Consider the following 206,734-nt stretch of genomic DNA (forward strand, 5'->3'; position numbering starts at 1 on the left):
AGCCTTATCATGTTCTACAACGGGCCTAAAACTCTAAACACAACACATACGCCCCTTTTTAAAAATAATCTGCTCAGAACTGTTTTTGGTGGTTCTGAATTCTGATCTATTGTTTCTCCATGGGTTTCTTAAGGTGAACAGAAACTCACAGTATATTATTTTAAAAAAACACGTTGGCATTAAGATTTAGTTTAAAAAACAGACTATTTGTCAGAACTTGCACCTTAACGAGAACACTCAGCTGGAATAAACAACTAGACGTGCCACCTGCAGAGACTTCTGAATTAAAATGGATAATTATGGCCACATTTGTCAAAACTTCAGAGCAGGAACGCTACAGTTACGTCCACTTCCCGCCAAAGACGCCATCTAAATCAACACGTCGAGTAACTGGAGGATTACCAGCGTAACGCACCAGAAATATCCAAGCTAGAGCAAGATAAAAATGTCTCCCTGCCTACTTTTGACTCTTGGCTCCAGCGCACCTGTTATTTACAGGACTGCCCAGAATGGACCTGGACCAACTAAGACCTGGTATTTAAAGCCTTTCCACGTACAGTACGACAGTGTGGCCAAGCCGTCTTTTGGCGCAGTTTATAATGAGTTTATCCAGAGCAGCTCTGCCTTTGAACTTGATCAAACAGCCATTAATCCGGCGCTGTAGAATCGGACAGTCGGTCTTGGCATCCGTGGAGGGTTTCCAGTAAGACAGAAACTGCATTGGATAACTAGTGGGTTAGCCAGAGGGTAGCTCCAGAGCTTCAATTAAGGCCACATACAGACATCCTATTATCCAATACAGCCTATTACCACACACTATAGATCCTGGAGTAATCTGCTGTCAGTGCGCTCTGAAATGCATTGTTCTACATTTGTTCAAATGTTTGATTTGTCATTTGACTGAAACTAAGCCAGGCTCTACAGTTAATTTCAGCAGACTATACATTTATGACGGGCAGCTGTGGTGGTGATGAGGCCAGACATTTCTGCTGTTAATTGCAATCTGTTGATTAATGGTGAGAAGCCTGCAAGCTAGTTCAGGCAAGCTGCAATGCATCATGCACACTTACTTCCCTGCCACCTTACGTCATATTACAAACACACCATCCGAATTTGGATATTTATCTATTTAAGCTGCAAAATTTACCGTCTCGCCCAACAAAACGCCCATCTGACTTCACCGCCTGCTGTTTAAAACCCCTCCATCACCCCCAGCATCCACCTCTGAGCTCCAGGGGGATTGTACTCGTCACTCCCTAATTTAATATAAAGCATATTTGTGGGGAGTGATGAGCCTTGATGTTACACACCAATCTGTTGTTATGATAAATGAATTATTTCAGTTGTTAGCTGTCTTACTGGAATTGATTTCAGATCATTTTGGAAGGTAACTGATTTCAAATCAACAAAAAAGAAGAAATAGGATCCATTTCATATGTTCTGTCTTTCATTCATCTTAACTCTTCGTGTTTTGTTTCACCAAAAAAAGGGAAATAATTTGATGTCAACTCTTTAAATTTAAAAGTGATAAAATATGTTTCCTACATATTATCCAGCAGTCATTTAAAGGACAGAATAATGGTCGGGGGCAAAAACACAAGGATGCCCCCCAAATACGGGTTAGGGAAAAAAAACATGGGTAGATTAAGTACTGTTGTTATGTTTAGCTAGCTATTCGAAACGCTAGTGCCACTTTATTACTCTAATGAAATTTGTTTTAATTTCTATAGGGTTAAATGGTGTAAATGTCTATTCCCCCGATTGGTTAGCAGTGGTTCCTGGCGGTTGCTGGCTTTAGTTGGAAAAAGTGGTTGCAAAGAATGTGCTGCACTCAAATCCTGCTAGTGATTGCCATGGTTGCCTGTAGTTTTTCATGTTTGTCTGCATATACTCCATAAGTACCATGAAATGTACTATCAATGTATCAAAAAGCCCAACTTTTAATTTCAAGGCAAACAGTCCCCATTTCTGTTGTGCGTTGCTCTTTACAGCTAACAGCTCAGAGAAAAGCTGGACAGTGTTTGCAGACTAGTCTGTGACTAGCATACAAGCAAACAACGAGGTTTTTGCCTATCTGTTCCCCTTCTAGAGCAACAGGTGGATCACTAGAGAAAAATGGGGGGGTGTAACCGGCCTGTGTGACTGGAGCTTTACCAACCATTTTTCCAGTGACTGCCAGCAACCATTCGCAGCCATACTCCTTTTTCCCCTCACGACCAGTCTCTAGGCCTGTGCGACTGACTGACTCCCGCCATGACTGTCACATGTCCAAAATAGCCGACAAGTTAATGTCTTATGGTTAGTGGTCTCATGTCTGTTATATCGCAATACATATGCCTTTCAAAATAAAAGCCCAGATTTTTAAAAAGCATTTCTACCCACTATAATACTGGATGACTTCTACTCTGAAAGTGACCCCTTTCTGCTTACTATTGCTAACTAACCAATGGGAAATAATACAAAATTTAAGCTGTAACATGAACCAAAGATCTGTGTGGAGTTTGCATGTTTTCCCTCCCACAGCCCAAAGACATGCCTGTTAGCTTGCTTGTCTAAATTGGCCATAAGTGTGAATGTGAGTGTGAACAGTTGTCCGTCTCTCTGCGTTAGCTCAGTGATGAAGTGGCGACTTGTCCAGCGTGTGCCCTGCCTCTTGTCTTTTAAAAGTCTGGATAGGCTCCACACCTTCACAACCCTGAATTGAATAACTGGTTAAGAAAATGGATGAATGGACAGAGAACTTGCAGAAGCTCTTATATTTTCAGTGTTTGAAATTGTCCTTACTCTCTCAGTTCATTCTCCATAAATTTACACTTGAAGCATCGAGCAGAGTTTGAGACATAATGGAAATCATGAGTGCAATCAAGCAACAGCAGCCCAAAGGTTAAGAAAGAAGCGCATCACCTTCTTCATCAAATCTACGCATCCGGATTATTCACATCCAAACAATTAATCCGAGCAGGACTAGAGGTGGACAGGTCACCTGAGGAAACTTCTGAGAGAGGGAAGCACAAAACAAAATAAAAAAACTTTTAAGTCTGCTTAAGCTATCATTTAGTGAGGAAACACATTTTTCCCTCTGATTTCCCTCTCTCCTCTTTCTAAATAGCTTTTTTCTTAGCGTTCTCTTTCACACAGACACACACATACTGTCATTCAGTGATGCCCACCACTATTCCCCATGTAGCCCATTGTACTAATCAGCATTATCTAATTTTCTAGAATGGATTATGCAGGTAATTACTCCCCCGACTCCTCACATTGGGTTTAAGAGAGACAGATAGGTAAGCATGCAAACACACAGACAGATGCAGACATCAGTACAGATCGGTTCAAAGCATTTATAGTGCCGACCTGATTTTAACGCAACGCTATATGGGCTAAACTGGTTTATGAGGGTGCACTAGCCCAAAAGGACCAAGTCACATCACAGTACCAAGTCCAGCAGGTCCATCAGTGACATTCATAGAGGCATAATCTGTTAGTGTACAACAACTGATATTATCTGGGATACACAGAGAGCCTACTCATCTCATGTTAGAGCCTTAACTGAATGTCTTCTAACACAGAAAATCACAAGAAAGAAATACTTTTGCCAATTTGAAATGCTGGACTGGTGAAACCCTGGACAACCCACAGTTTCTCTATGGATATCAAACGCATGCGTAGGAGTGTGTTCTGACTGACCTTTGCCTTTGAGTCAGCGCCTTCAGACTGATGCAAAAAGTCACATGATGAGATACAACAATGACACTATGATCTCAGCTTCCAAAGCCCTAAATAGCAGCAACAGATGATTTATACACTGTTTATATGTGTGGTAATCATTTCTAGCAGAGCGAGATCAGGCTCATGTTTATCATGGGATAAACATGGTCCTCTCATGGTCTATAATGGAAAATAACCAGTACTACAACCTAACACTACACAATGAGACAAAAACCTGTCATAGAGTTAGCAACCAAAACTTAGTGCAGCCAACTTAACTATGGTACCTAATGACAGTTAAAATATCGACAAATTAGCAGTGGCGGCATTTTTACACGACGCCTGAACTAAAAATGTCCAGTGGCTGAATACACTGAATACACTTACATTCAAATAAGATCACCTATTAGTTAGGTAACAACACGCCGTAAAGGTGAGGGAAACTCGAGTTTCATGCTAACACATCTCAATTTAGACTGTAGAAAAGGACCGCCCCCCACAGCCCTCACACCCCAACACTTCGGTTCCACCTTAAAAGCTCAGCTCTGACTGGGGGCTCTCTCCGCGTTCTGATTGGAGGGAGGGTCTCCCTGTTTTAACCAATTGCCTTCAGGGAACCCCACGTTGGGTCCTGATGTCATGAGGAGAGCGGGCCAATCGTGGTGCAGCTTGGCCATTGAATGGGTGTGGGCGGTGGTGGCGGCGGCGGCGGCGGGGAGGGGGGTAGCCGACGAGTCTGTGGGGATTGTGGGCATTGAAGTTCCAATTATTCTGCGCGCGCGCACAAACACACACGCACCCTGTCAGTCACGCTACATAAATGCTCAGTAAATTATGCCGTTAATTTCAACCCCGCTATTTCTACTGCACACACACACGGTCTCTCACACAGGATACTGTACACACACACACACACACACACACACACACACACACACACACACACACACACACACACACACACACACACACACCTCACATGCAGTTAAGTCCAGCACGAAATTAAAGCCTTTTTTTCTTGCTCCTTTATTCCACTTCAAACACTTAAAAATTAAAATAAGTAAACATTCATGTGGAACAACCCTAACCTAAACACATAAAACGAGTCGGATATGACAAACAACCTGCAGCGTCTGGCTTTCATGCCCGATGTGTTTTCCCAGCTCTTTCTGTCTTGCTTTTTGTGTAAAATAATTTCTATATCTTTAAAGATGCAACTCGCACACACATAGTGTATAAACTCACACACACACACATGATTTTCTAGTTCCGTAGTTACTGCTGTTTGTGGCACGTTCTATACGTCGTTGTATGCAGTGCATGCGTGCACACACACACACACACACACATACACACACACACATACACACACTGAGCTCTTGCGCGCACCTCCAGAGCGATACTGTGCAAATTTGGTGTGTCTCAACAAAACACGCTCCGGCATGATGACTCCCTTCACGGACCACATTTTACAACTCTGCACTGCAGGGTAAAAATAAAAAGCTGCTGAGTGCCATTGTACTCGCTGTCTTGTCTTTAGGTGTGTGGAAGGCTGCATAAAGCTTTATGGACAGGCTACAGAGGAAACTGTCAATGTGTGGCAGTGAAATGCAGTAAAAGGGTCTGTCTGTACCTACTCATTAAAGGGAACACGGATGCTGGAGAACCAAGAGGTCACCAAAGACAGTGATGTTTAGAGGGAAGTACACTCCACACCGCAGTACATTTTCTTTGAATGCGAATCCTTGTCTTTGGCTCGGAGCGCACGTGTGGCTGCGTCACCTGCTGTAGGACGTCAATAGAGCAACTGGCATCTCTGCGTCTTCTGCAGTAGGTTTATACCCACATTGTTTGTCTGGAAACAATCGCTTGCTCTTTAGAAATGTCAAGCACCATAACCATGACATTTATCATTGCTGTTTCAGATTATTAGAAGTGAAATGGAAATCAAACTCCTTTGTAGCTTTGATGAAAGTTCTTTTGTTGTCCATCAGTCTTCTATTCGATTCAGGGTTTAAAGGCGCATATAAACATATACAAAGACGTCCACACCAATGTCCATTTTAGAATTACTGATTTATCAAACTCACAAATACTGGACAAAGTTGGAGGTGTCAGGCAGGAGGCGAAGAGGAAGAAGAAAAACTTCGAACTGTGGCTGCAGAGCCTCATTTAAAAAGCTTGTGCATGTATCTTTTCAGTAGTTTTAGTAATATTAGTTAGTTTTAGTAAGATTTAAAGTGCGTTCTATTTAATTCATTTCTTTGCTTTTTTTGCTGGTCCTTATTCTGCTTTTATGACTGTGAAACTTTACTGTTTTTCTAATCAAACTTCAAGGTATTCGGGTCGGGTCTATCAGATGTTTCAGTTGCAGACTGAACCTAATTGTTGCCAAGGACATGGTGGAGGATCAAGATCAGGAGTAAGTAGACTTTACTTGCTGATGTCAACTATGAGACGCAGCGGTAAAAAAAAAAAGTTAACTGAGTTCGTTTCTTCGAATCTTCTATTCAATTCTGATGTTTTCTGTTTTGTTTAAATGATTTCATACACACACACACAGCTGTCAGTCAGGGAAGCGATCTGCAGATCTGCACTGACTAATCTATTCAGTAATAGGAAACGGCACAAGGAGAAACCCTATCCCTGTGATGTGGGAGTCTGGAGAAGCTCTGGTGTGGTTGATGCCGGATAAATAGACGCCTATTCACACACTGGCACACACAAACAGGGGAATGTGCCGACATGCGTTACTAGCAGACCCCTACACACACACACACAGACACACAGTGCGAATAAAACTGCCATGTACATATACCTGCGGTGGGTTACAGGCCCCTGAGTGCCTGCAAACACATGTGATCTCCTGACCTGGTAGTGCAAACATTGGGCTATACTGTGAAAGGATCTGTGCATGTGTATGAGTGCGTGCTTGTGCGTGTATTGACGTGTTTGGGTGTGACTGTGTATGTTTCTGCAAGATCAGTGTGACTTCCTGGCTGGTTGTGTGGAATATGTGCAGCAACACTCTGTGCCATAATTATCTTCGTCCAACTTATTTCCTGCTCCTTGCTGCAGGAAAGAACTGTGTCACTTCTGTGTGATGTGCATGTGTGCATCTCTATGGGGCAAGATTTGCATTCCGGCACATTAAATCTTAAATGAAACAAAACCACTTTGCCCACTTTTTTAGGAAGTTGTTTTGAAGAACTGTCTAAATTAGCTTCAAATTCAATAGTCAGCTAGGCATGAAGACAGCGTGTATGGAATCGCCAGTCAGATCAGATTATTTCTACCATCATCTTTGCTGTTGCAGAATTCCTTGAGTGCTGTGTCTTTCTCTAATAATATCTCCAGTACACGGATGTTCAGATCAAACGTTTTGCCCGCCTGTAACAGGAGGCAAACTTTGGTTTTTTTTGCATGAAAGCTGGATGCACCGCTTCCTGTACCCTGCACTGCACACTGGTATTGAATTCAGAGGTTCAAAGTTCTCAAACATCGGCATAATTCCCCAGGTACATTAAACTTGTCTGGTTCAGGAAATCTTACTGTGACAAGTTTGCTTCAAAAACAGAAAGGGGAAAAAAAAAAGATGCAGCCAGGAGATAATCTTGTGGTGACTTCAGCTGATCATCACCAACACGTAGCAGTAAAACTGGGTGTGGTCCTACAGTGAATGCAACAGGCCTTAGAGGTCAGTGGTACAATACAATGCAGTTCCTCCAAACAAGACTTAATGCTATCCTTAGTTTGTCTGGTTAATTTTTCATTTACTCAGAAGTCCTTATGTCTCTTAATGGACTGTTCACCTGAAGGTCAGCTCAGCAGGAAACGCGGCAAATATCCAGACGATGGGGATCAGCATCTGGGGACGTGAAAGGACATAAAAGGAGAGGGGACTCCGTGCTTTCCACCTGTGCATCTCAGAAGAAGGGGGAGTCATGACATTTCTACGACCTGTTTCTATATTGTTCGTGTGTGTGATTGGTCACGTCAGGCCACTGACGCACACTCACCACAGGTGGATGCAATAAGTGTAGTAAAAGGTTTGTATCAGCTATCTCCACATCTGATAAGCTGTAATGTGTTTGCAGCATGTTTTTTCCCAAAATATGATGATATAGTATGCATAACTGGTATGTATGCATGTGCATACTGTACACATACTTTCAGCTTTAATTTATTGGAGATTATCTATCGGGATTTCAGGAGCAGGACCACGCCTCCAAACACGCTCCTTCCGGTTGTCATCTATATAGGTTCCCCCAGTTCTGCCAGCTGTTCATTCTCATTTACGTTCCCCACCCTGCCTCCCTCTTCGTTCTCAATTCTTTAGCTTCTTCATTTCTATTTAGTGCATGGGGATCTGCCAGGCCCAGGAGCCATCTCCACTCCCCTTCGAGGCCTTCCCCAAACTGCAGCTCAAGTCATGTCAAAGCATTCACTTTTACCTACTGAAAGCTGTAAAACCTAAAATGAGGACGTGGACCCAGCTAGTGAAAGGGCTTTTAACATTTTTAACATTATCAGTATCTCAAATCTAATTGGACAGTGGACTAATAGTCAGCTTCATGGCCAGGTGAGGCAGATACTCTTATTATTTCAAGACAAGTGATGCAAATAAAAGATTTTGAATTGGTTCAAAGTTTTGAATTTGTATTCTATAGCTTTTCCTTGTCATGTTGAATGTGAGACCTCAAGTGAAGTCAGTTCAACTGGGGAGGCCAGTTCACACCATCCAGCCTGGTCAGGAACACTCTCGGACAGGTAGGGACACCTTCATTACTGTAAATACAGAGAGTTAGACTCAAGATCAGGAAGGTCAGATTAAACTTTGCCAATAAACAGCTGGAACAGTTTTGGAAACTTTGGGCAGATGAAACCAAGACGATCTGAAGCATACGACATCATCTGTCAAACACAGTGGAGCCAGTGTTACAGTGTGTGCACTTAAAGCTGCCAGTAAAATCTGTTCACCAGTGTTTTCTAATGACGTGACTGCAGGATGAATTCTGAAGCGAGCAGGTCTATAATCGCTGCTCATTCGCTCACAGTGCAAAAGCAACTCCAGAGTTTCTCAAGGTAAAGAAACGGGATATTCTTCAGTGGCAAAGTCGGTCACCTGAACCAGCAGATGTTCAGTTACTGAAGATAAAACCGAAGCAGAAAGACCCACAAACAAGCAGCAACTGAAGGTGGCCCAGCAGAGGATCTAAATGGTAAATGGCCTGTATTTGTATAGCGCTCTACTAGTCCCTAAGGACCCCAAAGCGCTTTACATATCCAGTCATCCACCCATTCACACACACATTCACACACTGGTGATGGCAGCTACATTGTAGCCACATACATTGTGGTCTCAAACCCACAAACATCTAGTGATGTTTGTGGGTTTGAGACTTCAAATGATTTTCGTCTAATCTTTACAAAACACCCTTATATCATCATAATCATATTAGTTTTTCCAGTTACCCATGAGCATCTGAAAAATGGGGGACTGTGTAGAAAATGGTTCCTGTAAAAAGTGAATACTAATTTTTTTTGTTAAATCACTTGAATTAAAGCTGAAAGTCCTCGCTTCATTCACAGGAAACAAGGCAAAGCATTCAGAGGATTTTGTCTGTGGTGATGCACAGAGGAAAAATTACAAAAAATGTTTGATTGTTCAGAAACACGTGGACTACAAACTGGACACCCGGTGAGAACGCTTGTGTTTGTGCTACGAGAGCTGTTACCTATGCAGATGTGTTTGCACAACTCAGTTTGTGTGTGTGCATGTGTGGCATGCGTGTTCACACCCTCCAGGCTGTAGTAGACTGTCCTGGGATCAGACTGCTTTGCGTGAGCCAATTCTGTGACTAATTTGGACTGAGGCAGACTCCAGCAAACAAAATACCTTCTTGTCATCATCTCGCACTCAGACCTGCTTGTGTCTCTCCTGAATGCATATAGCAATATTTACTCTTACTTTTTTAGCCAAGCTGGCAGCGTGGCTCTATGGATGGCAGCACTGCTCTGTCAGCTCTCTCAGCCAGTTTCGTCCAGACTGAAAAAGCCGCTGTGGGTGGATCGTCACTGAATTTTCATACTTGAGGTCCCCAGAGATGAAGCCCTCCGCCTGTGGTGATCCCTTGACTTCTCGTCAAGAGCTGACATTTGTGGTTTGGAGAGAAACTGCTCTACATATTCACAGCTATTTGGTGGATAGCCATGAAATGAGCTCTCAAGTTCCCGTTACAGCTTTAATTCATTCAGTACTTCGTTTTTTTAGGGTTTTTTTTTAATGGTTACTCTCCAAACAAATAGCATTCCTGTTGCCTTTATGTTTTGTGGCGATTAGCTAATGGGGCTTTTAATATATCAAACGCAGCATTGGAACCATTTCAACACCATCACCATGTTAGCATGCCGACGACATTCACAGCTGAGCCAAAGTACGGCTTCACAGAGGTGCTAGCTTGAATGTAGACTGATTATATACACTTGCACAGTCTGAAACAAACACTTGAACAAACACACATAATAGATTAACTTAAAAAAAAAAGGTTTAATAAAGGCACGTATGTCATTTCAAAGTCAAGGACACAAAAACAGTTCCCCGCCGAGCTAACGCTTCCAGCAGAACGTATTTCATTTGTGCCTCTGCATTTTTCTTTTCTTGATCATTTCCACTGACACCAGGAAAATAAAGTCATGCAGCTCTTTACTTTGTGATAGTTGGTCATTTATCCAGCAGTACAACACAATCGCTGTGTTTTGTTTTCCATCTCGGCATGCTGCTCCATATACATCCTGCATATCAAAGCTTTCCCTCGTCCAACTCTCAGCTCTGCCTCGAATTCTGCATCGTGCCTCATTGGACTGGAAAAATGGTTTGTTGCATTATCGATAATACTAATCAAACAGGAATATCAATACCTCTCCCCGTTGCTCTGTTCTCTTTCCTTCTTTTTGTTCCTTCCTCTCTCACCTCTCTCCTTAAAGATTCTGACAGTAGGATACATTATGTAAGTGTGAAATGTACTGGCAGGGGTTCTTCCGACCAGATGCAGAGTGTTCAAAAACACACAGAGGAAGAGAGAGAGGTGAGATGGACTGAAAGAGAGCAGATGCACGTATGCGTGCGAGGAATGCTGGATCGGGATGTGTGTGCTCGTGTGTGCACGCTTGTGCATGTGTGTGTTGGTCGAGGTGCAGATGGCGAATGTCGGTGTTGAAAAATTCATGATGCCATGTTTGGAGATTCCTGGGGGATATCTTGTTGTTCAACTGGCCTTACAGAGCAGGCATGCACGGCACTCGGTCACGCACACGCAATACACACTGGACCCGTGCATTGCGTGTGTGTGTCTACTCAAAAGACATGGGATCAAAGAAAGAGTTAGAAGTAAGAAACATGGAGAAGCTGAGATACAGAAAGTTAGAAAAGAAAGATCTTTTTGGTATTTGGCTTTTTCTTCTCGCTGGTTTTCTGTTTCATCTATCCCTCGGGGGTTTCTTTGTCACACAAAAGTTCCAAGATCTACTTATCTGTTTCACAAAATTTGCAGAACAATAACATGTTAGCACACTTCTGACAAATATATTCAGATTTCAAACAAACTCTCTTCCCACCAAGTACAAAATAAAGTCAAAAACCTACCGGCACCTCAGATCTGTTGATCTTTTAACGAATCTTGGTTTAATTTCCTCAAGTATACATGAAACAGAGCAGGAATGACGTTTAATATTGCACTACATATTTTAAAGAAAAAAACAACAACAACAGATATGTAGTTATAGTTGTGTCCCACAATACAGAGCCAACCCTCTTTGATACATTCTATACTTTTCCAGTCTTTTCTGACTAGATTAACTATGGTAACCAATGCAACATCATTACTGATATTACCAAAAAGAAGAGATTTTCAAAGCTTTTCTTTCACTTATAGAACTATATTTAGCCCCCACTATACAATAATAATTTTGTTTCTGTACATTACCACATTGAATTGTAAATTAAACAAATGTGCAGAATCTCATCTTTAACTCAGTGTATTAAACAAAAAGATTGCATAAAAATGTGAGCAACTACAGCATTTTTTGACACAATCCCTTCATTTCAAGGGCTCAAAAGTATTTGGACAAATCAAATAAGTGAAAATAAAATGTTCATCTCCAATACTTGGTTGAAAACTCTTTGCTGGCAATGACAGCCTGAAGTCTTGAACTCATGGACATCACCAGATGCTGAGTTTGCTCCTTTTCATTACTCTGACAGGCCTCTACTGCGGCAGCTTTCCGTTGCTGTTTGTTTGTGGGCCTTTCTGTCCAAAGTTTAGTCTTCGACAAGTGAAATGCATGCTCAGTTGGGTTAAGATCAGGTGACTCACTTGGCCGTTCAATAATATTCAACTTCTTTGCTTTAATAAACTCCTGGGTTTCTTTGGCTGCATGTTTTGGGTCGTTGTCCATCTGTATTATGAAACACCGCCCAATCGGTTTGACTGCATTTGAGCAGACAGTATGTCTCTGAACACCTCAGAGTTCACTCGGCTGCTTCTGTCCTGTGTCACATCATCAGTAAACACTAGTGTCCCAGCGCCACCTGCAGCCATGCATGCTCAAGCCATCGCACTGCCTCCACCGTGTTTTACAGATGATGTGGCATGCTTTGGATCATGAGCTGTTCCACGACTTCTCCATACTTTTTTCTTGTCATCGTTCTGGTGGAGGTTGATCTTGGTTTCATCTGTCCAAAATGTTTTTCCAGAACTGTGCTGGCTTTTTAAAAAAGATTTTTCAGGGTTTTTTTTTTTGTTTGTTTGTTTGTTTGTTTTTAGCAAAGTCCAATCTAGCCTTTCTATTCTTTAGGCTTATGAATGGCTTGCACCTTGAACCCTTTGTATTTACTTTCATGCAGTCTTCTCTTTACGGTAGACTTGGATATGGATACGTCTACCTCCTGGAGAGTGTTGTTAACTTGGTTGGCTGTTGTGAAGGGGTTTCTCATCACTATGGAAATGATTCTGCGATCATCCACCACTGTTGTCTTCTGTGGATGCCCAGGTCTTTTTGCATTGCTGAGTCTACCACTGCTTTCTGCTTTCTTTCTTTCTCAAACTGCAGATTTTGCCACACCTAATATTGTAGATGGATTTTTTTTTTTCTGTTTTCACAGTTTAAGGATGGCTTGTTTCATCTGCATGAAGAGCTCCTTTGACTGCATGTTGTCTGTTCACAGCAAAATATTAAAAATGCAAGCACCACACTTCAAATTAACTCCAGGGCTTTTATCTGCTTAATTGATAATGACATAAAGGAGTAATTGCCCACACCTGCCCATGAGTCAGGTGGTCTCTTGGTCTCTTTAAAAAGAGTGCAGCACGTGTTAAGGAGCTGAAACTCCTAAATCCGTCATTCAAGTTGAATGTAGATACCCTCAAATGAAAGCTGAGAGTCTACACATTATGTCCATGTTTATTATATAACTATAACAGGAATCTGTTTCACTGAACAGGTGAAAAACAAAACTTGTGTCAGTGTCCAAATATATATGGACCTAACTGTAAACAGTACTTCTGTTAGCCTGAGCATTTAATTGTCACATTTATGTCATATTATTTTTAATATCATTATCTGAAAAGTTAAGTGTTACCCAAAATTGATTACCTGAGTATTCAGTTTGAGTGCGACTAAAATCTACTTTTCAGGTTGCAGAGTACTGGTAACAGTGTTGTGCCAAGCAAAGCAAACAAAAGCACACAACAACTAAAATATCTCATAAAAAGTGTATTTTTTGATGAAGTGAGCTGGAGACGTTTTTTATGCCTCTCAATTAAAATGGTTTCAGTTGGAGAAGGCTGATCAGCAATAAATCAGGAATGAGCACCATCTTTAGATAATATTTGGTCCAAAAAAATGAATCAATCATTTTTTGTGTTGTTTGTATGCATGAAAAAAATAAAAGAGGCAGAGGTAGCAATAAAGGTCGAGGGAAGATTGGAGAAAACAAGACGTGTTTTCCTTGCCAATGAACAAAGTGATCCTAACTCCCCATTACACACGTTACTCTGTGGCCGCTCCCTTGACACAGTGTTTGTTGAGTGAGGTGTTCGAGACATTAGCGTGCCAAGATCATTTGTGCAAACAGAGCACTCTGAGCCCAAGTGGAGCGGGTTCGGACTCTGCACTAGGTAATGGAAACTGGCAGCGACCGGCGTGACCAACCCGGAGCCTCACACAGAGCTGAATATGAGCCAGCGTTCTCATTACAGCCCCATTTTCTTCTCTAGTTCTACTTTTTTTAAGGAGCCATCACTGCTTTTGTTTAGAAAGAGTTGTCTTATCAACATGATTCAATAATCCTGATGTCAGTAATATAATCGTATTTGTCTTGATTTCTTAATCGTGAATCTCAGTGGAGGTTTCACTGTTGTTTTACCAGCTTTAAGGTTTATTAATACTGAATCTGTTATTCAGAAATATACACCAGGGAGTGTGCAGGAGAGGTTTTTTTCTCTTATGAATCAATAAAAACTTTATGATAATGCTTGGGGAGGTCTTCTTTCTTTCAGTCTTATTGGGTGAAAGTGAGTATTTCACTCCTTCTACTTGTGATCACAGGAAGACGGTCACTCTTAACAGGTAGTGCAGCAGACAGTGTCCTCCTTAAAGAAACAATTACACATCACATAACTGTTCAGCTCATATGCATGCAGTACACTCAATATACCCTCTCTTGCAAGGTTAAAGACCCAGTTCAGTCGTTGTTGCACCGTCATTCGTCTACGTGGTCTGTAAAAGAAACCAAGATCTCAAAATAGACCCTGTGCACGAGAAAATGCTAACTTCCTGGTTTGAGACCGGATGTGGGGTTGTACATTTCCGGTAGCTTTACTTTGCGGTCAATCGCTACGGCGAAGATATCCTCCAAAATCATGTCCAAAACTCGAAAACGGAAAGATCGCGTTAAGTTACAAAGAGCAGAAGGTGGGAACACTCACCACTGTTGTGTCATAAAAAATCTAATGATCAACTTTGACGTTTAAAGAGTTTAGATCGATCAGTTGTTTACATCACTCAACGCAAGCAGAACTGCATCACTGCAGCAGAAGACACATCGTCCACATTCAGAAGCATCTCTGTATAGTGACTGGTCTTATGATTTAAACAGGCAAATGTTCAGCATTCAAACTACAGGTGAAGAATAGTCAAACCAGATGTTTCCCCGTTATGTCGATATCAGCTAGTCAAGTACACACCTACACAGCATGTTAACAAACCGTGAAAAAAGCCACACAAAAAATGAATGGTAACGGTTTCTATACATTAGTATTTATGAGGGTACTATGTTGTGACTTACCTTCAAAATTACAGCGGTCCCTCGCTATAACGCGGTTCACCTTTCACCTCGCTGTTTCTCGGATTTTTTAATGCAAATTTGCGTGCTTATTTTTTTTACGTCACATTGTGTCCTGCGTCCTGATCGCTGCAGACGATCTCCTCCGTCTCTCCTGTACAGTACAGAATCGCTGCATCGATCGCTAGCAGTGTGACTCTGAAGTGCAGTGCTGTATGTCGACAAAACGTTTTGCACCGTCAAAAAATAAAATTGGCTACTTGATTTCACCTATCGCTGGTCATTTTTTGAACATAACACCCGCGATAAACGAGGGATAGCTGAGAAATATAACATTTGAATCCCTTTTCTCTTTTGCTCTGAGGCGCCGGGGAAAAATATCAACAAGTCGATGAACATCATTTACAGATATATTGGGTAAATGCCCAAGACATCTATAGAAATGTAAATCGCCGCTTGATTCATTCATTTGCGTAACTTGTTTTGGACCGTAAACAAGGCGCGAACAGGACACCGGAAACAAAGCTCCCCACAGGAGTTTCCGCACCGGAAGTAGCATATGCTAACGTGCACATAGTCTATTGCAGTGAAAAGAAATTTGCATGAATTTGAAGAAACTATTTTAACTAAATACTTTCAGAGATTTTTTTGTCTTTTGAGAAATATTGCTAAACTCAGGGTTGTGAACTAGAGATATTCGTTCAGCTTTTCTCATCTGTCTAAAGCATCTTTTAATCACCTTCAGTCTGCCCGAAGATGCTGCTGTAAGTCGATTAACTCAGCCTCATATCACTCCACTGCACTGGCTTCAGGTCAGGTTTAGGTTTCAGTTTAAAATCTTGGATGGCTTCACCTTGTAAGCTTTGGTTAGTAAATGCATTTTTCTTACTTTTGCTACATGACATGAAATATTGCTCCTGCTTTGCGGCACCTGCGCCGCATGTCTGCGCACATAATAACACATAAACGAGCTACGTATTTGCACGCAACGTCTTTTGCATGTGCCTAAATGATCATATCTACACACACAAATTTATTTTGAGATATTTTTTGAAACAGAAGCACAACCATGTGTGCACACACAGACAATAAGATACGATGCACGTCCCCGTCGCACACATGAGCACGCGCAAACGGAGCTTGGCACCATGCCCGGGTTATATCATGCTAATTAGGGTCAGACTCTACCAGCAATCCACAGCATTAACCCTGGCCTGAAGTGAGAGTGAAATACACACATTTGCAGAGCCTCACACACAATTCAAGAAGAGTGAGACAAAGCCCTGGCATGCAAACTTACTTCCGAGCATCTGCCATAAAAATTAACCCAGTTTTGTGTTCAGTGATGGGGGGAAGTTAAACAAGGAAATGGCATCTTTGGGAGCTGACAGATATAAAAGTAATGGGATGTGAACACAGGTGGAAGCGTGAGGTTGTCTGAGGTAACACGGGAAACGAGGATACAGTGAAGGCAGGGACGGTGCGAAGGAAAGCGCAGGAGTCAAAGGATGTTGGAGGATTGGAAGGAAGCACCGAGTTGTGCGTTCAGTCTTTAGGCCAAGAGAAGTCTGCTACACTTTTCAGTCAACTGTCAGTGAGGTGAGCTCTACGGATTATCCAGAGTGACGGTGATATTGTTTGTGCGAAGGTGTGTGACTGTTTATTCCAAAGCTCCAAGAGCCAAAAACAATCCTCCGTTTGTGTACATCATGCAAGAATGGAGACAAATAGGAAATTAAAAAAAAAAAGTAAACAAATGAAAATATACAGTTAGGCATCACTAATGAAAAGCGGAAAAGTTTATTATATATATTTATACAGTATATATATATATATATATATATATATATATATATATATATATATATATATATATGAGGTGAAGTGAAACTATAAACAAGTTGCTAGAGTTGACATTTCTGTCAGCAACTGGGGCAGAGCAACCTTGTCTGGCCAAATGACACCATCTGGCAGGAAGCTGGGACAACATCAACCAGGGAGTGTGTGTGTGTGTGTACTGAAAATGGTGCTATGTATGCAAGAGTAGCTGTAGACCAGGAGGAGAGAAAGCTATAGAGTTTAGGTAAAGTACATCTGTGTGTGTGTCTGTTGAGCAGAAAGTGAAGCTGTGTGTCTGGTCAGATGGGTTTCATGCAGCAGTAGCGGGGCATCCACCTAAAATCAAAACAACAAAAACCTGTAATGTGTTCCGCATCGAGCTCTGAAAGGGAAACTAATTCATCAAAACGGATCTCAAAAGAAACGTAAACTCAGGATTTCACTTCCGAAAACTAAACAAAAAAATCCACCCCTGTATTATTACTGTACGTGTTTACTGCAGAGTAAGGCTGCAAAAAAAATTTGCCTCCATCTCATGACACATCGTCCTCAGTGACAGCAGCGTTCCCTCAGAGAGTAAATGTCAGAGTGACATTGAGTGAGCATCAACCCGGTCTGGGCCGTGTGTGTGTGTGTGTGCGCGCGACCTACTCCGAGTGTCCCCTGGGACTGGAGCTGGCTGACTGTTCCCAAGCTGTCACCAGACATTGACTCAGGCACCTATACACTCACCATCGACACATCGACTCGATCCATCCATCACATTCAAAAACACACTCGGAGAAACTCTTGAGTTCCACGCCGAATCTAACGATTTCAGCTTCACACTGAAAGCGTTACTTTTCAGATCTCTCCCTTTTTGTTACACCTGGAATTGGATTTGTTTTCAGGAAGTATTTCCCTATCGAACTCTCTATCAGGATACATTTCGTCCTGTTAAGGCTTCAATGATTTCGCTGGCAGCACCGTGCATTCAGGCCACAGCATCGCTGCTGTTTTTCTGTCTGCAGTGCTGAATGATTTCAGGATATGAGAGATGAACCGGCTTCTAACTGGACCACGGGCCCCTTTCTGCCTCCTACATGTGACCACCAATTCTGAGAGTAACTCAGACTTACTTTATGCAGATTGCTTGTTGGATTGTGTGGGGATTTAAAGTGCTTGAAACAACTTCATTCTGTCCATTTTGTCAAACGGTGTCTAAAAGTGCACCCGACCCTCTTACCGGCCGTATCAAACTGCCTTCTCTGAAAAAGCATTTCTCATTGAAAACTGACAGTTTCAGAAATGTTGAGAGCCTGTTAGAAACAAAAAAGTTGCAGGTGGAGGGAACGTCATGCGCTGTTAGGACAACAAAATGCTTTAATGCTTAAAAAGAGGTCAGAACAACTAACAGTGCGCCCAGCATGCTTTTGAGAAGAGGTGCTACTGGACAGGAAAAGCAGGAAGAAGAAGCAGATGTGGTCATTTACCCCTGATGACAAAATGATTATTTTGTGGTGGACTGAAGATTTGCTCAAAATCGTAAAATAAATAAACAAATATTCAGTGTAATATAAAATAATAGGCTGCACATCTGATTCGTTCGCAGGGGTTGAGGTGGTGATGCACAGTTTTCAGCTTGTATTTGTTTTACTGGCTCCACAAACAGCTCCGGTTAGTCTGAGCGGTCACATCACACATTGTATATAAGCCTGTCAAACTTAGCAGCCACTTAGCCGATGAGAGCAAAAAGTTATAACTGTATTAATAATCACGCGGTAAAAAGTACAAAGGAGAAGCCGGAGCCAAATGCTTCCAAAGTTTAAGCTTTATTCTAAACTCTCATCAAGATGATTTATCTTAATTAAACTAAAATCATAAATATCACTCAGAGTTTTGGGTAGTTTGTCACTCGAAAGGCTTGAAAGTTATACACATTCAAATGAAAGTGCAGGAGCAAAACAAGACCAGGGAAGCTTTCACTTAACACCGATTGTTTGTTTCCAGGCTTCAGAGCAGACCGAACCTTCCCGTCATTTGAAAGACACAGCTGCTGTCAAAGAATAACATCAAACTAATGCCTAAAAATTCAAAATTGTACAAAGATTACACATATAAAACACCATCCTGTCAACAGGAAAGTCTCAAATACTAGCCTCACTATCAAATGCATTGGATTTTCCCTGGGAAAACTATTTGTTCCAAAGCTACATGCTAACTTCTTTCTTAGGATTTTCAGTGAAGTACAACATATTTTATTCTTTGGATGAAAGTTTCTCACCTTTGTCAAAGGTGCGTGGAGAAGAATGTAAAGTTTGAAGAGGGGAAACAGGGCGCAGACCACGGCACCACCAAAATTATTGGGACTGTGTGCAATGAACTTGTGATCCTGTTGCCTTTGAAATGGTTGCTTTGAAGATGGGACCAGGTCTGCAACTACTCACAGTCACTTACTGTCATCGAGGATACTTTGGATAAAAAGCAGGATGAGGTGGAGTCAGTCTACGAGCGAATGGGGTCAAGATGGCAGTTACATGCAATCTGCTCGTAGTAATATGGCAAAAACTGCAAATCTGTAGCCAGTGTTGGGGAGTAACGGAATACATGTATCGCCGTTATGTATTTAAAATACAAAATATGAATAACTGTATTCCGTTACAGTTACCGTTTAAAAAGGTGGTATTCAGAATACAGTTACTTTGCTGAAATAAATGGATTACTCGGCGGTATTTTCCTGTTTCATATGTTCGGCTGTGTTCTCTCTATTTTTGGTTTCCATGCCCCAAACAAAACACGCATTAAGAGGCTCCAATGTCTGTGTCTCAATCTCGCGGCCAATGTCACCCCTACTTGTGGTTCGCATAATGATGTGAAGAAATATTTTTAAAAAATTATTCACAAAAATGATTTAATATGAAGGCAATAGGCAGAGTGTTACAGGCGTAGCCCTAAAGAATGTAGCTTCATGGGCAGTGTAGTCCGTGCTGCAGGGAGAATGGACTGCCGTACCCGTTATGTGTTTGTGAGCGAGGGAGGGAGAAAAAGGAGAGTGGAAAAGTACGAGCTGTCACCGACCAGAAGCGTATGGAAGCCCGTTTCCGCCACTAAAAACAAACAAACAAAAAAAAACAATTAACCATAACTCGAAATTTCGAGTTATTTTCTTGATATTTCGAGTTACTTTAACTCAAAATTTTGAGTTAGCTCTGCCAGTCAGTAATCTACGTGAATGAGGTCACTTTCTTGTTACCCGGAAGCATATGGCGCAGAGTAACGCCCACTCAAAACCAGATCGCAACAAATTGCCGCCCTCGCGAGTACATTTGCTGATAGTAACGCCGTGTGATTCAGCTAATAACACAAGGACTTCACCTTTTTTGAAGCCACGCTGAAAATACTCAGCAATCTGTGCATTCATGACTGGATGTAATACCGGTAGCTTAGCTGTAGCATTTGTACCTGAGGGCTTCAGCTTCCGGGTAACAAGGAAATGACGTCATCCACGTAGACTACTGATTGGCAGTGCTAACTCGAAATTTCAACTTATTAACTCAAAAATACGTCGAAATTTTGAGTTAATAAGTTGAAATTTCGAGTTATGGATCCTTTTTTTTGTGGTGGAAACGGGCTTCCATAGAAGCGGACTCTGGAAGCATGTAAATATAATAATAACCACTGCAACCAAAAAAAGTGCCTGGCGAGCCCAGTTGTAAGTACGCTCTTAAGACTCGACTGTACGCTGTGTTGGTGTTTTCCTCCGAAACAATAAGTTCCGTTGGAGCAGCCTTTCAACGCCTCTCTCTGTCTCTCGCTAGCAAAGTTGACCCACACAACAAAGTAAAGCTAGTTTTCGGCTACGAGCCCGACATGAACCTGACGTATTAGCCAGAGGCCCCTTTACTACGGTTCGGAGCCGCGGTCCTGTTTTATATACGCGTGAAACTGTTTTCTATACGAGATCGCTGCAAAACGTGCAGCCTTACCTAATGTCCACCTACTGTTACTCATTTATATTAAGATTTAAACATCTAGTCGGTATTGGTATGGCGAGTAACCTTCAGTAAAAGTAACAATTCACACAGCAATAGTACATTCATGTAGTTGTAAAAAGCATGATAATATAATAGGTAATCCAAAGTATTCCGTTACGTTACTCTCATTGAGTAACGTAACGGAATACGTTACATGCCCCAAAATGTATTTTGTATCTGTAATCTGTAGTGGAATACATTTTAAAAAATAACCTTCCCATCACTGTCTGTAGCAATCTAAATTCACACAACCTCACTGAAATTCCTCCACAAATAGTGACGTAGTTTGCTTGCTTACTTTAATATATCAAAGTAACCAGAATACAACCAGTGTTTCGGCTCGTTTCATTCACAGAATATGTTACAGACAAACAAAAATCAATAAACACAACAACCATTCATACATGTGCAAGGATACAAAACAGCCATTCGCATACCTACAGTTCCATGGAAGCTCCACTGTGGTTTAAAGCCAGTCAATCTCCTGCCCAGTAGAAAACCAGTAGAAAACCTGGGTGGGGTCTTTTTTGGCTCTTAAACAAGAAGGATGTAAGTGAGGGCTGCTGATTAAGCTTTTCCTCTGATGTCACGCACATCCACTACAAGGGACACTTTAAAAGATAAATAAAAATAGAATGAATACATGAATAAATGGCAATGTTTAGCCATGCAGATGCAATTATAGTCTTTTGTATTCAAAATAAAGAAGTACTGTACACAACGCTGCTGGGTGTTTATTTATAGCACCGCTTCAAGGTCTATTCTTTCATCTTTTTTTAAATTTGCGATAATGCTAGTCCTCACTCCACGTTTTTTGTAGTTTTTGTACGATAAATTGTTAAAGTGTTAGCACTGAGAGCAGGTCCAAACGGGGGACACATGGTTTAATTTAAATAAACCGTACAAACGGGGCTAATCTCCCCCAAAACTTGGCGTATCCTTTTCAAAAGTGTATTTTGCAGCCTAATCCCAGGCCTCCCGCTCTCACTCGGATCTGTGTCAGTGTTGTTAAAACTCTGCAGACAGCACTGTACAAATATAGCTGAGTAACTAGGCCTACTGCAAATAGAACAGAACTGAATTTAATCAAATCAACACAGCATGCTCTATGTTCCAACATTCACCCTCTGGCAGCAACCCCCCTCCTGTTTCCTCTTCCTCTCTCGCTCTCTGTCTGCTCTCTGTCTGACTCAGTTTCTCTCTCTCACACAGACAGCGAAACACACACATATGGAAAGTCTCCCTTTACCACATTACCTTATTACTGCACTTACTCCAAAATGGTCACCTTTTCAATTTGTGTCTCTCTGGATATAACTGTTTAATGTAACTGCTCCACTGTATGTGCCAAAACACACAGACGGCACACACTTTTTACCCACATTCGGATACAGACTCCGTCCTCTGCTCCACATAATATATCACCGCTCCCATCAGGTGGGCTAACACAGCCCATGAGTCATCGCGTTAATCATTCTCACTGACCAGTTTTCTGCAGGCTGCAATTATTGGATGATAAATGCCATTTGGTGGTATTGTCAGAAAATTTAGACGACGGGGGCATTAAGTTGAAAACAGAGCAGTAAATGCGACTCTGATGGCTGGCCTGCGTATCTGCAGCGACGGGATAGTTTGTAATGGTTTGTGACAGGCTTGCGACAGTGGTAGCATCTATGTGTGTGCATCTACCGCCTCAATTACGCAGCAGTCAGTCAATCGGACGACCAACCAGCCAGCCAGCCAGCCAGGGAGGCAGGCAGGCAGCCGGCCGGGTCCAGACAGGGTGAAGCAGCAGGCTGGTAAGCAGAATGAACCACAGTGGCAGTGCAAACAGACCACAGCCAGACCACATCACAGCCACACAGCATCCTGCCATTTACAGAGCTGCATATGGCTGTGTGCAGGGAGGGAGAGGAAGGAGGAGGGAAGGAAAAGCAGCAAAGAAAAAGACAGAAAGTCATATAAAAAAAAACACAAAGGAAGAAGAGTGATGGCAGGAAGGACAGGTGTGATGGCAGTGTCAAAGGATGAAGGAAGAAAAGTGGAGCAGGAAGGGCAGGAGTAAGAGTCAGGGAGGAAGGACAACAGGAGGAGAGTTAGCAAGAGGAATGAAGTGCTGTTAAGAAGGCAGGAACAGACTGTCAGGGGAGGAAAAACGGAGCAGAAACACAGAGACGAAGGAAGAAGACATTTATAGGGACTAAGAAGCCAGTTTGAGCAATTTTTCCGTCCTCATCCTGTCTGCGTAAAGCCCGCTATATTTACCGACAGCCGAGCAACGTCACCATAGAGAAACAATTTCCCTTAATAACCACCTGCATGCAATCCTTAACGTTATATTGCACAGGTAACCTGAGATAGCGAGCTACAGGAGCGTGTTACCTGGCAGCACACTGACGCTCCCTTTCAGATTCACTCTCACATTCAAAGAGACAAAGATGCTGAAAAATCAAAAATGAGTGGTTTAAATGAGCCTTTCACCGTCACTCATCGCTGTGGATCTGCAGCCAGTTAAATTCCAAGGTGAGAATGTAACTGGATACATTTGTTTCCTTCCTGATGCAACTACAAAGGGATTTTTGTGCCTCCTCCTGGGATCAAACCAGGGATCTTTCACTTTTTAAGACAAATGTAACTATTTTAATTATTTTGTCAAAGAAATGCAATTTAATCCATTTGGTTTCTTTTTGATTACTCTTACATCAAATGTTTTAAAGCATGCAATAAAGCAGAAAGGATATCTAGAGGCGGCAGATGTTTCCTTAAGTAGAGATCACGCATTACTTTGCACAGTTTGTTGGAGCCTTTCTCAGATGTCAGGAGGAAAGTAGTGTGGAATTTCCAGCACTGAAAGGCGTTCTTGTTTGATGATAACACGTGGTCGACTGGCTGCAGGCACGGCAAATTCAAACTAGAGAAGCGATCGTATTTGATGTTTAAAATGTGAGCACAATTTACCAAATGAATGGGCTCTAAGTGAATGGACTAAAGAGAGCTCCAACATTCCTACACTCGTGGCGTTACCTCATATTTGCTTTGGTGACACATGTTGCCCTGAGATGGAAGAGGAAGAAGGATGCCCCCTCCTCCCAGACCTTCACAGATTTTCTTTTAAAAAAAACTCCAACTTTATGACAGGAATTTCAGGTCCCAAATATCTTTATATTTTCTTACATAAATAAATAAATAAATACCACATTAAAATTTTTAGATATAATATTGACATAAACTTTCTCTGAGGACCCAAGTGCAGACTCTCAGGCAGGCAACATTTAACGAAGAGCGAGCCATTTATTCTTCTGAATGTGGTACAAAAGTAAAAGTCCACAAGTGAACCGAAAACAACGACTGCTGGAACATAACAGGAGAAAACTAGAAAACATCCCAGGGCTCGGATTCAGTGAGGAAGAAGAGCAGATGCTGTGATGATGAGATAACAATATATACACAGAGGGGTCATTTAGCAGAGCGTACAGAGCTGGGGAGAGTAATACACCTGTGAACCAAATCACAGCAGACGAGACAAAGGATGGGAACTAAAAGCAAAACACCAGGACCACAAAGACTCAAAGTACAACAGGTAGTGATAACTAAATGGGGACGGCACAGACACACCAAGGAACTCAATATAAGAGACTTGTAACAGGGGGGAGGAACATCAAACTTACAGTGAGAGGAGGAATACAATAAGTAATACAAGCATTACACAATGCTGGGATCTCGTATAATAACTATAAAATTAAAACGTCCAAATAGTCAAACGCAGGGTAAACAATTCCAGGACCACGACACTGTCATTGTGTTAACTTGAACTGCACTCCTGAAACTAATGACAACAGAGATCTAAAATTTTGCATAATTCCCATTAAAACTACCTCTGGAGTCTTTGAATCTATGACTGGGTTAGGGAGGGTAAACATGGTGGAATGACCCACAGCTGGTTTTATTGTTGTGGCTGATCGGTTTACTGCCATGGGATCATTAATATTTACACAAAGATTTACAACAGTCCGCTGAATTAGTGGACTTAAAAATTCCAAGAGTCCAAATGACCAAAAGATAAACAGCGACCTCGGTACAATCTCGTTTCTAGCGTGGATAAATCCTGTGTGGACTGACTTCACTGGTTTTCTAAGTATTGGGATGTTGGCTGGCACAGGTGACAGCGGGAAACACTTCCATCACCGAGGAATCAGCATTCGAGCAATTGAGCAAACCTAATATTTCACAGGCTGACAACCGTGTATTTTTAAGTCATACACAAGATCTAAATGGCTGCCAAAGGCCAGATCTGAAAGGGGACAAAAACACTAAAAAAACAAATAAGTTGGCCACGTGAAAAAAGTCTGCAACCTTGATCTCTGTGCAGCGGTGCTGCAGACGAGTCGCATGCATTTTTAATACAAACAACAAAAGAAAAGAAAGAAGAAGAAAAATAGAAAATCAGGTAAATTAGAATTAGGAAGCACGTGTTGCCAGGAATATATTTGTGAAGCACACAAAGGTGCAGAGAGGATCTAACATTAGCATTACTGTGTTTAGGAGACTAACTAGAGGAAGGCAATTATCTTGTCAGTGGCTCTCGCTGCAGTGCTTCCATCTAAGGGATAAACGCAGTAAGAAACAGAGAGAGGGGAGAAATAAATGGTAAAAGAATAGAATAAACAGAGAATACAAGAGGCACAAAACAAAAACCTCTGACAGTTACTAATAGAAGAGAGAAATCGAAGAAGAAAAGCCAAACTGGGAGAAAGATGGTGTTTTTCTCAGGTAGAAAAAGAGAAAGAAGCAGAGCAGGTTTCATGGTGCAAGGAGGAAGCCAGACCGCTATTGTAGCGAGTTAGCCTGAGGTGTTTTCATACTTGAGCTAGCACTGATGGATGGAGGTCGTAAGCGGATGAATTAGTGATGAGGATCAGGATGAAAGTGCTTTCCAGAAACAACAGGCCTGACCAGACAGAGCCGGGACACATGGGACAGGTAGGCCCAGGGTGTGAGGCCGGAGTGATAGACGGGACGGGCTGGCCATGAACCCACGAACTGTCAACACGTATCACACATGCCAGCCGAGCTTCAGTGCAATCTGCAGACCTGTCAGTGTGAGTGTTATCTCATTTTAGTTTTCGTAGTCTTGTTTTTTTTCCTTTTCTTTTCTCATCCGCTCAAAGATTTTCCTCCAAAGTTCACAGCTCAATGCTGGCATTTTAGCAACAATTAACAGTAAATCAAACAAGCTGAGAAATTAGCCAGGCTTTGATGAACTAGATGCACTTGGAGCGTAACAGCACTCCCTTGAAGATAAAAGCAGAAAAGGTGGAAAAGCAAGGAAGCCAAAAAACAGGTAAGACAAAACGGAGGTCAAACAAAGAAAAAGAAAAAAGAAAACCTCTGCATGAGAGTTTCAGGAGGGATGTAATTTATTCATAACACCAAAGACCAAACAGAGCTTATATGAAACATATATTAGTAAAGTTAAGAAAATGTTGTAACGTTAAAGCCACAGTCGTCAAAACCTGTGTTTTATTAAACATGCGTGCGCTTGTGCTGATTTTCTAGTCTGCGTAAACAGGTTTATTCACCTCATCTGCATAGATTTGTATCCATATGATAAATACGGTCTTTTTCCTTGTTCTCCATTATGATCAAAACAGCATAACGTCTTCTGTTTATATCTAAAACGAATGGAACTAAACTTCCTCTCAAACCTCCCGGCAGGCACTCGGGAGACATGCAAATAAGGAAACTTATGTTGGCCTAATATCTGCAAACATTACAAAAGAAGAGTTGGGAAGGCAGAAATATTTGTGATTACACTTGGCCTTCTCTGCAACAAGGAGCTTACTTCAAAAAATAAAACACTTTGAAATGAAATGACAAAAATATACAAACATATATGACTAATTTATGCTGTATACAATAACGTAGAATTATGGCATGTATGTTGCCTTATATGGAGTAGCAGACGTGCATTTTAAACCCCTTTACAGTATGTAATAAGTACAGTAACATTGTAACAGTATAATATTTAAGGCTCCTGTGAGTCTCAGCCTAAACCGCAAACAAACAGCCAAAGGAAACATGTGAAGTCCGATGTTTGTTTTAGCACATAAATAAATGTAAGATCAGGAATAATTCTGGATCCTGATTAGTTGCATTAACTTTTAGTAACTGTGAAAACAATTTAATCAGACGCCTATAAGCAAACACACAGCGCTGTGCCAAGCCCTCATCACCCATTATAATCAGGGAGCGTACGACTCATCCGGCCTGCTCTCATTCCCAGAGCATCGATTAATGCAGTTTCATCAAACTCACTTAAAGTGTCCCATTCATGCCTTTGACGTGTCTCTGCTACCATGTGATCACATAAGGATGCTCGCAAGGGATTCAAAGTTAAAATAAGTGCATGGAGTACACTGCACATCGAAGCAGAAGAGTTCAAACTGACTCTGACAAATTGCTCCAGGCTTTCATTTCAAGTAGCTTCAATTACTGAAATGCTCTATTTGCAGGACAATTACAGGTACGCTGACATTTGACCACATCACCCCAGCACTGAAGTCACTTCACTGGTTCCCAGGGAACTATAGAAGTACCTCAATGGTTTAGTTCCTCAGTACATTTCTGACTTGCTCACTGTTTACAAGCCTAGAATCAGATCTAAGTGTGCTGAAGGTGCTTTCAGTTACTGCTGACCTGAGGTCAAATACACCTGTGCATTCAAAAAGAGACTCAACACAGATTTACACTTAATAGCTTTGATGTTTCATTTTGCTGTTTTCACTGCCTCAACGTACTGAAATCCTACACAGGTTTACATATAATGAAATGTGCCATTGCTGCTGTGGAGGAGCAACTTAAAACCAAAATAAAATGATGGAGGAAGTGAAAACAAAGGTCCGAATGGGATGCAAACTGCTGCCACTCCAACCCACTAATATGGTTTTTGATGCAGCATCCAGTGCTGCCGTGGCCGGTGCATCGAGGACCAGAGGACACCTTGTGAGTGACGTGGATGCATCAGAGGCTTTGACTGAATGGCAGCATTTGTTGCAGTAAGATGGGAGCGTGCCGAGTTTGTTTAAATGTCACAGATATCCTGAATACATAAATCTCTACGGTGCACAGAATCAGTCCACTTCAAACCACTGAACCTGATCATAACCACTCTGAGCACTTCCACTGAGATGAAGTGCATTCACAGGTGGAAACGTGGCACCAGGACCTTCATCATTCTGAAACGTTTCACAACGTCTGCACAGTAGCCCCAATTTTCCCAAGCTACTTATGTACACAACGTAAATGTATGAATCTATTTACACGCAGAGTTTGTGAATGCACAGTAGTCTGCGTGCAGAGTAAGTGTTGTTCTGTTAAAACTGTGAGAAATGCAGACAGACAAAGGCTCGAAGCAAATATAAAAACAGAAGGAGAGCGAGTTGCTGACAAATATGGAAGGCAGAAAAAAGATGGGAAGACAGAAGGTAGAGGAAGAGAAAAAGAAGACCTGGTTTCTCCTCTGGCAGCCAGGAGACAAAGAGGAGGAGGAGCAGCGTGGCAGGCTGCAAATAGAGCTGGAGAGAGGGAGAGGGCACTTGCTAAATGAATTTGGCTTTCAGCGATGGGGAGTCTACTCCACTGCTGCGCCAGTAATGTGTGTGCCTGTGTGTGTGTGTAGGCACATGTGCTTGTATGTTCATATCCTCATATAAACACATGTATGACTGCCAGCAATGGTTTCTGTGTGTGTGTGTGCCTCTGCATGGCTGTCTCTGTGCATCTTAATACGCAAATTGTTCTGCAGATTTGTGTGCAAAAAACATCCGTGTGCGTGTTTGTGCATATCTTTTGGACAGGCGGCTAAATAATGTTCCTAAACTATGGTGTGTCGGAAAAAAACAAGGAGTGTGTGTGTGTGTGTGTGTGCACGTTCTACACACACACTGTCACTGGGATTAGAAGTGACAGGCAGGAAGTATCAGAGGCAGCTGGGTAACAGCCCACTAACCACACAGGGGAGGGCTCCACTCTGAACAACACAACCAGTGGGGCCAGAGAGACTACAGAGGGAGATGTGGGGAGGTTTTAGGGGGCAGAGATGAAAATCAAATGGAAAGAGCACAGAGGAGAATTTGTTTTGGGAACAGCTGTTTCGGAGCTTCTTTGCTTTATTTTCAAGAACTAGATGGAAAGAATGACATCGGTGGCAGATAATACCACGAGGACTATCTGACCCCTGGCAGAAGCGTGAGATAATGTTTTGATGAGCGATGGTGGGATTTTCATTCCCTCTAACGTTCGAGGTTGTTTCAGTGATTGCGAGTTAATAAGCGTGCGAGCAACAAATAGAGAAACGACTGTGCAAAGTCAGCAGAGAAGGAACTTCGGGAATGAGTGAAACAGAGAGGGAAGAGGAAAGAAAGAGAGAAAAGAGGGATGGGTTGGATGGATGAAGAGCCGGAAGGAATAAATGGATGGAGATGCACCAGACGCAGGCTGACACAGCAGGGCGCAAGGTTTACAACACTGGACATAACCAGGCACACCGCTCAGTCAATGACTCCCTGAAGTGCAGAACCCATGGACACCACCAAATGCTGCATTTCCTCCCTTGAGGTGTTGTGCCAGGCCTTTAAACATGCAACCACACGGTCTCTCTGCCTTCAGTTTTGTCTTCAGTAAATGCCTCCTTGGCTTGAAATCAGGTGACTAAGTCGGCCATTGAAGAATATCCAGTCTTTCCTTTTTTTCCCAGAGAAGCTGTTAATGTAATTAATTAGTACCCTTGAATTAGAGCTGAAAGTCTGCACTTCAATCTAATCATTTGATTTAACATCTAATGTGATCGTGTATAGAGGCAAGGTTGGGATAACTGTGCCATTGCCCAAACGCTTATGACCTAAAAGCATCCCAAACAAAAACAAACAAAAACACCAGGCACGCTCAACTGTAGACAAATGCAGTCTAATGTGGGCTTAGCGTGCAATAAAGCCCCACCTGAACCTAATCCATGATGGGATTACATTGCAAAAGTAATGATGTGTTTTGTCCACATACAAAGACAACCAAGAACCAAGTCAAATGTCAGGCAAAAAGAAAATATAATTAAAGTTTCTCTTGCTTGTTTGTTTTGTTCAAGAAATACATGTGAAGATGTTAATTTCATATACAAATACTTTGGTCTGAAAACTGTGAATGTGTCAGTCTGTGAATGTAGCCTGTGGTGGTAATAGTGACTTTAAGCAAGCTACACCCTGCATCTAACATTGGTGAGTAACATCTGCATGCAGTGACTAAACCTGAAATCTTCCTGGAAACGCCCGGTCTGTGCAGAAACACAACAGCTCTTAAATCAGTCACATGCTCAGAAGTGTTTAGTTTTAACAGCAGCCATGCTGAACAAGTCAAACTCCTTGCTGTAAACCTAAAGCACGGATACAGAGCAGTGTAAAAACTCTAATAACAATATTTCTGTGATTATCTTCACAGTAAATCAACAACTGTTAAAAAAAAAAAAAAAAGACAGTGTTGACAATTTTATCAACAAAGATTCGAAAAATGTCCAAAGGGGGAAAAAAAGGCCTTGGTTGAAGACAGCAGCCGTTAGGCAGCAGAACAAGAGAGGCGGCTCAGGCAGGAAAAAAGCAGCAGAGATAGATGCTGAGTAATAGAGATAAGGTGAGAGTGGTTATGAGTCAAACACGAGGACGGGGTGAGAGATGAAAGACAAAACTGAAAAAGAGAAGTGAATGAAATGGGGTGAGATGATGAAGAGAATGGAGAATGAGCAAGGAGGAAAGAGGAGGTGAGCAAAGAGAGGAGAGAACAGAGAGCGGAGAGACAAAGGGTTAGAGTAAAATTTGGGTTGTTTTTTTTTTAAGATGAAGATATCAAAGTGAAGAATGAGAGAAAAGGAAAGAAGAGATGAGGAAGGTGAGTAAAGGAGAGGGCAGAGCATGAAGGAGTGAGAGAAAGGTCGTTTGTATCTCGTATGAGTGCATTAAAGTTTGAATAGTCTCTCATCTCTCTTTCTGCATTTGAAAACCAGCCCCACACACACACACACACACACACACACACACACACACACACACACACACACACACACACACACACACAGAAAAGATCAGATGCAGCACACACATAAAAGCATGCATGAACTGTGCGTGTGCATGCGTTCGGGAACTGTACAGAGAGAAGACAAGATTAGAAAACCAGGCCAAGAGATGCTTTCCCAGGATGCATCTCTGGAAGCATCTGTATTAGACCAGGCTGTGTCAACACTCAGCTCCTCCAGCTGAGGCCGCGAGAAAAGGAAGAGAGACACAGAGAAAGGCTGAGAATGAGAGAGAGAGAGGGTTTTTGCTTTGTGTGTTTGCTTCTTTCCATTTCCGAGCGTGCCTGACAGACACGCAGACACTGATCACTGAATGCAGTAGAGGGAGGAAAAAGGGGGATGAAGATAAATAGAGGAAAGCTTTGAACGGAGAAAGAGGGGAAATTTTATATATAAAAGAGTCACAAAGTGGCAGGAATGAGTGAGTCAGGGAGGGAAAAAGGAAGGAGAGAGGGAAAAGAATGACTGATGGATGGGCCGGGGATGAATGGATGGAGGGCTAGTGCGGCGGCGGGTTAGAGGATGGAGACACGGCAGACGTGGAGATTGACAGCCTCCTTTCCGGGGAGGGATGAATAAAGTGGCGCAGTTGGGTAGGCGTTGAAGGGGGGGGGGGGGGGGGGGGGGGGGTGAGTAGTATTGGTGGTGGGGGGGTTGTCAGAGGAAGAGAGAAAAGATGAAGAAAAGAAGTGAGAGACGGAGGAGGGGAGGTAATGAGAGATAGAGTACGTCTCCGTAATCAAGCCATAAAGGAGAGCTGGAGCGAGGGAGCGAGGGGGAAAAGACGAGTGGGCTCTGAATGAGTCAATCATGATTAATCAAGACGCTTCTTGCTCTCCGCCGCTCTCTCCCTCTTTCTTTTTGCTTGCACTCATCATCATCATCATATACACGCGCACACACACGCACACACAGACGCTTGTTTTCCAGTGCAGGCCCTGTGCATTCCCATCAGAACTGCATACAGAGTCGGTGCTTTCATTCAGTTTGCAGGTCCACAGCCGGCATCTTCAAACGTGTCCGTTCCAAACCTGTTGGCTCGTGCAGCTTTGAGTCACGCACGTGGAATGGATTAAAATATAAATGCACATGATCTACAGATTTGACTTTTCCACTCCGACTCTGTCAACAGCATCAAGCTCAACACAAGCAGCAAGTGGGCAGTGACAATACTAACTTACATTTGTGTGCTATATGAAGAGCGGGCACGGATATAAGCAGAGCTCTCAGCTGAATGGTGGAAAGTGCCCGGTGGGAAAAGCGCAAGCAGAGAACTGACGGGCTCTGAGCGCAGCTGTAATGAAAGAGGTTCATTTGTTTATGCAGCAGTGAGAGCACCATGTCAGATTTTAACCGTTTTAACAAATAGCAGCAGAAATAAATAATGAGTCTCAGTTATGCTCATTTCCTGCTCCGTGTTTTTATTGATGGATTCTACTGGAGTTGCTTTGTATGACTCACAATTTCCCTTCTATTACATTTTTAAGCCAACTTCTTTCTGATTGGCCGCCGCTTGCAAGCAAAAGGTATAAACAGGAAGTGGGTGGAGCAGTGTGAGCGAGATTCCTATGTTGAGTATATACGCTCTTACTAATATTATACTGGGCTGTGTTTGACTCATGTGCTGCACAAAGCCTGACTTTCAAGATCGGATACCACAATATATATGTGGCAGAATTTAAGGACAAGCATAACAAGTGTGCCTTTAAAAATTCATGTTGGTTACATCTCAGCATCACAACAAATGTGAGCGGCTTTTGTCTGGTTGTGACTCTCTCATTTATACAAAGTATAATGTATCTCAAACCACCCCCAACCCTGCACTCCTAACCCTCCCGCAACCTCGATACATTGCCGGGCTGGGCACCTTTAAATAAATGTAGCTCAGCAGCCGGCACTGGCCTGCATCGCCAAGCACCATTAACAACAAATAGCAGCATATTGCTGTCCTAGCTCTGAGTCTTTTATGTGTGCTAGTGAGGAGAGGAGCTATAGGGGACCAAAGACTGACTTTCTCCAGCATGGACTGCTAAAATCTTAAAGTTTTTTTTTTTAATGGCATGTTTTGTTTGCTTTTGTCGTCCTGAGATAGCACTGAGGAATATGCTACAATAGGGATCTTTTCATGGGATTTGTTCACATAATATGACACCAACTTTATCCTTTAAAGTGCCACTAATTAAACAACCTAAGTAAGAATGTGGCACTTTTTTTCCAATGGGGTTTAGAAAGGGGAGGGGAGGGGAAGAAATAATAAAAAAAAAAAACACTGGATGAGAGAGATGCGCGCCTCCTCTGCTGCCTGTGTAGCTTCTTGTGAGGAATGTGTGAATCCTCAGACAGAAAGAGGAAAAAATAGGGCACTTTCATATTTATTTAAGTGTCAGATCCAGAGCCGTCTGCAGGGAGACAGAATAAGAGGAAAGGGAGGAAGAGGGGAGGAAGGGCTGCAACCACAGGAACTCAGAGGGCTCACAAGCCTTCCTCTCCCTCATCTCTGAAAACAAACACACACACACACACACACACACACACACACACACACACACACACAGTGAGGAAGGCAACCAGAGGGAGACGGTGACAGGGAGGAAAAAGAGAAAACAGACTGAGGAGGAAATGAGAAAGAAACCAATGTAATTTTGCACAAAGAAAAACAAAAATCCACTGGATGTGCATCCACCTGAATGGACCAGGAGGAGTGGTGAATGCAGCAAACCAAGTTAGGGCTCAAACCTGATAAACAGAGCATCCAAATGGGGATATTGTACAGGCGCCAAGCGGGGTCGTGATCCGCTGCCTTCGAGATGTAACATCAAATCTGGACACACACAGTGCAGAATAGATAAAATCTCATCATTGCAGTCTTAAGAACAGGAAGCTTCCCCTCCTATGTGACACACAAACACAGGAGCGCATGTGAGAATACCTCAGAGCAATTACCTGCCGGGTTCACCTCAGTGGGAAAAGGGCTGGTAAACGTAAATCAACACTTCCTCCTGGTGGATCTGACGTGAACTACAGCCACCCTAGGGCGGTCAGAAGACATCAGGACACGTTTAAATGAATAATTCCGGGTCTGGAAAAAACCTCAAACATCGCTGATGTTAAAACACTGAGTGCTCTCTTATCTAAGCTTTGGAGTTAGACCCTAAAATTTAAAAGATGGGTGATTCACTCGTATGTTGAGTTTTTTAGTGCCACTATAAAGAACATCTGCGCTGGCGTGATGAGTAACAGTTTCTCAAAGACACGCACAAGCTCAAGTTTAAGCTGAAACACTCGAGAGAGATTTGATTAATCTGCACATTAATCAGCCATGCCAGCGTTTGGGTTTTTAATCGGTCTCTCTGAATGGTGGCAAAAGAGCACTTCAGTATCATGAAGTGAAACTGATTTAAAAATATATCACTGGCTCTGCATCTTTCATCCAATTAAAAAAAATAAGTTGCCCATGTTCCAAATAATATGTTACCTTGTGAAGTGTGCTTCATGGGCGTATGCTGTAATTAAAGTAGGATCGAGTGGGATCTATTGGCAGAGATCACAATCGTGATTTTTTTTAGAGCTGAAATTAAAAATTGTTAGGTTTGTGTTACCTTAAAATAAATAAGACTTTCACTGTCACCTGTCTAAAGTGGCATAAATCTAGAAAGGGGGTTTTGGGTTATTCTTATTTTTAGGAGTCAGTGTTGCTAAACCTGCACACTTGGAAAAGCAACGGTATTCACCTGATCACAACGTGCATATTTCCTAATAATCAATCCATCCCTCCATTTGTCCTTATCCAGTCACGAGCCTGAACAGAGATTATCAGACCTCCCTCTCTCAGGCCTCTAGCTCTTTGTGGGGGTACTAAGGTGGTCCCAGGTCAGCCAAGAGAAGAAACATGTCCTGGATCCACCCTAGGGTTCCCCTCACAGTGGGGCATACCTGAAGAACCTCACTTACCCTGCAATAACATTTTCTTTGTAACTTTTTGGGGTGTGAGTGGTGCAGCAGCCAGCCAAGCTAGGGACTGGTTATTGTTAATGTTGATTGCAAATTTTTCAGTTTGCAAGTTCACACTCGAACGCTGAGATAACCGGGAAGCAACGATTCTTCCATCCTGCCAGCAATAAGCAGAAAAAGGACAATAAAATGTTGGAAGCCCACAAGAGCCACTCTTCCCAGTCAGGAGACGGTGTGCATCAAGTCAAAGACGAGCGAGACTTGTTTATGATTTGATTGACTTTATTTGTAAGGCACCAGAAGTCCTTCCTTACTGCAGAACATTTCATTTTATTTATAGTAAATGTTTGCTGTACGTTTTTTTTTTTAGAGTTTCTTTTTCGTTTGTTTAAATGAAGCTATGATTTCAGACACAAAACATTTTTTTTTTGCCAAATTACACACTTTTAGGTTTTACATTATACACAAAATAAGTATTTAAAAAAAGACCTTTACAAAGCTCAAAACGCTTACAATGCTTCACGCTATGAGGGCAAAGAGGCGGCACAGGAGTCAAGGGGAGTGGGTGGGAGGGAGGGAGTGTTAGGGTGGTGGGAGGGGGGAGAAAAGGAAAGGGGGATCAAAGGGTGAAAAGGTCAACATACTGCAGTTTCCCTCCCCCCTGGTGTCACATCAGTTTTGTAACACAATAGCACAAGAATCATCCAGGACAGACAAGAGAAGATGCAGCCATATACACATAAAGCTTTCTATGTATAACTGTATACAGAGGCGAGCACCTCCAACTACTTCAACAAATACATAGAATTTCATTTGTACGTCTAAAACGTCAGCCTTGCAAATCTCCCTCTAGCTCATATCGATTAATATTTAAAAACGAAGAAAAGGGGGGAGGAAAGGAACGACTGCATCGATCACAGAAAGTTTGGATCAAACATTCTTTAAAAAGAAAAAAAAAAAAATGTCTCCACTAGAAAGAAATCAATCTCAGTTCCCCCGCAGACATGCATTGATGTGTGTGTGTGTTCTGCTTTGTCTACACGCTCTGCATTTCACTACAACAAGTACAGTATGTATGCAACTAGATACATACAGTATGCAGCTAGATGGGAGGACGACGTGCCGCGAGCTTAATTCACAAGCAAGGTAGCATGTTAGCTTTAGTTGTAAGAACAGCAACGCATTTCATCTGGTTTAGCATCGACTACGGGATCTGTACAAGTGTTTATACACACCTTGTTTTATGTATTCACATACATACACAACAATGGGGATCATTGAAAGAGTCCTCCAGCAAATGCCATCAACAGTTTATCACCTGAACCTTTAGAAGACGGAGGCTTTTATTCTGAAAGTCCCTCATATGTATTTTCACTTTTGGATATCAAACGTGCACGTTCGCCGATCTCTTTGAAGGGTACTTCTGCAATAAAAATGTGCTTTATCATCAAACCGGAGACCATTCTGAGCTTATTTTCCCCCAAATGAAAGGAGCAGGTTTTTTTTTAAAAATACATATACAGCTCGAGATGGCTACACTCAATGAAGCCATTCAGAGATGAAAAGAGAGGAGGTCAAGACAGGTGTACGTGCTTTTAAGTGTGGTTCGACATTTTCAAAGTATACGTGGTACCTCTCAAATTGCATGTCATCTTTTTGAAAGCAGACATTTCGCCCATTCGCACTTCTGTTGCCTGACAAATCCCCGGGACAGTAAAAAGAAACTCCAATATATCCAAAAAGCAAACAAATTCAACCCAAACATGATGAAGAACGCGATGTAGTCTCTATTCTTTTTTGTTTTTTAACTATAGACAAATTTTCAGTCCTATTTTGCATTTTTTTTGGTGTTATAAATGCGCACTGGGTATAAAAATTGGTCTACTTCCACTATTTATTAATTTGCACTGATACTTTTCACAGCAGAGATTTTGACTTGTACTAACAGGTAGAATATCTGTGTTACTGATATAAATTACAGCTCTGGTCAATTTAAATTTCCCACTAAGCAATGACAGTATGATAGCATGAACAGTACTTAACAGCTCAATGGAAGTCATTAATTCTACTATTTACACCTTACCTTACTGGGACATGTCAAAATGTCTGAAGTGAAAACAACCAAACAAAAGATACTGTCAAACTGGCTCTATACTACTTTACAAATAATAGTCTCCTAACTGACTGAGAATTTGGACTGTAATGCTATCATTATACAAATGTTCTTAATTAAATGCAACATAAGACTTTCAGATGCTTCTAAAAGCGATCACTGATTATTCTCCTTACTAATAACATGAATTCTTGCCATGCTGGTTTAAAAAATAAATAAACAGAAGAGTTTATTAAAGAGCTGCAGATGTGTCTTCATTTCCTGTAAAGACCAATTTTAGATCACAGTAAGGAACTGTATGTAATGCAAAAGACACTCTTTAATTTTAAAAAACAAAAAACAAACAGTATTTGGTGATATTATATTATGCTCCTCTCAGATCACAACCCTATTCCAGGAAGCAGGTTTAGCTAAAATTCAGAGTTTGTTAATCCTGAGAAATCAGATAGGAAATGATCGGATTCAATTCTGATCCGATGGCAGGCCTATGGTACAAACTTTTTTCTACGATTATATAGAGCGGCCCAACATAATTTTAGTTTTATTTATTTAACCTTTATGAGACTCAATATGTCACAAGCGACCTCTGTTTCAGACAGCATCATTAAAAATGGCTGCCTACTCTGACCAGCCTCCATGAAGATACCAACTCAGAGTTGCTGATCTGCTCAGTTTACAGTTAGAGTCTGACTTTAGTAAACCTGGTTCCCAGATTAGTGACCGGCTGGTTGCTGCGTTTGCTGCGTGGCATTCAAATCACGTGTGTTGCAGAGTGCCCTCTGTTGGACAAACTATGCAACGTCAACTACTACATTTTTTGCAGACCCCCACATGGAGCAGAACTTTTTTTTCCCTTAAGAATTTGGTAAAAGATGCAGTGGGTATTTTAATAAAATAATCAACCACAACTTTAAAGCCATCTGCCTAACACTGAGTATGTTACCTTGCACCTCCAAAAAAGCTCCAACAGGTTGGTGCATGGAAACGAGACATCTGGGAATTGTCCTTTGGCGTCTGGCACCAGGACGGTGGTAGTAGATCCTCTGACCGGATAAAGACCTTCAGCAATGTGGCAGAGGTGCCGTTGCTCGTAATAACATCTAAAGGAAAGTCAAACCAGAAGATTCCGCAGCTGAACTTTGTATTGCAATGAGATCATCAATGTTGTGGTGGGCTGGCATAGTTTCGCCCAGCTTCCAGCAGACTCGAGGTCTAATCTGAAAACAACCAAGAGCGTACAGGACCTTTCTGTTTGAAGGGGGTGTTTTTGTTTAGTTTGGATTCATAGCAGCAGCTGTAGAATGCACTTGTGCTTCATTTGTGTGAATTACAGTAATGTAACTATATTCAATCATACTCAGTGCCCCATGTAGGCATTAAATCAACTGTATAATGCAGGATTAATCTGATATGTGAAAGATCTTTATGTGCAGTGAATCGTAGGGTATTTAAAAGTGAATTTACAGAGAGCCCGTGTTTTTGTTTCATGCTAGGATGGAGTCATTCCATTTAGAGACCAAAATAAACCAAAGCAGACAACTTTTCGAGACCTGCATCACTGCAGTAATTGATGCCACCGGTCTAGTGTCTACTGTGCGTTAAGTTTGCACACTCAGACTGGATAAATAAGCCATTCCCTTTGTGACACAGTCTGCACTCTGTCATTGTCCTTGTTCTGCACAAGCGAGGAGGATGGTTCAAAGACACACGCTGCCCTCTGCTGTCAAACACACAACATGCACTCTTTCTCCCCTCAGTGTCTGCTCTGATATTAGTGCACATTAAAGAGGAAAAAGATGGTGGGAAGGTGTGGACGTGAAGTGGCGTTACTTCTCTTTGCTGCACGTTGTGCTACCTCAGCTCCGTTTAATGATGCCTTTCAGTTACGGTGCTGGGTGGATTTATCCAACGCACCTCACAGGGTCGGGCAAGGATCAAACGTCGGGGGGATTACTTATCAAGGTGGGTCTGTTATCTACTCTGACGGCTCTCAGCATTAAGTCAGATCTAAGATGCTTTTATTTTATATAAAATTAGGATTACTCGCAAAATCTCTAATTTGCCCGGATATGTCTTTTCATAACACCGATTCTCTTTTGAAGGCAGAGGTTTTTGATTAGAAAGTGAGTATAGCTTTTAAGCACGCTTCTGTCTTTAGCCGGGGCATTATTTAAACAATTCTCTGATCTTTTATCAATCCAACATTTAAACTTTGAGCCCACTTTTATCTTAGAATGAATACACGCGAGGTGAAACACCATGAAATATCAACACTGCTGATTTCGGTGAGACCTTTATGTTGGGAAAATGAAGTTTTTAGGAATCCTGTGTTGCATCTGACAAGTTTTACAGCTTGCCAGCAAATCCAAGTGTTTAACAGTTTTTCTGTTAACACCTACGGAACAGTGCATTCAGTCTGACGGATCAGTCCTGTCTAACAAGGACCTATGAAAGAGGCAGAGGCAAGAGGTGGGAGGAAGACAGGGAGGAAGAGAGAGAGAGGCATGGAGAAGAAAGGAAAACACGGAAACTCAACGGGAATCAGAAGAGAGAGAAAAGCAAGAGGGAGGCAGGAAGAAACTGAAATAGAAAGTAGTCCTGATTTTCTTTTTTTTTAAAAAGGGATAAATGTGGCTTAATCACATGCAAAAAAGAGAGAGAGAGAGAGAGAGAGAGCACACTTGAAAATACAAGATACATAAGAAAGCGACAGTCTCATGGCTTAAAAAAAAAAAAAAAAAAAAAAAAAAAAGATATAGAAACAACCCAACTATGGTGAATACCAGGATATAAGGTGGTATGTGCCAAAGACCTCCCAATAATGGGGTTGGCTAGGGGGTCGGAAGAGATGAAATTGAAGCCCATGTTAGGTAGTGTCAAAGAGAGGGAGACCTGGGGGAGAGGCTATAGGCCAAGTGGGCTTGAATCTAGGGATTCAGGTCTCTGGATAAAAACAGAGCTGAATAGGGCTGAAACACCATCTAATCAGACTTGTCTCCATCCTCCTCACGGTGGCTGTCGACTCCATCCCGCGATGCTTTCTCCTCCTTGGCCAGCTGGGCTTGAGAGGCCAGCAGGGAAGAGAGGGAGAAGAGACCAGAGGAGGTGGTGACGGCAGGGAGGGTCGGCTGGCTCAGGCTCAGCGGCAGCGGAGTCATGGGCAGGGCCAGGCCCTGAAGCTGAGACAGCTGGTGAGCCTGGAGCTGCTGCTGCATGGAAAAGAATCAGACGCAACTTAGAGACAGTAGGATAGATCAAGCGCACAAATCACTGCAAAACACAGGACAGACCTATTATAGAACCACAGGTCATGTTTAATATATAACCCTTGAGGCACAGCGCTAATAGTTTACAGACAACAGGATAGATGGAACGCACGTATCATAGCACATGCTCAGTAGAAGATACACATAGCTTATTTATAATAGATGCAGTTTTTAAGATGTATAAAAGCCTAAGAAACAAGTGCAGACAAAGAGGTATCTGAGCACAGAACTGGAAAAAACAATATCATGGGATCGACATGCCTTTGATTTTAAAGTACAGAGAGATACATTGTTACTGCCACGCTTCTCTTTTACACACACCCAAAAGTGAGTTCATTTTTACGGCAGCTCCCTCTGACCTCTTATAATCGACACATAACTGCCCCCGCTGATCCTCTAACTTTCTACATGATGCGACTAAAGTCAAAGCAAAAGATGTCTGTGAAGGTTCTCAGTCATCCAGGTCATCGTAGTCGAAGGAGCTTGTAAAGAAAAGCGTCTGGACTTCAAGCGTCTTCAAGCAACTTAAAGAAGTCCAGACGCTTTTCTTTACAAGCTCCTTTGAAAGCAAAAGATCCACCGACAACAGAACGCCCTACCACAAACGCCAACGCAGAGCGCCACCTTCTTTATCACAAGTCGCAGACACAAAGACAAAAGCAACGCACCACCGTGAATCATCTATCACAGTGATGGAGTGGCTGGGCTAGCGAACACTAGACAATAGTGAAATGATGGAGGAGCTAGGATAGCTAACACGAGGCTGATAATGATGAAGCGTAGCTGAAGTAGTTAAAGCTGCCGATATAAAGAATATCTGCGCATAGCAGGCTAACGAGCTGGCCTGGTTTGTACAGATTTGGTATTTTAGCTAGCGAGATAACTGTGCTGTAATTGTTTCAATGGACAGGATTGTGGCTTAATCAAATTTATCCCCTCAATGGGATGGATACCACCACTTTAAAAAGACACAAAAAGTAGTTTACTCGTGATGAAGAGTACTACACACTCCTAAGACGTAAGTGTAGAAGAGATTTTAACCCTAATAATGCCCCGAGGTTATCTCTACTTAAATCTGCACATTTAACATGAAACCTAAACAAAAACATTTCAAGGCATGGAGGCTTTAACAGAAGAATCCAGCATTTCTTTGGAGCTTAGCCACTTCTAGAAAAGTTAATTTCTTATATTCCAACTTTTGGTGCATCAGAAAAAAAAAAGAAAGTCTGTGCTTTAAAAGTTTCTCTTGGACTTCATCAATATAACTCTAAAGAAACCCTTTAAAAATTAATTGTTCCCAGAGCTGCTTAAACAAAACAGTGGGAACAATTATAAATGTTTATTTTACTGTGCAGGCATACATTACCAGCGCTTGAATATAATCATGATTTATGGGTCATTTTAACGTTTTTCATTAGCAACTGGAGCTAATAAATGCTTATTTACTTTTATAATGCTCTGTTTAGGAGGAAACAGATCGGGGCAGGAAACCTTTGAGGTTTAGGGTTTTTCATTTCACACGATATAAAAAAAGCATTAAAAAAACATTTTAGGTTTTTGAGAAAAACCCTGCGATGACACACAAAGGTTTTTATCCTCACAAACAATAAGTCAATAAATGCAAGATGTAAAAGAAAACAATAGAATTGATCGGGTTGGTCAATATTTGCACTTTTTCAGGCAGGGTTAGGGTTGCAACAACGTACCCTTATGATGGAGTTCATCTCCGGGGGGGTGACCTGCTTGGCCCTCTCTATGGCTGCCAGGACCTGCTGCTGGTGCTGGAGATGGTGGGTGGGAGACAGGGGGGAGGCAGGGGGTAAAGACAAGAGGAGGAAAGTGAGAAAGACAAAAGCGAGATAGAAACATGGGGAGGAGAGTTGGGGGGGGGGGGGGGGGGGGGGGTGGAGAGGTTAGATCAATATCAATAGTCCCAACAGAGACCCGACAACCCTCTCTGGTGTTGCGCCTCCACCTCTGACCATTTTGCTATTCATCCAGTTACACACACACACACACACACACACACACACACACACACACACACACACACACACACACACGCCTTGTGTGACACCCGGGAATGGATGGTCGGCTGGTGTGCTGTAATGGGTGGAGGTCAACCCCCTGGTGGGCAGATAAGAGCATGGCTTATCTGAATCGCACAGCCATTTATTACACTGACACAAACACACACATGTATTAAGCAAGAGAAGAGTTGGATGGAGTAGGAGGAGGCAAAGGAGGGAAAAATGGAGGGAAAGAGGGGAGTGAAGGAAGAGGTCAAAAGGGGAGGGGGGAAGGGACAACCGTGAGGATGGGACAGATTGAATATGGCAGAATCGAGGTGGGGGCAGGGTGAAATGGAAATTGAGGTGGAAAGAAACACAGGAAGCAAGTGATGATGAATGATGGGAGGAGAGAAGAGGGATGCTGAGCTTGAGGTCACGGAGGTGGAGAGGTAATGAGGTGGGAATGAGGGTGATCTCATTCCAGGATGTAAGGAATAGTGCTGAGGGTCAGAGGGTTATTGACGGCTCTGTGCCAGAGTGTGCGTGCGTGTGTGCGTGCGTGTGCACGCGCTTACCTCCTGAGACAGGTAGGGGAGGACCTGTGCGCAGATCCCATTCAATCTCTTGACTATCTCAGCCTGTTGAAGGAGAGCATAGTGGTTTATAGTATTCCATATTTTTATCACTCCCAACAAACCCAGTGAAAAAATATGTAACTCAAATGGTTATTTTCCATCTTCCCCACCCTGTCAGCATCAAAGCTTAATAATTTTAACCTTAAAAATGGTCATAAATATAAAAAAAACTTTCCACTGTTTCCTAAAAACTGATAGTTGTTGTAATAAACAGGGATAATTGTATATTCAGTGGTTAGAATAGAACGTTGCATGTATGAGTATCTCAAAATAAAACACACTGGGTGTGTTCATAATGAAGTAAGGGGCGGATCTGACTGTGAAATGTAGGCTCAGATCCTGGGTTATTCGCCTTTCTGAATCTTACAATGATCAAAATTTACAAAACGGACTTTATGGTTTATTGAGTTCACCGCAGCGCACAGATTGGGATTAATGACCGGGTTTTATGCTCGATGGTGTTCCAGATGCAACCCTCGCATTTATCCAGGTTTGGAGCATTAGGAGTACACCTCAAACTGCAAAGCTACACCACACCACCACTGTTTTATACAGTATGAAATGAGTGACTGAGCCCATAAACTCAGCGGGATAGTGCTTGCAGATTTTTTATTTTTATTTTTAGCCACCACAGGTGTCTCCCCCTGGTGGCCATTAAAGAGAATGGAGGTTTAAGACAGACAACATGGGGGCGCCTACGTCCATATTTATACTGTCTATAGTCAAGAATTAATGGTGCAGGGGACAGAGGGGAAGGATATTCTTACTTTTCTATTAGATTAAGTCACCTAAGTAATGCTCGGTCATGAGGGGATACACTAACAGAAGGAAGCTCATACCAGCTTTGCTTCTGTCTGAGGCTGTTGAGCAACTAAACGTAGGGTGGTGGTGTCTTTAGCACATAGATGTGGATTTGCTGAATGTAAAAAATGTTACTGCACCTCACTGGGTACTAATGCCTGTGAGATCCATGGAGAAGATTTCATGAACGAATGAATGAATAAAGTCAGAGATGATAACATAGAACAACCAAAGCCAGAAGAGGTGAACAAAAACCATGCCAGGGCAAAGTGTCGAGGACAACAACTCTATGGAACAGAAGAATTCAGCATAATAGCCTCAGGCTACACAGATAAAATGTGATAGCAGCTCACGGCTCATTTTAATCTTTTCATGGGATTTAATGACAGCTCAAAATAAAGAGTATCACCACACTTATCCTTTAAACCCTTGTTAAATGTGAATCGTCATTCAGCGAATTTAAGCCACACTCATCAGTATGGGAAACATCTGCTATGACCTTCCCAAACTGGAGCAAATATATCTCACACACATGCACATATATCAGATGTGTCAGAATCCCTTTATTCACCTCATTAATTTAGTTGCTTGTACTTAATACGCTTCTAAAAACACTTGGACGGACACACACACACACACACACACACCCACGCACACACAGTAATAATCTCCCATACACGCACGCACACGCCGTGTTCTCTTTCACATCATGCACATTCCCTATCTTTCTCACATGCAGGTCTATTATCACATTTGGTTGGTAATCATCCAATCCATAAGAGATATGCAAAGCAGCAGTAATTGTGTTAGAGCCTAATTCGAGGCGCGATGAGGAGAGAGAGGCTCTTCTAACAGACATTAGGCATGCAGAGCACAGTTCCCATCAAGCGCTTCACTCCTATCTGCTCATCATTACACATACAATCTCCCTGACATCTCTAAAATGTCTCTGCGGGACTCGCTCCACGCTAACTATGGCTCTGCCTCTTTTTCAGTGCCCTTTATTCTGTCTATCTTGTTTTTTTCCAACCCAGCTTTTGTCTATTCTGTTATCCCTGCTCTCCATCACCTTCTCTTCTCCCTCAGATTTTTCGTTCTGAATGCAGCCTCCTCTCTCGTGTCCTCACTTTACATTTCACTCTGCTTCATTCTGGCTTTCCTAAAATGCTATTGGAGCACTTTTCACTGACGAAATTCTGTTTCAAGGAAGTATGGAAGGCAGAGTAAACAAACCTAACGTTACACAGACTTCCTTAGAGTGTACTGGCTTTGTCACTGCGTGGGCTCCCCTATAGTCACAGGGTCTCATGGCAAAATGTGAAATACTGAGATTTTTTTCTCGTTTATGAAAGCAAGCTGTCCTGTTTTTTATAAGCGTGACTTTGAAATATATTTCAATACAAAGAGGAAAAGTAATAGTTTTTATGCCTGCAGCACACACATGATAACATGCTGCAGGTGGCTCTTATCAAAGTGCCATCTGTTGTACTTCAACCCAAACCACGACCTTTTTCAGAACCTAGCTAAATAGTTTTAACACCTAAATCTGCCCTGAGTAGTTTTTTTATCAAGAAGATTTATGATCTAAACTTGTGGTAGCAGGTTTGATTAGCTAAATCTAACCAAGTAGTCCAGATTGTTTAAACCTAATCAAATAGTCTAGATCAGGGGTATCAAACTCCAGGCCTCGAGGGCCGGTGTCCTGCAGGTTTTAGATCTCACCCTGGGTCAACACACCCGAATCAAATGATTAGTTACCAGGTCTCTGGAGAACTTCAAGACATGTTGAGGAGGCCATTTAGCCATTTAAATCAGCTGTGATGGATCAAGGACACATCTAAAACCTGCAGGGACACCGGCCCTCGAGGCCTGGAGTTTGACACTCTTGGTCTAGATTATCTAAACCAGGGGTCCCTAATCCCAGTCCACGAGGGCCGGTGTCCCTGCAGGTTTTAGATCTCACCCTGGGTCAACACACCTGAATCACACGATTAGTTCATTACCAGGCCTCTGGAGAACTTCAAGACATGTTGAGAAGGTCATTTATCCATTTAAATCAGCTGTGATGGATCAAGGACACATCTAAAACCTGCAGGGACACCGGCCCTCGAGGACTGGGATTGGGGACCCCTGGTCTAAACCTAAAAAATGGCCTCTGGTATGAGTGGAAAATGAAGTCAAATTGCCCCTCTGTCCTCTAAATTTATACTTTTTCTCCCTTTAAAAGGTTGAAAATATTATTTTCATGTACACAAATGTGACCAGTTACATGACTAATCAAAAGGACTTTTGCTCCAGTTTCCATATATATCTTCAGTTTGTTATCAGATAAAAAGAATAAAAAAAAAAGAAAAAGTAATGCTCACGAAACGAGGTCAAAATAATTGGCATTTTTGTTTTGAAATTTCCTAAAACTAGGACTGGATAACTGAATCACAGCCTTTTCAGTGTCGCCACTTCTGCTTAACAAAGAGTTTCCACCATGCCGAACACGAACAACTATTCCTGCAGATGCAGCTCACATACAGATGAATATACTCAGAATTGCCTTCATAGTTTGGTTTATGTGATGAGCACAATGAGAACATATATACTATACACAACACAAACAAAACACAAATGCTGTCAGGAAGAGAAAACGAGGAAAAACAGATAAACGATACAGCTTCATTCAACACACTCCCAGTTCGATCCGCAACTCAACCTTGCTTTTCCTCACTAAGACAAAACAGAGATGCAGAGAGCAAAGAGACAGACTGCACAGAGTGGAGAGGCATTTTTTGAATTGAGTAGGACAGAGTGATCAAGAGGGAGCAATTGAATGTGTGAGTGTGAGAGAGAGAAAGAAAGAAAGAAAGAAAAAACAGGGAAACAGACAGAGGAGGAGGAGGAGGAGCAGAGAGGGGAGTGTGGCTCTGCACAATAGGCCTAGACATGAATGCTCCTCGACACTCGTTTCCACACATCCCCTTCAATTTCAACTCTCTAATGGAACTAGCGATTCTCGGCACCCACTCACACTGTGCACAAAGGACGGGCGTGTGCGCACACACAGTAACAGCAGCACACACGAGCAGAGAGACACAAACGTTTATGAACATGCGCTGGTAACATACGCGCACACACAAAAAACGCAGGCACATGCGGTGATGGAGTGACTGGAGGGGCTCAGGAGCGTGCACGCTAACACACCGAAGCTCACGCTGGCTCTACCCACACACTGACATTTCTAAAAGATTGCAGACAGCCAATGGGAAAGTACATGAGCTAATGTACACACACGCACGTACGAAGATTGCTGGGTACACACACAAACACACAACTCCATTTGTGCCTATGAATTTAATCCCTATGAGATAAAGGAGAAAGGTGTGTGCGTTTGCTCAGCATGCATCGCGGTGCCCGTCTTGTGCTTCCAACCTCAGAGTTTGTGCGGGTGCATACAAGTGAAGGTCTTTAAATCATGGAAGCTGCTACTTTCATGTGTGTCTCCATTCGTCAAAGCATGCTCCCTTCTTCCAATATGGCTGTCAGCGCACGCCGTCAATCATACGACAGCGTGCGTGTGCGTTTGTGAGTGTGGATGGGCAATACCAGACGAGGTCATCGATAAGGGTTGGCCCCTTGGAGGCCCATCGCTCTCTCCTCCTGCAGGCTGAGCATAAATTACTCCCCCTGCTGCAGCAACACAAACTGATGTATGGACCACTCCCTCACCCACGCCCTGCCTGATTGAGGGCCTTTTTTTCTCCTCCATTTCAAAATACCTTACTAGTTCTTACAGCACCGTTTTCACTGGATGTAAATATAATGCCATTTTGCCAAGACCTACATCCACATGAAATGACTGCGTGATGCTCAAAATTACTAAAAACAACAAAAAAAAATCAACAACAACTGGATTTACACACAGAATTAGGTGACCTCACTCAAATGAGATCCCCAAAGGAAACAGAGATTATGTTTAATAATCACACCAACAGTTCAATAAGCTGTCGGTGCATCACGAGGAATGCACAGCTCCTTTGACACTTTGTATTTTATTCAACTGAATCAATTTTAGACTTCGTCTGCTACAATCCTATGATATTTAGTTGACTAAAACTAAAAGGATTTAGTCCTAATTAGGAATAAAACTAAATGTTTTTTTAATCAAAAGACTATGGCTACAACTAAATCAAAAACTGCTGGGCCAAAGGTGAGGGTAAGAAGGTACATCATAGATGTACTTTCATACTTTATCTTCACCACAACAGCCCAGTACTGCGTCTGCATCACTGTTGACACCGCATTCATCTATCTGTCAGCCTCCTGCTTTCCTCTTCCCTCACTTGTAAACAAGACCCTAAGATATCATCCACTTGAGGTAGCAGCTCGCTCCTGCACCCTGCAGTGGGCACGCTGCCCTTTTCTGACTAAGAACCGTGGCTTCGGAGTTTCAGGTGCTAAATTCTCACCCCAGCTGCTTCACACTCGGCTTCCGGAACAAGGTTGATGAGTCCAAAGGAACCACACCATCCGCCAAAAGCAGAGATGAGACTCCTGAGACCATGAACGGAAATCCTAAAAAATCCTTTTTACAAAAATTACTGGACTTATTCTAGTAATGACCATAATTGCCAAACTGAACTTCGTGTTTTAATCAGTGACCTGAAACTAGTGACTGAGCTCATGAACTCATCAGGAAGGTGATCTGATGTCAGACAGCTAGGTAGCCAAGGGCCATTGCCCCATAGACATCTATACTACCAGACATACTTTTGTTAGGAAAGGAGTCGCCCCCTGCTGGCCATTAAAAAAATGCAAGTTTAAAGTACTTCCACATTAGCTTCACTTTCAGATGTTGGCACAAAGTCCATCTTTTATACTGTCTATGGTAAATCTTTGTACCTGTCACTGTTTACTCACCCGTCCCATCAAAAAAAAAAAAAAAAAACACTAAGCTGCTCTCTGAGTATCCATGTCTGTAGCATAATAAGGCTACCACAATACAGCAATGTGGATCTGCCAGTCAAACATCAGTGAGGCACATGCAACAGGTAACTTATGGAGACATTCCCAACCCTGGCAACCAATGCATCTGAGCCAGGTTAAAGAAAAAAAGAACCCTGTAATGAAGTGCATAATTCAAGGTTCAGTAAGTATTAAATGTCTTTTTATCTGCATTGATGAGGTTAGCCAACTGGCACCTCAAAGTCCAGGAAATTCTCCCAGCTGAATCGTCAGTATGAACAACAAGCAACGATACAGGACAGCGAGTCCTTGAGACATTTTTCAATCACAGAGTACAAAATGACGCTAGATTATTGGTAAATGTATGATTCATCTGTAAATATTAAAACAAATTGCTCTGAAATTACTACAACTTTTATTTGTGGCTCTCGCAGGTTTATCCATAACACGTATAGAGAGAGCACTGCCTGTCAGACAGCTGCTAGCCAGGTTTATAAAATAATTCATTTATGCAGAGGAATGTAGCTACTTCCTGCTGACAGCACAAAAGCATTTTTCACTCAGATTTGGCTTCTTTGGATTTTTTCCTGTAGTATTTAAATCCACATGTCAAAGCTAACTGACAGGAAGAAAAATTCTAAACATTGGTAAAAGCAATAACAAAAAATTAGACTGATAACCCTCGGCAGTAGTTGCATGATGATGGAGACACCTCAGTTTATAGAAGCATGTTAGAAAGGAAGCCTTAAGCAACATAATACACACAGGAGGTACAATAGAAACTTGATAAACATGCATGCCCCTCAGTTTGAATCCATCACATCCTGCAAGCAGAAAAGGCATCCTCCTGTGTTTCAATTTTCTTCACAAAAGCAATCTTCTGTTTATGATCATACAACAGTTTTACATCCTATGTGATGGGAATAAAAGAGCGAACTTTAAGGAGACTAAATACAGACTTACCTGTTTGTGCATCTCAATGTTGAGCCCGTAGGACATCTCATAGTACTACACAAAGAAGAGGAGAAGAAGAAGAAGAAAAAGCTATAAAAACACAGGCACCGAACTGTTGCCAGAAAAATTGTCTGTGCAGGAGCTCCATGCTAACAATTTATCATGCTCAACTGACTGCATGTGACAAATCACGTTTGAAGCTAATGTGCATTTTGATTGCACCACAATCGGAAATCGCACAAAAATTCTGTTTCTCAGCTGGAACACTCGAAGCATCTTCAGTTTGCTTCGTTGCTTTTTTCCACCAAAAGCAACGAATGCTAATATGATCATAAAAAACATTATACGGGCCTTCTTAAATCCAAGAGATGATTCCCGAAAGGCATCATTACACTGCAGATTAATAAGAACAAGAATTCACATGGGTACAGTAATCTTGAAACACTGCGGAAGACTTTATTCGCCTTTTCATTTTTGCCTTTGTTTTTAAGTAAACAGCTTAATAACAACCTCCAATGTTCTTTGTTCGATGTTATTTGATGTAAAATGATGAGCTGCTGAAACCGAAGCTACGACGGCACATAAAAATAAACCGATCAACTGATTTGCATAATTAATCTGCCAGTTTGTCATTTTATCCTCCTTCTCATGTACACGCCAGCTCCCTCATACAAATGAAATTTGCATGTATGAACTGCCAGAGAATATAAACAGTTGCTTAATTTAAAGGGCGTACTGAAGTTCTGTTTGTCGCTTACAGCTGTTTGTGTGCAGGATGAGTTTCATTAATCTCTGCAATCATCACACAGCAGCAGGATCCACATGTGTGCGCACGTGGAACAAGAGACGCTGCCTCATTTATTATTTAGAATTATTAATTATCCAGACAAGTCGATGTGATCGGTAACAGTCCCTTTACTTACTTCTACACTTCAGACATGTTCACACACACACATGCAAAGAGAAGACACAAAGAGGAAGAGAGACTGCGAGAGAAAAGGAGAGACAGAAGAGAAACGGCTTCTGTTGTGTGTCTGTGTGTGTGTGTTCAGTGTTAATGAGAGGGCCACCTTCTAGGCGTCAACCCTGTTAATCACCCACTCTGTCTGCAGGGGGACTGGCTCTGTCACTGGAAAACAAACAACACACAGATCTCTCACTCACACACACATTTTTGTCTCTCGCTTGTTGTCACTCACACACAAACACACACGCACATATGCACGCACACACAGTTGTTTGTGTTCAATTTCACACTGGCTCTCTCTTGTAAGTGAATGCACGTGCACGCACGCACATGCACGCGCACTAAAACATAGCTCCGTAGCTGCTTGTGCCCACGCGGAAGCTCCCTAAAGTAATTACAGCGCTGGGGAAATGGAGGTGCTGCCGCTGGCTGGGGGAGTGGGGCAACCTGATATGCTATTAGAGGAGGAGTGGGGAGGTCGTAGTGGGGATACAAGACTCGGCCTGCTACTGATGGAGTGGAAGTGCGATTGAAAGTGCGCGTATGTGTGTGCGTGGCTGACTGTGTGTGCGTTCGAGTCAGAGTGGGCGAAGGAGGCTGTTTTGGCAATACTGCATTCACAATTCAATTTTACAGGTTTTATTTCAGCTGAATGTGAAGATGGCTGCACAATTACATCAGCATGTATCCAATAAGGGCTGTGCACATATTAAAAAAGACAAATGGTAAGCAAATGGTAACAAACGTGTAATTTATCTCAGTTAATCCAATACAGCGGATCTACAGAGGGGTGATAAAGTGAAGGAAATATCTCAACACTTGACCTCTACAAACGAGGAGATCCAGTAATTATTTTGGGGCAGGTGTCCCCTTGGAGGAAAGAGCAACTGCAAATCAATACAAATCCCTTCTGAGGCATCACCTTTATCCTATAATGAAAATTTTCCATACTGATGGGAGTGGTGTCTTGGCAAGTGATGCCAATTCTTCATCAACTCTTTCCCCATAAAAACCTTTTTTCCAAGGGTTGCTCCAGTAAGCTATACAGGCAGAGATCACTCTCACTAACTAACTTTTGATGCACAACCAGTTATTTTGATATAAAGCAGTCATGGGGGAAAGAGTTAAAAAGGTAAAGAATGCTTTAAATAATTAAGAAAATGTGATTCTTTTGGAAAAGCATGATTACTTCCCTCCAGTAGAGATCCAGAGGCTTGTGAAATAAATGCCAAGACACTCCAAAGCTGTTCTGGCAGCACGTGGTAGTCCCACTCCTCACTAAAGCCGTTTTCACATAAAAACTCTGAAACTTTTGGCAGAATCAGGTCAGGGCATCATCTGCTCTCCTTTCTCACATGTATCGATGGTGCAGCGGTTAGCACTGTCACCTCAGAGTAAGACGATCCTGTGTGAAGTTTGCGTGTAAACCCTGTATGTGCTTCCTCTCGAAGACATCCATGTTAGCTTGACTGCTTTCTTGCATTTGTGCAGAACAATCCTGTGTAAGAGTGATGTGAAAAACTAGTTTAGAGTTTATTGGCTGGACTATTGTAATTCATTATTATCAGGTTGTCCTAAAACATCCTTAAGAAACCTCCAGTTCATTTAAAATGCTGAAGCGAGAGTACTGGCAGGGACTAGGAAGAAGGAGCATATTTCTCCCATATTGGATTTTCTTCATTGTTAAATCCAAAGTCAAATTTTAAATTCTTCTCCTCACATTTTGGATAATCAGTCCCCATCTTATCTTAAAGACCTCATAGTGCCATATCACCCCAATATAGCACTTCAGTCTCAGCCTGCTGGTTTACTTGTGGTTTTGAGGGTACTTATAAGTAGAATGGGAGCCTTCAACTTTCATCACATTTCCTATGATGGCTTATTTCTTCTAAACACACCTCTTATAAATATGTGTTGCACACCACTTTGTATTTAAAGGTGGCTGTCCCTGCCTGAGCTCGCCGGAGGTTTCTTCCATTAAAAGGGTGTTTTTCCTTCCCACTGTCACCAAGTGTCAGCTGATTGTTGGGGTTTTCTCTCTATTGCTGTAGGATCTTTACCTTACAATATGAAACACCTTGAGACGACTTCTGATTTTGTCCTCTCTAAATTAAATTAAACTGAACTGAAATTAAACGTGGCTGCCAGTCTAAAGCACAGCTGGCGAAAGTGATCCATGTTCTCACTTCTGGAAATGAGGCTGCTGCCTGAGTGAAGTGCAGGAAAATGGCACAGATCGGATTTAATCTATAGGGAGAACACATATAATATTGATTAATTTAGATGCAGCAAAGAAGGAGCTGAGGTGGAATTGAATGTGTGAGATGATCAGCTGGGATTGCAGATAAGTTGGCCTACCTGCTAGCCTCAATACTGTGGCTTTTTTAAAACTGTCACAGATCTCTAGACAACATTTTATTTCTTCTTTTAAATCTGTAACAGGGTTGGACGCAAACTATTTATTTATTTGCTGGCTGCCTTTTTTTTTTTTTTTTTAAATGTTGTTTTATTTCCCAGACCCAATTACATGTTTATAAAACAACTGGTGCGTTCACTGTTATATATGGTTTTAAACTGCTCAGATTCAAGCAGATTGCACTTTTATGCCCCTCACATTTTATATATGAAGCTTGAGTTTCAAATAAAAATGAAAGACCTTGTAACGAAGAATCAGAACTCCTCAGCAGACTCTGGAAACACTGCAAAGTGCTACTTGTCTGGCATTTTCTCTTAAAAGTGTCCATGTTTCATTCAGCTGCGCATTTCCTGTCTCACTGTTTTCCAGCACGATAGCTATAAGATGCAGGCTGAAGAAAAAGCTGCCTCATATTCTCCTCCTCACTAAAGTTAGACATGTGAGGTTAAGCAGGATTTACGCTCTGTCTGAATTGCATGTCTGATGGTCAGATAGCGTTAGAAACCCCTTTCACCCGCATCCTTCCTGACATTTGATAGTGGGTGACACACACACACACACACACACACACACACACACACACACACACACACACACACACACACACACACACTCTATCTTTAATGTTCTAAAGCCGACATTCACACCCGCTTCATGCCTTGCAGAGGTGAGAGAGAGAAGCCAGGGATCTTACTCAACTATTTGTTCTATTTTTCCAATGTTTCCCTGGAAAGTCTTATCCCAGTTTTTACATAGTATCACATAACATCACTGCAAAGTTTTAAATGGGGCTTATTTTGCAAAATCAATGCTTCCATGGCTTTTGCAAAATAATTACACCTACCAATAGGGCTGTTTGATATAAACATAAACATTTTACGCTATTGTTTGTTTCGTGGTGTCGCAAAATTCATTGTTTACTGCAATATTTTTTCATTGTTTTGGTCACTGTAGTGTTTATATTAATTTCTTAAAGTTCTCTCTTTCTCTTATATTTAATATAACCACACTACGGACGGACAAGCGCCTGTTTTTATGCGTTGTGGTTAGCAACAACGACGGTAACAGCATCGCGTGTCCGCTTGTTTATCTTCCACATAAACCTTTCACAATAAAGCTCAAGATCCTGTTGAGACTTTTCAAAATAAACTAAATCACGTGAAAGAGCAGATTATTTATGGATGAGAATTAAAAAAGAGCCGCCAGGTGCTAAAAAATAAACCTTAGACTCAAACGTTAGAACAGGCTTTCCCCCGCAGCACGCAGTGTAATAAATACTCACAAAGAAAACAGTGGCCGTTACAACTTATGTCTAAAAATGTATCGTTTCATGCATCAGTTAAAACACTCGACTCCAGCTACATGACGCGCAGCTGGAAACACTTCCCGCAAGTCGAGCTGCCCGAGATTCACAGAATTTACAGAAAATGTTAAAATTTTGTGATTTATATCGTTATCAGGACGATAGAATTCTTATATCGGGATATGAGATTTTGGTCATATCGCACAGCCCTACCTACCAAATAGAGAAAAGATCATTCCCCTCTTGTAACATCAAAATGGGGAAAAGCACCACCTATTACCAAATCTAAGCAAACCAATTTATCAGTTTTGTTTTGGCCAATTTTAGCAGCTTCACCTGAGTAACTTGTTGGCGTCTTCACACGATCCAAAGGCAGGAATGTTAAGTTTCCTGTTGATTCTTGATTCGCCACATGTAAGATAGGGAAGTTCATGTGGTTGCAAACCATCCAGAGTGAACCTTGCCTTTTGACCAGTGTCTGCTGGGACTGGCTCCAGCCCAGTTTTCCCTCCTGGCTGCAGTATTGTTCTGAACGATAGATGCATCAAGTCAGAAGAAGTAGAAGATGTGGAAATGGGAAGCAAAGTTTGCTTCAGAACGTCTGACATCTCTTGATGTGTAATCTGGGAATCTCTGAGCTCCTGCACTGATATATCATTGAAACTGCAGTAAAGACCAACCCACTCGAGTATCCTGAATCAGTGTGTTTCTGTTTTAAGATTTAAGATGTCCAAAGTGCAGCTATCACATTAGAAAAAATGAAAGACAGAAAGCTAAACTTTCTGCTAGCTTTCCTTTCTTGTAGCACCAGTGTTCCCTTGTGCTTATATTCAACATATAAGAAACATATGATCTGGTCTTCTTAACAAATGTAAGAAGCACTCAGTTAATCAATTTTGAGTCAAATATACACTCTGATACTATTATATTGCAGACAGAATCTGATAAAGAAAGTCTAGCTTAACAATGGAAGCTGATAACCACTGCTGTGATACCCATTTTCTTAAACTAGAGTTTTAGGGGTTTTCAAGCCTGGCTATGTAATGTAATGTAGCACCAAGCTGCTAACTTGCACCAAAGCTGACTGTTGTTAAGCAAGAAAGGTTCAGTAACTTCAGTAAAAGCAGGAACAACCATCTGTTTAGAAATAGACACAATGCTGGGACATTAAAGACTTACATTATCTTGTTAAAACTTGGTACAATATAGGACTTTGAAGTGGTCCTAAGAGATAATGATCTGTCCCTTAGTCATTTAAAAGCAGGACCACAACATTTAAGGGGATAGAAACTACACAGAACACTCAAACTGAGCTTTGCCTCCATCAGCCTTTGAATTACCCATTGCATGTATGCAGCCTTGCCTGGTTTCTGTCTTTTAAAGTGTCCCTTAAATTGATTTAGCACATGCATCACAGAGTCACTGAGTGAACTGGAGGCAAAGGAGCACTCTTAAAAAGAAAAAAGAGATGCTTTGGTTAACGTTGCCAAAAAACAGAGCAGCTGAAAGTTGTATATCACTTTGTAGTGCCTCACAAGCTGATCAGAAAAATACCAAACCCTAATGAAAACTTTGTGCTGATAATATCAGCCTGCAGGCTACTAAACAGTCTGTAGAACATTTTTCTGACTATAAAAGTCATCATGTCCCTTATTAATTTGTGCAGCTGCGTTTCTTCAAAACATTTACCGTATTTTCACGACCATAAGACGCACTGTGCTAAAAGGCGCAGTCTCAGTTATGTGTGCCATTACTGTATTTAACACACACATAAGGCGCACTGGATCATAGGGCGCATACAAGTACCGTATGCGTATTTAAAAATAAAGCGGGAGCAAACCTGAGTTCGGTACCTTACTCACATTTTTATTACCAGTAATCGTCATCATCAACAACACACAAGCATACAAGTGTGCGTATTTAAAAATAAAGCAGGAGCAAAACAAAGTTTGGTACTCACATTTTTATCATCAATCAAACCCATCGAAGTCCTCATCCTCTGTGTCTGAATTGAACAGCTGCGCTAAATCTTCATCAAACATGCCAGGTTCACTTTCTTCACTGTCAGATTCACTTTCCGTGCCGTGCGGCTCCTCGGAAATGATGCCGGCTTTTGCGAAAGCTCGAACAACAGTGCCAGCAGACATGTTAGCCCAAGCATCTACAATCCATTGGCAAATTGTGGCGTAACTCGCCCGGCGCTGGTTTCCACTCTTGGTTAAACTGTGGTCTCCATCGGTCATCCATCGCTGGATGTGTTTGTCGCCGATGTGTTTGCTGCAGTAGGAGCGGAAGATGGCCAGCTTTTCCTTATAATCCGCTGGAAGTTGCTGCGCTACCGTAGTCCTGGTCCGGATGGAAAAATGGCACCGTTTCATAAAAAGTGAAAGTGAAACTGCTTTTAGCCGAATGGTGACCGTCGAAACGCTTCTCCCGCTCGTTCTTTGCTCGATGATCGCCTTATGTCCGCGGAAACTCAGCTGCGTCTTCTTGACCTGCCGGAGCTTGTTTTCCAGCTTCCTCCACTTGCGAACCATCGATTCATTAATCTTAAATTCTCTCGCCGCTGCTCGATTTCCATGTTCCTCCGCGTAGCTGATGGCCTTCAGTTTAAACTGTGCTTCGTAAGCGTGTCTCTTTGCCATTTTCAGGGTTGTTAAAACAACGATGTCCTGCATAACGCACATACCTGTTCTTTTATACAGGTATGTGCAATAAAGTCAACGCACACACTTCACCCTTTAGCGTTCTCATGGTGTTCTCTACTACGTCCTCCTTACAACACACAGGGCACACTGCGCTATAGGGCGCGCCGCACTTTTTGAAGAAAATCTAAGACTTTTAAGTGCGCCTTATGGTTGTGAAAATACGGTAAATGCTTAAATCAACTATTACCTATAATCTGGATAAATCACTGCAATTACACAAAGAAAAAACACACAAATCAGAATTTGCTGGGTTCTGCAACACACTTTAGTAAGAGTTTCCATTTATTTCTGAAATTCGTGGCATCGGTTTTTCATTAAATCTGTTTTACACGACTGTGCTCTTGTTTCAGTGGGTGTGTGCTTATGTGCACAAGGACGACAATGCCCGAGTGTGTGTGTGTGTGTGTGTGAAACTGTGTGTACACATGTCTGCCTGAAAGATACACAGAGGAATTGTGTGTTTGTATGTGTCTGCTGCCCTGCTGATGGTGGAGAGAGCAGTGCGGCAGCGCAGATGAGATGAGATTAAAGCCAGTCAGAGGATCAATTAGAGGCAAAACATCAGACGGCTACACAGCTACGGCCAGCAACAATGAGATTAGCCCCGAGGTGGAGCAGAGAGCAGGCAACCACATCTGTGTGTGCATGTTTGTGTGTGGATGTGAATGTGTGGACAGAGACAGAGAGATGGGGGGGAAAAAAGAGGAAATGAAGGGGGCTGGGGGAGGCGAGTAACACATACATTAACTACAGAAGCAAAAGGGAACAAAGCATGAAAAATTCTGGTTTATTTCAGTTCAGGTTTTGTTTTTAGGGAACATGATACCATCATTTCAATCATGTTACGTGTTGAGATTTCAAGTCTAACGGGGCTACAATCAACACCAGTCAGCAACTGGATTTGATTGCACTGCGCACTTTAGGGTTTCACCAACATGTCCTTCAAACTGAACTAAAAGAAAATGTTTTTTCCAGATATGATATCCTAATTTGAAGGATGGCGTTATCTGTCTGTGCCAAAATTGTGCAAATCACGGCTGGAAAAAATTACATTTTACGATCCATTAGCACGGCAAAAGTTTTGTTTGCTCACTTAGTCCAATCTCCTCCTGCTGCAGGCTTCGCGGCTCTGTAATAACATCACCCAATTTCCTTCTTTGTTCGCTGACAGACAACAGCCTTTGTTCCAGCAAACACTAAAGGGACATGTCGCTTGATCATTAAGGCATGCTTTTTCAGGGCATTTGCTGAAACAACTGATGCCGTCCGTTTTCTTCGAAGAAGAATCTAATTAAGGGAGTTGTTAGACTGTTTAGATGAGTTTGGAAAATTAATAATGTAACTGTCAGATTCCCAAACAAAGGAAACATTTTTCAAGAGAAGCACAACGACGGCGTCACTTCTTTGCTAACTGAAATCATTTGCAAGCAATTTTAAGAAAATCTATGAAAATGACTTGCTGTGCAAAAGGGAAGATGATGAAGGGTATGGAGGAGGTAGAGTGAAAATACAAAGAAGTTGCACAACAACCAAAATCTACATTAGTTAAAAACAGTGAAAAGATGGCATTTTGTGTCAACCATCAGCTCTGACGCGCAGCACACACAGCTTAACTCACCATGATATAATGGCGCTGCATCTCTGACTTCTCACTGGCCAACTTGTCACACTCGAGCTTCAAACTGGAGAGAGAGGGAGGGGAGAGGAGGACAGAGTCAGACCTTGTTATTCAGCTCGACAGTCTTCCTTCTAAAAGTGCTGACACCAGGTGACTTCTACCCCCCTTCATCATCATTACCTCCACTTTCACCGGCAGCACTGTCATCACTTTCATCATTGCTTCAACCGCCACCATCATCATCAGCAGCAGCAGCAGCACCACCTCCGTTCTCATCATCCCCCGCCACCATTTTCATCTATATCATCGCTGCCAACTGCATCATCATCATTAGCACCATCATCATCATCATCCTCGCCTTTATTAGTCAGTGGCAGCGTGTTCGCCACACCTGACATGTGTCGATTGACAGGAGGAGGTCAAACTCCCTCTGAACTCCAGAGACGAGCCGAGCCAAAATCTCTGCTCACTAAATCAAAGAAGAGGCAGCGAAGCAAAAAGTCTAAATATAGTGTTGACGCGTTCTCTGCGACCCTTTCCCTGCGACAGCCATTAGCTGTAATCATGTCAGCGTTGATGTCACGCGAGGCGACAGGACAAAGGAGGATGCATCAACAAGTCAGCCTGATTGTCAAATAAAAACGACAGAGGTGGAAAAAAAAGAGCCCCTCTGTGATTTTGATTGAAGCAGCCTTTTATAGCGTGTCAGTCACAGGCGGAATCATCCGATGTGAAGCGTGGGTAAGACTCATCAAAATATGCAGACACACATGCTAGATAGGTTCAGATTTAGGATAAGTCTGTAACCTGTTTGATGGTGTGTGTATATTTATGCAGGGTTGTTCTTCGCAGCTGTCTGCAGGAATGACAGCTCGATTATAGCGAGCGATGGCTCAGTCTTTGCCGCTGTTAGTCTTAACTGGCAGACTGAACACCGTGTTACACACAGGCAATAATGTAAGCTTACTCATACACACAGAATTGTGCTGCTTTTTCTATACTTACTGTAGCTACTGCAGTGTAGACTGCAGCTAGAGCCTCCACCCTTGCCCTGACTTTAAATACAAAAACCACAATATAATGAAAAAGTATTCAAGACTGGTTTGTGATAGGATGCCACCACAAATCCAGTCAAGAAATTTCCATGGTACTAAATATTCTACAGTCAGCCGTTAGAGGTATTATAACAAAGTGAATGCGACTGGGAATGACAGCAACTCAGACATGAAGTGGAAGGTCCATGTAAAGTTACAGAGCGGGGTCAGCAGATGCTGGGCACAGCACAGTGCACAGTGCACGCCAACTTTCTGGAGAGTCAATCGCTACAGACCTCTAAACTTTACGCGGCCTTCAGATTAGCTCAAGAACAGTTCGCAGGGAGTTTCATGGAACGGATTTCCACAGCAGCTGAGGGAATTATGGAAGGGGTTGTATTTCAGGAGGTGGGCTCAACCCCTTAATTAATAAAAGGAACTCTTAATGCTTCAGCATCCCAAGACATTTTGGACAATTTCATGCTTCCAACTTCGTGGGAACAGTTTGGGGATGCCCCTTTATTGTTCCAACGTGGCTGCAGACGAGCGCACAAGGCAAGATCCATGAAGACATGGTTGAGCGAGTTTGGCTTGGAAGAACTTGACTGATCTTCACAGAGTACGAAACCTGATTTGGATGATTTAGAGCAGAGACTGTGAGCCAGGCCTTCTCGCCCAACATCAGTGTCTGACCTCATAAATGCGTTACTGGAAGAATGGTTAAAAAAAAGAAAAGAAATTCCCATAAACGCAATTCTAAACCTTGTGGAAAGCCTTCCCAGAAGAGCAGAAGCTGTTATAGTTCCAAAGGGTGGGCTGACATCATATTAAATCCTATGGATTAAAAAACGGGATGTCACTGAAGTTCATATGCGTGAAAGCAGAAAAGTGAATGCTTTTGGCAATAGAAAAAGCAAGTTTTCACAGTACTATGCAGGGCTGTGAACTCCTTACTGCTTCTATAGGAAGTAGGAGGTTAAGTAGCAGCCAGGTGCTGCTAATCAAAATAAATTTATTAACTCATCAACCAAGAGCTACATCTCAGTCTCCAGAGTCCTCAGATTGAATTTCATGACTGCACAATTGTAAAAAGACTAAACAAATAAGGCTTGATGACAAGGCAAGGAAAGCCACAAACTCAGTGGATGAAACAGGTGCTGAGAAGCTTTCTCAATTCTATGGAATTCACCCAAAGTCCAAGACTCCAAGGATCTTCCAGAAAAAAAACCCAGAAGAGGGAACAAAGATTCATGTCTATACCACTATCCAGGACGTGTGGAGCAGTCATGAATAGTAAGATGCCCTCCTAGAGTGAACTGCAAGGATTGCTGCTAAGCAGTGAGAGTGCCTCAGGCAGCAGAAGACAGAGGTGTTAAGGAAAGGCGAATAAGACCAATGCTGATCCATCCACCATTGGCAGACAGAAGAAAAAACGTGCACCAAAAAACCATCCTACCAGTAGGTACAATTTACAAAAGGCCAGGGTGAACAAAAACAAACACATTGTTCAGATAAAAGCAGCACTGGAAGAGGCCCCTTCAGTCTAGTTCATTAAACACAACCACAATTGCGGAAAAAAACTGCTGACTTGACTCTTATCCAGATGACAATCGTGAATCCCACAGCCACAGAAGGTCATTACTGAAAAGTGGATTTAAGCATGTTAATGGAGAGCTGACTAGAAAGGAAAAGCAAAGCAGAAAAAGAAACAAGGACGGCTGCAACCTTGAGTGGACTGTGAAGGAAAGTTGATTCAAGAACTTGTAAGAGTTTCACAAGGAGTACCTGAGGCGGGTGTCATTGCATCATCAGCCACCACCCACAGAAATGTTCAGGAAAGGAACTTCAACTAGTACATTTCTAATATCAAGCCACTCCTGAACCAGATGCAATGTTGCAAGTTCTTATCTGGGCTAAGGAGAAAAGGAACTGGACAGATCCAATGTATCATTTCATTGGAAATCAAGGTCATAAGGAATAGAAAAAGAGTGCAGAGGCACAGAAAGTAAGGTTGGATTTTGATGTCCAGTGTGATGTTTCCACAGTCTGTGAAAATTTAAGATGCCATGTCATCTGCTGGTGATTGGCTCACTGTGTTTTATCAAATCCAAAGTCAATACAGCCATCTACTAGGAGATTTCAAAGCACTTTATCCTTCCATGTGTTGGCAAACGTTATGAAGATGCTGCTTTTCTTTTTCAGCAGACCTTAGCAACTGCATCCATGCCAAAGCATTTGCTGAACATATTATTAATGGTCAGCAAACATTATTTTGCAGAGGTTTGTGATTGGCTAGCCATGTCCGCTGACCTGAAGCACATTGAAAATCCATTGTCAAGAGGAAAACTAGAAACAATTGATCCAAGAATACAGATGAGATGAAGGCTACTATCAAAGCTTCTATAAAAGTTTGGCAGTGCCACAAGCTGACCACCTCCATGCCAAGCCGCATTAATGCAATAATTTGCAGTAAAGGACCCCCAAGTACTGAGTGTATAAGTGAAATTGAACATTATTCAACTGGATTTCTCATTTTCATGAGCTATAAGAACATAATCATCAAAACTAAAACGTTAAAAAAAAAATATTAAAGTTTACCTTCTGGAATGAAAATTTTTATTTAGTTTTTTTCGCACAATTGTAACTGATGATGGGATATCTGTGTTTGTAAGTAGATAGAAACATCCTCTTCTGTCTTATCTCAGCTCTCACGGTGCTCTCACAGCAGCTGTTCCTAATGTAAACGCTAACAGCCAAACAGTTTACCTTTTTTCCCCCGCTCTGTCTCCTGTGTTTCCTTTTCTGTCTCCCTTCCTTTTATATGTGTATTTTCTGTCACTCTGAACTCTGTTAACAACTCTGTAACCCTGTTACTTCCTGCTTTTTTGTTAATAAGTCACCTTGTGTGTCGTGTGTGCTGGTTTGCCTTACTGTGTTAGCATTTTCCCCTCGTCTGCTCTGCCCTCATTAGATTCACCTGAGTCTTCTTTCCCAATTAGTCTTCTCTGTGTATTTATAGATGGTCTCTTCCTCCTTTACTTGTCAGTTCATCTGAGTTGCTTGGCTGTTTTCCTGTCTGGGTTACTGCCTCTGTCTTTCTCCACGTCTCTGTGTTGTTCTGAAGTTTTAGCTTCTCCTTTTGGCTACTTCTTCGTTCTTCCATTTATTACCTTTAGTTTGACATTTGTCATGCCTGAGGTTTCCTTTTTTTAAAAAAAAAATCCAACCAGCCTCCCAGTATCAGCTTTGAGGTCTTCATATCAGTAACATTTTTAATGCCCTTTATTTTTATTATTTATTTGCCATAATATTTAAACTCATGTAATGATTGGTTCTTGCTGCTGAAAACAAGGATGTCATCTTCGTGCATGACAATGTTTCTCAAGAATCCACACGTGTATAAAACAAGTAAACAGTGACCCGCTTTAAAAGAAAATCCACTCTGCAGCAATAACACTCAACATTTATCGTATCAACCATCCAACTCTTTTTATCGATACGAAGAAATTGAGAACAGTTGCAGCCAAAATGCAACCAAGCAAAATAAAGATGTGCACTTGTTGGCTGCTCCAAGCTAAGGATATCTGGTTATGACTGCTCACACCTTGGTAAGCAACAGATGTCCAACCTGATAACACTGACATGTGTGAAGGTTTTTTTTCTTTGGGCTGGTGATTTTAATCCTTAATCCTGTTTTCGTACGAGCAGCCTCCACTCGCCCAAAATGTTCCCCTTCCCACTTACATAAAACCCTTAGCGCCATCCCTGTGTACATGCGTAGGCTGTATGGTGGGTTGTCATGACAACAGGCGTCCCCGCTGCCAGCCTACCTGGGATTGGCTCCGTGCCTCCTCTGATTGGTGCTCAGCAGCCCCCGGGCCTGCGCCACTGTTCTCAAACGACACTTTGATGGAGTTTTATTGCCGATTCTTCCGCCTCTAAATCGCTCCTGCTGTCATCTTTATTTTGATTTATGTATTCCCTGATCTATTTATGCATGTGAACGAGGGGAGGGGAGAAGAGACGGGGGAAGGAGGGTGGGCTGTCGGGTGGGAAGAAGAAGACAGCGACAGCTACAATGCTCGGTACTATACCCGGGGGAACGCCTGCGGTACATTTGCCTTTTAAAGTCTTCAGCAACAGACACACGCAGCTCAGCAGAATACTACAAAGCCTCGTCTATGGCTCCCAAGCCCCCCCACCCAATCCTAGCTCCCCTCCTGAGTCAATAGGAACTGTATGCATGTTCTGTATGCTCAGACAAAAAAGGCATTCTTTCAACTGCGCCGTGACTCTCTGAAGGGGGTTAAATGGTGCTGCTCACTGTTGTGGGAATTACAAAAACCAAAGTCGAGGAAAAAGACGCACAGGGCATTACTGCAGCTTTAGAATCCCCTACAAACAAAAGCGATCAGACCAGAGCAAGGATTTTACACACAATGTGTTACTCTTTCATCTGCCTTTGCCTGTGTCTGTAACCGGCTGAGGCAAGCCTCTGGAAGGTTCTGGGAGTACAGGTACAGAGGAACAAACCAACCTCCTCAGGAAGGAAGACAGGCTTCAAAGACTCCACTCGCACAAAGAGTGGATTTCTTGATGCAGACCCCGTGGCATCCCTCCTCTTTACAACAGCTATCAAACAGATCAGTGAAGGTCGGAATTTGGAAGCACCTCAGACTTCTGGAGCTGTAGCGGTATTTAAGCAGTAAAGGAAGATCAATAGCCGAGGGTAAACGAGATTGATTTAGGTATGAGTCAATAAAGGCTTCCTTAGTGTGCAGTATGGCAATAGAGCTGAGATACTACTGAAACAAAGGCACACATCTCCATTTTTTTCTTACCACAGAACAGTTCTCTTCGAGTTCACACTGTGCTTGGCTGCAAACATTCATCTTAAAAGTCTAATGATTTTTATTTAAATTCTTGAAGGTATCCTGCAAACAATGATACCATTTGTTGTTTTTTTAAAGTGAAAATACAGACTTAACCCTGGCACTGTTATCATATTTTGTTAATTCTTTGTATTCATCCATCCATCCATTCGCTTCCGCTTATCCTTTTCAGGGTCGCGGGGGGCGCTGGAGCCTATCCCAGCTGTCATGGGGCGAGAGGCGGGGTACACCCTGGACAGGTCGCCAGTCTGTCGCAGGGCCAACACACACAGGGACAGACAACCATTCGCACTCACATTCACTCGCACATTCACACCTAGTGGCAATTTGGATTATCCAATTAACCTATCCCCACAAGCTGCATGTCTTTGGACGGTGGGAGGAAGCCGGAGTACCCGGAGAGAACCCACGCAAACACGGGGAGAACATGCAAACTCCACACAGAAAGACCCCGGCCTGATGGTGGAATTGAACTCAAGACTCTCTTCTTTGTATTCGATTAAATTTAATTAAGAGGACGTGAACCATCAGCAAACCCTCTGTTTGCTACTTCTTTACAATTCCTATAAAATTAATTATCACTATTATTATCTGAATTTATTTAATATTAAGACAGTAAATGTTGTCTGAATATGCTCACAAATATAAACTACTTCGCTGTCCCTGAGTTTTAGCTAGCTGTAGAGTCAGGCAGTTTCCAAGTGTTACTGTTAGTGATTACTGATGTAAAACAAAGTGTTTAAAAAAAGAAAAAAGGACATACATCCGCATTAAAAGCCATTCTGACCAAGAAATGGTAGGTTTTTGTTGCCACAACACAGCTCAGTTTATGTTTAACATACCGGCTACTGGTACACAAACACAGTATGTTCAATAAACAGAAATCCTGAAAATACACATGTACAGCCTGGGGATATATTCCTTATTAAAAAGAGCTGCACTTAACAGGCTGTCATATGTACAGCTTTTCAATTTTGTTTGCATGCAGCAGTGTTTTCACCTGTGGTATTGTGCTTGAAGAAACTGGAACTCATCCTTGATCCTGTCACAGGAATCAGAGGTCGTGAATTTCAGCTGCTGCGATGAGGCCTGCAAAAACATAGAGAGAAAAACGTTAGAGAAGAGCTACTGAGAACCATGTTGAAAGAGGAAACAAAAAAAGCAGGATAGGTGAGTGAAGGCAAGAGAAGCAAGAGACCAACGTGGAGAAATAATTAAAAACACGAACATGAAATCAAACAGTTTTCAATTTGCCACAGTCCAACGAGCAAAGCATTACGAAGAAATTGGTTGCCAAGCATGTTTCCAAGTGCGACGGGCCAAATGAAAACCCCCGAAACTATGTGCATGCTCAAAAACAGAAACATCTAAACTTAATGTTCCTGCCAGCTTTTTAAACCCCTGCAAACGAACTGTTCTCTTACACACCCGCACACAAACCTGACCCACACAGAGATATAATTAGCCATAAATAGATTAAAACACACCCCTACTTAACCTTCAATAGACATAACCCAGACTCAGTCTGTCCTTGGTTTGGCACACACTGCTTCTTTACAGTGCTGAAGCAACCTTATGAGTTATTAGCCAGGGCCGTGATGAAAAACAGCCATGCTGTGAGCCATAACATCCTATTGATTGATGATGCATGAGGTACAATAGTAATACAAAGTGGGTAATGATTATCTTAACATTCCTTTTTGTTATTCCAGCATTCACTTTGAGTGACAGTGAGTAAACATTTAGGCCTGCTTCTTGTATAACTAATGATACTTTTATGAAGATACTTTATAAAAGTATCTTTATGGGGAATTTAAATTCCAATGCTGACGTTATGTGTCTCTCTGCCACACTGTAACAGTACTTGCAGTATTTGTAAATCCCAACAACAGCTGCTTCAAGGCACTTTATATTGTAAGGTAAAGACCCTACAATAAGACAAAAGAGAAAACTCCAGAAATCATATGAACCCCTATGAGCAAACAGTTTGGCGACATGGGAAAGGAAAAACTCCCTTTTAACAGGAAGAAACCTCCAGCAGAACCAGGCTAAAGGAGTGGCAGCCATCTTCCATGACCGGTTCGGGGTGAGTGAATGAAGACAGGACAAAGATATGCTATGGAAGAGTGCCAGAGATAATAATAGCAAATAATAATTAAATGCAGAGCGGTGTATAAACACATTGCGAGTGAAAAAGGTTACTGAAGAAGAAACACTCCATGCTGGACACTCACTGGATTGCCCCAGGACCCTAGATCTATTGCTGCTGGTTCCTACTCTTGAAAGTAGAGTGGGTGCCTGTCTCCAGAATCCAAACCGAAAGCTGGTTCCACAGAAGAGGGGCCTGAGAGGTGAAGGCTCTGTACAATAACCTCAGTTTTATCTGAAGTTAGAATCAGAAAATTTGAGGTCATCCAGGTCTTTATGTCTTTAAGACATTCTTGCCGTTTAACTACTTGGTGTGTTATCGGGCTTCATGGATAAAGCTGGGTGTCATCAGCATAGCAGTGAAAATGTATGCTATGCCTTCTGATGATACTGCCTAAGGGAAGCATGTATAATGTAAACAGAATTTGTCCTAACATGGAACCCTGTGGAACTCCATAATTAACCGTAGTGTGTGAAGAGGACTCTCCATTTACATGAACAAATTGGAGTCTGTTAGATAGACATGATATAAACCACTGTAGCACAGTACTTTTAATAACTACAGCGTGCTCTAATCGCTGTAATAAAATGTGATGATCAACAGTACTGAAAGCTGCACTGAGATCTAGCAGGACAAGCACATAGACGAGTCCGCTGTCAGAGGCAGTAAGAAGATCATTCGTAACCTTCACTAAAAGGTGTTTCAGCCAAGACAGCAAGTACTGTTATGAATAACTACAGAGACTATGTTGTAACTTACCCAAAACAGGTATGACATAGTAGGGCACAGACACAGGATTTCTGAGAATTTCCCCTGTGCTGTCTTGGAAAGAGGATATTGGAAGCGGATACTTTGAGTGCTGTGGGCAGGGTTTCCATGGGGCAGGCTTGCTCCGACGTGTACTTTGGATGCTCAGTGATGTTGGGATCTGTGCCTTTAACTCTCCTCAAGTCATTCCTGAGGATTCTGGCTGGAAGCGCTGTCTTGTGGGTGCTTCCTTGGTTTCCAAAAAGTTTAAGATGAGTGGTATGTTTCAAGGTAAAAATCACATTAAATTCCACTACTCAGGGTTTCCCTTCAGATGACTTCATTTGAATTTGCTTCAGTCGCTGTTTTTTTATGTTGTAGCCAAAGTCATGTTAAATTAGCATACATAAAATAACACAATGACACTGTCTGTTTGGAGCTAATTTGGAGAATCACCTGACAAGGTTGTTTTTTCACCACATTAATACAAAAAAATAACAGATTTGGTTATGGTGACGAGGACCATTATTTGTGTTTCACTGTTGTCTTTTTTAAGATTCATTTCTGGCATTCTGCCTTTATTGATAGGAAAGCACCGAAAGCAGACAGGAAAGCAGGGAGGGGGGAATGACACACAGGAAATGGTCTGAGGCAGATTCAAACCCAAGCTCCTGCAGCAGCCTTCAGCATAAGCAGTGTCAGCTCATCTCTGAGATATTTTGCCGCCACTGATGCCTTTAAAAAGAATCTTAAAAGTTAATTTCTTGGGAGGCAAAGGTTACATGGGTTGATAATCGTCTTTTAACAGTGAAACAGATAAAAGACAGTAAGGCTACCTATTTAAAAGTTTGTGTTACTTTAAAGTGGTTTAACTCAAAGCCATGTTTTAATGCCCAGAGTGGCCTGTGCATTCACAATTAACCTGCCACACAGAAAAAACAAAAAACAAAAAACAGAGCGTTTTAGATATACTGTGATTCAAATGACAACCATGTCATGTCAAAGACACATTGGGATTTTTAGCAAACAACATCTTTTGCCTAGCCTGGATGTTGCCATTAGCCCTTATTGTAATTCTCTCCACACTACATTCCCCAGGCAGCAGTGGATGCACTGGTTGTGTGTTGGAGCACAGAGAGCATCAAACCCAAATAGGGACAAAATCTCATTATTTCTCAGCAGGCTGCATAATGGGTCATGTGGGGGGGGAGAAAAAAAAAGAAAAAAAGAGACATTTTCCACACTGCGATCGAGCAGTTACAAAAAACCATCAGAATTCTGATTGCCGCACTTACAGGAAGCTAGCCCGACATTGTTAGGAATGACCTGTCGCTTTGTACCCCGCTCACCACGACATGCCGCTCAGTCTCATTTTTAACTGCAAATAGCCTCCTCTGCATTCATAGAACAATAGACTGAGACTATACGAAGCAACAAGATAGCTTCAGGTTGTAAGAGCAGATCTATTTGATTCACAGGATAAAGTTTTTTTGTTTCTCTTTTTTTGTTAATGGCTCGGTAGCGAGTACTCTACCATGGTTTTAAGTAGGGAAGGCATTCTTTCAGGGTAACAACATTTGGTATCCTGTACATGCATGAAATGCGTTTCGTACTATGGCCGCAAAACATTTGGAAATTCAGAAGCGCTAAGGTCGGAAGAGGCACAGGCACTTAAGACTTTTATTTAGAAAAACATAAAACGTGCAGTCCTGTAAAACTCTGACAGTGACCTCGGCCATTACACATCCAAATGGTACGAGAAGCCCTGACATTATAATTCTGCCTACAGACACAAAAAAAACCCCAATCCCAAACAAACCAGTCTGCTGCTTGGAGACAGAGGCTTCGACTGTAAAGAAGAATAACCTTTTCCATTATCTCTCTAGCCAGTACGGCATGGACCAAGCTCAGCAAACAACAGCTCAGCTATATGGGCCTGTGCCACACAGAGCCTGTGTCAACACAAGGCACTTGGCTAGAGGCAGCCGTGAAGCTCACACTGCACTGTGTGTCCATGCTTGTGTGTCTATGTACAGGTTTCCCCCTGTGCCAGAGGGCAGAGCTGTTGCTCAAGATCAGATTTCCTCAATGTGAACTGTAATATGCAAGCGTTTAACATGCCAAAGAGTCAGCTGCCCCAGGTAGCTGAAGAAGAGAAAAGAAGTGGAGGCAGAAGGAGGAAAAATAAGAAACAGAAAAAGCAAGAAAAGGAGCAAGAACTTTCTAAGGCTACGTCCACACTAATGCGTTTTCAAACGAAAACGCGTCGTTTTCTCTCCGTTTTGGCCTCCCGTTCACACTGAGACGACGTTTTCCTCAAGGAAAAAAATGCAGCGTTTTGGAAACGCTCTCAAAAACGCATTCATTTCAAAATGGAGCTGCCCCGTCGCAGTGTGGACGCTCGAAAACACAGACTTTCTAAAACAATGCCGCATTTTAGTCATGTGACCAATTAAACAAAGCTAGTTGAGTGCATTATAAAGCAGTTGTTATGATTGCTCTCAATTTTGACAGCCCTAAAAAAAAAAAAAAAAAGATTAATATCAGTTTGTACATGCTCCAGATAGATTTTCTTCAAATCCTTTAATTCTCACTCGCTTTCGCGCATGCGCAGGACTGGAACGTAAGCGTTTTCGGTCGTTTCAATGTGGATGCACGCCTCTGTGAAAACGACTTCAAATCTATCCGGGCTAATGTGGACATAGCCTAACAAACACACCATAAAACCAAACACCAAGACTCACAAGGGCCAGATTAGGGCTTTTATGGCAATAACAGCTTTTCTGTCTCACCTTCCCATCACTATCTTGTGAAACAGGTGAGAAATGTTGGATGCAACAGCAAAAGATTCACATTCTATAACAGCCTACCAGCATGAAATAAAAAATAAAAAAAATCAGCTTTTGGCTGCCATAGTTATAACATGTCAATTAATCAACTAAACTGGATAAAGAAACAGCGATGATAGATCTGCGTGACGTATCAGGCAAGATAATGAAAATGTCACATTAAAAAAGTCATTTTTAGTTTAGTACATCACACACAGCACACTGAAGTCGCTGAGGACAAGTGGCTCAGTTTCACCAAAAATGACAAACAAACAGTGTCTGACAAATATTGCTCCTCCACATTTACAGCAGCCACAGCCTGAATGACAACATCTGCAGCCTGCACGAACCTGACGCTTACTAACTTATCTACTTTGACTCCAAATCGCTGATGACATTTTCACATCTGATTGATAACTCTGCTTCTTGAGTAATTATTCTACACTCTCTACTTTCAGCTTGATATTTTTCATTTTATTTCATTTATTTGTGCAGCAATGGCAACACTGTCATTTACCCCAGTGCATCATATGACCCTAAGGGAAAGAGATTTGACTATATTACTTGCAGCGCTGGGTGTAAATATTGTAATCACATTACCTTTTTCAGTAATGCATTACTGTACTAAATTCAGTAATTAATTTTCAGTTACAATTATTAGTAAATTTAGTTACTAATTAGTTAAATGCATTGCAAAGTCTCTTCAGTTTCTCCAGAAATGTAAAAAAAAAAAAACGTCAATCAGCTTATTTCAGTTCATGTGCCTGCAGGAGGAAAAAGGTGGCGTGATCTAAAGCCTTTAAGGCGGGGAGATATAGACTTTACTTTTATTTGTATTGCATAAAAGGACATGGTGATGGTGAAATGCAAACTGTGTCGTATGTAGGAAGGTAGATAGACTGAGTGGTTGGCAGCTGTCAACAAGTGGCTGCATAAGCCAATATAGCTTTAAAAGAAAAAAAATGCTTCACAGTTTTAAATATATTTTAAAACTCTACAGCAAAATCAAACCCTTTTTCTGATAAGACATCCAGCAAAGTACAAGAGCTATGAGCACAGTTCTCACAGTGCTAGTGAGAGATTTTTACCACTCTACAACCAGAGTATGTAGGGCTATCCGAGCGCCATGAAACATACATTGTTAACCATGTTTATTATCTCTTTCTCTGTCAGTGACTAAAACAAGGTGCTCTATGGGGACCTGAGAGCACACAACAGATGGATGCCCATAATGTTAATGAAATACTGCCGTAATATTGTGACACATGCCATCTGCGGTGACAAAAAAAAAGGTGCTTGCATGCTGCGTGAAGTGGATGTGTTTGTCCAAGAGAGAGCTGGGCTAATGCATGTGTGTGTGTGCGCGTGCGTGTGTATCATTTTGTTTGTGTTGCAGAGGGATAGCCTAGACAGCGTAAACGGTTGAGAGGATGTGTGTGTGCACATCTGTGTGTGGGGTGTGATAAGCCTCTATATATGGTGCTTGGCTGCCAGAGGAACAAATATTCACTGCCATGAATCATACACAAGGATAAAACAGCCCACACACACACAAATTTGCATAATACACACACACACACACACACACACACACACACACGTGCGCACAGCACCTAAATGTAGGACAATCTCTAATTTGATTCTGCCCTGCTCCTTTGAGACGTAATTAAAGCATTAAAAAGCTTTGTGCGCTGGTGAGGCAATTGAGACAGTCTTCAGCGAATAAATGGGATTCATCGTTTCAGGAAATTGCTGCCCCACCTCCATCCCCCACCCACCAACCCTAAGCACACTCATCGCCCACCCCCGCCCCTCCCCACGCACCCACCCTTCCTGGCCTCATCATCTGGTCCAATCCATGTGAAGTCTACTGTGAACCATAATGTCTATTTTAAATAAGAATCAGGCAAAGGCCGTTTCTGCTCCACGGATCAGTCGACAAAAGCGATGGCAAAGGATGGAGATTACAGAGGGCACTCAGCTTTACGCACACACACATAGATCACACTACAGTGATTAGACACACCAACAATACAAGAATACAGTGGAGCATTTAGACACACCAACAGAGCGGAGACAGCAGCATGTATCCACACACACACACACACAGTGACGCACGCACGCACACAAACACACACACACACACACACACACACACACACACACACACACACACACACACACACACACACACACACACACACACACAATAACAGCAGGATACATTGGAAAACATCCTCCTCAGTATAAATCCTGCCTGAGGGTAGCAGCAGTGTGGGGATTGTATTTCCTGGAGCACTGCCTAACTGTTTACATCTCAGCCGGAGTGTGTTTCTGTGTGTGTGTGTGTGTGTGTGTGTGTGTGTGCGTTTGCGTGCATGTATGTGTGTGCTGGGGGCAGGGATGAAACCTTGGCATTGTAATCACTCACTAATGACTGGATGTTATCTCACTCCCACTTTTAAATGAATGCAGAAGATCCACACTGACGAACAGTTGGCCTATTTTTCAATGCCAGGATGTGTTTGCTCCATAGCAACAGTCTCAAGGATGCCATTTGAGCCATCCGGCTTTTCTGTCCATCACAGATTCCCACTGCCCATCTGAGTGTGGAGTATAGGCATATTATTATTCTTCAGGCGTGACGTTTTTTTCTACGTGACTGAAAAGAACAAGTGTTTCCATCTGATTTTTTTTTTCTGCTGAAAGCAAAAAAATAAAGAGTATTCTTTTTTTAGCTGAGTCTGATGGTGAGATTATACATTGTATGGGTAATTTACTGCTGGCAGTATGCATGTGGGCGATGCCCCAGTTCAACTTACTTTCACACCAAGTACAAGTGCTTACATTTAGACATATCTTAATACCAAGGACTCAATAATAATAATGCAGATTTTCAACCATAAAAGTGAGAAGCACCCTAAAAATCCAGTGATAATGTACACCAAATACTCGTCATGAATCTGAATCTGTAGGCTCTGTATGATTCTGAAACCAGCACATATACCTGCCATGTATTTTACTGACTTTATGCAACAGGAATAAGTAAAGACAAATAGATAATACACAGGAAATACAACAATAAAACTCAGTGCTTTTTTTAAAATACAAACACTTCATGACTATAAAACTGATATGCACCACCTGTGTACTACTCTCACACCTGCTACAGCCACGTTCACTGACTGCAGTAGAAATGCGGTGTTGGTGCATCCATTCTGTGCGCTGTCATGATTTAAAATCAATGGGAGATTTCCTCAAGAGCAAAGACGGTGACATAAGTATAACTTCCAGCTGGAAGAGTGTGTGGAGTCAAAGTCTGTAAACTTTCTGGCAGCTTTTATTAAATTTGATGATTTTATACAAGCAGTTTTTATGCACTAGTATTCACTGAAATTTAACTCAATTTAGATAGCATGTCAAACCTGTGTGTACAGCTGCTTTATAATGCTACAGTCACACCAGAGAAAGCAGCAGTCGGAGACCGCAGAACAACAAAAGTATTGCAACGGTGTGAAAAAATAATTTGCAAACGCACCGTCTTTGAAATAGCCGTTTCAAAGATGGAGTCAGTCTATGATTTAATGGGGAGAAGTTGGCAGTTAAGTGCAATCTGTTTGTGATTTTAAAAAAAATCTGCAAACCTGTGGCTTTCAACAGAGAAATTCACATTAACTACTTGCATTTGGAGTCCAGCCAGTAATGCACGGTAGAGCAGGGCGATATGACCAAAAATATTTATCACGATATACATTTGAAAATTTGCGATAACGATATAACTGATGATATAACTGACACTAGACAAAATACTTTACAACTACTCAACTTTATTAGTGCAAAGAAAATCATCAATGTATTTTCACTTAAACGAGCAGCTGTTTTATATGCATTAAAGTTATATAAAAAAAATTAACAGTGCAAATGCAAATTCCTCGCTGACAGTTTAACCAAAAGGCGTTTCCAGTGGAAACTGGCCGACATATCCTCAGCATAACCATGTATAATATCCACAAAACTTAAAAAGAGCTTATACACATACAATACGGTAATATTATGTTGAAGCACAGTGAGGCGCCTGACTACGATAGCCGTAATGCTCCAACAATCCATCAAGCGGTGCGGGTTCGTAGCAAAATCGTACTGAAACATTTGACAGATTTTCGAGCGCCGTGTACATAAAATCGTTTCGAGGTCAGTAAACACAACCAGAGTTCATACATAAGGCACACGGGATTATAAGGGGCTCTGTCGATTTTCAGAAAAATCAAAGGATTGATTTTAAGTGTGCCGTATTTTCCAAAAAACACGGTAATAACGACGGCCCACTAGCATGCGCTACCAAAAATAGTGCTTTGTTGTGTATCTGACGGACGAAAGCCAAACCAGTTCCACACCACTGAAGTTGCAGCATTTTTACAAACCAGTTCTGGTTCATCTGTTTCATTTAACGATCCACTTTCGCCCTTCTCATTCTGCGTCGCCGCCATGTCCGTATGTAAACAAAGGCACTGTGCATGCGCGTTTTACCCATATTCTATCGCGATATTTCATTTTCTTATTGTTGCCCAACATTACACCAGTATTACCGTGAACGGTATGATATAGCCCAGCCCTAATGCACAGAACTGAAACAGAAAGTAAGAAAATCCTCCGCCTTTAGTGATGAAGTTGCTGCAGTATGCCGATTTAACTGCAAAAAACCTTGCTTTTACATAGGAATATAACAGGCTGACAGCCACCTGACCTTATGGCAAAGGCACACATCGCAGATGAGTTTCACTCATCGACTCAGACTGATTCCAACATGTGCTGTAAACAATGTCTGTCTGCATTTATAAATATACATGCAATCCATCGCCCATTTGTCTGAGCACGACTGCAGTCATTCCACTTTCAGCATCATCCCGTCTCTTTGTACTGGTGAAACGAACGCATGGTGTGTGCGTTTATTTGGGCAAACGTTTCAGCAAAAATCCATCCTGACATGATTCACAGAGCCTTTGAGGGCTTAAGCTTTTTGCTAATACACGAGCAGCAAACAAGATCACATCCTCCATCTAAGAATAGCTCCAACCAAACAATTCCATCTAAATATCCCGGATTAGTGTTTGGACTAAAGCATATGAGCCCAGTGATCTGAGAGAGGGACAGGGCTAACTGGCCCACATCCAAGCTCACCCCCAGCCAACTCTGTCTGGGCCAAAAAGAAGCCTCGCTATGTTAGCGGCTAAGTGTGTGTATGTGTATCAGAGAGGAGAGGCTGAGGAATAGGATTGTGTCTTCAGCCGCTCTGGACAGGGGCTTTAGAGCACGGGGAGAGCCTAATCCTGTTTCGGCCAGGAATTTGATTTTGATTATTATCTCTCACAAACCAAGCAGAGGCTTACCCCCATTTCTGCAGCATTATCCCCACAACACACAAGCACACATACACACACACCTCCCTCTTGCAGCCCAACAGATTTGGCCTCGTTAAGACGCCTTAAAGGGGATTATTCTACTTTTATCACTTCGAGAGAAGTGCCCTTGCAAACATAGGCTTGGCATGTCTTACCTTCCCTCCCCATTCTGAACTATCTTGACCCCCCTGGCAAGGCCAGCCAAGTACACAGTACAAACACATACAAACACGACAGTTATAGCACACTGCCCTGCAAACACAGATGCACCTGTGTACAAAAATATAGTACACTATACCCACACGCACGCAGGCTTGTACACAATAAGACCTAACATAAGGTGGGGGAGGCATAGTGTAACACACACACACACCACAGGAAAAGAGTGCAGAGATTGCAAAGCCAAGGGAAATGGGCAATTTGTCAAAAGTGGGGAAAGTGGTGAGGCCGACAGTACTGTGGGTTTGGAAACCATGGCTGAGATTAAAGCCAGACTCGCAGAAGGGGGGCTTTAAGATTACACCCAGTACGGCTGTGTAGATGATTGATGCCTGCTTGTAAAAACCAAGGTTATTACTTACAACAGCCAAAGGAGGAGAAAAAAAACAGGAACGAAGAAGGGAAGATTAGATAAATTTGCAACAAGTTAACAATGAAAGGAGAAAGCTGGAGCTCTGACATTTGGGCAACACCGGGGGAACTCCAAAGTTCTTTGGCACATATTGTTTTCTATCAGAGTATTGTAATTTCAAGTGTATGCTGATGAGCTCTATTTGATTTCATGTTTACGCCAACAGCATGCAAATTAGTTTTTTATAGTAATGGGACCAGGACAGACTGAACAAGGGAGGTTCTCATTGCCCTGCTCTTGAATGAAAAGGCTGTTGGTGGGGATGTGGTAGCATATTGTTTCAGTCATGGCCTTACCGCTGTTAGGCACACAAACAGAACAGCTAATTCTCCTTTGCACATTGGCAGATCTGCGGGCTGTGGCCAGGCAGGGGCAATCAAGCCGCCTCCCGTCGAGCCGCTTTGTTCCAGCCCATCGCACCGTTCTGCTCTGGGGAAGGTTTACCCCACCCACCGCCACCCTCCTTTCTTCCCACCTCCCACACTCTCCTCCTAGGAAGCAACTGCTGAATACTGATGCAGTTCCTCACTACATCCCCCCAACATTAACTCCCACACGAGAAAACCACACACGCACTTTAAGAGGAACTTGCGAAGATGCATGCAAAGACACACACGCACAAAGTCATTACCACATTTTTTTGTGTGGAAACGCACGCACGCACACACAATTTGTACACATGCTAAAAGAGAAGAATGTATACAGACAATAAAAGGACATCCCACGTCAACAAAGCCGTCTATTACTTGTGAATTTGTAACCTTGACATGCAGGCCTCGTCCGTGAAGGCAATGCAGCAGAAATACACGCATGCACACTCAGAAACACACACATCAGTGTCTCCCGCAGGTTTGAGCGAAACCAACAACAGGACATCTGTTTTTGTTTATGGTCACATTCTTTCTGGTAAATTTGCTGTGGTACTTTGTGTAAAGCAAAGCAGCCCGAGCTGACAAAGTGATGCACCGACAACTCAACTGGCAAGTCTCATGCTTCTGCGGATCCTTTAGTTTCTGTATTATAATCATACAGAACCAGAATGTCAATGACGCAGTCCCTCATCTGGCTTGTGATCCATCACAATTCATAGGTTACTGCAATGTGTGAAATACATAAGGAAAGTTTTGTTTTCATTGGTTACCTGTATTGGACTAAGTGACAGTAAGAAAAGACACTGAGAAGCTAAATAGGCTCACAAAATCTGACCAGTACTCCTATAAAATGGAAAAGTGATCGAAAAAAGACAAATATGACCTTGAGCACATTTTGGATAAAGACATTTATCATCATTTTGTGATCAGTGTGTTCAAGTTTCAAGGAGGAATACTGAATCTTGTGAATTGGAGTCAGATAGATGGACAAATAGACAGATAAGAGATGGATAATTGACTCCTCGCCACTAAAGAAGTTTAGGGGAGGAGCTAAAATGAAAATAATTATTATGAAATATATTTTCATTTTAAAATTACAATTATTTTATTTTTTAATGACAGTAACTGTAACACATACAGCACATAACAAGCATTTACGAGCTCTCTCATAAAGGTTTAGCCTTGCTTGTAACTTAAAAATACGCCATTAGTTGTTTATTTCTTTCCTCAGAATCGGTGGATAATCATGTTAATTTCTCTTTATTTATTTATTTATAAAATCACCACAAGGTGAGAGTTTTGTAACTGATTGGCCCAGCAGGGAAGTGCATCATTTATAGAGCGGTGACACGTTTTCAGTCCTCTTGATTCAGTACTTTGTTCAAGCCATATGCTTCTCTGGGGTGCCATAAACTCCAAGGTGCTTGTGCGTTTGTTGTTATACATAATATACTTAAAAAATATTCCTCTTTGCAGACATACTTATGAATCCTTTATCGCATTTAAAAAAAAAAAACAACTGCATGGAAACGTCAATAACTTTTTTAAAAGTTCAAACTAACTAATGTACAGTATGCTTTAGCTTTGGCTAAACTGCAGTGGAAACAATATTGATAAAAGCCAAAAGAGGCTGAAACTGACTCAGAGCATAAATCGTGATGTGGGTGAAGAATCTGAATCACCGAACACTACAGCGTCTGCTCAACTGAAGCAGCAGCAAACTAAAATAGCATCGATATTTGTATGATGAGAAAACGCTAACCGTCAACAATTATTACATGAAAAACTATAAACAGTACAGTGATGACGTTTTCAGCACTGTCATTCCACAGCAAGAAGATTTCGACTTTTAATCCAGACTGGGGTTTCGCATGTTCTCCCTTTGCATGCATGGGTTTCCTCTGAGTGCTCAGGTTAAATCCATGTTAGGTTAACTCGTGCTTCTAAAATAGCCAGAAGTGGCAGACAAAGTGCTTTAAGTGTATAGAATGAAGCAATGTGTGAATGTATAAATGTGGGTTGAAGTTGAAAGTGCTTAGAGTGGTCAGCAACTCCAGAAAAGCCCCTATATGCAAGCCAGTCCATTACCATGTTGTTTATAACGTCATCTTTTTCAGTCTCAATTTATCTTAATGCACTCAACTCTTAATATTTTCCCAACAGTAGTGAATTAAAATTTACATTAATCTGCCTTTTCTTCACCCCATTTCACAAAAACATGGTCATATTTTTCTAGTAACTTGTCAAACTGATGACGTGCAAAAGACAACTTATTTATGGAGTCAAACACAAAGAAGGCATACATGCGGGGAACTGCAAGGTAAGGGGTTAAAATGGCAATCATGAACCACAGAACCCCAGTTACCCCTATGCTATCATCAAGGCAAACCCAAATACAAATCAATTAAGTGAAGCCACTGATCTATTAACTTTGTTTGTGCTGTTGATGCCTTTTTGAGCATTTTTAATGCAGCTATATAACTAATAATATAGCTTCTTGTGTAAAGTTCATCCAAGAAGTTTTGGTCAGTGAAATTGTAATTAGATTAATCAGATGTGTCTTTGCATTGCGCCCCTCGGCAGTTCAAACACCATGGACCGATCGTCACTCTTGTTCTACTTCTGGGAATTCTGCTGGAAGTCTGCCTGAAGGGTCCATGTGTATAATTGATACACTGCAGTGCAGTTTCTCAGTCTGTGTGATCATATAAAATTTACAGGAAAGCAGACGTGTGCACGGAGCCTCGCACACACAGTATGTGGACAAAATTTATGTCACCCAAGCACACTCTAGCAGGTTTGCAGATACAGAAACTATGACAGGTCTGAAGCACTTTACTTCTTGTGCAAATTAGAGCAGCACCGATTGCAATTTCCTCAGCAAATTATGATTTCTGATTATTTGCTATCTGCCAATTATTCTTATTCTTTCTAAGAACTAAAACTGACAGCCTATACAACACATATACTTTATAACTTCACTAAATAACAGGACATTAAACCTTTCTCTCGGATTCATGCGGCTCCATAATTTTTCTCATAACTGTTTTTATCCTTTGCTCAGACTGAGGCTGTTAGTTTGTGGCTGGCTCAGAGTTCTGGATAGCTCTAGTTTAAGCCACTTTTTCTTTGTTAATTTCTATAAAATGTCCATGTTTAAGTGACTCATTAGGTTTGATGTCACGAACATTTATGCGGTTTTCTCTGCTGTTTACTTTAGTGAAATGTCTGAGTCTTCACTCAGTTCCAAGCTAACAACAAAGTAAGTGGCTTTAAGTGTGTGTCCAACTATTTGCCTGTGCGGCTTTGTGGCATAACACAGACTAGCGCTTTAATGGTCATATGAGCGGAGAGCAGTGGAAACAGACCAATTCTTGTCTCTGGACAGTCAACTGGTGAATCTCTAATCCAAATATAATAATTTCTTGCTCAAAAAAAAAAGAACATGGCAAGGCTTCAATATGCACAATACATGAATGACTACATCCATCTATTGTTTTGACTACATAGCATGTTCCCACATCTGATCTACTCTATAGGTGAGCAGAAACGGTTCCTTCTACAACCAAACACATAAATGGGTTGTTGAAGAAAAAGAAACCATGAAAATTATGCTGGCACTGCAGTGTTTTCTCATTTTTAGCTGGGCTTTCTGTGTTTAGAAACAAAGAAGAAAAAGGAACAGACTCAGCTCACTGTCGTCCAATGTGCATTTGCAGAGTTTGGGAAGCCAGCCACCAGCAGGAGGTATAAGTCAGTGTCTGAATCTGTACTCGCATCTTTTCTGCCTACTTGAGTCTAAGTCAGTATGTGTGTATGCTCAACAAGAGAAGGACTGTACCAATCTACACCCCTCCATTTTAGCCAAACCCCAAAGCACTCTTACAATCATCCACCGTGGCCTTTCACCAAAATCAACATCACCTGTGACCCATGGCCTCTACTCGGCCACTTAAATGAGGGGCCTCCTGCAGGTTGGTGATGTTTGGGTGGGTTGGTAGGTGGGGGGCACATGCAGGGCTGTGTTTGTCATGCTAATCAGCTGGCCTAACCTCAATGACCCAGACATCTGCTGGTCTGCGTGTGTCAAGCCCCACATTCAATTTTTTCCCCAGATACAAAAAGCAGATAAGACCCTTGAGGCTGGTAAGAATGTGTGTGTGTGTGTGTGAGAGAGAGAGAGAGAGAGAGGGGGAGGGGGCTCTTATTGACGTTGAAAGGGAAAAATCCTTTTATTTCTATGCATGTACTAGAGCAATAATTACCAGAAAATAAAGCCAACGTGCATGTTTGTGCGTTTTTATGCTCGCCTCTGTGCACGCACTAATGTCCAGTACCCCCCCCCCTCGCCAATCATCGGACACACATAGTTAAGCTTGTTGCTCTCTCTCATACACACACACAGACACACGTTACTGTGTGTCTGTGTGTGTGCAGCAGAGCAATGGAGCAGGGGCGGGGGGAGTTTGTTTAATGGGCGAGACAGGGGACCATGGGGATTAAGCTCTCCCCAGCTGGAGGCTTTAGAGGAAAGGCTGGGGGCTGTTCTGTTAATTCAAGTGGGCTTAATAATGCCTGTGCACCCTCTGCCCCTGACCCTCCCACCACTACATTAGATCTGGGAGGAAACACATGATAAAGGGAGACAGACAAGAGGAGGTGGAAGTGTGTGTGTGTGTGTGTGTGTGTGTGTGTGTGTGTGTGTGTGTGTGTGTGTGTGTGCGCGCGCGCGCGCAACCTGTGGCCATCTCTACAGTCGAGCACATGCTCAGGGGACTTGTGAGATTTTGCCTCCCATATTACTTGCGCTACTCTCTGGATTTGGCACCAGGCCTCTCGGTTGCTCCACTTTCACGCCACTGCCAGCTTTGTTGAAGCTGCATTAGGATTAATCAACACCCAAACAATATGGCAAATGCTGTCAACTGGGTCAGGCACTGTGCCACGATCAAATGAGGCTTTTCCCTCTTAAACCAATGAACTGTGCCCGTAACCTGCAACGGGGGATTAAAACGTGCCCACTGACATAAAATGACAAGTGAATCCCCGTTAAACCTCAGAAACCTTAGTCTTCTTTGTTTCTAAAGCCCTTTTCAGACATGGAATATGCAACGTTGCTGGCTGTATCAATATATTAAAGGATTCTGACACTCAGACATGAGGGTTTTTCTTGCATGGAGAAAATCTGGCGCCCTTCCAGCGCCAAATAAAGATCACTAGTGTCAACATGAAAAGAAGCGCAAACAAAAAATATCAATTCAACCGCTGAGCCAGCAGTGCATCAGCTTAAATACAACATCTCTGTCTTACAACAGGAGCAGTCAACTCTGCTCTGTCCACAGCCGCAATATTTTGCACAGGCACTGGATAAGCCAGCTAAGCCGCGTGGTTTTAACAAGACCTGGATTCTCTGCTCAGCGCTCAGCACAAGTTATTGTCCACAGCTGGGTTGTACCAAACTCTCCCACTGGTTCTAACAGTAGAGTCAGAGCCATGCTGCAGCTCTTTGGGCTGGATATCAGAATCAGAATCAGAATCAGAATACTTTATTGATCCCTGGGGGAAATTATTTTTTGTTACAGTGCTCCATTTTAAACCAACATTAAGACAAGACAGACAATACGCTAACTAAGATATCCTCCTCCATCACTGCCAGCTGAGGAGTGCACGTTCAACTTTCTCGAAAGTTCTATGGAAAAACAATTATTCCGATGCCATAAAGCACCAACTAATAACACAAACACAATGTGAAAGTTAATTGTGTATATTTACTTCTTTTTAACGCTGTAATAAATTATGTGAAAGTTACAGTACAATTTGAAATTTCCAACTTTCCACTATAAACCAAGGAACTTAGAAACCAAAGCGATGAGCACTGTGCCAGATGTTTAAAAACCTTAGAAATGTGTCAGTCCGCTGAGATTACTCCAATTCTTTTTTAACTACAAGTGTAAAATATTTGATTCCTTAGCTGATATATGAACATCAGATAACTCACTGAAGGACATTTTAGACCAGCATCTGCGGGGCTCTTTGACATATGAGTGGGTGGCAATTACATTACAGGGTTACCTTGGCAACTGGAGGTTAAAATGTCCACTAGCAACTAGGGCTGGGCTATATCATACCATTCACGGTAATACCGGTATAATGTTGGGCAACGACAAGAAAATGAAATATGGCGATAGAATATGGGTAAAACACGCATGTGTAGTGCCTTTGTTTTCATACACACATGGCGGAAAAAGCATGGCGGCGACGCAGAATAAGAAGGGCGAAAGTGGATCGTTGAATGAAACAGATGAACCAGAACTGGTTTGCAAAAATGCTGCAACTTCAGTGGGTTTGAACTGGTTTGGCTTTCGTCCGTCAGATACACAACAAAGCACTATTTTTGGTAGCGCATGCTAGTGGGCCGTCGTTATTACCGTGTTTTTTGGAAAATACAGCACACTTAAAATCAATCCTTTGATTTTTCTGAAAATCGACAGAGCCCCTTATAATCCTGTGTGCCTTATGTATGAATTCTGGTTGTGTTTACTGACCTCAAAACGATTTTATGTGGTACACGGCGCTCGAAAATCTGTCAAATGTTTTAGTACGACTTTGCTAAGCTACGAAGCCGCACCGCTTGATGGATTGTCGGAGCATTACGGCTATCGTAGGCAGGAGCCTCGCGGAGTGATACGTACTGTGCTTCAACATAATATTACCGTATTGTGTGTGTATAACCTCTTTTTAAGTTTTGTGGATATTCTACATGGTTGTGCTGAGGATATGTCGGCCAGTTTCCACTGGAAATGCCTTTTGGTTAAACTGTCAGCGAGGAATTTGCATTTGCACTGTTAAATTGTTATATAACTAATGCATATTTTAAAAAAAACAAAAAAACAGCTGCTTGTTTAAGTGAAAATACATAGATTTTTTTTTTTTTGCACTAATAAAGTTGTGGAGTTGCAAAGTATTTTGTCTAGTGTCAGTTATATCGTCAGTTATATCGTTATCGCAAATTTTCAAATGTATATCGTGATAAATATTTTTGGTCATATTGCCCTGCTCTACTAGCAACCAATTTTCAACTTACCTTTTTTGGAAAAGCATGATATCTGGGAGTTTTTTCAATCCACATTTAAAACCCTTCCTAGTACAGATTCTGGTGACTATGTAATTCTTCTTCTGCTTGATCTAACCGCTGCTTTTGATAGAGTCGACTATGATATCCTAATAAGTTGTTTACAGCATCTTGTGGCACTTCTTTAGGTCTATTTTCCAACTATTTTCTGTCTCACTGATTCTGATCCCTGCAATGCGGAGTTCCACAGGGCTCAATTTAAGGGCTTCCACTGGGATCCGTTCAAAAAAATTGGAACCTCCTTTCACTGGTATGCTGATGATAGTCAACTCTATCTCCTGCTTTTGTAAGTATTTGGTGGCATCATCGCTTAGATGGCCAGTTAAATTGGTGCACTAGTGAAATCTAGCTTCTTTCATTTAAGGTAATTGGCAATGGTGAAACCTTTCCTCCATAGGCAGAATTTAGACAGTAATAAATGCATTTATTATAGTCTTGGCTCGATTACTGTTACACTAGCTCACCAGTCATCTGACTAGCAATGCCAATTTATACAGAAACAGTGATCTTATTTGTTTTTTATTGTATTATAGTTGTTCTTACTTTTGTTGTTTTTGGACTTTTATCATTTTCAACGTAATTACTCACTTTTTCAACAGCATGTTCTATCTGCTGTGGCTGTTTTCAAAGTGCTTCATAGTATAGCAAACAAATGTAATAACCAAGCAGCATGCAATGAACTGGCCTACTCACTTAACAAAAATCATGTATGAATAGCTTAAACGGTAAAATGACCAATAAGCTCACAGCAAGGGATGCACTGACCAAAATTCACAAGAATCTCTATTTTTCCTAAAATATTACTGATAAACTAATGGGTGTTCACCCAAACTGTGCTTAAGGTCAAGGTCGAGTTCAGTGTTTACATATTCGCCAACTGATCGTGTCCCGAGTGGATCCCGGAGGAGACACAAGTCCTTATTGGGTTGCATCAGGAAGGGCATCCAGCGTAAAAACTCTGCCAAATCAAACATGCCGAGCTACCTACTGTGAAGACCCCTTGTGAACAACAGAGCAGCTGAAGATAGCCTCTTCTTTGTCATTGAGGTCACATTTTTTATTCTCACCTAAAACAACTTGTAATTCCAGCAGATATTTCAGAAGCGTTCCTGCAGCAGTTCTCCACTCTGTGCTGCTTTTAACCGAAGCAGTCAAGTTGCACAGAACACTTGAGGAGGGCAGGAAATCAAGCCACAGGAATAGCAAAGAGAATCTAATCAATTTTCAAATTAAAAGACCTTATACAGACTGAACACTGCTTCTGAAATGCTCCCAGTCTGATCTAAAGCCATGCCAAGTATGGAACAAAACTGCTTCCAAGACCCAGCTGCCCGTTGTATTCCCAGCGTCAGACAATATGATAGCGTTTGCTTCAGTGTATATGAAACCTATAAAAAAAATTAGAATCAGTATATTTAAATCTGTAGCTTCAACAAAGGTAGAGTGGACTGAAAATACAATGAAGCAAATAAATTGCACTTAAATGTTTGCTAAAATTGTAATGTTATCGACTTAGCTGATATGGTCCATGGGTTCAGATATCCGTGGAAAGAAGCAACTATCCAAACAGCAAAAAGTACGGAGACGGGAAAATCTGTCACTTGTGTACAATTATGAAACAGCTAAAAGCCTACCGGCCTCTGCAAATATGCCTTTTAGATACACTTTGCATTGAGGAAATGTGCCTCAAGTGTCTCAGTAAAGTCAACAGCTTTAAAAAATACCTAAATATTTTAATAACCATCCCAACCAATAAAAGCTTCCCCTGAAAATCTGACATGAGAGGATTGTTGAATGTGTATGTAACTAAATTTGTTTGCGAGACCCATCAGTTTGCTATATCGCGGTGCCACTTCTCTCATCCGCCAGGTCCTTATCGGTGACACTCATATCTATATGGGTGTCACATATACTTCCCATCCCTGAACCTTTATGACAACAGCAGCAACTGAAGAGAGGATCTGAACAGAGAATGTGTGTGTTTGTACAGTTTATTTATGTGAAAAATCACAGTGGAGGGCGGTGTGTATGTGAAAGGTTAGGCGTGACCGACTGTAGTCGGTTAAGACTGAACCAGCTGCAGCTCCGGTGAAAAGACGTTAAATTCCCAAACCCCACGTCTAATCCTGTGAGTTTGGTCTTAATACTCCAATAAAGCGTAAAGAGCACTCAATTGGATTAGAAAAATAACCTCCTAGATAAGTAGACAGGCAGGAGTGGAGTGGCCCAGCTGCTCTCACCTTGGAAAAGGTGACTGAGGACTCACTCCATCAGGAGGTGACTGGTTTATAACTTCAACCAGAGACGAGAGAAGACCGAAGATGGCATCTCGTCCCAGTAATTACCCAATGTGAGGTGCAGGTTTTAATATTAATAATACAATAAAAACAACTGTCTGACATAAGTACCTTTACTGTACTCTCTGATAAAAGGTTTTCTTTAGGATCCACAGAGATCCACTGGAAGCAAACAAAATGCAGAGGTTGTTATTCACTCAAATGTTAGGAGTATCTGGGAGGATATACACAGTGTTGTGGTAACCAGCACTCTGGCAAAGACAAAGACAAAAGCTACAATAATAACTTTCTCTTCCAGAGATAGTCATGCACAATTAGGAGTGGGCGATATAGCCTCAAAATGACATCACAATTTTTCAATAAAATTTGCGTAAATGACAATGCAAAAAAAAAAAAAAGTACCGAACAATGTTTTATTGATGCTTGCAGTAAGTGCAAGTAAACAACTAAGTAAACAAGGTGCTGGCAGCTGCGTTATTGCAGTAGCTCCACAGTGTTGTGGTTTACACAACACACCTTACACAAAAATGTACACCAGTGTTTATATGAATAACTATAATGACTAAATGTTCTTTTCTATCAGGAGACTCAAGTTGCAACACTGCTGGGACTATGCACAGGTGGTACTTGTTTTCTTTTAGACAGCCACTACAAAAATTAGGTAACCTAACAGACTCAATTGACTGTTACACAGAACAAACACTTAACATTAACTTTCAGTATTTTTTTTTAAATGCTACTAAATGTTATGACTTTACAGTTTTTCCTGTTTCTGTACCTGATATCTATCCACTTCTGTCCTCTAATCAAGGTAGACTCAAGTATTCATCTCTATCTGTAAACAAGTTCAACATGTTACTGTCTTCATGGTGAAAGTGACAAATAAAAACTCCCCAGTGTCTCTCACATACACACTTGCAATTTTTCACAGTAAGGAAATAACTAAATTGTAACCAGATGGCACAAAAGTACTTGTATGCAAACGTTGTCAAATTCTAAGCCCATTTGTTCTTACTAAGGAAATTTTCAGAGGTATGAACACAACCTAAAAGAGTTGGTTTTCTGAAGCTTGAAAACATGCAAAACTAGAGGACTGCCAGTAGCTTTTGGACTTAGCGTTCCTGACAGATCTGACCGGCCTGCTCGATGAATTTAATTTAGAACTGCGGGGTGAGGATAAAGATGAAATCACCATGATCAGTTCAGTGAACACATTTAAAGCAAGCAGTCAAGTACGCTGCCACCCTGTGACCCGAGGAAATCCTCATATGCAGGCAGAACTTTAATGTCAACCCATTCTTGCCACTTGACAGTGCACGTTATGAAGAGGAAGTCCAAAACATCTTGTCAGAACAGGAGCAGCGCTACACTGCATTTGAATCCATCGAGCCTCTTGGCAGCTATCGGTTTTCTGTTTGATGCAAGTATTGGTGTAGATTACACTGGCTCTAAAGTTGCGTAACTGTTTAAACTGGATTGCTCTGCTACTAAGAACAAGGTGTTTTCTATGCATTAGGGTTCAATTTAGTACATCTGCAATAAATGCAGGGTTTGGGAATGGATTACGAGGGAAAGGGGGAGTGGTCTCCCAAGCTCATGAGAGCCACCTTGAACTGCAGTTTGTTAGTGAAGCAATAATTCAAATCTGCTTTCTCTCACATGAAATTCAGCAGTTTTAAATACACATAAAGAATAACGGATTTGTGTCCTGTCTAATGTTTGATTTGTAGTACTGTGTTTAATCTACAGGGTAGACCTCAGAGAGCTCCATACGCCATGCTGGACCTGCACTTTCCAAAATATGTAACTACACGTTGTAGCTACACAAACCTCAACAACTGTGAAAGGTCTGTTTGTAACTGAAGCATATTAATTAGCACAAAGACAAACAAAATGTAAGAGGCTGTAATTGTATCTGATTTGGTTATTATGCTAATAAAATGGTTGTAGACAAATAAATTTTTTTCCTCTTGCTTTCATACCTCTGATAAACTCTCTACTTTAGGAGATATTCATAAGGATAAACAGAGACTTATGTATTCTCGGATTTGCAGATGGCATTGAAAATAACATAATTTAGCTGAGGTTTCTTGGGACTCTGTGCTTATGAAGGGTTTCACCGATCTGACAAGCCAGACTGCAACCAGAGGTTCCCAAATCCTTCCATCCTACTTCTGAAGACTCACATCAGTGGGCAGCAGCAGCACAGTGCAGCATAATCAGGCTGCCACACAGACTGCCAAAGGGCAAAGCATTCGTGTCAGAAGACATTCTGGTTTCGGCTTCAGCAAACAACCCTTACCCTTTCAACAGTAAGAGAACTAGCGGTGGCAACAAAATGTTGCCAGAGAAAAACAGAGGGCATGATTCATAACAGCAAAGCAAAAGTCTTTTTGCGGTTTGTTGTGTTTACCTGGATCTATCACTCTGTTACTTTCACCTTTGCAGAGGGCAAAAACTGGAGGCCATCAAAAGGTTTCTCATAACACAATGGAGAAGGTTTCCAATGTAATTTTAAGTCACATGTAAGCCCAGAAAGATTGAAAAAACATACTTATTTAATTTAATTTTCTAGCTAATAGAATCAGGGCTCTAAAGCCATGCAGTGACAGGTGACACAGTTCTGCCAGTCACTAAACATAAATGTTTGACCAAAGGGCTGAGAGTCTTCCTCACTGATGAATGCATGCCCTGGACTAGTATCTGTTACCATGGAAACTTGGAATTTAGGAGAACAGAGATGTGCATTTTCCACTCATAAAAATAAATAAATAAATAAAATAGGAAAAAAAAAATCACCCACCTGCATGTAACAGTGCACAGCTCAATTTGCCTAAATGCCTGCTTTTTGGCATTTTGGAGAATGAAACTAAACGGCACAAGGGAGTGAAAGCAGCGTGTGGTTATGAAACGTGACAGCATTCAACTGAGGTTTGATTTGGATGATTTTCAGTGCAATCATCTGGGAGAAAAAAAAAGTTTAACAGCTTTTCAATGCAAATATTACAAATACTGCCATGTCGAGTCCACACGTCCTCTACAGAACTAAACGGTGCCAGTTAGAAACCAACACTGTGCTACTGCCCCACAAACACTGCTTCTTCTTACTAAAAAACAAAACAAAAACGCAACTCTGTTTAATTGCAGCCAAGAAACAAGTCACATGCGTAATCTCCTCTCTCCTCGACTCAACCTGCATGCGTAAACACGTAGCAGACAACAGTGCTGAAATGAAAAGCCACTTACTGAGTGCCTTGATTGTGGAAACATCATGTCAGTTCCTTGTTTGTTGCTCTCCTTCCCAAACACGATGTTTATATTTCCCCTTGCGTTGCTCTTTCTTTTGTCCAAAGCTAGCCCAGCCGTACACAGGAGCTGTCCAGCGTTAGCAGGATGACTAGCTAACAGTAGCTAGGGGACTCCCCCCACCCCACCACCTCTTTTAAACAAAATAAATAAATATAAAATTAAGCCGATTATAAGTGATGCACTTTGCGGCCGTTAGAGAGGCAAAAGAGTCTGTGTCCTATCTGGGTTGTCCCGACCCCGTATTTACTGCTTTAGCGTGAGCAGGAAAGCACCATCAGTGCTGGCTAAAGCTAGCTAATTCTTCAAAAGCTGTCAGTCAAAATGATTCATCGCCGTCGTAAGCTTTCCGCTTTAGCGCACGAGCGGCAGCGTCGCGAGCTCAGCGCAGGTAAATTAATAACGCTGTGCGTGCACTAAATGTTTGGATGCAGCCCGCGAGCGGAGCGGAAGGTGAACGCCGACCGTGTTTCGCCTCGTGCCGTTGGCCCCCTTACAGCTCGCGGCTCGCTCCCCGCAGCCGCCACAGGGATGAAAAAAGTGAAGAAGAAATCTCAGAAATAACAAAATGTCTGCGGGTTCGTTTCAAGTTCAATCCCGTTTGGTCCAACGGCAACAATTGAGTCGCGTGAGTGGAGGGAGCGAGAGAGATAGGGGGGATAAAAAATAAATTAAAATCGCCGCTAACGCTGAAACTGCAACGCTGCCCGGCTTGGACTTTAACTCTGTGTTTATCCCCTCTTGAACGGAGGGAGTGCGGGAGGATCGGCAGCGGAGCCAGAAAGTCAGCCCCTTCCCGAAGCTGGTGGGTAGGCAAAGGCGACGCTGCTGGGCTGAACGCCCCACACAGAAACACCACGGATAGATGCGCGGAGAGCAGCTCTACACCCCGCGGATCTACAGCAGCAGGCCCAAGTCTGAGCAAGCAGCGCCTCATGCGGACAGGTCAGCACACACAGGCTCTCCCCACTCACCACTGGAGGTTTGTGTGCCATAGTTTATCGCCAAGAATAACGAGTAATTATTACATTAAAAAAATATAATATTAATACATTAAAAATATATATTTTAAAAATAGGTTTTAGTTGTTAGACAAACATCAGAATCGGTCCGAGAACCACTAATCCAGCCCATCAATGGCTTTGAAACATTTGAATGAGGGAATCAAATTTAGACTTACAGAACTGCCCTATGTCCATTCGCACTACACCAAAGTACACAGACAATAACGTAACTGAAATTTCTTTTTTTTTTTAAACTACTACAGAAACTTTTTTAAAAGTAGGTCCACACTTACAATTCATACATCAAGCAGTCATACTTGACAGAGTTAGAAAAGCTGAGAATTTTAAGTGCTTAAATTGCACTTCTTTTTCTTAAATTAAGATATCTCAGGGATTAAATGTGTAGTTAAACTGCTTTGCACTGACAGAAACAGAAGTTTCACTGGTTCGGCCCACTTAATATCAAAGTAAACGATGTAAAATGGACATCCCTGTTGTAGAGAGCTGAACTGAAGAAATCTTTTATGTGAACTCTCTACTCTACTGGGAGCAAATGACTGTTATTTACCTTTAAATTCGCAGTTATGGGCATAGAACTTAATAGAACCACAGTGAGTGTTTTATACTTTTAAGAGTGAAGTTATGAAAATTCCTTAACTCTACGGTAAGATGCAAAAGTTCTGAATCACCCCTCGTTGCTTCGTTTTGTTAGGAAAAATGGGACAATTCAATAAATGACTGCACCGAAGTGGAAACATGCATGGAAATACCGTATGTGAGGCAAAAACAGTCTGGATGCTTGAAATTCAGTCTGTAGTTTGACCACCTTTGTTCTTCAACAGTGTGAAGCCTCTTTGGCTTTCTTTGAATCACCTTTTAGGGCAAAACACTTATAGCTGTCAAACTGTCATCTTAAAATTCAAACAGTTTATTTGTTTTTGCGTCAGACTGGTGGCAACAAAGTGCTCAAAGATACACTTTAAAACTGATTATTTGCCAAGTTGTCTGTTATGTGTAGACAACTGTGTCTTCAGTTAGGGGCCTTTTGTATGCTTGAATGATTCATAGGTCAGTGTTAAGTGGCATAACAAAACAAAAAATAATATTCCTCTGAAAATGGTCAAGGACAAGACTGAAAAAGCATCCGATGCCTAAAGAAAAAATTTGAAAAACTCTTAGATCAGCTGTAGAAACTGTTCAAGACCACTTTAAAAATTACAATAAAGTCTGGCTCCTTAGAAACAAAATAAGCATCAAGCACCTCGTTCATGTACTTTCCTAATATCAAACCACGCCTGAGCCAGTGACAGCGTCTATACAGCATCTCACCTGGGCTAAAGACAACAAGAACTGTTCAGTTAGCACATTGTCTCTTGGAAAATAAAGGCGAGGCTCAGAATCCAAGTGTCTGAAGTCCAGTGAACGTTTTCCAGTCTGATGATTTGAGGTGTCATGCCATCTGCTTGTGTTGGCGCTTGCTGCATTTTACCAAGTCCAAAGTCAACACAGCGTATGACAATATTTTAGAGCACTTTACGGTGATGCTAAATTCCTTTTTTGCAGGACACAGCACCTGCCCGCAGTGCTAAAACCACCACCAAATGGTTTGCTGACCATCTTGTTACTGTACTTGATTGGCCAGCTCACACACCTGACTCAAACCCCACAGAGAGGAGGATAAGAAAAATCTAACTTTGGTTCAGCAACACCTCCGCAGCGGCACATGCTGATCATATCCACTGCATCAATTTGGGGTAACTCACGGTAAATGAGGCTGAACCACATACTGAATGTATATATTTATATGCATTTCACAAGTTGGGATTTCCATACTTCAAAACCCATTTTAGGACGTCTTAATCTCAGATTTAAAAGGCGCTAAAAGTAAAAAATAAATATGTGCGCTGCGTTATCAAAATAGTTTTGTGAAAAGTAGTGTGCGATTACCTTCAAGAGTCAAAATGATTTGTTACCCAGTCACTTGAGCACTTGTTTGTTAATATCCATTTTCACTAAACAGTATCCTACCTTAAGACTGCAGAGAGAGGTCGCTGCTTTCCAAAGGGCAGCAGTATTTATACAACAAATCATTTTCCAATCCATGTGGATAAAATGCATTCAGAAATTACACATGACCTTAAATGGTGGAATCTTCAAGTCACTATTTATAAAAAAAAAAAAAAAAAAAAAAAAATACTTGAGAATAAAAGTACAGGGATGCAAGAAGAGAGTATAGGAACATATTTTATTCCAATTTAAAACATTTAAAGGAGAAGGCTATGTAAAAATCATCATGTATGAATGAGGTTCAGGCAACAGTGGTTGAAATGAAACATACAAATAGAGAAATATGGCTAAAATACTGTAAATCAATAACCATTAGGACCCTTTTCTCGAGGGCGTTGCATGAATAGAGTATCTCACCCCCCACTCCCTCCCCCAACCTGACAAAACGCATGCAGTTAAAATGACACTTATTTTTAAAAACAGCAGTTCATCATTAATCTTAAATATAGAATAAAACTGTCCTTTTTGTTAATTAATCACACACTTAGTGTTTGCTTTAAAAACTGGACCACGAAATCCACAGGTCCTCTGAATTTTTTCCACAACATTGGCACTTGTTAAGAGTCTGGCTTTACAAAGAAAAGGGGATTGGCACACTCATTGTACAGAATTTACATTTGGTATACTTTAAAACAAAACAAACAAACAAAAAAAAAAAAAATACATTACTTTCAATTTGTACACCACTACACAAAATTTGAATTGTCTGAAAAGAAAAATCATGTCAAGTGGTCCTAAATACGGTGTGTCAACCTTACAAAAGGGGAGAAAAAAAAAAAAAAAGATGCAAAGAGCTTTTTAATATCACTATATCCATCCCTGAAACCAGAATGGACCTCAAGCATAAGCAACACCCATCAAAGTGTTCTCTCTCTCTCTCACACACACACTCACACACACACACACACACACACACACCTCAGAGTACCAACGAGCGTGCTTGAATGGACAAGTTGCATGAACGCAGGCCCATTGCAGCGGTGTATTTTCAGTGCCTTTGACCCAGGGAAACAATAGACAGTCCAATCAAATAAAGGAGATAAGAGAGAGCGCAGAATGGCAGATGTAAACACGCAGCATATTCAACCACCAAAAACACAATGGCCATTTCAGTACCTTCATTTGGCAAGTTTTTCAATAAATACAATTTAAAAAGGAAAAAAAAAGAAAGAAAGAAATGAGGCTCAACATGCAAGCTTCATTTGCAAACTAAAACCACAAGTAAGACTCAATTAAATGCTGCAATAACTTTCACTGCACAGGCCTGGGTCAAGTTAAACAGGTTTTTGAAGCCTTTGCTTAACACAGAATTTGCTTGGCACACCATTTTGTACTGGATTGTCATGTGAGTCTTTGTTAAAATGCATTGTGTGTAGAATGAAGCAAAGTAGATATAAAAGAAAAGGATTATTAAAAATAACCGAACCGGCTTTTCTGACGGCTCTGGTCATTGGTAGTGTAACCATGGGACTCTGTGTTAGCGTAAAAATCCACGTCGTCAGCGAGTGGAAACCGACGCCACCGTGCTGACACCAGAGGCTGAACGCAACCTTTGTTTTGTGTTTTTACCGTCTGCAGGACAGTATTTTCTCAAGGTTGCAAGCCACGGCTCAAGGGAACAGCGTTTCCTGAACGTGCCTTTCTGTGGCATCCAAAAGGCCAGCTTCAGTCAGTCAGCATCACATGGGCAAGTGGGTCAAAAATAAAGGCTTTGAAATGTTTCGTGAAGCACCAAAGATCTGACCCTGCCGCCTCGTTCAATGTGCACTTAAGGTCAAAATATCCCAGCATTCTCTCTCCCCCTCCCGTCCCCATGCAGCCAGTGTCAAAGTCAAGCATGAAAACACTACCAATGAAGAGGCAAATATGTAAAAGCACAGAGGAAAACTTTGCATCGCTGATTTCAGCACATAATTCATAATGGGATCACCTGGGTGATAAGGTCGAATAGAAAAGACACTAAAAACATCCTATTGCAACTTAAGAAACCCAACTTCCTTTAGTTATTGTCTTGAAGGTAAAAAAAACAAACAAAAAAAAAAAAAAAAAAAAAAAAAAAAAAACAGGGGGAGGGCGGGGGGTACCTAAACGGCCACCAGCCGTCTATCAGGCTTCTGTGGACTGCTGCTCTCAAAAGGATGTCAACATGCTCCTGATTCAGGCACCCTCCCGAGGCTAATTAATTGCGCCTTTTGCTCTACACCATTCAGATTCCTTTCATTTCTACCAAAGCTGCTAAGAGTAGCCCTTGTGATGAGAAAGTCATGAAAAATTACCTGAATTACATAGTGAAGACAAAAACAAAAAAGCCACATATCAACTCTCGGCTTAATGGAATATTTAAACTACTATCGGGCAAGACGCACAATATGGGATTGGTACCAAGAGCAAACGCATATCCTTAAAGATTACAAAAAGTACAAGCATCTCTGAACAGTAAATATTTAACCACCAAGTAATTTTTTGTCTGTTTTTCATTTTCCTATTTGCATAAAGCACAAACCTGACACAGAAACCTTTTTTTTTTCCTTTTTCCTATGTCAAGCACTTCAAAAACAGAACTGCAACAACTAAATATATGAAGTATCATTAGAAACAGAACACTTGACCATAAAATAGTTTGATATTTTACAGCAGTATAAAATCTACTCCCAACTTTGATGTTGAAAAAACAAAACTTGAGCTGAAACTAGGGACAACGTCTCATTTACTATATCAATAACAAATAGATCCAATTGATAAATTAGACATACAAAAAAAAAAAAAAAGAAGAAAAATTTATGATTGTGACAGTTTAATCAAATGTTGGCTGATTAATATGGTAAAAATGAAGGCGATTACAGGAGAGGAAAAAGCCATTTGCATGATCATAACCAAAGTTGTGACTGAAGCAAACTGGCAGCGCAAAAGCTTTATTTCATCCAAAACATGACTGCTGCACCAGTTTAATCTGATGCCATCATTCACACATTGTGCACAAGAAAGTTATCCTCACACAAATAAAAATCACAGTACTGTTACACGTGTGATTGAGACAACATAAAGAAATGCCACACAAAGTGAGGTGTTACGCTGTTAAACATCTGGAACGATCCAACTCGGGAGAAAACCTTCACTTAGTTTTTGGCAAAAACCAGCTCCCAAATATGTTTCTTAGTATCTGAACTAGTTAAGGGATTAAAACGATACTGGCAATGTTACTGTATTTACAGAAAAATGTAGGTGGTTTTAATTTAGCAAAGTGATAGAGAATTACAGGGGAGCTGGTGTACAGTACGTAAAATACTGGTAGTGTTGTCTCAGTATAAAATCAGGGGCACTGAATAATAAACAGAACCTGACCACTCCTGAAAGGGTTCCTTTGAGTAGTCGCCGTCGATCGGTTTAATTAGCGAACAACAGAAGAATTAATGACGTTAATATAGATGAAAATATTGAAAGTCAAAAGAGAACATGTAGTCATCTCTGTGTAGCCCTCACTCTGTGTGAGCAGCATGAAAACTTTATTTACATTCAACAGAGCTTCTATGCTCTCATTTAGGGCACGTAACCCCCCAGAAAGAGTTAAAAGAACACATCATGGACAATTCAAGACCCCGGAGAACCAAGTACCTCTCTGCACCCCAGCACTGTCTGATTAATTCGTTACCCTCTGCAGATGAGCAGAGTCCAGTGTGTGCCACCTGGCCTCAAGCCCTCAGGCTGTAGTGTATAGCATGCATGGGTTAAATAACTATGGGAGAGAGCCCTTTGTCCGTAAAAGCTTAGTCTACCGGGAGATGGTCCTCTACCCACACGAGCGCAAGTGAGACTGTAGTGTAGAGAAAGAAAAACGTGAGCCACGGCAAGAGCCGAACGAGGAGCGCCGGAGTAGAGAACAACCTCCCAAGAGGTGACAAATGGAGGGAGTGTTATATCTGAATGTGTTTCATGTGTGATTGTGCAAGACAAGCAGTTAATAAAACCAAAAAAAAAAAACAGAGTCCTTAAAACTGGGCAAAACAGCAACCAAGGGTCTGAGTGAAGAGAGGGCAGAATATGGATAGTGTTGGTCTGGTAAAAGCACAAAGCAATGCTCATCTCTTTATGAGTGCATTTCATGCAGATGTGGACACTGCATTGAGTGTGGGGGCTGTGGGTGTCTTGCTTGCACTCTAACCATCTGTCTTTCCAATTTTCCTTCACACCAGGTTGTATTCTTTGAGGTTGAGCTGCAGGATGGTGTCTTTGACGGCCGCAAAGACGAAACGGATGTTCTCCGTGTCGGTGGCGCACGTGAAATGGGAGTAGATTATCTTGTCACTATCTGGGTTCAAGTCCACAAACATCTTCAAGATGAACTCCCGACCTGCCTGCGCGTCCCGCTGAGGACCTGGAAGGAGGACAGAGTGGTGTAGTTAAATGTATTCGCTATGAATGAGCGAGGAGGAAAGGATTCACTAAAACAAAAATAAAAGACACTTGGGTGACAGGTTGCTCAATAAGAGAGCGATGTGACATTTTACAGGAATATATTAGTTTGTATTGTAGTACAGCATCATGGCCATAAGGTGTCAGTCTACAATAAAAAAAACAACAAAAAAAAAACAACTGCAAAAGCAAGGTTCCTATATAAAGTAAAAAAACCTCAAGCGTGCACATCACATCCTTCACTCTTTGAAACACTCTTGTTTACAAGTCAACTCCTTACCATCAAACTCTGGGAAGTAATCAACCAGGTGAGAATACATGATCTTCTCTTCCAGCAGGTCCTTCTTGTTAAGGAACAGGATCACAGAGGAGTTCTGGAACCAGGGATATGTGATGATGGTCCTGAACAGAGCTTTACTCTCCTCCATGCGGTTCTAACAACGAAACAAGGACGTTAAAGAGAGCGATGTGTTCAGAACGCTTCACTTTCAGCTTCACTCGACACTGAAAGCAACCAAATTGTAAAGCAGACCATTTATCCAAAACCTGCAATTATATGGCATTTCTGTTTCTTTCTAATACAGGTCAGTAACGATGACAGTGTAACTTGCAAGTGCTTTTGGCAACAGTGGCTTTGTAATCTGAGATTTTTAGTAGATACACTCATTATTTCAATTGAAAAACAGGTCTCATCTTTAGAGCTAGAGACAGAATATTTACGGTGACCTCTGACCTTCACCAATATTTGAACTTGCTTTGAGTTTAGCAGATGTACTCATGGTATCAACTTGAAAATCCTACATCAATTTGTTTGAGTTCTTGTGCTCAAAATTCAGCGTCCGTGCTGTCCAGCCAACCAGGTGACAACAATACCCTACATCAGTCTTTCATGCCTAAGGAGTAAAAATGCTGCAATGAAATTTTGGTAAAATGCACTAGCCTGACGCATCAACTCAAAAACGGTACTCAGCAGTTTGTATGGCCCTCACATTCTTGTATGCATGCCTGACAACATCGTGGCGACTTGACAGAGTCAGACGGATCGAAACACAATGTCCCAGAGGAGTTCTGTGGGATTCAAAGCAGGCGAGTGTGGGGGCAGGCCAGCGGTATCAAATCCTTCATCTTCCAGGAACTGCCTGCTTAGTCTCTCCACACAGGGCCAGCTACTGTCGTGCACCAGGAGGAACCCAGGAGCCACTTCACCAGCATAGGATCTGACAGTAGGTCCAAAGATTTCATGCTGATACCTAATGGCAGTCGGGGTGCAGATGACTAGACTGCAGAGGTGTGTACACCCCTCTATGGATGTGCCTCCCCAGATCATCTCCCACCACTAAACCAGCCATGCTGATCAATGTTACAGGCAGCATAACATTCTCCACACTTTCTCAAGATCCTTTCAAATTGGTAATACTGGTGGAAGCACACACACGAAAAATTAGACATCGTCTGGCTCTCTCAGATTAAAAACAAACAAACAAAAAAACAACAACAAAACTTTAAATTTAAAAATCCTTGCCAGCGTTACTCATGCGGGGTCATTCATTACATCATGGCGAGACACGAGACAATCCTGGACAGACTTGATGAAATCAAAGGCAAAGAAAACTCCCGTCAGGCTTGAACTGGTCCACAAGGGTCAAAGTCTCAGTCTTGAGCTTGTCATCACAGCAGGATAATCTCTGCACACTGAAGTCTGCCAAGCTTTGTCTTAGCTGGTAACCTTTCATTAAACGAGTTTAACAATAGCATCATGATTGTCTGGTGTTTGCTATTACCTCTTAGAGTCTGAACATTAAAGGGGGGAAAAATGACTGTAAAAATTAAACCAGATCCGTCTGTCCAGCGAGGTGCCTGAGCTGGCACCATACGCGTGTGCAGTTAAACTGGTAACAGAGCAGCCAGACGACTGGACCCTGCGATACTTGACTTGCAGCAGCTGCTGTACTGATGTACAGCGTCACAGCTGGCAGCTGGGTTTGGTTTATCATATGACCAGGGGCCTGTTCTTCGTACCTCGCTAAGTAAGTTAGCTGGATTAGATTGTTGACGATTTCGCGTGATCCTGGATCAGTCGGTTCCCCGAAGCTCATCCGGGACTTGCTGTCATAGCAACAGAGCCGTAAGCGTAAACCTGCTCGGGAGCAGGTTTACTTTATGTAAACAGGATTAGATCGCGGCCACGCAGGTATGTCCGCTTCATTTATACGAAAGCAACAGCGATAAATAAATAACATCAATGTAACTAAAGATAATGCAGTACTTGATCCTTTTATTGATGTCACACAGATACATACAGGTCATTTCCTAAAAAAGGGAAATGTACTATTAACATTCTATTACATGTATGTGATTATTACAGATGTAATTCATATTTCAGAGTAGTAATTGTAAATTACTTCGTGTAATCAAGATGAGAGACCACGGCTATAAAAGCCAAGGTGGATTTGGGAAGCCTGTCGCAGTCATATCCTGTCCGTTTACGCGAGCAACCCATTGCGGAAGGTGCAAGATTGATAAGGAGAGTCCTCAGAATTCAGCATATATTGCGGGACAGACAGGATCCTTTAGCTCAGCGCGACAGTGTGCTCATTGAGAGATATCGATTTTCCCGTGAGGATATTATTTACTTAACCAACTTGTTGACGAGGGGGTGCAGGACCACCACCTGTCTTTTTTTGCTCTGCCCTTTTCTTGGTTGCTGTTATAAACAAACAAACAGATTATTTCAGGCTCTCTTTCCAAGAGACTAAAAGCAATATAAGTGATAAATATTACCATTCTATAGAATATTCTTATATTTCACTTTTACTTGTTCCCATGTTCTAGTGGGTCCTGTTGTGGCTCTAATGTGAAAGAGGATATAATATAACAATATAATATAATGTAATATAATATTGGATAATATAGTGTAATATAATAAATCTACCCTACCGCCTACTGGTGTTGGCCAGAGGGGCCGATGGCGCGATATGGCAGCCTGGCTTCTGTCAGTCTGCCCCAGGGCAGCTGTGGCTACAACCGTAGCTGCCTCCACCAGTGTGTGAATGTGAGAGTGAATGAATAGTGGCATTGTAAAGCGCTTTGGGTGCCTTGAAAAGCGCTATATAAATCCAATATATTATTATTATTATTATTATTAAATTACTTACGAGTTTAATTTGTCAGCAACTTCCTGCCAGCCCTCTCTCCTTGCTTTTGCAGCCTTTGCAGTGTTCCCTTGCGTTCTGATTAAACTCTGAAACTCCTGAAATCCCTCACTCAGGAGTTCTTGCTCTGCTGCCGAAAAATACCGAGCCGAGCGCACTCCTTCGACATTTTCGCCGACCAATCAGAGGGTTGCCGATCAATGTTTCTACTATCGATGCGTAGCCCCTTTTACGACACCCAGTGATGTCACATTACTGCGTCCAGCTGTACTAATCGTCAACAGCAGGTGTGTTCGGAGAACCGGATTAGCGAGCTCACGGTTAGCGCGATGGTTTGATCTTGGATGTGTCATTTGATCTTGGATGTAGTGAGCGACGTACGAAGAACGGGCCCCTGGTCAGAGAAAGGGTTTGTTGTCAGAGAGGAGCAGAGGGCACACAGAGGCTGATCACATTAGCTTTATTAGCGATAATTCTATCTGAACAGTCAGAAGCCAAAGCTGACGACACGGGCAAAATATCCCTGAAATAAACAGAAGACCTGCGTCCAGTTTGTTGTGAGAGATTTGATAAATTGTGTCTCATTCATGCGGACATACGACGTTAGTCTGATGACCTGCTTAGTGCTCTCTCGAAAGCTTCTTTGATTGCTCCCATGTTCATATGGTGTCACCACAGAAGATGTTTGATTTGATAGTTTTTCTTCTTTTAAACAAAAGATGCCCTTCCTGAAGCTTTGCACATTAGGTAAATGTATTAACCACAACACGATGGAGCCACTACCTACTAAACTTTCTCCAATTCAAAAGGAGTCATTGAATAATTGTTCATTTGCATTGTTACTGCTCAACTATTGCTGTTAAAACAAGCTAACTGGCGCTGCATAGTACAGCTGCAGAGGTGTTTTACTGGAAAGCAGTTGATGAGTGCAGCAGGAGTAAACAAAAAAGTTAAACCTACAGCTGTGAGCTGCAAAAATCTAAATAAATGCACTTGCACTCCATCGTGGACATGCACAGCTGGAGACCCGATGGCTAAAAAGTCATTCTTGTTATACTTAAGGTGCCAGTATACCCTCAGTATTTGTCACTTCATGCACAGTCACAACATCACACAGTCAGGTCTATTTATGCCTGCTATTAAGCCACAGGTGGCTCCAATGTTCTCCTGAACAACAGGTTTCACTACTCGGACAATAACCGCCACATGATATTGGAAGAAGTCAAAACTGGAACCTCACAAAGTCTCATTTTTGTAACATCTCCCTCTGTCTACTCTGACTTTGAGCTTGTCTACCAATATCATTAGAATGGCGGATGGTGGCTTCAACCCAGCTGCGGCAGCGGCCGCAGCGTAACGCCGCAGGTTAGAAAGAGAAATTGCAATTTTCAGCATGCGCAACTCCGTGTTTTCGACGGGGGTAAGCATAAAAGCAGCCTTATGTATGCGCTTGAGGCACACTGCCTAGGGAGCATGTTTATTTAATTAAATAATAACTAATAATTTCTCTGGACGAGTGTGTGCGGGGACAAAAATGGACAGGCACGTGATGTCCACATGAACTCTCGCACTAACTTCTGATGATGAAATTCGCATCACTGGCACCTCAGTGGACTTTAAAGTAAGACTATACGCTCTGCTTACTATTCAAGCACCCCAATAACTTAAGTACACAAACCCGAGCTTGCTCACAATTGCAAAATTCTGGAAATATGTTGATATCAAAACAAACTTTAAAGTTTATTAAGAGCACAGCATCAAACTGTTGTGTGAAATTACAAGTCTCTGTCTCACCTCATTGTCCGACTCCACCAGGACCTGGTCATATTCGCTGAGAGCAACCAAAAACATGATGGAGGTGACGTTCTCAAAGCAGTGGATCCACTTCCTCCTCTCTGACCTCTGACCCCCAACATCCACCATCCTGATTGGAACATGATGGGATGAAGGGCAGAGGGGAAAGAAAAACTTTAATTAGCTGCGAGTCTTTACTGGGTAAAGTTTTCTAACTCACTAAATATTATACTCAGCATCCACTTTAACATTCGTTAAATCTTTGAGCTACTTTAATCAAATAAGACCTGAACCACAGAACGCCAGGGGTACGCATGCCCTGAAAACGTGTTCAGCACATGCGTTACAAATAAATTAAATATTAATATTCAATCCTGAAGTGATTCAGCCAGGAACAAGACACGGATCTGAAGCACGTCAGGACAGAAATACATTTCAGAAAATGGATCTGTGCAAAGAGGATTCTTAATTTGTCATTTTCAGTGGCCAGTCAATAGATTTCAAGGACTGTGTGGTCAGGTGGTTACAACGGAAGCCTATTTCAAAATAAAAATTGTAGTAATGCATTTCAAGCCAAGCAACCCAATATAAAAAGAAATGAATTTGCACTGTCTAATGACAGGGGAAATGTTCCAAGGTGAACCAAAAGAAGCATAGGGAAGTTTATGCACACATACAAACAACACCATCTTCCTCTGAAAAGCGCAATGCAATAGAATCCATGCAGTATAACTAAAGTTGTGCTGCCAATAAGGTGCTAAATGTGAAGGCATATAAGGGAGCACAGAGAGTGGGGAGGAACAAGAATGCAGAATTAGGAAATAATTATTTTAAATAATCAGGAAGGGGAAAAAGTAAGAAGATGGAGGAAATTTCTTTAAGGCTCATCGTGTTGGCTTTAAATCTAAGGTCAGGAGATCTGGATCATGGATTAAAAAGCACTTCTGTTTGGCTCTGGGCTCGTCCAAAAAATAAATAAATAAAAAAATAAAAATCAAGAAAATGAAAATGTAGAAACACCGAAGAACCTTTGGTGCTCGATACAGTGCCGGTCAAAAGTTTGGACACACCCACCCATTCTTGTGTGTCCAAACTTTTGACCGGCACTGTAAGAATGAAAGTGGGCCAGAAAGTTAAGTCTCAGCTCCATTTAAATAACATATGACACAGTGAAAGTTTGATGAGACAAAGGTGAACTGAGCAAGTCTGCCAGAAGAAATGACGGCATTGATAAATGGGGCCCTCCAAAAGCAAGCCTAAAATAAAACTCCTTTATATTAAATGACCTCCTTTGTTTTCCTCTAGCAAGGATGAGTGACCTACTTAGTTCCATAAGCTCTCCTATGCTGGATATTACTTCAAAAGCCAATTATGATGAAAAAAAAAGAAAAGAAACGGGCCTCATGGAGAGGTCCATCATGAAAGCACTCCTTGTTGCAGCAGCACCCCTGTCAGCTGCAAGTATCCTTGGAGTCCTACGTGCGATTATTGCTTACAGATGCACATGTGAGCACTATGGATGAGTAGTTAGTCCTCCCAAGCAGCAAGTCAGCTTAGAGTCCACCTGGTGACATAACTGTTGCATTGTTGTGTAACGTTGAGGGGCACGCTGCGTCTTCAGTGAGCCTCCTATTCACCCACTGATGAGAGAATTCATCACTTGGACAAAAGCAGACCTCCACACACAGGTGTGAAGAATATAATCACATTTACAACAAACTGAGCTGAGGAACTTGTCTTGCATCAAGTGCGCTGCATGCTCCACTGCAGAAATCACCAAATTAGCAATTTGTTATTGCATTATTCTTCCATTAAAACCTGACATTTATTGCCTCTTCACATGCATTTTTCTTATGCATATATAGATATATTTTTTTAATATGCTTCTTCAATCTCAGCAAAAAACCTGATGTCACTGAGAACATGCAGTGATTCACCATCATCAGCACAGCCAAGCAGAGTAGAGCCTATTGGCTATCTGCAATAGGGCTGCTGGGAACCTCTTCAACACAGCCTCATTGCAAGCAGAGTTATTTCTAGCCTTGCCAAGCGTAGGAGGGGGCTGACATGATGGCTTCCTATCGATTTGCACTCTTCTGTAATCACTTGCGTTTCCTGGGTCCATCAATCTGCTCATCCTTTTTTAACAGGAGGAGGAAGGGAAGCGCTTGTACGTATTGGTGGCAGGTCCTAAGACATTTAGTTTTTATGTCCTGTTTTCCAGGTTCCACGTCAGGACTACAGAGAAACAGAAGAGGACTAAGATGTAAAAATACAGCCTTGGAGCCTGAGACGTTTAAAAAAAAAAAAAAACAGCTAGAGAAATGTCATTTGTCAGCATTTTTTTCCCTGTGACTCATTTATCTCGAGCCATTTTTATTACAAATTATACTTCATTTAGTTAGGCTTAAATGCTCTCAACAACCAAGTACCCAGTCCCACTACCAGCCAGCCAGTTTGCTACATGCCCGTCTCCCATTTCCTTTCCATCTCCACTCTGAAGTCTTATCTAAATAAAAAGCATTAATAACGTATGCAAAGTTATTGTATGCATACAATCCAGAAATCACAATTTTAAACTGCATACAAACAACTTTTTATTGTTGTTTCTTTGTGTTTAAAATATTCGATTTGAGATTGCGTGCCTTTTACTGTAAAGAAGCTGCAGTAAATGTAAAATGCTTGTCATGGAGGTTAGAGAATGTGACTGTTAACTGAAAGAGGATCTTCAGCACTGGTCTTTAAGTGCATGAGGATTTCTCAAGGAAGTAATGAAACGATGGAGCACATACAGCAAGTGATAGAAACAACGATTTAGAATCAGTCCCGTTCGATGACATCTTCTTGTGATCCTTTACTTTAGACTGCAGATGGAAATCCCGCACTGAATACTTTCACATTTACAATGAGCGAGAGGTCATGGAGAGAAAGCTGTTTAGATGAAGCTCAAATTATCTGCGATTATCCTTGACATGCACCAGAAACTGCACCCTGAAGCAGATCAGTCAGCTGCAGGTGGTCCAGTTGGTTCTGATCACACATTTCCACACATGGATAGTATGAAAGTAGACTGGGATTGCTAATGATATGATAGAAAGTGTACAATTTTTGACTTAATATTAAATGTTGCAAAATAAACTTTACCATAACGACTAAATCTTTAGATCATCAGCTGTAGATATACTAGCAGATCAAGTTTCTGTTGACTTATTAATTGATAATGATATCAGGATAATGCACCGTAGGATAGATCATGGTTATAATCCAACTTTGAGTGCCAACTTACAAATAGAGACAAAACACTTTAACCCAAATTGTGTATACCCAATCCCTTTAAAATCGGTGTCAAGATAATGGATGTCGTCTTCTACCTGAAAATGATGCTTTGCAAGTCGAAAGGGTATTCTATGATCCCAGTGGTTGGGATTCGAACCCTAAGCACATCCTGTTGGGTTGGTAGATAGGACGGGTCAGCAATACGATCCAGATCACTTAGATAGCTAGAGACAAGAAGGACAACAAAAGACAGAGGGAGGAAAGAAAGTGAAGCATACAGCAGATAAAGCATATTCCATCCAAAAGCAAGTGCATCAGTCCAGATGCAACCAAAGATTTCCGAGGGGAAGGTGTGGATGGGGGACATTTCACGCTAGCGCCCCTCCAAATGAAATTGAGCTATATCCGTGATGGCAGCTCTAAAAGACATAATTCTCAGTTTTAACTTTTCGCACTGTCAAAGAGCTCAAAGTGAAGGCTTGTAGGTTTCTAAAAAGATAAGCAGTATCCTCTAAAGTTAAATTAAAAACAAATGTGTGTAAAGTCTTGTAGCTTAAGGCTTAAACTCAAGACTAGTCTTTGAGAGTGTACCATCAGGAATGTGCTGAGCCTTGCTGTGCAACACAGTGTAGATTGAGATAGCGGCATCGACGGTTTCCAACTGGCTGACCAACTTTTCTGCTGCTAGCCAACCAGTAACACCAGCAGGAGCACTAGACACCAGTACCTGAATATAATATTCTCCAGGTTAAATGGGTACTCAATGATGCCGGTGGTGGGCACTCGGACCCGCAGCACATCTTGCTGAGTGGGTACATACCCTGGTGTTGATATTCGTTCTAAATAGTTAAGGTAGCTGCGAAGGGGGAGGGAACATAACAGATGCACATGTATGCACAGAGACACAACTGTCAAGTAAAAGACAACATGCACATGAACAGTGCTTTCATTGTCAAGTTGCTCAACTCATTTTAAAATGGATTCAATAATTCTTTTGTTCTTGTTTTTCTGAGGTGCAGAGCGAAGCATCCAGCATGCTGAGCTCCACCTGGGACCAATGCATACGTTGTTATGCACATTCACGCACCAAAGCACTTAAAGTGCTGGGTAGATGTGCACATGAATGTAACACGATATAAATGCAGTAAATTTAACCTTGCCGTTTAATTAAAAAAAATATATACCGTAATTGTCGGGCTATAAGCCGCTACTTTTTGCACAAGCTTTGAACCCTGCGGCTTTTAGTCAGGTGCGGCTTTTCTATAGATTGTCCATGATTTTTGTCATATCGTAAGACGATTTGTTTTGTTTGTTCCGCTGTTGTACGGCACTACGTTGCCTGGCGGAAGGATCGGGGTTCAAGAGTGGTATGTTGGTCACATGTCCATCCGCCAGGCAACATAGTGCCGTACAAGTAGCGCGAAAAACAAACTTCAAAGTAGCGCTATGCGTTCAGCGGGAGTCGTGGATGACGAGCGGCGATAAACTTGCGAAAAGCAAGTTGTGCTCAACTCTACCGGTGGATTCTGACAGCGTGGAAAAGTGTGCAAACATCCACGATCACCAACGGATTTCGAAGGGCTGGACTGCTGCATGATGAAGAGGAGGACACCGCCACGGCCCTTCAGAGGGTGTTCGACTGACAATGACAATGAGGATTATCTTTGGTTTTGAAAGTGACAACGAAGGAAAGAAGCTGAGAGTGGATGACGAAGCCATCCTGAGCCTGTTCGTTTCCGACACTGGAGAAGAGGACTTTGGTGGTTTTAGTGCGCAGGAAGATGGTGGTGAATGACTGACTTTTCTTCTTGTTAAAGCCGTGTCACTGCACCTGAGCCTAAAAGGTAGTCTGAATCTATTTTTCTGGTGTGCTGTAGGTTACTGTTATGTACTACATTTGTTACTCATTTATGAAGCACAGCACATGTGCAAATATGTACCCATAACTTGATTTTCAAAATATTAATAAAAGGGGTGTGTCTCCAAACAGCCATCTCTTTCCTGACAATTCGCTTTGTGCATATTCTCTTACATATGATAAGTCAATATTGAAACACCTGCGGCTTTTGGTCAGGTGCGGCTAATGTATGTACAAAACAGGATTTTCCCCTGATTTTAGCTTGTGCGGCTAATATTCAGGTGCGCTTTGTAGTCCGGGAAATACGGTATACACATTTCCCCTTTGTTCCAGTACAGATCTCTCACTTAGATTGTCCAAGCTTAGCGCGCATTTAGAAGATGTTTTCATCCTTTTAAGCATTTAGCTTCAGGTCTGAACCCACGTCCTTATGACCCCATTTGTGTCCACAGGTTTCAGTTCCTACAGTCCAGCATCTTTCTAAAGATGAGTAGCTTTGATCTGGCCGTTGTACCATAAAGGCCTGCGTGGTAAAACACTAAAGTGATGGTTGTACATGTACAAAGAAGCTAGTAAAGATAGTTCTTTGTCCCAGACTCCTCAGTTTGAGCGAGTGGCCCAACTAAGTGACTGGTTTCCAAAGGTTACTTTGCTCTTTGACATTTACAATTTTCTTGATTTTCATTGTCCAGAACTGTACTCTGACAATCATTTCTTACAGGTCTACACAGTTCTTTAAAACTTGAGGCTATTTATAATTAGGAGTTTGCATTTTACAATTATCCAATGAAATGAAGTAGCCACAGGTAGACCCCTGCCATAGCAAATGCTCCAAGTATTCATGCAAATTGACATTTCGGTTTTATTAAGTGTAAAAAAACCTTTTGTTTTGCCCATTTGTGTTGATTCATGTGTAAAAATGAATAGAATCCATATTAAGATGAGTCCGAAACATAAAATATGGAAACCCTGAAAGGGGATGACAAGTTTGTTTCTTAACAAAACACTTACACTATAAATGCATCATGCAAAGCTTCAGTTTCATCCCAATCTTCAACTGTTCAAAGGAGCCACATTTGGCTCAAATAGATTAATGCAGGTTGGAATTGGCTCTATATATATATTACTACCGTCATTTATAAACCTGCCAAGAGCTCCTCATGCCATCTGCTGAATTCTGTTCTCTTGCTTCAACCGAATGGATGTCGTCCGTCTGCCCCCCCAATACTTTTGTGTCATTTTTAGAAAACAAAAATATAAATTCTAACATGCATTCTTACACACTGCTTAAACATAAGGCAAATAGTCATTCAGTAAATTATGAAATGTCAGACGTACTACTTGGTCGAGTCAGAGAGCTGGTACTCTCTCCTGCGATCATACGCTTCCTGGATGCCAGGGTCAGCCCACAGCATCTTTATCGCGCTAATGTACGGCTGCTCGAACGATGCAACCTTCTCTACGTCCACGTCACGCACCACCAGGGCATTGTTCTGGAAGAACAAAACAAAAACATACAAAAAGACGTTTAAGCAATGCTTCACAGCATTTCTAATAATTATTTCATATTAAAGTTCATGATTTGAAGTACCTAAACACATGTGGAGTTAACAGACAGGAGAATACTGTGGATTTATTTTCCACCGCTGGAAAACTCTTAAGCCAACACAACACCAAAACCTGAAGTTCGTTAAATGGCCACCTAAGACTGGCACCATAAGTAGGTCCATCCCTACAGGCTTCCATGGTAAAATGCTCAACTTTAAGAATGATATTAGCATGTTTAGAGCCTGGTACAAAAAGCGTTTTGGTTTCAGCCCATTCCTCCTCTCATCACTATACAGAGGTTGAATTTTTTAAACCCATCTGGGTTTTTATAAAGGCTTACAGCATGGCCTATTAAGCAGACACAGATAACTGTAGCTGATCCGTCCACTAGGCTGATCTGAGACACTTAACTGGGCCTCGCCACTTCGTGGCGTTTGTGTGTTCTGGAGCAATTTCAACGCCATTATTTGCCAAATAAATGCAGGATGGAATTAGCTCTTGGATTGTTAGCAATGTTGCTTTACAGCAAAAAGGTTCCCGATTTAAATGGTCTCGCTGGCCTTCTGTGTGGCATTTGCATGTTCTTACTGCGCCTGTATGGCTTTCCTCTGCATGCCCTGGCTTCTTCCCACAGTCCAAAGACATCTTGGCAATGTTCCCTGTAATTTTTTAAGTGTCGGAGCGAACACACAAACTCCCTGAGCGGTCCCTTAGACCACTGTGAGCAACAGCAGACGGATGGATTCGATGCTGGCGTGACCACAGTGCACACAAGTTACATGGTTTATTAAAATGTTGTTTTTACTCACAGGTGGAGAGCGCTTTCCAGCACTTTCCTTAGAAAACACAGTTTTTACCGTTTCTTCCCGCAGTAAATATGAACAACTATAGTAATCAGGAAAAAAAAAACCAAAACATTGCATATATTTTTTTAATTATAACTGGTTTTACGTGGCCTATCAACACATTTAAAAACTGGTCCACACTTTTTCCATCAATTGTTCCGTCTGTCCTGTTCACATCTCCAGTGGTTGTACACGTTGTCATTAACGTGGCTTCACTCCACATCAGCCGTATATGTGAATCGCATTATTGGCTGGACTATGGGATAAGGTGGCATCGTTATAATCCCATACTGGAGCAGCCAGCCACTTACTGACTAACACTACAAAACAGAATTGTTAATGTATTTATTTTAATTTAAATTCAGGTTAGATTTATTTGTGCGCAACACAGACTTTGTGCGCAGACACCGTCCCAGCAGTGCGCAATTGCGCACGCGCGCAGCTTAGACGGAGCATGTTGGGTTTAGTGTTTATTCTAAATTGGCCGTGGATATGAGATGGAATGTATGACTAACTGTGGCTTGCAGTGTAAAAGCCCTTTGACTGGTCAGTAATACTACAAAAGTGCTATATAAAATACCAGTCCATTTCCAAATAATATGGCTTGCTGTGTGGTAAAACCCCACCCAAGAAGTCTCTGCTGCAGTTTTCCTGAGTGAAAACCTAGTATTTTCTTAGTCATTACTTCTTAGCAGGTATCTGCGTGATGCAGCCACACAGTTTATGGATGCAGCTTGCTAATGAAGCTAGCTAACATTATTGATGACATGGTATGACATACTATAAAATGCCATTTCAAAAAATATATATAAATAAAGAATAAAGCTAACATAGAGGCTTTAACGTCAAAAGGTGTTCACAAACTAATGGGTACATTAACTGTTATACACAATATTTGATGTACACTAAGATCTTCCCACACATGTTCCCAGCAAATTAGCCAGTACAAGTACTTGATGCACCGATGCCATCCAAATGCTATAACAATACATTTCTGCCTCCTAATAATACACACCTTGTTCTGTTCATACTTGAAGGGGATCTTAAGGTTCTCAGTTGCACGGATCATGGCCTGCATCGAGGTGAAGATGTTCTGGTAGACCAGTTTGGTGAAGCCCTTCTTGTCTTCATCTGTATAGCCTGAGCCATGGATTATTCTCATCTGCTTGATGAAAGTGCTCTTTCCACTTTCTCCAGTACCTGGAAAATAGATGGGAGCAGTAAGCAAACTGCTGAAAGCAACTGTTATGAATGGACAAACTGGTGTAAAAGGTATCTTTCAGTGTGCCGTGTGTGCTCTAGGAACAAAAGTTACAGCATCATTATTATTTTCTTGCAAACATTTAACAAAAGAAGAAGAAAAAAAAAGAAAAGACAGATTCAAATGAGATAGTCGTTAATTTACACAAATTGAAATCTAGAGGAAGCAACCATTCAAATAAATACAAATATCAACCATAACACATGATTTGTAACCCATCCATGTAACACTTCTGCACTTGCCATTTTATAGTAATGTAGCCTGAAAATGTATTTTTGCCGAGAGCAAACTAAGCAAGAAGTAAAATAAAAGACTTGTGGGTACAAATCAGTTTTCAACAGGTCAACCAAGCATTCCAGAAACTAGTTTAAAAGTAGCCTTTTTTAATATAACTCGTTTCTGTGGCAATAAATTGGTCTGTCTCTGCAACAGGCTGGCCTCGTCTGTCCACCTACATCTTAGCATTGATGCATGAGGTCAAGAAGAAATGTGCACCATCGTGTCCACAGGCAATAATCCAGACCTCAATGTCAAGCCCTTCTCTGCTTCACCAGTTCAGGGTGTATGTATTTCTGGTGAGATATTTGAGCATTATATAACTCACTGTAAATAACTCTCCAGCTCTAAAAAACAAAGCTTAAACTACATAGAAGTTTCTGGGGTTAATTATGGTCAAGCTATTGTCTTCTTCCCTCCAGTCCAGAAATGTGCAATGTAACAATGCAGTGCAATGGTTGTTTTGGCAGTGGTTCCCAAAAAGGCCCGACTGACCACACGAGGACTGCATGGCTCACCTCAGCTCAACAAAGAGCTGGGTACAGCGAGTTCACTTCTCCAATTTTGTATCACTCATCATGCATATGCACATGTGCATAAACACACAAAAAGACCAAGTCACAGACAAGAAAACCTGCTTGCACATGCAGAGAAGGAACTACACATAACCCCACAGATCCCCCTCTCTCACTCACTCACACACACACTTTAACTTCCCCACAAGACCGTCCACAGCAGGTTCTGTATCTTTATATGGACATATTCTGTGAGCAAACTACCACTCTGGGCTTGGAGTCAGACTGAAAACATCAGGGTTTGTATGCTGCGGACATAACCCAAAGAGTACGATTTAAAAAGACAAGGCAGTTAGCAGCCTAACCGAAACTAACCCTCCAGTATTACCATGCAGCGCTTTCTCCAGCGCAATCGTCTCTTCCACCCCCATTCCACCATCTATTTTCTTCCTCTACAACCCTGATGGAGATCTCCACCGCTCATCTCTCCATCTCACTTCTCCCAGCACTCAAGTCTGAGTCACTGCAGTTTTAGCTGCACACGCTCTATCAGGCCTCTACCTTTCAGTCTCATTTTTGCTTTATCTCAACTAAAGCTGCAACTGATAGCATGTGTTAACCAAGTCTTTAGCTTATAGAATTTTACAGGTTTGTCCACAAGTCTGCTTAACCAGATGTTGTTACAGTTACGATGTGCACAAATCGCGACACTGCATGGTCCGTCTTTATCCTCCTATTCCAAAGGGCTTCAGCTATAAGATATATTGTACATTTCTGAGCTTACGTCATTATAGTTAATTTACAGATTTCTGTAAAGGAAAGCTACAACTCAAGAGAGCAGGCTGTAAGGTGACCTTTATTTTCACAGTACCGGAATATTGTTAGTTTAATAAAACATTCAACTTAAAGCCATAAATGACAAGATCAAATAGAAAGTTTGATAGCTGTTAAAATATTTCAATATGGGGTCAAAGTAGAACTTAACAATTACACTACCATTCAGCACAAGTGGCTGAAGGCAGGCTATGTGTAAAGGCCTACATTGATATTTACAGCTACAATGTTGAATCATAACTGTAGTTGCTGATTAGATAATGGAAAGCACTTTGCGTTTTGAAGCACAGCTCGTATTCCCAAGACATAGTAGCTGAAATGCCTTCCAAGGATGCCGAGAGACAAGTTTTGCTCTCGCTGAATGAAGAGCACAGTCGCGCGTACAGCGAAGGAGTGCCCTGAGCACTGCCTGCCTTCTAACCGGAGATGATCTTTCACTGCAGAAAACAGGTCAGGCAACATTGGAGTTTCCCCTTCAGACAGAGTAAGTCTTTGAGAGAGGGACATAAATAGCAATTGTTAAGACAGCCCTGGAGAGTTCACTCTCCTATTGACTGAAGAGTTGAACAGAAGGGAAGTGTGTTGGTGGGTTGTGAGGGACAGTACTGTACACATTTTCTTTCTTACCTCCTTGGCTTCAGCAATACAGTAAGTTTAAAAGCAACAGCTGAGAAAAGGTGCAGCTATCCTATGAATTTGGTGTGTGTGTTCCAGCGTATTTGCCTTTCCCAAACAGCCAGAGGAGAAAAGCATGTCTTGCAGGCATGATCAGCTTAATTCAACAGTTCCTACTGTTCTCCCGCTTAACTGGAAAACCCAGCCGAAGCGTTTCTCACGGACAAGCAACTGTACACTCACTGGAGCTACTCCTGAGGGGTAATGCTAGTTCCCATGGCAACTCCTACACTGGACCTCTAAATACACGGCTGAAAACAGCAGCTGATAGGCTTCAGTGTGTATTCAGAGAGCCCAGTCAAACATGCAACTTTAAAACATTTTTTCTAATCTTACAGCTAGGGCTTGGCAACGAAATGAAAAAGATAAATGGTGCAAAATAACTTCATTAGAAATGAGACGGTGTGAGTCAATAGAACTCACACCATCCATATTTTAACAGACACCATAAAAACCAAAAGACAATAGTAGCGTTGTGCCAAACCAATCGTGCGGTTGGATTATAGCTGGAGCCACGTTGGGTTAGGTTCTCGCACAGAGTATATGAGGGAGAGCTAGCAGGGCACGTGCTAATGTCTGGGCTACTGCACCATACGCACCAGCACGTTACGGGCGCGACTGAGATCAGTGACAAAATGACCAAAATGTTGAGTAGCCTTACTGAACATAACACACCAATGCACACAGCCCAAGGCTCAAAACACGAGGACAGTGTAGAAAAGAAAAGGAATTCTGCCAGCAAGCACAGTCAAAATGTCAGACTTAAGTAGCGGATTAACGTAGCTCACCCTCGTTACCAATTCTGTCCATATACATTTCTCTCAGACGGCACTTTCCCATCTACACAGAGTGTATAGAGACAGTGTAACACTTAACTACCGCATCGATTTGAGGTCAAGTCACATTGGATTCAGACGAGCCTCACTTCATTGAGACACTACTTCACTTCTAGTGTTTTTAACTTATTTTTTCTTCATCCATTTCCCCCCATTTCGCCATAAGCAGCCCACAGCTTGCTGAATGTCAAGTTTGTTTGTTTCTATCTCTCTCCTTTTTTTTTTCCTTTTTTTAAATTTGTGGGGTTCAAATTATTGAAAGTCTATACTATAGAAATGGCAGAGTAGAGCTGTAATATTTTAATTTTGTATTATAATTACACTGAACTGGCCAAAGAATTTGGTTGTACCCATTTCACTGAAGGCTGTGACCGATCTGTCAATTTAACACTGGCCAAATGCCCAAAGATAACGTGATAAAGACATGAAAGACTAAAGCAGGGCGATGACCAAAAATATTTATCACGATATACATTTGAAAATTTGCGATAACGATATAATTCCACAACTTTATTAGTGCAAAAAAAAAAAAAAAAAAAATCAATGTATTTTCACTTAAACAAGCAGCTGTTTTTTTATGTGTATTAAAGTTATATAAAAATGTAACAATGAAAATTCCTTGCTGACATTCTCTGCCATGCTTTTTCTGCCATGTGCGTATGAAAACAAAGGCACTGCGCATGCGCGTTTTACCCATATTCTATCGCTATATTTCATTTTCTTATCGTTGCCCAACATTATACCGGTATTACCGCGAACGGTATAATATGGCCCAGCCCTATGAAAGACCTACCCATCCACTTTTTCATGAAGACTTCGTTGTTGTTTTTTTTAAATGACAAAATGTGAAACAAAATACAAAAACACTTGATCCACATCTGTCCTTTTACAGGCAGTGCATCCTTAGAATTTGAGTTATTAAACAGATAAGTAGACTTCAGCAGGAAAACTGTGTAGAGACTATAAGATTGTGTATTTGCAAGTTGCCCTTTGTTGCTTTCTGCAAAATTTGACTTGCTATATTCTAATAAGGTCCAAAAGTAAAGGTTTTGTATGCAAAAATGAATGCACTGGTGACCTTTAACAATTTTGAAACCCCCAACACAGCAAAACCAGAGTGGAAAAGCCCAGTAACTCACTTTTGATCGTTAACTGAAGCAGAACCATCTCACTCTGCCAACAACATGCTCTAACCAAGGTATTAGTCATTTAGCCAAATAACCATTAACTCACAAGGAACATGAGAGAGGTGGGGGGTGGAGTAGCTACTGATCCATCTTATTTAGTTGAATGCAAGGCTTTACCTTGCATTAACTAACAGCTTTGCATTTAGTCAAAAAGACAAGATGTGCCAAGTGCATGCAGAGTAAATGATTCCTTAAAATTTCTCCGAGCACATCAAAAAGGAAGCTATATCCACTTAAGCTCAGTGCTGGGAAAGACTAAAACGCTGGAGGCTGTAGTTACTGTACAGGAACTGAATGAGTAACTGTCAAGTGGCTGTATTCACCTTGAAGGAATTTAAGAACCTAACCTGATGACCAGTGCAGCCATGTTTTGGCTTTTTCCTCCTGTAGAGTCAAAAGGCAGTCTAGTTAAGGTCACCATTCATTAAAATACAAGAGCAAAAAGTACTCATATTTACTTGAGAATTTATATTTTGTTACCCCATACCTCTTAGGCAAGATTCACACAGATATTGCTTCAATGCTAGACAGTGGTCGGGGATCACTGTTGGTGCGATCATCACACTGACAACATTCATTCATTACATTTAACACAACTAACAGTTAGCATTAGCCAGCTTAATGCCTGTACACTGTAAACAGATTACTCAGTGATCATCTTCAGTTTGAGATTAAACTGCACAGACACCAACACTGTTCCCAGGATATTTTTTATAATGTGGTAGCAGCCATGCTGGAGCAATATGAATAAAACAAAATTCGACTGGCTGACTCGTGCATCGGTGCTTGCAAAGTTGAACTTGGCAGCGCAAAGCAGAGCAACAGATACACAATTCAGTTGGGCAGCACATGACACACTTCATTTAACGTGACCGAAGACTGAAACACCCACAACATTTCAACCATACACCAAGCTTTAATCTGGACAAACTAGGAGAGTTTCTTACATCATGGCTGCACAGAGCACTCACTGGTGAACAAACTATTCAACATCCCTCATATACTGAGGGACGTTTATCCCATCTTTACTCTAAAAAAATAAATAAATAAATAATAATAATTAAAGAAAAAAAAATCTCCATGTATGAGTCATTTAGGGCTGCAACGATTCTTCGACACAGTCGATGACGTTGACTATGATTACGCAGAATTTTATTGTTGTGACATCAATTCTCAATGGGTCACTTTTAGGGAGTTTGTGCGTCGCATTGATATCTTGTTTATGTTAGTATAGTAATGTTTGTGTTTCTACGGTAATGTTTGAACAGCAATGTTAATGTTTGCATCTGTACAGTAATGTTTATGTTAGCTTACCTGTCAAACGTCTCAGGGTGATGCTTGCTAAGCTAACACCATTTCAGTTTCATTAGCTGAAATGTGACAGTAAAACATTAAACAGAAGTAGCTAATTAATAACTAATAGTTAATATTAGGTAGTTAATCTGGGTGGGACTAATATATAGTGAATGCTACATCGTTTCCAATTCTGTTTTGTTCTGTTTAACTAGTAGGCATATCAGTGAGTTTGTCCTGAAAAGAGACTCTTGCACCTCTCAAATGGATAAAGTCATGACAGTGAGCATCTTTAGCATGGTTATCAGAAGCTAGGAGCATCATCTCAAAGATGAGAGCGAGCCTCACTTCAGAGGATGTTCACTGTAATCGTGAATTCATGAACTGAATCATCTATAAACTTCTTATTTTGGACTGGGGGGAATAAAAATAAAAAAAATAAATAAAAATTCAGCTTTAGTTGAACTTATGGACAGAAGCCATTTTTAGTTTCCTATTTGCACATTATTTTCTCATTTAAAACAATTCTAGCACTTACCCAATATTACTTAATATTTTTATACATTACATTTTTTATTCTGACGGTCCTATTGAGCAATGTTAAAAATACATTTGATATTTTCAAATTCACACACTTCCTGGGTAATTACTGTAATTTGCTGTGGGACGAGAAAACAGGGCAATATTCACAGGTGGGCAGAATTGAGCCTAAAACAGGAGGTTTGCCCACAGGAAACAGATAAATGTTACTGAAACGATCGAAATAATCTTTAGTTGCAGCCCTACAGTCATAAATGTCAATACTAAAAGAGTGACAAATGGCTAATATTGACCAATATAACTTCCCAACTGAAATATTCAGATGTTTCCCTATAACTTGTTCTGATTGAATGCAGTTAGGTAGACCGTTAAAGGGAGAGTACAGTAGATCCTAAAGTGAACAGGTGCATTGCCCTTGCAGGTGCACATAAAATACTCCGAAGACAAGGCTGCTAATCCTTTCTTAATTAACTTGATTGCACAACTCTGTTGCTTGTGAAGCTCGCACACAAGAATTTCACTCACATGTGCTGTACCAATGTACCTGCACATGTGATGTGACAATAAAAGTGATTTGATTTGATTCTTGAGTTGTGACAGCAATAAATAAAATGTACCAAATCATTTTTACATCTTGAGAATGCATTGCTACAAGTATAAGTTTAACTGAAACACGAGCTGATTCAGAATTTACACAATAAAATACCATTTACCCAACTTTAGCCGGCTGACTTAAGGTGTCACTACAGTATCCGAGTTGCCATAGCTAAAATGGTTCATTTCAAACAATGGATAAACTGAGGCGCTGCATCAAGGATGAGTACAAAATAAATAAGGAATTATCTGAAGTTCATGATGATGCTGCTCGTGTCCAGTCCAGAGCTGATTTTAGCGCCAGTCCAAATCAAACCGATACTGTGGCTCTGTAGTTTTAGATAGCAGCATTGCACAGTGAGTGACAGCAGTGCACCTGGAGTTTTGCACATCTAGAACTCAGAAACCAGTTGTTTGCTTCCACTAACAATAAAAACAAAAAGCAATGTAAGCATGCATATGTTCTGCCTCTGGTGTGTCACATCTCATTAACCACAGGAAAGAAGAAGAAACAACCTTAAATTTTCCTTACACTTAAAAAAAATAAATAAATAGGAAAAATAAATAAACCCACCATGCCCTAGTTAAAAATGCAGACAGACTTGTGGGCACCACATACCAGACACCTGCCAGGCCATTCCTCTAACCAACTGCTAATACATTTACAGCTACATGTGTACTTCAAAGACTGTTCCAGTGACCGTCATTTTTCACATGCCTTCCAAATAAGAGGCTGACTGGAAGGAATGGGTAAGGGGAAAGGGAACCCGAGTCTCCCGTCCTCCGTTTGTAGGGTTGAAATGTGTCTGCATAAAACAAGTGGACTGTAAAAGCACATCAAGATCTTCGCTGAGAGAAAGAATGAGAAAGAGACAGAAAAGGAGAGGGGCAGCAAGCTCAGGATCTCTATTCCAGTTTTGAGAAAATTCCTGGCATACTTTTCCTTCTAAAGGACTTGCATGTCAATTTAATCATTCTGCCTATTTTGGTTCCCATTTAATCAAAACACTTGTTGTACTGGAAGAGCAGCATTTCTCACTAGACAGAGGTTTCGTAGTTCACAATCACTCAAGTAATTGTGATTCGTCTTCAACTTCACTTCCTTCTTCCTAGGCCAAGACTTTGTCAGGAACTTGTCTACAGCAAATTTGTTGCTGTGTAAACATGCAAAAAAAGCTTGCCTTTTTAAGTAGCTGCACAAGCATTACATGTGTGCATAAATACCAAAAGGAACAAGGAGGTAGTTATGTAGAAAGTGCTACCTACAGATATTTACTTAATTCTAGTGATTTCTCAAGAACGTCAGCAAACTGAAACTAGTTCTTTGTGTAAGTGCCACAGCTGCTCATGAAATACAAACCATTCATAACCGTGCCCAACAATGATGTGCTCTATTGAAAATGATCAATATTTTGATTGCTATGTGTCTGACATAATTTAATGGTTCTATAAGGCAGGTAGGCGGGGCCAGAAGGACTGGGCGGTCTTTCACAGGCCTGAATGCCACATAACTGCCGAAACTCCGGGTGTGCCAACATCAGTTTGCTAAACTAACAAAGCTGCCAGACAAACAGTGCAGAACTACTAACACCTACCTGTTGTGTCTTTGAACTACACTGTGAAACTCAAGCTTCCTTCTACCAGGTACAAGAGCTTAGGACTGCATATGTACACATCTGGGGGAAAAAAAGCTAAGCAGGATGGCTGATGAAGTACAGGCATAGCAGCACTCATGACATAAAGTGGACTAATAAATCCTTTTACAACAGAACACATGGATCATTGGGTCTATTATGGTCGTCTGTGACGGACTACAGACGCTGCTTACCAAAAGGTCCAGCCTAGAAATGCTTGTTAAAGTAATTATTCAAATTTTACTAAGCAGAGGGCCAGGTAACTGTTGGGTCTATGATATTACACAGCCAAATCTTAGCAGTGTTCTCCCAGCAGATGGGAGCACTCTTCCTTACTTCTATGATGGCAAGATCTAAATAAGATCGTCCAGTGACAGCGATGGAAATCTGCAGTTCTCTCCTGTATTTTGTTGTGTCCAAGTAAACTGGAGCATAGCCATTTGACCGGAGCAATGTGCAACCACTTTCTGCACAGGTGTGTGGACGTTAACCTGCTGGCACAAGCACTGATAATGTTGACAACACTCAGCAAACAAATCGGACATTATGTATGCAAAGTAGGGCAGCGCAATATGGCCAAAAATATTTATCACGATATACATTTGAAAATTTGCGATAAGGCACTGCGCATGCGCGTTTTACCCACATTCTATCGCGATATTTCATTTTCTTATCATTGCCTAACATTATACCGGTATTACCGTGAACTATATAATATGGCCCTGCCCTAACGCAAAGTACGACAGATTCAAGCAAAATTTGAAATACAATTTGATTAAAGAATGTGATCAATGGTTTAAATAGCTTTCAAGTATGGATTTAACCTCATCTACTGGACTGCAGTTTTCACAAAGACACAATCTCTCCAGTGTGTCCTGGGTAGAGTTGCCAGAAAGAAAAACCCTAAGATATTAATACTAAAATGTTCAACAATAGTGATACAAACAGTGCTCTCTTTGCCAGGTGGCACATAATTTTACACGGTACTAGTGGTGCAACGAATCAAAAATCTAATGGTTCGGACCGGATCACGGTTTTAAGTCATGGATCGGATCAATTTTCGGATCAGCAAAAAAGAAAAAAAAAAAGACAGACAACTTAAGTATGTTTTGCCTATTAAAAACATTCAACTCAAGACTCATTCCACCCAATTATATAAAAACAAATTAAGGTGCAATATAGGGCAGTACAGGGCTTTGTATCTACCACTCCGCTGTGATATAATGAGCGGTCACGCAGCTTTCCGCTGACCTGGAGGTCCACCCGTTTGTAGTTGGGCAACAAAAGATGCCTGGGACAGTTCAGCCATAACTTTTCCTGCTCATATATGCTTGGAACGATCTTGTCACTGAAGTGGACGCGCAACAGGATACCATAGCGTGGCTCAAGCACGTTCATCACAGTTTAAATCCCTTGTTTTGCACAAGGAAATACGGCCTCCCGTCTGCAGCTAAACACCCCAGTAGCTTTTGTAATAGCTTTAGCCCGGTCGGACTGGGCAGCAAAGGGCTGCTTAAATACCGCAAACTCCTCTGCTCCTCCACTTGGATCGCTAGCGCTGACCATAACTATCGCTTGACAGACCTACCACGCGCACCATACACACACTTTTTTTCCTTCTTTTTTGAATCTTCGAATCACGTGCGTGCCGAACCGTGGAGTGGGATCGGTTCGGATTACGGATCAACCGTGATCCGTTGCACCACTACACTGTACCATGGCAGACCTTCCTCTCACCAACAACCAAAACACTCAATGTTCATCACAATGAACACTACTTTAAGAGAAATTTTAAGAGATCAGTAAAGTTCTTATTTCAACAACATTGAAGTAATAAACAGTTTATAAATGTTAACCTGGCCAACACACATAGTTAGCAGGGTAATTGCTAATAGTTACCAATGACCCATTGGCTACATTAGCCACCAGTTATCATTAACGCAGCGGTCGGCAGACTATAGTCATGGATGGAATATCAAACTGTGGCAGCTCAGACTGTGATCAAATGGAAATCTGGGAGGGTTGCTGGCTGTACAGAGCAGCGGGGGAACCATGGCAGAACTGAGTCAAGAGTCCAGAGTGTGAGGAACTAGTCCAAGCAAATAAGGAGTGATATCAGATGGACAAGCGACTGTTTTTACGTGCTGTCGTTAGAAACAGCGACGGTAAACCCAGCATGTGGCTCTGCCGTCCGCTTGTTTATTTTCCACATAAACCTTTCAAAATAAAGCTGAAGATCCTGTTGAGATTTTTCAAAATAAACTGAAATGATGACAAACAGAAGGACCAGTCAAAGAAAATCGAGGACCTTATTTCTAAACGAGGGGCTAGCATGGACATGGTTGGTTATGAAAAGTCTGACACGGACCAGAAAACTGTACTATGCAAATTATGCAGGAAACCGGTCCCCACCTCAGACTCAAACACGACAAACCTCTTCTGCCACCTACGCAAGAATCACGTGAGAGTATGGGGAGAGTTTACGGATGAGAAGCAAAAGAGCCGTCAGGTGCTAGAAACAAATAAACCTTAGGCTTTTCCCCGCAGCACGCCATGTAATAAATACAAATAAAGAAAATGGCAGCCATTACAACTTGTGTCTAAAAGTGTATAGTTTCACGCAACGGTCAAAACACGTTACTCCAGGTACACGACGACCAGCTGAAAACACTTCACGCAAGTCAAGTTGCCTGAGATTCACAGAATTTACTGAGAATGTAAAATGTTTGTGATATATATCGCTGTCGGAACGATAAATGTTTAAAATCGGGATATGAGATTTCACTGCATCCCTTCAGTGCAGATCAGTAGAGGCTATACTTCAAATTACTCCCACATAATGAGCTACCTACAACTCAACACCATAGTTGAGGGTGGGAATGTAGATCAACCAGTATCAGGAGCTTTGCTTTCCCAATACGTTCTCCCTTTATGACAACAGAGAAGATAATAATCTGACAATGTGATAATGAGATGAGCAAAGAGACACTTGGCTCAGCATTTTGATCAAAATGCTAATGCACACATGCACCAAGTAAAAATGGCAATGTAAAACTTGGAAAACATAGTTGGGGTTTAGAACTTTTGGTTTTTATTAAAAACAAAAAACAAAACACAAATGAATGCCCTTATAGTCGGCCAAAAGTACATTTCTTAACATTTCATTGTCTCAGCAGTGAATTAAGAAAAGCACTGCAAATTCATCAAAAATTAAAAGAGTAAGTTGCAACCAAAATCATTTACTTTCATCTTAATTCAAAGTTGATAAAAATGAGGTTTACTGCAGTGTGACCACTGCTGTTTACATTTCCACAATTCAAAGACAAACTCAAAACTGATTAACCAGTACGAGTATCTGAATACTCAGCTCCACATACAAGTCCTCGCTGTAACAACTGTCTATATCCTGCTAACAGCTGTGACATGCTGTCAGGGAAGCTGGTTTTATCACAGCTGACTGCCAAGTGCAAGTGAACTGTAAGTAGATCCAAATTCTAGGTGGGTGAATGTTAAAAACAAACAAAAGAATGACTGGTAGTTGATACTGTTATGCCACATTTCCAGAAATTAAGCTGATACGGATGACTTAACCACCATTCAGTACTGCTAGACATACATTTGCAGTATTTGAGAATCCAGGAAGGAAACACTGCCTTCAGCAATGCTATTATGGCTTTGACTATAGCTGATAAACCAGAGGGCATCCCCTACCATGGCCCACAACTGTATAAACACACAGATCTCTCTTTTGGGTCATTTTATCCTGTGTGTGGGTTGTTCATCTGTACTGTCTGCAGTTTTGTTATTTCTACCAAACCCAGCCATGCCAGCCGTTACCTTGGCAGCAGCTAACAGGGATACAAATAAATATGGCTAACAAAGGGCTTATCTGCTTGGCTTACTGTAAGCCTTACTAAGAGAAACCATAATAGGCGTAGGTAGGCTGTATACATGAAACATCCTTGGGTGTTGCCAAAAAACAAATACTCATTAACCCAGATACTACCAACCTGTTTGTGCAGTGCGTGCATTGACAGATGAAGTGTGTGTTCAGTGTATGTGCATACATGCATACATAAAGTGTCCTGAATCCCATTTCAGGTAAGTGTTCAGGTGAGTATCGGGGCCTTAGCGTTTGAGCGTACAAAATGTGCTTTATTATCCAGGTTTCACTGAATACGATCTCAACACCAAATAACAGCCACAAGCCGTTAAGGACTAGCCGATGAGCTGAGCGTTTTACTGCAGGGTCTACCAATACTAGAAATGTGGTAGCTTGTCATCTTACTCTGAATGTTATGGTTATTATAAAAAAAAATGCTTTTATAAGAGTTGTGTTTCCCATGATTTATGCTGATGTGCTACAGTGGGGCACTGTGTGTTTGCAGGAGAGTTGCAGAGCAAACATAGCTGGGATAGTGACAAAACAAGAGGAATGGTTCAAAATACGTTTGTCATTGTTGCCAAAGCAGTCATAAGAACTTTACATAGCCGACGGCAGGGCTTGATTGATCGCATTTTAATACTAATGAAAATTAAAATAAGGATACTTTTTTTGCACTTCTGCTAATAAGCACTGTTTTCTTGTTTTCTAAATGAAGTACATTCATTTTCTTTGCAGCAGCGCATTTTCACCTTTCCCGAAAAGTTCAAGCTCACTTGCCGTTTATGCAACTTGAGCCAACGTGATTAAAAGGAAGCCCTTAGTAAACACGAGCCATCTAAAGGAAGAAAACAGGCTTTCAGTAGGTGAGCTGATAGCATGACCACTAACTAATATGTCTGCAGCCGCTTTGGTCTGACAATCGCTTGGGATTTCTCACGCGGTCCACTTTCTGCAGTGAGCAGCAGTTGGATCACGGTGGTGCTGCTTGCCCTGTGGCTACTCTGAAAGTATGGCCAAGGCATGCAAGTTCAGTGCTGCCTGGGCTTCTTTTTGCCCACATCCACATGTGCAGACTTCCCACAGTTTAGGATGCAGGCTAAGAGCAGGTCAGCATTTCTTTGCAGGACTTGCAAGTTCTAATTATGAATCCGCTCTCTACAGGATGACCCAGTGTCCCATACAATGGCCAACACTTTATTAATTTGCCTTCCCTCTGAATTAGATTTAAAGTAATAGAGAATACCCTATGAAAACTTCAAAAACTGCCTCATCTATAGGTGTATGAATACTCAGCCCCATAATGTTTAATATTCAAGATCACAATATCGATCAAAACAATTGTAATAATTATTGCTGCCTAAGCCAACAGTCACTATAAAAACCCATCACCACAAAGTCCATCAGTAAAAGACATTTTAACCCCAGGAAGTCAGAAACCAACTTATCAAAATATTTCAAAGAGTGTTTAAAGTTAAACACGTAGGATTTATTTTAGAGATAAGCAAACTTTTGACTCCTGTGGTGTTAAAGGATAATTAGGAGCAATAAAAGAAGTTTAGTTTAGTACAATTTACTGTTGTACTTTATTCCTGTAGCACTATTTATATATTACAACGGTGCAGTAAGACAAAACAGCAGTTCTACATAGATGAATGAGAAGTTATGGGAGCGCCAAGCAAAAAACATGCGTTTATTTCCCACATGCAGAATTTTATCTCTGTGGCTTCCGTATAGTTCTAACTCTTTCAAGGACAGCAGAGTCGGCTGCTGACATACATTAACTAAACTGATGGTTGCTGCTTTTGTCATACAAAAAATTAAATAAAGCCCTGGGCTTATATTAAGCAGGCTACCAAGTGTGTAAGACCATTACAAAAACACTTCAGCAGTATGAAAACGTTTGGTTTTCTATTTCTTAAACACGAACAAAAACGGATGCAAGCAGTTTTAACCGTTTTAAAGACGTTTGCACAATATGAGCAGTATTGCATGAGAAAACAGGTAGGTTTATAGGCAAGTTTTTCAGTCACATGACTCATTTAACCTTGAGTCAACAGTCGATCAACATAAATGCCTGAATGTCTCCAGTTATTGTTTGCACACTGCAGTGATGCATATCCTAAACTGCCTTTTCTTATGTTCACTGCTAAAGGACACTGTTACTTAACCCATCACAACGCAACTCTCTGCTCATGATTTATTGTTATATTTCTGAACGCAACTTCACATTTACTTTCAAATTTAAAATGAAAGGAAAATTATCCACCCTATTACCAATATCTGTCAAAGCTTCGTCATTGTTCGGGAAGCCAATTAATCACAGCCTGTATATCACTTATAATTATCACAAGCATTTGTACTAAAACTCTGTATTCAGTAAGGAGAGCAAACAAACTGTACACATTTAATTACTTGTGACTTTCATTAGCTACAGAGCAGGCAGCGAGCACTCCTCTGACCCTGACTTTTACACCGTGTACTTACAGAAGAAATCAGGCCTGTTGCTGATAAACAGCTGGAATAATTGCCTTTCAATAAAACAGCAACACTAAAAGGCAACAGCCATTTTACCGCTATATCAAACCCAACTTAGGAGAACTATAAGCATACTGTACGATTAACTACTTTTGAGCTTCATATTCAATTTGGCACAAACGTTCAAGCAAAAGCAAGCAAATTCCAAGTGTCACTTTCTTCCTTCTTATAAGTCACAAAAATCCCAAATCTAACAGCAAATCTAAGAGATTACAAGCCAGTGGAGATAAAAGATCTAAGGGCTATTATACATGCAGTCAAAAACATAATAAAAGCTACACTAAGCATGACAATCTATAAAAGGGATGAAAGAGGTCCATAATAGGCTCCACATGAAGAGAGACAACCAGACGGAGCTAAAACCGACGCTGTAGCTAGATAGCGCTTGGGTCTTTTTCACATAGGCTTAAGTAAACAGGCCATTTCTTGTTCTGAGAGGGCCTCGAGCACGATCAGGCTGCATACAGTAGAAGGCAATGAGTCCGTGTTACCCTAATTAACAGAAATCACCACACTTATTTCATACAATTATTTCTGACCATCTTGTACAAAAAAATATATATATTTTTGAGTAGATACCCAATTACACCATTGCCATTTTGTTTCAGTTGAGCTTATTACACTGGGAGGTGAGGGATTTATGCAGTCTTTATACTGGAAGACAAGCATCTATGAAATTTCATGATGTCTGTGCAATACACAATAATAATCCTTTAATTAGCTCTTTTTCACCATTTTCTGTTTTCCTTCCTCCCAACCCCCATTTACTTCTGGTTACCATGAAGCATCGACTCCAGTAGATCAGAGTGACACAGGTATCAGTTTTAGCATCCGAATATAAAGAGAGGAGGAGAAAAGAAAAAACAATTGTTGGTTCTAGTAGGGCTGCATCTCAGTATTTGATTATTATAGAAAGGCATTTTGCCATGTCCTTTTTAGAACTTGGAAATCTCATCCAAGGTTAGGAACTTGACATTTTTGGGAGCATTAAAAAGAAAAAAGGCACTCAGAATAGTTCTCTACAAGAACATTTGATTAACAAAAAAATTATTTTAAACTGTATAAATTACACACGATCTTTCTTACAATCTAGTCATTTTTGATACCACAAGAAAACAGTTACTTTTTAATCCGCTTATTTTTAGTGTTAGATGCTGATGCGGCGGTTTGTGAGAACACCTTTAGCATCAGGAAGTCAGGACTCAGTCACCTGTGACAAACTACACAGTCTCTCAAATATCCTCTGGCATGTCAATGAATTTGTGCGACTTACTGTGAAGTTTACTTAAACTCTATTTCAGGTTACAACGCAAGACACAAACACCAAATGGCATTCAAAGGCATAATGGCTCTGCTAATCTACCTTTAACGCACACAGACACACACCTGAATAGCATTTCCAGCTCTCTGGAGAGGACTCATTTCCCACAGCAAGCCACCTCAGTGCAGGCCTTTTCTAGACTTAATTAAAATGCAGCCCTTGCTCATCACTGAAGCCACACTTCACTCCGAGGTGTGTGTGCACAGGAACAGGCAGAATCTACTCAGGGACAAAATATTTAGTAGTGGAAGCGTTCCAGTTTCTGACTGTAGTTCAAGTAATACTGGCCATTCACTTTCAAGAGTCTGTGTGAAGGGCAAGAGAGAAGCTCGCTGGCAAGATTTAATTCTCAAATAACCTCCTCCATCATTTACAACCCAGAACTGCTTACATCCACCGACCTTGGCCAGTCTCCTCCCTCTGCTGTCTTATGGGTGGTCTTCTAACAAAAAGAAAATCAGCAGGGGAGACGTTTCTCATGAATCCTTGTGGCCAAAGATGCAAGACTACGGAAGCTTTGAAGAAACAGTAAAGATTACAGACTGCGGATTTTAATTCAGTCGCTGGTTTAAATTCCTGGGTGAGTGGCTGCTTCCAGCTATTCCACCGTTAGACTAAAAACACAACCTGAACCACACGAGTGCATTTTGCTTTGCATATCACATCACACGCAAATCCTGTGGTGATCGGAGCAATTTAGCTCGAGCAATCGTGGGTGTAGTTTTGCATGCGAAAGCTGTAAAACAACACAATCACACCAGTGGTTTTTCGAGCCAGATGGTTTGTGTGTAGTGTGGGTGCATCCCGAAGCAAAGCAGTGTGAGACAGGAACCTGCAGACTTACCCAGCAGGAGCAGCTTCAGCTCCCTTCTCGCATCTCTCTTGTCTCGTCGGAGCTGCTTCTCGATCTCAGCGTTGATTCGTTTGGACTCCTTCGCCTCCTCACTCAGGCAACAAGCCATCATGGAGTCTAAAGTCATCACCGCATGAGCGGGGGGGAAGAAAGCCCGTTTGAGGAGAGGTGTCGGGCTTACACCTCACACAAAGTACCAGATAAAAAAAAAGAAAGAAGAAGAAGGCCTCCTGTGTGCACAACAGTCCGATCCCAACAGGTTATATCCAGACACTGATAATGGAGCTCGATAGTCTCGTTGCTTGGTGCAGACTCTGGCCTCCCTTGTTGATGGCAAAGCTGCTGTCAAGTGTTAAATATTTGACAGCTTAACGTTAGTCAAAGTCTCCAGTAAAACCTCAGGCTACAGTGACTGTGAGCTCATCAGAAAAAAAGAAACTAAACATGTCTGCAAATATCCCGAGGAACTACCGAGGGTGCGAATAACCATTTTGATTTCATGGACCGGTATTAGTTTATTAACTAGCCTGAAAGCTAAACGCTGCTAACGTTATAACCAAGCTAACAGGTTGAATTTTATCTTCAGCGCACTTTGTTTTCTTGCTTAGCCCAGTCAATTTAAAAATATATAGACATATATATTTTTCTTATACTAAACTACTAACTTCGGTCCCACACACAGCGGGACACAACTGCCTGGCGCGGCCACCACATTTGTCCAATCCCCTCTGCTGGCTGCCCGGCCGAGTGCAAGCCTAGCCGCCCCGAAATCAGCGCTCCAAGTTACGCCCGCGCAGTGACAACGAGCCCCAGTCTGTCCATCCAGAAAGGTTGGTTTACTGCCTCGAGTCCTCCACGAACCGCATGCACCTGTGCCGATCAGAGAAAGTGCGCGCTCAGAGCAGGTATGTCTCGCAGGCGGAGGCACCAAGTAACCAGGATAGGGGGCTAAATGGGAAGGCTAATTGTTAGCTAGCTAGGTTAGCTCAGAGAGCCTTCCCTGGAATTGCAGCCCAAAAAACAGCCAACTCCTACTGACAGAGAATCCTGACTGCATTAAACTAGCGTTCCCCAAAATAAACTCGCAAACACCAAACCCCCCTCCCCAAAGTGCCAAAACGTCTTACTGGCAGTCAAATTGACCCTTGTCCTCCGTGCATTTTATCGCTCCTGGTATTTTTTTTTTTTTTTTTTCCTTTTCCTGGTGGTGCTGATCGCTCCTCATCACCCACTCCTCAGCTCCGGTGTGGCGCTGTCGATTTCGTCACTTGGGATATAAGTGATTGATAAGAGGAAGAGCGAATCAACACGAGGCGTGTGGGTGTTTCAGGCGGGTCTTTCCAGCACGGTTAACTTCCCAAGTTTGCTTGAGAGGAAAAAGTCATCCTCTTTGGAGGCGTGTCGGAGGAAGCGACTGACATTTGACTGGATGGGCAACGCCCATCTCCTGTCAAAGAGCAGCGCACTCACATACAGCCTGTCTGTGTTGTGCAGTCCACTACAAGAGTTTCACCAGGTCATTTCCGAGACTACTCAAACAACGAGCTGCAGGCAGTGGAAATAAACTAAGCGGCCTTCTATTTAAGTGCAGTAACTGAGTGCTGTGCAGTTTTGAGATGAGCTACTTCTCCTTGCACTTTCGTTCTAAAGCACTTTTCATTAGTACTACTACCTTCCCAATAAGATGTAATATATGCCGCTCACATTCTGTATAACAACCCCCTTTCCCAGCTTGAAACTTTATAATATCTCATTTATCTGATATTTGAAGTTTAACATTTGTGTGATATTGAATGCAAGACTTGCCACTTCCTCCAGCCTATCCCTGGCATCCTCCGCTGTCACACCAACCCTCTGCATGCCCTACTTCATTAGATCCATGAATCTTCACTGTGGTCTTCATCTTTTCCTCCTGCATTACAGCTCCATACTCAGTATTATTATCCAGTATATCCACCATCTTTCCTCTGCACATTTCTCTCTAACTTTGTCTTCCCTTTCAGCCATCCTGCCATCCCTCTGTCACAAATCACCCCTGACACTCATCTCCACCTTCTCTCCATTTACCTTCTCTGCACGCTCACCTTTCCACCTGACTCCCTCTCATTCGCGCCCATGTATTCTGTCTTGCTTATCCTGACTTTCATTTGTCTTTTCTCCAGAGCATACCTCCACCTTTCCAGTGTCTCTTCCACCTTCTGCCTACTGTCATTACAGATCATTATTCCATTTGCAAACATCATAGTCCACAAAAACTCCTGCCTGACTCCATCTTTCAACCTGTCCATCACATTGCAAACAAGACACAGTGCAGCTCCTTCTGACGTGACTCATTTCGCTCATAGGCTTCAAAAGGACATATAAACGATTTTGTGAAACCGTCATTTGAAACTTTTTCTTGTTTTTAATGACTTGGAAATTTATTCACTATTTTATCGTTCTGATTTTATTACACTTATACGAAACAGGTCTCTGTTGTAAAGGAGACAATGGGACTCAGTGGGACTACCTGTAAATGAAATCCAAGTTAAATAAAACATCTCCACGCCTGCACAGGTATCTGGACTAAACTTGCTTTGAATGCCTTCCTGTACTTCCTCATTCTACCACCAAGTCTCCCTGTCCCCTTTCCTCTGTCCAGAGGATACAGCAAACCCCTTATTGGCACTTTCCTGCAGCACCACAGCTGTACTTTCCCAAACATCTAGTGACTCTTCCATCCCACTCACAGCTTGTCTCAACTCTTCACTGAACTCTGAATATTCTTAATTGTTCAACTTCCACCATTTAATCCTCCCCTCTCTCTGCACACGCTTCCTCTTCTTGACATCCAGAGTCATCCTGCAGATTACCATCTAAAGCTGCTGAGCTACATTCTCTCCTGCCACCCCCTTTCAGTCTCCTTGCTCTGTCAGACTGTACCTCCCTCCCCTCTCATAGATTACCCTATGCTCCTCCCCCTTCTTAAAGTGCATGTTTACCAGCCATTTCCATCCTGTTTGCAAAATCAGCTGCATGTACTATCATGCCAACAAACAAAGGAAACAAACAAGTCATACAGGAATTATAAAACAAAGTTTCACATATACTTAAGAAAGTGACACATGTACAAGGCCAAGTTCAGCAACTTGCACGTCACATACAAATTAACAGAACAAATTGACTCTGAGTCATCGAGTACCAGCTGTGGGAATCTATTCATAATCACATATACACTTTGCTTTTCAAACCCCTGACTCACTGTCGGTATACTTGCCTCTTAGAACGGTTATTAACGTGTTAAGTTTTGTACTTGAGTTTATGAGTGTGAGAGATTAAAAAAAATACTCAAGGTCTTACAAAAAATGGTGACAATATTTTGTCAAAATTAAAGCAAGTAAACAAAACTAATGTTATGAAAGAGTCAAATGTCAAAACACAGGTTTGTTTTCTCATTTTAAAGGCTTATATTCTAATGTTGTCTTATATGTGCTGTTACGACTGATCACAAATAAATTTCAGTTATTGCTAATAATTACAAAACATATGAAAAAGAACTATATTTGAGTGAAATGTGCAATATTTTCCTCTAAAAGTCGTGAAATTGCGACAAAATCTGGGACAATGTAGCAGAAATAACCTCATTATTTACTTCGTTGTGAGTTTCACAGGTTTGCATTTCCACAACACAACATGCCCAGTGTGTGACAGATTGTTTTAGCTGGTGTGATTTTGTCCACATCTATATGTTCCATACAGACCAACAATGGAGCAAACTTAAGTAACAGTAAGAATGCCACAACTTAAATTAAAGAGTCAGTTCATTGCAGTAAAGGTGGAGAAGTATTCACATCACATCATTAAACCAGCTCCCTGTTTGGATTCGAGACATAGACACCCTCTCTGCTTTGAAGATTAAGCATAAAACGTATTTGACTAAGCTTACAGTTAGGGCTGGATCAGGTGACCCTAAACCATCCTTTAGTTATGCTGGGACAGGCTCAGGCTGCTGGGGGACTTCCCAGAGGTATGAAAGAGTGCTAGACAAATAAAACTGAGTTGAATTGATATTAAATGAATATAATAATATACTGAATATATTATAATATTACGGTTCTCCTAGTTTGTAACAAAAAAAATAGATGTTAATGAAACGTGTATATATATCTATATATATGAACTTCTAGTTAAACTAACTTTAAATAATAATAGTCAATTATTTAATCTTTTAAATATACCACAGGTGTATAAGATCTTCATTCCAACTTTATCTTAAAATAGATGTCTGGGCTAATAAAGGAAAGCAACTCCAAAATTTTGTGAAATACTCATATGAAGATGGGGAAAAAACAGTTATGCTTGTCTACAATGTAGAGGTTTTGTTGTCAATTAAATCAAGTTTACTTTGATAAATGTATCCCAAAGGGAAACACCTTTGTTTTAGCCATTTTTGTTGTTTCTGTTTCGGGTAATACTGGGTGTGCCGGGATGAGGACACTGAAACAAAGAACAATCCTTCTTCACTGCTTAGAGTCGTCACCTGCTCAGCTGCAACAAGCAATGAGCTGACAGACAATTTTCTAGAGCCAAGTGACATCTTGTGGACATTAGATGTATTTGCAAGAGTCAACAACTTTCAAACTCATTTCACATAACGCAGCAGTATTTTTCATTTCTTCCGACTGTGGGTTCGACATGTTTAACCTCTTTAGACCTTGTTAGGTTTAATCTAACTTTGACAGAGAGAATAAATTAAGAGGCCAATGACACTGAAATCTGAGTCATAGACATTGGGTATGACTACAGATGAGAAGCTATCCCTTAAAAATTCAATAACTATCTTTAACCTGGGTGACTAATTGCATGTTGTGTACGGCAAGCTTCGTGCCGAGAAAGATGGCAAATCTGATGTTCTGATCTAAGACTAAAGAATGAAATGTATGGGATATCAGCACACTCGGTATGCCCAGTATTATCAGGAAAATCTTCAGACGTGACTCATGACATTACAGCCCGACCTGGCCGCCCACATCTTTAATGAGCTGTGCCTCCTGCCAAAATCCTCCACCTACTGAAATTACTACCAACCCTGTTCATTCACTATGAACTCAGTCAGATAATTACAGCTGTTCACCAATTTAGGGTCATTTTCACCAGTAATGCACTGGGTATTTTTTGTTTGTTTGTTTGTTCTTTAAAAAACACATTAAAAAATTTTCCAAGATGATCACATTATTCCACAAAGCCAAAGATACATAAGTCTGGATTCTCTTTATACACGGCATTGCTCTCTCATTGTCCCACACTTGACTGACGGAGCAGAAGAATGAGGAGAAAATAATCACCAACCAAATATTTCAATTAGAAAAGAAAGCAATTATTATTATTCCACTATACAGCTTTTCATTCTGTTATGTGGCACTTAAGTCAACTCTGAATATTTTTTTAAATTAGGAAATACGTAGTTATTTCATTTATTTGACATTCATTTTATTGTGAAATACTGTTTGCCGTTTCATTATCAGTTTGTGGTTGGCTATTATTGTGTATGAGGGGTAGGAGCATATAAGGACAGCACATACTTTTCATCTCAGTGTGAAAAAAAAATCTTTATCTTCATTACTCTTGCAAATAGTACCTTAAAAAAATATGCCCAAATTCCTGACTTTTACTAATAACATTTAAGGTTATTTAACTTAAAATCATTGCTTCATCTCTATTGAGGGTGAATGGTCTGGTACTATAGTGCCTTTCTATTCAGCTGACTGTCTTATTACATAATCTCACACACACACACACACACACACACACACGCACGCACACACACACACACACACGCACACACACACACACGCACACACACACACACACACACACACGCGCACACACACACACACACATGCACGCACACACACACACACACACACACACACACACACACACACACACACGAGTAACTAACTTGCCCAAGGATACTTTAGCATGCAGACTGAAGGAGTAAATATGTAGTCCCAGAAATTAGTATATATTTGCACCATCCTTAAAAAAATCTGCATGATGTTCAGTAGGAGTGTAAGACATAATAAATAAAGTATATTAAATATAAAAAATATTCAGTTCAGCTTTATTTCCATAGCGCTAAATCACAACAAGCGTCCCCTTGAAGTGGTTTATACTGCAAGGTAAAAACTTTACAACATTAGAGAGAAAGCCCCAACAATCAGAAAATCCCCCATGAGCAGCACTTGGAGGAAAAACTCCCATTTAGCAAGTAAAGACCTCCAGCAGAACGAGGCTCAGGGAGGGGCGGCCATCTGCCACAGCTGACTGGAGGTGAAGGGAAAGAGAAGAGAAAAAAGGAGAACACAGAAAGACAAAGGACAAAACACAAACTATGGAAGGAAGAAGACAAGAGTTAATGACGTGCAGTGGCAAATAAAATAAAAGTGAATAGAAGGGAGTGGAGATGAAGAGATCGGTGTGCATAATGGGAAGTCTCCTAGCCTGAACCATATGTTTTACCAAAAGGTTTTAAGCCTAATCTTAAAAGTAGAGGGGGTGACTGTCTCTTAAATCCAAACTGGGAGCTGGTTTTACAGAAGAGGAGTCTGATGACAGTTGAAGCCTCAAATACCACAAGTAAGCTTGCAGTCTGAGAGGAAAGTGGCCTGTTAGGATAACCATGAGGTCTTTAAAATATGACAGGACCTAATTATTCAAAAGTTTGTATGTGGATGGATTTAAAACTTCACACTGTATTTTATAGGGAACCAATGAAGATAAGCTTTTTTTAACCCCATAAACAATAATACGCCACGCTGTGTGCAGAGACTCCTGTTTGGAGTGATGTTAACCTGATGAGAAGCTGCCTGCGGTGCTCTATTGTTTCTGGTGTGACACACTGTCTGATAGATGCTGTCAGATTAATCATTGATCATCTCGTGTTTCCCTCAGCAGCCGGTGACATGGGGATAGAGTCTGTGTTACTGCCGCTGCATGTACAACAAACAAGCAAGCACATAAATAATACAGGTTCTACACAAAGTGTTCCATTGTACTAAGAGATCTGGATCCATCTCTGCCAGCAGGTAAACACTACAGATGTCTAAATCCCTGTAACGGGAAGCACGAGGAAGGGTTTTTTTGTTTTGTTTTCCTGTTACTGTCATTCAACGCCCACTTTTTGCGCATGATTCCCCACCGTTTTACCTTTTCCGCTTTCTTTCCTCTTGTGTTCTCTCTCTCTTGTTCCTTGCTCCTCTATTCTGTCTTCCTTTCCTTTTTTTTCTCTCCCTAAATTCTCACTAAACACATCTTTGTTGGCAAAGATTTTAGAGAATTATATAAAGGAAGGGGAATGAAAAGGGGGGGAAAAGCCTACGAAAGGCGTTCTTCAAAACAATATTTGCACCATTATCATCTTAATAAACACACAAATGTCAAGAAGAAGAGCTACAACACAGCCGCACAATACACACAAAAGATGACAAGTATGGCAGGGCTTTGTTTACAGAGTAACACCTCTGTAGAAGTCCAGCCTATTAGAAGCAAATAAAATGCATTACATATATTAAAGCTTTAATTACTTGCTGTAATTGAAAACACACGCACACACATATACACTAAAGACCCCATATTCGCCTCACCTCGTTGCCATGGCAACGTGGGGCTCAGGTGATCTCAATATATGAAACCGTGAAAGCTGGACAAACCGGTTCTGCCAGCTGAGACAAAAGTTGGACATCCAAACAGCAGCCAAGAAGAGGAGTGACAAACCTGCTGCCCTCTTCATCTTTACTCTGAAAAACCTTTGCACGGTGAAAAATCACTGAATCACTGAGCCTTACACGGATTCCTGACGGTTGGAGTACTTTGGGTGTGTGCTTTTGTATTGTACTAGACCTGTAACCATTTTATTACATGTCATAATTTAGATGTTAAATTTTCACAATAATATTCTCGTTTTTTCATAACCTGATAAAAAGAAAATGCTTGGATTTGGTTGTTTTAATGAATGAATTTAATGAAAAGTTCTCTAAATCATTTTGAAATGTAGAAGTGTAAAACAAGCTTTTTTTTTTTAAATATAACATCTGGTTATTAAAAATAAATGAGTAAAAAGTAAAAGTCTGTGAGTCAGTGATTGCCCCCAGCTCAGGTGAAACATGAAGCCGTGGAGCCTCTGCGGTAGCTGAAACTTTATCCGCGGACTCTTTGAAAACAGTCAAAACAGACATGAAAAAGAAGAGCTAACTTCCGGTTATGTATTTTCATAATAATAGCGTCTGCACAACAAGCTCAAAGGTTCTCCTGCAGTTTTAAATAAAAATGTCGAATAAAAAATTAAAAAAAATAATTTTATTGTTTATAACTGTTAGCCCATTCCTCATCCTGCTTTTCTAAAGTTCTATTTCAGTTTATATATTCAAAAGAGATTTGAATATATATATATATATAGAGAGAGAAGATTTACAACTTTCAATTACATGAAACCATACTACACTGTAAAAATAAAATTATAATAAATACACATAAAAGAAATAGAGTAAATAGAGTAAAAATAAAAGAGTAAGAATATCAGTGTGTGGGGTATTTTTCACGCAAAGCATTTTTATGCCTGCATTAAAAGAACATTAAATCAACCTCAGCTGGTGTAATTAAACGATAGGCAAACATTTTTACATTGCACTTCTTTGTTATCACATGCATTGGTTTTTGGAAGCATTTGTCATACTGTGTACTCTGTCACAGGTGTAAATGTCATGCATGATCCAAACTGTGAGGCTCGTGACAAAGTTGTTTACTCTAGAACAATATACCCAAGGAGTGGTCAGTATCAGCAATGAATCAGGTGAAGCAGAGCACAGAATAAGTTTGGCTGTTTTGCCATGTGTGGAGTCAGCATCCCAAGCTCACAATTTCATGGTCATCAGTGTTGTCACCACAACCACAGGTGTTGTGGACAGATGTTTAACATGGGTCCTGATCTTGGAACTGAACGTGAATTATGAACGTGATTTTTGGGATTGCAGCTGGAATGCTGAGCAGCATCCCTAAATCTTAGGTCACTCTGCTCCTCTGGAAAACAACGGCTTGCTCCATGAAGGAGAAGAGAAGGAGTTCAAGTACTTCATGGTACTTTTTATGAGTAACAAAGCGACCATGAAATCCACTGCAAAGTCACTCTACAATACCTTGGACATGATAAGAGAGCCAGGCAAAGGTAAAACTCTTGATATACCAGTCAGCCTACATTCCTGCATTTACCTGTGGTTGTGAAATTTGTCTAATGACCAGAAGTTTCCTTTGCAGGGTGGATGGATTTACTAATCAGGTGAGAAGTTTGGAAATCCAGTGAGGAGCTAAGAATACAAGAATACTTTTTTGTTTTTATTTTTTAACAATAGACACCAATCAATTATTAACTGCAGACATTACATATCATTAAATGCATTAAATGTAGAAAATGTTCAAAGCTGTATTATTATGTATAATGTTAGTGTTATTATTAGTATTAATGCATTAATGTGCAAACATCATTTTTACACTGTACCCAGTGACGATGCATATGTTGTATGCGAAATATCAAAATGTGATGCATCTCAGGAGACCATGGTGGTAATGGTGTTACAAACTCCCAAATATTTCACATATGTAGTTTTTACAGATCTTTCTTCAGTATTAATCACACATAATTGTAACAGCTACAAAACAAATTAATAACACTGGAATCAGTTCAATTCAATTTTATGTATATAGCGCCAAATCACAACAACAGTCTACTTGGGTGACTTTACATTATAAGGTAAAGAACCCCCAACAATCAAATGACCTCCTATGAGAAAGCACTCGACGACAGTCGGAAGGAAAAACTTACTTCTAACAGGAAGAGACCTTTGGCAGACAGACAAAAGAGTCAGACGTTAGCAATAACTAATTATTAAATGCAGAGTAGTGTACTGGTAAAATGAGTGGAAAAAAAAGATGAGTGAAGAAGAAATCACATGCATGAAGCAGGAAAATATAAAAAAAATTCGGGTTTCAATTTAATCTTTCACGTTTGAATGCAACTTGTGACGACATGCTTTTATTTTGTACGTCCAAACCTCTATCTTCCGGCGCTTCTGCCGTCGTTTGCCGCTGTCTTGTGGCGGCGTCGTTCGGGCAGCATTCCAGTCGCGGTGTTTGGAGCGGCTCGGGGAGGCGGCACATTCCTGCGTAGGCGCGGTGGACTTTCCCGAACTGGACGTTGTTCCGTGTGGGCTGGAAAAAAAGGCGTTTAAAGTCAGTGGGAGCTAATGAAGCTGCTGGTGGGCCACGGCAGCTGTTAGCCGCTGTCAGCAGGTGCAGAGCTGAGGGAGGGGAAAAATGGCCCGGGAAAAGAAATCTGAACCTGTACCTGCTCGTCTTCAGGGAGTGTGACAGACTGATTGGAGGTGAGAGATTAATTTTGTTTCTCTTGTAAAAGACGAAAAGGAAAAGTTCTTAGTGACAAAGGTGCTGTAGTGTTTACTCACCGAACTGACCGGCGAGTTTCATAAAGGTGGTTAAATGAAGCGTACATAAAAGTATGAAACACCCTTTAAAGTTAACCTTCGGTCGGCATACTTGCAAATGAAGACCACTGGCGTGTCAGTGAGCAAGTAAAAACCACTGAAGAGCAAACAGACATCAAGCTGCCTAACAGTGAGTTTATTATTGCGGGTGCTTGGCTACTTAATAATGCATTAACAGTTTGATTTCAGTGTTTTTGGCCATGGCCGGCTGCGGGCGGTGGTGCTACAGCACCTGCGTGTGCTGTCTGTCCGAGGAGGAGAAGAACACCATTGCTGTGGACAAAGAGATCAAGAGGATCCTGAAGCAACAGAAGAAGAAGGAGAGGAGGGAGATTAAAATCCTTTTGCTGGGTCAGTAGAGCACCACACACACCTGTTGGTTCATGCAACAAAATAAAAACCCCCACAAAAAACAGGCTAAACAGACATTAAACTGCATTTAAAATTTGACAAGATACCCTAAGGTACACCCTGCATACAAATCAAGACTGTTTGGTGGCCTCTGCACATGAGTGTATAAGCTATGTAAGGCATGTGTCACCATGTGAGTATGTGAAGAATGAACGATGAAAGTAGGGATTGGTTATGCCACCTGAAAACCACCTGTGGCACACGGCCCAGAAACATACAAGCCCAGCTTTGTTTGGGTTTTCTTACAGTTAGTCTGACAAGTTTCGGATTATCTGATTTTAAGATAATTTCACCTTCCTGGCAGAGATACCCTGGGCTGGTGTCATAGGTGAAATATTTACATGATAAATAGTCTAGCTGACAGAAACTCAACTGACAAGTTGATTTTTCAATCGTTTGAATTTGAATATCTCTATGTGCTGACTTTATTTTGTCTTGTTTCTGCAGCTTCTCTGCTGTTTGTTAGACAAAACCAAGTCATTTGAATATATACACTTTTCTTTTTAGTGCTTGTGTCAAACAGCAACCACTATAACACAAAGACCAGAAAGGTTGACACCCTTGTAATTATCAATGCATGATCCTCTTTTCAGATCCATACTTTCATGCTTGTACTTTAATAGAGTCTTAGTCATGGTTCATAATTAACCTAATCTGTAGAGCAGATTGAAGACAGAGCTCACAGGAATTACTTTACATACAATGTCCTCATTATTTGAATCTTTGGTCATATTTAATATAAACGCCCACGATTTTCTAATCAGAAAAATCATTTAAAAGGTCAGCGTTGGGCTTAGGTAGGGTTAGGGTTAGCAAAGCAGTAAAAAGCAGCTGAGGTTGTGGGAATTAGTCCATTGATTTGTATCATCGTGATTTCATATTTTGAATGGGTAGGAACAGACGGCGCCACCCTCACATCTAGATACGCGGGCTTGACAGGTGTAAACAAATTCGAAGAAGTCACTGGGCCGCTGCCAGGTCTCCGTTAAACAGAAAATCAAGTTTATGATGAATCAAAAGATCATAAACAAGAGATCCCTCGCCGGAGAATGCTTGGACGTTCATTTCTCGTAATATACATATACGATTGAAACATGAGGTAGAACATCATAGGTCCACTTTATTGACATATATTGAATAAGTGGGCAGTGCAGTGTTGCAGGAGTTAGCGCTGTCGCTCCATGCTGGGGCCTTTCTGTGTCAAGTTTGCATGTTCTCCTTGTATCTTTGTGGGTTCTCTCTCGGTACTCCCGGGTCCCTCGTGGAGTTCAGAGACATGTGTTTGGTTAACTGGCTGTAGGTCTGCGTCTTTTTTGCATCAGAACCAAAAGAATAACACAAAACCAAATCCAATTTTTCTAAAAATGTCTAATACTGTATTAGTTAATCAACTATCTGTCTCTGCAGCTATGCGTGAACCACAGTATCTTTTATGATAGCTATGCTGCTGCTTTGTGGCACTGTGAAAGAGCAGCAGATACCCAGTAAATAACACACAGTAAATGAGCGTGTCGTTTTTTGGGATGTTTTCAGCAGACTAAGACGATAATGAGACGTGATACACGGGGGCCAGTTTTTCTTACGTCTTGTACAAAAATTTCTGTTTTGCAAAAACTGGACTGTCAGGAAAACATCTTCAGCACGTCTCACACAAACGCTGCTTTATGATTTTCCTTCAAAAGTCGTCTTGATTCCCAGAATAAAAAGTTTCAAGAGTTTCGTTTCCTCTAGCTGACAACTGAATAAAACAAATACATCCAAAGACCACTCACTCTTTCGTCTGAGTGGTTAAGTTAGGATTTCAGGAGCGTTTACTGAAGTCTGTTCAGTCCTCTGCACTCCTTGTCTGAGTGCAGGATGCAGACTTAAAAGATTTAGGCCATAAAAAAGTATAAATGCAATCACAGAGGCAACACAGGAACCATAACAGATACCTGAAAATTAGACAGAGGAAAAGACAGAACTATTTATACACAGAGGGTTGATTACACAGGAAACAGGTGGGAAACAAGGCACAGGTTAGCGCGCTTAGCACAGGTGAGAACAACAAGATATGAGGGGAGGAACAGAAATAAAACTATTAAAAATCAACGCATTCAGCACTAGAATAAAATAAGAACTGAGACTGAAATAATAAAGAAATGAAAAATAGGAATGAAGAACTCAACCAACAGTAATACAAAACACACAGAGCACTAAAACATCAGCGAAAGCAAACAGAACCCTAAAATAATAAACACGACTTAAAACCCTGGGACTGTAACCGTGTGAGAAGCAGCGTAAATCCAGGGCGCTCGTTATGAAATACAGTCACCACACAGAATGATGTGGATACAAAACAATAAAACAAGAGGGGCATAAAATGTTAACAATAAACCGAGGTGTAACAGAACATAAATCAACTTTTCCCCCTCTCGTTCGGTGTATCTTTAACAGAGTATCTTTGATTCTAGTCTGCAGAGAAGGTACCTGCAAGCTGTATATCAGGCCTTTTGTGTTTTGAATTGAGTGCTCGTTTTTCAGCTTCCTGTGGAATAAAGTCTCCTCATCACGCTACTTTATAGTTTATATTCACAAAAAAGCTTAAGGTTAACACTTTGATCTCCCTGAGGCTACAGGAGGAACTTACCATAGCCTTGGATGCAAAAGAGAATGATTACGTGTTGTTTTAAAGCTGCTTTTCTGACCACATCTACACCCACATCTATGAGAATATTTTTTTAAACTAGGAGCTTCTGCTTTTGTTTTAAGAGACCATCCCATCCACATGAAACATCCACGCTTTTCAGTGACCCTAAAAAGTTGATTCTGTTCATGTGGACGTAGCTTCTTGAGATTTCTTTACCTGGATGATTGAGCATATGCATCAAGACTTCTTTTCAGTGACCTAAAACATGGTTGTGGACAAAAGGCCAAAAACCGATATAAAAAACTGTTTTCCAAAATACCTGTGTGTGTGTGGGAAGGGCTTAAGGATAGTAGAATATGATGCAAACACCAGCATACCTTTTAAAGATGTTGTGTTAAATGTTTAGTAAGCACAGATATTGCAAAAACACTATGAGAGCCTGCAAAAATATACACATGCAACAGTGATAAAAAACAAAGAAAAAACTTTGTAACTGTAAACTGTAAAAGTGAGACTGACGTTGTGTAAGAGTAGTGCACGTTCCATTAATAAATAACATGTACACTCTAAATCTAAGAACAACATTTGCGTGGAGGTGCAATACAGAAGTATTTGTAGAATCTTATGCCTGACAGGTGTGTTCACCTGTCACAGAACGAGGAGTTATTATGTGGTTTTATATCAGTCTGAGGGAGAAGAGCTCTGCAGCCTTTTTTGTCTGAAAGGTGCTGAAGTATTCTTGGAAATGAACGGGAGTTGTGTTCATGTATGAATGTATGAATTACATTAACTCAGGTAGCACCATCGTCCCATCCTCTTAAATATACTGCTCACAGATAAGTGCTTTAACCTTCTCTCACAATTACAGCGTCTCCATTTTTTTCCATGGGAATGCAGTGCATATCTGGCCATTTTTAAAGCACCGTTATTTTCAGTTAACTCGATCTCATCTTTGCTCTGAGGAAACCTGAATGAAGGATTTCTGCTTTAAATGTAAATTATTAGCTGTTCTGTTTGCTGCCTCAGGGACTGGGGAGAGTGGAAAAACCACCTTCATCCGACAGATGAGGATCATTCACGGACGAGGCTACTCAGAGGAGGAGAGGAAGGCTTTCGCCAAATGCATCTACCAGAATATCTTAACTGCCATGACTGCAATGACAGGAGCGATGGCCACGCTCAGAATTCCCTACTCCAACCCACAGAACGAGGTAGATGCAGCATAAACACACACGGACACACCCAGTTACACATCAACGCTTATTCATAAACACGGGCGCCAGCGCAGGTGTGCAGGCGTCTGACCAGAAGTGCACTCCCAGGATTTGTGGGATTACGCCCACATTGAAGAAGAAGCATGAAACACGCTGACACCAATATACGTGCATAGCGTTCTGCAGCCTATAAATAGCTGGTGGTTTTACTATAAACATGCACAAATCCTTGGTGCAAAGCATCTGTTGAAGGATTAATTACACAGGATGTTAAAAAGCTTTGTATTCAATGTTTTTTAAGCATTCATCATGAAATCTCCTCACACTGAGAATCTTGTGCTGTCCTCCAGATTTACGCCAAGAGGCTGGAGGACGTAAGCATAGTACAGGTCACCCAACTGGAACGGGGCCATGTTGACGCAATCCGCCGCCTCTGGGCAGACTCGGGAATACGTGCCTGTTACAGCCGCCGCTGCGAGTACCAACTCCTGGACTCTACAGAGTAGTGAGTAGCTGTGCTTTGCTAGAAGTCAAAGCTGCACCACACCCTCTGTGAGGGCTGGGACGCAGTATCACATGATGAAATGCTGTCACAACAAAGCACCAACAACAATATCAGGATATGGGAAATGATGATAGACGGCAAGTTTGGAAGAAAGTGCACGTCGATATCTGTGGGGAAAAGGGGATAACCATATATAGACAAAACGTAGTGGCCGCCACCTCCTCTTAATCTTTGAATTCAGGTGCTTTTAGCCTCATTGCCACAAGGGCATAAAATCAGGCACCTACGGTAGGCTTGAAGTCAGCCTTTATAAACATTTGTGAAGGAACTGGTCGTTCTTAAGAGCTTACCGAATCCAAGCGTGGTGTTTTAATCCGGTCGTTAAGTGATGACGTGACCAATCCTACTCCCGGGTCTAAAGTAGTCTGCGTTTAATATGGCTTTTGTGTTGTTAACATGTTTAATGTTTTGTATTTTCTTCTATTTGATCTCAAAAAGCTCCTAAAACAGTCAGTGATCACTGTTGACCTCCCTCGGCTTTTATTACCACTAATCGTTTATTTAAGCTCAGTTTTTAAAACCTTAAGATGTAACTACAGCCCAGCCCATGCAGCAGTATATGAATGACTAACCTCGTATTGTGGATGGATTATCTCAGTTGTTCTCCTGGCTGAAGTTTGGTCCTTTTACAGCATCCTGCCATGCGATTACATTTGTTCCTGACCACCGAGAACACTCACGGTAACTTTTATCGAGTGGAAAAAAAGTTAGCTTGTTTATATTATGCTAACATAGCTGTGTCGCTAGCGGTCACGTAGCACATCATTATATACCAGCTAGCCCAACTTCAGTAACCCTACAAACGTCACTGCTGTTTAGTTTTCTGTCTTCATTTATGTTGGAAGTGATAGCAGAGCTGTACGTTTAAATTTGTTTCCAAAACCCCGCAGTCAGGACATGCTATATTGTATTTAGATTGAAGCTAGCGAGCTAACTCCCTGCTAACTTCTAACTCCGTTAAATGTCATAAATTCCGTTTTCATGGATGCCTGGATGTTAAACACAATTGTTACACCTGGTAGAGCAGAACGCTGATAATTTTATTAAAGATGAAAGACTTTAGACAGTTTTTCAACTCTCAGTAGTGCCACAGTGATCGTTTGATATATGGACCTGCAGCGGAGTTTAGGCCCAGACGCGGCTAGTGACGTCAGACTGAACGACCGGATAGGATGCCACCACTGCAACAAGTCAGTCTGTGAAGTTTTTTCCCTTGTGCATATTCCACGATCCACTGTAAGTGGCAGCGTGGAAGCATTTAGGAACCAGAGCAACTCAGCCATAAAGTCTCAAACCATGTAATGGACAAAAACTGTGTGCCTGGAGCTTCATAGCATGGTTTCAATGGCTGAGCAGGTCCTGTTGGTGTAATGTGTAGGTAGCCTGGTAATTTTGTAACTATTCAGATTTTGTTATCATCATTATTGATCGAGCTGCTAATTTTTTAACATCCCAGAGCCAAGAAAAACACTCAAATCACAAACTAAATAATTCTAACTCATTATTTTAGGCTGTTGTTTGGGGAAAAAAATCCAACTTAAAACAGAAATGGCTACAAAACCTTCAGTTCAAAATGAACAACCTTCATTTCTTTCAACAAGAGACACGGCATGGCATTCAGTCAGTGTGCCGTTGCTTATTATCAGTCTGAAAAAGTCTTAATAAATAAGTAATACATAAAGGTGTAACATCACAGCCATAAAACAGAGTCGGTGATGCTGATTCTGTTAAAGCTGTTACACAAATGATGCAACAAAAGATGAGCACAACAAACCCGTCATCCGTTGTAGTCATACTAATAACAGCTGTCCTCTTCAGTGAATGTGCTACATTTAGACAGGAAGAGATTAAAGTGCTCCTTCTACGCTGTTTGGGGTTTCCATTTTTGCTGTTTTTTTAACGTTGTCACGATATAATAACATCTTTGGTATTCATTTAAATACCAAAGATGTTATTTGAAGGTTTTTATGTTGGCTAAAACAATGAGTTGAGCAGTCTAAAGAGCTTGGAAAGAAAAGAAAAGCGTCTGGACTTCTTTAAGTTGCTTGAAGACGTTTCACCTCTCATCCGAGAAGCTATTTCAGTTCTCGGATGAGAGGTTAAACGTCTTCAAGCAACTTAAAGGAGTCCAGACGCTTTTCTTTCCAAGCTCCTTAGACTATGATGACCTGGATGACTGAGAACCTTCACGGACAATGTCTCGAGCATTTTTGGATATTTTATCGACCAACTTTTTCCAGTTTGATAAGTTCTAGGATCCCTTCAGATTTATGCCCTAACTGTGTCATTTTTTCCATTTTCCACCTCTGCTTTACTCACTGAAATTGTACGTCGCGCTCACGGAGGAGTCTTCAGGTTTTATAGCTACATCACAAAAACCATTTTAAGCCACAGTGTAGAGCTAACCTCAGACAGGCTTTTTATTATCAATGGGGAAAGACACAGTAGGTGTGAGCCTTACGCTAAAAGTATCTCAAGTGTCACAGAACAAAGTGTGGGCTCAGCCTGCATGTTTTCTCTCTTTTATACTGCTGTTCTGGTCTGTGTTTACCCGGCAGTTCAGTCATCGCGGTGCGTGCTTGATAAGGGACAGGCAGTCAACATTAGCTAATGACAGCTTGTATCAACATGAGCCATAAAGCTGTGGTCTGTACACAGGTTGATGTGGACTTGCTCCATTCCCTTCTTGCATTTTTAATCAGTTTTTTTCTTTTCTGTCATCACCGGTTCACCTGTCATTGCCGGATGCAAAGTAAACAGAGGCAATATGTTTCAGTAGAAATATCCTCTAGTGTGAGAAACAGATTTTTTTTTTTTGCCGTTGTAATATTTTTTCTCTCTTCGGCCCCATCGCGTCTCTCTTTCAGCTACATGAATAATCTGGACCGCATCACCTCCCAGGACTACATCCCCACGGAACAGGACGTGCTGAGAGTTCGATTCCCCACCACGGGCATCCACGACTACTCCTTTACCGTCAATACCATCACACTAAGGTGACCAATCCTCGGATTTCTAACCTCTCACAGGGGCAAATCCAATACCTTCACTATTCACTGCACTGTGAAAAAAATACTATTGACTCTTGCAGAGGCTTTGTCTGCTCACGCCTGCTTGGACGCAATAGGATCGCATTTCTGATTGCCTCTGTGCAGACTTCATGTGGGTTTTATTTTGAAAATGTGTAGGCAGTCAGACTAAGCTTTGACAACAGATCCAAAGCTTATTTCTAAAGGACATTGTGTTCCAACATATTATCTTAAAATAATAACTCTTAAAAGCATTTAAAGTTGACCTAGTAAAAGCCTTTCTTCACTTTCTTTCACATGTATACTGTTACAGAGGGGGAGTGCTGATATTAAACATGGCCAAAGTTTCACTGTGCGTGTACAAGTAATCCCTATGAGCCAAAAGATCACACACTTTGTGTCAGGCAGTTATTTTTACTCTTGAATCTTTATGATGTCACAGAGGGAGGGCATCCTTGGCTTTCAGCACAGCAATCCCAACAAGCAGGTGACCAAAATAAGCTTTATTTAAAACTGTGAATCATGCAGAGCTCTTCTGCTAGACTCTAAGAATACAAATATGGAGCTGGAAATGAAAATAATGATGCACTTTAAACTAAAGAGAAAATACATCTGGATAAATTAATGGCAAAATAAAAAAGTGAATGAAAGGCAAAGAGGCATTTTTGTCCTTTAATAAAGTGCGTCATGTTCTAAGAAGGACATCTCCACTTCACATCGCAGCTTATTAGCACATTACTGATGTGAGGGCACCGTGTAAGCACTGAAATATGGTGGGAAGGGCTTGTTTTTCGTGCATTTGTACATAAGCACATTGGCGTTCACGAAGGTTTTCTTAATTTGTAGTGCATCTTGGGTACAGCTGTAAGTGGTTTGGGAAATGCTCGGAGCAATGGAAGGGAACCTTGAGCTCAGTGACGAGGTGTGGCTGACCCCGTTGCTAGGTGTGACGTAGTTTTTCAAAAGGTGGACACAAAATGGCTAGTTATAAAAAGGCCTGATTAAATAAATTAGTATCCATTAAGACATGCTGTAATAATGAATACTATTTTATGCAGTGAACATCTTTGTTGAATAAATTGGATGCCATACTTCACCTCTCGCAGGGACCTGTTCCAATGTGGATACTTGTTATATTCATTTGCTTCATTTGCTAATTTTAGTACTTAATTGATTTAATATTAACAAAGGAATTAGCTCACATCAAGTACGCAGGGACACAGGAAAACCTGCACGTTAATGAATGCCTCTTGTGTGATTTGCTCGTGCAGGGTTCTGTCATAGTTTTTGCATTTTTCCTAGGTGTGCCAGATGCCTCACTGTCTCGATCACTATCATTGTTGGCATTACAGTGTTACTTTGTTGGGCAGGAGAAGTAAGCACATCCCTGCTCGATCTCGCGTTTGCCGCTTCAGCAGCTCACGGTCATTTGGCAATTTGTCGTTTGTTTGTTCTTTTACACGTTTCCTTCCCCTGATCCTTGATAGGATTGTGGACGTTGGCGGTCAGAAGTCGGAGCGGCGGAAGTGGATCCACTGCTTTGAAAACGTCACCTCCCTCATCTTCCTTGCGTCGCTCAGCGAGTATGACCAAGTCCTGGAGGAGAAAGACACGACTGTAAGAACTCCTGTGACTCTCATTCAGTGTACAGCTGCAGAAAATGAACACAATCATAGGATCTGTGCAGATTTATCTACCGGATAGTTTACCAGCTATTCTAAGGTGCTTGGAATATTTATATGTAGGTGCTCAGCCATCCAGGTAACTGGACTTCTTTAGGTTTGCAAAGATGCTTCACCTCTCATCCCAGGTATTTAAGAGAGGAGTTCCAAGTATTTAGCCTTATGAGGGGTTGTCTTCTGAGGGTTGTTGACCCACGATTGATCATCTGCAACATCACATGAAAAAAAAAGGCGTGGGTTATTACCTTCAATGAGAATGTTGAAGGTTGAAAACACTCGTAGACTTTGCTCCAGCGCACCATGTGACCTATCGAGGTCACCTGAGTCGAGGTGTGATCGGGGGTTGAAGGTCCTGGAAAGGGTTATCGAGGCTGCGTTGTAGGTGGCTGACGGATGGTGTCGCAATGCCGTGTTTCGGTTACCTGAGTCAGAACTTGGGAGTTTGCAACACTCTGTTTTCACTTTAGCTCCTTATATGTTGTAACGTCGCTCTTCTCCTCGGCTGGCTGGTGACCCAACAAAAACACAAGCAACAGTGGCCCACAGACCGGTTGTACCACATGCTTTGTACACTGCCTCCATCCGACATCAGAGCTCACTGCAGGCAGACTTCTGCTCAGCCAAAAAAAACAAAAAAACGGCTTAAGGGTGAAAGCACAGAGAGACCTTGCCCCAACCCATCATGTGACCTATTGTGGTCCCCTGAGGCAAGGTCTGATCGGAGGTTGAAGGGATCTCAAGCCTGCACTGTAGGTGGCAGACACCACCTCAGTTTAAAGATGGCCGTTCACTCTGGACATAGATTGTGCAAAATACACAGCACATGTACATTTACACACTGGGTTGTTTAGCTTATGTTTGGGGGTTTTGTAATTTGTTAATAAAGAACAAAGTATATATATATATGTACCAGAGTCATAAATGTGTCTCTCACTACAGTCATTCCATCGTTTCACCAGCAGGTCTCGCTCTTGTACAACAAAGCCTCTCTCTTATCTCCTCTCAGCCTCTGCAGCCCCCTATCGCCTTCTTCTTCCCTCCCATCCTGTCACTGATCCGTTTATCTCTCCCAGACACTTTCTGGTCTGCCATCGCATTTATTAACCTCCACTGTGGTCCATATGCTGCCCATAAACAACCTATTTCCTCTCTTTGAAGGACTGTTTTCTCCCTGCCTCTGTGATAATGCTCTGTGTCCTCCCCAGAACCGCATGCAAGAGAGTCTGGCTCTGTTCTACACCACCATTCACTCCCAGTGGTTCCTCAACACCTCCATCATCCTCTTCCTCAACAAGACTGACATCCTGACTGATAAAATGAAAACATCAGACCTGCAGAAATACTTCCCCGGTTTCACAGGTCAGCTGGTCTTCTGTTTGTTTGCATTTAGGGTGAGGGTGTGTTGTAGTTTTGCTAGCAACTATCGGACAACTGATCAAACAATTTGTAAAAAAAGAAAGAAAAAACCATATTCCAAGTATTTTAGTTGATTTGAAGGCTTTTTGTGAAGATTTGGTCAGACTGTAAGATGTCTGCGAGTGCCTGTGCTGAAGTTGCGGTGGATTTAATAATGGCGGGGAGCACTGAGAGCACCAAGGGTTTGATATTTGTGAATCAGTCCGACACTCAGCCTCAACGTGGAGGTTTCAGACATTCAAATAAGAAATCACAGCAGCATCGAATGCAGACTGAGCCAAGTCAGTAGCCAGATTTCACTGCCATCAACAATTACAATTGCAGCTCATTGTTTGCAAGCGTTTATTCCCATCGCAGCGTGGACACAATCATGTCCGAGACACGAGGGCTGTGATGTTATTTTGCTTCAGCCAATTTGCTTTGAGCATGCAACAATTTCATCACGCCCTTCTACACCTGGCACAAAATGTGTCATTTCCAAAAACGTGTGTGCAAAGTGATTTCATTTTCTAATTCCAAGCTTGAAAGTCTCTCCCTCTGTCGCCCTCACCACGGCCACCAGACATTTTTTGCTCTTCTCTTCTTGCTTTTTTCTTTTCTTTCACTGCTCCTTCCCTTTCTACTTTCTTATCATCTTCTTTCTTTACTTACTTCATTCGTTCCTTCCTTCTTAGCATCTTTGCAGTCTTTCGCATTTCCTTGTTGCTTTCTTTATTCTGTTCCTTCTGTTCTTTCTTCCTTTCTCCCTCCTTTCTCACCATCTTTCTCCTCTTCCTCCCCCTTTCGGATATCTTTACCCTCTTCCTGTCTTCCTTTCTTTCTTCCTTGGCCTCTTCCTTTTTTTTCTCCCATCTTTACCCTCTTCATGCCCCCCTTCCTTATTGCTCACCATCTTTGCCCTCATCCTTGCTTCTTTCCTTCTATCTTTCCGTCCATTCTTCCTACTTCTTCCGTCTCTTCTTCCTTCCTTCCTTCCTTCTTTATGTCTTTCTTGTAGATGAGTCACTTCAGGTACTCTGTGCTTAATGACGAGGTTGCAGCCTTTAACTCTGCTGCTGTTAGAGGCAGTAGGGTGCCCCCCTCACCCCCACACACCTCCGCTCTCTCTCTGTAACCAACGGCAACCACAGACAGATACTGGCCTTCCTGCACCCCCACCTGAATACCCCCAGGTGTACAAGTGTGTGTGTGTGTGGAAGATTGAAATGAGTGACTGAAAGTGAAAATTTGCACATGTGTATGTGCGGTGCACACACTTTGTTTTACCACTAGCATTAGCGAGGTAAAATAATGACTCACACAGGGTCAAGCTCTTTGATGTCAATTTAACCTTAATGACAACTGTGAACAGCTCCTAGCACTGGCTGCTATTTGCCGCTAATGTGGCTGTGTTCCAGTGCAGGCACTGTGTGGTCCTTATTACTGCTACAGTGACTACTTCTGAAGGCTATACCTGTTAATAATCCCTGCAGTCTTCTACTGTTTTTAAAGCTGATTTGAACTTGCAGTGAAATGTTTAGAAATGGTATTATTATCATCAAGAAAGTATTCTAAATGATCGCCGTTTACGGTTTTTCAAATATATTATTTGCAGGGAGGTTTTTTCATCTGCTGATAGAATAAAGTCGAACATAGTGTTAGTTCAGGCAGACCTTGGAGTCAAGCTCTGCATGCCATTGTGATCGCTCTGCTGATATCCTTCTATGCAACTTTAGCCACCTCTAAATTCGAAATTGAAAATGTTTTGCCATGTTGATTAATCTAATTTCCATCTCATGCTTAGTGACAAGTAAATCTAAAATTCTCTGATGTCTTTGTTCTTCTCCATCAGTCGGTTTATTCCACCCAAATTCATCTCTTTGTTGTCCACTTCCATCTTTCACCTCCACTTTTCAACAGGCAGGAAACATGACCCCGAAGACGCTATGAAGTTTATCCGCAAGATGTACGAGCAGCAGGCCGTCACCCACAACAACCGGGAGACGTGGAAGACTCTGTACCCCCACTTCACCTGTGCCACGGACACCAACAACATCCGCAGGGTCTTCAGCGACGTGAAGGACACCGTGCTGCTCAAGTCTCTAAGGGACTATGGGATCATCTGAACTTTTACCAGGCAATGAAAGCCAGGAGGAAAGATGGTTCGTGTCTCTTTGTGGACATTTTACTTGTATGAGTGAAAGCCAAAATGGGATTTCTCTTTTCCACATAAAATTCCTTCTAAATTGCAGAAGTCAGAACATCAGGCTTAATATTTTTGTGCCCCTCGTCCTCCTCTCATTCTTCATTTTAATTAAGGCGCAAGTGGAGATTGAAAGCACTTTCCTTTCATCACCACGACTATCACAACTTTACTCTCATCCCCTTCTTCTGTTCAGGAAGTATTTGAAACACATGACGAGGAGCCAGTAAACTCTCTCCTTTCTCTCAGCTTGCAGCTTTTTTGCCCAATTTGATGTTTCTTTTTTTAAGATGAAGAGGCGTTCGGGTCATGCCGCGACTGAATTGATCCATAATTGAAGCGGGAGCAGAGATGCTATGAAGTGCTGTGCCGCCATTAACAGAGTAATGACTTTTACAAGTGGAGATGGGGCCACACACGAATGCAACACCACTGTCACACATTTTAAGGGCTTTATGTGTATCTTCCAGTCCCATTCAGGCACCGTAGAAGCCAATGCACACTCCAACGCAAACTGTAAACACAAAGCGTTACTGTTATGAGCTGTATGGGCAATATGAGTTACGAACTACTGCACTCTTTTTTTTATTAGATGCCCTGAATGTGGGCGATTGTTGTCACAGCGCTGTCCTTCATTGTTTCTGAAAAACATCCGCCGGCGTGCCAAAATCCCTATTGATTACAGTTATCTTTCACTGCCAGTATTTCTTTCATGTTATCTGTATTCAACACATCTGTTCAGCACAGTTGCCATCAAATCTGCAACTGCCACCTGTTGAGTCAGCCGTGACAGCAATATAGACGTACTTTTGACTTTAGTGGCCGTAAGTTGCTCTTAAATGGTAAATGGTCTGTATTTGTATAGCGCTTTACTTGGTCCTAAGGACCCCAAAGCGCTTTACACTATACACAATCATCCACCCATTCACACACTGGTGATGGCAAGCTACATGTAGCCACAGCCACCCTGGGGCGCACTGACAGAGGCGAGGCTGCCGGACACTGGCGCCACCGGGCCCTCTGACCAGCACCAGTAGGCAACGGGTGAAGTGTCTCGCCCAAGGACACAACGACCGAGACTGTCGGAGCCGGGGCTCGAACCAGCAACCTTCCGATTACAAGACGAACGCCCAACTCTTGAGCCACGATCGCCCCATCATTTAAATCATTAAATGATATAAATGTGGAAAGAAACTACAGACTATATGTTGGAGTGAATCTGGACTGAAGTAAAAATTGTATAAACTGTATAAACTCCAAAAACCAGATGAAGGAAAGTTTAAAAGTATTGAGGTTTGTTTAGATTCACTTTTTTCAGTTTTTTTTAACTTCTCATCTTCTCTTTTAACTAACAAACTTGCAGTTTTTTAGTCAAACACTAATTAAAGTGTTTTCTGTAAAGCAGTTTCGCGTTGGGAATCCATCTGTCAGAGACTCTAAATCCTGACCGGCTCCTATTGTGCTCTTATGATGCAAAAATAGCCAACTGTTTGCTTAATATTATGCCCAGAGCGTCCAAAAGAATCTGCTAAAGCTGGTTTAGGTACTTAAAGAGGACATCTTGGACTTTGTGATTCAAAAATGCTCCCTCACAAGCTTCGTCGTGCCACTGGCAACAAATTACCTCTACTTGCTGTCGAATTGTTCAGACAAGGCCACAGACATCCATCATTTCTGTGGTTTTTGTTCACTGGGCTTTTGGCAGATGAATGTATTTAAGGAGTTAACATTTTGCGCAAAGAACAGGATGCGAAATGCTATTGTTCAAATTCAAATTCAAATTCAAATTCAAATTCAAATTTTATTTGTCACGTACACAGTCATACACAGTACGATATGTAGTGAAATGCTTGGACAACTGCTCGTGACCTAAAGAGAACAAAAAAGGAAAAGGCTATGAATAAGATAGGAAATAAATATGAAAAATTAAAAAGGGTAAATTTAACTAGGAAGGAATAAAATATAAATTAAGGTTAAAAATGAAATAACTGTACAACACAAATTAGAATGAAGGGTAAATTTAACTGGGAAGAATAAGATAAAGATAAATATATAAATTAAAGTTGAAAATAAAATAACTGTACAACAAAATACACAATACACAATATAGAACTATATAAGAATGTATGAAGGAATCTAAATATAAATAAATATATACACAATAACAGCAGCTGTACAAGTATTAACCGGAAATGAAGAATATAGTGACCAGTGTTGTGCAAAACCAAAGTCCAGAAAGTCCAGTGTGTGTGTAAGAACCATATGTGTGGGTCAGTACTGTGTGGTGGTGTGATTGAGAGACCGTATCGCCTGCGGGAAGAAGCTCCTCCTCAGTCTTGTTTGTTGTTTTAGCCTCCAGAGCTGCCAGCTGCTGGAAGCTAGCCAGCAAAACAGAGTGGGCTCACTGAGAGGAGGAGCGCTCCAGAGTAAAGACAAAGACCTGAAAAATAAATGTCACGTCCCATGTTAATGTGTATCGTTCGGTTTTTTTTCAAAAACACAGCAGGAGATAGCTCTCTTAGCTTGACTTTTAAATGTCCAGTTCGCATATGGTAAACTAGAGAAAAGCAGGTTTCTGTACTTGAAGTTGTCAAACACCAGTTTCTTCCAACTCTGCTCAATATTTCTGTCAACTCCAAACACAATTCATGCTCTGTGTTAAAATCATCACCACTCAGAGAGTTGATTGTTTTGTGAACTTATTTTATAAAGTTAAAGATGGTAAAAGGTAAAAATAAATAAATGAATAAACTCAGCAGGTGATGCCTCATTTTGACAAAACTGTGTGTCAGTGCAAGTCAGCTGGAACCACATTAAGTCCTTTGTTGGCTTTTATGTATTAGCAAAACAACTCTCTGTTTTTATATTTTTGCCTTGTATATTTTGAAAAATTTGGATTTGGGAGAAACTAAAAAAATATTCAGTAATTTCACTACATTAACAGTCAATTTATACAATTTATATAATTTGCATAATTAAAAAATAAAGTATTTTATCCAAGCTGGTAATTCTTGTCTTTGGAGATACTTAATTCTTATAATATGTAATGGTTATTGTGATAGCATGTTGTGGAAACACGATTATTGTGTTTCCACAACATCGTTGTAATCCAAACAGCCGTCCGAAGAAGTTTATCCAACATGCAAGTGCTTTAAACTGCAGTTTCTCTAACAGCCACTTGAGGCTCTAAAAGCGAGTAAATGGTAATAAACCCGACCAATATAGGATCCATTTGAAGTCCAGAAACCAATGGATGACTTCACTACGTCCTTCTTTTATCTACAGTCTGTGAGAATTACTGACACCAAACAAAGCCGTGTGGAAAAGAATATTAAACCAACCTTTTATGATATTAATCGTGTGTTTGAGTTCTGCTCTGTGTGCCTCATTTTATGACGAGTGGAAAATGCCTGTGACTTTAATGACTTTGAAGCTAATATCAGCTCACAGTGGTGGTTCCAGCTGCTTTTTTGTTGACTGTATATAAAGTGTTTTGATCTTGACTCTGCTACATTTTTCAGATGTGGCAGCTATATTTTTACATCTTTGATGATGCCCTCAAAGAAAAGTAATTCTACTGTACATGATAACTTCCGTGTTACTGCTGTATTTTTTTTAAACATTGTTGACCAACAGGATGTAAACTGTGTGTTTGAGCTACTGTGTGTGGTAGGTAACTATTTTTCAGAATTGTGAAACCTCTAATTTGGTGACAGTGAATTATTTTATGTAGAATCTGGTGGAGGAAGTGGACTTTTTTTTATAGTTAATATTAAAAAACCTCTAAACACACATTCCTGTTCTTCCTTCTTTCTTTGGGTCACTATTCACTGTGCAGCAGGCAGGTTTTGCACCCAGTATTAGAGATCGGTGGATCTAAATATCGATAGAATGGATACCAATGATGATATTGGTTTCAGATTGATACTAGCGCAATAGAAACAAAGTATCAACCCTAGGAAACAGGGTTTAAATACACACATTAGGGAAAGCAGACACAGCTGGGGGAAAATGAGACAGCTGAACATAATACTAATGAGACACAAAAGTGATCAAAAGCACACAAAACGAATGAAATAAAACAGGGAAAAAACAGGGAAAAAATAAAACATGAAACTGACGAACACTAATGGGGACTTAACAACTAGACACAGGGGAAACCAGCTCATGGACCGACATAACCTATCCAGAAACTGTAACCCCACACAAAATCCAAAACATAATAACATAAAACATAGGATAAAGAACACAAAGCTCAAAATATGGGTTCAAAGACTCAGGATCATGACACTCTTTGACCAGAGTGGACTCATGGACATGAGTAAGGACCCGAATGCAGACACAAAGCTCAGTTACAAAAGGATAGACCAAAAGCCGACATCTAGAAATAAACTACAACAGGTGTAAGAAAATAAACCTTCAAAATAAGACAGAAAGCAACCAAAAGACATGTAACTAATCCTGAAACATGAAGATTAACAATAGCATGACAGCAGAGCTGGGCAGGAGGAACTAGAAACACAGAGAAGCACAAGAGAACCAGCAACTATAACAGGGACCTTCACAGATATGTCCAGAGTGAGCCGCCGTGTCTGTCTGCGTGATGCGTTTTCTCCGTGCAGCGTTGTGAGGCTCTGTCACCAAGACAAATAAGGTCTCACAGGCGTCAATCACACGTCTGCTGTTACCTGCAGAAAAAAACCTGCAGGATTTGCATTGGATTGGCACACACACCGCTCATTTTCACCGAGCAGCGTGTGTGTCTGAGTTTGTGTGTGTCTAAGAAACAGACTGCAAAAATTCCTTTGTGAACACTGGTGTCACATCAACAAAGGACCAAACGTTCACCTGTTGTCCTTCTGAAAATGCAGATTCGACAGCTGACAGTAGATCAGGCTTCACATGGTTAGATCATAGTCGCCTCATCTGTCCATCTGACTGCCACAACCAAAGCAGCTCCTTATTAGTCCGTGACAGCCCGCATCCACAAACATTCAGTCACCATTTCTCCACTAAACTGTACACGCAGCATACATATTTAACAAAAAGGGATACATTGGAGCACATTTAAGAGAAATGTAATTCTAACACACACAAATGGGGATGCACACACAACCTCGCACTGCGCCTGATAATGGCTGTCCAAAGGAGGGTGAGACCGGTGCTGTGGCTCAGGTGACTGTTTCATCCAGACGGCTTGACATTTTCAAGCGTGCGTATGTGAGACGGGCGGGGTAGGCGGGGTATGTCTGGGTGCGCATGTGCTTGTGCATCTGTGTGTCAGTATATCTGCAGACAACCTCTGTGCCTGGCTTTCTGAGAACCAGTTTGAGGAGATTTTGGAGCTAGGGTTAGGATTAAACTAAAGCAGTTTAAACACTTAGTTGTGATGGTAAATAGTGAACCTGTCTGTTAAAAGCACTGCCATTGTGTTAGGGATGAAAATGTTAGGTTCAATTCCATCAGACCTCTAAACCCTAAAAAAGTGAGACACTGAAACCACCAGCACCCTGCATAAAACTGAAAGGCTACTGTGAGAGAAACTGTTATGTGAGTACAGCCTTTCAGGTCGCACAGACTCTCGTAGTTTGAAAACTCCAGGACAGGGGCAAGGGATTCCCAGTGTATGTGAGTGCCCATGTGATGAGCATTTTCAGATGTGTTAGTACAAGAAAACGACTTTCTAAATTAATGTAATAATTTATACAAATATTTAATTGCCAAACGACCAGCACTGTAAAAAGAATAACCCTATTCAAATTAAAAAAAATGATGTCCAGTTGTCACATCCAAAATATTTGGCTTTATAGAATCCAAATTGAGTCACTTGATATGACCTGATACTTTTATGTTGATATAAACAATATTACTAGACTTGACTGAAACTTTAAATTTTGCATTGATCCAAATTGATTTTTTTTACATAGAACCATATTTTAATTATTGAACCAAGCTAATATATTGAAATTTAACCAACCTAATGTAAAAAAAAAAAATCTACACATGTATCAATGAAATCAACTTAAATCTCCCTTTCAAATGGGTGTTCTTATAAATTTTGAATGTAGAATACCACTGCAGGCCAACCAAGCAAAATAACCAAGCACACATGCACATGCATGTGCACATACACATGCACACATGCATGCAAACACACTACTGTGCAGTGTTAAGTTCACAATTAAGTTTGCGAATCTTAGAGGTCATCTTGTTAAAGTCAAGCTCCATCATAATCTTTTGAAGAGCCTCAAAGGTGAACCTGAATCCTCGTGGATATTCCATATTAAGAGCATAACAGAGTCCAAAGACCATTGCCACTCCAGCTGCCACCAAGCAGGACAGACGAGATCTGTCCTGCTTGGTGCGCTCGCCAGAACGCATCATTCAATCAGAGCTCCCTGACCTGCTGTCCATCTACACCAAGCGGTGCAAGTCCAAAGCTAGGAAGATTATGATGGACCTCTCCCATCCCAACAATGGACTCTTCTCACTGTTGAGGTCTGGGAAGCACTTCCGCTCCCTTAAGGCCAAAACAGAGAGAATGAGGAGGAGCTTCTTCCCCCAGGCTATTCGGGGCCTGAACCAGGTGTAGGACTGGACTCTCCCAAACACGTCACTATAAGACTGGACTCTCACACACGTCACCACATGCACCACCACACATTTCCTATAATCCTATAATTCCTATAATTTATAATCCTTATCTTTATAATCTCTTCTGCTATTTGCACATTCTTTATTGTAAATTCCTAAGTTAATTTGTAAATTTTTGTAGTAAATTGTAAATATTGTAAAACTTTTCTTCTGTCATTTAATGGTCGGGCATTGTACAGCTACAAGCATTTCACCCCCATGTCATACTGTGTATGGTTGTGTGTGTGTGACAAATAAAATTTGAATTTGAATTTGATTTGAAGTATATGACTCGATTTCATTTACATTCATCAAATCATTTATTGACCCCTCGTGCTGTATGGATGTCCTGAAAGAGACCATTCCTATTAGGATGCTTCATTATAGAAAAAGTCTAAACAAAATAACTTTGTATTGATTTGCAAGGCACCCTTCCCACTCCATTGCATAAAAGGGCTCCTCTCACTGCAGCGATCAAGGGTACAGATTTGCCCTTTGATATATTACCTGTCTATATCTGCCTTCAGTTGCTCCCACAGACATACCACTGCTGCGCTGATCTAACTCCCTGTGTCGGCTTACATGTGCTCGCCTACCTCTGATGCTGAGCGCTGGGTGAGAAGTCCAGCTGCTTGCATCACAGGTGATCTCCTGCGGAGAAGCAGAGCTAAGATGTGTAGTGCTGGCTGTCCAGTGGGCTCTCGTAGGATGGATTTTGCTGCCTGGTTTGTTGCTATGGACTGCTTAGTACTGATAAGGGCTGGTCAAAGCTTCCATTTCCTCAAAGCAGAGACATACCTGCTGTGTACTTGCTGCACACACACACACAGGTGCACGCACAGATTGTCATGCAGCTGCAATCACAGCAATAAACTGCTGAGATCACGGCATAAAATAGCAACTACAATGTAAATAGATGTAGAACACAGTGAAAGCCCAACACAAAAAGCTCTGCAGCAAAGTTTCCAGCATTCAGAAAGGTGCAGTTCGTACCAAACGCCGACTGTCGAAGCTGTAGTTTGTGACGTTGACCTGGACTGCACCGCTGCACATTGTAAGATGTTGCTGTCATTGTGTGCCCACCCTGTTCCTTTACGCTGTGGCGATGGAGACGTGTTTCTCAGCGGCTCTTTTCAAAGCTGTTGCAGCATGAGGGTACAAAGAAAAAAAAAAGGTGCTTATCAGCACAAGAAATGAATCAATTTGCCAGCATGAATCACTACTCGCTTTCCCAAAGCAGATCCAGCGTTTGCAGCAGCAGCTGGCCCTTTGTTGCTTGCTTCTCCCTCACTGTGTGCCGCTTCACACACCCATTGCTCAGCTCTGGGGGAGAAATTTATTGAGTGGATACTGTATGTCAATAAATCCTGCAAGAGCTTAACCTGATCTGAAAAGGAGTATTTGATTGTTTCTCAGAAGTCATTAACAATACTTTTTTTTACTCGGTAATAACGTCCAAAGTAAATTGTCTCTTCACGTGTCAGCGCAGCTAACGGTGCAGCAGCAGAAATGGAAACGACGAGAGAAAAATTACGGCATTTCTGATTGTGAAACGAAAATCTGACAGCAAATAAAACGGAGAAGGAGGAAAATGGCTTTTCTGATGTGCCCTCTGTTCAGGAGCACCTGCGGATTGGACTGCTTCTTGCACATTAATGAGTTTTAAAGAAACTGCTGCGGGGTCCTGGTTTATTAATGTAGAGAAGAGAGCAACACAAAATGTTCCCAATTAAAATGAAGATGAATTGCAGCAGCGGGTGCCTGTTGTGGCTCTCCTTTTCTATCTCTGCCATACAGACAGGTCATTAGGCACTAAAGGCTGCTCTGGTCCCACGGTGGTGAAGCCTGAGCGCATCACATCCCTCTCAGAGAGCTTTACTGTACCACGCTCTGTAGGGTGGACAGGAAGGAAATGTGGACTCTGAAGTAATCAGGGTTTGACGTTGCTGACTTACTTAATAAGCCTAATTCAATTTATGGAGTGTCCTACTGATATTCTGTGTTGTAGTTCTCAGGAAGTGCCATTTTTCTGTTTGGAGTCTCACACGCGTGAAAGAGTAAAGAGGAGTAAAGATTCTGTAAAGTGCTGTTGTAGCATTGTAGCAAGACCATTTACAAACACCCTGTTGTGTTAAGATAATGAGATTTTTGCACCAACTTAATGTTACGTTTGGACTCTTAAGCGTTATATTTTTCCTCATTAAGTGAATTCTAGTCATAACCTTTAACTGCAGGTTTTTAAAAATCTCCTGCTTCCTTTGTCGCCTCCTTCCGGTAACAGAACTCTTTCTTTTGGCAGATAGTTTTTCCACAGTTACCCTGCATTTCAAATACCCAGGGAGACCCAGGATACTGTCCTCCCCATGTTTTGGTTACGCCACCCAGCCTTCATTTTACAGTGTCCTATCTGATGACAGACTGAACTGCACTGGGAATTTGGTGACACACCAAGTGCCAATGGTTTCTCTACTCTACAGGCACCACAATCTGGAGTTAACATTACTTCACAGTGATGAGTCTAAGCAAAAAAGTAGCTTTTTCCCATTCAAACAAACAATCACACACACAAAAAGATCAAATTCTTAAAGCTCAGATCAAGGGTAATGCCCTATAGTACCCTAAGTGTGTCCTTTCATATATCACCTGTCTGTTTCTGTACTGAACTTTCCAGAAAGGCTCAACCTGGTTTGATATTTCTAAATAATTTGGGATTAATAGTTTTCTTTGGACATTAGTTTGTCTGCGTATCTGACCATTTTCAGAGGATTTTTTAAAAAGCCACTTAACACTGACCTATGAATCATTCAAGCATAAAAAGGCACATAACTCAAGGGGTGAACCAGTGTTGTGCCTACACATAAAAGACAACTCAGGAAAGAAATTATTTTTTTTAGCACCATGCAGGACAGACGAGCTCTACAGAGGGTTGTGCGGTCAGCTGAGCGCACCATCCGCTCCGAGCTCCCTGACCTGCACTCAGTCTACAGCAGGCGGTGCTGGACCAAGGCCAGGAAGATCGTGAAGGACCTCTGCCATCCCAACAACAGACTGTTCTCTCTGTTGAGGTCAAGCGATTCCGCTTCCTGAAGACCAACACAGAGACTGAGGAGGAGCTTCTTAAGATAAGATAAGATAAGATAGAACTTTATTAATCCCTCGGGTGGGTTCCTCTGGGAAATTCGACTTCCAAAAAGCACAGCAACGACCGAAGTTACAGTTACAGAATTGTTATAAAAAAAAACACCCAGCACGCCCCTGCGGGCGGTTTATCCTTCAAGCTCGGGTCCTCTACCAGAGGCCTGGGAGCTTGAGGGTCCTGCGCAGTATCTTAGCTGTTCCCAGGACTGCGCTCTTCTGGACAGAGATCTCCGATGTTATTCCCGGGATCTGCTGGAGCCACTCGCCTAGCTTGGGAGTCACCGCACCTAGTGCTCCGATTACCACGGGGACCACCGTTACCTTCACCCTCCACATCCTCTCGAGCTCTTCTCTGAGCCCTTGGTATTTCTCCAGCTTCTCGTGTTCCTTCTTCCTGATATTGCTGTCATTCGGAACCGCTACATCGATCACTACGGCCGTCTTCTTCTGTTTGTCTACCACCACTATGTCCGGTTATATATATATATATATATATATATATATATATATATATATATATATATATATATATATATATATATATATATATATATATATATATATATATATACACACACACACACACACACACATATATAAATACAGAGACAAATATAAATAAAATATACAAAGGGGATAAATAGAATAAATAGGAATAAAAAATAAAAATACAAGTGAATTGCACATTTCAAGTATTGAGTCTATTGCACTGTTGACTATTTACAAAAGTATTGCACAAAAGGTATTGCACAGTGAGGTGAAGAGGCACTACAGCTTAGTTGTTCCCCCCTCCTTTGTCCTCCTGTTTCCCCTCCCTCTCCCCTCCAGAGAGGAGTTAAACAGTCTGATGGCGTGTGGGACAAAGGAGTTTTTAAGTCTGTTAGTTCTTGTCTTGGGGAGAAGCAACCTGTCACTGAACAGACTCTTCTGATTGTTTATGGCCGTGTGCAGAGGATGCCCAGCATTGTTCATAATGTCCATCAGTTTCTTTAATGTCCTTTTCTCTGCCACTGTCACCAGAGTGTCCAGCTTCATGCCGACCACAGAGCCAGCCTTCCTGATCAGTTTCTCCAGCCTGCATGAGTCCTTCTTTGCTGTGCTGCTCCCCCAGCACACCACAGCATAGAAAAGTACTCCAGCAACCACTGACTGGTAAAACATCCTCAGGAGCTTCCTGCAGATGTTAAAAGACCTCAGCCTCCTGAGGAAGTACAGTCGGCTTTGGGCTTTTTTATACAGGTGCTCTGTGTTGCATGACCAGTCCAGTTTATTGTCCACCCACAGCCCGAGGTACTTGTACTTGTTGACCACCTCCACCTCCTCCCCCTCTATCTGAACCGGCAGTGGACCTTCTCTGGACCTCCCGAAGTCCACAACCAGTTCCTTCTTCCCGCAGGCGATACGGTCTCTCAATCACACCACCACACAGCACATATGGTTCTTACACACACACTGGACATTCTGGACATTGTTTTCACTTCATCACTTAAATCACTTTAAGCATATTTGCACTGCATTTAGGCTGCTGTTATTGTCTATATATATATTTATATTTTCTCATACATTCTTATATATTTCTATACTGTGTATTTGTGTATTTTGTTGTACAGTTATTTTATTTTCAACTTTAATTTATATATTTTATCTTATTCCTTCCCAGTTAAATTTACCCTTCATTCTAATTTGTGTTGTACAGTTATTTCATTTTTAACTTTAAGTTTAATTTAATTTAATTTTATTCCTTCCTAGTTAAATTTACCCTTTTTAATTTTCATATTTATTTCCTATCTTTTCTTTTTTCTTTAGGTCACGAGCAGTTGTGTAAGCATTTCATTGCATATCGTACTGTGTATGACTGTGTATGTGACAAATAAAATTTGAATTTGGAACGATATCAGTCATGGACTGGCCTCCCCACAGCCCATAGCAGCTTATAAATACATATTTATTCAGATCTTTGTGGCATTTGTTAAAATAAAATCTATTTTGGAAAGTATCCATCACTGAAATTCTGATTAAAATGCCTCAACAGCAACATCTGGAGGTTAGAGGAGTCATAGCCATCTGTGTGATTATGAAGAAGAAAGGAGATCAGCAGGAGTCTCGCCTCATCAGGATCGGGATCTCTTGTTAGTTCAAGGTTCAAGGTTCTTTATTCATTATATGCATAGTTATACAAGTATAACACACTTGGGGGGGAGAACATTATATATTATATACATTAGCTGAATGTGCAGTAGTACATTTAACTCACTTCAGTTTGTTCATGTTAAAGCTTGTAGCAGATCTAAAGGACTGTTAAACTAAAAGAGTGGATTTCGAAGGAGAGATTCATCAGCGACGGAGCGCTGCCAGGGAAAGGATGGACAGTTTTGCTCTGCTGCCACAGCTGAAGGCCTCACTGCTGGATCCTGTATGGCCAATTGACTGCTTCATGGGCTATAGCATGGAGGGTGCTTTTGTGCTTTTCTCCTGCTGAGTACAGGTCATTTGGCGTTACAAAGTCCAGAGAAGAAGATCTTTATTTCTGCCATGCTCTTAAAACTGTTATTACCACATATTTACTACTGTGCAAACTCTGGTTTTGCTGTATTTCCATGTGTATTTGCACATTTCAATAAATCACGGCAACTAATCCACATTTTCCTTGCAAAATATGTCACGGTTCTGGGTCAGTTTGACCCAGTATTTTGAGTTGTTATGTTAGGTGTGTGTTTTGCATTATGGATTGTTTTCTTACTCTCTTGTAGTGCTTGTGTTGCTGATGGTGATGATGATTATTATTAGAGTTTCATGTTTTAAGGATTTGTTGTCTCGTGTATAGTTTGAGTTCCATGTATTATTTTCTGTCTGCCTCTCAGTGTTGAGTCTGTGTCTTTGTGTAGTGAATCATGTTTCCTGTTTTATTGTGAAGGTCTGTGTCTCATGTGAGTGTGTTCAGTTTTACTGCTCCCCTGTCTCGTTAGCCCTGATCTCTCCTAGCTGTGTCTCCCTTCTGTCTTCCATTCCCTGATTACTTCCCTGTGTATATTAGCCCTGTGTTTGCCCTTGTTCAGTGTCGTGTCCTACCCTCAGATTCTGCCTGCGTGTTGCCAGTTCTCATATTTCATTGTTCTGCTCATGTTTGTTCATTGCCAGCAATAAAACTGTGGTTTTCTGTTGAAATTTGGCTTCACGACTCCTGCGTTTGGATCCTCACCTCCGCTTGCCTGCACACAGAGCCCTGACAAAATATAAAGAAATGAGTGATGGCTCAAACTTTTGCATGGTCTTGTACACTGAAACTTTGGCCATGTTTAATAAATATAATAAAAACTTAGAGAAACGGAATGGGTTTTAAATTCTTTAGAAGATGTTATCTGAGGTGTGAGATGAAACAGAATGAAAAACAGTGTTTTTATTCTAAAAGAGCAAAGCCATTTGCAGGTAAGGGAAGAATTTATATAGCACCTATATCAGACATCACAAAGTGCTTTACAAAAGAAAGACGAGGTGCTTTAATAAAACTAACTTTATTCTCCATGAAAGCATCAAAGACATATTTTTGCATCTTCTAAAATGGATCTGAATAGTATTTTTCAAAATCACAAATAATTTGGACAGCACAAACAAAAAGCACTTCACTCCAACAAGAAAACACAAATTAATAAAGTAAATCAACAAGAGGCAGGCCACTGAAACACAGCCTAATACAGAGACGCAAGAAGGCTAGATATTTAAATGAAAGCGCGCGTGGTAGCGAGGTGAATCGGGAACACGGGCCGATCTTTTATCCTTTCTAAGCCTACTAGTCTAAATGTATACTGGAAGCAGACAAAGTGCTTTGAACCTTGAAAATTGTTTAAGAAAAGAAGCCTAAACCTAATGTTTTCCAGACTAAAACATCATAAACGCAATTCCTTTTTGACTCATGAAACTGAAGACATAAATGAAAATTAGTAGCGGTAACGTCAGAGCATTTTTGCTGCACGTTTATTTAAATCATTTTCAGAAGCCAGAAGAGGCAAAAACAGAGAAGTAACACTCAAGAATAAATGTCAGAAAAATCATTTTCACCACTATTTTATACCAAAGACTTTGATATGATAATCTGATATTTAAGTGATTATAGTTTTGTCAGTTGGCCACCAGTTGCTCCTGACAGCTCAAACGTTTCCATTTTATTTTCATGTAATAGACAACAGAGTTCTGCTCTGCTGCTGTGATATCTTTGTGAATCATAAGAGCGCTGTGTGTTTTTTACTTTCTTTGTCTGTCACTCTGCAGGGTGCCACTCTGATCACTTCATCTAATGGAGCACAAGTCAAAAGGGATGGAGGGAAGCAGAGAGAAAGCGAGAGAGATTGCAGAGCATGCTCTTATCTCCCCTGGGGCTTAATCTTACAGCATCGCACACACACTCACACAGAATTATCAATTATGTATACATAGAAATGTATCTAAAGTCTACCTTGCCTCCTCCTTTCACTCCCTTGAAGATATCTAACAGCAAAGTTTCAAAAATGTCTTCTCTTCCAGCTGGCCAGACACTCGGCGAGCAATACACTGTTTACCCCATTATCGTCCCTGACCGCTGACACCAAATCAAATGGAAAAGTACATACACATATATTTGTAGCCGGGGGAGACGCTAGCAAGATATGAGATCGGGTCAGCAGCTTGCCGCTTCTAAATGAAGAGGTTTTTGTCTCTGTGGCCCACTCCTGTCCCTGAGGGAATGCATTGTCTGGTCTGCCCCGGTTTGGAGCTGCAGTTCAGTCTCTAAAATGCTTTAAAAGCTCCTGGTTGTAGTAATCTGAAAGCGTAACACGGTTTTCTCTGAAATGCTGGGGAGATGTGCAAAGTAGGTAGTGTTTGAAAATGTGTGTTTATCATTAGCGGAGGTCATTTTGTTCTCAGACCATTTAATCTGCAAATTCATTATAATTGCAAGATTGCACAAAAAAAGCTTCTTCCCTCGAATCAAAGGACATCATGCTTGCTGCCAAAAACACCAGACAACTGACTGCTCACTGTTCCTTACTTCCCCGTTGCTACGCAAGTACGTGGTTTGCATTGCTGGTGTCAGATTTACCATCAACATTATTTTTCTTATACTGGGACTTTATTTTCATGGAAAGGCACACAAAAGCATATTTTCATTACAAGATGGAAACAGCCAGTTGACTAAACCTGACTGCTGCTGAGATGAAGGTGGTTATGGCGCGTAAATGTTATTTGAGCTCCTCTCCAGTAACAGACGTCGATATTCCAACCAGTCTCTGACAGTTATTTTTCATGTTATACTGCCATGAAGCACATCCATAAAACTGTGAATCAAAGATGGCTGCAGTAACTGTTACATCAGCCACGGCTTTGTGATTTTCACTTTTATCGTTAGCAAATGCTAACGTCCATCTAGGAGCGCCACAAGTGGGGGAAGGAAAAAACCCCGTATCTTTAATACTCAGCTATTATTTCTTAACATGAAAAGTGATTTAACTGTATACCCAAGCCTACGAAAAAATATTAATACTTTCCTAAGTCTCCCTACCACCACCAACACCTCCTCTTGCTGATCAGATTATACCTTCTGTCTGGGGGGGATGGGCTAGTTTTCAGACGTGACGCCAGAAAGCATTATCAACAATGTCAAAACTACCCAAACGTGACAGAGGTACAGTGAAGATAATGTGATGAAAAAAGTTGTCTTTTACTTTAGTTATGTCTTTTACTTCAGTGTTGTGTTATCCTGCTAATTTGTTTTTGAATGGTAGTAGCCGTTAGCCTAACATGGTTAGCTAATAAGTCAAGCTAGTTTTAAAATCAGTTAAAGTACAGTAGCATGGGGGGGGGGGGGGGAGTTTTAAAGGTTATAAAGGTTATATCACCCACCTTACATTACTTACTGAAATTTATAAAGATTGAATCTATTTAGCAGGTTTTACATTTGTCAATATTTTTTAACCTCTGGTTAGCTAATGTTTGCCCTGCTTGTAGTGAACATGCTATTCCTTTTCCACCTCTTCATGTATCATAATGTTAGCCAAGTTCTGTGTTTATAATGTTAATCTTTATCTCAGTGTTAAAGTGCACATAATGAATATTAATATTAAATTATCGCATTCTTACCGATACAGCAACAATACTGATGAGCTTGTAAACATACATGGCTGGAATGTTCTGGCTTTCCCCCTGGATTCAGATAGGCTGAATTTTATGAATATAGCAGGGTGCACACACATTCATGCAGCTGTTTTAATAATACACTAATGTACAGTCATTTTCCTTTTACACTCATACCACTGATTTGTCTACACCAGCTGTATTTAACCTCTCCATTTTAGTACGGAGAGAAAGACAAAGACTATGAGGAAGGACAGGACTGTATACACATTAACAACTAACTGGGGTTGGAAACAGGATGGAAACCAGACACAGATGAAAGTAATCAAAGCAATCACAGCAGTAAGAAACAAAAGCCAACAAACCATCGAAGTAAAACAGGGAGTATAACAACAAACACTGGTGAAGCAAGCATAATAAACTCAAGATAGAAACAAACCTAGAAGAACAAAAAACTAGAATAACTAAGAATCCAGAACAGGAAAACATAAAACCCAATTATCAAAACCAGGAACTTAGTTTTGGGATGCAAGGGTGGAGCGACAAGTAGGGATGGGATTTTGATTCCATCTTATTGATTCTCACTGAGTTCTCATTGGCTCCGCCTTGAGAGTCACCGCCATCTCTAAGCAACATGTTAATGAGATTACATTTGTGGAAATTAATTGCATGCTGTGTGGTCAAACATTTGTGCATATTAGAGGTATTGCTGACTGTGTAGATGCTTGTAAGGAGCCGAAGTTGAGTTAGTGGTATAATGCAGTTGTTTCTATCTTGAATGCAGTCTGCACTTTACCATCACACTCTTGTCCTTTTGTGTAATAAAAAAAAAATCTATATCCACGCTGGTGACTGTGCCACTATTTCCTCTATCGGCACACGAACTGAAATTGGCTTACTGACAATTGTAAGTGGAACTGTGATAAGCGGGATCAATAGGTAGGCAGACTAACGAACCAAGGATTTGAACTGGGAACTGGTTCTTGTAGAGAACTGGTTCTCGACTCCCATCCCTACTGTTAACACAGGATGGTTAACACAGTAATAAAATGTCAGAATTTTATCAAGTAGACATGGGAGTTTAAATGGGGAGTTGGGATTAACATGACTTAGTCTCTAGTGGTCACATAAGGAACTGAGTTTTTGGCCTTTTTCAGCCCCTGAGTGTGGGCGACACCACTGGCTACTGATGGCAATGCTGGACTAGAGCGACAGCGGAGTTCTTTTACTGCACGTTTGCATTTATGCAAATACATTCATGTTTTTTCCACGTCTGACGCACACGTGTGTGATTGAATGTCAAAACTGTTGAGGGTACGTGAAACCTCTCGTTGTGTGAGTTTCGTGCACTCTCCTAGGATCACTGGACTAAATGACTACAGACCCGTGGCTCTGACATCTGTGGTCATGAAGTCATTTGAGCGCCTAGTTCTCTCCCATCTCAAGACCCTCACGGCCCCCCTCCTGGACCCCCTGCAGTTTGCATATAGAGCCAACAGGTCTGTAGACGACGCCATCAACATGGCCCTACACTTCATCCTGCAGCATCTGGACTCCCCAGGAACCTACGCCAGGATCCTGTTTGTGGACTTCAGCTCTGCCTTCAACACCATCCTTCCAGACCATCTCCGAGGCAAGCTTTCCCAGATGAATGTGCCTGATCCCATCTGCCGGTGGATCACTGACTTCCTGACGGACAGGAAGCAGCACGTGAGGCTGGGAAAGAATGTCTCGGACTCCCGGACCATCAGCACCGGCTCCCCTCAGGGCTGTGTTCTTTCTCCTCTGCTCTTCTCCCTGTACACCAACTGCTGCACCTCCACCCACCAGTCTGTCAAGCTAATCAAGTTCGCAGATGACACCACCGTCATTGGGCTCATCTCGGACGGGGACGAGTCTGCCTACAGGAGGGAGGTTGAACGTCTGGTGTCTTGGTGCAGCCACAACAACCTGGTGCTGAATGCCCAGAAGACAGTGGAGATTATTGTGGACTTCAGGAAGCACACAGCCCCACTCCCCCCCATCATCCTGACTGACACCCCCATCACCTCTGTGGACTCATTCCGCTTCCTGGGTACCACCATCACCCAGGACCTGAAGTGGGAGCCCACCATCACCTCCGTCATCAAGAAAGCCCAGCAGAGGATGTACTTCCTGAGGCAGCTGAAGAAATTCAACCTGCCAACACGGACGATGATGCAATTCTACACTGCAATCATCGAGTCCATCCTCACCTCCTCCATCACCGTGTGGTACGCTGGAGCCACTATCAGGGACAAACAGAGACTGCAGCGTGTTGTGCGCTCTGCTGAGAAGGTGATTGGCTGCAGACTCCCATCTCTGCAGGACCTGTACACCTCCAGGACACTGCGGCGTGCAGCCCGGATCTCAGCTGACCCTTCTCACCCTGGACACAGTCTGTTTGACCTGCTCCCCTCAGGCAGGAGGCTCCGGTCCATTCGCACCAGAACCTCTCGCCACAAGAACAGTTTCTTCCCCTCTGCTGTTGGACACATGAACAATAACCATATGACTGTACCCGCCACTAACACATGACCCTACGCTGTGTCACTGCATCATTTCATGTTTGGCACTGATCACCACCTGCACTCATGTATATATCTTTCTACGTAGCACTCATAATTCTTATTTTCATGTATATATCTCATGTATATCTCATGCACATATCTTTCTATCTATCTTTCTTTCTACATAGCACTTTAATTCTTATTGTCTGCACTGAAGCACCGCAGCAATTTCCTAATGTTGTAAACCTCAACATCTGGCAATAAACCCATTCTGATTCTGATTCTGATTCTGAAATGTGATAGAGGTAATTACTGCATTCACCGGTGCTTGTAGATAGCACCTCTCAGGGAGCACTGCACGGCGCTGCTTTCCCTTTCTGTCCTGGACAATTAATAGCTAAGGAGAACAAGACGCTTCTTGAGGGGTTGAAGACTTTAATGGAAAAACTAAGGCTTGCTCTTCACAGATCCTTTTTGCACCTCTGTATTCATAACTTATTAACATGAAAAGCTTGTGCATTTTAAAAAGGATACATACACAAGTAAAGCCGGCAACACCTTGACATTTACACATTTTACTTTCACTATAATCTTTTTCTTTCAGTGTTTTCATAACCTAATTACTTTTCAAACCTTTACGTGTCTGTAATTACTCATAATTTTGCACCAACACAGTTTGCATGCTCTTTGTAGATACATGGCATCGTACTCATTTGTAGTAATTAGCACAATTAAGCCATTGCCATGGGGCTTTTAGCTGATGTTGTGTAACAACAGTTGATTAGGCTTAAGTTCTTCTATTACCAGCCTAAAAGGCACCCAGTACAATAATTTTATACTTTTTATCCTTTGGGAGTTTGAGCCACTGGTCACACGCTTGATGAGAAGAGCCAAGCTGCTCTTTTTGTCTTGAATAGATAGTTTTCTTTCTCATGCGTACTCCTCAGAACTAATAATAAGTATTTTGGGGGGAAGTTTATCACAACTGCACAACTTTTGTGTACTGCTAATCTCCACTTCTCATGTCCCTTCAAAAATCACATTATGCTCATACTTTCAGAGATCCTTTTGGAATTTAAAGTACAAGAGTTTTCCGTTTCCCAAGGGGAAACATTTCTTTTGGACCTTCCCAAATTCCAAAAGTTTCTGGGAAATACAGTTATTTATTTTCTTACTGAGAGCTAAATAAGAAGCTACTTGTTTAATTTGGGAAGCAATTAGTGTTTGAAAACTGGAGAGTACACAGCTGCAGTGTTATGCTGAATCATTAACAGTAGCTCCATCTCAGGGGGGTTTCTTACACTTTAGAGATATCATTAAACTTAGATATTTATGTTTTCTGCATTTGACCTGATAAATGTGCCTTATTTTGCTGAAGGTAGAACATCGGAGAGGAGAAAGAAGTCTTAAGAATTTTTTTATATATTCTGCTCACCTTTTCTTGCCATGACCTTTGTGTCTTTTAAGGCCAATTTGTGGTTACTGAGCCTGTGCTTGGTTATGGTCTGTCTCTGCTTATTATCTCTGACAGTAAGAGAGGCTTTCTGTCAGTTCAAAATATCCATTTATGGCCAGATAACCTTTTAATCTACTTTGACTTTTGCTTTCTTCCCCTTAGTGTTCCACGTTGTTTCATTGCATAGCAGTGTTGTTGTGAGACAGTTCAGCGTGTGTGTCGAGGAGGCAGTTAGTCTCACCAGACTCTTTTTAGTTCACGTCCTGGATTTGGAGGTTTTGTTTTATACCCTCCACTATCTCTGTGAGGAAGAGCACAGAAACAAGGAAAGGCTGTTTCTGTGCTGGAAGATTTGACTTTTAAAGCTTTCTGTGTTCCCTTTTAGTGTCCCTTATTTGACCCAAGGGTACCAAACTACATTTGTTTGGCTGTGGAAAGCGTTAGTGCCTTACAGTTGTATCTACTGTTATTTCTGTTTCTGTTTGTTTTGCTTTGTGCGGTGACTTCTAGTCTTGTCATTGCTTTAAGAGTTCCAGGCAATAAGCAGAAATTCCATTAATTCCATTAAAACCACATCTTATAGTTCAGTCAGGATCAGTATAATGAAAAGAAGACTGGATTGACTGGGATCCCCCTGCTCTTCCATTCACATATGTAAAAAGCCATAGAAAGTAAGCAATATCAAAAACATGATGCATGGAAAAGAGCAGGCATCAATGACAACAGATCTGGGTTGGAAGTGGGTTGCAAAGCAGCTTGCAAACTGCATCAGTTATAAATAAATGGTAAATGGCCTGAATTTGTATAGCGCTTTACTAGTCCCTAAGGACCCCAAAGCGCTTTACATATCCAGTCATCCACCCATTCACACACACATTCACACACTGGTGATGGTTATCTTATGAAGCTAAAGCTAAATAGTGCAGCAGGTTTGTGATAAACAAGTGGATGTGTAGAAGGACATCAGCTGAGCCATAAGCTGCTTTGGGCTTGCTGAGTTGGCGCTATGCTCATTTTTTCTCACTTTAGATTTTTCATAAATTTGTGCTAGTAGGCAGATTTTGTTAAACTAAATTAATTGCCGCTTGGTTAGATGAGTGAGTGGCATTTAACTTTTGGCTTGCTCAAAAGAAACTATGGTGATGTGAAGACCAGAATCAGCCAGGCAGCAACATTTGTCCAGGTGAGGAAAGTCTAGATCTGCCAACACACCAACTCGAACATCTGCACTGGGCAAAGTTAAGATTAATGTGTACCAGTGCCCATGACAGATCCTCTCACTCTAATGGGAAGAAAAGACATACCATCATCAGCTTGTGTTGATGTAGCAGACAGACCAACGGCCCATAGTAGACGAGATCTTGGGAAGGAGATGGAGATGGCTTGGACACACCCTGACAAAGTTGGTAACTAATATTATAAGACAATCCCAAAACTGAAACCTAAAGAAAGTGGAGACGACTGGGAAACACCTGGCAGACAAAGCAAGAGGACTGGGATGGGGATGTGTGGTAAGGGAAACTGAGGACAGGCGGTGACGGCAGTCAGTTATCAATGGGTTGTGCTCCGGGACGGGAAAAAGGTCCTAACTGATTAAACTGAATAAACTATTAAAAAAACATTGAGTTGCAGTGATTCTCTAGACTTAATTTGCCACCTCACGTAACTTTACTGTCAGGAGCTTTTCCACTCGCTAGCTGTGAATTCACTGGACTGACATCAGTGCCAATCAGACATTACACAACTTTGGACTATAGTTCTGTCAGCTTAAAAACGTATCAACTACATGCAACATTAATGCTCATCTGCACCTCTGTGAGGTAGTGACTTATGATGTGAATCGGATATTAGGCAAAATAATCAGCAGGCCAAAAAGAGCAAAATGGCAAAATAATAAGAAAGCAAAGTAAGAACCCAGCGAATTAGTCAGTAAGTCAGTTTCTCATTCTCTGTATTATTTCTGTGAGCCAGCCACAGTGTGTGACTGCCTATTTAGCCTAGAAGCTGCCAGAGTTTGCAGGAGTTCTTCGATTCCTTTCTGAGGGGAGTAATGAGAATTCAGGGACAGATGGTGTGTATGCAGTGGCCGATGATGTTTCTACCAGCCTATTCTAACACCTGGGAGCCAGAGAGAGTCTGAGTGCCACACACTTTGGATCCCAGGGTAACAATCTGCCTAAGCATCACATTATTGCACTGTGCTGGGGAACAACGCGTGGCTCCTCATGCAGTCGAAATTAAAATAGATGATTCAAGTCTCCTAAATGTACACCACATGCATAATATACGAAGACCTGAGAGCGTTCATTTTTAATGAGAACCAGCTGTGCAGACTGTTGAACACTTCCCTCAACCATTTAGTTCCACTCTTTTCTGCGTTAGCGTTACCTCTGCCTGCTTTGCTATCTGTTTTGTTTTGATGCGTGTTAAGTTGTGACTTCTGCTGTTTTATTTTCATCTTAACATAGCTTAGAAACTACAGAAAAAATAAGGTTCTGGTCAGAAATGTAAGACTGAAAAAGAAAAGAAAAAAGAAAACCCACACACAGCCTTTGTTCTTGTCCTTTGTCTGGGTCCAGAGCCGCAGGAGGAGGTGGGAATAATGGCGCTTTGGACTGGTGCAACATCACCAGGCAGAGCGGCTGTACAGCACACTAAATGATGCGTCATTATAGCGATTCCATAATGGCGTTGTAATTGGGCCCGGGCGGCATGGCAGCACCGTTTTATGTCAATCATTTCTCTCACTGGCACTCTCTGTCCTTCCTGCCCTCCCTTCCCCCTTTCAGTACCTGTTTATCTCCCTCTCAGTTTTCCCTTCCTTCTGCTCATCTTTCATTTTTGCCGTGCTTTTTGTCTTTTTAGCTCCTCTTTTCCTTGAGATTCATTGAATAACAATAAGCCTGTTGGCTTGTAAGTGGAGGAGGCTGAAGCCAACTATTCTAATCACAGAATCTATATCGGTCATCTCCTGTGATTGCCGGGAAAGGGTTTGTCGGAGATTGAAATATGTGCACAATGGCAATTAAGAAACTTAATTCATACTGGCCAGGCCTCCTACACAGTGTGATGCATACACACTCAGAGGTGAGTCAAAGGCTGCAGTGCTGGGTTTAACAAATGCCTCTGAGCACAGAGTCAAGCTTTTTCTCCTCCATATGTCAGTGCAGAGCATCTCTAGTTATCGGTTTTTCTAAATATTATAGTTTATAAACATTAGATTGGCATGCAGAGGAAATCACTTATGAGATGCTAGTTTTACATAACCAAAACAGTATAAACACTATTGTTGCTTAAATTATGTTCAGTTAAAAGCTTTCATTGGAAATACAAAATGGTCATAAAATGCTGTAACAATATTATCTAATATACCGAGTTAAATGGTTCATTACATCATAACTGGTATTTCTTGAAGTAGGAGTAAGAGCAGAGTTAGTTTGGTAGTTGGCCCATATTTCACATGCAACAATGCAACACCAACATATTTAGTTTGTTTAAAGGACAGAAGCCACTGCAGCACATGGTGCAAATGATAAAGAGGAAGTTTAGTTTGGGTTTTTTTTTTGTACTTTTATGGGTCCCAGAGGTGATTTTATAGCAAGCATGTGTGCTAAATGAAGCCCATAAAAGAATCTCAGTCATTTCTTCAAAGCAGGAAATGTAACACCGATCATTGCTCAATATTAGCTGATACCCAAAGCCAAGCTTTGGGGGACTAAAACGACTAAAATTGGTTAGATTGTTGCTTTCTTAATTATGTAGCATTTGTAATTTAAAGATTTTTAAAGGCCTATAGTTCGTTTGCTGCAGTGTGAATCAGTTGATGAGTTTGTAAATTTGTAGTTTTTCCCCTTTGGTTTACTTTAACACAGAGAAAAACAAAAAAACAACCCAGAGTGATGTTAAAGCTGAATGAATGCTGACCCCAGCCCAGCAGCCAAACCCTGAACCTCAACAGGTAACAGATGGATGAGCAGTGAGGCAGTAGCCGCTGTTTCAACCTCTTCATAGTTCTAAAGTAGAATCAGTGTGAAGATCGCTTTAAAGTCTCTGTGGGATGCTTTTCACCTTTGCTTCGTGCTGTTGGCTTTGCATTCATATCTAAATGCTGAGATCATATGTGTCCTATATGTTTATTTTGTTAATGTCAAGGCCGAGTGGCCGGCGTGTAAAAGTGAACCCAAAAGCAGACTCAATACTTGACTGTTTTGAACTCAAACTAATTTTTATTAAACACAGACATAGTCAATAGTAGAATGGAGAAGGGAGGAAACTTCAGAGGCTGGATCTAGGTTCTAGGTTCTTTATTATTTGTCACATGCATAGTTATACAAGTATAACACACAGTGAAATGTAGCCTCTACTGTAACAAACGGGAGTGTTATTATTTCCAGTGCAGGAGATAGCAGGTAAGTTTTATAGTAAGGTGAATAAAGAAGGTTGCTTACTTAGCAAACTGGTGAACTAAGGCTATTGATGGAGGGGTGACTCTCCAGAGGCAGTGGCACAGTGAGCAGCGAGTGAAGAAAGATGTCCGACCTTATTTTCCGGGTGGTGGATGGTTACAGTGAGTAGTAGGCAGGTGAGTTTCCAGATTCTCTACAGGAAGTTGAGTGAACCAGCTGGCAGGTAAGGTTCAGGCAGTGAGTTGGACCAGTGTCAGATGAAACCCAGGTAAGTGCAGATGTAAGTAGATAATGATCCAAAGGTGCAGGAAACTGGAGACAAAGAGCATGAGATTAAACAAGGAAACACTTTACAGGCCAATTTACTGCTGCTGTTTAGCTGACGATCTAGCGAAGAGTGGAGTCTGAACTGGTCCTTAAGAGGACCACGTTGATTGCGGAGAGAGACCCAGGACTCTGCACGGGGGCGGGACCTGAGCTTCACACCAAGGACGAAAGCATGCATCAGAGCAACACTGACACCCCAGATCATTGACAGTTAAATGGTCCTTATGAGACAGTGTGTTTCAGGTTATTTTTACGGAGAAATGCAGCATAACAAATTACTACCTCCTGGGAGTAATTATTAAGTAAAGTAGTGCATTAAGTTTAAGAAAAGTGTGCTGTGTAACGACTGCAACACTGATCACAGCAAAGAAATACCTCCAGCATGCACAAACATTTGACCACACAGCGTTCAGTTAATTTGTGTGAATGCAATATCTTTGATATGCTGCTAAGCGATGGAGGTGATTCTCAAAGCAAAGCCAGTGAGAATTGATAAGGAATAAAATTGATTAGTCACATCAATAATGGAATCAGAAGTGCTAAATTCACATCAATTCCCATCAACAGTGAAAACGTTCAGACTGCTTATTGGCCAGTGTGTCTGTTTTGTTCTGGGGTGGGAGCAACAACAAGGTGCTGTGTTCTGGACTAATGGATAACAGGACAAATTCACTTCTAATGTTCATATTTAACTTTATTTTCTGGTAAAACTCTACTGCAACTAGTGTAAACCTGATAGTTGGTTCACATTCTCACCTTAAACAAACCGCTCTGGAGTTTGTTTGGAAGTGGATCGAGACCACCTCTTCCAAAGGTCGTGTGGTTATCCACCTTCACATCTGCACATGTGAACCCACACCAAGGGGGAAAATGAACCAGAGCAGGTGTGAAAACACTCTTAAATATTGGATACAGTTATTGAGCACGGCCAGGTATCTTACCATGAACTTTTTTTTATTCATAGATACATATCTTTTTATAAACAGCTGAAAAGAGTAAGTAGAGAAGGTAAAGTTAAAATACTCTTCTTACCAGCATAGCCTATGTTACTTTCTCTCCATCCTCAAAGGGGACCAGTGAACTATCCCGTGTGGATGGTGGAAAGTCTTTTTGCGTCGTTCTCATTAAGTCAAAAACTAAATGGTGCTTTAGAAAAATATTTCTCCTCGATAGACTAATCTTCATCTGCAGAGGCCTTTAGTTCAGTGGCTGTTGCCATCTTGTAAACAGCTCGCAGATGTTCACTGTAATTTCGACATGCATGGTGGCTCTGCTCCTAAATGTGCTTCCCTCGGAGCAGTGAACTGGATTTTCTGATGGTGCAATTTTCTAAAAGTGCCCACCTGCTTTTTCTTGGTTCTCTCTGGGATTGTGGCTTTTAGTATTTATGTTTAAAGCTAAAAAGTTTAAAGGCAATTACAAAGACCTTAATTAGCTTAATTTCAAACTGAGTGATGACACCTGCAGAGAAATGACACACATTTTTCTGCCATCACATCATTTCCTCTTGATTTGAAGTGCTCAGGTCAACTGAGGTGCTTTCTTACAGCTCTGACCACACCAAACAGTGATAGCACTGGAGTGAAGGGAGTAGGAGCAAACTCTTCAGAGTCCACATGCTGGTGGTGGTGGAGATGAAAATGAAGGCTCGGATGGGGCTCTGAGTGATAAAGTAGAGGCCTTCCCACTGTCACCAAGTAGTTGCTCATTCGTCCATCTGATTTGGCTTTTCTCTCAATTATTGTAGGGTCTTTAGCTTACAGTACCAAGCACCTTGAGGCAACTGTGTTGTGATTTGCTGCCATGTAAATAAAGCTAAATTGAATTGAAATTTGAACCCACGACAATCTTCCTGTAAGGTGATATTGCTAACCGCTGTGTCACACCATTTCAAATTATTTTCTTATAATCTGATGCCCTTCAGTGAGATCTCTCTTTTAAAGCTATGAATGTATCACCAGATGATTAGAGTAAAGGTTTTGCATTAATACATATTCATGCAATTTATAAAGAATCAGTGATCATTTTTCTTGCACCACCTGAAGTAAAAAAAGAAATCCATGATCCCTGCTGTACAGGAGAAATTTAAACATTTCATGCACTAATTCAGTGGTTCTCAGCTTTGAGATATGATGCAGTGTGGCTGCAAAGGCTATAATTACAGAGACAGATGAAGATAAAGGTGATATTACCACTGGAGAAAGTTCACTGCAACTGAGCCCTACCAAAGAGCGTGCGTTCACGGCTGAATTAAAGGGTTGTGACAAATGGGTTGTAACCAGAATGCATCAGCGTGCATGCAGAGTTGGAGGGCCGATTTACATATTGCTCACTAATGGATGTTTAATTAGACGCGGTTGATGAGTCTGACCTTTTCCTTTTGTATGAGAGCTGTAATGACGCTGCTATCACACACTGTTAAAAAAAACATCTTAAAAAACAGTAATATTCAAAATACTACCGTAAAATAACTTTCTCATAAAAATACAGTTATTTTCAGTAATGAAAAATTTAGTTTGTTGCGCTAATTTTACATGGGATTTTGCGTTTTCAAAGTGCTTTTAGACATTAAATTAGGAACATTATAATGTGAGTAAACAATGAAATTACCTATAAGCAAGGTCAATTAATGTGGCAATATGAATAATAATGCTTAAATTTACAGAAATATACAGTTAACAGTTGGGTTAAATCTAAGTGTAGATTGAGCTGGCTTTTGAGTGCGTGTTTGGACATGCAGGTCATTGTGGAACAGACGGGTGATGCAAAGATGTTTGGTTAACCTGTGAGTCTATTGCAAATGCTGTTTCAGGGTAGTGAAACATCTGTGAACATCTACTACTCAAAGGTCTCTTTCTATAACTTGACATGAGCATGAATCAAGGATATTTTTAGAGACAGCCATCTGAAATGCAAATATTAGTTATTTGTTGATTTATCAATCTACAAATCATCTCAACACTCAAGCATTGCTCATTCTTATGTGTTTTAGCTGCAAATGTAAGGAGATCTGATGATTTGATTTGGATTGCATAACTTTAGATTTCACTGTCTCATCATTCTTATGTCTCAATGCATAAAATTGACTGGTGCCGCCTTACCGTTGCAAGAACTCCAAGGTTGCTGCCTGGGCTACTGGATAAGAAATGCTCGTGCAGTAGTAAGACCCAAACATCAAGATAAGTGCGTCGCTGAAGATAGTGATATGGCCATTCACAATTGCCTGGTCCACAGATAACATGAAGTGCTCGGCTAGTAGTTTCCTGTTGTGTACATGAACAAGAGACAAGGGGACAAAAAAACAAGCCCACACATGACGCAAACAACTAACTGCAATGTTACAACTGATGTATATCAATTACATACACTGGCATGCAGTTTGGGCCCTACGGTCAACTACAAGGTGTCCAAACTTTTGCTTTGGGCCTTTTCCTTTTCTGTTTAAAAAAATGTGAAAATGATTTTATTTAAAATTAAATGTCATCTATAACTTTAAGCCATTTGGAGATTATTTCATCTTCTACTTGCTTAACTGTTCACATGAACTGAAATTTTGACCATGGGTGCCCAAACATTTACATTAAAGCACCACAACTGCAACATGTGTAATCTTTTGACATCCGTAAATGTAACACAATACTCACCTTTACAGCTTACTGAATAAATTTGAGAACTCACGCTACTAATCTGCAGGGAAAGAAAAAAAACAACCTTATGAATCATGAAACCTGCCAAAATTCAAATACATGTATGCAATGTACGTTTAAATGTAGTCAAATAATTCGCCTCAGCTGCTTTAGCCCTACTTCCTTTCCACAAAATAGAAGGAAATACTTGGCTTACATGTCCATTACATTTTACAGGGCAAAGCTAGCACAGTGGGCTACTTCTATTTCCTATTTCTCTCACTTCATCACGCAGCACGTCTTGGCACGTGCAGGTGTGTTGCTAGAGTGGAACAGGTCGCCTATTAGCTCTTAAGTTGCATACTTACTTTCACATTAAGACAAATGCATCAGTGGCAGCTGTCATCGTGGGCCCCCTAACGGGTATTAGCGTTGTAGAAACTATCCTTCATAGCTAGGGATTCCATGCCTTTTACCGTCTCAGTAAACTTCGAGCCATAGTGGTTAAGCAATGCCAAGTTGATTCTACTGAGCTGAGTTTGATATACTTTTCTTGCAGCACTGCGTGGATGATCTTTCAATCTGTCTCTTCCACCGCGCTTTCCACAGCCATACCCGCGACCTTGTAGTTGTCAGTTCTAATTCATTGGCTGATGTTTATGGTCATGTGTCCGAACATCCAATGGCATGTCACATTGTTTTCATGACCGCGCCCTCACCCCAGGTGCAATGTATTTTCACAGTCTAACTATGCATATGTACAGAGAAATATATTTGGGTAACAAGGAGATTATGTTTTATTACATTTACAGTGATTTTATGTTATTTTACATGTGAAATCACAGTTGATTCATGTAAATTTGATGATATTGTGGAAGAACAGTGCACTGAGAAAAGGCTACGACCCATGGATTCGCTAAGATATCTACATACATTTACATCACAGACTCAAACTCACAAAACAATTCAAACAATTTTACCAAAATGCAGCTTTGATGGCTGAGCTTAAGCATGAAGATGGAGATGGACTGTTAGTTTTTTAACTGAGACTAAAAAGAGGCGAAAGCGGTCAGTTTGTCTCAGTTAAAAAACAAAGTACATGTATTTTGTAAGCAAAGTTATTCATGCAACTGCTGTTGCTATAGTGGGGACGGGGGTTGAAACCCAAAATATCCAATATCCAGCAGTGGAGATGGAGTACAGCCAGCTATAGCTGGGCTAAAACTCGTCGTCCGCTGATTTCACTCACTTTTCTTCAAGCCCTCTCTTCTTGTTTCTATATAAAACTGAAGCTAACCCTTATGGTTCTGTCCACCCTTAAGGAGCTATAGTTAGATCATCCAACATTTCTGACTGTCAGTGGGGTCTGGAGAATCTCTGCTGATAGGCTTTCAGGAGCCCAGCATGAAGTGCAAGGTGAAATATTTCTAACTCACACAGATTCACCTCCATCCCTGAATGTGTCTTTGCAAACCTTCTGCATGTAATAAGTTATTGTAACAGTTCTGCTTTGTGTTTGGTGTGAACACACCAATAAAGTACACTCAAAAAACAAAAAACAAATAATTTTTGCCTCATGCTTTTCCTGCAAGTTTGACTGCTGAACCAACAAATCAGCTAACGCTCACCACTCATTAAGTACACCTGTTCAGCTGCTGTTTTAATGCAAAAATCTAATAAGACAATCACACAAAGCAAGTCAGTGCATTTAGGCATGTAGGCACAGACAAGACAACCTATTTAAGTTTAAACTGAGCATCACAATGTGGAAAAGTTAACTCCTGAAACTGCTGATCTGAGGGATGTCTCAGCACCTTGTTCAACTGATGTCATGAAGAACGAAGGAAGTTCTGAAATCCGATCCAGAACCAGCAAGGTGGACGTAACTAAACGACTAGTGATTAAATGTATCGTGGAGTGGTACAAATTATTTTTATTAACCAGATTACAATTTTCTTAATGGAATAATTTAATGAAATACACTTTAATGCTGTTGTTGTATTGCAAAGGATCTTCAGCTATATACATGATGGGTGGTTCAGCTGACCTCAGATTATGTGGGGAGGAGAAGGAGTGGAGATATGTTAAAGCGCAAACAGCTTGGGACAGAAAAGACTGCTACAACCACAACACTGAGTCTTTTCAAGCATTTGCAAAAGCCAGATGCTAACAGAAAGCTAACAACACCCCAGGATAATCTTCAAGCTAAATGTAACCAGGTCGAGTCGCAGGCAAACGCTGCTTTTCAGATAACGGGTTACAAAAGAGCAGTGTAGCCTTCATTTCTACCAGTAACTGTTTTTCTACAGTAGAATTGCTGTGAAGTGCACTTTAAGCTGTCTTTTTAACATTGTTGTTAGACTGGTGTTCATACACTGAAAGAAAGCACTTTTGCTCCTCATAAGCGCAGGGCTGTAGCCTGAGGTTTATGCCATTAACTGGTAATTATAAGCATAAGTGATGTAACTTATAGTGTAGCAAGTTACTTTCCTCAGGGAGTAATTAGGAACATAACACAAACTGTGTGTGAGTGAGTCTCCATCCCAGACTCCAACTGAACTTGGATTTTACCACTACCATCACTTTCTCCTTCTTCTTTTGCCCTCTTGTTTGTTTGTGAAATTGATTTTAAAAAGTTTCCAGATAATTATTTATTTTTCACCTAAGCTGAAACCCTTTCAGCCTGCATGTACGTGTTTGTGCCTCGATCTTCACCATGTAGAGCAAATTGTCATCTATTTGTGATGTTAGATTAATTTTGTATGCACTTATGCTACATTAAATATTTGCTTCAAATTCTGTCTGAATATTCCCTTTACCTCACTAATTGACATGCTGTATCTCATTTGCTCACATAAACACAAAGATGTAAACAAAGAGTTGCTGTTTTTTATGGGGACTTTGCTCTATGCTGCGACTGTGTCACAGGATGAAGTGACTTAGAGTCACAAAATGAGTCTTACATTTCTGTCGGGGAGCAATAAACAAAATGAAATATGCTAATTAGTGAGCTTTAGAGGTGCTATTTTGCAAAGAAGAGTCAGGCTAGTATTTCCCTTGATTATGTTCAGTTTTTATTGCTCATAAATTAACTTTTTGTATCTGAAGAGCAATTCCTTCAATTTGTGAGTGAGAGGGAAAATGTCTGCAGGAAAATATCAGTGAGAAATTTGGTTTATTTTCCTCCGTCTCTCTCTCTCTCTCTCACACACACACACACACACACACACACACACACACACACACGCACACACACACACACACACACACAGCCAGAAAAAATGGTGATAGATTTATTGCTAGTTGATAAACTAGCAATAGTTTTCACTGACCACTTCAGTTAGTCACAACTTGATAGTAGCGCGTTGGCCCCTTTGTAGCTTCAGAACTGCTTTAATTCATAAATTCAACAAGTTGCTGGAAACATTCCTCTTTGGTCCATATTTACATGATGGCCTCACACAACTGCTGTAAATTTGTTGGCTGAACATCCATGATGAGACTCTCCTGCTCCACCACATCCCAAAAGTGCTCTATTGGATGGAGATCTTTTGACCGTGGAGGCCTTTTGAGTACAGGGATCTCATTGTCATGTTCAAGAATTCATTTTAAATTATTTGAGTTTTGTGACATGGTGCATTATCCTGCTGGAAGCACGCATCAGAAGATATCTACACTGTGGTCATAAAAGGTTGTGTGCTCAAAAGGGCCCAAAGTGTGCAACAAAAATATCCCGTACACCACATTGACAGACAGAATGGATCCATGCTTACATTTTACCATCTGAAAGTTTCATCAGAGTCTCATCAGACTAGATGATGTTTTTCTAATCTTCTATTGTCTAATTTTGGTAAGCCTGTGTATTATTAGCTGACAGGAATGCCACTGGATGTGATCTGCTGCTGCTGCCATCTGATTCAAGGTTAGACGTGTTATGTATTCAGAGATGCTCTTCTGCTTAGCGTAGTTGTTACAAGTGCTATTCCTATCAGCTTGAGGCAGCCTGGCAATTCTCCTCTCACGTCTGGCATCAACGAGGCCTTTTCACCCAGAGAACTACCATTCACTGGATATTTAATCTTTTTCAGACCATTCTGTGTAATCCATGCTGGGATTTTGTGTGGGGAAACTCCCAGACGAGGAGTTTCTGAAATAGTAGGGCCAGGACACCTGGCACCAACAACCATGCCACGCTCAAAGACACCGAAATCACCTTCCTTGCTCATTTTGATGTTCAGTTTGCTTCAGCGCGTCATTTTGACCATGCTTACATACCTGAATGCACTGAATTGCTGTCATGTCATTGCTGATGAGATATTTGTGTAACAAGGAGATGCATCAAATAAAGTGGCTAATGAGTGCACATGATGCTCAAAAAAATGCATAACTGGAAAACTGATTAAATTCATGCAAATAACGAAAGACCAGACTAAACCAGACTAATGCCCTCCCAGATTACTACATTAAGCTGGCAGACACGAGACTTCATTTCACCTTTGAGATGTCTACCTCAGTAAAAGCTAGATTAACTTAAGAGGATCACTTCTTTGACTGGATATACTAATTCCAGTTTGAACCAGCAGAATAGAGGCATGGAGAGCCATGCAGATCAAAACAGATGGAGGGTAAAGAAGGAGAGAGAAATGTTGGGACCAACAGTGAGTCGAGGGGGTTGGGTATTTAAATGCACTCCCGACCTTTCACAACAAGACATTATGGAGCACTTACCCGTGCCAACAATACTGTAATAACATTTTCCAGGCAGCTCTGGGTGACCTGCAGGGATGTGGCCATTGCCCTGTTGTGTGGTGGTGTGTATTTCATGTGAACTTAAATTTACCATCATATAACAAGACAAACTGCTGCCCTGTTTCCAAATAAGGGACACCGTGTAAAATCTAAATCCGGAATGAAATGATTTCAACCCCATGCTTAATGGAAAATTACATATTTCAATGTCAGTCTCATTATTATGTTCATAAAATGCCTCTGTTATTATAACTGTCTCGTCTCTGCAGTCTCGATGTGCATCCCTTGGTTGATAAATTATGACACCGTGGATCCTTTTTACTCTACAAATGCTGGATAATGAGCTCCAGGTCATGTTTCTGCTGCCACTGAATAGCTAGTGTTTTGGGGGTTCAGCTGTCAGCTTGTCTGTGATGCTAAATCTTTCTGCAGCAAAAAGAGAAATCCCAGCCTGAAGCACTGTGCAAATGAACCCAGGGAAGTGTGTGTGAAAAGTAGACGTTTGAGACAAAAAAACGAGACTGAAAGCGCTGGGACTTAACGGTGAAATCGACAAGCAGCCACAGAGGTACCTAGATGCATTGCACAGTCCAGATACCATTCTGGCTCTGACTTTGCCAGAGGCAGAGGGCTTACCGAGTTTACCTGGCAGCGGAGCATCAGATAGGCTCCTCTGTTTTCTGTCATGCTCCATATCAGCACTATAACAAACCTCTGCAGGCCAATTAAAGCAGATATCGTGGCTGTGATCGGATCACTGAGCCTTAATGTGACAAGAGCAGACACGTCAAAACGTATTCATGTGTACATTTTTAGATTGAATCGCTACTATACTCTACCATAACTGCATCGAGAGCTGCATGTATGTAAATCCTCTTTCTAATTATAAATTGTTTTTCTTATAAATTTAGAAGTGCTTTGTTTGCTTCAAACTACAGAGATCCAAAAATGCTCATTTTTAAAAAAAACTGTCACGTGATGTTTAAGGAGTGTTTGGTTGCTGATGATAATGGAGAATGTGCAGTTTTAGCACGAGAGCTGACTTCAAGATTTGATGAATGCAATCGCTGCACCTGCAAAGTTTTGCATCAGTGAACTCAGTTGAGGAAATTCCCCACCACAATTTAAATTTCATCATTTATCTCTGCAGCGTTTGCCTCAGCTTGCATGCTTGTGACTCATCATTCATATGCATGAGCATCACTGAAGCTAAGAGTTTGTTGGAGACGGAGAAGCAACTGGGAGATTTTGGTTAGTTCTGCTTATGAGAAAAATAATTCATGTGAATGAGGTGGTACAGCTGCTGTAAATAAACAGATAATTAACAGGTTATTACCAAACTCATTCTTTGTTTCTGTAATGATTAATCCATTGGTATGAACAAGATTTTTAATTTAAATGATATTTTTAATGCTGAAATAGAATCATTGTTATTCTTGAATTTTCACATTTTTTATTCCGATGCCAAATTTTCTTGGCATTCCTGAAGTTTTAGTGTTTGAATGTTTTGCCTAATTAACTCACGACTTCTCAGAGAAGTCCAGTTTGGCTAAAAACAGCATAATTTCAGTTTGTAATTTGCTTAATAAATAACATTAAATTTGTAGTTTTAAACAAGTTTTTGTTTAAAACTTGTTTAAAACATTTGTTTTCTTGGTTTTATGACAAGTTATAAACCACTATATGTCCAAGAGTTGCATGCAGGATGTTTTTTGGCTGCAATTTCTTACAAAATGCAGAACTTTTAACACTAATGTAAACATACGGTCCCTCCAGTGACATCGCAAAGCCACTTCCACCTTCAAAATATCCCTTTTTTCTTCATCCCTGTGATGCATTCACAGCATTTGCATGTAAAGTTGAGGTTGTTGTACTTCAGCTTCTACTTAGTGCTTAGTGCATTTTCCTGCTCTGTTTGAAAGATTTTAAATCAGATATTGGCTCTATACATGACGTATCACCTTACGTTTTTGTGAAACATCTTGCAAAACACAATGAAGTTTTGTATTAATCAAACTTTGCATGAAAATACTGTAGGTTGTAACGGCAGTCTGGAGAGGAAGGAGCGGCTAGCAGGTCCAGCGGGCATGTGGTGTGGAGGTTAGCTGGATAACTCAAAGCCAGTCAGTTAAATAGAACAACAGACCTTTATTCGTTGTTAGAAACATAAGACCATGCAGGCCAGGTCCCCACAGCCCTACTCTGTCCGTACATACCTGCGCGGGGATTGGTAGTTGCTGGCGTTAGCCCGTTACAACGGTATGGTTTCTCTCTGACCAGATTGCTCAGATGCAATGGCTGCCGCTGCACTCACAGACACTAGGAGACTCCCCCCAACATACTACAAAAGTATTATTATTAATAATTATTAGTATTTGAAAGATTTTTAATATTTCAGTTGTAAGTTTTACAGTTATCTTCTGATGAACAAGAAAAGCTTGCTGTGTCTTTTCCTTGAGTATATAAAAACAACAGATCCCTGGTCTGCTCTGATTGTTGAAATGTTGATGAGCATTTATTTATATGACCAGATGGGGTCAAATTTAGGTTGGATCAAAAAGATTACACCCACCGTCTAACCGTCAGTATTTTGCCCAAGGACACGGCGACATGCAGATTAAAACACTGACCTTCAAATTAGTAAACGACCCACTCACCCACAGTCACTCTGAACAATCGAGTGTTTCTTAATTTTGATCTGTTGGATATTTGTGGCACATTAGTAACAGGTGATGCAGAAACTCTTGACCAAAAACAGTGACTTTGTTCTCAATTCTAATCGGCTCATCCAGGAAATTTGTGCCAAATTCAAAGAAATTCACTCAACGCATGAATATCACATTCACCACAGTGGGATTAATGGAAGAGCAACCTGAAAACGTAATAATGCCTCTTGTCACCGATGCTGCCGGTGCAAAAACAAAAAACAGATCCATTTGGCATGTCAAATATTTTGCACCTGAATCATTATGTTACAGTAGCATTATATTCTGTGCGTGCTGCTGTTCTCTGAGCTTGTTTAAAATAGCTTTAGGGCAAGCCAACACTTGACGGGTCTTATCCTCACAGTCAGCAGCTGCTTCCCCAAACGAGAATGACATTAGGCTTTTAGTGATAACAAGGTTTCACCCTGCTCTCCTTCATCATCGCAGGTATAATTAGACAGGTAATGGAGAGAAGAGCAGCTCCGGGCTCATCCTTCTTAATCAAAAGAGCCATAAGAATGCAAATACTGACCCTTTGTTGACTCAGATGCCTGAAAGAGTTATCATTTTAACTTTTAAAGTAGGAGAGAGGCACGAGAGCCCAGCAGAGCCACTGGATTCAGATGATGATATGCACTTCTTAATTCACAGGAGGAGGGAAGTTATGAGTCGGTCCAGATGAATAAAACTGGTAATAAAATAGCCAATGCGGGCATGATGAAACTCCCTCCCTATCATCTTCCATCTACTGCTGCCCACCTCATTCAGAGCCCATCCACCCACTCCTCCCCCTATGGCACTGACTGCCTGTCTTGTCCATTCTCTCAGTCTTCCTCTTTTGTTTTCCTTCAAACTTTCTCTCCTCCTACACTCATCTTTTTCTACCCCTTTGGTTCTTCCTGTCTCAGCTAGTTTTACTTTCCCTCCCATAGATCAGGCAAACAGCGAAGCATGGGGATGCTGTCTCCAGTGAGCAGCACTGGAGCTCAGACCATAAAATGTGGGAAACCTAGACTTAAGAGACTACAGAGCTGAGGAGGACTGAATTAAGGGTTTCCGACCATAATAAAAAGGAATATTTAGACATGAGTACTGAGGATGGACTTCAGGCTGATAGTTTCTGCAACCTTTTGGGGAAACCAAAAAGAGATATTAACAGCAGACTGTGAGAGAAGAAACAGTCATGCTCAGTTGGAGGAAATTAATCTCATCATGGTGATGGTTCCTTATAAAGATCGGCCTCATTTGCTGAATACCATCATCGCGCTTGGTGCATGAACGTGGCCAGGGCACTTTACATAATTAAACAACAACTTGTTCATGTGCCAGAAGACATTTAAAAGGCATTAATTAAACCTCTACAATCAGGGCAAATGAACAATCAACACAATTCAGAAGTCTTGCCAATTTCAGGCTATCGCTGTGAAGGACGGACTTGAGACGCACACCGCTGCGAGACAACACTGACATCAAGAAGGTTATCTAACCAAGGAGCCTCAAATATGCTTTTGGAACAACATTTGTAATATACAGTACTTTGCGAAAGTCTTCAGCTGCCTCGCGGTTTTCTATATTTTGTTGGACCTAATTTTTCTTATAATTTATTGTAATGGAGATCCTTGGCTGCTTTTTCATTCCTTTGCCGTCCAGTCCTTGTACCGGACCATTTTCGTAGACATGTTTTTTAACTTGTTGAGCCACGTAACACTAACATTTGAATCACTGAATCATTCTAGCATAAAAAGTCCCCTAAATGAAGCGGTAAGCTAGCGTTCTCTACATATAACACACAACTAAACCAAGTTTAAATTGTATCTTCAGACACTTTGTTACTAACAGAAAGCAAATCAGTTGCTGTAATTACTGGTGAAAACGTACTTAATCCAATATGAGGTGGACGTACATTTATGCTGTCAGTTCTTGCCTCTGGATTTAGTGTCTGTCAACCCCAAAAGGTAAAGTTTTTAAAAATCCCAAAAGCAATCCCTACATGATCCATAATTGTGAAGTGGAAGGAGTTGTTTTGAGTGTCCAAGCTTGTTGGAATAAAAGTGAAGCTTTTTTACCTGAAGCCGAACCACTTCTAACATTAAATTCTCCTGGATGAAGAGTGTAATGTACAAAAAATAGAAATAGATATGATTACTAAAAAAAATCCAAACCCTAAGCTCAAACTTTCTGTTTCATGCACTTCTAATGGCTCAATGTGTATTTTATATAAACCTGAAAATACATTGAAGCAGTTCACATTAGAAAGCTCAGATTTGGAGTTATTTATAATGCAAGTTTATAGCACTTTTCCCCCCAACATAAAGCAGAAAAAAAAACCACCATTTATATACTAATATCCATGAGATTTACTAGGACATCAGTGTTATGACAAAAAACATTTAAAGGAAGCGTTTAGAGAAAAAAAAATCCTTCCTATGTTGCTAAAGCAGAATCTACAATGTCCTGAATTAATGCCACAAAATTCAACTGGAGGTAAAATGTAAATTTGATAATGCTGAAAAAATTCAAAAGCTAAAATACAAATGTGGCAAAGCTGTGGCCAGTGGGTGGTTCTCACCTGGATCAGCCAGTAGTTTCTTTTTTATTTTATTGTGGTGTGTTCGTCATGTTTTACTGAACAGGCTTGGCTGGGGTAAAAAAGGGGTGTTACTATGTTTAGCTATAAGCTTAACAGCGTTACCGTGGAAACAGTCAACAGTGGGCAAATGAAGGTATGATGTCATTTCAGCATAATACAGATACCCTCCAGCCATGACCCAGTGAGGAAATGGAGATACTGTGTGTGTGTGTGTGTGTGTGTGTGTGTGTGTGTGTGTGTGTGTGTGTGTGTGTGTGTGTGTGTGTGTGTGTGGATTACAGGTGAAATTAAAAAGGGGATTGAAAGAAGAGATGGGGTGATAGAGAACGATAATAAAAAAGGAAGGCTAAGGTTGAGAAAGCAGACAGATAAATCTACCTGTGGGAGAAAGAAGCAGAGGGACAAGTATTAGATTCTAATGAAAAATCCGCCTCCAGGTATTCAAAGTGTCTGCAGGAATATCATTTCTCAAGCGAGAGGGAAACTGGTGTATTTCAGGCATAAGCTACCGGTTGCTGTGTAAAATGTTAAGTTTTACTAAGGTGCGTCCTCTTTTAATAACAGCCTGCTGGCAGCAGATAGGACACAAGAAAATAAAGTGATCAAATTAATGTTGCACTTAGTCTTTGGAGAAAAAAGTTATTTTGTAAAGGCTGCTGTGACAAATGTTACCACAATTCTGATTATTTATGGCAATATTTGAAATGGACTTGGGCACTTAAGGAGCTTTTGACTGGTAGTCACAATCTCACACATCATTTAGCCTTTTTATCTATTTCTAATACAAGCTATCTAATACTCACACACACGCACTATGACGGAGGAGCAACTTGGAATTCAGCATCTTGCCCAAAGATACTTTGGAATCCAGGCTCAGGGATGGCTGGCCATCTGCCCCCAGTGGTTGGGTGAGGGAAGGAGGCAGATGGCTGGCCATCTGCCCCCAGTGGTTGGGTGAGGGAAGGAGGCAGGACAAAGACACAATGAACAATACAAGAGGTCTTGAAGCTCCAAGCTTCCGCCCCTGACTGATGGAGCACCAAACCCTTGTGGCCCCTCCTGTGCACCCACCACACACAGAGTTTGAGCTGTGCCTTGTTGGGCCCTCTGGGTACCTATTGGTCCATAACTTATGAGTCAATTATACGGGTTTGGGTACTGAATGACACTGCAGATACAAAAGGCCAAAGGGAGTTTCCAACATGTCTCAGTGCTTTTTATCTAACACCCACACTCCAAGCAACCCTGAGTTCAGTATCTTGCCCAAGGATGCTTCGGCTTGCAGGCTGAAGCAGCCAGGGATCAAACCACCAACCTTTCAATTAGTATATAACCTGGTCTACCTCCTGAGCCAGCGCCACCCAAATGGCATCTGACTAAAATTCCTCTTTGGGGGCGCCTTAACTAGGTAAGAGCTGGAGGAGGTGGTCTGGGAAAGACTGTCCCACAACGTGGACAGAATAAGCATCAAAAAAGCAAGGATTAGATTAGAGATTAGATGAGTGTGGTGGAAGATACGAGACTGCCCAATAGGAAGTTACACCCTGACTGACAGCAAAGCTTATCTCTACATAAGACTATCGCCAGTCCCTGGCAGCAGCCTCACTTCACCTGTAGCAAGTCTGCAGGTGCAAACAGGGGTAAAGAGCGCCCTAAGCAGCAGCAGACTCTCATGCTTTGTTAGACCTGCACAGGTGGCCACAAGGCAAGCAATGCTGTGCCAAAGCCAGTAGCTAACAGCACTAACAGCCACAGAGAACAGTTAATAACCTTTCCACAGGTGTTAATATTACTTTGCCCAGCTTTGTCGACCAAAGATCATGTTTTATTCACGTTGCCTTGAGCTGCACTAATAAACAGCAAGTGAGTTTGAGCTTAGAGAGGGGAACTGTAAAGAAAAGGGATGCATTGACCCTCAGGCTTCTTCGTAAACATTATAGTTAGAATTCAGATCACTGACGAGTTTCTGCAGCTTTGCAACAAACTTCATTCACCACTAACTTTTGTACACCCCCTACCTACCTCATACTGTACCTCCGCGATGCTTTACATAAATGTAGCACTTCACCTGAAAATATGTTGCCTCTGGCAGCAGTTACACTGCCGCTGGGTAAGCATTTCATACTATATAAATGTAATTACTAGGGCACAGGTTTGACCTGGCAATAGAATCTGAAGCAATATAAAAATAATAATAATAATAATAATAATGGATTGCATTTATATAGCGCTTTTCGGCACATTTTTATGGTCTGCTTTACCTTTACCTTTTTATGTCAGTGTATTTAACTACACAGTGGTTTATTCTGTGGATGTGACGTTTAGTTTTTCTTTTTATCTTTTCTATTTCTGTTTCAAAATGTTCTCTATCGTGAATACTATTATTATATGACACTTTTTCAAACCTCCCGAGGTTTTATCAATCAGTGTGTGTGTTGTGTGTGAAAAGAAAAAGAAAAAAGCATCCTTGGCTCACATTATTTTGATAATTGCACTAAATTACTTCTCTCTCGAGCCTACAATGGGGTCAGTTTGAGGTGACGAACACCTCTCGACCGTAGAGTGCAATTCTATTGTGGAGTTGGAGGTCCAATTCTCTACTACATCACGGAGATCAGGCCTGGGTTCACTCCCAAATAAAGTCTACAAAGATCAACATCAAGTCCACTGACACTAAAGGACGAACTATAGGTGGCCTTTTCACATGGGATAAAACAACTGATTTACTCAAATCACAACCAAGAAAGCAGAGCACATAACATCAGACTCACTAAATCACAAATCTGTTAACATGTGCACAGAAGTTCATATCAAACAGTAACGGAAACACTTCAGAGCCATGATTTCTTTCTTATCATTAGGGTGGTTGCAGCTCAGGAGGTAGAGCAGGTCATCTGCTGATCGGAAGGTTGGTAGGCTCCCCCTACTCTGCAAGATATCAGGTCCATTGGAGTGTGAATGTTAGTTAGTAAGCACTTAAAATCATAGAAGAAAGTGAATGAAGCATGTTGCATTAAGCACTTTGAATACTCCAGGAGAGTAGAAGAGAGTCCATTTACCAAATTCACTGCAATCAGAGTTCAAGGTGAAATTTAGAGATCTGAAACAGAAATTCATAAATTACGCCACAAGTAGTGACATAGTTGCTGCAGGATGGTGATTGAACTGGAAAATGATAGAGCAACCATGCTTTGACACTGGGCTATAATATAACCAAGATACAATCAGCTGGCAACCAGATGAGCTGAGTCTGATACTGGAAAGTCACACACGAGTTGCAATCATCTGCAGAGAGTGACCCCGACTAATTTTAATGTGTGTTTCTAAATTAGACTCAGTTATCTGCAAGCCTTTATCAGTCTGTGCCTGTGTGATGCGACCGCAGTCAGACCATTATCTTGTGGTCATCCAGAGCTTGAGGGTGTTGCACGCTCAACTACTTGCAATCAGTCTCTGACCATGAAAAAACTCAATGCAATCACCGGGCAACTAGTTTTTCTTATTTGCGAGGTTGCCATCCTGCTTTTACTCCAGTGTAAATGAGCCACAATGTGGGGGGACATATCACCATCATACTGTCTCACCTCCTGTCGTCAATGGCAGTGGCAATTTTATGAAAACATGAAGGCACTCTTAAAGAATCCCCCTGCCAGTCTGACCAGAGTCACTACACAGCTCTTCGATGTCGAATAAAAGTGGTTAAAGTAAATGGAAGTAAATGGAGTTGTGGTTAGGAAGAGGACATTTTGAACACTGTCCACTGATAATTAAATCACAGTGACTTTTATTTTCCACAATAACTAGCTAATAACACAAAACCAACTTTCCAGAATTTCTTGAATTTTGCAACTGGGTTTTTTGGAGACTTGGAATGTAAATGTGTCCATCTCTAAAGTACTCCCACTCAACTTCTGTTGTTTAAATGCTAAAGGCTATAAATAAAATACTGACAGTCAACACAAAAAGGTTCAGACACAACTCATTGGTCTTCATACTTAATCTAAAGGATAGAAATAAAATATTGATCCTGTCTCGCTCGTATCAATCCAGTACCAACACCAGCTTTGGTATTCATGCTATCAATATTTGGATCGATCCGCCCACGTCTACTGATTAGAAAACAAGATGCAGGTGAAGCTAATAGACTGGCAGGTGGGAAAAAGACAGGATGTCAAACAAAAGAAGGCACACAAGAAAAATAATCTTCAAAATAAGACAAACTAAATGCAACAGAAAAACCAAGAACATTTCTTTAAACAGAAATTTTATAAATAAGAAAAAGCACAGCATGCTGCCTTAATTGCAAAACAGATACAATCAGTAAACTAAACATTGCTCTGGAATATTGTGTGTGAGTCTGTGTGTGAGAGAGACCCGGCTCGAATTTGAAGTTCTCTTTATTCTTGCCCGACATTCTTTTATCTTCTACATTTGACATGTGAGCTCACCTGGCTGTGTCATTTGTTGTTGTTTGTTCTGGGAGTTTCTCATTTGGTGCTGTAGATAGTGCATCAAGCATACCACGGAGGTCACAAATATATTGAGTAAAACCTTTATTATCTTTGACATACAGTAAACAAGGACTGAAGTGTGTTGTGTACCCTCTTTTCTGACTTTAATAACTGAGGGTAAGGCTGTTCCAGAAATATATCGAGGAAATATATTTTTGTATTTATGTATTGTTGTTATTTTTGCTCAGAAAATCTTTGTTATTGCATTTGTTTAGCCCATTCCCATGAGATGCAGTCACATCCAACTACAAGCAAATATTCACACTACTGCCCAGTGATGCGCCGATAATAGTCCAGTTGTTCATGCTGTTCGTGCACTTGCACTCATTATCACAGCGCTTCTGACGCAATACCCGTGATACACACCCAATCAAGAAGAAATGTCAGCAGGTGGTAGATTTTTCAAGAGATTCGCAGGGAATGAAAAACAGCTTGGCAAAACATCTAAAGACCAAAGACATTGCTGTCCGGGGAGTTTGCTGAAGCTGTGTGAGATGGTTTAACAAAATAAACAGAAATGACCCATGACAGGCAAAAAAACCCCAAAAAAACAACAAACAAATAAACAAAGCTCGTACCCCCTGCAGTGCACTGATAACCACTGGGTAGCTGGTGATAAAACAGGGTGTTGTTGCCTTCTTGGCATGCTGGAGACCAAGTATGAGATTCTCAGCCATCACCACATGGAATCAGCTCTCTTACCAAGCATTCAGCTTCAGTGGAGATACTTGGATCACCCCAGTGTTCTCATCAGTTGAACCACAAGGAAGAAAGGCACACTAGCCAATAAAAAGTGGTTTACATTGTGAATTAAAAACGGTTAGATGGTCCCCTATTAACAAACACTTGGAGACAGGGGGGAGGAAGAACTCCCTTTTAACAGGAAGTGACCTTGACATCTTGAAGATGGGCAGCCCTGTGTGTCATAAGGCCAAACATGCTGTTTAGTATTACAAATTAATTTAATGCACAGAGAATCGGTAGGATCAACAATGTATGATGTGTAGGGTGAGGAAACGTGTGTTTTGTAAGTGCAGAAAGCAACTCAGGAAAACCAAAGGGAGACTAAAAAGATGCAGAGCATGGTGGCAGGCAGGCTGGAGAGCAAAGGGTAGAACGAAGTGCCATCGGGAGCTTTGTAGTCCGGGAACACGTGGCCCAGGTGTTCCCATCTGGCACTCGCCCATCGAGACCCTGAAACACACGCAGAGGATAAATGATCCACTGTGGTGATTCCTTGAAAAATAAACAATGAGTCCAAAATGCTTTGTCATCAGTATGGTTCACTGCATTTTCAAAAACAGCCACACGACATCAGCAGACCTTACCGGAATAGGAGTGCTAAAAATCAACCACTGCTTATGTTGTACTGCTTTGTAAACTAGAACAGAAAGATGGGCAAATGGCAATACAATCCCCATGGTACATCAATGTGAGCAGAGGGTTATGTCCATGAAGGTTATGTGATAACATTATCTGAAATGTCAAGCAACTAAAAGCCAGAGGTATTAAAAATGAAGTTTTTACTCTATTGACCAAAAACATATCAATAGTCAAGTATCAATTTGATATTTTCTCAGTTTGGCATTTTAGAAAACTGATATGACTCTAAAATCAATAAAGTTTCATTAACATTTAAGGTGACACTATAAAGTTGGCTTTTTGAAACAGTACTCATCAGAATCAGGTCCTCAATATTTAATATTTTGTCTTCTTGACATTCATTCTTATAGGTAAATGCTTTTAAATGCTGAATTAACTCTCTGTGAACTTTCACTCTCTCCATAGTAAGAAACTTTTTACACTCTATCATCTAAGTAATTAAACTTATTAGTTGTTTAATTAGTGTTTTGTTTCTCTTGTTGTTTTTAAATATCAAACATTTTCTTTCCATGAACGACTAAACTTTTTTAAATTTTGTTTCCTGGCATCAATTTCCCGAGCACATATTACTTGAAAAACATTGTTCAGTTTGACCATCTGTTGGTTTTGTAACATTTTAATAAATATAGGCTTTAAATGATTTTCAGATCATTGTTGTTGTTGTTGTTGTTTTTAATTACATTTTGGTTTCAGAGCACTCTCTTGGAGATTATCCATCACCCTTAGACATTTGAGACAGTTGCTGCAGCGTGGTGTAGTGTGGCAGAGCAAAAGTGGCAGATTTATTAAGCCGGGTTGCAAAAGAAATCCATACTCCTCCGTCTGTCGGCTTTATAGGAGCACATGGCCCTCAGCCCTGCCGAGAAAAAGCAAACTAAATCTAAAGGTAATTCTCTCATCACTCTGGTAAATCTGCACCCAGAGACCATGACCAGACGCTGCTGGAGGAGAGGGCAAGGACAGGAAAGGAAGAAAAATGTGGAGGTAATGGAAAAGGTGGGGTAGAGATGAGATGTCAAAAAATGGGGTGTAGAAGGTAATGTCACGGTGAAAGCACTGGTGGGTGTTTATAGGTCTCGAAATATTAGCTTCAACAGAGTTCTTCCTATTCGAGAGTGAGAGCTTAATGATGAGATTGATACTCTTACACATAACTCCATGTATACATGGGTATTTCAGCAAATGTATTTGTGCTTATGGGTTGTGGCCTTTCATCCACATGTAAACAGCATTTCAAATCACTGAAAACTCACCTTTGGAAAACGATCAGAGGTGATACATTTACATGTAGACAAACAAAACCCAGATTTTGTTTTGCATTGTCAGTGGTGTTTGCCTTTCTCTCCTTTTTTGACATCAGACATCCATCAGAAGCTTTTTATTGTAGCCTTCTGATGGATATCGCTCAGTATGAGCCTTGATTTAATATGTGTAGCCCTCCTTCTGTGCCTCTTAGTTGAAATGCGCAGTTTGTCTGTGAATCATCCTTGTTGTGGGACGGGAGTGTTCTGCTGAAATAGTCTAAGGTTGTGCAGGACTCTTTGTCTGGGGTTCTTGCAATTTCCTTGGGCTAGGCCATGTTTAGACATTCACTCACACTGTGCACACATTAGTGGTTGTTTTGTTTAGGTACATTAGTTACCATGGTGTTACTGCTCTGTATTTTGGATTAGTTGCATTTGTCTTTTTCAATTTCTTTTATGGTTAGGACACTTGTGAACTACGTAACACCGCAATTGTGCTTCTGTGGTGCATCTATATAGAGCCTATGATGGCGCCAACTCAAGTTGACAGTGCTGCTGACAGCAATATGTCTGCGTTGTTGACTTTGTTGCTACAGCAGAGGTTTCCCAGAAAGGTTTAGAGTGTAGATTTAACACAGAAGTGTAAATGCACTCTTAGGTCCGAGTCGCACAGGCTGAGAGATCCGTTGGTGATCGTGTGGCACCATCCAGTCTCCAGGGCGAGATGTTTGGTGGCTGTCACTCTGAAATTGATCACAAAGGGGGTTCTGCTTCAAAAAATTCACTGTGGTCGTCTGCAATTTGGATGGAAGACACTAACTAACAACCGAGCGATAGTGAACCATGAAAAAGTGCAACGCACACCTGAACGAATGTTCGCCTCCAAAGTAAAAGTTCAAAGTGTCTCACAGCTGAAACCAACAAGATTCAAAAGGTGGCACTTTCACCTTGAAGGTGAATGCTCTCTGTTCCTGGTCTGCATTGAACCTTTTACAGTTTCTTTACCTCTTGGTGGATAGTTGGCAAGTGTTTGCGGACAAGTTGGCATCTTGCATACAAACTACAGGTGACTGCAGCAACCTGCTAGCAATCAAAGTAATTTTTAATCAAAGCAACCACTCACCAATTTTCAAGATATTTTCTGAACCAACTGTTGCATTCTTCAGGCATCGACGAACCCAGAACATGAAGCCATTTGTTTTTGCATGTGTTCATAAATTTGGGGGACATTAAAATCTTCCGGTGTAAACGGGCAAATGCTTGACTAACAGCAACAGACAATTAGACCAGAGAATACCTACTGAAGCCTGAAATAAACATGCCAAACCTGAAATAGAAACAGTGATTAGTTTGTGCAGTGATTCATTTGATTGAGTGCAGACAGGGAAAGACCTTGGGCTCGGATTGCAAGTGCACTGTAAAAATAGATGGCGTTCATCAAAATACATGAAGCCGTGCCATGCTATTGTAATCAAAGAAGAAAAATTAGAAACAGCGAGCTTGCAACAAGCACTCTCATCTCCATCGCATTCAATCCCCAAATGCAGCTGGAGGTCTGATTTCTATCTGTGCCTCTCTCAGCTCTGTGACCGATCAATACATTTAAGCTCCTCTGCTCTCAGCCCGACGTGAATGAACAAATATACTCGGAGCAAGACGACTGCTCGTTTTCCTGATGAAAGTCATGAAATTGTCCCAGCTGGAGGTAGACAGGGTGGAGTCGTCTGTCTCTCTGTCTACTGGGGCACAGTTCATTAAGCCGCATGCTACTTAAGATGAAGATGAATATTTTTAGATCACTTTAAGCTGCAGTAACGACTTTTTAGTGAATACTAACAGAAAATAATTATAAACAGACCACTAAACTGGATTTTGTCTGTTTTAAGCAGCCAGATGTCAGACTGCCAGCATCACCCAGTCCATGTTACCCCTCAGGTGAGGTGTTTAAGGTGTGTCCAATCGGGACATGTTGTGGCTCGAGACAAAGTGGTTTGGACATCTATTATTAGACTCCTGCCCCCACGACCCTGGACAAGGATAAGAGACAGAATGTAAATGAATCAATGGATAATGCGTCTTTTTTTCTTACCATGAAGTTTCTGGCTGTTAGTATGGGCTTTGACTCCCTTTTTCTTTCAGAACTGCCTTAATTTTTTTGTGGCATAGATTCAGCAAGGTGCTGGAAACAGACCGCAAAGGTTTTGGTCCAGATCTCGTAAATAAAGAGTGAGCATATTGTGATATTAAAGAATCCTGTTTAAGATTATTTGACGTTCATTACATTGTGGGTTTTTTTTGCTGTTCTCAGCTGACAGGTGTGACACCTGGTCTGGTCTTCTGCTCCTGCTCTAAAGGCGGCAGGGTTTCCTCCATCGCTGCTCCGAGATTCTGGAAAGTCTTCCCTCGTGTATAAAGTCCTCCTCCTCTTTGGAAATCTTCAAATCGAACTTGAAGAAATATTTTCACAGGGTCTTTGGGTCATTTTGGGTCTACTTCAAGGTTCAACATGTTGCTCTTCTGCATACCTTGATTATAACGAGTAGTTATTTTATTAGCGGGCTAAAATAGAAGTTTGTTGAAACAGAAAAGGAAAAAGTTTCTACCAAAGGTTTTGTACAAACAAATTTGTGCTCTTTAAAAGACGTTTACATCTTTTACGACGCTTGTTTTGTTTCCCCGTCACAATAGAGGGAACAAATATAAAGGAAATAAATAAAGCAAAAGATCTGCTCCTATCAGTCGAAATGTTATTTTAAATGGTAAAAGATGGAAAGTCAGCCCAGAATTTCCCATTAATAGATTCTCCTTTTAAGAAAAATGCCATTATCTAATTCATCACACCCAGAAATTAATCTTCGTATTTGCACTTTTTCCATTAAACACTTAGTGCCTATCAGTCTTTTCCCGGCTTGTGTTCAAAATTATAATTTAATTGGATACCTACATATCCATGCATAGCTGTATGGGATGCCTTTATATTTAAATATTTGTCAAATTTATGTTTTCATAACGATAAGAGCCCCGCTGTTGCTGTTCCTGTGCAAACAGCTTTGCTGATAACAGAAACTTTATTTTACATTTCATGGATGAATGGAAGCTAATTCTCACATGTACCTGTTATGTAACTCTTAGGAAGGATCAATAGAGAGCACCTGTTCACCTACTGATTATTAGCCGCTGGAACAGGCTCAAGCAGCGCTGTATTAAAGAAAAAACTAAGCTTCCTCTGCTTCTTGTGAAGTTACCATGACATTTCCACTTCAGGAACACCCACACAGCGGTGATCATAATTGACTCCTACTGGATGAAACCACGATGAATATGGAGGAGGGATTTTTTTTCTTTCATCCTCTTGACAGGAACCCATTGTGCAACTTGAAAGGAGCAGTGAGCTTAAAACAGTGCCTCTGGAAATCTGTGGGTGCCGTCACAGACTTTACACCTATGATGTTTTAAGAGCTGACACAGAAAAGCATGTCACAGATCTCTGAGATGATCTCATGCTTCTCTTTAGGACAAAAGTCAGGTGAGGTTACGAAAGCACTCCAGGTATGCTTTTGGTGGCTTTACTGTAGGATACAGACTGAAAACAGTGTGGGAGTGTTGTTTATGTTACAGCTGTAACACGAGTCCATCCAGTTTCATTAGGTTTAGCTGAATACTGGATCAAGTTTCTAACACTGTCAGTCAGGATTTGAAAACAATCGTGAGCTAAGCTCTAAAGATGCAACGTTCAGGTTCAAAAAGTGTTTTGCATAACTTGCAGTGATCCTGTCAAAAGAGTTATAAGTCCTTTTAAATCCAGACGTCCATTATTCTCCTGCCCTTTCTTGAATGAGTTTACGAAGAAAGCCATGTTTCTGGATATTGGTGGGGGTTTAACTAGAAGTGCACTGACTGCAGTTTCCCAACTAATTTCCAGTTTTTTGACATTGTGACAATCCCGATACTGCTTTATTTTATTACATTTTATTTTTGTAATTAAAGAAATTATTCGACTTTACAATTTCCCCCCAAACTAGTTAAAGGTCCTTCTCTCATTTAAACAACTAAAAATAAAATGCTCTGCTACCAGCAAATAATTAAATGAAAGTGAGTACTTTACACCCACCCACCGTTATGTGACACACTCGCCCGGATCGATTTGAAAACAGCGTTTTTGTCTGAAAACGCTCCGCGTCCACACTAGCGTTTTCTGTTGTTTTCACAGAGTTGTGAGTCCATATTGAAACTGCCAAAAACGCTCACCTTCTAGTACTGTGTATTCCGCTTATTTACTTTCCAGCTCTTTGAAACATCGCAGCAAAATGTTGAGGAAAAGCACAGAGTTTTTTTTAAATGGACTAACAATGCGGTGGAGTTGTTGCTGCGAGGAACATAAAAGTACAAAGTTGCAAAGCGAGTGAGAATTAAAGAATTTGAAGATGTACAAACTGATATTAATCTTTGATAAAGTTGTCACAATTGAGAGTAATCAAAACAACTGCTGTATAATGCCCTCCGCTATCTTAGTTTAATTGGTCACATGACTGCATCTTATGACTAGCATGCGTCATTGTTTTAGAAAGTCTCCGTTTTCGCTGTCCACACTGCGACGCGAAAGCACAGTTTTGAAATGTATGCATTTTCGAGAGCACACCCTCTTGTACACAGAGGGAAACTGCACACAGGAGGGAGACATAGCTGAACCTAATTAACATGATGAGACAGGGAGGACGCAAAACTGAATACACTGACATAAGACACTGACCTTCACAATAAAACAGGAAGCTCAACACACATCCAAAGACACAGACTCAGAGACACGGGCTTTACACAGAGACCTGACTGAACTAGAACAGAGGGAACATGGGAACCAAAACCTAGGAACTAGAAATCTTAGCAGATGACATAAGATAATATTAATTAACACAAAACACTGAGTCAACAGACTCAGGACCATGACAGAAGGTGTGTTGTGACAAACGTTTTCATAGAGGTCCATCTGGGCTTACCTTAGTGAACTTTGTGCCTTTAGTCACAGTGAAAATCATCTACACAAAAACATGTTAGCTTTTGGCTGCGAGTGTGCGCATCACTATCTAGCTGTACCGCTGTGTCTGTGTTAATGCATGGATGAAAAAGACTGTCTCCTGAAGCTGAGTCACAGGTTCAGCCTGAGCACTCTGGTCTGGAAATTGTCCAACTCCAGTCCTTGGCCAGTCGGTGAGTGCATCCCCAGTTTTAACTTTAAGTCCTGGTTTTCCTCCTTCTTCCTTGTGTAGAGAAATTTCCCCAGTTTCTCTGAGTCTTTCGATGACAGCATGTATCGAGGTGATGAAGCCCGCAATTTTTTGCACATTAAACCCTAAGAAGCCATCTTTGTCCACTGTGAGCGACCATCTTTGAACAGAGGCGGTGGTTTACGACACCAACTGTCTGCCATCTATAATCCAGTTTTGAGTTCCTTCCCCAGACGCCTTAACGCCCACTCACATCCTGGGCCATCTGATCTCAGGAATTCACATGATAAGGTGGGGCCAGGTTTCACAATGAGCTCACCCGAAACCCTGGCTGATTGGGACCCACACCCAGTTTCACACCTTGGCTCAGGCGATTAGAGGATGATCAGGGGGTCCTTTTGTCCCTCTGTGGGGGGAAACTCCCACTAGGTTTAAATCTGTGACTCTCCACCATTTGACCTTAGAACTGAAGAAGCTTCTCGGATGAGAGGTGAAACGTCTTCAAGCAACTTAAAGAAGTCCAGACGCTTTTCTTTGCAAGCTCCTTTGACTACGATGACCTGGATGACTGAGAACCTTCACAGAAATTAAACCCTGATCTTAATTTATTGCTAAATTGTTCAACTATTGGTCAGCACCATCTTTCACCGAGTAGTGAACTCTCATATCCCCATACTTACTCCAGAAAGAGTCAGCCTCTCTGGATGCTTGTTTCAACCCCAGCTACTCTATCACCATTGGTAAATTACCTGATAGTCAATCCTTGGGATGAAATCTGATGAGCGATGCTCTTGTTACTTTGCTTAAGCTGTTGTCTTTAAGGAATGCAGCCTTGTGGGTAACCTGTACTGTGGGACGTGAGCTGCTACAGAAAAAAGTGACACGAGTAGCACATCGCAGCAACTACTTTTGAGTGCAGGCACAGATGGATAGTTGTAGTCAGCCTTTCTTTGCAAGATCACGCACACACTCGGGACAATGAAGACAATACCGCGGTCACTGTCACTGGGGGTAAATGTGTCAGAGTTACACTGAAGCACCTGTCCGCCTGATGGAGATAATTTAATCTGGAAGGAACTCCCATCTGTCAACAGACAAGTAGGTGTGCGGTTAAGCTGATGATGACTACATCCTTCTTATAACAGCTCAGAGATGACATGCAACGAGGGAGGAGACGCATAACATCCAGGAAATGGTTGACAATGAGTCTCAGCTGTTTTATTCACCCGTTGTTTCTGTGTCATACTGAGTGGGACAATTTTAAATAAATACTTCTGTCCCTTTGAGTGTTCACAGCACCCGCCTATGCCAGAAGCCTGTGTCTATGTCCATTTTAATGATACATCGTAGGGCTGTTCGATCTAACGATATATATCGGATGATGATATAAAAACGTCTGTTTCATTTTACGCTATCGTTTGTTTCGTGGTGTTGCGCAATAAACTGTTTACGGCAATATTTTTTCATGGTTTTGACGGTCACTGTAGTGGCTATATTAATTTCTTAAAGTTCTCTCTTTCTCTTATTTTTAATATAACCACACTATCGACGGACAAGCACCTGTTTTTATGTTTTGTCGTTAGCAACAACGACGGTAACACCATCACGTGTCCGCTTGTTTATTTTCCACATAAACCTTTCACAATAAAGCTCAAGATCCTGTTGAGACTTTTCAAAATAAACTGAATCACGTGAAATAGTATGCAGAGTATTTACGGATGAGAAGCAAAAAAGAGCCGTCTGGTGCTAAAAAATAAACCTTAGACTCAAACGTTAGAACAGGCTTTTCCCTGCAGCACGCCGCAAAGAAAACGGCAGCTGTTACAACCTATGTCTAAAAATGTGTAGTTTCATGCATCGGTAAAACACTCGACTCCAGATACACGACGCCCAGCTGGAAACACTTCAGCTGCCCGAGATTCACAGAATTTACAGAAAATGATACATTTTTGTGATTTATATCGTTATCGGACGATAGATGTTTTATATCGGGATATGAGATTTTGGTCATATCGCACAGCCCTAATACATCGTGTGCATTGTCTGCAGATGATTGTGGTATCTCATCCAAAGAATCTATTCAGCATTGCTCCCTTGTTGGCAGAGGTATGAAAATGCGCAGGAAAATCTGACGTGCATGGCAAACTTCACCGACGATATTTAGGGAGGAATAAACACACATCAGCCTTCGGCCATTTTGATGAACGCATACGCCCCCTAGAGAGCACTAACTTTATTAACAGCCACACAAATGTAAACCACACATCAAACATAAATGAACCATTTGACTGTCTCCATAATTGAGAGCATTTTCTCTTCTTATGTCAACATCCTTCCATTAGGGTCTCTGTCATGGTCACTTTCATGACCTCCGGGCTTATCTTTAGTTACAAGTTAGTTATGAGATCGAGGAGGTATCAGTGCTGATGTATAAGATCTTTTCTTGCTTTTCTGGTGATGTCAGTCACAGTAAATCTCAAAATGAAAACCACTTTGTTTCTTTCCTCCGACTCCTCATTTAAAGCCTTGAGTGAAGCTTTTTGTCTGTCACCATGTTGATTTGTTTAAACCAGGCGTCATGAGTGAGGGGTGAATCTGACTGAGAAACTGAGGAAACTGGATGCTCATATGCAGAGTTGGGTGTAACAGCGTTACAAAGAAACACTTTACTGTAATCACTTTACACTTCTCAGCAACATAGCATTGCTTGCATGTTTTTCCAGTGGCAGAAGAAGATGGATCTCCCGCACACAGACTGCCTGAACCCAGGACGCTCTAGCTGTGCGGCAACAGTATCACTGTGTATCATGTGCAGCTGAAGGCGATGTAGCAGATTTTCTACTTAGCTGTCAATCCTACCTGTAGTGTTTCCTAGTTTTGAGCTTAATGAAATAGTTTTGACTAGAAACACACACCGTCGCTTACCTTCTAAAGTAATGAATATAATGCATTTAAAAACCAACTGAGTGTGAGTCATAACTGCAGCTAGTCTTTAAACACAGTTGTTTAAATTCTACAGTACGCGCAGCACAAGCCACAAAGTGCACAAAGGTGTGTGTCTCTTGTTTTTGCTGTGTTAACAGATCAGCTATTGTTCACTAGCTTGTGTCTATAGTCCCTATCCTTATTTGAACAGCGATAACATCACTAACCTGCGCTGCCATGCCAACCACACAGAACAGTTAAAGCAAACACAATAAAACAACAGTTAACGGCACGCTTCCCAGAAATGTATGCAGACGGGACAGGCGACTGTGGAACAGGCAAAAGGGAAAAGACTGAATGCTGTACAATGGACAAATACCACTCTGTACTCACACTATGCATCTGACACCAACCTCGATGTGCAATGCATCGACTAGTGCTGAGAGTGCCGCTTCCTGCATCTGCAGATACCGCTTATCAATAACAAGTGATTCTGGCAATGCAGTGAAAACAAGTCAGATGCTGAAGAGCCTCTGAAATTGATGTCTGTGTTTTCATTTGTCTGCTTTAATAAAGGTTAAATTCTGTATTTTGATTGCTCACTTTGAATGCACATCATTTAACTGGTAGTTGCGCTCAAGATATAGAGAGGGGGAAGTTCTGATCCAGACTTCTTCTATTAACAACCTCAATCCTCACAGGATGGCAACATTAATTTCTATTTTTGGTGCACGAATTAAACAGATTCACAGCTCTGCCTGAGTAAAGAATGATTGTTGTACAAGAGGTTTGGATAGTAAGTGCTGCCTTTTCATTATTTCTGAGGTACCACGTTAGCTTCAATAACACTGAAGTGCCACACAGGCAGACGTGCAAAAACCACGTAAAGGAGCCTTTCAGGCTGTGTGAAACTGTTAACCTGAAACCAGAAAAGCACTTGAGCTTTTAAAAACTCCCAATATTTTTAAAAAGCACTATACTGAACATAATTTTAGAGACAAACACATTCCCATGTATCGTCCTGATTGTAAAACAGAGCTTTCTACTTTGTCTGGAACACAGAGTGTTTTAATAAGCACCCTTCTGAGTTTCCATGAAAACCCTCTCTGCAGGAGCTTTCATGTCGATTTAAAAACCCTCCCTTACTTGCTCATTAAATGAGGTGACAGGCAGAATAAGGGGCACCGATCTGACATTTTCTGCATCACAAGTAATTAATAAGGCAATAATGGAAAAAGTATAAGACAATTAATTGTTCCAGCAGCTGACTTCATTCTCACTGCCTTTAGCTCTTCCTGTTTATCTGCATTAAGAGAAAGCAGAGCGAGTGTGCTCTAACAACTCTTTCTGCTAACACCCGCTCACCCTGCAACTAACACTGGATCAGAGGATGTCATGCTCTGTCAACTCCACCTGACAGAAAGGTCATAAAGTTCAATCAAATACTAACAGTAACAAAAACAATTTAATCAAGGGTGAGATGAGTCGTTTATATCGAATGTAGTTAAAAATAACACCGAAACAAGAGACGCTATAGTTTTTGTTTTTTTCTCCATGTTTCTCTGAAGCTGCGCGGTCGACAAACGAATCAACGACTGTGAAGTAAACGGATAAACAAGCTCCTCGTGACATGACTCACAAATTACTCAGGATTCAAGTCAATTACATGAGGCATTATTAAAGCATCTGAAAGTGAATTATCATAATCAAAAAACAAATGGAGACCAGGTTCAGGGGAAATAGACAGAGTAGATAATTATTATTTTAACAAGAAAATTACACACCCTGCAAGCACCGCACTGAAATGGTGCGCCTGATATCCCCA

At 41.3% G+C, this 206,734-nt stretch overlaps 3 protein-coding genes across 7 annotated transcripts; 1 reads left to right on the top strand and 2 right to left on the bottom strand.

The window, feature by feature from the left end:
* Window positions 1-35,829: 35,829 nt before the first annotated feature.
* Window positions 35,830-90,344, bottom strand: tle5 (TLE family member 5, transcriptional modulator). Of its 2 annotated transcripts, none has more exons than XM_085398165.1 (7): window positions 89,445-90,344; window positions 65,645-65,733; window positions 58,719-58,782; window positions 49,716-49,760; window positions 42,939-43,001; window positions 42,058-42,132; window positions 35,830-40,291 (listed from the first exon to the last, which is right to left on the bottom strand). In XM_085398165.1, exons 1-7 carry the CDS (start codon window positions 89,469-89,471, stop codon window positions 40,067-40,069), a joined length of 588 nt encoding a protein of 195 aa, XP_085254291.1. In that variant the 5' UTR covers window positions 89,472-90,344; the 3' UTR covers window positions 35,830-40,066. The 2 variants fall into 2 exon arrangements, with proteins under 2 accessions (XP_085254291.1, XP_085254290.1); XM_085398164.1 differs by having other exon boundaries at window positions 35,830-40,294; window positions 89,445-90,340.
* Window positions 90,345-93,284: 2,940 nt separating this feature from the next.
* Window positions 93,285-128,951, bottom strand: LOC146641012 (guanine nucleotide-binding protein G(q) subunit alpha-like). Of its 3 annotated transcripts, XM_085399501.1 has the most exons (8): window positions 128,826-128,951; window positions 127,690-128,568; window positions 110,474-110,658; window positions 108,404-108,558; window positions 105,303-105,431; window positions 101,932-102,061; window positions 97,266-97,419; window positions 93,285-96,947 (listed from the first exon to the last, which is right to left on the bottom strand). In XM_085399501.1, exons 2-8 carry the CDS (start codon window positions 127,823-127,825, stop codon window positions 96,757-96,759), a joined length of 1,080 nt encoding a protein of 359 aa, XP_085255627.1. In that variant the 5' UTR covers window positions 127,826-128,568; window positions 128,826-128,951; the 3' UTR covers window positions 93,285-96,756. The 3 variants fall into 3 exon arrangements, with proteins under 3 accessions (XP_085255627.1, XP_085255628.1, XP_085255626.1); XM_085399502.1 differs by lacking the exon at window positions 105,303-105,431 and adding an exon at window positions 105,935-106,063 and having other exon boundaries at window positions 127,690-128,951; XM_085399500.1 differs by having other exon boundaries at window positions 127,690-128,949.
* Window positions 128,952-137,820: 8,869 nt separating this feature from the next.
* On the top strand, window positions 137,821-153,120 carry LOC146641013 (guanine nucleotide-binding protein subunit alpha-14-like). 2 transcript variants are annotated; one of them, XM_085397360.1, is made up of 8 exons: window positions 137,821-138,113; window positions 138,412-138,584; window positions 142,300-142,484; window positions 142,838-142,992; window positions 145,920-146,048; window positions 147,569-147,698; window positions 148,969-149,122; window positions 151,079-153,120. In XM_085397360.1, exons 2-8 carry the CDS (start codon window positions 138,434-138,436, stop codon window positions 151,282-151,284), a joined length of 1,110 nt encoding a protein of 369 aa, XP_085253486.1. In that variant the 5' UTR covers window positions 137,821-138,113; window positions 138,412-138,433; the 3' UTR covers window positions 151,285-153,120. The 2 variants fall into 2 exon arrangements, with proteins under 2 accessions (XP_085253486.1, XP_085253487.1); XM_085397361.1 differs by having other exon boundaries at window positions 138,423-138,584.
* Window positions 153,121-206,734: the final 53,614 nt, after the last annotated feature.

The sequence above is a fragment of the Rhamphochromis longiceps genome, linkage group LG23 (genome assembly GCF_057381845.1).
Source record: "Rhamphochromis longiceps isolate RC_006_pf linkage group LG23, R_longiceps_female_GT1.1, whole genome shotgun sequence".
Taxonomy (NCBI): Eukaryota; Metazoa; Chordata; class Actinopteri; order Cichliformes; family Cichlidae; genus Rhamphochromis; species Rhamphochromis longiceps.

Coding starts and splice junctions, on each gene's coding strand:
- tle5 (XM_085398164.1), bottom strand. CDS start 89,471: ATGATGTTTCCACAATCAAGGCACTCA. Junction 65,734..89,444: donor TTCCACAATCAAGGCACTCA/GTAAGTGGCTTT, acceptor ATGTTTTTGCAG/GCCTCATCGCAGCAGCTGAA. Junction 40,295..42,057: donor AGATGAACTCCATCATAAGG/GTACGTTGTTGC, acceptor TTTTCCATGCAG/CAGCAGCTCCAGGCTCACCA.
- LOC146641012 (XM_085399501.1), bottom strand. CDS start 127,825: ATGACTTTAGACTCCATGATGGCTTGTTGCCTGAGTGAGGAGGCGAAG. Junction 102,062..105,302: donor TTGCAAAGCATCATTTTCAG/GTAGAAGACGAC, acceptor TGTTCCAATCAG/GATGGTGGATGTTGGGGGTC. Junction 97,420..101,931: donor TGGTGGAGTCGGACAATGAG/GTGAGACAGAGA, acceptor TTTCGTTGTTAG/AACCGCATGGAGGAGAGTAA.
- LOC146641013 (XM_085397360.1), top strand. CDS start 138,434: ATGGCCGGCTGCGGGCGGTGGTGCTACAGCACCTGCGTGTGCTGTCTG. Junction 142,485..142,837: donor ACTCCAACCCACAGAACGAG/GTAGATGCAGCA, acceptor GCTGTCCTCCAG/ATTTACGCCAAGAGGCTGGA. Junction 146,049..147,568: donor GTCAATACCATCACACTAAG/GTGACCAATCCT, acceptor GATCCTTGATAG/GATTGTGGACGTTGGCGGTC.